At 39.0% G+C, this 213036-nt stretch overlaps 13 protein-coding genes across 23 annotated transcripts; 8 read left to right on the forward strand and 5 right to left on the reverse strand.

The window, feature by feature from the left end:
- Positions 1–20119: 20119 nt before the first annotated feature.
- Positions 20120–42162, reverse strand: sgms1 (sphingomyelin synthase 1). 2 transcript variants are annotated; one of them, XM_023327955.1, is made up of 6 exons: positions 42060–42162; positions 26714–27563; positions 25529–25646; positions 23912–24065; positions 22807–22973; positions 20120–22359 (listed from the first exon to the last, which is right to left on the reverse strand). In XM_023327955.1, exons 2-6 carry the CDS (start codon positions 27325–27327, stop codon positions 22183–22185), a joined length of 1230 nt encoding a protein of 409 aa, XP_023183723.1. In that variant the 5' UTR covers positions 27328–27563; positions 42060–42162; the 3' UTR covers positions 20120–22182. The 2 variants fall into 2 exon arrangements, with proteins under 2 accessions (XP_023183723.1, XP_005804950.1); XM_005804893.2 differs by having other exon boundaries at positions 26714–27560; positions 42060–42160.
- A 2889-nt stretch (positions 42163–45051) lies between these two features.
- On the forward strand, positions 45052–48911 carry LOC102232990 (multiple inositol polyphosphate phosphatase 1-like). Its single transcript, XM_005804916.3, has 5 exons — positions 45052–45673; positions 45760–45954; positions 46789–46886; positions 47510–47640; positions 47775–48911. Exons 1-5 carry the CDS (start codon positions 45109–45111, stop codon positions 48157–48159), a joined length of 1374 nt encoding a protein of 457 aa, XP_005804973.2. The 5' UTR covers positions 45052–45108; the 3' UTR covers positions 48160–48911.
- Positions 48912–49006: 95 nt separating this feature from the next.
- LOC102232727 (multiple inositol polyphosphate phosphatase 1-like) lies at positions 49007–55490 on the forward strand. Its single transcript, XM_005804915.3, has 5 exons — positions 49007–49690; positions 49774–49968; positions 51799–51896; positions 53551–53681; positions 54582–55490. The coding sequence occupies exons 1-5, from the start codon at positions 49108–49110 to the stop codon at positions 54961–54963; spliced, it is 1389 nt and encodes a 462-aa protein (XP_005804972.2). The 5' UTR covers positions 49007–49107; the 3' UTR covers positions 54964–55490.
- A 2893-nt stretch (positions 55491–58383) lies between these two features.
- LOC102232461 (bifunctional 3'-phosphoadenosine 5'-phosphosulfate synthase 2-like) lies at positions 58384–71816 on the forward strand. The gene is made up of 12 exons (XM_005804914.2): positions 58384–58623; positions 60473–60587; positions 60675–60910; positions 61524–61662; positions 61778–61896; positions 66621–66734; positions 66933–67044; positions 67590–67795; positions 68388–68523; positions 69806–70074; positions 70165–70394; positions 70918–71816. Exons 1-12 carry the CDS (start codon positions 58597–58599, stop codon positions 71057–71059), a joined length of 1845 nt encoding a protein of 614 aa, XP_005804971.1. The 5' UTR covers positions 58384–58596; the 3' UTR covers positions 71060–71816.
- Positions 71817–75649: 3833 nt separating this feature from the next.
- pten (phosphatase and tensin homolog) lies at positions 75650–88052 on the forward strand. Of its 2 annotated transcripts, XM_005804891.2 has the most exons (10): positions 75650–76407; positions 81201–81285; positions 81384–81428; positions 81529–81572; positions 81711–81949; positions 82858–82999; positions 84928–84996; positions 85648–85814; positions 87335–87604; positions 87697–88052. In XM_005804891.2, exons 1-10 carry the CDS (start codon positions 76329–76331, stop codon positions 87880–87882), a joined length of 1326 nt encoding a protein of 441 aa, XP_005804948.1. In that variant the 5' UTR covers positions 75650–76328; the 3' UTR covers positions 87883–88052. The 2 variants fall into 2 exon arrangements, with proteins under 2 accessions (XP_005804948.1, XP_023183443.1); XM_023327675.1 differs by lacking the exon at positions 84928–84996 and having other exon boundaries at positions 75651–76407.
- A 23143-nt stretch (positions 88053–111195) lies between these two features.
- Positions 111196–117518, forward strand: LOC102232209 (tumor necrosis factor receptor superfamily member 6-like). The gene is made up of 9 exons (XM_014470945.2): positions 111196–111332; positions 111806–111936; positions 113424–113558; positions 114273–114390; positions 115725–115789; positions 115919–116011; positions 116164–116204; positions 116460–116478; positions 116574–117518. Exons 1-9 carry the CDS (start codon positions 111271–111273, stop codon positions 116867–116869), a joined length of 960 nt encoding a protein of 319 aa, XP_014326431.1. The 5' UTR covers positions 111196–111270; the 3' UTR covers positions 116870–117518.
- A 955-nt stretch (positions 117519–118473) lies between these two features.
- Positions 118474–122778, forward strand: itprip (inositol 1,4,5-trisphosphate receptor interacting protein). Of its 2 annotated transcripts, XM_023327123.1 has the most exons (3): positions 118474–118612; positions 119978–120018; positions 120655–122778. In XM_023327123.1, the coding sequence occupies exon 3, from the start codon at positions 120723–120725 to the stop codon at positions 122301–122303; it is 1581 nt and encodes a 526-aa protein (XP_023182891.1). In that variant the 5' UTR covers positions 118474–118612; positions 119978–120018; positions 120655–120722; the 3' UTR covers positions 122304–122778. The 2 variants fall into 2 exon arrangements, with proteins under 2 accessions (XP_023182891.1, XP_014326433.1); XM_014470947.2 differs by lacking the exon at positions 119978–120018.
- A 682-nt stretch (positions 122779–123460) lies between these two features.
- On the reverse strand, positions 123461–126042 carry LOC102225805 (glutathione S-transferase omega-1-like). The gene is made up of 6 exons (XM_014470937.2): positions 125928–126042; positions 124947–125055; positions 124612–124834; positions 124412–124513; positions 124174–124280; positions 123461–123830 (listed from the first exon to the last, which is right to left on the reverse strand). Exons 1-6 carry the CDS (start codon positions 125953–125955, stop codon positions 123680–123682), a joined length of 720 nt encoding a protein of 239 aa, XP_014326423.2. The 5' UTR covers positions 125956–126042; the 3' UTR covers positions 123461–123679.
- Positions 126043–128824: 2782 nt separating this feature from the next.
- On the reverse strand, positions 128825–132543 carry LOC102225544 (glutathione S-transferase omega-1-like). The gene is made up of 6 exons (XM_023327832.1): positions 132212–132543; positions 131594–131702; positions 131264–131486; positions 131045–131146; positions 129461–129567; positions 128825–129178 (listed from the first exon to the last, which is right to left on the reverse strand). Exons 1-6 carry the CDS (start codon positions 132237–132239, stop codon positions 129028–129030), a joined length of 720 nt encoding a protein of 239 aa, XP_023183600.1. The 5' UTR covers positions 132240–132543; the 3' UTR covers positions 128825–129027.
- Positions 132544–135445: 2902 nt separating this feature from the next.
- cfap43 (cilia and flagella associated protein 43) lies at positions 135446–153170 on the forward strand. Of its 2 annotated transcripts, XM_023327830.1 has the most exons (38): positions 135446–135906; positions 136016–136269; positions 136340–136436; positions 137670–137837; positions 138042–138147; positions 138300–138435; positions 138515–138597; positions 138671–138802; positions 138890–139003; positions 139104–139181; positions 139297–139445; positions 139573–139676; positions 139754–139903; positions 140392–140546; positions 140664–140828; positions 141741–141871; positions 142654–142807; positions 143048–143143; positions 143570–143647; positions 144705–144812; positions 144897–145001; positions 145090–145206; positions 145694–145861; positions 146865–147071; positions 147233–147319; positions 147520–147600; positions 148134–148262; positions 148380–148499; positions 148700–148807; positions 149000–149086; positions 149166–149254; positions 149331–149538; positions 149662–149774; positions 150378–150543; positions 150678–150842; positions 151806–151886; positions 151982–152135; positions 152743–153170. In XM_023327830.1, exons 1-38 carry the CDS (start codon positions 135878–135880, stop codon positions 152916–152918), a joined length of 4848 nt encoding a protein of 1615 aa, XP_023183598.1. In that variant the 5' UTR covers positions 135446–135877; the 3' UTR covers positions 152919–153170. The 2 variants fall into 2 exon arrangements, with proteins under 2 accessions (XP_023183598.1, XP_023183599.1); XM_023327831.1 differs by lacking the exons at positions 135446–135906; positions 136016–136269 and having other exon boundaries at positions 136351–136436; positions 137307–137837; positions 152743–152918.
- A 27-nt stretch (positions 153171–153197) lies between these two features.
- On the reverse strand, positions 153198–154533 carry sfr1 (SWI5 dependent homologous recombination repair protein 1). Its single transcript, XM_014470935.2, has 3 exons — positions 154281–154533; positions 153504–153839; positions 153198–153404 (listed from the first exon to the last, which is right to left on the reverse strand). The coding sequence occupies exons 1-3, from the start codon at positions 154368–154370 to the stop codon at positions 153216–153218; spliced, it is 615 nt and encodes a 204-aa protein (XP_014326421.1). The 5' UTR covers positions 154371–154533; the 3' UTR covers positions 153198–153215.
- Positions 154534–160826: 6293 nt separating this feature from the next.
- On the forward strand, positions 160827–187737 carry LOC102230656 (collagen alpha-1(XVII) chain-like). Of its 3 annotated transcripts, none has more exons than XM_023326976.1 (54): positions 160827–161220; positions 162398–162450; positions 165498–165548; positions 165695–165802; positions 167290–167583; positions 167694–167750; positions 167834–167869; positions 168004–168054; positions 169599–169742; positions 170688–171152; positions 171303–171386; positions 171466–171528; positions 171626–171784; positions 172324–172416; positions 172513–172557; positions 172767–172910; positions 175008–175613; positions 175691–175741; positions 175843–175860; positions 175938–175964; positions 176070–176132; positions 176214–176318; positions 176415–176459; positions 177756–177782; positions 177881–177925; positions 178048–178083; positions 178167–178202; positions 178281–178334; positions 178499–178534; positions 178649–178720; positions 178809–178835; positions 179524–179559; positions 179640–179675; positions 179762–179842; positions 179962–179997; positions 180093–180176; positions 181184–181264; positions 181338–181388; positions 181507–181566; positions 181681–181749; positions 181834–181860; positions 182027–182065; positions 182177–182293; positions 182370–182489; positions 182589–182699; positions 183988–184122; positions 184197–184316; positions 184392–184562; positions 184808–184948; positions 185874–186101; positions 186295–186459; positions 186564–186644; positions 186733–186816; positions 186919–187737. In XM_023326976.1, the coding sequence occupies exons 2-54, from the start codon at positions 162408–162410 to the stop codon at positions 186972–186974; spliced, it is 5214 nt and encodes a 1737-aa protein (XP_023182744.1). In that variant the 5' UTR covers positions 160827–161220; positions 162398–162407; the 3' UTR covers positions 186975–187737. The 3 variants fall into 3 exon arrangements, with proteins under 3 accessions (XP_023182744.1, XP_023182745.1, XP_023182746.1); XM_023326977.1 differs by having other exon boundaries at positions 170691–171152; XM_023326978.1 differs by lacking the exon at positions 162398–162450.
- A 53-nt stretch (positions 187738–187790) lies between these two features.
- slk (STE20 like kinase) lies at positions 187791–210080 on the reverse strand. 5 transcript variants are annotated; one of them, XM_023326979.1, is made up of 20 exons: positions 209454–210080; positions 205144–205308; positions 203439–203487; positions 202837–202986; positions 201580–201652; positions 201111–201305; positions 200862–200943; positions 200600–200731; positions 198844–200055; positions 198634–198764; positions 197532–197655; positions 196955–197134; positions 195144–195236; positions 193458–193529; positions 191740–191869; positions 190934–191058; positions 190662–190856; positions 190378–190503; positions 189427–189540; positions 187791–189337 (listed from the first exon to the last, which is right to left on the reverse strand). In XM_023326979.1, exons 1-20 carry the CDS (start codon positions 209601–209603, stop codon positions 189191–189193), a joined length of 3645 nt encoding a protein of 1214 aa, XP_023182747.1. In that variant the 5' UTR covers positions 209604–210080; the 3' UTR covers positions 187791–189190. The 5 variants fall into 5 exon arrangements, with proteins under 5 accessions (XP_023182747.1, XP_023182749.1, XP_023182748.1 ...); XM_023326981.1 differs by lacking the exon at positions 195144–195236; XM_023326980.1 differs by lacking the exon at positions 193458–193529.
- Between the last annotated feature and the right edge of the window lie 2956 nt (positions 210081–213036).

A 213036-nucleotide genomic window follows, 5' to 3' on the forward strand; every position in this document is an offset into this window, starting at 1 on the left:
CTTGCTCACTAGACCCTCAGGACTGTTCTAGATTCATATTAAACAAAGAAGTCCATATGCCAGAGTATTCATCTTAGATATTGACTGCTTAGAAACCCTAAAAGGTCTATGCAGAATTTAAAAACCTTTTGAAAAAACTTCTAATTCCAACTCAAAGTTGCAAAATTGTTTAAAATAAAGCTATTAGGTATTAAACAATGGTTAACAAGGGAATACTTAATAGCTTTCAGAGAATGAAGTTCACCATAATGAGGACTCTTTAATTGATGAAGTTGCAGTGTCGTCTGTGTAAAGGACTTAACTGAATACAAGACTTTTTCAAATCAGATCATGATCCTACTTATTGGCAGCACTGGACTGTCACCTAGATTGGTTTTTGTGTTAGCACTTTTAGTATCACATAAAAACTTATAAAATATCCAAAAACAGAGCATACTGTTCAGCCTTAGCAGAGCTTTCAGAAAGAAAATACATTCATATTTAGGTTAACAGATTTGACACAATGCATCATACCACCTATTTTTTATTTAGATATAAACTTGAATAAATATGTCAGATTAAGACCTGCTTAATTTTAGCTGTAGTTTTTAGGAAAACTTTCAAAATTCTGTCACTGTTCTGTCCTGCTTCTTATAAAATCAGCATATTTCTTATGAAGTAAAATATGCTCATACTAGCTGGTTAGTTAGCCAGGCAATCTATCAGTAAGCGTCTCCATTAACCATGGAATTGCGCAAAGTGAAATTGCAAATTCGCTTAATGGAAGCACGCAAATTTCGAAAAAACTGACGCTTTTCCATAAAAAGATGTTGCACTGGAAGGAGGTGGTTTTTCAGTCGTGTCGAAATAGACTTACATCGCAGAACTGTAGCGGAAACACTTTCTCACGTAACACGAGTCACGTGATCAACAGCCAGATGTCACTACTGGAGAAAGCCACGAAGAAGACAACAGGAGGTTCTTCTTCGTGGTTTGTAACTTCTGTTGTTGTTGTTGTTGTTGTTGTTGTTGTTATTGTTTCCGGACAATGTGCAGCTATCTCCACGAGATCTTTTTGTGGTTTTTGAAGAAAAATGTGTCACTCGCAGTTTCCCAAGCATTTTTGAATTTTCAATCATATTAATAGTATTTGTGGGGCAATTTTCTTATTTAACTTGATCATACAGACACTAAATTCAGAGTTTCTTCAAACACATCTAAAGAAGACACTGGCACATTGATGTAAAGGTGACATGACAGTGAGAGTGAGAATAGGTGCAGAGCCTGCTGTGACAGGAACCACAAATGTGTTTGTGAGGTGAACAGAAGGTCAGAGTTCATTGGCTGGAATGCTGCGCCCCCGCTCTCTCCCAGGTGTGCTCTGCCACTGCTGTTAATCTTGCAGACCTCTGCGTCATTGATGGTGAGATATACATATCAGACTTCTAAAAGTCAGATTTAAAAATCAAAACATTCCAGACTGGGAGTTACGTATAATGCTTGTCAAAAACAAAAAAAAAATGGAAGAAAATAGTGATTTGTTACAATTTGGTTGCTTGTTATGAAAGGATTTGGAACATAAAACATTTTACTGTGGCAGCTACAACGTCATGAACAAAGTTTTCTGGTAAGATAACAGACTGAGTCTGTTCTGTTATAAGGCTACAGTTTACCGATTTTCTTTTCTGATGAGATTCTCGTAATGAGGTGGGGGGATTGCCTTTAAGTGGCATCTTCTGTTGACAATATGTAAACTGAGATAAAAATCAGAAAAACATTTTTAGCGTGTCTCACAATAATGAAAAACCTTTTTCAACAGTAACATAAAGTAGATGTTTCTTCATTGTAATCTGTGATAGACACTTTGACTGATAAATTTGACTGTAATAAATTTATTTCTTCTTATTAACATATTTCAATAATTATGCTATCAGAATTCAGCTGACTCAAAAACAGCAGGTAGTGCTTCCAAAACAAATGTAATTATTATATTTCCAATTGTCTAGTCTAATTCTTTATTTCTTTATTATAATAATAAAACAAACATTCTTCTTTTTTATTTGAGTTTCTGTTTCTGAGAGAAGATTCAGACACTCTGAGTGCTCGATCCTGAAAGCCCAGTCTGGCCTAAATACTTAACCTCACTGGCAAAAAATGTCAAGGGGTGAGTCTCATGCTCATTTTTTCCATGGAGATGTGCCAAACCCAACTAAGACCACACAAATATCTACCTGGACTATAAAAAGGGTGTTTCAGGTAGTTCAGAAGCTAAATACTTTGTGGCTAAGAAGGCTTTACTGTTGCCTGGTAACTCCGTAGACATTTTACTTAAAAAAAAAAGGATAAATAAGATACTCTAAAATTAAAGGTAAAATTTCTTAAAATCAATATTTAATGTCCTCTTATTTATCGTGACGTTTATTGGCTTTCCAGAATGGGAAACTACAATTAAACAAACAATCTACATTTATTGCAACACTTGGCAAAGATGTAATGAAAACATAAAAGTAAGCTATCTCTTATTGTATCATCCCATTAGAGGCATTCTTTGCATTTCTCTAAACATAAACTTTGAATGCAACGTCTGCTTGTCATTTCAATTTTGAAAGGTAGCTGAGCGTCATGAGTCTGATGTCTAAGGTTGCGAGGAGGTATGTATATCTGTACGACTCTTTCAAATCAACCAATAATGATTCACGAATGGCCAGGAAGACCTTGATGGTACACTCATCTAAGTATGTTTTTGATGAGAGAATAACATTGCAGTATGCTATACAGCTCAAAAAACACCCTTCCTTTGAGTACTTAAAGTCAAAAGAGCAATGGAGAGAATGGAAAAGAGGTGAAGATGTTTGTGGAAGCAGGTAGGAATGGGGGAAGAAAAGTGCCAGGTGTTTTGTGTGATCAAAGAGAATTAGCTGGAATGACAAGAAATGTGTACAAGGAAAAAGACAGAAGGCAGAACTGGAGGTTGCAAAACTCAAGACCTTGAGGTTCTATTAAGGAGTGATGAGTATGGATTAGATCAGGATGGGTACCTCAGAAGAAAAGCTCATGTTAGATGTTTTGGAGATAAAATCAGAGAGGCCAGACTAAGATGGATTGGACATGATCAGAGGAGAGACAATGGTTATATCGGTTTAAGCAAGCTGAGGTTGGAGCCACCAGGCAGGAGGCCTGCAGGAAGGAGATTTATAGATGTGGTGAAAGAGGACATGATATTACTTGGTGTGAGGGTAGAAGATGCAGAAGATAGAACTAAATGGAGACAGATGACTCGTTATGGTGACCCCAGAAGGGTAGGGCTGAAAGAGAAGAAGATCCAGAGATTAGGCTATAAGACCATGTGACTATAATGGTCAACCCACCTACAAAATTCTCTCTGGAGTCAACAACAAACACTGCACAATCCCCAAAAACACTGATAACGCTGTTGAAGCATGGTGGTGGCAGCACTGCGGTGTGAGAATATTTTTTTCTTTTATTATTGATAGACAGCTTGTCTATTAAAGGCTGCAAAATACTTGATACTGATGTGAAGCTTCCCTTTCCAGCATTTTCCATATTGCCAGAGATACATTGGAATTATTAAGATCAAAACACCTAACCCTAACCCTATGGTCAAAACATGTCACTAATGACACCAATCTGTTAGAATGACCTGGTGAACGCCCAGACCTAAATCCACTTCAGAACCAACAAGTGACTTGAAACTTGTTGCTCAAAAATGCTCTCCATCCAAAAAATATACCAAAAATGTTTTACCAGAGATGTGCAAAGCTGGTAGAGACGTACCCACAAAACCCTGCAGCTGAAAACACATAACACTTAAATAATAATCTACATTCCATTATGCAAAAATAATTTACCTGGGTTGCTAACGTGTCTTCGTCAATAAAGAGCCTCAATGGTTGATGGACGTAAGAGAGGACACACGCTAAGAGAAGAGGACAAAAAGTAGACAGGCAACTATTGTCATGAGTCCTTGTCCCTCACCCTGTCATTCCTCTGAAGCCACTCGAGACGACTCTGAACTCTGTCAGCTTCTTTCTGCTGTGGAAAAAAAAATACCGTCTGTCTTTTTGTGCTCACTTGTAGAGCAGGATTATATCCTCATTCTTCATGTTCTCAGGCACAACAACGGCATGTCTTCACACTGGACTATCTGCCTCTGCGTCATCAAGAACCGCTGGGAAAACAGTGGCGATGTTATGATTGCTGAAATAAATTAACAGCTTTCTTTTTAGACTTCTGCCTGTGTTTCATTTTAAACTATTGCAGAGGTTGCTTACAGGTTGTGTCCACAAGTGTAATTAAATGCCTATTGCTCTTGTAAATGTGTTTATGAAAGGACTAAATTCTTTTTGGTTTGTTTAGACATTTTTATTAATGGCCACTGACTCGTCTGCGGTGAATTTAAAGCATTACGTAAGGTGTGGAGAATCCTCCTGCCTCCCTCTGCAAACTGCTGTACTAAAGCAACAAAGTAATTTATGATAAAAGTGGGATGTAAAACTAGTTCTTTGTGAAATGTTATGGCCCTGTCAACATCAACTATTATTAGCACAAATAAACAAATATTCTCTCTCCATTTCAATCTGAGTGTTTGTGTAGGTCTTAACATGTTTGAAAAAGTTGTTCTGTGCAACACATTTTATGTGAGAAACAGTCAGATGGGTTGAGAAGTGAATACTTTTCCCTAGAATTAGAAAACCTATTGCAAAGTAAGCTAGTTTGTGGCCACTTGTTCTTGTGCGATAAGCTGGAAACACACCTGAGTGGTGAGTCACTTTATCAAAGAGCTGGGACCAACTAACACGCTATTATCAGGCTGTTTGGGAAGAATGTGTTTAATGGAGACTTGTTGGAGGCAGAGCACACGCCTCCTTGGGCCTAAGCCATATGGAGGCTATATGTCAGGGTTTCAGGCCAAAGAATTAAAGGCTTCTTCTGGGAGAAATCTGGGGCCGTGGGCACAAAACATCAACACAGGCTGCTTATTCTGCTGAGGGATTCAAGGCAATCAAGCAAATCGGAGCTGAACGAACTCAATACCAAGCAGACTCTCAGCACAACACATCGATTGTCAGTCGCATGCTGTTTGAGCCTAGAATGATTTATTTTTGAATGTATTTAGATTTATTCATTAACAGCTTAGCTACTTTAAGTCCAAAGAGAATGGAGGTTTGGAGTTTTAAAATAAAGCAACATGACAAAAGTTGTCTCTCAACCAAACTCCATTTAAAAAAATACTACATCCTTTTTTGTTAATGTGACATTGAGTCTCAGAAGGCAAAAAATATGGTGTTAAAACCAGGCAGGTGTGTCCTTTCGAAATACTGTGGACTTTGGAAGTGCATACATTTTTAAAAGTGGTTTTGTGATGTGGCAAATAAAACCATAGTAAACTCTTGGAATACCTTCTCCACCTGCAATGTGACACAAAGGCAACAGTCAAATAAATCAGGTCAGTAATATGACAATTTAGTCTTTCTGTTAAGATAAGATAAGATAAGATAAGATAAGATAAGATAAGATAAGATAAGATAAGATTTATTTGTCATTGTCATCAACAGATTACAACGATATTGAGATTTGCTCGACTCGGGTTAAGATGCAGGTTATGTGTATATACGTAATATACAAAGATAAAGAAATAAATAATACAAAATGAGAAATAAATAGACATCAGAAGATGGTTGCAGTTCTAATTTATGTAGTTAGTTTGTCCTTTTGTAAAGCACTTTTACTATTTTGAACTAAATCAGTAAGTCAATAAAAATATTCCAAAATGATAGCAAAACATTCTTGTCAGCAGTCAGACTAATATAAATCTGTCAGGCTAATTAATTCATCAGCACTTTTTTATGTAAAACCTCTCATGCAAATGTGATTTAATGCTGCATAAAAAAAAATCCCAATGTAATCTGTGGAGAAATAAAATCACATCCAAAGATAGCTGACTTCTGAGTAACAAAGGCATATAAATAATTTCCGTTTTTGCCTTTTAAAATTAATTAGATACCACCCCATCAACGATACCCACAAAGCAAATTAAAGAAAAATTGCAGAAATTATATAAATTGATTATGTATCTATGTAGACACAAAATTCCTGCTACGCATTAAAAAGAAAAGTTAAACAACACCTGAGAAACATGAATGCTCCCTTTCACCATGCGAACACAAACGGGTTAAGCTGTCCTGCACTGGCCTGTGTTCATTATGAATGAACTGGAGGTGAGCTGAGATTTAGGCTAATGGCCATGTCAGACAGAGGTCATTACAGGCCTTCAGCGAGATAAGAGGTTCTCTCTGCTCTCCATAAGTCGCTCTGGAAACGTTCCTGTCTTACTTCAAAGCTCTCTGGGATGCGTTGAGTGCATTCTCTGAGTATCTGGTAATCCAAACCTGGCTTAGACTTGAAAGCAAACGTCTCCTTTGCCAAGAGGGACATGGCACCATCACATTAGTAATCTGGTTCTTCCACGTCTACTTACAGCAAAGACAGTTTATGCAAAAAAAAAAAAGAAAAACTGTCACAAAAGCAAATGTGAATCAATGAATGGCTGAACAATGAATAACTAAATTAGATAAATAAATCAGTCCTGTATATATTTATCATTGTATTATGTTTATCACAATGGATAACTAAAAAACTTTAAGATGTGGAAAAATTATAGAAGAAAACTTCTTCCAGAAGGGCTATGATCCCAAAAATACAACCAGAGCTCCAATAGAATGAGCTATAGGCAAATAGAATGGCCCAGTCAAACTCTGAACTGAAAATGTGTCAAAACTTGAAAAGTGATGTTCACAGCCACTTTCCATGCAATCATCACAGATCAGATATGACTTTGCAAAGAAGAATGAACAAAAATAGACAAACATGATCCAACGTGGAAAGTGATTCTGCTAAACGTGAAAAGGTTCAATGAGTTTGAAGACTTTTGAGAAGCACCCTATGTGCAATTACAGACAGACTTTTAAATATCTTTGCCACATGCCTGTGTGTACGCAGGATTCTCAGCAAACTAAAAGCAAGCTTTGACACAACACAGAGGGAAAGATAACAAAAAGCGTCTGGAGCCAGCTTGGGACAACAGTAGCTCTTGCGAAAGCATCTAAATATAGACAGAGGCTGTGATATGAACTGCAATAAATAGAAATGATGGTGAACACTTGGAGAGAAAGGGTCATGAGGTGCTGTAGTTCAGCTTCCTGCAGTTCTGTTGCTCTTTAGCCTCAGCTGAGAACAACTCCTCTCAAGATACCATGACCCGAAGACCTGCTTCCAGAGTATAGCTTTTCACTTCAGATTTCTGTAGTTATTTATTTGATTTTCTGAGCAGCCGTTGGTTAAAAAGTACTTTTCATGAAAAAGAAAAAATCCCTCCTTCCAACATGATCCTGCACCTAAAAGGCCTCTGTACATTCCTGACTCAGCTGGACATTCAACAGGCCACCACTTGCAGCACATGTCAACACACTCCGCAGGTTACCAACCCCCAGCCCTCTTCGAGGCAAAACCAGTTAAAGTCACCCTGAACTGGAAGGTGCAGTAAAAACAAGACTCAGACTCTCGTATGAGACCTGTTATTAAATACTGTCAGGTCATAAATGAAAGAAATAGCAGTGGTAAAGAAAACTGTTTTATAAAGATGTGCTTAAAATGAAAAATCTCACATCAAACTAAATAGATCCTGATGTATTAAATACCTAATAGTATAGTAGATATTGAGAAAACTCGAAGATATGTTAAAGCAGCAAATGAGAGACAGATGTGTCTGCCTGATTTTAGCCCATGGCTGTGGTGAGTGACTGTGTGCGTGTGTGTGCGTGTGCTAGCAGTGGGAAAAGAGAAGCCTGGTGTCCTGTCTTCATCTGTCACTTTCTGAGGCTGCACAGTGTGGAAAATATGCCCACACCGAGGCTTTTGTCACATCTGCTATTTTTATAAACCCATCAGAAACTCTTTTGTTTTTCTCCGGGGCTTTGTCTCTCTCTTACTTAGATTAGCGTAAGTCTGTGCGTGGTGGCCATTGAGAGCTCGACTGCTTCTTTAAGTTCTTTCTGAAAAACACTGAACGACTGATGAAAAAACATCATTAATTTAGTTTGAATACAATCTCTTTTGATGTTTGATTTAAGAATCCATCCTTCAGATGGAAGGAACTGTCTCACTGTTGATTCTGTGCAAATATAATTTAAAGATTTGCATATCAAAGACAGCAGTGCTAGATCTTATGAGCTGCTCCTCTTGGGTTTGTTGTTGATTTGGGTTGCATTTGCAGTTGCCTGGTAGCCAGAGTCAGCTCCTTCTTCGGGAATCATTTACGATCAACGTCGCATGGCGCCAACGGGACTGACTGGCCAGGCCTCCATTGGGAGCTCCTCAATAAATTAATTATACCAACTCAACTGGCCATCTCTGTATAAAGCGTTTGCTTATGTAAGATATAATAACGGTAACAGAGAAGCATTATTTCGCTAATGAATATCTAAAACACAAGGTCTTATAAAACAAATGAAGATCGTTGAAAAAGAGTCAAAATATATTACACAAGGTCACGTGAAAAAACTGAAAATAAGAATAGTATTTGATTCTGTGCTTCTTTTTTTTTAGTTTTATCACTTTCAAATAAATAGGCAACATTTTTTGTGGTTGTTTCTATTTAATGTGGAATCTGAAAATCAACCTAAAAATAAAGAACACAAAACTTTACATCTGATTGAGTAAAAAACACATGATATCAAATCAAAACATGACTTAATATGGTTTTGTAAAACCTCAGGGGAGATTTTTTTTCTTACCTTTCTGAATCCTTTAGAATCTCTGAGGCAGTTTGAAGTGTCTGCACAGATTTTCTGTATTCCACTGAGGACTAGAGACCGGCTAGGCTGCTACTTTTTCTTCATTTACCTCTTTATTGCCTCTGTCATGCAGGGAGGCTCATCCATGACTCATCATCATCTGAGTGAAAAAGGTTTACATCCAAGATTTTCACAATTTGCAGGTCTGGGGCATTTGTGTCTGTGTTAACACAATGCTAAGATGGAAAGATATCAGCGTCAACTTTTGATGTCAACCAATCAAATATGGATGACAAGCATATTTTCTAATATAGTGAATATGGGGAAGCTGCCCAGTAGATTTAACTCTCCCGCGGTCTTAGAAGATGGGGTCACAAGTTTTTTATTGTGTGGTCATGCTGACCCCATATTACGAGTTTTTGTGTGTGTGTGTGTGTGTGTGTCTCCACTTTCCGCTGTCTGACCGTGACATTTGCCGCACTCCTCCTGAGCGTCGCACTGAGACCACAGGGGGAGGGCATTAGGAGAAAATAGCCTGCAAGTATAATACTTTACTATTTTGTCCCTAATGTCTTTTGAGATCCTTTTGGTCTTACTCATGTCAGTGGAGAGGCTGAAAATGAAGAAATGTATTATGTAGACAGAATGTGCTTTACAAACATTAGGCATTGAGATTATCACCACCTGTTGTGGATTGACTGACTGACTACATTGTGTGCAACACATATACACCCAAGAACCCCTGCAAAATACGCCCTACACCACCACTAGGGGGCATGGACATGCTCCACCATGACACATACTGTACTTTCAATCACCTTGTGCCAGCACAAACTCGAAAATCTTTTTATTTTTGATCTGGAAAACCTGGGACAAACTAGAGTGATACTATAAATACCCGTAGCATTACACAAAGATTCTTTATCCCATGAATTTAATAGCATGCAATCCAAATACAAAAATAAAATACTATGGAAAAAATGTAATAAAAATAAGGTATTTCTAAATTGAACCAATACTTAAATATTTATGAAAGTATGTGTACTGGCATTGCGATTCCACGAGCTCATGCCTCTCTAAATGAGATGCTGCTGTGCTGCAAGTAAAACACTACTTACAACTTTATGTCATAAAATACAATTTTTATCATCAACGCAGTAACTTTTCTGAGAAGAGGGACAAAATGGGTTTAAATTTTCCCTCCAAAATATTTTATTATTCCTCAAGCTTATAAATTCAAATATGACAAATAATGTTTTGGAAATGTAAAGAAGCTAAGGTGCAGGTTCCCAGTTGCAACATATTTTTGAAAATTACATTTTTAATGGACCTGACCCAGAACCTTGTCATCATTATCTAACAAAAATAAATATATAATTATTTTTTAATGACCCCATTAGTGATATTTTTACTCAGTTTACAGACAATTCCTTCTGAAGAAACAAAAGAATAAATTATAACAAAAAAACAAGATAAAGTCCATCTGACAGTGTTGACACAGAACTGAAAGTGCTGATAAACTAGTGAGTAAAAAGAAATAATTGATACATGTGAAGTAATGCCATTTATGTAAAATACATTAAAATGAATTAACTACACATTTAAGTGAGATTTGTCAACACTATCACTGAAAGAGTCACACTGTGAGTTTAAAACTGATGGAGTTGACAAAATGCCAAACTACCTCAATTTATATGATGTTATAGGAGGAGGACATATTGTAGCTCATCAGGTCCATGACATGATGATTTGAAAAATATATATTTTATTCAAATTGTGTGCTTTATCCATAGGACCTGTTTTGTCCCTCTTCTCAAGAATCACAGAGGGTTACAGAACAAGTCCCTCCACTATATGCGCTGCAATCTTTAGTCAGGTAAGAAAAATGTGGGCGCACGCAACGCAAAACTCCAGCCATGTTTGATGGATGAGAGCTTATCAGCATTTACAATGAAGGAGATGAAATACTGGAGGATGACTCAGCCTGAAAGACCTTTGGGAGAAATTTGGCGGAAAGTCCGGTGTGGCTGCTGGGAAACAGTCCAAGTCTTCATGTTCCAGGTGTGAGATCGTTATTCACTTGCACGTGCAATCAGACGGTAAGACCTCCAAAGTGACAACACCTTTACCCAGGGGTCTCAAAATCCAGTCCTCGAGGGCCGCTGTCCTACAGTTTTTAGATGTGCCACAGGTACAAAGCACTGGAGTGAAATAGCTTACTTACCTCCTGCTTGTGTAGATCAGTTCTCCCAGCCTTGCTAATGACCTAATTATTCTATTCAGGTGTGGTGCAGCAGAAGCACATCTTAAAGTTGCAGGACTGCGGCCCTTGAGGACTGGAGTTTGAGACTCCTGCTTAACCTTTCCAGAATCATTAAGGCAAGTAGCATTACTGAGTGTTCTAAGTAGGTCTAACACATGTTTCTCTCTGAGGCTTATTATTTGCCCACGAAAAACAGATGTGAGAAAATGCGGTATAATAGTCCGCTTGTGAAAAACGCATATACAAGTAATTGATTTTTAAATGTTGGACAACTTGAAGATCATTTGAAGTAATAAAATCTCCTCAGATGGGTTTTGCTATTAACTCTGTATCCTATAAAGCTGGGCGTTATCCAGTGATTTGCTGAGGGACCAAACATGCAGGGTGGGATCGCCGCTCGCTGTAACAGGCTGAGCTGCACTCGCTATATTTGGTCATTACTTTGTCTTGAGTAATTTTGCAGCTCACCAAACAAACATGACAGTCATACACACAGGGTTGCATAAGAGTCTCTGCTCTTTGCTGACATTTTCCCTGTTCACCTGCATTCACTCCAAATGCCATCCCATAGATAAAAAAGCCCCAACGTTGTCTTAGTTCAAAGACGAATTCCCTCCCTCTGCGGCTGTTAAAGTCTTTTGGAGCTGGAAAATCATCCACATGTAGGAGTGAGGCGGAATGTAAAGCATCACAAAACAAAAGCTGCTGCAGAGCATCACCACATCTGGGGGAAACAGAATCAAAGCGGGAGGTGCTGCCATTATGAGAGAAATTTATTTAGGCTCGGACTCAACACACCCGGAAACAAGAATATCTGTTTTAGAAAATAAAAACAATACATTTTGCACTGAGAAATCACTGAAGTCTTAAATTATAAAGTGGGTCAATGCACAAGTTACAGTCCTACGTAGAAATGTCAGCTCTATATATAGGGGATGAATACTGGACTGATGAAACAGGTTTGAACAGAACACCCCTGTACTCACTCTCTGATTTCTGCTCAAACATAACAGTGAGTGTTAAGGTGTTCATTAGCGAGTTTTAGGGGAACTGGTCGGATGCTTTTCGCACCTTTGAAAAAGAACGGAGCATTTTAACACCTTGAACTGGGTCGCCTCCAACACGTACGGCACCGTGGTAAACCATAACAGGTGAATGTTGCCAATGGAAAAACTCCATCAATCTGTACCCTATGTCTCCACGCAGTAAACAAAGCCAACAGATAGTAAACACGAAGCATATTCACAAATCATAAGTTGTGGAGAGTAAAAGGAGAGCATAAAGCAAATCAATATAAAAAAAAAAACTCATTTGATGTTAAAAAAAGCATTGCATCGCATTGCTTGTTATTTTTGGACTTATAACTGAACAGCACATGATGTTTCTTTTTTTACTCCTGCATACTTCAGCCAGTCAGTTGAATTTTATGATGTAGACAAAATAATCCCTTAGTGCAGCCAAAATGAACACAATCAACAAACAAAAACATTACAATTCAGTGGTGAAATAAAGAGAAGGAACTAAAAGTTGCAATCCAAACTAGAAGTAATCTATGTTCCAGTTAGGAAAAGCAACTCTAAACAAATGGGCTTTTAGCCTTGATTTGAAAGAACTCTGTTTTAGAAATGTTGCAATTTTCTGAAAGTTTGTTCCAGATCAGAGAAACATAGAAACAGAAAGTTGTATCTCCATGTTTGGATCTGATTCTGTGGATGTAGAACAAGACCTGGGTGGTCTGGAAGGTTGATACAATGACAAGTCTTTCATGTATTCTGGTGCTAAGCCATTCAGTGATTTATAAACTAACCAAAGTATTTTAAAGGACGTTAGAAATAGATGATATGCTATATTCTTGCTAGTTTTAGTGAAAATGCAGGCGGCAGCATTCTGGATCAGCTACAGCTGTTTGATTTTTGAGGCAGGCCTCTAAAGACACTGTTGCAGTAATCAGATCGACTAACAATAAATATGGGGATGAGATTCTCAAGATATTGTTGGCACATAAATCCTTTAATCCTGGACATGTTCGTCAGGTGATAGAAGGCCAACTTTGTAAATGTCTTTATGTGTCTTTGAAGGTTCAGGTTTGAGTCCATCATCGCTACATCCAGATTTCAGGCCTGATCAGTAGTTTCTTGAAGATGAGTGTCGACTCTTGATCATTCATTTAACAAAATAACAAGCTAGTTTCTCAAAGTAATGTGCTTTTATGAGCTTGAAATTGGTTCAGTAAAAAATGTTCATCATGTCAGTGTCTTAGGTTGGAAGCTGCTGGTATCCTGCATAATGTTTATATTTGTGAAATGTCTTCCAAGTGCAAAATATTGTTGGGGAAAGAGTTTTGTTTTAGCTCAGATCTTCCCCTCTCTCGCTGTCTCACTAGACACCATACAGATATAGACTCTGTTACTAGTAGTCTTTTAGTAGGTTTGTAGGTGTTGTTACAAATGCACCACATAAATTTACGACTCCTTCATCTGAATAATTGCAGCCTTATCCACGAGCTGGGGTTGATTTTGGCTCGGCAGCCGGAGATCAATGTGCTCGTTCAAGTGCGGCACATCAAAATCATGCTTCAAGGTGGAGTGACAACATGACTGCAATGTCTGCTTTGCCAGCACTGGTGTCGACAGATGGCACAGAAACTATTTCCATCAGTCATCAGACTGTCCCCTCAGTTTGTGTGAGCTGACATTTTGACATGTTACATCACAAAACATGTCATTCTTTATGGCAACTGCTGCTTGGGGGAGAAAAAAGAAGCAGTGCACGATTACTGACGGCGGGGTTAGGATAAGAATAAAGAGTTCCTCAACTTACCAGCAGAGACCAGTGTAATCAGGCTTGAACAAAGACCCCCCTCCCCACACACACTGAAAATCACCGCCTTGTGATATTGGCTGTAGTGGCTGCGAGTCACTGAGTCACCTCTCTGGTGTTAGCTAGAGTGAAAACTGCTGTGCAATTCCAAGCAGCCGGAGCCTTCAGGGTGGAAGTGCTGGCACAACTGACAGAGCGTGGCGAGATGAGCGAGCTCTGGAGCGAGGATAAACCCAACGGGTTGGCAGGGAAGGTGGGCGGCCGGCGATGCAGCCACCTCTTTAAGTCCCAATCATTTCGTGACCTCTGGAAATGCGGTGAAAGCCTCGTGGTGAAGCATTGCATCTTACTGTCACTGATAACGATGCGTGTGATGAAAATAACTGCTATCATTACAGCTGCGATTGGCTTCAGCCCCTGCGCTCGCATTCATTCAGAACTTTGAGTACTTCGATTATGTCTCATCTCTAGGGGGGAGGGAAGCTCGAAATGAAAGTGCAAGAGGGTAAAAGCCTCCATGCTGCCTGAGGCCTGGGAACTGAAATTTGGATGCGCAACACAAAGTCGGGTTAAGCAGCTCATGTTTAGAGGGCTTTCTACAACTTTTCCTTTCCAAGTGTGTTCAGGCTCATAACTCATGGTAGTTATATTTGTTTCCATGACAGAAATGGATAAATAAGTAACAGGAAAGAAAAATCCTATTGATGGTTCAACACTCAAAGTGGAGCATCAGTGCATAACAAAATGTCAAAAGTAGTATCAGATCATATTTGATTTCATTAATTTGATTTAATAAAATTCAGATCTGTGTGCTAATTTATTCAGCAACAAGGAGGACAGTAGAAATGCTGTCTGAGAGGAATAGCTTGGAAACCTACCAAACCAGTACCCCATACAGGGATGTAAAAGTAGTGCACAACAGAATGAAATTCTGACAACGTCCAGATAAATGTTGCCCTTTGTGCTCTGCTTCTGATATCCACAGGCAGACATTAGCACATTCCTTCCAACATATATGTGTGAACAGCCTTGATATGAGTTAGAAATGCTGCAGTTGTACGAGTCTTAATCTTCTACAATCTGACCCTTTGTTACTTATGAGATTTTAGCTACTCTAAGGTAATAATAGATAACTCTTCGGTTGCATTTGAACAAAAATATTCAACTGCAGCTAAGCATCATAGCTAAACATGTAAATAAAATTAAATGAAATGACATCACACTTATATTTAGTGCTTTTCAGGATACTCAGAGACGCATTACAAAGACATAAGTCATTCCCGTTCATGCACACATTTACACACTGAGGCATGTTTGAAGAAAGCAGCTGTTGGTTTCGTGCGACCTGCTGACATTAGCAGACATTTGGCACTGAAAGTTTAAAACATAAGTACTGCTGTTAAAGAAAGCATAACAGGTTTGGCTGTGAGCCTGCTGCTAAAGCTGTCTGCTGTAGCTTTAGCATAAACTGTGTTATTTTTTTCTTTCCTCAGGCTTGGGTTGTTCCTCTTGTGTCTTAAATCTGAGATTCCAATTATTTTATATTCCTGAGGAAAAACAAGTACCTACCAGAGAGACTGTTTTTTGTTTGTTTTGACAAGAAATGAAATGTCCCCTTCACCTTCATGTAGCTCTCACATGTTTCCTACGTATATGACTGTTGTGGCAAAGATATTCACTCCATGCTTTGTTCTCTGTCCTCTCACTCAATGGACATAAGAGGGCTTTCCCCCCCTCTTTTTTGTCTGTTCTGTCATTACAGTGAGAGATTTCCAGAGCGTGCTTTTACAGATGCTTTGTTATCACACATCTATCATCTAGTTTTGGTGAACATGACTCAAAATGCCCTTTTTTGTTGTACAAAACTCTGCGTTCAAATCTTTTGAGAGAGCTGTGAAGTGTCTGAACATGATTTATGTAGGCTTAACACTTTCCAGATTTGCATGTTTTCTGCCACCAAAATATGAAGACACTTGCACTTTAACCTTACGTAGCAGCCATGAGCATTTGTCTACTGGCTGTCACGGACAAAAGCTTTGCAGTGTTACACAATATTGTGCACAGGGTGGCAGTTTTATTAGCCAAATCCCTCTTTCTCATACCACCCACTTTCTGAGCTATCCATTAATAGACAAAACTCTATTTGCACTCCAACAACATTATCTCCCCCGACTAAGTATGGTAGTAGGGTGAAGGACCACAGCACCGCTGAGAATAGAAGAGAATTTTCCTCTGCAGCCCATGAATCAGACAGATGTTGCTTCTGGCGCTGTGTTGTACTGAAAGAGGAAGGGTTACTCTTAACTGAAAGATAGTGGAACATGATACTGTCATGTTAATGTGAAAAATAATTTTCACACACACCGAAGGGCCGTGAGTAGAGGTTTTCTTTCGTAACGTGACTGATGGAGCGCTGAGAGTAGCCAGATTGGAGAACAGGCTGCTGCATTCTGGATGCCAGAGCGTTGCATTCTTTTGTCACGTTATCACACTACTCAATTTTTTTTTTTAAGTGATTTACAACTTAAAATTTAAACAGTAAACTCCCCGAGACGTAAGCCAGCACTATAAACTACCACATGCAACTGATAGATGCAGTGAGAGTATGCCTTTGGCCTACTTAAAGAAGTCAGCCAAAAACATGAAGATGTATACGGCACAAACTTCCTCCTCCCTCGTTTCAGTTTGTACAGTAGTAGTGTGTGGGAGTTTGGCTGGACAGGCCAGCCCTGTCTCTCTGGGCTGCCAGCTAAATCTCCAGTGGGCCGCAGAGCCAGCTCAAAATAAATACGTATATGCCCCTTTTCAACCAAGAAATCATCAGGACTTCTTTCTCTTTTGGCAGGCATCTGCATAATCCTCCACTTAAAGCTTCAAGTGAAACTATCCTCATCGGCTGAGGTCAGGATCTAATTAGTTTTTTATTTAGGTCTTGCACGCCACCGAGAGGCCGCTGCGGTCCGGATTCACAAAGATCACTCAGCAACAGGTCAAACTGTGACAATTTGAAAGTTCAAAAACATTGGTTGAGTGAAACTGGAGTAGCTTTTGACTTTTTGAATAAATTACAAGGAAACAGATTTTCACCTTATTTCAACCTCAAATAAGTTATTTGAGGTTGAAATAAGGTGAAAATCTGTAAGGGTACTGTAAGGGTGGAGGAAGCTCCATCCTTCTAATCATCCATTTGTCACATTAAGAATCAAAGCAGCACATAGAAACATTGAAGCAAAAGAAAAACAACTTAACCCAAAAATGGGTAGATCTCTACCCATTTTTGATGCCCATTGGATAAATAATGGACAGAGATGAGTTTTCTTCAAAACAGCGACATGTTTGACTGTTCCTTGTTGCCCCACTAAGCATGCTGATCGAAAACTGCCAGTGTCCAGCAACATCTCCCAGTTTAAACCCAGTTAAGGTTTTCATTATGAAGTCCAGTGATGTCCAAATGTTGCTGCACACCCTGCTGACACAATTACTTTTTATCCAATAAAAAAAATGCAAAATAATTTTATTGCAACTTGTTTTCTGTTTTTTTTTTCCTGTGCAGCAATAAATAAAACATACAATATTTTAATGGAACAAAGTAGAAAAGAACAAACCATTGTACATTGGACAAAAGGTTTAAGACGTCCACTCTTTCAACAGAGTAAAAAGTCTTTAACTTTTCCTCTAATTTTTTGGGTGAAATGTTTCCTTTTCTTTTGATTTACTTTTTTTTTTTTGCCAACTCCAAGCAACTAAAATGAGAACTCTCTTCAGAAATCCTCAATGTATTTAGAAGAGTTTGTTGAATCAGTGTACCCACGTCTGTCTTTGACTAAAAAGAAAAAACAGGCCAAAGGAAAGGAAAACTTTGTTTGATGCCTAATATTTTCCATTTAAGGAAATATAAATTTGTTATTGAAAATCCCTTCCTAAAAAAATGACAAACATTGTCCATCTGTATCATCTTTTCTCCTTTTAAATTTCCCCCCGTCCAGAATCCAACTCTACTCGCCAGCAGCTCTATTTATATTTATTACCTGCTTCTTTTAAAAAAAAAAAAAGTTCTTTGACACATTTTTGTACTCCTTGCTGAATGGAAATATGGTAAGAATGGCATCTCTCTCTGTTTGCATACATGCAGGTATTTGCACGGTTTCACTCACTTTAAATAACATTTCTGCTGGTATCTACTCAGTTATGCATCCCATTGGAGATGAGTAGAATATTTTTAATAACTGCACAGTATATATGTCAAAGTTTTCACCTTTCCGAGCAGTATATAGTTTTTAATTCTGTTTTCATATTTTCTAATTATAAATTTAATACGCACATAGGTATAGTTCAGACGATAAAAGGAGTCTATTCAAAAGTGGAGTGCAGTGAAGGATAAAAATTTGATTAGATATGATGATCAAACAAGTTCTAACATCAAACAAATTAAGTAAATACAAAAACTAGTTCCCAAATGATGATTTTACTTACTAAGCGAAAACAAACAGTTTGTGATAACTGGCAATTAGCTTTTTCCTTTATTGTGACCAACTCTTTTTAGAAGAATTGCTTAAATTTCTCCACTTTGTTCTTTAGACTGTTTTCCAGTATGTACAGCCTGTTTAATGTTATACCACATTAAGCCGGTTTAATGTTGAATTTGATCATTGCTCTCCTAAACCTTCTTTTTTAACTATTCAGAGGAGCATTTGCTGGTGTGCTTTGCATCACTGGCCTGCTGCGTTACTCAAGCGAGCTTAAGGTTTAAGATCATAAACTGCTGATCGTTCTCCTTCGAGATCTTCTAGAAACGAGCGGAATTACACTGGTGTCATTATGGTTCGCCACATAAGATAGCAGAAGGGCTTTTCTGTTCTTTTTGCTCAGCAGTGGTTTTGGCCTCGGGACTCTCCCATGGATCAATCAGACAGCTACAGCTGATCCAGAAAGCTGCTGCTCACATTTTCACTAAAGCTAGGAAAATGGAGCACATCACTTCAGTTTAAAAGTCCTTACACTGACTCAGTGTAGCTCAGAGAATTGACTTTAAAACACGTTGTTAGTTTACGCATCGCTTAGGGACTTGGCAAACAAAATAAATAACCCTCTGGAAGGGCAGCAACAGCACCAGTCAGGAGTAGCATCCAAATATTCCTGTGCATTTTTGACAACAAACAGGAGTCACATTCTGACAGCAGCAAGCTATGTGATGCATTTAGCTGAACAAACATCTACTAACCTCAGAGAGTACTGTACAACGATCATAAAAAATGAAAAGAAAAAAAAATTCCACCTTTACTGAGACAAATTGCTGGATTTGAAATGTGTTCACTGAGGATGTTATGAGAATATATGCATAACCGATGCATGTTTGGAAGGTGAACAAGAGGTCTAGAGAGCAAACAGTGTCACAAGGCCGACTCTACCGAATTAGCTCATGCAACTGAAGTGACTCAATGTCCCCATCTACTGGCGTTTTGTAGATCTGTTATGATGTCATCTTCACAAAAAGCATTTATCATTTTGGCAATAATTGCATAGAGGGATGTGGTATGTAGTTCAACTTTTTGCTAAATCAAGTACAAAAAAAAAGACTTTCATCAAAATGAAACTTTTCCAATTGTACTTGAATAATTTACTGTGGTTGCAGATGTAAACCCAGAGGACCTCATTCATTCTCATCAGAATCTGACAACCTTCAACCTCAGGTAGAATTAAAATGGTTGGCTCTGTTTGCAACTGGAAATAAGTCTGAAAATAAGTCTGACATGTTAGAGATCACTGATCTTACAATATAGCTTTATTGTAAAATGCATGGAAAGCCATCCGTACTTTCTCAGGAACTGCATCGAGTTAATCTCTCAGTTCTTCTTTGAGTAGCTTTCCAGGAAATTTACAACTTACAAAATGGAAACCAGTAAATGTCTAGGACATAATTTGGCCTTTGGAAAATTTATTATAATTATACATTATACTCTGAATTATGTATACAAGAGTAGAAATGTGTTGGCTCACCTCATGTTTTGGTACGTCTACACTAGATGAAACTGTCAATCCTGAAAAACAAGAAAAGCAGAAATTGTTCAGCATTTGTACTTTATCCCCCAGAAACAATTATTTAATGTAAAGACAGTCAAGTTATACATTGACTATCTTTTGTGACAAAGCCACATTCGCTTTTGTTTTTCAAACTAATTTCAATTAAATCCATTTCAAAACAGCAACCAAAAAAGTCATGTAACAAACTGACAGTACGCTGATAATAAAACAAATACTTTATTGTAAAATGTTTTATTCAAAAACATTCCAAGTAGATTCCTTTACCTTAACATATTTTACAAATATGTGGCTTACACAAAAAAATAATAATTATATAAAGTGGGTGAGAAGAAAAAAAATGCAAACAACTAACTTTTCTTTGAGACAAAAACATGAAAGAACAAAAACATGACTGGCAAATTAAATATAGCTTTCATCTTAGTCAAGACATTCAACCTAAATCGGGGAGCTGTTTGGATTAAATGGCATCTGAAGTTAAAAGTATGGCTATGTGAGGGGGTTAGCAGTGAAGGCGCTGGTTCTCTTTAAGAGCTGAGAGAATCTTCTCAATAAATGTGAAATGATTTGGACTCTGAAACGATAATACTCCTGCTGGTTTCACTTTTAAAAACAAGGGGCATTTTCTTCAACAAGAACTGGTACAAATCGTTATTCGTACTCATTTGAATATTTGCCTCATCTAAAGATTAGTGCACATCTTTGTCATGAAAGCTACCGAATAAAATTTGAAATTAAAGTTAAGAAAAACTTAATACTTTAACAATTCAGTCTGTTAAGCAAAGAAAAATAAACAACAATACATGATTTGGATGGATATGGACACATTTTCACATTCAGGAAAAAAAACAACACATTAGACATTTATGATTAAATAAATGATCAGTTCTATGCAGCAGCAATTTAAGATTGTTCCCCACAAATTAACTCCAGAGGATTGTTGATGCACAAACTGAAGGAGAGCAGCTTGAAAAAAAAAAGAGATGCAAATAAACTAAGCTCAAAATTTACATGGATACATTTAGAAATTTTTCTCGAAGCTTCATTGTTTCGCGTTGCTTTAAAAGCGTTCGGCTTCTGCACATCAATGATCTGCTTTGAAACTGAGACTCTGACTGGGGAGCGAAGGAGGGGCTCAGCTGCAAGGACACACAAGACATGTCCGGATCCAGGACAACAACTCTTATCTCTGGCACCTGGGAGATCATCTGTCATCGGATGGCCTATTAGGAAGTGGTGATTTTCAGATATGCTTGTCTGAGAAAGAAAGTTAAAATTAGCATCTGTGATCCGGCTTTTGAACTAGGCTCCTGCTGGTTCAAGACTGACTGGTAAAAACAAACGCAGAAGACCCGTTCTAAACTTAAAATACAATTAACAGTCTTTTTTTCTTCTGTTAAACGGATGTGGTAAAGCATCAGAATACTGAAATCACTGCACTTATATTTGGGAAGATCAATCTTCTGACAAGGCTAAGCGTCATCTGGTTTTTATACATTCATAAGAACAGGACTTGCAGTTACGGGGGAGAGGGGTCAGGGGACCGCGACGGGGGTTAGGACAACAATACATGTTGTAGTTAAACTGTTTGACAATCAGGCTGAGGAAGGCACTGGGTTTATGTTATACCGCATGAAACTCTTACGCTCTATCCATCCACTATTCAACTTGAAAAAGATAAAAATCTAAAAAAGTTTTTTTTTTAGCTGGAGATCATTTTCCTATTGAAAAATAAAGTTTGACATATTTAGAAAAAATATCATCTGCACCTTTGATTCATTTCAGCAAGGAGAGTTTACCAAAAGCAAGCGGCTATAAAAAAAAGAAAGTAAAACTTATGGCATTTTGGTTCTCAAATAAGCATCCATTTGACGCTGACTGGACTAGAAGTCTAGAAACAGAAAACTGTTGATGTTTTTGTGCTGAGGGAAAAAAATTGAGCTTTACAAGTTTATTAAAATGATACATCCGCTAATACTAGCAGAAATGATTGTGACCCATTCCCACTGAAGTAAAACCAAATAAATTAGTGTGCTTACAAAAACTTGCAGAAATGAAAAAGGGACAACGGAAGGAAAAACAAAATGTCTACACGGTCACAGTGCTACCCATTTAGACCGAGAGACTCCTGTTAGCAAGGGTGAAAAGGACAGCTCTACATGGAACAGTGCCATCTTCCACAAATTAAAAAAAACAACAAAAAAACAACAAAAAAAAACATAGCACTTGTTTAAGTCACAGTCCTCGCATGCTTCAGCTCCACTGGGGTCACTGCGTGTCCAGTCGGCTGAACTTCACGCCACGGTTCCAGCGCATCGTCCGCAATGCGAGGGGCAGCTGGTAATTCCGAGGAACTGTGCCGTTCACGTTCTCTTCGAAATACTGGAAGAGTTTGTACCACCACACCCGTGACAACAGGTTGCTCGGTGACGTCTCCTTCAGCGACTGAAACACACAAACACGAGTCACATAATCTCTTATGTGGATTTGATTTTTGACAAATTAGCCTTTATGTCACAGTTTAACTCTTCCTCAGCTGTTTGACATAAACTATTACAGCGTAGGTCTGACAGAGAGCGCTCTGGTCTCTAACAAACTTCTCAACCTTCACTGAACAACATGAAATTTCACACACTTTCCATCTTCTGGAAGTTGAGTTGTGTTGCATTAAATTTTATTGCGAGTATTAGAGATTTACAGCTGCACACTCTCTCGTATTGGTCTGTCACATAACACTAAAAACATACATTTATGTCTGTGAATGACAAATCAGAAATATACTGCGGTTTTGTAAAAAAAAACATCAGCAGTAAAATTTCAAACTGTGGTAAAAAGGTTCGAAGGCTCATCACGGCCAACTCAAACTGATCAGGAGTTACCCTGTGAACCCACCTGCTGGTTGGCTATTGTGTGGTACCACCAGAAGAGGCGGGTAGTGATGAAGTATGCCACGACCACGTCCACAGTGTAGTGGTCGTGGGCCAGGAGGATGCAGAAAATCCCAATGGCACTCAGTGCCAGGCAGGTCCAGTGGTACAACCAAAAGCGCCTGGGGGAATCTGAAAGAGACACGGATCAAACGCACAAAGATGTGGAATTTTATTCAGCAATGGAATACTAATACTATTATTAATTGTTCTTACGGTATGTATACTACTGTACACATTTGTGTGTAAGTGGATATATTTTCCTTGTTTGTTCCTTTTGTTTTACCTACTAAAGAGTATAAAATGCTTCTTTTTTTTCTTTTATGGCTCAAATTATGCCAAAAGTTCAGCTTGTACAACACGACAACAATGGCAACATGACTTAAAAGTTGTTCTACTTTTTAACCACTAGATGTCAGCACTGCATCAACTAGATTTATGGACACACGTGCTACGTGCTAAACAAGTACTTGACCTCCTTTCAATAAAACCTGTAAAAGTGAAAAAAGGACGGCGTTCAACACCACATGAAACATGATAATCTAACTAAAATATCAAGAAGCTTCAAATGCTGAAGCTTTCTTTCACAAAGACGGATTGAAGTAAAGAAACTGAGCGGCCCAAACCCCCACAGCATTGCACACTGAAAAAAGCCTGATGAGGAACAACAAAGTGTGACAGCTGTGTGGTTACAGAAAAAGTGCAGTCCTAACACACTGAAACCAATTTGCAAGGAGAGTATGTTGGTGGCGCAACATTTCCTCTCCATCTTTGCTACATCTACACTTCCTCGTGAAATCTGTTGCTAAAGCAAAGTCAAATTGAAACCATGAGCATCACTTGTGTCAGTGAAAATACTTTATAAAAAAAAAAAAAAAAGGACAAACACCAGCCTATTAAACTTCATGTGCAAAAATATTTAAAACACAAAGAAGTCCGACAGCTAGATTGTGATAAAGTAGTTCTAAAACAAGCTGTATACAAGTACACAGAGGTCAAAGATGAATGAGAAGCTAAATGTCCTCCATCTCATCAGTCCTGACAAATACATAAGACACAAAGCAGCTTACACTCCTTGATGAAGAGGAACGTGAGCGTCAACATGACAGTGTGGCCGCTATATAGATAATCTCCACACATGGTGTGGGAGCCTGTGATGGAGAGGCCCCCGCCGGCAATCATTTTCATTATTCTCCTCATCTGTGCCTCCCAGTTCCCGAGAAGCTGAAACACACAAAGTCACACAATAGAATGTTACTCCCAGAGAAAAACAACAAACAGAAAAAAACTATGAAGACATACAGTAACAGTTGAAAAGAAGGATGTTTGATTTCACTTTCTGTGGGTTAAATGACAACATCTCAATTTCAAAAACACATTTTTCAGTAAGAGCTGCGGGGTTCTCCTACATGAGCCCTTGCAATAGATGTTATTTCTTACAACATAATCCAATCAAAACAAAACTCAGATGAAAAAAATCAAGTTAATGCTGCACTTAAAACGTTGCCGGACAAAAATGAGTAATTTTTTTTTTCTCTTGGAATTGACCTCCTAACATCTTCTATAAAGAGCAAAATTGCACAATCTTCTTAAAAGCAGAAAACTATGAGCTATAAAGGAAGCATTTGATTTCAGAGATAAAACATCTGCTTCAAATCTTCATCCTTAACCAGGAACTGAACCTTAGCAGCATTTCCACTTTAGTTTCATGTTCCTCGTCCCAAATAGACGATGCTTTAAACTCATATTTAACATGACCATGTAAAGTAAATGCGTCTTAAGAAAACTTTTTTTCTCATTTCATAGCAACATTCTACGGTTCCTTAGAAAAGTATTTTCGTGTTAGTATTTTTTATATTTCTCCATGTTACAATCACATACCACTGTTTTAAATGGGATTGTATCTAATAAACCAACACAAAATACTGCACAACTATGAAGCCGAACGAATTGATACATGGCTTCCTATGTTAATTTTAGAACAAAAAAAAATCGTCACCTGACCTGACCTGTATTCAGTTCCCTTTAATCTGATCGATAAAATTTAAAAAGACAGCCTGGGCGTTTAGATAAGAGCATGTGTGAAGACATAAATTCAATTGACAATAGGTAGGAAACCCTGAAATTGTTCTCCATCCAATCTGACAAGAGTTTGAGCCATTTTGCACAGAAGAATAGGAACGAGATTTAGTCTACAGATGTATCTACACCAAAAGACCTCTAGCTAGAGGCCACAACCCTAAAAATAAATGCACACCTCAATTTTAAGCTTTTTACTTGATAAAAAAAATAAATATAACCAAAGTTTCACAGTTATGCACTGCTTTTGTTTATCTTCTCCATGAAATTTCAGTAAAAAACCAGCAGTTTATAGATGTAACGAGACAAAAGGTGACAGGGTTCAAAGGTATGAACATTGCTCCAAGGTGTTATGTAAATAATACTCTTTAAAACAGGAAATATGTGCAGTCAAGCAAACAGGTACCCATACGGGTATGTAGGAGCAATTAAACCTGTTATAAAAATAAAACCTCGTGAAGCAACAGCTCAAAGGTCTATGCCACCGAAGCTGGGCATAGCTTAGAAATGTTTAAAGGAAAGCGTGAACAAATGTTTCTAAAATATTTTTTTCTTTCATTTGCTAAAGCCATTTACTTTTAATGTCAGACACAAAACAAATATTCTACCTTTGGTGAGCATTTAAAGTGCATCCCGGGAACCGGAAGAGTAGTGATATACATTGTAATACATCGGTAGAGATAGAGTGTTCCTACAATGAAGAAGAACCTCCTGCCTACAATTGATCTGTGAAGAAAAAGAAAAGAAAAATTATCACAATCAAGTCTAACATAGCTGAGAACAGACACATGCCAGTATTAAAGGTACTGAAGTTACAACTGCAAAACTGCAACAAAGGTTCATGTCCTTTAACTACATCTTTACAAAAAAGGACAAACTGGGCTGACTCAAAATATTTCCTACAGGGAAAAATGTGAAGAATCATAATATGGAAACCCACACACATTCCTCTCTTCAATGTAATAGTGTTTTCAAACTATGAATTCTATAAGCAGGTAAAAATCCCAACATTTCAAACTTTTCCATTTTAAAATTCACAGGTTTTCCAACATATTCTGAACATTTAGGAAACATTTACTAAGTTGGGCGCCATCATTTGTATGTTGCAGTTATGAAAAAACATATATAAGCCTGGCTTCCAATAAAGGATTATTTCACAGATTTTTATTTGACTTTTGCATTGATACAAAGACACATAAAATCTGATCTCCAATCCAAAAATCTACAGGATTTAAGATGTCTCACCAACTCTATGATCTGTTATGTATTTAGTGCCAAAGCATTGTTTGGAATCTAAAAAAAACCCCGACTCAGTTTAAGTCCAGTTTCAAGATTTGATTTAAATGGATCAACAGGTCAAAAAAATACTGACATTGCACATTTTTGTGTCAGTAATGGGTCAGTTACAAAAAAATAATAATAATCAGTAACTGGTGGTAAAACAAAGATAAAGGACATTATCTAAATATAAATTAGCCATTTTTTATCATTTCAGCATAAATAAGGTAATGAGGAATAAAGTCCGACAGTCAGTTTTCCCTTTTTTATATTTAAAGGCAAAAATATATATTTCTTTCCTCTTTTCAGAAGAAAAAAGACTGCAGTAACTCTAATATAACTGCACTAAAGTCAAAAACAACAGATAATGGCTTATAGATACAATATTTTGAATAACAGCAACAAGACCATGTTTTTATTTTGTGCAAGCACCATGAAACTGTGGGCTTTTGACAGACGCAGGCCTATTTCAGAGGAATAAAGGACCTGCTGAGATGCAACATGATGATCTGTACCTGTGCTTGAGAAGCATCCACTGTATCAGCCACAGGCCCACCAGCAGCATGCCGTTAATCTCGCAGATGAAGAAAGCCCACTCACGCCTGTCGAACAGGTCGAAGAACTTATCGGGCAGCGGCGGAGTATGCTCCTTCGGAGGAACTCGTTCATGGACCACTGAAATGACGACACTGGTGGTGACGAAGCACACCACAGCATAGATGAATGCTATGCCTGTCTTCCCCCACTCTGTAGGGAATGGGGTGCGAGTAGGTTCTATTGTTGGCATAGGAATGTGGATCATCTCCTGCTCAAAGTCTTTCCTCCCCAGCGTGCCATTCCTCTGAGGCTTACTAGTTCCGTTGGGTATTCCCGCTACGTGCCCGTTTGCGTGACCGTTTTTATGATCCTCGATGTGGGTCTCTATCCGGAGGATCTCCATCCGCTCCAACAGCCGCTCCCCGCCGTCAGGTGACACCCTCGAGAGGGGAGGCACCTTGAAATCTGCCTTGGTGAGCCTGAGTAGAGCAGGGCCATCTGTCTGACGGAGGGCATGGGTGTACTCTGGCATACCCTCTTTGCTCAGCCAATCAAAAACATCTTCTGTCGACCATGCCGCCACCTTCTTCATCTTGAACAGTGGTCAACGGTGAGGATTAGGAAAGTCCTCAGATTAGAGGGCAAAGTTTATAGGAGGACCGGCCGTCTATGAGGCAGTAGCAAGACATCTGAAGTTCTGACACATGGTGCGTCTTTATCCAGAGGGAGTCCAGGTTCCTCTGGACATCTGAAAGAGAAGGAAGGCACCCGGGACTCTCAGGAACAGAAGGCTCTCTTCACCTCAGCAGCTTCTTCAAAGCAGCTCTGCTAAAAGAAGGACAAACGTGTGCATGTTAGATTTTAGTGATTGAAAGTAATAGCTTTAACTCACTAGTAAATATCAACAAATAATCCAGCTATTTTTTCATTCCAGATACTGGAAAGAAGAAAGGCAAAATCAGTTTGACATATTCATTAAACACATTTAACAGTGCCAACGCCCCCTTGTGCGATTTTCCTGAGTTCATTAGAAGTCAGACACAGGTCATAGAGAAATATATTTTTGTGTAGAAATTGGGAAATTCCGATCTCCTAAAACTACTGTGCGTTAGCAATGTTCCCCGGCTGCATCTGCAGTGGTGCTCTTGAGCTTTTGTGAGCTGCATGCGTCAGCCATCTTCATCGGTCGGCTCCGTCTGATTTCCAAAATAAACACGGTAGACAAAGCGTCAGTGTCAAAGAAGCCTGATTGTAAAAGGTTCCCAGAGTTTTCAAAGGCCAAAAGATCTAAAGTATGGGTGTACTTCAATATGAAGGGTTAGGATTCTCTGTACTGTATGGTTTTGTGGTCTGCCACATTTTCCACTGAATTTCAATTAATGTCTTCACCAAATGTCAGATTGAAGAACACACTGCCTGTGTGCTTTAGGTGCAAATTTAGTTAACTCTGTCCAGATACATTTTCTGTTCAGTTCATTGTTTGTTCAAATTTTATTTCATGTAATGCAATAAATGTAAATGAAGTAAAACTTGCTTTTGGTATTACGAGGTCAATTGGATGTTTAGATCTGAGGGAAGCATGAAGTGCTCTAAAAATTTCTAAAGTTTTCTGGTAAATGGTTGCATTGACTGGATTTAAAAATAAATAAATAAAAGACTGTTTTTAAGACATTTCTTTTTGCCAAAATTTTGCTTCACTTTCTTCGATATGTTTTACTCTCCTATTTATTAATATATTTAATAATTTTGATAGATTGTAATTGCTTGGTGTTTGCTTTTGAGACCTTTGTAGATGTATTATATCTTAAGATATAAAGGGCATTATAAATAATATATTAGTAGTAGTAATAAGGTGTGAAACCATGAGTTTCCATTAGCAGCTTTTTACAATATACCAATTTTCCAATATACTGAATTTTGATTATTATCCGTTACCCATAGTCACAAAAGTTACAAGAAACAAGACTGGGTATATTTTACTAGGATTCTGTGTAAAATACACGATTCCCTTTCTGAGATGACTGAAAAGAAATATTACACTTTTATGCAACATTCACATTTTTTGAGATGTGCTTGTAAATGAATGTAGAAATAAATGAAAGAATTGGAGGAGGAAGTGAATTGTGAAGCATTTATATGAAGAAACATAAATCAAAATGTGAGGTCAGCCAAGATTTACGGCTATGCCAGGAGCTGCAATATCTTCTTGCGAAATCTGAGGAAACTGAATAAACAAAGGAATGTATTAGGAAACCAATACACCACATATAAAAGGCATAGGGAATGTATATCTTAAAAATAAGGCGCAATACACATTATATCTCGATAGTAACTATTTAAAAACTACTTTGTTTTCAAACTAGCTTTGGCTGGGAGCAGTGCAGACCAGTTGAATCATGTGCATTTGTCTTCAATCATAGCAACGGGCAACTTTTGAGATTTATCAGCAAAGTAAGTCACATTGTGTTCTCAATGCTGCCAAGTTGGCAAATTCTGCTGTACTTTTTTGTTACAATCTGGTACATATTGTTACATTTCTGGATGAATGATGGCTGCAGCTCCCTTTTTTAGTATTTAATCTATTAGCTAATTTTAATCACGCCCAAACAGATAATTTTACTTTGTTATTTTTATTAAAACTTTCAAAATTATTACAAAAAAACATTATAAAGTAAAGCAATGATAACAGTGGGTTGATTTGGTCGTCAGCACAAAGCGTACAGATTACAAGTCGCAGGTCCCGTGTTAAATCAAGCAAATTTTAAGTACTTGAAGGAGTAAAATACAGTAAACAGACAAAATGTCTACAATGAGAGTGCACTGAGAGACTTCAAAACCAAGCTTTGATTTTTTTTTTCTTTAGCAGCTCACCATGCCAGGCATGTGTACTTTTGTGGTTCAACACAAAACTCAGACCATGTACATTTCTGTTTAATGTGGTCAAACCTATCGACTTAAAAACGATTCCATCATAAGTAATTTTTACCAAAAAAAAAAATCCATTACATTCAATCTTAAGCTTTATTTCAGTAGGTGGCTGTATTTATCAAATAGGTCTTTAATTCAGTACTTTAAGTCCACTCTTGTACAAGATAGGTAGCTTCATGATTTCAAACAGGAAATGTCATTTATTTTTCCTGTTTACTTTTCAGTTCCTCCCAAATAGCTCTTATAAAACTTCAGGAAACAAAGTCTCCAGCAAGACATCACCAGAAAACATAAATTATGTTCACATCCATTACAGACTGCAGCATTAACTATTTACTTCAAATGATTTTAAACAAAATATAGTCTGCAAATTCTTCAGCCTGTAAACAAAATGATTTCTGATTCATAATCACCCAGTTCTCTAGTCAAAATATAAGAAAAGAAAGTAAAAAAGAAAAAAAAAAGAAATTATAGTGTGGTTTGGCCCACTCCAAACTCTAGGCAACAGCTGTGGACACAGAGATGAACTAGGACATCTGTTGCATATCAGCCATTTGTTTACAGACTGCGGTGTCAGTGGTAGACAGGGGGTGCTTTGCTCATGTGCGGGGGGGTGTGGTTGTGGGGGAGGTGATGATGAGCTGCAGATGAGCTTTGATCTGCAGCAATGGGAGCATGAGGCTGAAACCGACTAGTGGAAGGGTCCTATAAGCCAGCAAGGTTGGAGCTGAGCATTAGATCAGCAGCCCCACCCCTGTCAAAAGGGCAGCGATCCAACCGACATGCATCTGTACGGCCGGGTCTGGCCAGGCCCAAAGCAGCTAAACACACTGGCAAGCTGGATGGTTGGCAGAACAAACTGCACACAAGCACCTGATCTCACCTCGTTTCCCCTTCGAGGCCTGTTCAGTCACATCGGTTTAGTTTCTACAACTTCACCTGCATTCAGAGTAATGTCACATCGCACAGCTTATGTGTTACATAACCACCAAAAGAGGAAAAATAAAGCATATAGTATCACATAGTATCGTGTAGGGAAAAAAAATTGTCCAGGTGAGTCTCTGAACTCAGTGGAATGTGAGCAAGTGTGAACAGCATTCAATGAAGATACAGAACACGAGTGACGGTTATCTATTACTTCAGACTGTTACCACATCATAGATTAGTTGTCACCAAGTCAGCTGTGAGAACGACCTTTGGTCTGTGAATCAGCTTAACGCCTGTTGGGCAGAAATAATCTCCTTCAAATGAATAGGAAAACCAATTCTGACCAATTCTGAACCAATGAACAACCTTGAAAGGGTAAATAAAATACTTTGGCATAGTGCTCTACAAATTTACAATTGTTGTGCTTTGTAGCTAAATATACAATTTTATATATTATTATTATTATTGAAAAATTTATGAAAGGTGGAGAGATGGTGCCAAACATTTTAATATAATGTACTGTTGAATTCAGTTACACAAGACACGTCAGCTTTTATTTACGAGCAATGTACCACCATAGCCAATGAAAATTCCTTCACTACAATGAAAAAGAAACTAAAAGACAAACTATCTGGAACAGACAGAAGGAAATCCAACCAGGAAACGTGTTGCATTTTAAATAAGATGTTACTGAGTCACTGAAGAGCTCATCTTTTGCATGTTCCGATATGCTGTTTAACTAAAGCACACAAAGGAAGGTCTATAGAAAGAGCTCTATTGTAACATGTTTACACTGACTACTAAGTTCTTTTTGCATCAGTGGGCATCATTCACGTGGACCCGGATGCTTAAACTACTTAAGGAAATAGCTGGTTTTTCCCTCCACCCAGCCTCATCGCAACAAGGTACAACCCTCAGAGCAAAGCAAACACGAAGAATAAAAACTGGATGAACAAGGGCTTTAAAAACCTAAATCAGTTGTCAAACAATAAAGGTCCATAGCTTATGATCAGAACAATATAAATACCTTTTTTTTCCTTTACAAAAAAATTTATATTTTGATATAATTTTGAATGAGTCTGAGAACATATTTTCTCAATGAAATTTCAACATGTATACCGTAAATAAAAGTCAAAATAAAATAGAATTTGTTGGTAGTTCATATTCTCAGTTTGAATGCAGTTTTGATGAACTAAAAAACTACAACTAAACTTAATGAAGTTTTGTTGCTTTGTCCAAGACGATGTTTCATGTCCTCATGAAAATAAACTTTTTGAACCTTGATTTTCTTAAATCCTGAAAAAAAAAGCAAACGTCTAAAGAGATCAATCAGATATTGACATAATTGGGACAGAGCGTCCCATGAGCCTTATGTCTTATACTTTAAAGTTAATAGGTTATTTAGGATTTAAAATATGATTTATAAAACTTGCAGTAAGGATATCAACACTATTGGAGCAGTTAATCAATTGGCACTATAAATATAAACATATTAAGTACGTTTGATCATTGTAAATACATAGTTTGAAACATTGCAAGATGTTAATAACTAGAAAGTATTATGAATACTTTCTAGTTGGAAAAAAAACAGAAGAAGTGTGCTACTTTATCCAATAAATTCTCCACTGCTTAAGGTTTGGTGGGGCTGAGAGGAAGCCGCACTCGTGACATCATCAGGAAAGGATTCCACTAAAGAGCGACGATGCGTCAATCTGACAGTAACATAAACACCCCAGGTTTAGTAGATGGACTGGGACTGGCCAGCCTCGTTACAGTTCAATAAAAATGGCTGAAGTCAAGAGTTGCTCCGCCACAAGTGCCACTTCTTTTATTCCTAAAATACCTGACCTCAATTTGAGCTCAAAGTGGCACATCAGTCACAGTAGTGTGTTCCAAAATCTCCTTCCAGAAATTTATCAGATCAAGCATACTGAGAGGAATCCATGACTATGGTATATATACCATAATCATGTGACTTAAGGTGTAAAAGTTGATGTTCCCCACGTTTTACCTTTATTTTCACAACTTGAGCACATTTGTTAACATGTTTGAATGCAAGTCTGCAAAAGACACACAATTCATACAAAACACATGGAATGCAGGAAAAGGGTGAACACTCTTGTGACTCCATAAAAAGCAGAACAACAAAGACATATGTTGAGAATTTAGCACTGAGCCAAAAGAATACCATTATAAAAGTTTGCTTTTATGCACTATATTTTTTGTCAGTCAAACTAAGTCTTGCACAAAAAAAACTCAAACTACGTCAAGTATTTCAGAAGCAATAATTATTGCTTTTTTGATTTTAAAATAAAAGCAACTTATTTTAAACACTGTTTTTGTGTAATCACCAAAGAAACAGTTTTCTCAGAGATCTGCTTTTTGTATTTCTGACATTTGCTGCAAACCATTTCCCATTTGAGATATGACTAAAAACGGAGCTGAACTGAGATCAATGCCTGCTCTATTCTTTGAAACGGCCACCTGATTAGGCCAATTTGATGCACAGCATTTGAAAAGTTCTGGTGGCATCGTGGTCCTGAACCCAGAAAAAAAAGAAAAAAAAACAAACCTAGTAGACCATCCTTTGTTTATTCTTGTGTGGTTATCTGAATCTGACATTTAGACATAATCATAGACAATCAACCATCAATTTCTGTCAAATTAAAGACACATATGATATCCTTCCAACAGGAACCTGTTCTAAAAACAAATAGGCCAGCTGCTCTCTTTGTACCTCATGTTCTGAGCTCTGGGCCTTTTCTTTACTAGTATCCACTTTCAGTTTTTTATTTTGTACTGTGTCACACCAACAAAAGGTAAATCAGACGCTCTCACCTATATCCATTTACACTTGGCATACAAACACTGCATATGTGGAGAATATGAGGTCAATATTGACATAACTGGGACAGCCAGGCTTATGTGAAAGACAATATGGTTACAAATTAACTGTATTTTTCTGTGACTTACACAGTGGCTCAGTCACAGCTATTGAATGAAAATATGTCGCTGCAGAAAGGCTGAGGAAGTCACCAAGGAAATTCAGAAAAATGTAAAGTCACCATGTAAAGCCAGTTCTTAGAAGATAAAAAAAAAAAAAAAAAAACTATGACTGTTTGTATGACAGGTCACATTTTTCTTTAAATTTAGGAATTTTAAGCTAAATAAATCTATAAAGACTTGTTGCTCCTCAGTTACACGTCACCAGCAACTAGTGAAGCGTGTGTCCACATTTTCTGTTTTTCTCTTCAAATTTCCGGTTTGATAAAATCTAACATCTACTGATAAAATGTTTTCTGAGAAGACTTTGAAGCTACAGTTCACCATTTGCAACTAACTGACACCTTGACTCGCAATTCTTTAACAATTTAGCCGTGGGCCTGTTTAAAGCAGAAACTTGGTACTCATTCATCGTTAAGGCCTGTTTTGTATGGTCACAGTGTCCTCAGTATTTGCCAAGAACGGCTTCTTAAAAAAAATTACAATAAAAAAAAAGAACAGTTCTTGAGCACATGGAAGTCTTTAATTTAAGTGCATGCTGCTTGTGGTTTAACTTGAGCAACAGATCACACATTATCTTATTACATGTGTCTCTAAGCAACTGGTCAATCCGATGAGCAGTTCTGAGGAAAACCTACACACTTCTCAGTAATGTCCTCAAAGAGAAACACATTTCTATAAGGTAAAGGTTAAGATTAAAAGCCCTAGAGGACGCCTGAAAGCTCTTGCAATGGATAACCCAAGATTATCCATTAATTTATTGATTAGTAATAATAGATTGGTAATTTGCCCAACTTTTCAAGGTAGCAGGTTCTCACTAAAAAAAGCAAAAACCAAAAACAATTTTTACAATAACATTAGCATAAATATTTCTAAAAATCTAGTTCCTTTTATGCAAAATGTCTTGCCAGCTATTTTTGAGAATGGTTGCCACAGTTTAGTAAAGTTTGTTTCTTGGAAAACAAATAATCCCATAAGAATTTATTATCATGAGATAAACTAATTGTTTTGGTTTTCTTCTCAACTTTAAAAGCTGAGACAAAACCTGGGATAACTACTTTTGCTGTCCTACACCTTTTATACCCGTTGCTTGACGAAAGCTAAACTTTGTTCAGAAAGTTAAAGCTGGTTGTTTTTCCTCACCTCTGTGTTGAAGGTCATGTGGAAATATACGTCTTATCATCATCTTATTTGACCATTTCAATACTTCTGTTCTTATCTTTTGTCATAATGAAGTAAGAAAACCAGTATTATACAATGAGGAAACCAGAAAGTAAATCACATACAAGCTAAACTCCTATAGCAAAACAATATGCTACTTAATTAATAGAATAAAGGACTTGTTCATTTCAACACAACAACAAGCACCATAACAAGGATGCCAAACAACCAGACTGATGAGAAAAACGCCCCCGCAGCTTTCTCAGAAACTTTTAAGGATGTCAGACACTTAAAAGCCTTAGAGGTATAATAGACTACCACCCCCCTAACAACATTCAGCTGCATGCTGCTTATATACATCGGAAAATATAACTAGGATGGCACACAAGGGACCTATCAGCAGGAAATAATTAGGCAGCAGTGGATTATTTAGTGCCCACAAGAACAATGGAACACAGAGGTTCTTCTTGACAGCTTCACAGCTTGACTTTGTATGAAGCTCAGCTCCCAGTGAATCTTTCACAACTGATTAAAGGTTATGAGATCTACAACACTTGATACATTTTTTTTTTTTTTTGCTTTAATGAATCTAATTTAAATTAAAATTTTCAATATCTTAGTCTATTAAATGTTTATGTAAAGAAGTCCTCAGTTTTAACTCTTATATGCAAATAAAATCTTGGGGTTTTTTTTAAGTTCTGAGTTCCATAAATCACACTTAATATGCAAAGATTGAAAATAACTTTTTCACATTCTTAAATTGTACAAGAACTCTCCGTCCCAAAAGAGGAAATGACATCAAGTGCTGATTCATTTACATGTGTTGTAATACCTCAAAACTTTTACCAACTTACATGCATTTTTGAATTTTCCACTCACTGTTATCTTGACTATAATTAATTAACTCTCTCCATTTTTTCATGAAACATCCACCCAGATCAAAATTATTAAACACATGTACGACTATCTAAAACCTAAAACCACAGAGAAACTTTTTCTGCACATTATTTTGGACAGGTGTTCTTTTTTAAAAATGTGTTTTTATGAACGCAGCAGAAGTTGGGGCTGTGAATCATTCTCAGACTGTTAGTCAATTGTTTTACACAAACTGTTTGTACACAAATCCTCAAAGGAGTGCGGGGAGCAACTCAAACATTTAGCAGACTCAAGCAGGGAAGACGGCAAAGCGTGCTTTCCTGTGACAAGCCCTTAAAAAGTAGCCACAGTACAGATCTGACTCCGGCAACACAGAGGACGGAAGCAGGGTGTGGTCTCCTTCAACTGTCTGTTTGATTTCCTGTGCTCTCAAATATTGTGCTGTCCTTAAATAAAATGATACAAAGCAATAAGTTTCGATTGTGAAAGGTCCACTTTTGCAATCCACTCCAGTTGAATCCAGATCGGCACATGTGCTGTGTAAAAATAAGCAGCCCTGCATGATTCAAGTGAATGGGGGAAAGTAAAGCCTGTTTAAGCACCCTTCTGAGGTTAAATATCACCGATTCTTGATTTGTTAACTTTACTTTTGTTGCTCTGCAAAAGGTATCAACAAACACCAGAAGCTGTGAACAAATGCTTCGAAAGATAAAATTAGATAAATCTGGTTGGGATAAAAGAGCTTTTACATCCCTTCCATGTTCAATGAGTGTAGGTTCAATAAATGCAGATTCAAATCACGTGAGTTTTGAAAATGTATCTCACTGGTAAACAATTAGAGAAAAGGCACTTTTAGAGTGTTACTTGGCATTTTAACCACACCAGACTCATCCAAACTTTAAAACTTGTTGGACTGTGCAGGAACTCAGCAATCCAAAGGAAGAGTCTCAAACACAGATTAATTGCATGAAGCTTCATAACCACAGTTCATTATATTAAAAATTAAACTCAAACAGAAATTAGAGTGCACTCAGAGAGACCCTTCTTCAATGACAAATAAGCAGATTTTAATATTTCAAGTTCTCCTCACACACCTATTATCACCAGCAATTATTCTTTATTTAACACACTGATCAAACTACACAGATTGTACAACACTAGTCCTCCAAGTTAAAGTCAAAATCAACTAAAATTTAAATAGGTCTGACCTTAAAGCGGCACTGGTTAGAAGAAAAACTGTAGTTGTGTCTGTATTATAAGAATAATAATAACCTAAAAGTCACAAACTGAATAAAGGACAAGATTCATCTGCTTCAAAATGTTTATTGTTTTTTAACAAAATGTCCCTTAAGTACACAAACTTGTATCAGAGTTTACCATCCGAAAAAATGCAACGTTCCTGACCTAAAACAACCAATCAGAACCAGGAAGAGGGTCTTGGCGCTGTCAATCATCCTCATGCACTCACTGCTAAATGTGTTAATTGAAAAGAAACAACTTACCGTCGCAGAAAAAACACTTATCTGCCGTCATCAGTGACCATGCCAACTAGTCTGAGCATTGACAACAGGCTCTGCTAGCTGCAGTGTAGCAGAGAGCTACTATTCGAAACTTGAAATCTTGATGGGGAAAATACCGAGTTCGGGTTCAAACAGGTTAGACAACAGAGCTGGACAAACAATAAGCCGGTCATCAATTCAGAATGAGACTCCTTTCTTTAGTTCCTTATTAAGAGAGAACTAAAGAAGCTTTAGCAATCTTGCATCCAGATATCACTTTCTCTTTGTACTAAACACATCAAGTATGTGCAGCTTATCTACTTTTCATACTAAGCAGTCTATGTAAAGCCAACAGGCCGGCTCACCTACTCATTTATTTGAATTTAATCCCATATACTGACATGAACTCAATCAGCAAACTGATATAAAAGCCTCAAAGCCCTATTTGCCTTGCACTCCAAAAGTAGTTGTACGCAACAGAAATAAAACTGGGACAACATGTGACCAACAGTAAAGCCACATGTGTTTCTAATGATAGCGGAGGAAGCATCGGAGGAAACCTCCGGCTCAAATCATCTCGTCAGTGATCAATCATAAAAAGATCACAGCCATTAGTGCTGCAGAAGCAGCCTGAAATGCCGCTTCAGTTCAGAGGATCAATCATACTTGCTAATATAAAATTATTTTTTAATCCGGAAAAAAATAAGCATTTGGAGCCAGATGAGCCCATTAGCTTTAAAATGTCAATTTGTTTTGAACTCTAACCTAATTAGAGGAAAAGAATGGAGCACTTTGCCATCTGTAAACAACCTAAAGAAAAAAGAAAAAAAAAAAAAGCAACAGGATCTGGTCTGGATTAGAAATGCCGTTCTTTCAAAATGAAAGCTGGTATCCAAAGCAGAAAAGCAACAACTGTTCCCACTGCTGCTACTATAAAACAAACACCTATGGATTATTTAAGCTACATTATTTATAGAAAACATGTACATTATACACAAACTTAAGACCAGACATTGGCAAAAATTTAGCAGTTCTCATGTATTATGGAGATATTTCAAAGCCACATTTTGTTTTTACAAACTTGCATTAGAAAGAGTTAAACCTATAATACCATTTAATCTGTGCTCTCAACTTGCTTCTGTAACAGATTTACACACTCACAAACACACGCCCGCACGCCCACGCCCACACACACACACACACGAGGCATTTACGAGAGTCAATGTCTTGCCCAAGGACGTTTCAACACGTAGACTGGAGAAGCAGACAAAATATGTAAACCATGCAAGACATGGACCACAGAGCAAAAGGAATTTTAAAACAAAAACACTACACTGTTATAAAGGTGATTGAATGCCAATAGAGGTCAAAGACTACACTACGTGACTAAAGAAGATCTATTAAAAACAAAAACACAGCTGTTTTTATTTATTTATCCCCCCCATCCCCCCCTTTTCTGTCCAAGTCAGTGTTTGGTCAAAACAGCCGTTGTCAACTGACACAGTTTTCCAGAGCTGAATCACACAGCCTACAGACAACTCATTGTTTCCACTAAAACGGCTGCTGTGCCGCACAGCTCGTCCAGCGCGACCCTCTCTCTTCCTCGCTCGCTCCGAGCCTGACATGATTTGGGCCGGCAATACAGCTTTCCAGGCTGGATACAGTGACAACAATAACCCCGCCTTTCAACATTTTGCCCTTTTGACACCGTCCGCCTCACTCACACACACACACACACACAGTTTGTGAATGTGAAGATTTGCTTTCTCACCACTTTCCCCATTGCACAGACATCTCTCTGTTGGTTCAGATAACAGCCTCCTTCAACTGATCTGTGTTTGTCGGTCTGTGTGTATGTGAGGTTTTTCTTGGGTGGGGGTTGTTTCTTGGAATTAACCACTGATATCAGGTTGTTCTAATAAACATGCAACAACTATTTTGTTTAACACATCTGTAATCACTTTCGCCCTCTTTCGCCTCAGAAGAGAAATATGTGTGTACAGAGTTGTGGAGTGAAAGACTGCTTTATCAGATTTTCTGGTTTCAAAACAAAACTTGCATCTACTTAACCACTGCTAGTTAAGTAGATGCAACTACTTAACTATTCTGAAGGATAGTTCAGAATCTTAAAGGAGGGTTTTGTTAAAGGGTTACAGTAGTAGATCTCTCCTAAAGCAATGCAGCTAATAACTGGTTAGAGAGGAACAGAGACCAAACTAGACACCGACTACCTTGAAACAACAAGTTATATCAGAAAAATAACACAAAGTAGTTTACGCAAATGCTTGAATCTTTAAAGGTTTCATGTTTGCACACCCCCATTTCCTTTTGAATTTTAATACATGACAAAGAAAGCAATGTGACACCGTTTTTTTTTGTTCTTGTTTTATGGAGGAAGTAGTATTTAGTCCAGAATTGACAAAATCATCCTCGTTTACCCATTAAAATATATAACCTTCAAGCCATTTTTTGTTCAACTCAAAAAAAAAAGAAAAGAAAAAAGGCTTTGTCCATTTAATGGATGCGAAAAATTATTCTGATTATTTAATATTTGACCTGTCGATCACCAGTGAGAGCCAATCAATAAAAATACTTGGTGATGATTTTGGTTTCTGGTCACTTGATTGGTGCATCTGCTTCATAAACACACAATGCAAATCTAACAGCATCAAATTACAAGAAAGTAAAAAAAAAAAATGTATCAAGGAACCTACAGGAAAATACATATTAGTTTCCAACTTGAAAATATACAACAGAACTTATAATTGAGGCTTTTACAATTTTTCATAAAAGCTACCAATTCTGCAATTTTTTTGCGCTTAAATAGCTTTACATTAGAAAACATTCATGTTGTCTATTTAAGACAACACTGCCCTGTTGACCACAAACTTGTCTTGGGGCTTCTTACTGAAGTAAAATTAGAAAGCCAGAGAGTTGGGCTAGAGATGCATTTAAAAGAAAGGCTACTTTGCATATAGGTGTTACAGTTCCACAAACAAATTACCTTGGCAAATAGCTGTGCAGGCATGTCTGTTTTGTTTTTCTTTTACATGTGGGACAATTTGTTTTATATGTGCTCATATAAAACATGAGCACATATTTTTTTTAAGCAGATCAAAAACCAGTATCCATGTTAGAGGTGCAAAAAATAATGCTTAGTTATGCTGCATTCTATATATTGACCAGTAACACATGCATCGTTTCTGAACCAATCTCAATTAAATAACACTTCATAAAATGACCTCTTTCAGAATATACTCAAAAAGTCCGGCTTACAAAAAAATGCAAGCAAGGCTCGTCTTCGCTTACTTGTTCTCTATTGTGAGGAAAAAAAATCTTGCAGCATGGAACAAAAGTCTTTTTGAAGTCAATTAAATGCATTTATTTCATTATTTATTAAAGAACACTTGGAGAAACCTCATCAAGGCCATGTCCCTACAAAAAAACAATTAGCAATGTAAAACATATGCCAATATTTGTGATAACCATTCTTCTTTGGGTAGTAACACCAAAAAGTCTCATTTGAAAATCCAGCAACTTTTCTCCATTTTAATTAACAAGCATTGTGTGTGTGTACAATTGAAAATGTCATAGAAATTACATATAAAAATAATAAAACAAAAATCACTTATGAGACGCACCAACTGACTAGACTGAAAACAGACATGTTGTAAATCATTACACTTCATTCATTACCGTTCACCAAGATCTCCACTCTGTACATGTCATTTGATGTAGTTAGTTTAAAATAAAATAAAAAGATTAGAGGCAAAAATCATAAAAATGGAGATAATCTTATTTTATCTTCTGTTTAATTTGAATTTCTATCAAATGATTTGAATGCTCATATTTTTTCTATGCGTTATAAAAATAAGAAATACAAACAAACAAAAAAATCCTCTGGAGTACATCAGACCTTAAAGAAACTGGTATCTGCTAAGAAAGCCTGATCTATGCTCTTACCAACAAAAAAGGAAAAGAGAAAACTTAACAGCATTCATTATTTTGACGACAAATACATTCAACATGTAAATCTCTTTCAGTTAAATATTCATGCACAGAAGTGCCTTGTTAAAGACGCAAATGGCCATATTTACTCTCTGGATGATAATAATAAATATTAATAATGTTAGTACTTTTTAAAACTCTGATCTAACGTATTGTTTCTCTCTGTCTGAAACGACAATGCAAGCCTTGTTCACAGCAGTCAGTCACTTCCACGAATTCACACCTGTGAGATTCCGAAACAACTCTGGTAGAAGCGTGAGTGCGTGGAAAACGCGACTCACTCCAAGCTCACGCATCGGACGTGGTTGGACTGTGGGGTTTTACGTGGGGCTTATGGTCTCATCCTTCTAAAAATAGGCAGCAACGCTCGCGTCTTCATGACCACGGCTAGCATGTTAGCTGTAATACAATCCATCCAGATTCACAGCGAGATTTGGGGTCGGGGTTATCTGCGCTAGCAACCAAACTATTAACCATCGTGCCACAAAAATCGTATTTCATGGTGAAAACGTCAGTTTAGTCGAGGTTCAGCTCGGGCTGGGGCCTCTCTTAAATCCGGCTGCACAGGGATTAGTAACGATATGAAGGGATGGGTTGGTTTTTTTTCGGCAGCTGTTGAAATGTTTCCATTCCAAGGCCAATAAGGAGCAGTGCTTAGCTAATGCGGTTCCTTTCTTCTAACCCTATTGCTCTGATTTGGGTAAAGGATAAAAGGGTTAGCCTTTAACACAATACGGGCTATGGTTGTTCCATAAGTTTGTGCTATAAAATAGTCATCGCAATAATTAACAGCTAACCTCGATGCGACTTGTTTTTCTAAACCAGCCCCCCCCCTCACACAACGCCAAGAAACCTCACAGGAAATGTAATGTTTGTCTTTCCGGCAAGGACAGTGGCAGGTTTTTGATTAATTTCATCTTACCTTCGCGGTTTTGAGGGGCTTATCAAAACGTCCAGGCTCCCAACGTACAGTGATAAGGAGCCTCTTCTGCAAAGTCTGTTTTCATGGGTAGGCGGTTTGAAGAAGGCGTCATTCCTGCTGCGTTCAATGCCTGCCGAAATGTGGGATTTGCTACTTCCGTAACAGAATTGAGCAAAAAGTGTCATGTCACGCAAATCCAGCGACGTAATTTACTTCTAACATGAATGACAGGGTAGTATAAATTACACACCGCAATATATGTCTTTGCTTTTGTTCACTTGAACGGTAATGTGTATTTTTAATCCAATTGGTGTATTACACGTGGAGATAATGACGATGGCTCACTTCACCTGGAGCCACCTGCTGGCGCAGGTTTTAAATATTTACACACAAACTATTTCAGTTTTAAAAAGTCTGGGCTTTTCCAGTTTTAGGTTAGGTAGGTTGATCAGAATGTTAGCTAATAGACATATTAATAAGAACATTTTGTAACTTCTCTTTCGTTTTACATTTCTCAACTTCTCATAGGTATAGTTAAACATTTATGTATCTGATAGAATTATCCTTACAAGTAACTTAATGGCAGAGGCGGTGGTACCTGAAAATTGTACTCAAGAGTTGCACTTCTTCAACACAGATAAAAGTAAAAGTCAAAAGTTAAGAAATTTCTTAAGCAAGAGTAAAAATATTTCATAAAAAAGGATACATAAGTACTTAATACTGTAACTTATCATAACATCTGGTTTAATATCTTAAAATGATGTAATCAGATGGACAAAAATATAAAGTCATGTACAAGTTCAAGTATTTTAAAGACTTAAATTAAAAAAAACGAAATAACATAATTACCAAATACATTTTAAGTAGAAGAAACTCTTTTCCAGATTTCTTTTTCATGTAAAACTTATCAAACTAATACAATAGGGAGTGTTGGAACAGGGTAAAGTATCCTTTTTGGTTAAAATATGTTTGTTCTTCATTTAGTGAAGATACTCACAGTGATTCTGAGTTTCCAGAGACTTTACTCAAGTACGTTGACATACTAGAAAGAGTCCTAAACAGTTAACATAAACAAGCACACACTCAGGGCAATTTAGTGTCACCATATTTCCAATGAATGGACTTGGAGACAAAGTCAGAGTACTAGGACAAAACCCAGACATCCACATGAAAAACATGGAAACTCCAGACAGAAAGACTCCAGGCAAGATTATAAACCAGGACATTGTTGCTATGAGATGACAGCATGACCGTGCAGGATTTTGTTGGGACAGAAGAGAATAAGTAATGAGTAAGAACCTGTCTTAAATATAAATCTATGTTTCAGCAAGGTTTTGATAAAGAAATAAAAAATGAAAACCTGAAACTTTGATCTCCTTATAAACATATTGTACAAGAACAAATATGCGACTGACCTCTGGTCTTCCTTTTTTCATCCTTCAGAAATTCTAATGTTGATAAAAGTCTGGTTTGGTTGATGCAGGGAGCAAACAGATGTGGTGTGTATATACATAATTCCACTTAATAATTAAGTTTGTCAAAACATGACTGGACTGGTACACTATCATGACTAGGTGGACTGTTTATGTTAATGTTATCAGTTTTGACTTATAGTAAACATACACGACTCCTGTGAGGAACATATATTGAATTATTTTTTGTATTGTGTTGTCTAGGTAATATGTGACATCCCAAAACTGACACTTAACATAACAGAATGATTTAACAATTATAACAGTATAGTTAAGCAGAAAGACATGAATGAATGATTTCAGGTGTTACTATTTATTTATTTTTTAGATTGGTCGAGTGGAATGTTGTTTTTGTGTTTGTTTTTTTCATCAAAAAATAATTAGGGAGGGAATATAATGATATAAAAATTACAAAATGTTGTATTTATAAATAAATGACTTTATCAAATGAACACAAGTAATTAATTATCTAGTCTGAAGCAACATAATGTATAGAAATAATAACAACAAACTTAATGTTGTAGTTTCATTTTTCTACACTTTACATATTTGAATCAATATTTTAAATATGAGTAATATATAATATACAAAACCATTTGCTAAAGAGAATAACTATTAAAAAATTCATTCATTAATTCACAAAATGAAACTGGTTCTATAGATTAATTACACACAGACTGATGTTTTGAAGAATTCTCTATTGATGATTTTCCACTTACATCTAATGAAAATAAAACATTTAAGATTAGAAATTTTTCATACAGAAATGCGAGCTTAATATAAAGGATGTTTCAAACTTGTTTGAATGTTGTTATTTTTTAAAGGTACTTTTAATCTGACAAACGAACTTTATCTGTTTCGGCAAATACGAGTATTAACTCATTAATGTGTCACAAATTATGACGCAATGACTAGAGATAAAACAAGAGACAAAAAGATTTTTCTATAGTCTTTCTCCTGCATTCTACATTATCATTTATGCGATAGTGATGATGCGGAGCGCTTTATGAGACTTCCAAGTTCAATTTGAAATAAAAGTAATATCTGAGCATTGAAATGCACGGTAACCACAAATTATATTGCTGGAGTTTATGATTTAGAATAATCTGTGTACTGAATATGTGGAAGCAAAAGAACCTAAACTAAAAAAAATTGTGCTGAATGATATATGCCACAAATAAAAACACATCTTGAAAGAGACAAGATGTTTGCAGCTTGCCCATAACTGAGAATGGAATTGGCAGCTCATAATCGGTGAGGAGTAAAAAGTCATTCGCAGGCTTTCCAGAGATAAGCCATGCACAATGAAATTAAAAAGCTTCATGGATAGAGAACATCATAAAACATATTGTTAGTTTGTTGTTAGTATGAAACAACACACTAATGCATGTTGTTTCAGTTCCCATTTATACAAGTTTCTTTTTATTTTCACTGTCAATGTTCACATAGAGCGAAGCATATTTGCCCAGGTTACTGTTAGGAAACAAAAGTAAACAAACTGGACAGGACTTTGCCCAGTCCATCAAACAGATGCTTGTGTTATCCGAGAGCAGCCTTCAAGTCTAAACAGGTGCATAATGATGTTTTGTCTTTTTTACTGCTTTATGATATTTTGCTGTGTTCATCATCACATGACACTTAAGGATGAAGAAAGCATACCTCCTATTGCCATCTATTTCAACACCAAAGGGAGGTATGAAGAAGTGAACCCATATCTCAGGCAGGACATTCTCGCTGTAAACAGATCTTCTTTACAGCCTCCATCCTCGCAGTGTCGGGAAATCTATCTTACGGCCATCATAAGACACGGGACGAGATATCCAACGGCCAAAACTGTCAGGGACATGCAGCAGCTGCACAACATCGTCCTGAATAATTTCCCAGAGGAGCAGAGCTGGCTGCATGAAATCCTGACCCAGTGGACGATGTGGTACAATGAGGACATGGATGGCCGACTGGTCCAGAAAGGTGTGGAGGATCTGAAGCATCTGGCCGTCAGGCTGTCAAAGCTCTTCCCGGCAATCATCTCTGAGGAGAAACTTCGAGGTGGACTCTTCAAGTTCATAACCAGCTCCAAGCACCGATGTGTGAACAGCACGCTGTCCTTCAAAGCAGGGCTGACGGAGATGTGGGCCATCACAGGTATAAAGATGATAAACGGTGAGCAGTGTCGCTTCCTCACTCTGGCCAACGTTCTCAGTATAACCTGGAGCTTTTTGTCCACGCAGATGTGGAGTTTGGCCATGAAGTAAATGATGCTCTCATGAGGTTCTTTGACCATTGTACCAGGTTTGTGCAGGAAGTTGATCAAAACTCGTCAGCTGTGATAGAGGTGGACAAGTTCAAGCAGGGACTGGAGATGATGAGGGTCCAGAAGAAAATTGCAGAGCATCTGGGAATCTCATCCAGTTTAATCACATATGGTTGTATCCACCTTTTCACTTACTTTTTATCATAAATCCACTTTGGCTACCTTACTTGTTTTCCTTAAATTGCAGATTCCTATCACAAAGAAGCAAATGTCTACATGGTTCATTGTGCTCTGTGTGTTTTCATCTGTCGGCTTTTCATGAGCTTGTTCACATTAGCTAAAGCTAATAGCGCCTAAATTACTATCACTAACTATAAAATGAAGAAAGAAGTGTCAGCAAACGTTTATCTCAGTGGCAGATCTACGTGGAGCTCTGTTAAACACTCCTGCAAAATACTCAACACATCTTCACTATCGGCGTTCTCCGACAAAGGAGGAGTAATTTGGCAAAATGTGCTCAGTGAAATAAAGCAGCTTTCATTCCTTACCTCTTATTTTAAAAAACTGTGTAAAAATGAAACAATAGTGTACCCAAATTGAATATTTAAACTGTTTAAACAATTTAAAAAGGCTGCTGTTCCTGATGTGCACGAATGCACTGGTGTGTATTTTCCCATTGTGATAGAGATTTGTAATTGCTACAATGGTTTTAACTTTGTTGATTGTGCATGTTTGATATTTTTCTTTAAAAGAAAACCACTATATAATATACAGAACATCAGATGTGGCTGTTTTGTCCATTATATTTTATTGTATTGCCCCTAATAAGTATGTAAATAAATAGTCAGTGTTATACAAGTATAGATCTTAAGACCATTAGACATATTGCTCAGTAGTATAACAATACTAAGTGCATGTGTAAGAACTGTTTCCTGTTTTTGGCAATTGTTTTAGATCACTGTTTCTACAGCCCATGTGACTGACCACCTTGACGTTTCACTTACAGATTTGGCCGAGGCAGCATTTCTCTTGTGCACTTATGAACTTGCTGTCAAGGCTGTAAAGTCCCCCTGGTGTCTACTGGTTGATGAGGATGATGCAAAGGTTGGAGTCTTACTGTTTAGTTACATTAATTACAACAATCTAATTTTGCTACAGCTGTAGTCCTAGAAAGTCTTTCTTGAGTTGATGAAGGGAAATCTTAGGAGAAAAATAGATGGATATTTGATGTTTCAAACTCCTGACTTAAATGAACCTGTGATTAACATCCTTCTGAAGCATTTGGTGGCGATACTATACATACAAATAGAGCAATGGTGTGCTGGTTGAGATCAAAGCATATTAATGTGTTAAAGTGTCCTGGACAAAGTCTGTCATTCAATTGAGAATCTGTGATTTGAAAATTCCATTCAATCTGACTGACCACGAACTATTTTGCAAAGAAGAACAGGTTGAAGTTTCAGTCTATAGCTGAAACCCAAAAGACTTGCACAGTAATTGCAGTGAAAGGTGGTTCTGCAAAGTGTTCGCTTTGGTGCCCAAAAACAAACCGACGGCACACTTTTCAGACCCTTATTTGGAAAATACAATAACATTTCTACCCTTAATGTGTCAGAATGGAGAAAAAGTTCAGAGGTCATACCTTAAAAAACTGATTCATAATTTGAAGAGCTCTAGACTCTTCCTTCACATTATTGCTCCATGTGTCTTTTTTTCTGCTTCAACAGGTTATGGAGTATGCAAGTGACCTGAAGGAGTTCTGGAAAAGAGGCTACGGTCATGACATCAACAGCAAGTCAAGCTGCCTCCTCTTTCATGACCTGTTCAGTCGACTGGAGAAGGCAGTCAGCGAGAACACGTGATTAGATAATTCATCACTATGGCCTAGGAGTATAAGCTCTTTTTTTAGTGGCTGCTAGTATTCTCAGGCATTTTTTACCTTTCATGTAATCTAACACTTCCATTGCTGCATGTCTATTTCGTGTGGTTCAGGTTACATCAGCAGGTCAGTGAAGCGGTGACTGTCCAGGTCGGCCATGCAGACACCCTGCTGCCATTGCTCACCCTGCTCGGCTTTTTCAAGGACGCAGTCCCGCTGACATCGACCAACTACGCCTCGCAGACTCAACGCTCTTTCCGCACCAGCCGCATGTTGCCTTACGCTGCCAATTTCCTCCTCGTGTTGTACGACTGTGGAGAGGAAGGCATCAGGCTGCAACCTCTGCTGAACGAGAAGCCTTTGACCTTCCCTGGTCTGACTGATCAGCAGGCCTTCATGCCGCTCTATGAAGATGTCCGAAAGCACTACAGAGATCTTCTCAGTGGGTGTGACTTTGAGGCCGAATGCCAACTACTCACAAATCCTGCTGAAGTTTAGTACTGTTTTCATTTTCTTTAAAAAAAGATAACCATCTGTTGAAATTAACTAGTCTGAGCCAAACTGGGAAGAATGGAACAACCAATATTAAGGTCATTCTTTTTTGTTCCTCTCAATACAAAGACTGGCATATTTAATTAACTATGAGCCTTTGCTAAAAAGTACAATAGCCCATCTCATCTTTATAATTACAAATCTGAACATCTGATGAAGCACAGAAACTGTGTTTTTATGTAAAAATGTTAAGGATTTTTGGAATGATTTAAGACATTGTTTTTGAACGTTTGTAATCTCCTTGAGCTCACCAAAGAAACAATATTATTTGTTTGCTTTGTGAAGATTAGAATATTGATATAGCAGTGAATGCTTTTCAAATTCGTATTAAATAAAGTGTCACAGGGGGCGAGGGAGGGAGAGTACACAGAGGACTAGGAAAAAAAATGTAACACTAAAGAATAGCTACACTAAGGAAACATTATAACTAGAGCAACTAAGAATAACTAGGAACAGAAATACACATGACCACAAACACTAAGAAGGACTGAACTAAAGTAATACAGAAACAAGATTGATATAAATAAAAGACGACCAAAGTAACAGAAAAGATCAAAATCCAACTAAACAACGCCAGATCCTAACAGAGATCTTCTTTCAAGCTGACAATGCTAACCAGAAAGCATGTGGTTAGCATGCTTTCTTTTGGATATGGATTATCTTATATCTGTCTGCTTTAAATACATTGCTTAACTCTCTCGAAGGTGAAAGTTTTTTTTTTGTGCTTTGTCCTCATGCGGTTTTTAACCAGCCCCCCTCTAGCACAAGAAGGGGATCTCCCAGGGTCTCGTCAAGGCAAGAACCGCCTCTGCATGTCACGTCAATTTGATTGGCTGATGAACACCACATGAATAACGTCACGCATTTGGGGTCTGAGCAAACCAAAGCGAGATCATGACGAGCTTTCGATGCAAAATCCTCTTCATTACCGCCATAGCCGGCTTTTCCTGGTGTTTTCGTAACGACGCGAGTCCAGAGGAAAACCCAAACATACCGGTCATCGCCAAGTATTTCGGCACGAAAGGAAGGTACGAGGAAGTGAACCCTTACCTGATACGGGACATACTCGCTGTAAACAGGTCTGGTTTGCAGCCTCCGTCCCCGCAATGTCGCGAAATCCATCTGACGGCCATCATAAGACACGGGACGCGATACCCGACGGCCAAGAACGTGAAGAAGATGCAGAAACTTTACAAGCTGGTCCAGAGCAGCGCTCGCGGGGAAGAGAGCTGGCTGCGTGAAATCCTGACCCAGTGGACGATGTGGTACACTGAGGACATGGACGGCCGACTGGTCCAGAAAGGTGTGGAGGATCTGAAGCATCTGGCCGTCAGGCTGTCAAAGCTCTTCCCGACAATCATCTCTGAGGAGAAACTTCGAGGTGGACTCTTCAAGTTCATAACCAGCTCCAAGCACCGATGTGTGAACAGCACGCTGTCCTTCAAAGCGGGGCTGACGGAGATGTGGGCCATCACAGGTATCATCAATGATAATCATACTAACTGCAGAATGTTGTTTCTGTAGGATCAGTGAATCAGGTGGCTTATTTTTCCCTTGCAGATGTGGAGTTTCAGCATGCAGTGAACGATGCTCTAATGAGGTTCTTTGACACTTGCGCCAAGTTTGTGCAGGAAGTTGATAACAACCCGTCAGCTTTGACAGAGATGGACAAGTTTACACAGAGACCAGAGATGGTGAGGGTCCAGGAGAAGATCGCTGACCGTCTGGATGTCCCATATCATCTCATCACATATGGTGAGTTGTAAGGTTTTAGGCAAACATAAATGAATGTTTAAGTTATTCTAACAGCAGAAAGCTTGTGCTGTGCTGGTCTGTTGTCACTGCCTTTCATTTGAGTTTGGGTAATGTTAATTACGGACACGTTTTAAAAACAAAGCTAAAATGTACACATTTATGGGGGAATTTTTCTGCTATAATCCAAGAACACACATGTTCATTCTGAAAGCAAGATTTCATGTCTATTGTTCTCAAAACTTTTAATACTTTTGCTTACATTTTTATTTCCAAAGCAGGACTCCACGTCTTTCTTCTCAAAACTTGTAATGATTTGCACTCGAAACACTTAGTCTCTGCTCGGAGCAAATCTTCGCTTGCAAAACTCTCCCCTCGCTTGGTGAAATTTTCCTGCCATAATCCAAGAGCACACATTTTTAGTCTGAAAACAGGATTTCTTGTCTTTTGTTCTCAAAACTTTTTATGCTTTTGCTTACCTTTACATTTTGAAAGCAGTCATATATCATTCTGACATTAAATATAATGGAAAATGTAATTCCTGAAGCGCTACATCTGCTTCACAATAAAGGATTATCTGTGACACATATTTAGCATAATAAGTTATATTTATCAATTTAATATTTGTTTTGTTACTAAATTGAGTAATGTGCAACAGAAGTAATATGGACTGCACCTTAGCTTTTTAGATCGACACAATATTATAGGCAGGAATATAATATGACTTAATATTCATTCACAACTTAATGTCTTTTGTTATTTAGTGAAAAAAACTATAACTGTGAATGTCTAAATGACTTTAACATTTATAGATCCCTATATTTAATATATTATAAAGTGCCACGCTGTTGAATGTTTGTAGTGAAAATTGGACCTACTTGTCTTCTAAAGTGGCCATTGCTTGTAAATTGGCACTATGAAAATTGAACTGAATTAAATATAAAATAGCAGCAATCCTCCATTATATACCACTTTAATTTCACATTTTACATTGAGAAGGTCGTTAGATAGTGATGTACAGAGTTAATAACAGTAGGTGGTGCTGTTTCCTAATCTAAATTTAAAAACCCTTTATCATCTCTATTGCATTTTCTTCCGGAGTTCCTTTAAATTAAGATTTTTGTATAAAAATGTAACAAAATACAGGTGCGTGTATAGAGTACAAACCAGCAGCATCAACCCCTCTGAGCAACCAATCATCCAGGTATCCCTGACGATGAGCTGTCAGTCCAGTTACAGGGAAAAGTCCAAAGATAAAAGTTATGTATATATATTGAGAACCTCACAGAATTGTTTCCTCTGTATGTTCTGCCTTTTATATTGCATTAATGTATGTATAATATTGTATATTATAATATTATATATGGTATTACATATAAATTGTTTGTAATAGTATTTTTACGTGAGTATGTTGGAGTTTTACTCAAGAACAGGATCTTTGTTTCCAAACTAAAAAGAGTTCACTAGTTATTCTTTTTTTTTTTTTTTTTTGCTTGTTTTTTTACTGTTTTGCTGTTCTGGTCAAATCAAAAGCAATCGGTTAGGGTAACGTCTATGAATTTGTGTTTACAGCAAATTGATAACTAAACCCCAAAGACGATTGCAGTATTTAAAAACATAACAGAAGGAGGAAGAGAAGGAGGAAAAAGGGAGCTAAGTTAAAAAAAATAACACATTGTGTTGAGCCTGATGGTTGCAGAGTAAAATATGGAACATGAAATTTGACAGAAAATGATTCTGAATTGAACAATTGATATCTTTAACATTGAGCTACGACATGAAGCATTCAGTGAATCACATATACTATTATTATTATTATTTTCTATCTCTCAGATATGGTGGAGGCTGCCTTCTACCTGTGTGCTTATGAGTTTGCCATCAAGACAGCGAACTCCCCGTGGTGCCGCCTCTTTGACGAGGTCGATGGACAGGTATGGTCTCACCTGCATGCCTTCAAACTGCTGGAAATACAGTTGGAGAGATTTATATACCGTCAAATAAGATTCAGGTTGCGTGCTCTCTCTGACTTGCTGTACTCAGAGTACTCAGGTCAGTTCAGCGCCCGGTGCGAGGTGTGCCCAGGAGCGCAGCCTTCCAGTTTCCACCATCGTCTGATTTGGTTCACACTCGTCTCTGTATTTTTTTTTTGTCACAACAGAGAAGGATCACTGAAATTTGCCAACTTAAAAAAAATTTTCATTATTACTTTACGTTTTTGGAGTTTTTCAGTTTTTGACATCATGCCATAAAAACATTTATAAGACATAAAAACAAATAAACGCATAGTTATCCATTGACACCGCTGGGTTTAACCTGACAACAAATCATAGTTTGAAAATTACAGATTCATAGAAAAAAACTTTTCCAGAATCTAAATGTTTTATTTTTTATTTCATCCAGATTACTGTATTTTACATTGAAGGTAAACATTTATAGTCATGGATATGTTACAGGTATGGTCTCACCTGCATGCCAAATAGATGTTGGTTGTAAACGTTAAACAAATGGTAAAAATGTGTCCATAAGAATAAAACTTATGGACTGATGTGTACAATATGCCTGAGTAATTGAAGTATTATAATGCACACAATTTTTAGTAAAACTTTTTTTTTCTGTTAATCATTTATTTGAAATTCCAAATTATTTTTGTTGCATACCTCTATTAATTTTTTTTTTTTTTTTCGTAAAGATTTTTTTCAAAAGCAAGCATTTTGTACCACTTGAAAACTCATCTTCTTATAAGATCAGTGTAGTTCTCTTATACTTCGATCTTCAACTAGTGGATAGTAGACAAGTACAGGATACAGCACTTATTTGAGAAAAGTGCCAGCTTTCTTATGTTAGACGACTTGGAAATATGCTGTCAAATTAGGTATGTTTAGTGTGACAGGAGTAGTTATCCTTTCCATGTTTATTAATAATTGGACATATTCATTCATTCATTTCAAAAATTAACAGAAATTCTCTAGAAGTTGGACTTTAGTCTGTAACAGCGAGAGATTTCCCACCAACGCAAACCTCAAAATTCAATACAGTTACCTTACAAAAAAAACTTGTTTATTTGTACTTCTAACAATTTGCACAGCATTTAATCTTTCTCAGAAGCAACCCAATGGTAACTCGCCTAGTAAGCATGTTTCCATAGCGACTGAAGGTCCAAACAGCAGAGTAGTCATTTGTTATTATAGTGCAAGCAGGTTTTTGAAAACACATTCGAGTCGTTGTCGTATCATAATTTTGATCTATAGAGGTAAACGAAACACCACAAAACAGGTTGGTAAATGTACCAACTTGTTCACGTAAGATGAACAAATTGCGACAAGTGTCACTGCACTATTTGTATCTCAGGTTGAGAAACATGTCATTGAATAATTTCTTCAAAATTGAAGTGTATGTTTATCATGAGGAGGGTCTGTGGGAAAAGGATAGATTTGTTTAGGAACAGAGTAGAGAAATGATCCTTCAAACTTTTTTTATAAGAATTGTAAAAACTAGCAAGCTTTTACTATAGGCTCACCTTTGAGCCTGTTTCGCAGCTATTACATTAATTCTTTATAATCTCTTCCTTCTAATCTGGTCTAACAGGTAATGGAGTATGCGCTCGATCTGAAGCAGTTCTGGAAAAGAGGCTATGGATACGACATCAACAGCAAATCGAGCTGCATTCTGTTCCACGACGTGTTCAGTCGACTGGAGAAAGCAGTTAATGACCACAAGTGAGTGTAAAACAATGGTGGCTGCCATGCTTAACTGCTTTTAAATTTATGAGTAAAATAAAATGATTTAATTTCTAACTCCTCTGGCTTAGACTCCTTCAATCCATTTGCTTCCACTTTGAGATAAAATCTCCTTAAAGGCTTGAATTTGCCCAAAGAACAAACAATCCCTAGGGTCTTAAGAGAAAGTTAATTTGGTCTTCCTTCTCTTGCAGTGTGATTATTATCACAGTCCAGAGGTAATGGACTTTGGATTCTGTGCCTTTAAAGCAGCTTTATGTTTAAACATCAGCCTGGTTATGGACAAACTGCAACTTTTACTGAACTCTAGCTACAGTGCATCTCTGGTTCTGATCAGTCACCCCTTTTTACAGTAACATAAGCGTTAAAGTCCTCCAACAGGAAAATAAAATATAGCAAGATGACTTGCTACACCCAAGACTCATTGGGCGCAAAAGGGGAAAAATGCTGTCAGGACCTTAACTCTAAGCTGAGGGCTTGAGAAACCTCCCTCTAGTCCAGCTGGGATGCCTTAAAGACTTTGGGGCCAACATGAGGGCGTTTTCCCTTTTAATTAAATGCATTTCTGAGTCTGTGTTTTTTTTTAAACCCTTCCACTGTAACTCTGGGTGTAACCCAGATACAAGATTATGAAATTATTAGTTTGTATTCCGGATAATAGTCATGGTCACTGAGCAGTCAAGTAAGTCTTCCTGGTTCACAACTTGCACTCTGAACCAAGGTAAATTGGGTTTGATCAAACCAACACCAAACTTTCTCCTGAGTACCTCTTGGATCAGTTAAGGTACCAGCAGTGGCACTTCTAGCACAATTTGAAAACACATGGTTCTAAAGCGCAGCCTCGACATCTTCAATCACAGATGATTCTGTTTGTTCCAGTTCTGGTCAGCCGGTGGCGGAAGCCGTGACGGTGCAGGTCGGACACGCAGAGACCCTCCTGCCCCTCCTCACCCTCCTGGGCTTCTTCAAGGACAACGAAACTCTGATGTCCACCAACTACGCCTCACAGAGAGAGCGGTCCTTCCGCACCAGCCGTATGCTACCGTATGCTGCTAATTTGGTCCTGGTTCTGTTCGACTGCGGAGGACAGGACATCAGACTGCAGCCTCTGGTCAACGAGCAGCCGGTCGTCTTCCCAGGTCTGGCTGACAGGCAGGAGTCCATGCCGCTCTATGAGGACGTCAAAAGACAGTATGCGGAGCTGCTTAACGGGTGTGACTATGAGACTGTGTGTGAGCTTTTCAAGCCACCTGGACCTTAAGGAACAAAGGTTTTATTGGCTTAAATGTTTTTCTTTGAATAATGGAGTCAAATCAGTGTTGCAGATGACAGCATGTTATTTTTATTGCTTTTAAAATGACAGCCATTTATACCTCACCGTTGGCCGATAATTGCACTCTGAGCAAAGATGTGCTGTGCTTGTTGGATAATGACTTAATTGTTGTCTTTGTGCCACAAAGTGTTCCCTGCCTAGGAGATTACATTTAGATCCTTTTACTATACAGTATTACAGCTGATCATCTCACTGAAACTTTTCCAAAGTTGGCTTTGCTGTGACTTGGACGTTGTGTCGTTTAAACCGGTTGAATTTTTTAGGATTCGTGTGATTTATGATTAACTAAAGATGATTTATGTCATTAAAATATGTTTCTCGATGATTCAGGGTGTAATCCCTTTATTGCATTTAGAGTTGTGAAAAGAAATGTGTGCAGTTCTGTTTTCGCTTACACTTAAATGTTTCAGACCATCAAACAAATGTTAAAGTGCAATAAAGGTACATAAAGCAGCTGTCAAGTCGTGATTTCATACAGTAAAATGAAAAAAAAATTAGGTTTTCAAACTACCCACCTCATGTGGAAAAAAAAGAATTGCCTGAGTAGCGAGCAGCAACGACTACTATCAAGTGGTAACTTCTAATGAGTCTTTCACATTGCTATGTTAGCATTTTGGCTAGTTATTCTTTGCAACACTGTTTTATGTCCAGTCACAGTGACGAGATTTGAGGAGTCAACGGCCCATTTAAGGCCTTAAACAGGCTGTGTGTCACACACAGCATCCTGTATTTGTCCAGATTTAGACCAGGATGCTCCAAAAGGTTAATTGTTTTTCAGCCCTTCAAAGGTGGAGTTGCTGGTGTGACTGAATCATTGTCTCACTGTTTGACACAATTGTGCTTGAACTTAAAGTCGCCAGACATTCTTCTTAAAGATTTTCTTGTGAAGAACAGAATTTATTCATTTCAGCTAAAGGCGAAGCACCACCACGTGACTGTCTGTATAATAATTTTCTTTTTCTGAAATGCCTTGTGTGCATAGTGGAGCATATTTTAAAACAGGGCTCACTGGTCAGTTTGGATGAATCAAAAACTCATCCTTCCTAATGCAAAAATGCTTTTAAAATAAATATTTCAACATAAGTTTGACTCCAAACACACAGAAAATGAAAATAAGCATTATGGAGCGAGATTAAGCCTAATCCCCAAACTTTAATCCACTCAAAAATTTGTGGGTTGATATCAGAATAAGGTGATTCTGAGGTTAAATGTGGAATGAATTTTGAATATGCTGTGTTGGAATAATTGTTTAAAGTTGACAGTAGTCTGTGATGAACTGGCGACTTGTCCAGAATCATCTACCCTGCCTTTCCCCTAATGACGCAATTATGGGCACCACCCTGCAAAGATATGCAGGTATAGAAAAAGGATGGTTGGAATGAACCAAAAGCTGGTAGATTCCATGCAAAAACATTTGGGACAATTATTTTTTTTGAAGCAGTTGTTAGATATGATTATAAATATTTATATTAAGTTTGGAAAGAAAAATGCAGACATTGCTATTTTATTGTAGAAAGCATTTTCCATTGTCTTCCCTTCTTGCAACTTTATTACAAATTAGATTTTTTTTTTTTCATTGTGTTTTTCTTTGGGATACAAGTGTGGTCTTGATGCACTTCTGTGAATAAGAGCAACACACATTGCAAGATTTTGAGATTTACCTTTTGAAATACACTGTGATCATTTTGTACACAACTGTATATTATGCTTTCATTTGTATTTTAGTCTAAAAACCAGCATTTGCTTTGGAAATTTTCCTGGATTGATTCCACAGGCTTTTTTTTCGTTATTGTATGATCACTGTAATGCACTAAGTCACTCATGCTCAAAGTTTTTTGCTAACAAAACGCTGTATTTATTTACATGCACTGCATTTGTTAAGAGACAATCACTCTAAGATGTAGGGAACATTACATCACGGTGGAGGTCCTTTCATGTTTTATTGATGGGGACTCAAACAAAATAAATAGGAGGAAGGTGGGTGGGGTAGAATACAGTATCTGAGTAAATCCAAGACAAACAGGGGAAAAAAAGAAAAACAAGAAAGCAAACGCGATCAGACGTGGAGCAGGAACCATCAGGAGCCTTAAGGGGGAAGAATAGGAAGCAACCAGTGTGCATGGCAGAAACATCACAAGAGGATCATGTAATCTTGGGGGCATATGCTGTATATTGAGGAGGAGCAGCTCACAGGCATGCTGCTGTCAGAAGGTAACAGGGAGAGGATGAGTAAATAAACACAAAAAGGGTAATACAGAGAACAGAGAAACAACAAGAACGTGAGATACAAAAAAATCCCCTCAAAGCAAAACACAAGAATCCATTCTTAAGCTGAACTCCAACAAGTCACTTTTACCACATGCCTAAATGCAGAGGTTATGGACTATTAGTGGTAACAAACAATTAAACAAGTGTGCCTAATAAAGTGGGTAAGAGAGTGCAAGCTGCTGCAAGAGTCCTGAACAACACCAAGAAAATGTATCTTATTGCCCGAGTTGCTATATCACTGCTTCGGAAATTCTGCTTCTCTGCTATAGCTCTATACTGGTCTTAGGCTGAAATATATTTTTAATTTGCTTTGTAAATATAAACCATTTAGAGCCCTCGGGTCATCAGAGAACTAGTGTTCTCTACTCCAGAACTGAACCAGGTGAGGCAGAATTAAATTTCTATCCCCCTCAGCTCTTTAACAGACTCCCCAAAAACCTGGGATGTGCAGAATCTGTTGCTTCAAATTAGGACTGGAAACATATTGAGCAGCTTTCTGTTAAAAAAAAGAGACTACTGACCTGTTTGCTGAACACTGATGAGTGAGTAAAGTGTGAGATTGAAGATGGATTTGAAATCTAATTAAAAACTAAATATTGATTTGAATTTGCATTTGAACGTTTTGACATAGATCCATTTTTAAGCAAACCCTAGAGGGCTTTATTTTACTGCTGTAATTTCATACCTTTTAAAGATGAAAATGGTTGTCTGTTTTAGATTTGTTATTCTGTCAGACGTAAAAAAAAAAAAATTAATTAATTTTTTTTTTTTTTTTAAAGTGAAAGTTTTTAGAACATGTTGGTTAAAGTGTGATGGACCAGAACATTCCCTTCCTTTTACAGGGGTTAGTTTATTCTTTAATTCATAAATACCTCATCAGTTATTAACTTCACTTCGTGTGAACGACCTGTTAACTACAACTTAATAAGGCGCTCGTGAGCCTACTGTTTGACCAGCAAACAGCTCATAAATTTCACAATCCAGCTGGACAAGCAGCACCGTGTCAAATCACGGCACTTTTCTCCGCCTTTACATGAGCTCTTTCTTGCAAAGCTGCCAATTATGCAAATATATTAGACGTCGGAGCATGAGGGAGGTACCAAGGGCCGGGCCAGTCGACTGCTACGTGTCTTGAAAGCGGTTTTTAAAAAACCTCCTCCGGTTTAAAGGCGGCCGTAAAAAGTTTCGTGGTAAGAACTTTGCAAAGTCCCCCGACCATCCAGGCCCTGCGGCTGTCTTTCTGCGCGTGAAGCGGTTCGAGGCCGGTGTCCAGCTGTACGTCGGTGGTGCGAAATGTCCAGTGTGAAAAAGCTCCGTACTGTGAGTAGACATGCAGACAACGGCGAGAGAAAAATCTGTGTAAATGCGATTTATTTCCATGGAAACCAAGATAAATGTTGCGTCCCAGGGTTGGATATGTCTTGTGAAGACGCCCGGCACTCATAAAAAAAATATGCGTCAAGTAACTTCTGCGAAGAAGAAGTTACTTGATGGTCAGTCTTCGCAGACTGACCATCGGAAATGCCCTCATTTTCCCCGGTGCTCTGTCTGCAGTCTGTCTGATCATCGCAAAGATAGCCTGTTTGCAAATGTTCTTTGTGGGTTTTTTTTTTTTTTTTTTGCTTCACAGTAACACTTTACTGTTCATTTAAAGGTTTTTTTCTCCTGTAAAGCAGATTTCGCTCTCTATACGCCTTCACTGTATACCCAGGTGTGATGGCCACAGCATTGCCTTTGACTCTGAATAGGCCAGTTGTAGTAGAAACTTATCCATGTCAGTCTGGCCCACCGCTAACATTGGGTGTTTTGTGAAGAGAGAGAAAGAAGCCACTGTGGAACTGTGCACAGGAATGCTGCCGGCTTCGAGAACATGCCTTTATGTTGAGATTTTAGTCGGAAAGGCATGCAGATGCAATTAAAGCATGCTGATGCATCCATATGCATCCACAGATGGGATGGGATAACTTTTCTTCTAAAACTTATCTGACACAGCTATTTAATCTATTAGAGCTTGTATTTGTGCTGTGGCTTCTGTAACTGACTGAGTCACTGTTCGTGGGAAATTGTGACACATTTGGTTTCTGAATCATTAACGGACAGTAACTTGAACGGGGTCATTTTCACAGTTTGTTCAACAAAATCTAAATTTGTAAAATGAATAAGAAAGACCAAACTGATAGGATAATTGTGCAGACATGTTTGTATTTATCTTCATATCCTCGACTGGGCCTCATACCTTGAACTCTGACTATGGCTTTTAAAAAAAAAAAAAAAAAAAAAAAAAACTTGCTACGGAAGCCTAGAAAGACAATTGGGGGGGAGTTTAAATACCCATCTTTTTAGTTTCACCCAATAAAATATATTTTTTTCATTATGTATGATGTAAGTGAGACAGATAATGACTAGTCACTGCAGGGATTAAGAGTAATTAAAAGTATTTTTCATAACGCTGACATCAGCATTGTGAAAAATCTTCCCTTTTCCTTTAATAGAGAGAACACTCTGGGTTGTGTGACGTGTCAGAGGAATGGACTTTCAGAGTCAGTTCTGTGTTTGTATGTGAAAGGAGAGTCTGTTAGGAAATCTCCTCAGAAGAGCAGTGAGGTCCTGTTAGGGAAGAGCAGGGTGGAGTATGGTAGGTTATTTGAGCCCTGGGTGTAAGGGCTGTTGGCCCATGTATGTAGGAACGAAGGGAGACTTGGTGCTCAGGCCTGACTGTGTGGGCACAAGCCATGCCACATCATCTCTGGGCAGAAAGCAGCACACTGGTCACATTGTGTCATCAGTCTCAGTTTTCTTCCTCCATCCTGTCTGCTTTTAGCTGTTCCTCCTTATGCCACCCACTGAGAAGAAGGAACGACTTTATGTATTCAAACTTTAAGACGGCCAATTATTATCTGTCAGTTGAGCGTATAAAACCAATCTTACTACAATCATTCAGCTTTGTCATTGGGCATGGATGATCACTGGTAAACGCTATTAAGCTGGTACTTCCTTGTGGATAAATACTGCACTGGGATTGATTGGCCTTAGATTTGGGAAAAAATGCTGTCCGACTGAGTCCTTTTCATGTTTCTTGCAGCACTTATATGTCCTAATGTAATGTTGAAAAGTTTCTATCCACCGAACCGAATTGAACTTCCTCTTTGTGTCTGGTTTTCAATTTTAGGACCTCACAAGGTCAACCAATGTGGTCTACCAGGCTCACCACGTCAGTCGGAACAAGAGAGGGCAGGTTGTGGGCACTCGGGGGGGCTTCAGAGGCTGTACCATCTGGCTCACAGGTTCATTGATGTGTAGACTTCCCTTTTGCTCTATATTTTTCTCTTTTTCCTTAAATTAACATGTATTCTGTTAACAATCCCTATCAGGTTTGTCTGGCGCTGGCAAGACGACTCTTAGTTTTGCCTTGGAAGAGTACCTTGTATCCCACGCCATTCCATGCTACTCACTGGACGGTGACAACATTCGGCACGGCCTGAACAAGAACCTAGGCTTTTCTGATGAGGACCGGGAGGAAAACATACGACGTGTGGCTGAAGTGGCAAAACTTTTTGCTGACGCTGGACTTGTTTGCATTACCAGTTTCATCTCACCTTTCACCAAGGTCAGAGAACATTTTGCAACAATGTCACTTGCTGGAAACATTATCTCACCTGTAGATTTATTCTAAACTTAAAAGTTTGATGAAAGAGAAAGAGTGAACCCGGAACACATTCTGAGCTCAATACATAATACAGTCCATACTTTCCTGAGAGGTCACGTTTCTAAGTGAAGTCAAGTCAATTTATTAATAAAGCACATTTAAAAAGAGCTTACCAAAGTGCTGGTAAATTCCAGAACTCACCCTTCCAGTACTAAGGTGGAACACTAGGTTCTGGCAAAGTACCTCGCTTTATGTCCCAACGTATAAATCCCACTTCCTGAAAATACTCAGGAAGGTCCAGAAGTGGAAAACTGTAGGCTTTGGGGAGGTATTCCACGTAGAAAGTTTCATAAAATTTCGACAACATTTATTGGAAAATTCCAGAAATTATTTCTTTAAGTTTTGTGAAAATGACAATAGAGTAAAATGTACATTCTGGAAAGGAGGATACAGATCGACAACGTTAAAAACCATTTCAACAATTGCTCTGCACATCCATGTTCTGACTAATAGGTACTGAATAAACTTTTAAAACTGAGTGTAATTAGAGGCTACGTGCTCTGTGCATCAACAGGACCGTAACGAGGCGAGGAAGGTGCATGAGAGTGCTGGGCTAAAGTTTTTGGAAGTCTTTGTCCATGCTTCTCTTGAAGTGTGTGAGAGTCGGGATGTGAAAGGGCTTTACAAGAAGGCCCGTGCTGGAGAGATTAAAGGTCTGTTTAGCAATACTTTCTGTTGATGTTAGCCTTGCAATCTGTTGGTTACAGCTAATACCCACAACCCTGTTTACTTAAACTACCATTTCTGTGGTTTGACATATTTTCCAAGGTTTCACTGGGATTGATTCAGAGTACGAACGACCAGAGTCACCAGAGCTTGTTCTGAAAACTGGAGAGCTGACTGTGAACGAATGCATTCATCAGCTGCTGGAGCTGCTCCAGGATCAGGTAGGTGGGAGGAGCAAGAATCTTGAGCACTCACCTTTGGATAGCGTACGGTACTCCTGCAGGAACAGCTTACATTTTCATCCTTCAAAAAAGCTACTGTAAGCACACATTGTTCCCAGATAGGACGTGGCCAAGGAACCACCATAAGTACATTGAAGAACAATGTATATCCCAGTTTAAACATGTGCTTGAGGTTGACACAAAGCAAATTAAATATAACCAAGGAGGGGCTACTGCATGTAAGGCGCGTTTGAAAAATAAAGAATTAAAAAAATTAAGGCATGAAGACACTCATGATGATCCCGGAAGATCGACTTTTGTATGTTTTAAACCAACGACGAGAACTTTAGATCTGATATTAGGTCAGTAGCCTTTTTATAATGCCTGTTTGACAAAACATTGAAACAGGAAAACGAGTGGTTGGGTTTTTGAGTTACAAACAGTATATATGTGGAATGAATACAAGGTGTGGCAGAGAGCCAAAGACTCATTATTTAGCTCAACAAACAAACCAGATTTTATTACTTATTGGTTTTGCTGTGTTGACTTAGACATTCCTCAAATGCAAAGTACATTGTATGTTTATCTTGTGAAAGTCTTGCCTATGTAGTGTTTGCTTTCAAGCAACTTGCCTGGCCTATATTTGAGAATGAGCTAATTAGGCAGTAATTCATTAGGTTTTCTGAAGTTGGTTTTGTACTCATTTTCAGTTCACCGCTTAGCCATTTGCAGTCAAGTCGTTTACTTTGTTTTTAAGCCACATAAATTAAGAATCATTCAGATATAAAACAGGCAAAATGCTCAAACACTGAACCCCTGCTGTGATGACGCATCAAATGGATTTTAGATCTGATATTAGGTCAACAGCAGCTTGTCGCCATTTCAAAACACAATTTCTTGGTTCACTCTAAAAAATTACAAACATAAAATATTTTGACGTATATAAAATGGTATTTTTAGTTTAGCATCAGTACAAAACTCTGAAGCAGATGTCTACTTTAGCTCTGTTAGCGGCTAATGGTTAGCCAGTCACAGCATATTTATGCTGTCTAACAAAAAAACTTAGAAGTGCTGAGTTCTTTTTCTATGGTTATGTAACAGAGCATTGTTAGACAGGTCAAAGTCAAGTCTTCATTAGTTAATTCTCAACACAACAGGTCAACTCAAGAACTACTTCTTTTGGCATTTCAAAATAAGAGTCTCAAACATGAATATATTGTTCCAAGTCAGATATAAAAGTGTTACCTTTATATAAGTCATACACCAACTGGATAGAGCTTTAAAGTTGTTTTGAGCTCTTGTCTGTTTTATTGATTCATTAGCTTAAAATATTTTTATGTGAAGTCCATTGAAGCATTATGCATGTCTCAGGTTGGGACAATTTCCCCACCTATTTGCTGTAGATATTTTGGCCTTAAATGGTTTGCTTTTTTTCACTTCCTTCATTTTTAAGCTCACTGCATGTCATCAAGTTCGATGGCAGAACAAAAAGGAGTAGAAGAACAACCAAAGTTAAAAGAAAACAATGCTGCAAGACTTTAGGACAATAATTGCTATTCAAGACTAGTCTGAAAGATTACAGGAAACCCTTGCTCCTCTAAAACAAAACATAAACAAATGTTTGATTTTAATCTTTTGCACAACTTTGAATGTCTGTGTAGAACATTTTTGCACAGATGGTCTTGCAGGAATTGTTTCTAATTTAAATACTTCTGTAAGTCAAGAAAATAGATCTGGACATAACAATAAGATCCTGCAAGAGTGTTGGTGTTGTAGCACATTGGTTTATGTTTGTTACAATGAAACTCTGAGAAGCCGAATATGTAAAAGACAGTGTGGATGTTCCTTTAATTTGTCACGTGCTGATTTTTATTTCTTAGAAGTGGGCAAACCTGCATACATGAACGCACTACAAGTAGATGTGCTTGAATTATTACTGTCAACCCTCAGTCTCCTTCCCAGCCCCCAGCTTTGCTGGTTGACAGGTTACTGATAAAGGAAATATGTAAACACGAGAGACTCTTAGAGCCAAATCTCCGAGTTAGGAATTTAATTTTCTGCTGAGTCACTGTGATTTTTCCAATTGGCTGTGTTAAGTATACACAGAAAATTATACATAGCATATACATTTGCTATGTAGATTTATGGGGAAAATGTCTGCCTTAACTCTAAAACCTGACAGAAACCTCATATTTATACGTATAAAATATGAGGACCATGCATGGCCTCTGAACAGGGTCAAATTACCATAGCAAATGGTTAAATGAGTGAAACTAAACTCTTGCTCAGATCTGGCATTAATGTGGCTGATCCCAGGACAAGTTAACAGCTTTGAGCACAAACATTCACACAAACTATTAAAATCCAGCCTTCAAATTTATTCATGTCCCAAATGGGCAGTTGATGTTAAATAATAATAAATTTGGTTGGCAAATATGTATAATTATTTGTCAATCTTAAACTTTACAACCAAGGTTGCAAAGTGATGATTACACTGCAGAGAGCTTTCTGGTAATGCACTGATCCACACAATCCAAACTGATGATAGTGCCAGGTCTGAACGAACTCTGTGATGGACCGAGCAGTAAAAAGGACAGTCAGACACAGGTTGAAGTTAAAGAAAAAAATATATTTTTTTAACTTAACCCAAATTACAAACTTGGGTAAATAATAGAGAATGGGTTCATAAAAGAGGTCAAAGTAACCAAACTTTACTGAAACTGACAAAAAAAACCCTAAAACAAACCTACCTATTTAAATAAAACAAAGTTAAATACTGGCTAATTAACCCACACAAAAGACACAAAAACCTAACTGAAACTAACATAAGAAAAATCCCATTCTTCCCTCCTTGATGCTGAGTTGTGCTATGAACCAAGCTGCAGTCTCCATACGCTTGCTCCACCCGTTCTCCACCTCTTTGTTCCTCTGAAGGACTGGAGCATCCGGGACTGAGGTAACTCAAACAAACAAAGATTAAATCAAGTAAAATATATAACAGTGCAAGCTAAAACGTGCACACTTATTCTAGAGTACAGTGTTATATGATGTGTAGAATTCTAAACAAAAACCAATTGTTACTCTGTAAACACTTATTTGTTTCTTCCTGTTTAAAGAAACAAATAATTTTACTATGAAGTATTGTAGTAGTGTGATTGAACGTTACCACATTGGTGTGGCTGTAACTGCAGCCATAACAGACCCTTAGAGATTCATATGCTAATATGAATCTCTATTCATATTTGCTCGATTCATCAAGGAAATACGTATGTACTTTACATCAAATATTTGTCAATACCTCAAGCAAGAAGAGTCAGACATGGTATGTGCCAGTCCCCAGAAGAAAACATTACATTTTGGTTCTCCTGGTAGTGAGCAATTATCTCAATAATATCACTTCTAAACAGCCGTGTTACTATTCCCTTTCCCTAGTTATACTGAGAGATATTTAATTAGGTAACAACTGCACTGTAGCTACCTACCTACCCCTGTTCACCTGGGTGGCTGCCAGGGAGACTGACGGTCCTTCGCTTGGTCTTTGCTGTTGCTAGGATCCAGGAGAAATGGATCTCAGCTCTTATGGACTGAGATCTCCAGGGTTTTTCCTGGTATCTTCTCAGTGCTACAATAACCTTGGACGCTACTGTTGCTTTCGCCTGAAACGTTCTCTCTATTTCTTCCCTGACCCCCTTTCACAAAAGACATGAAGATGTCAGTATTCCTGCCTGTGTTTTGTGAAGGGGAATAATAGGTTAGAGAGACCCAACCAGGAATAAGGAGAGTGATGGCAAATAGACCCTATGACCTTTTTACAAATTAGCTGGAGTCCCAATAAGTGTTGAAGGATCTGTACCACTGCAAGTGAACACAAAAAATGGTTGGAAACCAGCTATACGAAGAAAAAAAACCCAATTAATAGCTCATTTACTCATGTTTTTTAACATTTTAAAGTGGAAGACTTATCTGCCATATTGAACTAACCAGATAAAACAACATATTCTCTATAAATTGCAAAGCCTGCTAAACATTTCTGGAGCAAGCCCTTTGAACTGAACTGTAGCCCTTTATGAAAGCTGAAAATCATGTCAGCGAAAAGTCAGGTTGTGTTTATGGAAGCTATTAGCTGGGTGTTTCCAGCAGTGAGCAAGAGGTAGCTCACTGCTACCTCTCTGTCAGAGGTAATCAGATGTTGGAACCAGTCATTAACTCAATGCTAGCGGAATGCTTGAGGAAGGAGTGATGTTTGCTAATGTTTTAAAACTGGACAGGATGTTAAGCAACTATGAAACCACAAGTCTACAATTGTAATTAATATTACATTATTAATGTAGCAGGCTTTGGAAGTGTGATAAGAATTCAGATAACATGTACAAGATGGTTTATTAGTAGGAAAGAGATAAGATTAAAAAAATGGCACTGGGCATTTCATTACACATTTTCTTTAGCTTGGTGTTCCTGTTGGTCTGATGAACTGAAATAATTTTAAAGCAAATATTTAATGGAGAGAAGGGAGATAGAGAGAAGGATCAAAGTCACGTCAGCTCTTCTTATTTGAGAACTCGTCTTTATGATAAGAGATAAGTATGCCGCAACGTACGCTGAATGTGCATTTCATGAGATCCTCTTGAAAGCAAAAAATCCCCAGATGTTCTTACAACTGTTTCAAGTGATGAAACAAACTTTTGCTGATTCACAATTCTTCTTTCTCCCCGCACTGTCTGCAGAACATCGTACCAAGCGAGATCATAGAGGAGGTGAATGAGCTCTTTGTCCCGGAAAACAGGTTGCATCTTGCCATCGCCGACGCAAGCACTCTGCCCACCATCAGCATCACCAAGGTGGTTACATACAATGCTTAGGCAGTTTTTGTTGTTGTTGACCAAGTTCACCTGTATCTTGTGTCACCTAAATTTTATCAGTAGCTGCTTTCCTCCTGGTGCTCTCAAGATATTTTGGAGAATGAGTGAACATTTTTTTTCTCAGCAAACTGTTTGGGGTTTGAGTCTTTGAGTAATGCTGATGTTCTCCATCCTCAGCTGGATCTACAGTGGGTGCAGGTCTTAGCTGAAGGCTGGGCAAGTCCTCTAAAGGGCTTCATGAGGGAAAGAGAGTTCCTCCAGGTCCTGCACTTTGGCAACCTGCTGGATGGTGAGAGATAACCACGCTGACCATCTTCCTAATGTTCACTGTCTCTAACGCAGCCCTCAGTCATGCATACGAATACATTGGTAGTCAGTTCTGAAACACTAAGTAGCCAAAACTATAAGTACAATATGAATCATTACATAAATAGAAATGTGAGGGTTTTTATGTCTCCTCATAATGTGTAGCACTATTAGAAACAGAATCTAATTCTTCCTCTTCCTCATAACTATCAACGGTTTCCTTAAAATACATCCACATTTCCATTAAGGTGTTCTCAACTTAACGCTGTAATGCCCAGAATAGTTCCACATTTATCCAAAATTGGGTACAAGTGACTATTTGTCTTGAGCATTTGTTTGCTGTGGGTTTATTTTATTTTGATAGGATTCTGTATTGTTTCTAACACTTGGGGGTGTGTTGTTTCTAACACACCTCCAAGGCCATTACACTTTATTTAGTTTAGGGGTTTCAGAGTAAAGAGGCCGAGAATAGGTTATTATGCAGCTGACCTCTTCTTTTTTTTTGATTATTTTTCTTCTTTGTTTCAGGCGGCGCCATCAACATGTCGGTTCCCATCGTGCTGCCGGTGAGCACTGAGACCAAGCAGGAGCTGGACGGCTGTCTAGCCGTGGCTCTGGAGTACCAGGGCTCCCGTGTGGCTATCCTCAGGAATCCTGAGTTCTACGCACATCGCAAGGAGGAACGCTGTGCCAGACAGTGGGGAACCACGTGTCCGCAGCACCCTTACATTAAGGTGATCAGAAAGCAGTAATCTTAAAATGGAAATAAACTATCCAAAACAACCTGGCCCTATTGGAAAGAGGATTGTCTCCTAAACCTAAACTGGTTCGGCAAATCTTGCCTTGCCATCGAGTGTTTGTCTCGGCCTTTTACAAAAAACATTTTTAAAAATGAAGAACCTGTTTAAGTTCATGCCACACATTCCAATTATATTTAACTCTGGAGTTTGATAGGATCACTCCAAAGCTTTTATCTGTTTTTGGGAGCAGGATGTATTATTAAAATATGACGATCTGAAACATTTTAGAGGAGGCATAGGCCTTTTCCCAGCCATGTAATACAATACCATGTAATACAAATTATTCAAATACAAATTACTCTATTATTACAGAGAAACAAACTCATGAACACATACTCCAGCAGTAATTTAAAATGACCTCTTCAGAGATCATACACATGTTTGGACATTGGGAAGGTTTTCACTGAGAAAACATCCAAACTATTCAAAGTTCCAGTGTCAAACTGGGAGACCTTCTCCTAGTGAGGGGTTAGTGGTTAGTCAATGTTCTGCTGTGCTTTACTTTGAATCTGTTTTCATTGTGCAGATGGTTATGGAAGGAGGTGACTGGCTAGTGGGTGGCGACCTGGAGGTGTTGGAGCGGATCAAATGGAACGATGGACTGGATCAGTACCGTCTGACACCCAAGGAGCTCAAGCAGAAGTTCAAAGACATGCAAGCAGGTTGGAAAGTCTGAATTATTGTTCTGGAGGATAAGTCAGCGAGCTGATGACATGTAATCAATACAGTACCGGCAAAGTCTAGGCTCACAACTGAGTGTAGATGACGGGAAGATGTACTTAGTGTAGATTTGAAAAATTTCAACACCTAAACAAAATACTTTGCTGCGTTTGACACAGAATAATATTGACACTGTCAAGGATTTTCTTATTTCTTTCTAGTGCAAGTGTGATATGACTGAGTCCTCTTTTTCTAATCCACTCCTCAGAATGGGAAAAACCCAAGAACATGCCTTTCACGTAAAGGGAGTCAGTCAGGAAATGGACACAAGGAAGTTATCAAAATTTCCCATACTTGATAAGTAGAATGCATGCAAGATGATAAGGGTGGCTAGAAAACTCTCCAGAGTTCCTTGTTAAAGAAAGGTATCATAAACGGGCATCTCGGGGTCATTAAGTGAACAGTTTATATTCAGGTTTTTGGACATGTCGGTACCAGACAGGCCAATAAAAGTAGGAGGTTTTGCATCCAACTTCTTTCATTACTAGAAATCCAAGTTTCTTCCCTCTCCTTTCAGACAAACAATGGGATGGATCAAAAAGGGAAATGGTAAATGTAAACCTGCATGAGCACCTCTGATGCGTGAGGTTCTGCATCATCATAGAGAAACGATGAGACGAACGTCTCATTTCTCTACAATAACTCTTTGAAGAATTTGAATTAATATGAGTTTCAACAACATTTAATTTCCCGTTGGAATCACTAAAGTATTTTTGGATTGAATTTGAATTCACTGTGGCATGTCCTGTACTGCTGGCTGAAAACTGTTCAATGTAATAATTTATCCAATGATACAATTGAAAGTATGTTTTTATTGGTCTTGGCTTATATTTCTGTATTTCTTTATATTTCTCGCTTTTTATAAACATCCAACAAAAGATTTGGTTTCTAACCTCTACACCGTGTTGAGCTGCATCCTTTTACAGCTTTATAAGAGTGAGCAATAAGCCACAGTGACAGCAACATTTCTGGAGTTTACTTTATTTAGCTGGATTTGTTTATAGTCATAAAAACCCTAACCGCCATGCAGTGCGAAGCTGAAGCTGAATTATGACCACAGTCTATATAACTCATTTAAAAAGCATGATAAGCATGATTGCTGTGACTTTTATTAATAAGCTCAATAATTTTCAAATATATTGACTCCCAGGTTGTGCAGCAATGCTTTAGTGATGCTTAAAATATATATATATATATTTGTTTGTTTGTTTGTTTTTTCCTTAGATGCAATTTTTGCGTTCCAGCTGCGCAACCCAGTGCACAACGGTCACGCTCTCCTCATGCAGGACACCAAGCGGCGTCTCCTCGATCGGGGATACAAAAACCCGGTCCTCCTGCTCCACCCTCTCGGGGGCTGGACCAAAGACGATGACGTGCCTCTGAGCTGGAGGATGAGGCAGCACGCCGCCGTCCTGGAGGAGGGCGTCCTGGACCCATCCAGCACCATCGTGGCCATCTTCCCCTCGCCCATGATGTACGCTGGACCCACAGAGGTGAAGAGAAAAGGTTCAGCCAGAGGTTATATTACCAGTCGCTGGTGAAGCCATGTCGGGGCTGAGTTTGTCAGTCTGGATATCTTCCAGGTGCAATGGCACTGCAGAGCCAGGATGATTGCTGGCGCTAACTTTTACATCGTTGGCCGCGACCCAGCCGGCATGCCTCACCCTGTGACGAAGCAGGATATTTATGAGCCCACGCACGGAGGAAAGGTTCTCACCATGGCCCCCGGCCTCACCTCTGTGGAGATCATCCCCTTCAGAGTCGCTGCTTACAACAGGACCAAGAAGGCCATGGACTTCTACAGCCCGGAATGGTGAGCAAAGACAGATTATTTAACTTTATTGAACAGTGCCTCTCAAAACAATTCACACCGCCTTGAACTTTTCCGCATTTTGTCACGAAGAGAGCTGAAATTGAATGCATTTTATTGGGATTTTGTTTTAAGAATATATTGAGAAATGTAACCTACATTTAGTTATTCAGCTTCCTAAGTCAATAATACTTTATAGAAAAGGTGACATCACGTGCAATCTTTTAAAGGTCATTTTCCTGCATACTGTTAATTCATGTCTGTCCTAATACTCCTAAGTCAAACATGTGGCTCATTTTCAGGTATTTTAAATCCTTTACATAAAATCTCAACAAACGTACAAAAGCTCATGGTTGTCAGACGACAGAAAATGGAACTCTTGAGCAGATATGAATTGCTTTGCAGGAAACCGCAAATCCTTGTCTTAAACCGAGCCAAACCATCCTTCTGTTTTTATTTCTAATCTAATAATTCTTACTTCTAATGACGTGTTTTTTTTCCCCTCTGTTGTTCTTTAATTTCTCAGCCATGCAGATTTCGAGTTCATCTCTGGAACCAAGATGAGGAACCTGGCTCGGAGCGGAGAGAACCCGCCCGATGGCTTCATGGCCCCCAAAGCCTGGAAGGTGTTGGTGGAGTACTACTCTTCTGTTCAGAAGAACAACTGATCACTTCTCAGTCCACGCTCAAATTACAAAGTTTATTCGTATCTGGGGCATAGAAAATTGTACACTCCTTCCTTCTGGGGGTATTATATCTGGGATGGATTTCTATAAACAGTTGGGTATTCTTGGTTTTATTTTGATGTTTTAAAGTTAAATGATATTTACATCCCTATAAAAGCGCAACAGTTTATTGTAAACCAGTTTATTTGTCACATTTATAAATCCATTATGTGTTTAAATGCATATTAACTTAAGCTATATATTTTAATAAATTAAAGGTAACATGAGATTATTTTTTATTCCTCTTTTTATAAGCTTAGAAGTATGTACCAAGAACAGGAAATTATGTTTTCATATTTACATATCTGAAGGAAAAAGGATTTTTTTTTTCTGGATTTTTCTTTAAAGTAGATTTTAGATTTGCAACATTAACTATTATACCAGAGTCTTATCAAGTTATTTGTTATGATCCGAATGTAGTTTTGTCACTGCATACAACGCCTAACTGTCTAACATGTATGGCTGTTTTTATAATGTGAAAAGTGCCTTTTTCCTGTCATGTCATTCAGAAACTGTAACTTTTCATTCTTGCTGGTGTTTAACTAGTTTATTTCAGGTTTGTGAGGCATTATGAAGTGGACTTATGTATTCATGACTGAACTCTGCGGGTGTTTGACATCAAATAATAAAACGAAAATGTTCACCGACAGATCTCTGATAATGGAACATTTTGTACTGTACAATAAAGGTAAAGCACGTACCTCAGTATTGAATTGTCTGTGTGCTGCGGGTTATGCAACATGCTTCGCAATGACGTTTATCTGCACAAAGTGCATGCTGTATGTACAAGACCTAAGTGAATCAAGTTCAAGACCTGCATGCGTTGCAATGCTGCCATCTGCTGATGAAGAATGGTGCATGAATAGAACTGTGGAAAGAGCACAATCAGTAACATTCAAAACTCACCCAGTACTCTCCTCGCATTAGCTTCGAGATGCAAATGCATAGATTTTTTTGCTCCATCTAATTTATAATTGTGGTGAGAAACACAGCATTGACTGTAAGCGACTTAACTAAATCCTTTATAGCAGATTAAGGAGAGCAGAAGACGCCTTAAAAATAAACACTTGCTGCTAGGCAAACTTGAAGGATTGATTATTTCACCAGTCAATTAACTTGCCAGGTAAGCTCATTTCTACGAGACGGGTTTTCCTCTAAAGAGAGAGCTGCTGTCCACTTTAGCAAACTCCTAAATGGCTTTACGTTGGATTTAATCTATTTTCCAGTCAACGCCTTTCACCTCTTAAATTTCATCTGCAATTCTTTGTGAACTGGATTCAGCACTTCAGAACACCTCTCTTATATAGTTATATATTTCACATTAGGTCCCAATTTTAGATTATGTTTCATACTGACCACAAATCACAACGAACTTTGCAAGGCAAACAGATACAATTAAACTCTTCAAATACTTAAGTTTACATCCAGTATTTGCTACAGTTGCCCTTTAAACAGTATCACCAGCGGCAAAAGCCTCGAGTTGCTTCTCACAAGCATTTTTGGTGGATTTTGGGTCCATTCGTACAGGAGCAACGGGCGCCACAAATATTTCCTGCTTAAACGATTCTCAAACCAGTGCATAGGAAAAGGTGCAATGCTGCCATCTGCTGGTGAAGGTTGCAAACTCGACCAGTACACTCAGCCCCAACTTTAAGAGACAAACGCATGGGTGTCTTGCAGAGTCTGCATTCATTTTTTTTTTTGTTGTTGTTGTGAAAGCACTGCCTGGACAAATTAAGGAGAGTCACAAAAAATAAATAAACACTTGCTCCAAGGCAAACAGATTGAATCATTTTTACCAGTCATTTAACCTGTTAGGTACCCTCATTCGAGTGTTCCTCTGTGAGGAAAACTGGTGTCCACTCTAAAAGACAGTCCTACTCCTACATAGCTTTACATTATATCACATTATTTATGTTTCAATCAGCACCCTTTACCGATTAACCTGCTAAGCTGCATCTTCAATACTTTGTAAAATCTTCAGATGGAATCTTAACATATCAGAGCCGTTTTCTTGCTAAATTCATTCATCTTTTCTTTATAAGGTGACTTCTGATCTCGAAGTCGTTATTTGGTAGAAGTGCCTGAGTCAAATTTTGAGTTGCTTTCCACAAGCAATGGCCTCCTGGTCCATTTCTCCTGATAGTATTTCACACAGTTTTTCAGTTCGACCAACAAATTTTCTGAGACTATGTCGTTAAACCTTTAGAATAGAAATTCCTTTTATTGGCCCACACTGTTGGAATTACGGTGCAACAGCAACAAAGTGACAGGTAATCAAAGCAAGTAGATTCACACAAATATAGAATTTAAACTACATTAAAACAGAATAGGAAATAAAATAATGTGCAATGAGGACAACATTTCTGCATGATGTGCAGTTATTAAAAAATAGCGTACTCTGGCCCAAAGGAATGTTCAGCTGGTTGATTTAAAAAAAATAAATAAATAAAAACTTGAAAATGTGCATGTGTATTTAAGCATTGACAAACAACAGACTAAAACTTTGTGACTAATTTAACTGAAAGTTAACGTCACTATACATGCAAGCTCTAACTTCCTTGGCTGATTTCTTGACATATTGTTTCCATACTTAATTATGTTTGTTCCTCATGATTCCATTTATTTTATGAAGTGCACCATTCCTTTCAGCAACAAAACACCCAGACAAAAATGATGCTTCCACCCTTGCACCCTTGGTGGTGTTCTCATCTCGCAGGTTTCCCCCTTTTTTTCCTCTTTAAACATAACAATGGTCATGATGACAAAACACATCAATCGTAGTTTATTGAGCCCACAAGATGTGTCTTCAAGATTTAAGATCATTGTCCTTTTGCGCATTAGCATACTTTAATGTGCATTTGCAACCATCCCAAATTATCTTCCAGACTTGTTGACTGATGTTTCACAAGGAAGTAGTGTGATTGATGTGTTACTTGGTGCTATGTGTAGAGGTGTGGCACCATTTAACTCAAACAATGTGAATTAAAACCTACAACATCGTCTTCTGGCTTTTTACCAAATTACTCAAGGTACTTTGTGTACTTTTTGAGTTTGAAGAAAGCAATAGCAAATTCTCTTTAAAGATCATCTCATATTATCCTGGCACATAGCAAATAGAAATAACTTTGGCAATTGTAACTGACGCAACACAGGAAAATGACAGTCATACTGTGTGTCTTTCTTTGTAGTGAATGTAAATATCTGATATCAACTATATATTCAAAGTTGCCAAGTGGTAAAAAAAAGGTAACTTTCCAAAGAAGCCAATCTGATTGCATTGAGTCATTGGCTTTCCAGCAATCCCGCTTCCTTAGCAACCACGTAGCAACACTGAACAATTGACAGTATTGAGTAAGATGACAAAAATACATAAACTGAATAAGACTATATTCAGTTTCAAAACACATGTTACTTATTTTCAGACATATTTAAATTAACTGCACAATTATGCATTAGTTAAGTTTTTATGTGCCATTTTTATAAAAACAAATATTTTTCAGAGGGGTAATCTGATCTGATTAGTGCTATCAACACAAGTACCACCAGTAGGGGCGGTAAACTTAACTGTAAGTTATTTTTAACTGTATATCTTCTGTACAAAGTGTCCTGTTTTTGTTGCAGTGAAGAGATACATCAATAAATTAAATCAATGCTGAACATAGATGGGTAGGCTTCTTGGAATTAGTTCTGATCGAGGAAATTTATTCACTAATCTGAACGACTCCTGCTGATATGAAAGACAGCAGGGAAATTTGAAAATGAGAAAAAAAATCCCATTTTACTATTGTTAGAAAAATTGTTAACCTACTTCTTACTTCCAAGGTGATATATTGTCTTATACATATGTGTGTGTGTGTGTGTGTGTGTGTGTACTCATTACGTTATAGTCACCTCTAGTGGTAACAGTTGGATCAGCACCGGTTCCAGGTGTCTGATGAGATCATTACCAAGACGATGGGGCAGATACTTGAATGGGAGAGGTATAAGGGTTTTTAAATGTTTTTTTATGAAACAAGATTTCAGATCAGTCCGTGCTAACATTTTTTTTAAATATGTGTGTAGTAGTAATACTATATTGCTGTAAACGTTTAATTTGACCAGTCAACTGCATTTTAGATATTTCATAAAGCACGTGTGAAATTTCATTTCCTGGCATAATTAACTTGAAAAACGTAAACAGTTTTACAGTGTGCAAACACAATGGATGTCTTTTTGACTGACCAGTTACAATGACATATTTCTATAGTGTAAAATGACAGTTAAAACCGCAAGAAGTGACATTATGTTGGAAACTTCCCTAATTACACTCACACGTGACCATTTTGACAGAAGGGAGCGATTAGGACACGCTTTTATCCTTCCGCCAGACGCACAACGAAATAACTCTTTGACAATATTTTTGTTCTGCAGCTGTAAGCAGTTAGTCAACAGAGACTGGTAATATTATTTAAATCAACACTCGGTGATCTTAGGCGGACTGAGTTGTAATTATTCGTTGGGACTATATCGCGGCGGCGGCAGAGTACATGTTGTAAAATCCTAGCCTGCTCTAGCTTCTTTTTTTCCTTCGGTTGGAGGCCATGATGGGAGCCTGAGAGTTCAGCTGGAGCGAGAAAAGAAGATGATTCCCCGGGACGAAACTGTCAAATCAGTACGGGCGGATTTCTGATCGTTGTATAGTCCATATACATCTGAGGTGGAGCCTGTCACTTTTTAATTTTTTTTTCTCAAATGTGTTCTTGGCAATCAGTCGATGACAATGTTGAATCGTTAGGAGGTTTTTGGATCGAAAAAGGAGGTAGCATTAGCCGCGCTAGCTGGCTACGTCTCAGTGACTGGATACTGGTTTTGAGAGCCGGTGAGTTCTCTAACCTCGTCGCCTGGAACGCGTCGGGAATCTTACGAGTTTCACCCGAGGATAGCTGCATGTATTTTATCCGGGAGCGTTTGTACGACGAATCGCAGGATTGGGAAAGTCGGGCCTGCGCCGAGGAGCGGAGCAAGGCCCGTCTTTATGGTCCAGAGGAAGCCTTTCTAATCCCACCGACAGCCACTGCTCCGTGCGAGGACCTGCAAAATTCGGCAGCCAGCGACCAGGAGGACCGACTGCGACGTTAGAGACCAGACGCAGAATACTAAATAAACCTGTTTTAACCCCCCCTCACCCCCTCCTGCACCCCCCATATAGACTCTCTTATCACCTGCTACAATGGCTGCGATTATAAAAGAAATGGTCAGTCGGAACAAAAGGAGATACCAGGAGGACGGTTTTGACTTGGACTTAACGTGTATCCTTCCATGTTCTCCACGGTGTTCCTTTGCATGGCTGTGTAGCGGGGCTTTGTTGTATTTATTTGCAGAAACGGGGCCAGAAACGTCAGCAGAGGAACGTGAGGTTGGTGAGCTTCCTTGCTACCCTCGTTAGCTGTCGGCTAGTTGCTTTGCTGTCAGCCAGCATGTTTGAAAGACGCTGGATCTGTCAAAGCAGCAACGCAGAAATGTCACAAGAATATTTAACTCGGAAATCGCCCCCCCCCCCCCCTCTTTTTTTTTATTTTTTAACCAAGACTGTTGTGCATGTGTTGTAATCCGTACAGGGCTTATTATTATTATTATCATATTATTTTATTATTATTATTATTATTTGAAACACCAGTTTGCACAGCAGTGAGCTGATTTTTAAGGTTGTCAGATTGTTATTACTATTATTATTGGTGTTTAATCGTTTTATTAACTTATCGTTGGACGCTCAAGGCAGTTGGTATGAGTTGCAGAATGCATACATCTTTTGAATTACTTGTTCTTCTGGTTTATTATGGCGGGGTTGCTCTAAATGAGTAGTTAGTCTGTCTGAAAGAGTTCAAAAATCACGATCCATTCCTTAAAAAAAAAACAAACCCACAAAATATCACATGCATATTTTCACATGGTCATTTAAGGAGTCATGACTTAAATGACAATTTATTGTAGTTGGCCTGATTCCCTGTTGCTGTTATTATGGCCCTCCTGCTTATTTGGTTGGTGATTAAACTAGATTAACAGCTGATCAGGTACAGTGTTGCCAATTAGATTCATAATTTAATGTCTGACATTGCAGAGAGCAGGCTATTATTAAACTGTAGGATTGGGCTACTTGTGAGCTGATGATGGCATGTCTAGCAGCTAAACACATCTGTTTTTTGTTTTTAAACAGATTTAAGTTTATTATAATTGCAAAGACCCGTCTAAGGGACAAGGGTGTAAGAAAATGGATGGATGAAGATGTAGGTCAGTTTTATTGTTTTGATCCTCTTGAGAGAGGGAGAGAGGTTTGTTTGTTTGTTGTTTTTTTTTTTTTTTTTTTTTTTTTATCTGATGCTGAAATGCATCCAGAAAAGTGTGTTTGGGCATATTCAGGTTAAAAAAACGAAAGCCTCATGCAGCCAACAGGGCTGCAAGAGATGAAAAATTAACAAGCCCCAGTTTTTAAGGACATACTGTGCTGTTGAAGTCACCATTGTGTCATTAGTTCAAACACCGGACCGATGCAAGCTTTTATTTGAGATGCACTGATCAGGGTTTCAGACAAAACTCATTCCACGGTTGATGAGTTTTGTGAGGTCTCACCTGCCAGTTGCATTGTATTTATTTATTTATTTCCCTCCCATAAGGACCATTAAACTGTGCAGTAGGTTCTTTGGGCGAGTTAATAGGTTTAAATCTAACGGTAAGTTAAGGAATTATAAGATGATCCCCCATGTATCCTTCAAAGCCTTCATCTGATTTAACTTTGACTCAAAAAAAGTGCATCAAAAGACATGCTCTTGTGATGCCAAGTTCTCAGTTTTGATGCGTTTAATAGACGGAAAAGAAATAAAAATCTCATCTCTTTCTCAGTATTTGACCTGCCTTTCATGGGGGGGAAATTGGGCAAATCTTGAGTATATTTCCAGTTTTATGTGTGAGGGGAAATTAGATTTCTTTGTACCTTGATTCGGCTGCGTGGCGCCGTATTTGGAAAGTGGCCGTGCCGTCGGCCATGTGATGTCTGTGTTGCCATACGTTGCTGCATCGGGTCAGATGTTTTATCACCTGGTTTCATAATGTGGTAAATCTAATGTTGTGTCTTTCAGGGTTGGCGGGACGCTGCGGTGTGGCTCTCTGCGCCCTGATGCAGGTGTTAGAATGAGGGGGCGGGACCCCCGCTGCTCAGAAAGAGACATCTATCTTTTGCTTGAGGTCTACCCCCCCTTTTGTTTAGATGTGGGCACTTTCAAGTTGCTTCGTTTTATCATTTCTGGCATGGCGTCTAAAAACAATACGGGCTCTCTCTGTAGTTATGTAATGCAGTATCACAGTTCTGGGAATTGCCCTTAAAATAGAGTTGCCGGTGATCTTGTATCAGCGTTGCTGTCTGAGTGCTCTCTCCCTCTTTCTCCCTCTATCTCTCTCTCTCTCCGGTCCTCTCAACCCACCACCTCTCCTTTTTTTTTCTTTTTTTCTTTTGCTACTCCCACTCCAACTCTTCCTCCTTGTGCTTTGCCCCCTTTCCTGTCCTCCCCACCTCCTCCCTCTTAGTGCTCCGTGCTTCCAACTCTCCCTTCACCCACCCTTCCTCGACTTCTTTGCTGGAAGTTGTGGATTTGGTGTATGCATGGAGCTCAGGCAAGGCTGGCTTTAAAGAAAAGGCGTGCCTAAAGCAGCAGATTTTTTTATTTTTTTATTGGAGCTTACATTGGGGTCCTGTGTATGCATTTCTTCCCAGCTGCAGAAACCAAGCCCCCCACCCCATCCCTTGGACTGAGGCTCTCCTGGGAACTCTGGATTTTTTTTTTCTTCCTTTCTCGCATTGAAGGCTTTAGTAGCCCATTAACTGGGTTAAAAAAAAAAGAAGCAGAATTCAGATTTTAATTAGGTCTTTGTGGCATTAATGTACAATATTATGGCATATCAACAGATAGATGTCTTTGTTGCGCTTTATGGAAATGGATTTGAAGTATGCCAACATGACAAGCAGAGGTGGTTCTAACAGGAATGATGCCCTGGTTAGCAAGCCCCCCTTGCACCCCTATCCCCTCCTCACCACTCAGCTTATTAAAATGCGAGTAATTATCAGACTATTATTTTTTTTAATTTTGTTTTTAGCAGAAAATTGGAAACTTAGTCTCCCAGTACTCAGCAAGAAGCAAGGGAAATTTACTCCAGTGCAAATGCGTATAAGTAGTAGCAATCTTGCTCAGGGCAAAATAGATGAAGTATATTCCATTTTCTAATTCGTGGACACCCTACCCTATCTGCCGCCCTGGGCAACCGCCCATATCTAAAACTGCCTCTGATCATAAGCAGGCATGGGCTGGTTATCGGTTGTAAATTATCAAGGTTTTGAAAGAGGGCCGTTTCAAAACTGCTCAAATTTTGTCACATCATTCCAGAGCTGAGTGAGATGAAAGAAGAAGTAGTGACCAGAGTTTAGTCTGGCTGCGCACTGCCGATCAGCTGACTGAAATGTGGCTGCTCTACTTTATTTCCTCGCTCACAGCAAGGGTAAATTTGTCTGGATGTATTTCTGAAAACCAAAAGCAGACAGTCACGGGGTGGAAACTACCCACCGCCATTAAGGTAACGCTGTTTTGAAACCTCTGTCAAGCTGCAGGCAACATGTGTGTTAAGCCGCTGACTGCGGGGCGGCTACCCTGGCAGATAGCCTGACACATATTAGCTTGTATTAGCTGCAGGTGTTGTTACTCTGCAGGAAGCAGAATGACAAAAAGCTCTGATGGTATCCACAATGAGCAGTTTTATTTGGAGTGGCTGGTCTTTGCTCAAGTTTATGTATCAGAATTAAAGTAATATACGGTCATATTTTTTGCAGCCGTAGGGGAAAGAGTCGGTTTTTCCAGCCTTTTTAAACGACGATTACTTTTCTATTTTGGTATTTTTAACAAGTACTGTGAAGATGTGGCATTTTTACACAACTTTATAAGAATCTTATACGACTCCATGTTTACTTCCAACAGATTTTTCCTCGTTCCTCATCCACGGTTAGCTCAGTATAGCTGCTACTGGAAATATTAAAATTACTATGGTTTGTTCCAGATGGAGGAATTTGAATCTTTTGTTCGTCTTACAGTTGACTGTGAGTTCCCGTTCTGGACTCCGGCTCGCTGCAGGTCTGCTGATTGAACAATGAACTATGTGTACGTGCTGAGCGTACCATGGAAAGGGTTGTCCTTGTGTTTTTGCATGTGCAGGTACTTGTCTATGTGCAGCTTATTGTGTAAAAACCACTAGGTGTGTGTATAATTTATCTGACCGGCTTGTAAACCAAAGATCAAAATTTGAATTTTTCTTTTTCTTTTTGTTTTGACACCTTCGCTCGGAGAGAGTAAGAAATGGCGCTCTTTTAAGTTAGTGGTTATAGTGTGAAATCATGCGTCTTATGGAGACGAGCAGATTTCGGTTGCAGGCAGGCGTAATAGTCGAGGTTTGAAAACAGAAATACGAAACTGAGTCTTTTTTTTTTTTTTTGCCACTGCAACATGATGACGTTTTGCTCCATGATGACATCCACAAGTCGCTGTGCTGCGACCTTCCATTTGTTACACAAATTATGTTTCTTCTTCTTCTCTCCATCTACCTGCGTGACATCACAGGGCTCTCGCAGATATTCAAACGAGTCCGGCCCCGGCTCTGAACTGATAAGCCGCGCGTTTGAACTCGTCCCGATATAACTTTTGCGCTCTAAAAATAAATGTCGGGTCAAGGAGCGGAGACTCTGGCTGCACCCAGATGTATGGGCCTGGCTGGGGCAGGAGCGCTGCTGCCCCCGTCCTCTCCGCCTCTCGCTGTCAAGGCCATCTGCCGCGAGGTGCAAATATACCCCCGTGCGCACCGACCAAGGCCCTTTTCCTCTGCGTTCCCATCCTGCCGTAACGGCAGCGACGACCTCAAGTCGACATTGGCTGGAACTTTTAATAAGGTCCTCCACTCCGCTCGTCTTCCTGTTCAGAAATCGTCTAAGAATCTCGTGGTGGTTTGTTCTGTTCTGTGTGTGTTTTTGTTTTTTAGTGGTTGTTTTTTTTCCTTAACCCCTGCTGAACAGATATCTACCCAAACATTATTGCTATGGGCTTTCCAGCAGAGCGACTCGAAGGCGTGTACAGAAACAATATAGATGACGTAGTACGGTGAGTGATGCTTTGCACCGTCTTTCGTGAGATTTGTTTGGTAAATTAATAGCATTTTAAGATAATTGAGTTTTATTTTCTGTTTACCCTCTCGACAGGTTTTTGGATTCAAAGCATAAAAACCATTACAAAATCTACAACCTGTAAGTGTTCCCCATACTGTTTGTCTCTCATGGAGTTTATGTTTACTTAGAAACTTCCTCCGCGTGCCGGCTAACTGCAGTTTGCTTCTTCCCATTTCAGCTGCGCAGAAAGACACTACGACGCTGCAAAATTTAATTGTAGAGGTAGGCTGCTTTACCTCCTCGCCGTCGGACTGAAAAGCTTTAAAAAAAAAAAAGAAGTAAAAAAAAAATGCTCATCGCTCTCCGCTTCTGTTTTCCACACTCTCCTTCCTGACGCTGCGTGGGCCCATCGCGCATCAGTGGCCCAGTATCCTTTCGAAGATCACAACCCCCCTCAGCTGGAGCTAATTAAGCCATTTTGCGAAGACTTGGACCAATGGCTCAGCGAGGACGACAATCACGTGGCGGCCATCCACTGTAAGGCCGGCAAGGGCCGCACTGGGGTCATGATCTGCGCCTATCTGCTCCACCGCGGCAAGTTCACCGAGGCCCAGGATGCTCTCGACTTCTACGGGGAAGTGAGGACACGGGACAGGAAGGTGAGGGCTGAGGAGAAGAGGGAGAGTGTGTGTGTGCGTGTGTGTGGACGACTGGAGATGAATTGCTCAGCCTGGCAAATGTGGGATTTGATTTGCTTTTAATGTACTTTGTACCTTGTTCAATTATCTAAATCTGACTCCCTTCATGATTTCATTCCCTTTTTCCCAATGTTTTCCCATCCTGTCTTTTTATTTTGTCCTTCTTCATATCTTATCTTTCCTTCCTTACTTGTATACTTCTTTCCCTATTCTTCCTTTCTTTCTCCTTTGTCTTTCTGTTGACTGCAGTCCTTTCTCGTTTATTTTCTTCCTTGTTCCTCTTTGTCCTTCCATCCTAGCTTCTCTCCTTTTGTTGTGCCTTTATGCCCTTTCCTCTGTTCATCCTGTCTTCCTTGTCTCCTTCTTTCCTTCCTCCATTGTGTCCATTTTTCCGTCCTTGTGTTCAACCTCCCTTCCTTCTTTCCTTGTCTCCTTTTTTTCTGCCCTCCCATGTCTTTCCTTGTTCCTTCCCGTTATCCATCCTTCTTTCCTAGCTTTGTCCCTTCTACACTTCCCTTGCTCTACTTTGTCTTCCCTCTGGTTCTTCTTTCTACTTTAAAATGAATATGAAGGACTGAGAACTCTGGGAAGTTGAGTTTGGAGAAGCAACATATTTTTACAAGAGAAAGTTTGCAGGAACTCTGTCATAATCTGGGTCGTGTGTAGCTGCGAATTCGACACTCGCTGCCTGTCTAAAATTAAAAATTTGTGTAGATTTTAGTATAAATCCTAATGAGAAACAAATCAAATTTTAAGTCGTCTTAGAATGTCACCATTAAATGTTGCATGTTTTCCAAAGCATACATACGCTTGAACATGTCATCGGCGTCTAACTCCACATTTTCCCCGACGTGACGGGTGTCTTGCAGGGGGTGACGATCCCGAGCCAGCGCCGATACGTGTACTACTACAACTACCTGTTAAAGAACCAGCTGGAGTACAAGCCGGTGGCACTGCTGTTCCACAAGATGGTCTTCGAGACTCTCCCCATGTTCAGCGGGGGCACCTGCAGTGAGTCAAGTTCATGTTTGAATTCAGCTCCAAACTAGGGTGTAGGCATGCATGCTGCTGTTCCAGAATGGAGAGAGAGTGACTCAGACTCAGGGCTCACCCACACTGCGGCGTAGCGCCTTGGAGGACAGCAGCTCCTCCTCGGTCGTCCGGTGTGCCGGTGCTTTAGAAATGACCTGCGGCTCAAATCGGTCGCCTTGTTTTTGGACTTCTGGCAGAAAAGTGCAACTGAATGTTTATTCGCCTCTTTGTTCTGCCGTTCAAAGCAACGTCAACACTTTGCGTGGAATCTGTAGATTCACAGCTTTTCCTCAGCGAAACAATGTGGAAGTGTCGAGGAGTTTTCTCGGGCTGTACGGAGACTATAGTAACGCTGCGCTGCTCCTCCCACACCTGTTGCTGCTTACTGCCGTTCAACTTACTCAAAGACTGCCACATTTTTACATTGTTTTCTTTCTTGCTTGAAAGACAAAAGCTTTCTGGAAAAGCATTTAGCAAAAAAAGGAAAAAAAAGACTCAACAAAATGCATTGGCATGGAAACTAAAGCTTGCTTTAAAACTGCAGTAAAAATATTAACTACACATTTTCTAAATTATGTAAAAAAGCAAAAGTTAGAAGAATGTAAATATAATATTGATATGATGGTAATAAATATTGTCAATATTTTTTATTTAAAAAATCTGTCCTAATAATTTTGCTGCAGTATAAATAATTGTTGCTTTTTTTTCTTTTAATTCATTTGCACTAATTAATTAAAGTGTTTTTATTTTATTTTATTTATTTTAATATAAAAATGTTCTCGTAGCAGCCAATGCCTACCTGTGTTCTTGTCTTTTGGCTTTCTGTGCTCGGTCGTAGGAGGAATTAGATCATCCGCTGTTTAATCACAGCACTAGGGGAAGTAAACGCCGCCGCTCACAAATAAACGAAGCTTTCACCTGAGCGAGATCAGCCAGGCTTTACTCCAGTAAAGTCGACCAGGAAGTAGCTCAAAATTGGAAGAGGAATAAAAAACGTTTTTGTCTGCAATTTAGTTTTGCATACAATAGCCGACCACACGGCTCTTAATAACTTAGTTATCAGTTTGTGGCAGTTGTATGTATTGACACATCATTGCGTGTTTGCTCTTAGCCCAGAGCGATATGCCCGTTGTAAAATGACGTGTCTACGCCAACGTTTACACTCGTAGTCGCCCGATTCAGCCACCAAGTCAAACGCCTCCTGACGCTTCCTATTTATTTAGTTGTGTGTGTGTTTTTTTTTTTTTGTGCTGTTTAGTGACACTCCATGCTCTTGAGGATGTTTATAGAAACAATGAAATAATTCAGCCCATGTGCTCAAAAGTGTGTGTGAGTCACTCGATGCTGAGCTGCTCTTGTATCTAAATTTGTCAGTTTTCAAGCTGCTGGTCAGAATAAAGCTGCTCTTCCTCCTTCATGTGTGTGGCTTTCTTGCCTTAACGCTGGAACCTGCTCTTCGGCCCTGACTTCATTAATCCTTCTCTTTCCTGCTTTATTCTCCTTTTACTTTAAAACGGAAGCCCTATTCTGAGAAATCTCCTAAAACGTGCAGGAGTTTATTTTCCTCCGCCTAGCGAACAAAGTTTTGATAATGTTGTTTTAGATAGCTCACCGAAGACGCATTTAATGATTTATTTATTTTTTATAGTTGTTTTTATTGCAATTATACAAAGTTCCCCCTTTTGTTGCTTCCCCTTTTGTGTATCTCACCCCAATTGACGTCTTTTCAGAACTGTAAGACACACACATTCCTGTGAAGCTGCACACTTGTATGTTTAGGAAAAGTTACCCTGATGCAAACATGTGAATATTTGTGTGGAGCTCTTGTATTTATGCCTGCTGTGCTGTGAAGCCCCTGACCAGCCAGCCAGGCCCTGCTTGTGATAATTTCCTTCTTTCTCTCTAAGGGGACAGTACCGTTAAAAACAGGAGCGAGCCGACCCCTCAGGGCTTCAAGAAAGGGAATTGGCATTGGGGTAAATGAGCCTTTCATCCATTATTATTATTTCACTCATTTGCTTTTATACGGCCCCAGAGACGCACCAGGCCGGAGCAGTCTCAGGTAGACATGTTGCCTACCAGGGATGGAATAGAGCTTCAAGAGACACGTGAAAAATAAAGAAAACTAAAATTAAAAAAAAATCATCTCCAGCACCACCCCACCCACCCTGACTGGAACCGGAGAGGGTCAGAATTGGTCAAAGTGCAAAGTGTTGCGCTCGTCTAAAACTAAACCGTCAGAATAGGGTTCCATGTCTCTTATTCTGGTTCTTTTTATATATATACATATATATATATATATATAACATTTGTGGTCTGTTCTACCTTTTCTCCTCTAGTTTTTTATTTATTTATTTTTTTTAACATTAAACTGTCACTTTTGGGACTCACGTGGTGGGGGGGAGGTGGTGGTGTGCTGTGTCTTTTGTCCAGCTTGTGTAATAACATGGTAATGTCCTGTCCTGCTGTCCCGATTCACTCCCTGCTTCCCTTCCCCTCCCTCATCTCTCACATCATAACCTCTTGTTGCTTTGTCTCAATTTATCTACATTTTCTTTCTTTCTAATTTTTCCATCATATATCTCGCCCCCCTCAACCCTCTGGCAACATCACCGCTCTTTCCGCAGATCCGCAGTTTGTCGTATACCAACTCAAAGTGAAGATTCACACGTCGAACCCGGCTCACACCAGAAGGGAGGACAAGCACATGATATTCGAATTCCCCCAGCCGCTGCCCGTCTGTGGCGACATCAAAGTGGAGTTCTTCCACAAACAAAATAAGATGATGAAGAAGGTTAGTTTGCTGGGTTTTTCTTGTTTGTTTTTTTTATGTATTGTGCTTACACAAAGCTTGGTAAATGATCAGAAGTAGGTCTTCACCAACTCTCTCCTCTTGGCTTTCTGTAAAACTTTTGGATTTGTTGACAATAAGAAACATAAAGAGAGAATTCATTAAAAGCCAACATTTGTGGCCAATTTCCAGCTATTAAGCTTTAACCGATTGCTCTTTTAGTAATACACCGTTCAAAATATTGATTTGTAGCCTTCCTATTGTGAGCCTCAACAGTTGTTACGGTAACATATTAAATGGTGTGTGAGTGCAGGAAAACAGCTCTCCCTTTTAAAGGGATTTGACATTTTATTCTGTCTTTAGGATCCTTAATTATCATTTAATGTGGTCGGTAAGAGAGCAACAAGAATATTAAAACGCCATATGTCAAAGTGAACTGTCTTTTAAAGCGCTGTCTAGTTGAAGTTTCATTTTTAAGTGAGACGGGAAGATATTTTTGAGTTTTCAGGATGTATGACAGGCAGCTAGTAACTAATAATCAGATTAGCTGACTATTACCTACACTTTAGTGTCGATTAACCTTCCACTACAGTTTTGCAACCTTACAGCAACTGCCTGAAATTTAGCTGCTAACGATGCTAAACTTGCCCTTCGCTTCAGAGCTTCCTCTTAGCCTTCGCTGAAGGTCTATTTCATTATTTTGTAGGGATGGAGCAATATGAATATTTGTCCCAATACTGATATCCAATTTTAAAATTACTCTATTGCCTGATAACTTGTTTATATTATTCATTTTTGATAGATAAAACACCCCATAATTCTTTGAAGCATCACTGTCACATGACTGAACAAATATAACACCTGAAGCACAAACTGCATGGATGTAAACTCGCTAATATCGGCCCGTATCAGTGTAATACTGATACGGTGTTAAAAAAATAATTAATATTGGCCGAGAAAGATGTTGATACTGACATATTGTGCATCTCTAGTATTTAGGGAACCTGGACTGCAGTTGTGTACCTCCTAGTTTTGGCATTTAAATAAAAATTGGAGATGACTTTATATAGACAGGTCAGACTCGGTCTGAATCAGTCTGTGCTCGTTTTTATTGTGCAGTTTGATTTGTGAAACTTTCACCAGAGGTATACATATCATTAACTCCTGATTTTCAAATCTGCCACATTCTGTGGTAAAGATGAGAAGGAGTAAGACTTCTGTAACAGGTTCAGACCGCCTGGTATCTGCTGACGTTTTTTCCTGGTTAGTTGTCAAATTAGTTTTCCCCAGTTTGTATGAGTTGTTACAATCAAAACTGCTAATCTTGGCTCCGAATAACAACTTGAATACTAGAGAACCGGTGGTGGTTACATAGACTGTGTTCACTGGTCAGTTTTTAGCTTTCCGACCAACCAGAGAAGCCAAAAACCTTCTAATTCCAGTCTATGACCACTTTCTCCCTAAATCTGTCCAAGATCCTTTCGGCTCACCTATTTCTTCTTGCCGGCTTTCTCTTCCGTCAGGACAAAATGTTCCACTTCTGGGTGAACACATTCTTCATTCCTGGACCAGACGAGAGCGGGGAAAAGATGGAGAACGGGGCGGTGAACAACGTGGAGAGCCAGCAAGGAGCGCCGGGCCAGGGCCAGGTCCAGGCCCAGCCGCAGGTCGCTGAGACCAGGGACGGCTGCAGGGAAGGCGACAGGGACAACCTCATCCTGACGCTCACAAAGAACGATTTAGACAAGGCTAACAAAGACAAGGCCAACCGCTACTTCTCGCCAAACTTCAAGGTAAGCGGGAACGGGAGCCGTTTTGTGTTTGTCGCATGCCAAGTCCGCCGGAGAAGTGAACCCGTTTAACCAGAGCTGTTCTCGATTTCTAGGTGAAGTTGTATTTTACGAAAACCGTGGAGGAGCCTTCAAACTCCGAGGCTAGCACTTCGACGTCCGTCACCCCAGACGTTAGCGACAATGAGCCAGACCATTATCGATACTCTGACACCACTGACTCTGATCCGGAAAATGAACCTTTTGATGAAGAGCAACACACGCAAATCACAAAAGTGTGAACTCTTTTAAAGCAGGAAAAGAAGAAATTATACACCTGAATTAAAAAAAAAAGGAGAAAACTTGAATATAAACTCAAAAGAAGAACCTTTGTCCCTTTCCCTTCCCCAGACGGCAATAGAATATAATGTCGAATGCCAATTTTAGGGAAAAAAAAAAAAAGATAAATATCCTGACCAATATATTGTTTCTGTTTGTATTATTTTCTTTTTTCTTTTTTTTTTTTTTCTTTTTGGCACGGCAATGTACCATGTGCGAGGTATTGACACTGTTGCCCCGTGGGAAAAGGTGCTGTAGCTATAAAGATGTGTTTATATATATATACATATATATGTATATACATATATATACATGCATATATAAACAAACTTTTTTTGTGTCAAAGACAATGGAAAGAGTACCACAATCAGGAGACGGGAGTTGAAGTGTGGGAGAAGTTGGAATGAAATACTAGAACTAGAACTATGCTGCTCCTTCTCCTGTCTAAACCAAGGCCAGTGCTGCAGTCACTTTGTTTCACTCCCTCTCTCTTCTCCTCCCTCCCTCCCTTCCTGCCTTTTTTCCCCTCCCTCCTCTCATCTTTTGCTCTTCCCTCCTATCCTCCTTCCTTATATTCCTTTACTGTGAATGCTTCTTGTGCTCTTTGCAGGCTGTCTCATGTGACTTTTGGCCTTTGTGCAGTGCAAACTGCATGCAGGCAGTGGGTTGGGGGTGGGGCGGGGTGGGGAGGGTTGTGGGGTGGGGAGGGTGGGGGTTTGCAAAGAGGCTGTGATGATGTCTAAAGCATTGCCATTCCTGTTCCCACTGTGTATACGTTAAATTATGCAGAACAAGGCATCCCATGTAATTGTTAATGTTTTTTTTATCCTAAGATAATAAAAATATAATACACAAAACAGCAGGGAGACCGGAAAGTGTTTGCAATAATGTTAACACTACATTATTATTTTTATTTTTTTTGCATGTATTGAAATTGGAGTCCATCCCAAATAAATGTATGCAATGTTGTCATTTCTTACAGAATCCAGCCTTAAGATGCATCTCCCCAGTGTTTGAGTCATGCGTAGAAAATACCTCAGCAGGTTTTTGTCTTTCTTTTTTTCCCCCCCACTCTCCTCCTTTCAGCTCCCCTGCTAATATAAATGGATGGGGTCGACTTGCCGATCGCCGGTCCGAGTGACCGTTGCGAGCGACAGCCACCCAAGACCGCGTAGCCTAAGCTGTTAAATGTGGGTAAGTTGGAACATGTGCAACAAGTCGGGGGAGGAAAATGAGCACCGGCAAGGGGAAATATGCTGTAAAGCAGGTTGTCGTTGCAGCTGTTCGAGGCGCGCTAACAGTAACTTCCTGCTTTAAAAGGTCAGGGCCGCAAATAGTCGGGACTCAAGGTGGGGAACTGACGGAAGGATTGTTATTCAAAGTTCAGCCGAAGGGCCTGTTTTGCCTGTATTATTAAGCTGTGCTGGGGCTGGTGTTTGAATTCAAAATTCAATCAGATTTTCTGACTTTTTTTTTTTTGAAAGAAGCTTGACCTCATGCTAAACCAAGAGGCTTGCGGAAAGGAGAAAAGGAAGGAAAGTATATCCAACCCGAGAGGAGGGCAGAGGCCTCATTGTAGGCTAGCCTACCCCAATGAAAGAGTAACAGGATTAGCAGCCATGTTCGTGATTGGAGCGCGAGACCCAGGAGAAAGCATGGCCCAAAGCCTTCTGATAAAATAAAGTATGAATTAAACCTATATATTAAAAAAGAAAAAAACCCGTTCCACCCCTTGAGGCTGCTGGCACATAATCCCCACCCCACCCTCCGCCTCTATTAAGGCTCTCAGTCCTCGGCCCGGTCGAGTTGATACAGACATCAAAGCTAACCAACACAGTGTCAAATGAGACAGGCAGCAAGTCGCAGGGGCCCGGCTGTAATTGGCTGAACTGAGAAGGAGGGTGAGACTGGTAGATTAATAATGAATGTGCTGCGCTGGGCTCAGGGAGAGAGGCCTCTGCTCTCCACAGGCAGATGTGCCAGAGTTTCAGAGGCGATGTGTTATTCCTCATCGCATACAGAAACTCCACAGCAGCGCAAGTTTTAGACGCTTTCATGCCTAGACGTCTGGCTGCGTTAAAACGGGTTACGTCTTATGAGATGAGACAAAAGTGCACTTTATTTTTAGTTACAGTGACGAACATCTCAGGAAAGTAAAACATAAGCTATTCTAAAATGCATAATGAGACCCATTCCATAGAAAAATGTTTCTCATTCAGTTGTGAGTTATTGATCAATTCTATTGGGCTCCCTACACAGGGTGCCATCAAATTAAGGGGCGGCACAAGTGCAAATCAAAGATAAATTATTGTACGCTTTCACAACTTTTCTATTGCTTGTTTTTAAGCACTGATTCTGATTCAACATCTCTGACTTGGTGCTAAATCAAAAGGCTGTTTCACTTTTCAAGGACAGCATTTGATCACTGGTCATATTGCGAAACAGACCGAATTATTCCACTCAAGAGTCATTGAATATTTATTTTGTGAAAACTCTCCACAGGGTCACTTTCGATTGGGGGAAGTGGTAAGACTGGTAAAACTAGGACAAAATTATTGTACATTAATTACTGAATTTCTGAAACCTTCTTATAGATATGAAGAGAGGATTATTCATCTGAGCGGCATTTATAGAAAGATAACTTGAGAATAGTGCAAATGAATAAATGTTTGTATTAATTCAAATTTGATTGCATGCAAAGTATATATTAAAAGGGACTTTTAATCAGCTTGAAAGTTAATGGTTTATCAGAACTTCCATGGCAACACAGTCACTTCTCTACAGCAGTTTCCTCAAATGTGTTATACATTTTTTTTTTTTTTACATTTATCAGATGAGATGGGAATTTGCTGATAAGCCTAATCGGATTCCAAGGTGAAGTTGTGCCGATGCATCCAGAGCTTCAACCCCCGGTATAAAAATAATGGAACTAAAACATTTGAAGGGTATTGTTGAAGTTGTTTTTAATTCCCTGTGTGAAACATACCTAAAAATGTGTTTCTCTTTCTATTAGGTTGAGAAGACAGAAAACTTCAGTACTTTGACCTCATCTGGCTTTTAACTGTCTTGCCTTTTTTCATGTCTGCTTGCAAATTTTACTGTAAATTATTAATTGTGTTGAAATCTGGACCGTTTTCAGGCCATGCTGTGGAGCTCATCTACATTTTCTGAAGAAATGCTTTCTCACTCAATTTATGTCCCAAACAAATGACTTCATCACCAAGGTTTTATCAGGCTAATGGAAAAAACTTCCTAAAGACCATGACTCAAAGTGGACAAACTTTTTTTTTTTGTCGTTTTTTGTTTTGTCAGGTTGCGACAGGTAAACCATCAAGTGAATAGTGAATTTTTTTTATCTAATCTCAAGCTCATTAAAAAGCAATTTTAAAGTGTCACAAATTCTTAATAAGATTTGGGTTTGGACTTTCTCTGGGCAATTCTAACACATTAAAATGACACACAGCTGTCTTTAACGCCATTCAGTTTCACATCAATGCTGACCAGTTTCTATATCGTTGCTGGGGGAAAAAACAAAAAAGCATACCCACAGCATGATGCTGCCACCACCTTGTTTCAAGGGTATGCTCAGGGTGCTGAGCATAAACTATTTGCATGTTGGCCCAAAATAAATACATTTTCTAACATATGTAGCTCTTGCTCTCTCTACATGAAGCCTTTCTTTCCTATGAGGAGAGAATATATTACGGGAGTATTTATTTCTCCTTGAAGGCATAATTGAGGCATGAAAACGCCATTCATGGTCAGCGAATCAGACTTTGCAAAAGAGAAGCACTCGCACTTAAACAGAGATTTAATTACAGTATTATGGCCAAATGAGGTGATGTTGGTGGCGGGTCAGTTTGGCCTACAAACAGAAGATAAGCCATGGCTGGTAACCCCATTTCCCCTCCCATCTGTTGGTAGCAGTAGTAGAACATGGCTGCACTCACCAGGACCTGGCAACCCACCCCCACTCGCCCCCTCCACCCCCTCCCGAGCCCTGTTTCTCTGGCTCACCGCACAGCTGTGTTGCGTTTGGATTAGGCCAAGAATAAAACAGGAAGTAGAAATTAAACAAAAGCTTACACACACACGCGCGCGCGCACACACACACACATATACAGACACGCGCACAAGTTACCAAAGCCTCGGCAGCAGCACGAGTGACAGCCTGTGGAAAAAGAAAAAAAGAAGAAATGCACACCCCCACACGTGTGGACCAGGACTCTCACAGATACACACAGTATATATACACACCGGGGCAGCAATAAAGTCAGGCTCTGCCTCCAACACACTAACACGAGCCCAGGCGGGACCACAGGCATATCATTTCTCTGTGCCCACACATATGATCTTTTTACATGCTAACTGCCCTCCTCCTCCTCTTCATGGTGGTCTGCTGCAGCCACCGCCGAGGGAAAACTCACTCCTACTTACCAGTGTAATCATCCTAATGTGAGTGTATTTTAATCAAGAGACGACAGGCAAACATCGCAATGGACATAAAAAGTGAGCACACCCCCAAGTTGGGTTATGTGAAATTTTAACCATTATAAACATTCCAAAAAATTACAAGAGGTAACATGTACGTTAAAGGAAAAGTGTTTTTAAAAAAAACAAACAGGTGAAATGATTTACAGGAGTTACATAAGTGAGCTCAACTTTAAAGTAATGCTTTGTTGAAGCACAGTTAGATTTTTTTTTGAAGCATTTTGTCTTCAAAACTAAATGCTTTAGTTTTGAAGATTATGAAGTTTGAACTTATGAAGTTCAAACCAGCTATAAGTTATAGTAAATCTGATAGCTGGAGTCCTGCTGGAAGTATTTTTACCTGATATGTGCATGCTTTAGCTATATCTATCTAATATGCTTCACCTAAGTGATAAAGTTCCTGGATTAAATTGGTTTATCAGTAATACTCTAATTAATGGAATGGACCTGTAGATAGTAGTGACATTACCAAACGGACATTTCTATAAAATTGGAAAAGGACAGAAACCGGTCAGGGAGGCTTTTTAGAAGTAACGCAAAATGAACTGGTTGACTTCTACAATTTCCTGTCTTCTCCACTTCTTGGATAATTGAGTCAGGTGGCAAAACATGAGTCCTTTCCTTCCAAGAAAGCATCCAGGTCTGACTAATATTTCCCAAAACCTCACAGGAGAACATTTAATGGTCTAATGGAGCAAAACTGGGCCTGGAGCCACAATTTTAAAACATATGCTAGGCACTAAAACAATGTGAATCACCAGAAGGACACCAGACCCACAATGAAACACGGTGGTGGCAGCAACATGCTTTGGGATTACTGTTCTGCAGACAGAAATTAGGTTATTGATCGATGAAGTGATAGCCTATCCAGAATGCCAGTCAGTCTCAAACCAAGAGCCTCAAGCGCTCTGGAATCCGAGAGTACATCCAAGTCAAAAGAATGATTTCACCTTAAGAAAACAAAAGTTTTGGAATTTGTTGGCGGGTTTTTTAAGTGAATTTTATAAGATACATGTTGAATTAAAGGCGGGAAATCATTTCAAAAAGATTTATGACTGTCTTAGAAATATGTCGTGTGTCAACTTAAACCTAGAAAACTGGATGAGATGGGGTTTTCAGGAATAGTTTTGATTATCATGTAATTCGCCCTTAAAAGAAGAAATCCAGTCCTATACGTTGAGGCAGTTTGAAATATTCAGAAATAAGAGTTGCTTTTAATGAATCTGGGCAAGAAGCTCCTTTGTTGTGAAGTGTAACCGCGAAGACACCCAGAGATGTCGTTACAGAACAAATTTAGACATAGATGCGTGTGACTGTCTGCTTGCTCAAAACCTGTGTGAATTCACAGAGACAGGCTGCCATCCATGGTGCATGGGAACCGCGGCGCAATGAGGAAGTGGAACTGGGCAGGAGAAGGAGGAGATGTTTGAAAACACAAAGCTGTGTGTCGAGTCAGCTTAGCTGGCGACGCCACAAAGCTGATGGAAATCCATCAAAGTGCTTCTCGTCATGAGTTGGACCCACACTTAATGATTGTACGGTAAATGTTTTCATGATATTTTTTCCTGTCAAGACCTGAGTCACCTAATGAGTCACACCATCTCTCTCTTTCTCTCTTGTTTTTATGTGGGACGGAGAGTTTTTGTTGACATGGCGATGCCAACTTTGTTTTGTCAGTCTCTGTAAGCGCACATGGAAACACTTACTGTAGTGTTGACCCCTCCTCTTCCTCAACATACACACATGTCCAAACACTTCTGTGTGATCAATGAAGAGCACATATGTGTCCATTGTATAGAATGAAAGCATGCAGTGCCAGAGGCAGGGGGGGGGGGGAGAAAGAAAAAAACATGGCGGAAGCATATCAAGCTTCAGTTTGAGGTTTTTACATAAATGCAGCCGCTGCAGCGAAGGCTCTCCCACTTCTTCAGGAGCGCTGACATGTGCTCCTGTGACAACCACCGCAGGGCCTTTATGTATCTCAATGTGAAATTTCTGCACACCTGAAAATCCATGTTCATATGCCAAAGTCTGCACATTTATCAGACTTTACTTTGACAGGCTCTGTTCTCCACCTGGCTTTTTACCCTGAAATTTTAGAGCCCAACGTAATCCTTCCCTCGAGCTTCCTCCTCCTCCTCCTCTTCAACGCCTATCCCTCCGTTCTTTCCTCTCTCTCCATCTAGTGTCATGGTGAGGGTAATATGAGGCATATGGCTGCTGATGACAGTCCCTAATCCTCGTGCTGATAACTGATAGTTACCCGCGTGCTCCTCATCCCCTTTATGCCAAGAACAAGGGAGGAAGACGCGAGCGCGTCGGCTGATGCTCCCCGCTGAGCCTTCAAGTCTCTGCCGCACTCAGCTGAGAATCATTATCTGAAATGACTGATGTGAGAAGGGGCTGATGGACAAGGCAGATATTAGTGTTTGTGCTGGAGTCAAACTTGCTTCAGACTCACGGAGCTCCAGAAAGCAGAAGTTGCTTCAGGGTCTAAGAGGGTGAGAGATGTGCCAAAGCCACAAAAAAAAAAAAACACACACAAAAAAAAAGAAGAAGAAAGAAAGAAAGAAAAAACCCACAAACGTGGTATATTTTAGGAGTGTTCAAGGGATTGCATCAGATTTCTTACTCACTCAAGCTCCTGTTGCTTTATTGGGGTTGAGTTTTATTTGGTAATAAATAAACACCCAACAATACAATACGCCCACAAACAGGAGTGACAGCCAGCATTAAACCTTTGGTTTTCCAGTCATTTAAACCGAGTTAATCAGCATATATTACACCAATCAAATAAACGCAGAGGATACAGACATACAGTATATATATTTTTAAAGATTTTGGTTTGGGTCACTGATATTAGTTCAGATGTCTTGACACGAGCATTTCGAATAAAAGCTTAAGAAGATCCGTCTTAAGTAGTAACATATTCTGTTCTAATTAAAATAAGATATAATATTTTAGCATAAATCAAACAAAAAATGTTTACTTAAAAATGTTTACCAGCAACAAAAACATCTAAACTGTAGCGTATCATTGTGCTGAGCTGAATTTTAACTTGACCATTTAAAAAAAAACAAAAACATGTCCACTCATCTGAGTCTTTATTAGGGAAGTCTTGCTAGTACTGAGCTGGACCGCTTTCAGAATGGTCTTTATTTTTTATGTCATAAATTCAACACTGTGTCCCAAAACATCCCTTGACTGTTTTGGGGACTACGTACTGTACTGTGGCATTTAAATAATGCTCATTTGATGCAAACAGAGCCCAGAAATAAACCCTACATCATTTCACCACCAACACCAACCTGAAACGTTGATATCGACCGGATTGATTCGCCATTTAATCCACACCCAAGTCTTTCCCTAGGATGGGAAAGAGTTGCATCTTTTTAATTTTACTGAGCCTTTGTATAGTGTTGGCTCAGTTTTCTACTCTTACATAAGAGGCACTCAGCGCAGTTGTCTGCTGCTGTAGCTCATCTACTCTAAGGTTTGACATGTGAGTACAGAGAAGGCATTTTGCACATTTTATTGCAAATGTAGAACCAGAGCACATGAATCCCATAGATCAGTACTTTCTGAATTATTCAGAGAAGACTATCAGACACCAAAACCCATATATTCACAGCTAGCTTTAAAGTCATTTTTATAGTCGGTTTGTACTTCAGTAAGTCATCTTCTGCACATCTGGCTCATTTACTATGTGGGTTAATAGCAAACTGAACAGCTGTACCTAATAAAATGACTAGTGAGAGTATTTAAAATAAAAGAATATTGTTGTTATAGCACAAAAAGTACGTTAAGTAGAGTACAATATGCTGAGAGGCCACACAAGGCTTACAAAAGACACAAGTTATTAGTCTCGATTTCTTCCAAAACTTACATTTAATCTAAACACAAACTCACAGCGACCAGATTCAGTTGAAAAATTACATAGCAGGGGCCTTTCATTAAGATAAAGTCATAAAACTTTGAGAATTAAAAAGAGCCCTCCATCTCACAAGAGTAATAAATACAAAAATCGCTCAGTGATTCTGGGATTTGCCAGCACAGTATCTGTCAAAAGTTTGCTAACATTAGCTGCCATTAGGCACAGAAGCCATTAAGACTGTAGAAACAAAACCCCTGAGTGTACTGGAGTGAGCAATTTACTTTACGTTTTATTGCTTATGAGTTTCACTTCTCATTTGAAACAGAAGGAATGTGTCAAGTCTTTTTCTTTTTTCAGTGTTGCTTTAGAAAGAGTGAGACAGGATATTGGCCTCACACCAGAGAGTTCAGTTTATCCAGATATAAGGCAGAAGGAGGAAGTACAAAACTTCTCTTTTTTATTGGTCAGCCTGTTTGGTTTGCTTAAAATGTATACACTAAATTTAAAATATATATAAATAGAAATGTAATTGTTAGGTTGAAGATTTTGTGGAAAGGATGTCACATTTTGATGTAAAATATCAATACTTTTTACTGCTGAAACCTTTGTTCAGGTATTTAAATAATTGTCGTGAACAAAAAATAAGCGATTCATTTGGTGTTGATTCATTTTATTGAGTTTGAGTTTTGACTTTTTCATTCAGCATATCAGTCATTATAGCGAAATGGAAATTCAAGAGGATATAAGAAACAAAATCAGTTATTTCTGTCAGTAGGAAAAGGGGGAATCCAGCCAAATACTAGAGTGAATCAATGACTCACCGTGGAAGTTGCCATCATGTAACTTTTTGGAAGATATTCGTACTCTGTGAAATAAAACTAACAATATCACAAAAAAATAAATATTCATACCAAAAGTCAAATATGGTGGAGACAGCAGGATTGTCTGGGGCTACTTTGCTTTTTGTCCCCTTACATTGACCCACACTTGAGTTATGCAGCAAGAAATTACTCATTGCACACCAATGAGGCAACCCTTGAAAAGCCCAAAGCAAAAAATATGAACGTTTCAAAATGTTGTAGTCAAAGTCTAGACTTAAATTAATTAATTAACTATGACATGACCATGAGCTGACTGTTATTGTAGGTCTGCTTAAAGCCTCTGATGTGGCTTTACAGCAGTCCTGCAAAGAAGATGGGGCCAAAATTATTCATAAGTAAAGCAACATATTCATTATCAGAAATCACACAAGCTTGTTGACAGTTGTTGCTGTTAAGGATGGTACAACCAATTACTAGGTTTAGCGGGCAATTCATTTTTCACATGGGGCAAAAATGGTTTATCTTTCTTATTAAATTAAGTTGTCATTTGAAAATGATATTTTTGTTTTATGCTAGATATCTTTGTCTGATTTTAAGACTTACTGTATGTCTAAGTGTCTCAAAAAATGTGGACAGAGGAAATCTGTAAGGAAACAGATACTTTTTCAACTTAATGTAGCTAACTAGGTGTTTATGCTAAGTGACGCTAACAAGAAACTTCTCTCATAATGTTGGATAGAAAATCTATAAAATATATCAGAGTTTCTGAGCTATTGCAGTTTATTTGTTTTTCTGTTGCTAATTAATGTAACCTTGCCTTTTTGCTAAGTAGAGTGAATATAAAGTGCTAGTGAGTTTCTGCTAGCTGTTTATGCTAATTTACAGGGCTATCAAGAAATTCATTCAGATCTGTACTGGCCAACAGTACACAAAAAATAAAACAATTTAAAAAACTTAAGCTCATTAGTACTACTTATACAAAGTAAAGAAAAACATAAATAACTGGAAATCAATCAAATCAGTAAATTTTGTGGCAAGCTTTGCTGCCATGTTTGTGCTAAGCTAGGCTGATAAGAACCAATTCCAATTCATCTGGTGAATAAGGAGTAACCAAAACATAAAAACAACAGGCTCCTAAATTCCACTTTAACTTCCTTCAACTTTGCCCGTCAGTGTTGTTTCTATTATTATCTTATGATAGGCAAAAACAAAAACATTCACACAACTCTGTTGGAGCGGAAATCAGTAAAAACAGATTTGTAGTTTGTGACAGCTAGTCAGTTTTACTACCTTGTTTATTCAAAACCAACCAACAAGAAACTTTTCCCTTAATTGGTTGCTTTGGATGAGAAAGTGGTAGTCATAGATGGCACCAGCTGTGGTTCCTTTTCCTGGTAATATCTGAGGTTTTCATCTCAGACTATTAATAGTTGTTTTTTTCCCCCCAAACGTCTCCAGCAACAAACATCATATGAAAACCAAAAGACTTTTTGTTTTCCTCAAATCTGCTTCAGAGAATGTTTTTTTTTTTTGAACTGAACATTTATTTGAACTGTCTGACATACCTGTAAACTTTTCATCTACAAACATTTATCAGTAAAGCCTTTTTTGCCTCTTCTTTTTTTTTTTTTCTTCCTTATGTTTTTTCAAAATACTGGACTGTGGCTTTGGAGAAGCAGTGGAAATTCCTGGCGTGCGTATGTGCATACTTGTACAAACAAGCGACATACTTTCTGGAGGCCTAGTGGATGTCAGTCACGGCAGTGGGTAAGTGTGGTCCATCCTCTCATTTAGAGCCTGCCAGTCAGCAAGCTACTCAACCAGCCCTGAAACCAGCCAGCCAGAGCTTTTTAAAGGGCCTCTGATTTGACAGAATCCCAAGGGGGGAGGAGAAAGAGGGGGGATTAGGATTAGCAGCTGTTTCCCCTCAAACAGTTGGAGAAGATACGCTACAGCTACACCACGCTGATGGCAAATTAATTGATGAATAGAACATGCGTGTGTCGTCTCAGATAATGGGCTAAAGCTCCCCGTTTCTTAAATTGCGATGAAGGTGTCCTTTTCATGAACCCGGCCTTGTGGATTTACTGTCACATATGCGCACTGAGTGGCAGGGAGGGGAGGCGAAAGCATATTGTGGCCGTGAGAAAGGTTCAAAACATCACTTTAATCTGAGAGCACAAAGCCAGGCACAGATTATGGCTCTGCCTCTCAAGTGATTCTGCTGGAGATCCGGTTTAGATGACCCCCGCTAACACCCTCGGAGACGGCGGATTTCACCCCAAACAAACGCTGATAGCAGCCATCAGCTGAGAACACACACACACACACACACACGCACCCCCACACACACACACACAGCGAGCACGCACGCTTGATTCACATCCATGGCATGAACGCTGGCTTTGCTCCCTGCGTCTAAAAACGCATGCATGCTGTGGCAAATGCTCGCAGGCACAGACAATAACAGATAGACACACAGGCTTATGTCAGTTTCACTTGCATCCACTTCAGGTTATTAAAGGAGATGTACAAGGTCTGCTGCGTAGCTAACAGGTTTTGTGGTGAAAAAAATTACCCCTCTTTGACACCTTGAGTGAAAACGGCACTGCCGTGATTCAAAACAGCCGTCCAAAATAAGGGGAACGTGAAGCTTAGAGGAGCGGAGGTAGATAGCTCACCTCTTTTGTATTGTTTATCTGCAATCAAAGCACCACACACACACAATTACAGTTCAATGAAAAATATATATCCCTTTTTACTTCACTACAATCCAACAAATTTAGATATCAAACAAATATAACCTGAGTAAATGGAGTATTTGTTCTTTAAATAAGTTTTGTTTATTAAAAGGGAAACTATCCTCTATTTTGCAAATTGTTCAACGAAGAGAGAATGACCAGGCAAAATGGCATCTATGCCAGATTTCCAGGGTGAGGACCCCTCCTGGTTTTTTTGTTGTTTTTTTTAAAAACACACCCAAAAGTCTTAGATTTTCCTAAAAACATCTTAATCTCCAAGACTTTTGAGGAAAAAGGAAAATGCTGATGACAGGTTTTTTGTGATCAAAAACCTGTTTTAGCCAAAGACGAGTGGGCCAAAACTCTCTCACAGTAATGGACAATATATATTTCTGCTCTAGCAATGATTGCAAACACTTGGTCGCAAGTTATTGTTGCCATGGATGAACAGCCAATTATTAGACTTAGGGAGCAATTCCATTTTTTCTTAGATGGCTTTTAGTCACTTAATGATCAAAAATCTTTTGAAAACCTTTTTCTTGCGTTTACTTTGGTTTTCTTTGTCTTTTTTTTTTCGTGGTTTGAAAAATTTAAACGTGACAGAAAAGCAAAAAGGTAGAAATCTGTAAGGAGGCAAGTGCATTTTCCCCACCCTATACCTCCCAGGGAGTTAATTGCTAGTCTTCTCTATCACTTAAGAAAACAGTCAGAGGCCATAATGTAGGTTTGCAGGGCTGAGCTCTGCTGCAGTCTGGTGTTCCCTGCACATATGAAGTACTCCATCTCCCAAGACTCAATGGTTCTGTATAATTTACAATATTTTTCTTTCAGAAAAAAAAATGTCACACATTCATTTTTAATGTGACAAATGAATTATGTAAATTGGATCCACGTTAAACAAAGACTAAACCTTTGGCAAAAGAGAGGCATGGTGTGTAGTGTGGTTGGAGAGAGCAAAATTCAGAACTGGGAAAAGGTAAAATAAGTGGAGCGAATTTTTAAAGGGGCTTCGCCACGATGCTCTTGAGAGCTGAGGGGATGAGTCAGAAAGGAGATGTCGGTGTCAAGCAAAAATTATGACGGCAGAAGAAGCAGAGCTGCATTCTGTTTGAACTACACCATTGTACTTGAACCGAGAGACTTCAATTATTACAGTGCTGGGAAGAAAAAGTACTTTCTATCTTACAGATTTCTTCTGGTTCTGGTATGGAGGGATGGGAGGGGTTGTTTTTTGTTTTTTTGCCACACTTAAATATTTGAGATTATCAAATTAATTTTAATGTGAGACAAAGACAACACAAATAAGTTTAGAAAAGCTTATTTTATCTTCCTCCTTTGCTGCCGTCAACCCTTTGCTGAAACTGCTAATGAGTCACTGATATCCCAGTGGAGGAATTTTGGCTCTAACTCTTGCTGAATTGTTTTCATTCAACCACACTGGATTTTTTTTTTCTTCTTTTAGTACAAATATTGTATTAGTTCAATTCGTCCAAACTTTGACTAGGCCAGTCGCTTCACTTTTGCTCAGAGATGGACTTGCTGTCTTGTTGGATCTCGAGTTCATGATCCTGATGATTAAACATTCTCCTTTAGGAGTCTCTGGAATCAAAAGCAGAATTCATGATTCTGTTAATTACATTTTAGTGAGAAGTTTCACACAGGAGGTAGCTATATTTTCACATTTTCACATTTCATTAATACATTCATCATTTGAACCCTGCTCTTTGTAATCCCTGCTTATCTTTGACTGATGTACTAAATTTGTCTGATGATCTAAAAGATTTAAATGTGACAAAGAGTGAAAAACACCTTTTGTTGGTGCCAGTTAGATGTTTGGGGGCTCGGAATAATTGGTTTCTCCCTCTCTGCACGAAGGCCCTTTGTGTTTTCATGCAAAGCCCATCTGGGTAATTTCTACATCTTTTATTGTACAGTTGCAAGCCTTAACCACTTGAACCGCATGGAAAATGTCCCCACACCCTCAAATAACGGTTACGTTGGTGAACGGGTGGTGTGTGAAAGACAACGAGAAAAAGAGAGAGAGAGAGCGCACGCCCTGGTGTTTCCTGTCGACATATAAAAGGCCGATGGCTTGGGCGTGCATGTGCACATGAGTACCAATACATGATAATGATATGTGTGCGTGCAATGGCCCTTAGCGTGATGTGAAAATCATGCACCTAACACCATAGCAGCTACTTGTGATGTTATGTGAACTTTGATGCTAATAATAATAATAATAATAATAATAAAACAGAAGTCAAACATTCAAAATAGGTCCAGATTTATCCAAATTTAAAGGACCAAATGAAATAAGTGATGACTCATGTAAAGCTAATGACACAAACAAACCCTTCACATGCCGTGTAAACCCCAGATCACCTTTCTGAAAGACTTCAGCCATGACAAGACAGGTGCACCGGGAGGAAAATGACAACTTGCTGAGGTTTTATGTCTGTTCGTTTCCTCTGTGATTTCGAGTGAGAAAGGGCGGAGGAGGGAAGGAGAGAGAGAAAGTATGTGCATATGAATGTAAAACAGAGACAAGAAAGAGGACCTATCTGTACTTGAACGCTCACCACTACCACAAATAAGTGAGTGTGATTCATCACTTCCTTCCTATTAGCATGAATAGTGCAAAAGAAGAGGGTGTAAACCAAACGCTGCAGTTCAGAACACCGTGCTCTCTACCCCACTGCATGCATGCAAGCCTACCATATGTACATCACAACCTGTACTGTGATGTGTGTGGGCATGTAGTGCACTTTCAGATCGTGGTGAAACAAATGCGACTCTGCTGGCTGGTATTTGTCTTCATGTGAACTTGCAGAATTAGGCTACATAAAAAAGAAAAAAAAAAACTCTTAAAAAGCCCCGCTCTCGACCTCTGGTGCCATCTGCCAGTGACGGGGCATAAATGCAAATCAGATCCAGAAACCATGCCTGCTCCTTCCATTGGAGCAGCCTACAGAAATAAACTGGGTCAAACAGACCAGCTACCAGCTGTGTGTGTGTGTGTGTGTGTGTGTATAATAAGGCACATGCGCCTCTCTTTGTGTGGAGAGACAGCTATATATGTGTGTTGAGAGGAGGGGGTTGAGTTAACACCAAGGGTTCCTAATGTTCTTATTTGAGATACTGAACTCTTTCCAGCAGTGTAGTGTGAAGACGAACCGGCAGCCCGGCCACTCAGCGCTCCTTTCAGGATGTCAGGCCACAGAGGCACTCCTGGGCTACGTGACTGGCCGAAGGAGCTGGGTGACAAATAAAGGCTCTTATCTGAGGCTGAAATTAGACCACAGCCAGGGCGCAACTGATAGGGAGCGTATTAAACTCTCTCTCTCAAAAAAAAAAATAAAAATCTGAACCTCCCGGGAGGGTGATGCAACGCGGAGGCAACACTGGCGTAATGCAGACAGATGCGTCCCCCTCTCTCATATCACTGCGATGCGTCTGAATTATGAATGAGGCCCCATGCATCTTGTCAATGCAAGAAAGAAAAGGGGGGCTTCGTCTTCACTCGTTGCTCTCCATATACTGTTTGTTTTCTTTAAAGCTTTTCACTTTAAATTCGGCCTCTGCAGGCGGCGAGGAAAGTCCAAAAGCTTCACACACACACACACACACACAAAAAAAAAATTGAGCGGCCGTCGTGCGTTGCTTTTGTCCGACTGGAGTCAAACACTTACAGATTATCTGTAAGTGCACAAGGCAATAAAAAGCTGATTGGCATTATGTATAAGGGTTGATTTCTTTGCACATAAAGCAGTTGAGTTTAAAGGTTGCAGAAACAAAGGGGCATGACACCACACACACCGAATCCTATCTTTAGTTTTTAGTCTGCTGATGTCAGAATAGGAATTTGGATTAAAAAGTGGGCCTGTCAAGTCTCTTCTTTTCTATGTGATAAACATGGAGCAATATGAGCTGAATAATAAATGACTGCGCGCCTTTCAGTATCATTTCAAACAGACCTATTCTATTTATAGACAACTCAAACATTTCCTTCTCCAGCAAACTTTCTCTGTTTTCTTTCTTTCTTCCTCCATCTGATTTCAGGCACAGATTGTTAATCCAGTCACAAGGGAGGGCCAATGACTCTCATTTCCTGCAGTTTGGTTCTCTTTAACAAAATGACTCCCCACTCCCTGAATTCTCTGAAGTTCCTCTGAGATATCTGCAGCTGCCTGGATGTGTCTCTGTGTCTTTCTCTGGTTTGCGTGCACAGACCATTGTGCTAACACACCGGCTCAGTGTGCAGGGTGAGGGCATGTGAGCGTGGGGCATGAAGTTAGACAGAAAAGTGAACAGAGATGAAAAGGTTAATATTTTCCAGGCTTGTGGGAGGGAGGTGATAGCTTTGTTCAAGCCGTGTGGGTAGTTTCTGCGTGTGTGTGTGTGTGTGCGTGTTTTAGCATTTAGCACCTTGTAGGGACCATTTTTCTAGCAAATACTTTGTTGGCTCCTTATGGGACCCAACAAAGCCTGAGCCACATAAGAAGAAGTGCTGCTTCTGGGTTATGGGTTAATGGTTTAGTTTTAGGACTAAGGTTAGGTTTAGTGTAAGGGTTAGACTACAGAAATGAATGAATATTAGGTGGAAGTCAATGCAAAATCCTTGTGAGGATAGAAAGACTTACTATGTGTGTGTGTGTGTGTGTGTGTGTGTGTGTGTGTGTGCGTGTGTGTGTGTGTGTGTGTGTGTGTGTGCGTGCGTGTGTGTGTGTGTGTGTGTGTGTGTGTGTGTGTGTGTGTGTGTGTGTGTGTGTGTGTGTGTGTGTGTGTGTGTGTGTGTGTGTGTGTGTGTGTGCATGTGTGTGTCTTTACACATACACTATTTCCTGTGTGGGTGAATAAAAAAATGTTTATGTTAAGCATCACTGTGGTCTCAGAAAGTGGATTATTTAATGTAAGTAAGAGTGAAATGAAATGTGTGGCCAGTATGTTGGTATGATTGTGGACATTTCTATAATCTTTTCTTTGCTAGTATGCTATGCTATACTACACCATAATATGCTATGCTATGCTATGCTGCACCATACCATACTACACAATACGATACTATTCTATACTATACCATGCTATACTACACAGCACTGTGCAATACTGTACCATACTACACTATGCTATAGCATACTATATTATAATATACTATACTATAGTATACCATGCTATACTATACTATATTACACTACGCTATACTATACTGTACTGTGACCACTATACTATGCTACACTATGCTATGATACTTCACTATTCTATGCTACACTGCACTATACAATATTACACTTTAACCATAATATATCAAAGTAAGCTATACTGCATTGTACTACACTGCACTATACTGTGCTATACTTTAGTATGTTATACTTCACTATACTATACTGAACTGCACTATACTATAATTCACTATTCTATGAAACACTATGCTACACCACACTATACGGTGTATAATATACCATGCTATACTATACTACACTATATTATGTTATACTGTGTTGTGCTATGCCATTCTGTACTATACTATGCAATTGTTTTCTGCACTATCCTATTCTTTTCTATGCTATGCTATGATTTGCTGTGCCATAAATGAATTCTTGACTGAATTTGATCCCATGTAGAACAAAATCTATAATATTTAAAATCGCTAAAAATGTAATTGGATAATTCTACACTTCACAGATGTTCTTTGAAACACAGGTTAAATGTAATGCACCTTATTCCATTTGTGAATGCATAAAAAAGAACATTTTTGATGTTTTTTTCAAACATTATGGCCACTATTAAGCAGGAAAACCACAGTTTCTACACAGTTAAAGTTTGGGTTGATTTACTCTGCTCTCATAACATATTCTTTATTGTAATAAAAAGTAGGGAATACGAAGGACTCGCACAGCGCACCATTCATGCAAGAACTGCCACTGCAGACAGTAAAAGTGTCATGAATCAACCCTCTGATTTACAGGAAATCAAGGTCAGCCTAGAATAATCCAGTCCAGGTTTGACTATTCTAAGTAGTTAAAATGCTTTATTGTTCTCTGCAAGTCTGCGAAGTAATCTTGTAGTATAACATCATATCAGAAGTTTAGAATCAGATACTGATTCAGGGTCACTAGCCAGAACTGTGTGCAGTCATATTTGTTTTACATTGCGTGTACCATGAAAGTATGCTGCCCTTTAATTGAACTTACAAATAAGTAGTGTAAAACCCATGTAGGGTACAGCTGACGGACGTCTTTATTTGCGTGTGTTCTGAATTCTCGTGTCACTCCCTGACAGAATGGTGCCCTGAGCAATGAGCCCACATCGAGATCTGCCTCTAGTGGATGAGGTGTAACGGCAGAAAGTAAAATCTGCAGCTCTTTTCTGATAGTAGAATTGTAAATAAGTTCCTTTTCTTTAGAAAATATCCATCATTTCTACGAATGATGGCTCATAAAGAAATAGACGCATTTTTATTCTTTTCTCTCTTCTTTTCTTTTACATTCCCTGAATTCCACTAATTATCAGCCCGTTGCCTAACCGTGTTCAAAGGAATCTCTTTCATTTAGTAAACCACTAAATTCTCACTTGTGAATCATACAGTGGATTAGTCTGTGCTTTGTCTAAACATAATGGGCAACTTTGCAGAGAAACTTTATCTTCATGTACTTTGTTGCCCACAATGTGCAGTAAAAAGACCATTTCCTTTCAATTTATTTGGCTCAGTGCTACAGAAATAAAAAACGGTATCAAATTTGGCTAAACAAATAAATACATTTTAGCACCAACAATGTTTTTCAAGGGAATTGTTTGCTGAAAACATGGCAGATGGTCAAAATATCTCCAGTTATCATGCTATGTTAGAGTGCAGAAAGCAAGTTTCTCTAAACCAAGTTTTCTTACTGTCATGGCTGTAACCTTTCTAATTCAATTCCTTTTTCATTTTTAACCTTACAAGAAATCTGAGATAACTGATAATAATGGGTTTTTTTTTATTTCAAAGCACTGATAACTTTGTTGATTACATTCCACATTTTTTCCACATTTTAAAGTTTACAGAAATGGCAGCTGGCCATGGAAACAAGAGAGCGGTTGTTTCTAGGGGAATCTGCGAACGTCCTTTCATATTCTGTTTAATACAAAGGATAAAATGAGTTGGATCAGCGTTGCTTGAGGGCACAGAGGACAGGTAGAATATAGGACATGCAGGGTTTGCATCGGTTCGGCCTTGCCTGCGGGCTCAGCTCAGTCTCCTCATGCTGCTGTTCTGTTCTGTTCTATTCTGATTGGGCCCAAACTGGATGCTTCCAACAACAGTCCTGATAAATCCAGCTCTGAGGGGTTTTTAGCTGGCATTATTCTTCTTTTTCCTCTGGAAACAAGACACCCCAATCTACACTCTTCACCATTGTCTTCCCACCAGACAGCCTAGCGAGTGAATGCTTGTGGCCAAATCCCCCCCTGCCGCTCTTTCAATGTGCAGACGCAGGCTCCGCTGCCCACATATGCTCTGGGCTCTAATTAGGCAGACCGCTGGACGTGTTGCTGGGGGAAATATCCCTGCAAAGACTTATCATCAAGTGGCAGCTTTTACAGATTTACGTCTTTTCATCTTGTTTATGTGCAAGTGTGTAAGCCCGTGACGAGGGATGGTAAGACAGGGAGATACAGCAGTCGTGTTCGAGGATGCTGAGCAAAGCACTCTCCATAAATCTAATGTACAGTATGCCACACAGAGATACGTGAGACTCTATGCAACATGTTGCACAACGCCACTACTGGTACGCTTACAGAGTGAGCAGCATGCCTCGGATCTAGTGAACTTGCAGAGCTTTCCCATGAGACCTGCGTCATCGACAGCAAGGTTATTTCCTGTAGTTGAAGAGCAGCATGACTCTCTTCCTGTTCTCTATGAGAAGAAGTGTCAGGTCTATTCTTCCAGTCCTACTTTCTTGCACATTGGGTACAGCTTACAAGGCACAGAAGACATTTCAAAATGACATAAATGTATACATTTCTCTCCATACCAGTTCCTCCAACAAAGGTAGCTTTCTATAATAGCACCCAGTGATTGCAATAACTGCCTTTATGGTCGGCAGCTTTAGTTTTGTGCTTGAAAAGCTTAAGTCAAATTCAAAGAAGCTCAACCTCAAGTGAATAGGAGTGCAGGAAGAACTCTTTCACAACGTACATGAAATTCCAAATTGACAAATGCATGAGGGGAGATGTTGCAGTGAGTGCAACTTGTGACAGTTTGTTGATGTGAAACAATGTGTACAAAAAAAACGTATGCTTGTTTTTGTGTGTACAAAAAAAAACTTATTACGCTTGTTTTCTTTAGCTAATGTGGTTGTGAGCTACTTATCATAAAAAGACAGACTGAGGTTGATTAAATCTCTCAAGGAAACAGCATTAATAAACTTCAGCATGCAGACAGCTGCAGGAGTTCCTTTGCTTTTTTCTCTTTTTTTGTCAAAGAGAGGATCTTTTCGTCAACCCCAAAGGTTGCTTTGCAACGCGAGTCTCTTCCAGAAGCTTCTTCCTGATAACAAAATAATTGTATTCATTTTTTCCTCAGTTTTTTCCCCTCCTCCCCGTCTCAGAGGAACTACTACTCTGTCTTTCGTCTCTGTTTGACCTCAAGCCTATAGGTGGAGCACATTGTCTGTGGTTAAAGCCGTGGTTTTGCCTCTTCATGGCCTTGTCACAGTACAGTAGACTAGTGAACTCATTATCTCAGTGTGAGTTGCATATTCTATACTTACTCATGCTGTAATAGCAATCCTAGAACACTTTTTTTTTTTGCACAAGTAAAATGAAAGGTATTCGTGCAGAGTGCCACAGTTGAGTTCGCTTCCTCAGCCGTATGACTTGCATTCTCTTTAGGCTGCTACCAGGAATCTCTGATGTCGTCACAATATTTAAATGTTTAAAAAATTCACAGCTATTTTTCCTGTCGTTCCTCAGTCAGTGAGCTGATTCGATTCCCCCTCTGTCTGCCTCTGCCGTTGTGTCCTTGGGCAAAACACTTCACCCGCCTTGCCTGCTGGTGGCACCAGTGCCTGGTACCCTCGCTTTTTGTCAGAGTATAGCTCCAGGGCATCTGTGGCTAAAGATGATGCATCCTATTATCAGCAGCAGGCTTTAATGAATTTTCCTGCTTACAGCCAGTCAGAGATGGAAGAGTTTACATTACTGGTTGTTTTTGCCTTTTGCTACTTTGCACCTGACTTGTTCAGGTATGAAATGCAGCCACCTGCCATGGATGCCTCCCATCAACCATACGTCAATATGCACTTGCTTTTACAACTACCAATTGAAGATTTATATATATATATATATACAAACTTTTTTGTAGAGAAATGCAGTGATGTGAGTAACCAATTCATGTGAGACAAATTGTAAAACTATTTGTCTTACACATATGTGGCCTGAGTAACTATCAGTTAAGGTGAAAGAATATTCATGTGACCTTATTGAGCTGCTATTCTTCTATAAATTATACTTTTTATGATCTTATATGTTTGCTATTTGGCTGTATATGTTTTACTGATATGTTAATATGCCACAGTTCTCATTGTAAATAGCACACACTCTGCAAGCAAACATAGAGCAGAACTTGCAAAAACTGCTGTGACACCAGTGAGACTTGTAGTCTTTTGTACTGCAATTTGCCTCATACAGAGGTCCTGAACTCTCTGCTGTTGAGAAACGATTGCTTCCTGGAGGTGTTTTTCCAAATCGCTAATGTATGTAATGCGCCGTAAGAAGCTCACCGGAAGTTGCCTGCACTGTGAACAACCATCCTTCACTGTGAAGAGAGAAGTGCCCATCCGAACGAGGCGGCTGTTAATATCGGTTCAATACTTGGAAGCGTGGCCAGCACAAACTGAACGGCTTCGTTCACTTCCTCTCCTGCCATTGCTAAAGCTACAGGCAAACTACAATTCAAAACATGCGCAGATAAAATCGACATATCATTCACGACTTTTCCTTCTTTTTGCTGATTGGCCCGGTCAGAAATCTACCAGAGACAATCCGAGTCAAGAGGAGAAAGCCCAGACTGTGCTGGAAATGAGAATGTTTTTTGAGTGTAATTGCACAGGAAAGCTCTTTTGAAACTGGATCTTGAAACTTTAATTTATTTTATTTTTTTACTTTTTTCAACCTTTGTTGCTTTTCCATTGGAAAAAGAAAAAGAAAACTTAATCATAATTGTTTTATAACACTTGAGAGGGTTCCTTTGTTCTCTCCAAGATAGCTTTATGGTCAGTGAAGGCAGTGGAACTGATATACATGCAAAAACATGCAAATCCTATGAGTTCCCCTTTAATTTAATAATATTTCCCAACTGGAAACTTTTCTTCAACTAATCAGCTTAGTAAATAAATTCTCCACCTAATGAGGTTCACTATGTCATTTCAATAATATCATAAATCACTACAACACGCCGATTCAATATTCATTTACACAACATTAATTCTAAAAAAATAAACGAACCATGGTTACTCTGAACTGTCGTGTCTTCACAGCAATGCAACCTCTTTTGGCTCTTTGCCAATCCGTTAGTATTTCAACATGTTCAAAGCTGCAAAGCTTCACAAGAGAAATAATCTCTGGTTTTAATCCATGTGAGTTTTTAAATTCCACCGCCTTTCCTGCAGCCACAACACCAAAGCGCAACAGCACCACCTAGTGGTGGAAATGGAGCGCAGCGTTTGAAGACGTCGGAACTGCACTTGATTACTTTGTTACACAACAAAGCTATTACTTATCATCTGATTACACAATATATTACATAAAAGATCTATTTTAAACACATTTCTGTGTTTTAAGGTAAAAGGTCAGCGCATCATTAGACAATGAATGTATTGGATGTAAAATAAAGTTGTTTTCACAAACTAATTTGTCAGTTCAAACCTGTGTATAATTTTCCCCCCTCTTGCCTGTCCTGGAAAACATTAATTTCTGAGTATCACTTCCTGTCTTTGAATAAACTCACCCTAGAGATTACGTTACAACCTTATCTGATACATTTTCTTTTAAATAAAAAAAACCTTATAGGCCTTGAACAGACTTTTTAATTTGAGGATGCTGGCATTCAGCTTGAGTTCTTGGGGAAACCCTGGTTCTGAGTGTGTTTGTTTGGGAAATTCCCAAAAACACCTCGACTCACTGTTAATGATCACTATGAACAACTCTCAGAACCGCAAAACGAGGGATTTTTTTAAACCAGAAAACCTGATATTTACAAAAGGAAAATCAATAAAGCTCGCCCGAACATGTCTATGTTGTTATAAGAGACAAAGACAAAAATAGCGTTTTAAAAAAACTAAGCTTAATTTTAAAAAAAAATCATGGGCTGCCAATAGAAAATGAAAGTTAGGAAACATGACGAAACCCGGAAGATCACGCTCAGTTACGTGTTAGCGTAGAAAAACAATGGTGTCCTCACGCAAGTTCTCCGAGGGTCTTCTTTTATTTTGTGTTTTCTTCTTTCCAAAGTAAGTAAAGCGACATTTTTGACACACAGGCTGTGGTTCTCAGGACTCATTAAATGTCTTTAATTACATGCGGCGTGTGTCCGGTGACATTGCGAGCTTGTTTTGACCACAACTTGATTTAAAGCCTGTATGGGGTTGAGTAAGTCGTAAACGCGATTAAAATTGGGGAAAGAACTGGCTTCTGTCATAGAGGAATTGAACCGAGAAAATGACATTTTAAAGAAACGAGCTGTTTTTGTTTATCTGTTTAAGAAAAGGTGTGGTTCGTCGATCCACAGTGAAGAAGACGAAAACAAAAAAGGGGGGGCAGCCAAGTTCGCCTCGAGTTTTAAATTAGGTTTTTCTAGTAACCTGTTGGTAAATAGGAGCGCATTCAATCAAGCTACGTTACAATAATACACAGTTTGTTTGAACTATTTGTTTTAAGGAATGAACCGAAAGGAAATGAATGATTGGTTTTACTTTTTTTTCAGTGTTGTTTCTCCGGTATCTACCGAACTAAATGTCCGACACTCATCTCAAGTAAAGCTTCGTGTGAAAAGGCAGGAATGTCAAGATGGCACTTACGAGCACGGAGGCATAAACTGCTGTAAATGTGCAGCTGGTAAGTTTTATTTAAATATATATATATATATGTATATTGTCTGAAAATATTCAGTCTAAGAAAATACGTATTTTTTTAATCTGGAAATTATGGCTTTCTGCCCAGGGTGGGAAAGCGTTGGGGGAACATCTGCCAAAAACAAACAAATATTTACCCTGCTCAAAAGTTGTATGTTGTTCATGCTGAGGATGGTTGTTTGCCAGTGACGTGCGGTGAGGTTCATAGCTGGTGAGGCACTGACGTCATCAGAATCAGATTTGCAAATAGATGCATAGATTGACAGCAGTTTACAGGTTATGTTTCACTTCTGCATCCTTACACATACAAACTGTAGCTCACAAAACACACATTTCCTTAAAAAACAAAACAAAATAAATGTTATTACTGTCTTACCTTTACTTATAAATGAAGTCCATGCGTCGCTCCTTCTGCACAAAAACATCCGTCACTTTGCGATAGAAGTCCTCCTTATCTTCCTTCAGTTTTAAAAGTCTCTCTTCCACTTGAGAAAACTTTTTTAGTGTTGTAATGTAGTCATCCATGTCGAAAGTCGGGATAAGCGAGAGGAAAAAAATCACTATCTCTATTATAATCTATCGCTGCACTTGACTTGCTTCCCGAATCGTTTAGCCTAGCTCGCTGTCACTTACTCGGCAGTTGAGGAGTGAACAAGACGAACGTCTGGGATCTTGAGCGCCCCCTGCCATGAGGCAAGAGAACTGCCTGCCTCACCTCGAACCTGTTCTCTGCCGTTTATAATCGCTCATTACACGAAACACGTTACACAAACACAGTTGGTGACAAAAAGCACTGTACATTATATACATAAGCTAAATTATTGGAAATAAGTTCACATATTAAATTTGTTTAAACCATTTTATTGACGCCGTACAGCAACATGCTCTCTCCGCTTAGCAGCCAGCGCAGAGCCAGGGGTTGCGCAATCCAAGGTGAGGCAGAGCTCGCTGCTGCCTCACCGGCATCGCTTCCAAGCATTTGAATGGGAAAATAAGAAAATTCAGCGATTTTGAACAAATAAAAATCGAAATTGGTGAAGCTACATGAAAAATAAATATTTTTTAGTACAAACCACTGGATGAATATAACAATTGAAATTACTTTATGATTATATATTTTCTTTCTTTCCATGATGGCTGGTGAGGCACTGCCTCACCTGCCTCCCCTGACCGCACGTCACTGTTGTTTGCAGCCCGTCGGTCCGTCCGTCCATGGAATGTATACAACTGTACAAAACCTGCCACTATGGACATAAAAATGAAAAAAAATTATGCGAAGAAAAAGGAAAATTACAAAGGGTTTTGTAAATGTTTTACACATCAAAACCTGAAAAGTGTGACGTGTATTTGTATTCACATCCCTCTTCGCTCCCCTTCCCTCTTTACTCTTCAACCAAATTCAGTGCAACCGGTTACCCTTTATCACGGTTTGTTTCTTTACTCTCTGATTCATGTTTGGTTAAATTGCAGGTCAACGACTGGAAGAGCACTGCACTGAAACTGCAAGCTATGGAAAATGTGTATTTTGTGAAGATGGGACTTATAACAGTGAACCCAGTTCTAAGGACTCCTGTGAAATCTGCACATCCTGCGGTCCAGAAAACGGTAAAATCCTAGCAGGAGGGCTTTACTTGTTGATTTTCTCAGACTATCTGACTAACTGAACACTGCAGACTAACTGATGAAGTCTGCACTGTCATCATCTTTTTTCTGCACCAGATAGTCTTTGCAGGATTGTATAGGGTGTACCATGGTGGCACACACCAAGATGTCAGATTCAAATAAGTTGTTTTTTTGGGGGGGGGTTACTGTGGTTTGTTTTGCTTTAAGGAAAAGTAATCATTTTTTGCAAGCATGCCAGTAAATCACACACGTATCAGCTCTATCCACCCGCATTAATACGGCTGGCTGAGACTGAACAAGTAATTTTTTTTTTAAATATCAAGAGCATAATTTTCTATTTTAAGGACTTGATCTCACTCTAGTTTTAATTAGATATGTATCCTATAAAAAGTCTCAGATCTATTTATGTTTCCTAATGTATTTTTGAAATGAAACCAGGATAGCTTTGTAATATCAACAAGCATTAATTGGCTCGAGTACCTTGATTTTCATATTTTTGCACATGGTACTTGCAGAATTATTTGTTATACAGTTAATGTTCAGTGATATATGAAAGAAGAATGAGCTGCTTTTCAGTAAAGATTGGAGTAAACCAAAAAAAATGCAGTGAACCAGAGCATTGAGTCTATTTTGAGCACGGGGGGGTTATGTGTAAAAAGTTCTCATATCAGTTACAGCTTTGTTTTGTTTTTTCAGCTAATTTAGAAGAAGACAGACCCTGCACCACTATCCAAGACAGAACATGTAGATGTAAGAAAGGTCACTACTGCAATACTGCAGAAGGAACCTGTAAAATCTGCCATCCCTGTACAAGGTAAACTTGCTTCTGTCGGATCTTTATGCTCAAACATTTATAGAACATTGTTTTATTACGTTTCTTGTTAGATCACACGGCACTTGTAGGGATGTGTTGGGCAATCTTAAGACTTTTCTGATTAAATACAGTTCAGAAAATGAACTCTTGACTCATTGGATTTAGTTTTTGTAATTTAGTATGTTTATTAAACGTTCTAAATTACGAGTAAAATTACAGGAATCCAATAAATGACCATTCAACTTGAAATTGTGATGGTAAATAATTCTAAACATATTCTTAAATGCATGTAAACATTTAGTTGGACATTTGTATGGAATATATTTTATATTATGCAACACAATAATATGTAAAAAATTTTTACGTAGTCATTTCAGATAAAGCTACAAATATGTTATTAAATAAATGGCTAAGTGAAACTTAACATATCTAATACCTTAAAATATTTTACTATCCTGCACAGTTACCAACTTGTTGCATTTCAATTTAAATCTACAACAAGAACCAGCAGCACCTTTCAGTGAATCGGTATTAATCACTGCAAAAAACTTGTAGAATAATTAAAAATGCACATGTCAAAAGCAGGAAAAATATACTCATCATCAACACACAAAGAATTGCATATAGGCCGTGTGTGATAGCCCCATATAGAAATTCACGGCTTCAGATGTTAGTGACTCAAAATCAGTAAATTATAACAAAATGTAATTGCTTTTAACTAAGAAAAGGAACAGCAAACTTGCAAAGTATTCCTACAGCTGCTAGAATAATATTCCATATTGTTTATTAATAATATAAACGTAATAAAAATGTTTTAATTATTTTGGTTTTGACTTATAGACTTAGAAAACTAAGTAAGAACATTTCCTTTAACGTACAAAAAGCGCAGCACCCTTCTGACGACCAGTGACCCGGAGAGCACAGAAACATGTGGTTGACCACTTTCTGCTTTATAAAGCCAGAGGAAATGTCACTTCCTTCAGCATTTTATTATCATCATCAAAAGGACTTCAAGGAAGGGTTTTGGATTTTTTTTTTTTTTTACTATTATTATTTATTGAAACATTAGTATCCCTTGCTCCTCAGTAGCCAGCCCATGCCTAGTGTACACATAAATTAAGTCCAGGCTCTGCAGTTCAAATATTCTGATGGCTTTGAAGATATTTGGAAAAGGCAAGCAATTTACATGGTTTTATTATTTGAAGAACGTTGTAAGAGCGTAATTTTGAAAGCTTTGTATTTGGATTCTTGTTAAACAGAACTTCTTCCATTTGTCCTTAAACTTATTTTGAGAGGGGAAAAAAAAACTGACCTGGTCTACTCTTTACTTTAAGATGTTCTTCCATTAAAGAGCACTGCACAGCCACCACTGATACGGTTTGCAACGAGGAAAGTACAGGTGAGCTATTGCTGAATTTATTTTACAATAACACATTCAAATTGGTTTATAAAATGTACTTTGGCTTCATTTATGAACAGGAATGTTGTGGAAGAGCTTATGATAAAAGCGTTGTGTTTTCCTTTTAAGGTCTATCAGGTGGTGCAGTCGCTGGCATTGTGATTGCAGTTTTGTTTTTTGTCGCTGCTCTTGGAGTAGTAGTGTTCAGGAAGAACATTCTGGGTAAGCATACACAACACTCAATACATGTATACCAGATATTCATTTGGTTTTCAGTAAACACCATTGTTTAGCTTATATAATAATAATAATTCCATCCATTAGTTAGTTACAATAACAAACTGTTTTTCTTTCTTTCTTAACCATTTCTAAAGGGTTTTTTAAACGAGACACATCAAATTCCCCTGGCCCTGTGGTAAGTTCATTAACTTAGCCACTTTTATATTTTAAGATACTAGGCTTCTGTGTTGTGTTTTCTAGATTCACCTAGAAGACAAAGTTTTTAAAAATCTGTCTCTTCTTTAATCTTAAACAAGCTGACCCTTTATGTAGGAGGGACAGGTTTGTTGTCTTCACTGCTACTGTGATTATGTGATAGCTTTGTGGAATAGCCAAATGATTCTGTAGATGAAAGCTGAATAAAAACTAATAATCTCTCTGTGCTTCACAGAATGACCCACTTCTTCCAGGTAAGACAGAATATGTCTCTGCATGATCAATAAAGCTGCCGTGTGTGTTTTCCTTGGTTGCCCCGAGTCACATCTTCCCTGTCTTTTCGTCCCAGTGGAGATGGAGCCGCACATAGTGGACGTTGCAGAAATAATCGGCTGGAAAGATATGAGACAAATTGCACTCGGCTGTCAGATGGCAAATTCCATTGAGAATGTAAAACTCAGCCACCCCAATGACAGTGAAATGTGGACCCAAGAACTACTGAATAAATGGGTGGAGCTGAAGGGCAGGCCTGCCTCAGTAGAGCTGATCGCGACCCTGCGGAAAATGGGGAAAAACAACAAGGCGGACAAAATCAAAGAGAAACTGTATCCGATTGACTCTCCTGCACAACTTAGTTCTGCCTAAATATTTTTAAACTTTTATGCTGTTAATGAAATAATAGCATGGATTATTTTTGCACAATCAAACATGTTTACGATCTTTCAAGATTAGAATGTGCTTTTTTTTTAAAAAAAGAAAATCTTTATATGAACTTTTTAAATTTAGCAAATGGACAATCGCAATCTAAATGCTGATCTAGCTGGTGGGAAAATTGTGCTTTATTGTATTTTTGCTGTTTTGTTTTTTTTTTAAGTTCCTTCTGCTGACTTTCCGTTAAATTCGTAATTTTCCAGCAGGTTTACTCTGTATGCACTGAATGAATAATAACAAGTTCCAATACGTAAGAGGTCAAAAAATACTTAGCAGTTATAGCATGTATTATTTAACTTGTTTTTAAAAGATTCAACATATGATGATCTAACATTGTTGAGTGAGTTTTATTTAGTCTTTCTGTACTCTGATGCATCTCACTCAATACAAATGTGATCTTCCTTTGTAATGTTATTACTCTTTAATTTCTGGACATTATTGTTGGTTTTTTTTTTGTTTAGATTTTCTCTTAAAGATGTTGAAAATCTCAAATCCACTTAAATAATGGGGGGGAAAAACTAATTCACGTGGACATCGAGCATCAATGGTAATATTTTGATTAATAAAAGGGAGAAAAAAACAAGAGATAAAAAGATGAGTTGTGTTTTGTGGCAGAATATTACATACAGCCCTGGGAAGGCTGGTACTATAAAAGTCGAATGTGATGCTACTAAATTACAAATTTCTCTTTGGAAAGCATGGAGTGGCATACAATCAATGCATGACACTTGGCAAAGTACGAAGGCACTTGTTTCAGACTGGAAGCCTTGTTATCTCGGCCTAAATGTGTGATTTTTGCATAGATTTGCATATGACTATTGCTATACATGACTTACTTTTTTCCCCACAGTAAATATTATATGATTGATACACTATGCCACAAAAAAATCACTAGCTCCCAGCTAGCACTTTGAAATGCCTTGTTGCTGAAATGTGTTATACAAATAAAATTTGATTTGATTTTGCGCCCAGTTTCCAGTACAGCAACGGCATAGTCATCCAAGCGTTTCTCCAGATGACAGCCGGAGTCTGAGATGAAAGTCTGAGATGTACAGAGTGAAAAGGAATGGTGGGACCATTCCTCCTGACCACATGGGTAGAGATGTGCTCCTTACAAGTATCTTGCCTCCTGACCTTTTATTTAATTTTATCCAGTGCTGAAGCTCCACCTTGTGGTTCATAGAGACATTTCATTTTCAGTAAAACAACCACTAATCCTTGTATATACTGTATGTGTTGGTTTACATTTCTGCAGATCACATGGTTAACCAAAGGTTACATGATTTGAAAATTTGCAACCACTAAGTTCACATATTTTAGCAAGTAAAAAGAGGACAATATTTTTGGATATTGGGGCAACGTGGTGCTGCAACAAAATACATGAGTACGAAAAATGTAGCCACTGAGGCTGATTTTAAAGTACTGTTGCAGTTGTGCGCCGTTGGGCCTGCTGAATAATTTGTGGATTGAAAGTAGTCTTGTCATTGCTCAGAAACCCCTAGTTTGGGGGCGCAGCTGTGAGATCTGGGCGGTCTTTTTTTAACATGGGTGGAGCGCACAGCCAGGAAATGTTGAGAAGAGGCTGAGTGAGAGGAACTGTCCCCAAGTTCGCATGGAGGCTGCTGCTTTTACCGGATGGACTTTATCAACATGGACTTCCTTTAGAAGGGCGCGCAGGTAGGTTTGACGACTCCGTTTTTGATAAACATGTTGGCTTCTTTAGAACCACTAGTTTGGCTGAAAGTCAGTGTGGGGATGCTGAAACATGCTGTCCAAATTATGCACGACCTTTTCCCGGGAGTCTTTGAGTTGCCCTCTGTTGTTGTAGTATAACTCCGTTTACAGTTCCTGGAGGCACAAAGGGTCATTTGTTCGCCGTTCAGGCTCTCGGTGACTCATTTGGTCTGGAAAAAAAATGTTTGTCTGCCCTCCACATTTAGCTTTCTATTTAGTTGCTAAGGCAACAAAGGCGGAGCCGCCAACTGCCACAATTACGTCAATGTCGTTTCATCGTTTCGTTACGTCTTTCTGGAAAAACTCATTTCTTGTGATATTTCACAAACGTACTCTAAAGCGTAATTATAGCTTCTTGATTACATTATCTAATAATTCAAGACAATTTATTAACTTTAATAAAGCTATATCTATATAAATAAATAAATATGCAGTATAATTCCTGCCGTTTTTGTTTTTATTATTCACATCATGCAGAGCCTGCCTCACTTTGCAAACATTTAACCTTGGTCAAGTGAGGATAAATACTAACCTATATATGTATATTTAGCCACTTGTTTTTAACAGTATTTTCTGTGGCATGCATTTGTACTCAGTCCCCTTTACTCTGCTACCCCTAAGTCACATAATTAGTGAATAGAACCCACCTTTCTTTAATATCAGTATAAATACAGCTCACCTGTCAAGTTCTGAGGCTTCCTAAAACAAATTGGAAAAGAGACACACCAAACACATAAGAGGCTTATCATAGAGTCTGGGTATAAAATCCCAAACTTTTAATATTTCACAGAGCATGCTTCAGTAAAGAAAGCATATGGCACACAATTGCAAATATGAATGATATGGTTATTTACCTAAATTCATTAGTTGGGCAAAGAGAGCATCATTTAGCAAACAGACCACACCATCCTCATGGTGAAACATGGTGGTGGCAGCCTCATACATTTGCGGTACTTTTCTTCAGCAGGGACAAGAAAGTCTGTTTAGAGTTAATGGGAGGCACATGTCCAATTTTTTAAATTCTAGTTCTACTCTCCTGTCCCAGGAAGAAACAACCAAGGATGCATGAGAAGGTTTCTAAAAATCTAACTCCCCCATCCGCCCAAAGAATCAGCTTTTTTTCTTTTTTTAAAATTCTGCTTCTTTACTTGTTGGTCAAAGCAGCCCGCATTGTTCCGTTGCGATAAGTCATTTACAATTTATGCCTTATGAAAGATAAGCAGCTAAACGTATTTTTTGTGGTATGTTTTTGTAACAGTGGCTTAACAAAGTTGATCTAATATGCGCTTCATTTGGGTCTCTTGTCAGATTCACTGCGTGTTTTGATGCAAGTGTTGGAAATATTTCTGGTGAGTAAGTCGTAGAAAACCCTCATGGGTTTCTATGGCTTCACATACGCCATTACTGCAGCTATTTTAATGCCTCAGGCTGACAAGAAACAACTCATGGTGTTCAAGTGAACTCATAATACTTTCACTTCCCTTTTCTTGTGCACCAAAGGAAGTGTCAAGATAAAATGCTATCACTTTATGACGTTATGGGGATGTGAGTTTGGACAATTCCTTCTAGAAGATACCTGCAGGGACTTTGTCGGCAAGTTAATTTTTTTGCGTAACAAGGGCATTTTGAACATTATGCTCTTGTGTAACATGATATCTTAGGGGTGGCTTATATTAAGCTTTTGGGCTTATGTAATATCCTCTTTTCTATACAGTAGAAATGGAAAAGATAAACTATCAATGTGGATGTTTACAAGAAGGGAGTAAATGCAGATTCGAGGGGGTGACATTTTCTACCTCTCTCTAGCCGAGCGTGATAGTGGATGAGTGCGTCACTCAGCATACAGCATCTGTTTTTAGTCATACAGTCTGTGCTTCCTGCAGTGGGTGGAGAGCTTCCTAGAAATACAGTAACTCTTATAGATTTGTACTGTCTTATATTCATGTGAACTTTTACTAAAAGAAATATTTATGTTTCTGTTTCAGGATGTGAAATACAGCTGGCTCGATGTCTGCTTGGTGCCTGATCGGATGTGTTAAACTGCTAATTCAAGATGCAGGGAACCATAGCACGTGTCTGCATGGTGGTGGCGGCTGCCATACTGAATCACCCGTTACTCTTCCCCCATGAAAACACCACGCTGCCGGAGCAAGATGAGGATCTGGTGGCTCGGATGCGGGAGCACGAAGAGATGCTGGAGATGGAGCATGCCAGGCTGGAGAAAGAACTTGCGCAGCTGGACTCTGAGCTGGAGGAGACCCCATCGGATCAAGGTTTCAGTTGGTACTTTTGGAGCACCGTGTCTTTCGTCGTATTCCTTGCCATCGAGATGTGCAGAGCAGATATTGCAGAAGATGCAATTCATCCAGTTGAGGATGAAGATGTAATATTTGAGACCGTATCCGCCCCACCCAGGATGATGGATAAGAATGCCCTGAGGAACTTCTGCGATAAATGCACCTATACCTCGTCCCATGAAATCTGGAAGGTGAGGGAGTTTGTGGAGGGTTTTGCCGACGACCTGCTAGAGTCGCTCCGGAGCATGTGTGACAGGGAGGTGGACATGGAGGTTGGTGATTTCATTGGCGTAGGAAGCATGTTTGAGTCTTGGAAGGTGTGCCAGCCTCTGATGTGTGACCTTTTAGTGCCTTTCTCACCTCCTGATCCTCACTCTTTCCAGTACCATCTGTGGTGCAGCTCCTCTAGTGACATTCCACCAGACATGCAGTGTTGTGGCACCATAAAGGTGACCATGTTTGGGGAGGATGAAGAAGCCTGCCTATGTGGTTCTGCCAACCTTGGGGAGGACATGCTTTGTCTGCTGCATAACAAGAACAAGGTGGTCAAAGTGAACCGCAGCCCCGATGAACTCCTGTGCTCCTATGGCACACATTTCTTAGCCAAAGATCAAGTCATGCGGTGGTTTCAGATCGCCGTCACCAAAGCGTGGGCCGGAATCTCCCACAAATACGACTTTGAGGTCACTTTTCGGAGCCTGGATGCTGCCGGTGCTCTGAAGATCCGATTCCGTTCTGGAAAAGTCATCGTACTGAACCTCATCCCCGTGGTCCAGCTGGAAGACACGAACGCTTATTTTGTCTCGCACTTTCCGTCAGACCACAACGGTTTCCCAGATCCATACTGGCCTCTCTCCTTAGCTGTCTGCGAGAGAAATTTGCTGAAGTATTTAGCTAAGCGACTACCACAAAATTCTTGCCACTTGCACTGCCTTCAGGTTGCTACTTTCCTGCACAGAAAGCAGTTGAGTCTGACAGGAGAGTCTGCACTCACTAGCTACCACTTCAAGACCGCCATGGTGCACTTGCTACTTAACACCAAGACCTCTGCATGGGGAGCAGCCAGTTTGGAGCGTAGGCTTCAGGATGTGTTCAGCTTCTTGCAGAGGAGTTTGCAGGAGAAGAGACTGTACCACGCTCTAATTGGGAACAGGAAAGTGCCTCGGGACATTCGGGTTCCTGAGAGGTTCCGCAAAGCAGAACCCATCAATCTGTTCAGGTCATTGGTGCTGAGGAGGGAGCTTTATGCAGCGACCGTTAGGCACTTCCAAGAGATGTTGAGAAATGCACCTGTTCTTATAGAAGAGTATACACCTTACTTATCCAATGGATATTAACATCACCGCCTAGAAGAGAGCTTGTAAGCAGAGACACACTGATATGGCTCACCATCCAGGGCGGCTGAGCCTGAGAGCAAGCACATAATATTTGCCTATAAAATAGTTGGTGACTGATTCTCCGCTTTTTACCTACACTTAAGTCAAAAAATTATTCATACCTCTGGCAGATTTCAGATCAAATCTCTTCATTTCATGACAATGTTTAATCTGTGTAGGACCAGAGTAATAATAAGGAGACCTTCCAACCTCAAAGACCATCTCTAAAGATAAATCCTCGCAAATACCAGTGGAATCATGCAAAAAGCTGGTCAGCTTTTAGGATTTGATTGTTGTAATTCCAATTAAGCTATTTTTATTAAGAAGATGTAAATTTTTTATAAAACAAAACGTTATCAAAATTGATATTCCCGGGCGTGCCGTGGTGGCGTAGCAGTTAGCGCGACCCGTATTTGGAGGCCTTGAGTCCTCGACGCGGCCGTCGCAGGTTCGACTCCCGGACCTGACGACATTTGCCGCATGTCTTCCCCCTCTCCTTCCCCGTTTCCTGTCAGTCTACTATCATATAAGGGACACTAGAGCCCACAAAAGACCCCCTGGAGGGGTAAAAAAATAATAAAAATTTATATTCCCTTCATGTTTAACTATTGTTTGAGAGATATCAGTCTCATTTCTTGTAAGAAATCAATTTATCGGTGGAATGAAATAATTATAAATTCAAATTTGTCATGTGGTATGACTAATTTTAGGCTTAACTGCAACACTTAACAGTGTCGTATAGTTGTGATAGGTTACATGTTGGAAAATGTATGCAGTATTTTGGAGAAAGATCTTTTCAACAAAAGAAGGGGTGCAGGCCACTCTTAGCTTCTTTATTAGTGTATGTATTAACATAAAAATTGTAGTTACATAAAATTTTCCTAAGTGGTTTTGTGATTGCATCTCTTTTTAGTCCTGAAGATGACCATTACATTTTCAGAGTGAGCTGTTTAACAAGCTAACAAGAACCTTTTGTTACACCTAACCCTACCCAATCCAAAGGCAGCTAATGCTTTTCCTTTTTAAAGCGTAGTGATTTTTTTTTTAAGGTATTATTTGTGTCTGATATCGACAACTTATTTTTAGTAAACATAGAAAAACTAATTTTAACCAGAGACTGAAACTGCATAATTTTTATTTTTAAAAAAGTGCAACATTTTAACATGGCTGATCAGAAGCTCATTCAGTTAAAGGGATACAAATTCATTTATCTTGTGACAATTATCTCCAGGAAATACAGCCAACATATCAAGTACAGAGAACATTCAGTGGACAGTTTGATAACAAAGCTGATTTGTGGTACTGAATATAAATGGACGGATGAACAGCTGTTTATGTTACAGGCCGAGGTCATAGTCGGGTTTCCCCTCAGCAACGCTCTTGTAGAAGGCTTTGTGGGTGTCCATGTTGAACATGGTGGCTTTAACAGCTGGATCCTCCAGCATGTGCTCAGTCCACTTCTTCAGCTCAGGAGTGTGGTCCAGGCAGCTGACGAGACGAAGGAAATAAAATGATGCAGAGAAGAACATTTCACAAGCACAGTTTTAGGTTTTATTTGCTAAAAACTGATGACCATAGTAATCAGTTTTCACAATGTCACACAGTGTTTTTATTTATTTTTTTCAAATACTGTACTTGAACATTACTGCACTGACCAATAAGTAAATGACTTCAAAACAAAATCCTCTGTGTTCGTTATATTTTTTTATGCTTTTTACCATGAATGATAACTTCTAGCGCCTGGTTTTTTGCACATATTTGTACCTATTCAATGAATAGTTTCCATAAATAAAATTACATATTTATTACATGGTTTATAAGTGTTACTCACTGCTTCAGCTCCAAGACCTCAATCCTCTCAAAAAATGGCCACATCATGTAGTCGATCATTGTGATGGTGTCACCTTCAAAGAACTTTGTCTTTTTCTTCTCCAAGTGCTGAAAATCAATCACCATCATCAGTGTTGTCAAGTATAGTACACTAATTTGCCGACCAAAGTAATTAATTTAATCTTGAAGGTATAAAAAAAAAAAAGGGAGAAAATTATCCCATTACGTATTTGACCCACCTCATTCAATTTAGCAAATTTCTCTTTCAGCTCAACTTCCTGTGTAGAGACATCCACTCCAGTCCTCCTTGCTAAAGGGATCTTGTAGAAGTAAGGTATTACCTAAATAAAAAAAAGTAGTGGCATTTCTTTGGTTACTAAAAAAATACAGCCATAATCAAAAGCTAAAGGTTTTAATGCAAATTTTGCATGGACTTTACCTTGGAAAAATGCTCCAGTAGCATTCTTTGTTGGGCTTTTCCAAAAGGAGAGGATGGAAGAAGCTTTTTCTCAGGATACGCTTCATCCAGATACTCACAGGTGATGGAGGACTCGTATATAACTTCACCAGCAGATGTCTCCAGTGCAGGCACAAGACCGAGAGGGTTCTTTTCAAGAAACCACTCAGGTTTCTCTTTCAAATTGATGTTGATGGTGTCATATCTTGCACACAAAACAAAATCGGGTTATTCAGGCAGTGAGAAAATAAGTTAATTAATGAATAAAAAAAAAGCTGATTAAAAAAAAATAATTGTTTTTTAAAATGTATTTTTACTTGATCCCTTTGGCATTCAGCGCTAATCTGGTCCTTTGAGCAAAAGGGCAGAATCTCATGCTGTAGAGACGCAGTTGACCTTTGGGAACAGGGCCAGGTACAGGGCTTCCTAAGGTCAAATGCAAAAAGGTTACTTTATTTATGATAAAATGCAACAAGAGAAACAACAAATGTGTATCCTCTTCTGATTACGTAATATTTAAAAATACATGTTTTTCTTTAAATTCTCAATCATTTTCTAATCTTTCACATTTCAACTGAAAAATCTAATTCATAATAAATGTAAAAATAAATAAATAAAGACAAAGGATGAAAATCAGGTCAAGTTGAGGTAAACTAGAATAAATATCTTAATGGGATGTGAGTAGACCTGAATCAACAATCTGGCTTCTTGTAGAGCATATTACACCTAAGACATAAATGAGAAGTACTATTATAGTGACAAACTACACAAACACACTTATAATCGTCAGAGAACTTTTGAAATGATTCTCTATAACTTGTGTTTTGAAAACGTATTCACCCACTTTCAGATTTCTGCTTTGTCACACTATCGCGTCGGTATCTCAGAAAGTGCTAAAACAAACGTTTACTCTAGCTACAGCCAGAATTTATTCATTTGTCCGCTTAAAAATGCCATTTACCGACACATTCATTTCATATTAAAACCTTCGATATAAAGAAATTATGGCGCGCTAAAGAGAAAAAAGAAAACCCTGCAGCTCAAACGGGTGAAGAAATGCTTATGTAATGGATTGTTTACAAGCTGGAGGGGAAAGGTCATATGATAGAGACCACAATGACTGTGCAGATTTATTCCCATCATAATTTCTGCCTGAGAATGTCAGTGAGGTTAGCGCTTCAGAGTTGGTTAAGATAATTAAACGAATTCTTGGAGAAAACAAAGGGAGGACGCTCGGCGGTACAAAGTTTAACAAGCAAGAAATGGTCCCTAGGTTGACTTATCTGGACGTGTCTTACCTTTGGCGAAACATTTTTCAGTAGCCATGGCGTTCCTGAGGAATGGGTCAGCAGCAGTTTGACCAGAGATGACAACACACTGCAAGGCGCAGAACTACTTTACTTTCTTAACTACTACCGGTGTAGGTGCGTCAGAAACTTCTGAGCCAATAGCGCATTAGTAGGCGGATACAAATGAAAGGTGACTTGGCACTAAATATCATGATTTAACCCACCTTTTTTAAGGAGGTGTAGTTTAATATTTACAAGTGAAGTAATTATAATTATATATATGCTACACGCACACACACACATGTATATATATATATATATATCGACTATCATTTGAAGTTTTTTTTAAATGATGCACCAAAAAGAGTGTTAGCTAGCTACTTTTTTTTTTACCCAAGTAAAATAAGAAAAAAAGTGTTACTGAATCTTGTTCCTCCGAATAAAAAAAAAGGACAACATTTTTTTTTCTTTGAAGCTGTTCCGTTTCAGATGCTTTCCAGCGTAAAAGTCTTTTAACATGAAATCCTGAGAGTACTTATAAATACCTAGGGATTCTTATTAATGATAAATTGAGCTTCGGTTCCCCAGGTGAAGTCATTGGACAGAAAAACACACTCGTGTAGGCACTTTTATTGGAAACTATCGAACTTTTAATGTTAGTCCTGCTTAATGAAAGTGTTTTATTCTTGTTTTTTTATTTTTTTTATCCATTCTTAGCTATTGCCAGGTGTCACCTTCAGTCAGGAATAAGAACTGTTTGCAGGGCATTGCTACAGCTGTCAAAATGATGAAGTCCACCATGTTGTCCATTTGTGTGTTGCTTCAGAATATTCCAGTAAGCATGTTCTAACTCTGTTTACATAAGAATGAAGATTTTTCCTAAATGTGTGATTTTATATTTTCCACAAAGATTGCATTTCATGGGATCAGGACAGTCTTTTGTTGAATTTTCTTTTACTTTTTCACTTCTTACAGGGCACATGTTTGCATTCTGCAAAAAAATGTCCGCCCCCATCTTGAAACTCCACGCTCTGTTTCACCACACAGGTTTGTCAGGTCAGTATGTCTTCAATTTCTTTGTATTCTGTCAGGTATTCAGACGGCAGTCAGAATACATGGCTACTGTAAAGCTTAGAGGTATCCCTCAAAGAGTGGTATCATTACATAGCAGAAGTAAAGCTTAACATATTTGGTTGTTAAATTGTTGAATATTGGTGGAAAAGACGACCTCAAAGTTTTTTTTGTGGTAGTATGAAGACTAAAGCCAGTCTGCATTGAACTGAAGCCAAATTCCTTCTGTAGGACAATTATTCTGTTGTTAAATGTTTGAGAACCGTTGCCCTGAAGCAACTTGTATCCCTTTGGTGCTCAATACTCAGAATCAGCTCCAGCTTTGTGCTCACAAGTTCATCATCTAGGAGACAGAACCAATGTTCAGCTTTCACACAGAATATATTTTCTACTTATTGTGTGCAAATTGATGGGTGGTTTATAAATATGACCTACATTAATTGAATAGTAAAAGCTGTACTAAAATAGTATGCACAGAGTGTTTGTCAAATAAGCATATTTGAATCATGTTTTGCATGCAGACATTGGATTTGTAAAGCTGCAGCTCTTTAGAGCTACATTCATTCTGTTGTTGCGCAATACCCTTCCCCCCTTCTCTCTCTACTTCCTCTTCTGAGATTGGAGATGTCCTACCAGCTCTCCGTCTAACGGATGAAATGAGTTTCCTAAATCTGCTGGGATATACCCTGTCCTGATCTGAAGTAAACTCTGTTTAAGCTGGTGTTAAGAATCTCATATCCATCACTGTCTTAGAGACATTGTGTCCTGATGTCTGTTCTAATGACCCAGGGTTGCTCAACGGTCCTCCTACGTCTGTTGCCTGCACAACCTTTTCTTTGAAATGTTTAAGTTGTTCAACAATCTGTTTCCAAGTAAGACATTGATCATCTCTGCTCTCCTGTTAATTCCCCCTTTTCCCCTATCCTTTTGCCTATAATCTACCTCCAATATATCAGTAATCTTTAATTGGAGTTACACCTTCTACACCATTTCAAGTTCAATATCAAAATCACATTCATACCCTTTTTTAGTTTCTTTGATTTAGCATGCATTTATAATATTATGATAACCATAACTTATTAGTTACTCTTATTATAATCTTAATGTGAGTTATTACAGGTGTTTGCTGAAAAGAAACCAAGAATAATCCACGATTCTAATTATTTGATACCAAAGTTACAGTTACTTGTTTTACTTGTAAGTGTAAGTATTACTGTAAGTAAACCAATATTAATATAAGTATTTTACTTTGGGTCTTATCCAATTACTCAAAACGTTTAGATTTCATTCTTTAAAACTTTCATGCTTTGAAATAAGGAGTAGTCTCAACTATTTTTTTTTATAAATCTGCAGGCTGTAAACTTACTTTTTTCCAGTAAACCTGTTCTTCCTGTTTCATGACTCTCTGACTATGATTTCTAAAGATTAGATAGAAAAAAGAAGTAGAATTAAAGCAAAGTTTGCACGAGACAAAAACAGCACACACTACCAGATTGATTTTATTGAAGTTTGAGTCTACTGTTGGGTCTAGATATCACTTGTGAGATTAACTTTAAAGGTAACTTTATTTATTGTTACTGTTAAACTAAAATATCCAGCATGGGGAAGTGGGATGATCTCAGGTTTTCCTGACATGTGGCCATTCATCTGTTTCATAACTTTAAACACATAACTTCTAGGAAATAGTGAAGAAGCATTATAGTTGCATATTTACTTATTCAAACCTAGCACCTTCATGTTTGAACCTCTAAATCTTATGGCAGCCAATAAGAGTGAAATGTTGATTGAAAGATTAAAAAAAAACAACAACAAAAAAAACCACAAAAGGATATCTTTGATGGAATATATTTTATTTTTATTTTTGACATAGATAGCACATGTCTAATATTAAAAAGAAATTTTGAACCAACACCCACTTTCATGAAATTACCTTTAAATGACTAGAAACAAAATGCAATAGAAGGAGATAAAAAGAAAACAGCCATATGACAGAAATAGAAAACATGCAGACTTGTTGCTATGAAGTATTATTTGTTTTCTACAGGCCATAGTCAAAGTCAGGTTTTCCATCCAGGAAGTTGTTGTAGAAGGTTTTGTGATCCTCTGTGCTGTGCATGATGGCTTTGACAGCTGGATCCTCCAGCATGCGCTCAGTCCACTTCTTCAGCTCAGGAGTGTGGTCCAGGCAGCTGAAAGATCCAGAGAAAACACTTTACAGCACATCAATTTCCAACTCTATGCCATCATTTGGACTTAATACATCGCCTGAGATAGATATTTCCGAATAAAACCCAGGCCTTATGGGTGCCACTGACTACTGAGGTATTGGGATCTCCTCTAATAATAATAAGCAAAAAAATTGACCTTTTGCTGTACTTCTTGTTGGTCTAGTTTATTCCCATTAAATAATCTGAAAACTTTTTAAACCTAGAATAAAAAAAAAAACTAAAAAAAAAGTAAATATTACTCACTGTTGTACTTCAAACATCCCAAGCCTCTCAAAGAACGGCCACATCATGTAGTCGATGAAGGTAATGGTGTCACCACCAAAGAATTTTGTCTTCCTTTTCACCAAGTGCTGAAAAAAAAAATCACATTAAGCACTGCTATCTGGAAAAAAAAAGCAAAGCAATCATGATAAGAATTTCAAATACAAAAAATCGTTAATGATAGTGTTTGTGAGAACATATCGGACATTAATGACTTATTTTAACGTTATTCGACTAAAAACTTAAAATAGTCTGACATGTTGACTGACCCGCTTCTCATGTAACCTTGGAAATATATTGCCATTAAAACATATTGAAAATCTCAGAAACTGCAGGTTGTGCATTGACAGTTGGCACTGACATTTTTTCTTAATGCAAAAACACATTATCACTGATTGGTTTTCTGCAAAACGCCTGCTTTCAAGCATTTTTCAAGCACTGGAAGCATTGAGGATGATATCTGGCAAATTCAAACAATCATTTCTTAATATTTTGGAATATGTTCCGATATTTTCTTATATTTCTAATACAGTCCAGTGTTTTGGGATAATTCATATTTATGATCATCCCCATTAATTTTCAATGACTAATTCTGTCGGTTCTTTTTTCTTTTTTTCTTCCTGAGCAGAGTGACTGCAGAAAATGTTTTCCATTTTATCAAATGATTCCAACAGAAGACACAAGTGTAACCTCAAGCCACATTTATTAGCAATGAATACCTACATCAGATTAGGAAGGCACTGAAAAGCTTTACTCAAAAGATACACTGAAATTAGAAGCACAGTAGCCCTTCAATTTCCACTATCATTACTGTCAGGGGTATTACTGTCCTCTCCAGAAGTTGCCATTGCAGCAGCAGCAGCAGTAATTTACTATATCAATAAAATTCTTATCTACCACATGCAGGGTAAAACATGCAAGGGTCAGAGGTCAATTCATTACCCACAATTCAATAGATACAAATGTGCAGGATGTGTGTACATGCCTGCTGGTTTGGCAGGCGTAGTTTAACATTTTCACAAACACACAGTTAGGAGCTTTTAATTATTTCTTTCTTCTTACATGATGGTATTAATAAGTAACTGCTGTTATTTCCAAAAAACAATATCAGGTCTGCAAGTTTGATTTAAAAAGAGGAGTTTTTTTTAAAAATAAAAACACTTTGCTAACCGTGAAGCAGGGGGAGCATCATTCTGTCGGCCCGTTTTGCTGCCAGTTATACTGGCATAAATTAAAGTAGATGAAATAATTAAGAAGAAGAGCGACCTTCAAAACTATATCAAATCAACAACTAGGTGGTGTTGACAATTATACTAAATACAAAGAAAAATATCTTTTTTGAAAACCTGTGGATTGTCTCTGAAACATTCACTCAGTCGTGCCAAGAATAATTTACACGCTAACCTTAACTGAATTAAATTCACACTAATTCAGCTAATTTCTGTTTTAAAAGCCCATAAAAGTTGTACATTACAAAAAAAAAAGAAAAAAGAAAACTCAGATAAATCATTAATATGAACAGAATTAACTAATGGACATTTTCCCCCAAAAGATATTACAACTTACTTCATTTAAATTGGTGAACTTCTCCTTCAGTTCAGCTTCTAATCCTGACACATCATCACCCTTTCTTCTTGCTGATGAGATCTTGAAGAGGTGTGGTGTTATCTACAGGAGACAAGATTGATTTCTCTCATTTTGTTTCTCCATACAAACAGAAAAACATTCAGTATCCACATGCGATTAGCACCAAAGATTTACATGATGATGTTCTTCGTAACAAACCTTGGAAAAGTGCTCCAGCATCATTTTTTGTTGGGCCTTCCCAAAAGGAGTTGCTGGAAGCAGCTTCTTCTCGGGATACATTTCATCCAGGAACTCGGAGGTGATGACAGACTCATTCACCACTTCGCCAGCAGGTGTTTCTATTAAAGGAACAAGACCTTCAGGGTTCTTCTCAAGGAACCAGTCAGGTTTCTGTTTCAAATGGATGTTGATGGTTTCAAACCTACAGAGAAAAAAAACACACCAAAAAACACCTTTAAGTAAGGAAAAATCATATTTCAGGGCTGGATATGAAGTTTCTTATATTGAGAAAAACAATATTTTATTTACTTGATCCCTTTGGCGTGCAACACCAGTCTGGTTCTTTGGGCAAAAGGGCAGAATCTCATGCTGTAGAGACGCACCTGATCTTTCGGCACCGGACCAGGTGCAGGACTTCCTGTTTTAAATTTAAACGCAACATTGAATCTATGTTGATTTTTCTTTTTTACATTGTATTTTGTCTCTGTAATCCTCAAAATGTTCTACTTTAAAACACAAGCGCCTTCTGCTCCACATCTTTCTGAAAAGTTCTGTAAAACCTTTTTTAAAGAACTTTTTATGTGATAAACAAAGAGAATACCTTAGGTCTGATGATAATCGTCAGCAGATCTCAGTGGCACTCAATAGCAAAACAAACTGAACTTATAATAATAATTTTCAAGGCATTTGACTGACAAAAATAAACTTCAGCACACGGATAAGTGAAAATCGCTCTCTCTGGTTTTGAGGCGGTTATTACAGTATTGATTTATTCATTCAATTCACCTTTTTAAATGTGATATAGGTCCTAAAATGATCTACCCTTTTAAAGGATTTTTTTTCTTGTTCCTATTAACAAGCCTACACGGCGTGGGGGAAAAAAACAACTAATTTATTAGTCTCCATTAGAAACGAGGTGAATCTTACCCGCGGCGAAGGACTTTTCGGATGACATAGTTGCGGTAAAACTTGTTAAAATGGTTGCAAAGAACCAAACACACGGAACTGAGCACAGAAGCTGCAATCCTTTATTTAAAAAGCTTCTTCCGGGGAGGAGACGCCAGTCCAAGGAAGTTTTCTAGAAAGCTTAAACAAGACTCGACAGCCCCCTTTTCTTTTGTTTTCTTTTCGTGAGTCAGCGGACTTATCCACACAGGAAAATCAGGAAAATTCTATATTATTAAAAAATATATATATTGCGGCAATTCATTAAAAAAAAAGATGCATTAATTACACACGGTGTTGTCAAACGTTAGTTGTTTATTGTCTAAATTATATAAAATGATAATTGAAGGCAAACGAAGTCGCTTTTTCTTCTCAGAATGCATTGTAAAGTAATTAAAAGGTCACGATGACTTTGCACTTTGACCAAAACACACGCCCGTTTACAGAACAGCCAGGAGAACCGCTGAGTAACTGCGTGACTCAGCATTTTTACTACGAAGATATTTTTCAGCATTATCTTCGTTTTCGACGAAAATGCAAACCCAAAGCAGATCCAAAATAGGTATGACAATATCTCTATGATATTTTAGCATTCATATTAAATTATATGACGCAAAACAAAGCATATTTGTTTCTGTGTTGCAGGTAATGGCAACCTGTAAAAGTAGAAAGGAAATATTGTTTATTGTTCCTCAGTGGGGAAATTCAGGTGTATCACCAGCAAAGTAGCAGGCAAAGGGAGGCAGCAATAGTGACAAAAAATAAGAACAAAAACGACTTTATGGTTTCTAAGCAACTATAAACGGCTGGATGGTGCTGTCTAAAGATGCTGTGCCTCTTATTAGACATCATATTTTTGCCATTTCTGTTCCATAAGAGTACTACCGCCATAGCAATAAATCTCTTCAGCTATTTCAATTTCTCAGACTATCCCTAGGCCATTTGGATTTTTGTTTCACCTGACCACATGTGGAAGATCAGAAGTCTTTCTCTTTGCCCAGATGACATTTTGCAATATCATCTGGGCATTGCAAAAAGTGGGAATTACTCAGACAACTGACTTCCTTTTAGGTCTGCAACCTTGGGATTCAGTAGTATACAGTTTCTGCTGGACTGTCTGTCTTGAGATGTGGACATAGACATGGCTATCTATAAGGTGGCCTTGGTGGTAATCCTTTTCTTCCGTGTTTGCCATTTTCCCTTTGAATTTTTCCACACTGTTAAACTTCTTGTGTTTTTAATATAATACCTGAGAAATGCCCTGCTGCCAGAAAGCATGAAGAAAGACTTGGAAATGGAGCAGGCCACAAGCTGGAGGAAGAGCACCCATGGACTCCAAGCAGAAGGAAACAACATTGGTGTTGTCTACTTGGTGTAATATTTCTGTTGTATTCTTTGCTGCATAATTTGCTGAATGGAACTCTGACCACTATACAGTGACCATGTCACATCTGGGACTGGATGTTTTCCACCCAGCACTGGCCAGGAACACCCAGAAGAACCTCACTGATAAATGCACATGTACTTCAGCCCACTGAAGGGTGAGCGAATGTTTCTACGAAAAACCTGCTGTTCCAGAGTCACTCTGGAACCTGTGTGACACCTTTCACCCTCTTACTCTCTTACCCCATTTGCTGCCTTGTTGTCTTTATAACTGTAAACACACCTCACTTATTGAATAGAAGTGTGCACCACTCCCTGTAGGAAGATTTATAAGCCCGACACTCCCAGGAGTGTGTATTTATTCAGAAGTCAAGAGTTAGAAATACAAATGATTGCAACAGTTATTTCAAATTTTGCTGAGATGGCAGGGTTTCTAGGCTTTTCTTGTAATTGTTTGCTTTGGTGCTTAAAGTTAACCAAAATGACTCAGCATCCACTGCTAATACCAGATACATTGTATGTAAAGGTTGTTGTATAACACCAAGACCTACGTCATACTTTAAAATCTGGTTCTACCAAATTTTAGAATTGACATTCTAAATTATTCTTATTCTAATCAAAACTTTAAAAACTTTGATGTTTTTAAAGAATAATCATCCCTATTATTATTCAGTCTTTTATTAAGCAGAAATGCTTTGGTAAATGAACTAAAACAGGAAATGTTGAGTCTGATTAGAAACAAACAAAGGTTAAGTGCCTTTTACAATGTATTTACATGTTTAGTTCCAAATGCAAATTTTAATGACATGAAACCTCACAAACAGTTAATAGAACTTTTCAAAACCCCATACAGCCACTGCTGTAGGGAAAATGTCTAATTACCAGTGAATATTGATTGTTAAACACACTGTTTGAGAGTGTGAGTCCTTCTTTGACTATTGTCTTGCTTTGGTCTTTACATGTAATGTAAAAAAAAACAACAAAAAAACCAACAAAACAACTACATCAAATTCAGAGTAGAAAAATCATAGATTTATTGTTTTAAATCACAAAGTTATTTTTTGACAAAGTTTATCAAAAACAATTTCATTCAGAAAACTTCATGGTATGAATATAATCCCCCCCCCCCCCCTCAACTATCAGTTGTTTTCTACAGGCCATAGTCATAGTCGGGTTTCTCGGCAGCAAATGATGCATGATTTCATGTTCACTTTCTCAGCTTGAGCCATTTTGCACAAATGCACAAAAGTTTCAATCTCTAGATGTGCACAGTGTGCAGAGATCTGAATCAAAGCATTAGTGAAGAGTTCCCTAGACGTATTAAGTATTGAGTACCCATTATTATTGTTTAATAGAAACTGTGGTATTTCCATATATGGTGTTTTTGAGCTTTCATGTAGTGGGGGAAAAAAACAACATACAAAGTTTGTACACACAGCTACACAGCTGGGATCTGTAAATATGAATCATTAACAATAACCCATCATAATTGATTGTAATGCACTCAATAATACTCACTCTTTGTCACTATCAACCAGACTTTGGAGTTTTACGAGATAAAGTCTATGCAACTAATGACTTAATATCTGCCATGCTCTGAAATTATGCTTTTTTTCTGACAACTGTGTGTTATCCAACATACTTTAAGACACATGTCAAACTCAAGGCCTGCCATAATGTTTTTATAGGGCTCTCTATTCTGTGGAGGGACAAAAATAGAACATTCAAGGTAAGTTTGTAATGTGTTTATTCAAGATAAAAAAAATATTTCTCAATCAAACATTAGCAGTTTTTATCTGTATAGTGCCAAATTACATCACTGTGACATGATGTTCAATATTATTTAATAAGTATTTATCAAATGTAGACAGCAATTTATTAATATTTTTACAGTTTGGAGAAATAAGAGTAAGAATAAGACAACATTCTTCTACTTCAGCTAACTTGAGAAAAACATATTTTAAGAAGAAAAATTTTAAATTTTAGAGTTTTACCTTTGATCACAGTCTTTTCACTGGACATCTTTGCACTTGGAACTTGCCACAGCAGACTTTATGAACAGGAACTTAACTGTGGACATTTAATTATGTGCTTTTATTTTGTACGCTACTTTCCGGTGCACGTGGTGTCTAACAGCCAATAGCGTGACAGATAGGACTTTCCAGTCGTTAGTGGTTGCTATGGATACTAAACCACTTTCCTAGGAAATTCATTTTCCTGAAAACTCGGACCTGTAATAGCGCTCCGTCATATTCTTGAATTAAAATGAGCGAAGGTGAAATCTTAGAAATAAGGTAAATTTCTTCTGTTTTATTACTACTTCATTCCTTAAAAAAAAACTGCCAGTTTTCCGCTGTGCCCAGCATTGCTTGTATTACTTTCCTGCTTTCTCCCCCTTGCCAGCTGGATTCAAGGATTTCCAAGAGACAATGTCGAGTTTGTGGATAATGATACAGTGTGTTACGCGTGTGGGAGTCATATATGCTTCCTAAACCTGAAGACAAAAAAACGGAGTGTGTTTCAGAGTCCTGGCAATGGCGTCGGTGCGCTGACAGCTAACGGCAGAAGTGGAACGTTTGCTTTCTCTGAGAAAGAATTGGATCCGTCTATATTTGTGTACAACTTTCCTCAATTAGAACTGAAGAATGAGCTGAAAGGTAGTTAGCTGTAGCGATGTGTCATTGTGAAACGTAATCATAGTAGTGAATTATAAATGTTTTTTTGCAGGAAATACGCAACTGGACTATACATCTTTGACATTAAGTGATGGAGAGCCTTTTTTGGCCTCCTGCTCGTCGATTCCTGACTTCTCCATCACACTGTGGTAAGACACCAAACACGCCTTTCAACTTTTTCACATTGTCACTTTTTGTGACAAGGTGGTATCAAAACGTGCGGCTCGATGCCGAGAAGGGAGCTATTACTTTTATTGGGAATCGGACTTAAGATGGCGACGTAAAAAGCGAAAAACGAGCAAAATTTCCAACTGCCGAAACGCAGAGCCTAACTGACACCAACTGCCGCTCCTTTAGAGTGAGAAATGAAGATAATTTTTGACCCCCAAACAATTTTGAAATCGCCCTCACGCCCACAAATATCGCCCGATTGGTATCAAACTCGGTCATGACATTGATACGCATGCCTGCTCCGGTAAAATGTTTTCGAAATTTCTCTAGGGCTTACGGTTTTCTGTCAAGGTGCTTCAGAGCGAAATCATGCGCCAGGATAACTGACGCTCTCCCAGATTCACTTCCATGTATTTCTGAAAAATTTCTGAGCTCTGCATGCACCATTTTTGTCTCATCACTGCAATTACTGTGAGTGAGATACAAATATGAATCGCGGTACTATGGGAGACGACAAATAGCCCTCTCATACAAACGGTTTTCCAATAGTCTCTCGGTTCCTGAATGGCAAGGAGTTGTTCAGGCTGCTTTTTCCATATAAAACAATAAGGTGTCTCACAAAGATAGAATTTTTTCTCCACCTTTCTGTCTCACACACACATGACAGTTAGCAGAGGATTCATAACCACAGCATTTATGGACTAACCAACTAGTAGTTTTCCTATCAACATCCCCCACCTAAGCTTTGGATCTCAGCAGCTCCTACAAAATGAACATGTCTCTTGTCTTCTCTGATTGAACCTTTCCTCTCTGCTTGGAATGTCCATGCTCTCCTGATGGATGCACAGGTTCTCTTTGGATACTCTGGCGTTCTCCCATCTTTCAAAAGCATGGCTGCTGTGTTTGTTGGTCACTAAAATTGCCCTAGGTGTGAGTGTGTGCATGTGTGGTTGTTCTGTGTCTCTGTGCTGCACTGATAGATTGGCTGCTGTAGGTAAGCATCAGCTCCCATGCTTGGGTGAATGGATAAGAAAGGAATAGATGAGTGGGGGATAGATTGATGGATGGTGAAAACAATTAAGTATTTTCCTGTCGCTTTGTGTTGGTCTATCAATTTGTGGTTGCAACATAAAATGAAGTATGAGGGAATGAGCACCTTATACACATTAATGTTTATCCCAATTAGGCATTTATAGTAATTCTGTGTACAGGAACTGGGAAAAGGCTGAGTTGATCTGTACACGGCCTCAAGGTGGACGGGATGTCATTTATTTGGAGTTCAACCCCATGAATTGCCTCCAGCTTTGTGCTTTGGGCACCACAACCCTCACTGTCTGGAACATAGAGAGATGTGGGTCTTTCCATCTGTTGAAACCAAGGTAAAAAAACACACACACACACGCACACAGAAATAATCTGTGAAATTCACCTATAAGTGGATAGTTCATGAATATAACCAACATCATTTAGAGGTAAAATAACACATGTATTTATAGTTGAAGTGGTAATCTTACAGAAAAGTTGTCAAGAAGAAATATTAAGTTGTGATTTACATGTGTAGATTTATTTTTGTCCTATTGCAGTGCAGTACAGCTTCCAGAAATCCCAGATGCCTCTTCAGAGAAACCAACTCCCACTTCCACAAAGGACCCAAACTGTATTTCTCAAATTTTGGCTGCCCTTACAGAGGTCTCAAAAAAGAAACCTTTAACTATGAAGTATTTCCCCACTGTTTACAGAAATGAAACATTTAATCACACCAGTTGAACCATTTGTTAGAATAAACTTTATCCAAACAAAAAGACAAAATGTTGATTGCAACTCAACTTGTGTTCAAACAGCCTACGGTAGCCACAGTAACACCATCTACTGTATGCTGGACAGTCACATCACAACTTTGTGTGGGATGTGCTGAAGGCTATCTCCTTCTTGTTGACCCTCAGAGCCTCTCTATTTCAGTCCTTGTCGACCCTACAGGTAAACTAAATTGTACACAGATCATAACAAACACCCCATTCATCTGAGTGGAATAATTTCCTGTTTCTTTTGTTTTTAGCTGCGGATGCCATTCCTGAACTCAAAAACTTCTATTTTCAATCTGTAGTCCTTTATAGCAATGGTCTTGTTGCAGTAGGAAAGGTATGCAGCATGAGCACTACCAGCATTTGACATTCTCAAATAAAAGCGCTTTAAATATTTCAATGTTTTTCAGGAGAGTGTGATGCACTGTCTGGAGGCCAAAGGGACTCAGATCAGCATCACGCAAACTTGGCAGTTAGAGAGATCTGTTACGACTGCAGTGGTCTCCCCCAACAACAGCACACTGCTTCTGTCTGCCAATACAGTAAGCACCTAAATGTGGTTTAGCCTATATGTGATATTGCATCGAGCTTTACATGCTAGCAAAATGTGAATCTGGTCAATCTTTCAGGGGAAACTCTACGTGCTGAATGCAGAAAAGTCAGACCAGATTGAGAAGATCTTGGATGTTCTCAGTGGCAACTTTTTGAACGCTGCTTTGCACTCTGACAAGAACATTTGTGTGGTAAAGTGTTTGAGTTGCTCGTAAATCGGACTATATTGTGTTGTTATAGCCTATATAATTTAGCTGTGAGCTGTTGTGTTTACGTTTCCACTGACTGCAGTCATTAAGGGATAGTGGCGTTCTGCAGCTGTGGTCCTCCAATGGCACCTGCCTCGCCTCCCTGCCTCTAGAAACAGACGTAAGATCGACATCGAGTAAAACCAACGATTCCACAAGCATATTAAAACATCTTCAGATTTGTCAGAGCATAATTAAACGATAACAGTGTATCAAAATAATTTACCTCTGTTTAGGTGACTAACATCACCTGCTGTCCCCTTGCACATTACGCCGCTGTTGGAACAGCTTCAGGAAAAATCCTTTTCATTGACTTAAACTTTCAGAAGCAGCTTCGCCTAGTGCATGAGGTTTATCTCTACCACACTGCTGTGGATCATCTAGCGCAAGTATCCTCCATCATTGAAAGAGCTTCCATTTTCAGATGTCTCATGACACATAAATGCATTAAACGCAAGAGAGAAGCTTTTAATTTTGGGTCTTGAAAATAAAACCAAGATGTCATTTTACAGTTTTGATCAAGAAGGGCGCTACCTTCTCTGCAGTGGATTGGATTCCCATCTTTATGTACTCGATGGAAGGCCATCGGCAAAGTTTTCAGTTTTGGGATACATCGGTAAGAATATGTTACAAAGACTCATGCGAGAATTCTTGAGCTTTATTACAAACTATCCTGTATGTGTTCTTCTCCAGAGGTTCCTGGCAGAATTTTGTCACTTTCCACACAATGCGTCAACCGTGGTGAGGATGTGAAAGCTCTTGCACTCTGTGGTTCACAAGAGGATAAAAAGGATGAGGGGAGCTGGCTGCTCATGTTTTTTCTACCTTTTAAGGGCATTGGAGGTAAAAAGCACATTGATTACATACAAGCTGTAGTAAAATTAAAAAAAAAAAAACAACCTTGTCTCTTTCACATAAAGTCTTGGAGCCACAAATCTAGGTTCACTATGTGAGAAAATTAAATAAAGCACACAACACATTTATCATGTCGACAATCATCTCATGAGAAATGTGTGGGGTGATTGAGCAGATCTTAAAGAAATTTCTCTCTGCCCTTTGATGTCTTTGTGTAAAAGCCTTGAGTGCAGTTCTTGGTTTAAAAAAAATACTTAACAGATTGATGTCCGTGATTTGGCTATTTCAAAAACACCCTTGTTTGAAGAACTGACAGGTAAACTGCTGAATGACACAGCAGTTTAAGCTTAGAAGTAGTTATTAGCAATAGCTTGCAATAAATATGGTTCAGAAGAAAAGAATGTGGCTTATCTTTTCTATGGTGCTGTCCTTATTGCTAAAGCTGATAACGCTGATGTGCTTCTGCTCACCTTTAGGTTCTTTTTCTGTAGACCGCACTGGTTGTCTGAACATTCCCAAAGTATTCAAATTCAAAGTGCAAGTTCCACTGACTTCCTGCATTCTTGGGGTCGGTGAGGCCTTTGGTTATTGCCACAGAAAAAAATCTCTTCAGCGATTTCAGTTTCCCGAGGTTTGATCCCAAATGATATTTTCCTGGTGTCTCTATCCTCATACATTCTAAACTTAGGCACAGTTCCTTGCACTAATTGGAATTAAACTATTTTCTGACCCCTTTTTGTTGACTTAGGACACATTTGGTCTCTCCAGCAAAAAGAGGGCCCATCTAAACCCAAAGAATGAAGTAGCTTTTCAGCTGCCCGGCCGTGCCACGCTCCTTTTGTCTCCTGACTGCATGTTGCTCGCCTCTGTCGGACGACAAGGCATACTACAGCTCAGACCAACCTCCTCTATGGTAAGTGGTCATTGTGTTTGTATTTTATGCCATCATCTGCAGTTGATAATTTATTCATACCTCTTGACTTGTTCACATTTTCTATGTCATAATCGGGTTTCAGTCTTTCCCACTGTGATTTTATTTGTTAGGCCATCACAAAGTGATACAAAGTTGTGAAGCAGTAGGTAAATGATGCATAGGTTTCAGACTTTTTTTTTTTACAAATTAAACTTAAAAATAGCATGTGTATTTAGCTCCTCTAACTCTAATACATCCTGAATTATAATCAGTGGAAGCGATTGGCTTTAGAAGTTTTAAATTTGTTAAGAGTCCAACTGTGTGTCATTTAATCTTAGGATAAATGCAGCTGTTCTGTGAAGATCTCAGAGGTTTGTTAGAGAACAAATTGCTTCACAGATGTGGTAAGGGATAGAGATGCGGAGAAGGTGGTTTAGTAAAGAAATCCAGAGCTGTTATGTTCAATCCATAATCCAAAAATGAACAAAGTATGGCATATATATAAACCTGTCAAGACGTAGCTGCCCTCCTGAACTTATAGACCAGGTAAGAAGGAGCATTATTAATAAGAGAAGGAGCAATAGGGCCATGCTATTGGAGGAGCTGATGGGATCCACAGCTTAAGACGACTCTACAAATATAGTCTTTGTGAAAAGAGCAAAGAAAAAGACTTGTGTTTAAAGAAATCCTTATTAAGTACTTAATAGGAGTCATGTTTGATGTATACATCAATTTTATAACAACTGAAAGTAGTTACCAGGACAGTACATAATTATTTCCTTTGGTTTGCGTGTCTGTTAAATAAACTTTTACTATCAATATATTTGCAATAATCTGTAAATTCATTGAGATTTTTTTACTCAAATATTATTGCAAAGTGCCACAGATATAACACTGCTGATGCGCCTGCAGGAACTCTACTGTGAGCTGCGGTGTCATTCAAGACGCCTCGGTGGAATTCGGAGTGTGTCCTTCTCCACAGACAGTCACATGGTTGTCACTACTGGCCAAGACGATGGCTCCGTCCTCTGCACTAACATCAGGTAAAGCACCACCCAGTAGACATGCTCATTTTGTGCACAACTGTGAACAGTAGGGGGCGTCCTTGCTTGCATAGGAAGTCACACTTGCAGTTTGATGTAGCTTTTAATAAACGGTGCCTTTTCCATCTATGGTGCAGGATAGCAGTAAGAACAACATGACTTAAGCTCCAGTGGGTGGTATTATGAGGTTATAAAGAAACCATGAGCCGAAGGTGTGGAAAAACAAAGACTTACTGTAGTAAAAGTCACATTCTGGCTCTGAAAAATCTTCCCACTCAGATTCCACATCTGCCTGCTCTGTCCACTCCCACGCACACGTTAGTTTCAGATTTCAAAACACCGTGACCATAAGCACTATTCTTGATATTTTAGTAATATTTTATGAGCCTCTTATTGGTTCACCATTCGTCTGATTTTCTGTAACATTTGATAAAAAGCGTGAAAAGCATGAAGGCGGAGCAGAGAAAATCTAACTTCAAACATGATTAAAACATAACTAAGTTACAATGATGCATGTTTTATTAATTTAATATTAAATTACTGAATAATTTATTGAAATGTTATTCATAAAAAATTGTCTCTCATTATTTTTTAAAGATAATTTATCATTGCTAATTATTAAGTAATGTATTTTATTAACTGTTATACTGTAAAATGAAATAAGTATCATGTTAACTCAAGTCTGAGGTAATTGCAGTGTATACTTTAGTGTAGTAATATTGCATTATTGAAACTACGCTAACATACTTATTTACTTATTTATTTCTTATACCTTCCTACAGCGCTGAAGCTGAATATATGTCTCCTCTCCAAAGACGCCTGATTAGGGCTCAGTCCTTAAAGACTTCATTCATTTCTGAAAACCCCATCCTGATTAAGTTTCCTGTGTGGGACCAGGAGACTCCAGTTACCGACGAGCAAACAGAGGAAACTAAGGTGAAACTCACTGTGTTATAATGCTTTTTCTCTTTAAAGTATTATTTGGAATCAAATTATCCTTAAATTCCAGCACTACTGGTGTCTAGCACAATACTCTAGCTTTATCAGTCAGTTTTTTCTCATTTCTAATAATAATATGTAATGTTAGCTAATTAATTTTAGGAGTTATATACAGTATCTAATGTCCCTAATCATTTACAAATATTTATAACCAAATTTACTTCTTATGCTTTACAGTTCGGCCGTGCAGCATCAATTGATGTGATAGAGGAAGATGAGCATAACTTCCCCCCTGCTTCAACCTCCACGTGGTTGGAAAAAAGACACGAAGAAGTGAGTGACAAGCTCTTATATTTGTGGTTATGACAGGGTTGTAGACAGGGTGAAAATATGCATAGTTATTTATCTTGTTTCATAATATTCCAGGCGGTGGTTTACGAGAGGGTCCTGCTCCACCTTGTGTGTGAAAGTACTTTCAGAAAGAGCAGTTATTGTTGGCACTGAGTTGCTTTTTGCAGATGTTTGATTTATTGTTGCTTACAGAGTGGGAGAAACAAGTGATCGCAGTGGTATTAACCAGATGTTTACACCTGTTGGCACCTTTCCACATGACAAAGGCTTGGCATAAAGATGAGCTGATAATAAACATGTGGGAGGTCTCTACTACACCTGATGTAGGGAAGGTGGAAAAGACTCTTCTCACTTTGTGTGTTTTCAAGACAATTTTACCTTCATGTTTACCTTCATTTTTTAAAACAGATTGTGAAGGAAGATGAAATAAAGTATGCAGACGTTAAGAAGAGACTAAGAGAAGAAATGGAAGATTTACGGAAGAGTGTAAGTAGGCTTTTATAATTTGCTTGGAATTACAGTTTGTCCTCAGAGTTTAATGAACAGTCATCAGGAAAAAATGTCACTGCAGACAAACATAAGAAACTGTCACTATTAATAAAATCACAACTTTAGTTTAAAGAAATCTCCCTATCATTATGCCATGCAGCTTTTAGTTTTAGTTTTTTTCCGTTAATGTTTTGTTCATTTGTAATTATTACATTATTATAAAGAAAAGTCAATCAGGCTTTTGCTGCCTGGTGCCATTTTTCATTTTTCTTCATAGTGTGAATTGCTGTTTCCTATTTAGGATGATTATTTTTTTCTTCATTCTAAGGACCATAGCACTTAAGAGAAAAATGTGTTGCAGGTTGTTGATAGAGGTTGTAGTTTTACATCCAACAGCATATTATTATACCCAACCGAGAATTACAAGATATCTAGGTAACACTTTATTTGACGGGTTGTGAATAAGACTGTCATGACACCTTCATAAATATAACATAACGCCTGTCATTAATATGCGTAAGTTTTCATGAATATTTGTTACTGTTGTCATAAATGTCATTCGGTAAATTGTGACACTTTTAATGCAAAGTTGACATTATTCAAAATGTCTTCTTTATTGACATTAACTATTAACATTAACTAAGAAATCATGATCTGACATAGATTTGTTATAAAAGTATTACTGATTAAACTTTAGCTTTAATAACATAAAGCTACATAATTTTTAAAGTTTAATCAGTAATACTTTTATAACAAGTTTATGTCAAATCATGATTTCTTTTTTAATGTCAAATAAGCATATGTCCCCAACATTTATCTGATTTTTTTTATATTCAATAATCTAAATAACTGATGTTGGCTTACGTGATAACAGTAAAAAAAACAAAAAGTCATTCAAAGAAAAGGGTAAAAATGAAAGATTTTTCTGATTTCTGAACCCATGATATGCTGTTACCCTACAAACATCTTTTTAAAAATTTATAAACAAATCTGAATTTGGATTATCTTCTTCTCTAAAAAGACATGTGCAAAATGTGCTTTTGTTTGTGGTCAGGTTCAGAAACTGATGCTTGAGAATAAAACCCTCCCAATAAAAATGTTCAACTTAGATGTGGAGGGGCAGAAGAGAATGGACGCCCGGGTGGAGGCGGAAGTCCAGAGGGTATTGAGAGCTCAAGTAAACACTATCGCCATCGACCTTAAATTATTCCTTAAAATGATCTTTTAACTCTGCTCCAATGCACAGGTGAAGGCCGAAATTGAGCAGGACATTCTAGAAAAGCAGTACCAAAGAGACGTCCTGAAGAGAGAATGCTGGGATTCTTTTCTGATCAAACCCCGGAGCATCAACGTAAAGTGGCTCAGTGGCAAGCTTTTAATAAAGACTACTTTTTTAAAAAATCAATTAACTTTGAATTATGTGTGGCTGTCATCCACAGGCCTTCCACTCTAAGTCAGCTGTGCAGAACTATCCCCTTAAAGCGCGAACAGAGAAGGAGTTGGAGGACATCCGCAGGGTTCAAAATATGAGGATGATTGAAAAAGCTGCAGCCAAAGTGAATACAACTGGTGGTTTAGATTCTGATTGACAAAGCAAAGTAATGCACATGTGATGAGTTAAAAGTAATTAGAGCCATGTTTACTGTTGTGGGTGTGCAGCAGGAATGCAACAATGTGATGTTTTCTGAAAGCAGTAGCAGGGAAATGTCAAATTTTTCATCTTTATTTCCTTGTGGAAATCTATTTCAGGACAAAACCATCTAAGTCTAAACAAGTTTACTTCTGAAAACACTACTGGTTGTTTGAAATCACAATCTTTCCTCTGAACTTTCCCCACTGGAGCCCTCTTTAAATACTTGAACACACGCCAGCCCAGCGCTGTTGAAATGTTTTTAGATTTATAGCCGTGTGGCTGAAAGCAGGCAGCTGCAATGATTTTCTCAACTGCAATATTCTTTGGATATAGTTTATAATCTTCTGGCCACAGATTCAGTGCTCATGTTTTGCTCCATCATTTGTTATGCCTGCAATTTCAACCTGCAGCTGATTGGCCTGAAGAAGAACAACAGTGAGCCAGAGGAAGGCCATGTGGCAGAGAGTGCAGACAACGAAGGACTCCCAGCTCTGTTAGCCCATGCCAACGTTTACCTCTACGACCAGTTCAGCATGCAAACTGTCGAACAGCGGATCAACCAGATCATACTGTTACAGGTGGGAACCTGTCGAATCTCTGTAAAACGGTGATTACTACTCATTTAGATTCTGATGCTTTCCAAAACCAGTGCCCAAAACATACTCTCAAAAAAACAGGACAACAGAGATATTTATTCAAACTGTATGAAAAGACACATAATTGTTTTTCCTCTCCGGCACTTATTCAGACTATGTTTTTTTTTTTTTTTAAAGTCAGTTAGGTAACCAAAATTATTTACTTTTGCTAAGAGCAGAGTACAAGAGTGCTTTCTTTTTAAGTTTTTATATATTTCTTTTGTATTTTATAGAACTGCCTTTTAAACTGCGTGACCAAACAGTTTTGGTATACTACCACAAGATTCTCACAATATATTTGAGTCATTACATTATACAGACCTGAGTATGGTTTATATGTCTTATTATTTAGACACACCTTTAAGCTCTCCAACAATTGGTTTTGTTGTCTTCAATCCACTTTAATTACAACTAATTTGGTCGTATGCATCATTTATTTGGAAAACCAATTTGAACCCAGAATTTACCTTCCCGCCTAGTCTCTTATCCTTCTTTATTATGTGCATAGTATTATTTCATCATCTTACTAGGTTTGTTTTGTGAAGTGCACTAGTCCATCCTTTAACACAAATACGTGATACTGCCACCCCCTGTGGTGTTGTTTCTGTTTTTTTCAGACATAACCAGATTGCATTTGAAAAAAATACAATCTACTTTTAATTGTGGCTTCTTCCACTCTGAGTGGCATATGCTGGTTAAGGATTCGTTTACCACCATCACCCAGAATCTTTTTTTCTTTTCCTTTTTGTTCTGTGGTCAATATACTTTTCTTCCTTTGAAAAAGCAGAACCTATTTCCTTCCTGGACTGACTAAGTAGACATTCACTTGTTGTACGTTCACAGAGTCTGGTTCCAACAAGAAGTCAAGGGTGCAGATTCGGTTTTGTTATTGTTTTTGTCCCAGTCTTAATTAATAATGAATTCTTTCTCTCACTTCTGAATGCAGGATTTGATTTATGATATCAAGATGGCTTTCAACTCCGACTTCGAAGCCCTGTTCAAGCGGAAACTGAAAGAAATCAAATTTGTGGTAGACGTGAACAAAAACATCAGGGACATCATGCTGGAGCTGGACATCCAGCAGACGCTGTGGGAGCCCAGCCTGACCGACATGGAGTGGCCAGAGAGGCTGTTCATCGTGGAGGACTCTGAGGTGACTGTCCTCATGAAATGTCCTAGCAGTGGACATGGTTCATGTAAAGTTCAACCAAGCACGAGTAAATGTGGAAGTGCTCTGTGGTTTGTTTGTGTGTTTTGTGGGCCGAGATGTGAGCTTGTGTGTAATTATGAGACGTTGCCTTTGTCCAACTTCAGATTGAAGTAGAGAAATACCTCACCCCAGAGCAGAAGGCAGAGGAGGAGAGACTTAGGTTGGAGAAGGAGGCCTGCCTGGCTGCACACGTATGCTGTCATGATAAACATTTCAAGTTTTTGCTAATTCTTTGCCATTGTCAATGAATTGCACACTTCTATCGGCGTTGTTCAGATAAGTGGTTTCAGTTTACAATTGTGTGTGCGATTAAAAAATCTATAAAGTAAGTAAAATGATAGCAATTAAAAGGTTAGTTGAGCCCTGTTGCAGCCCTGTTGTCCTGTTGCAGAAAGACGACAGCAGACAGAGAGCTCTGAATGACATGATGGGCGGAGTCCTTGAAGTGAAAAAAGTGGACATTTTAAAAGTGGTAAATATGTAAATATGCTCTTCACGTAATGAAATTGAAATTGAATGATTGATCAATCTAACGCATATCTTGCAAGATAACATGCTATTTTTCCATAGTGTAACGTCTTCCCTAGCTTGATCAGCTTATTTAGAAAACATTGTAGAATTGTCTAATAGAAATATACTTACAACTGCAAAGGGTTTGACCGTCAAACTGTCATTCAACCTTTTTTTTTTTCTTCAATTTTTTCATTTAAAAGAAAACATCTCATCCCAAGTACAAGCAATTGCATCTAAATTGAAACTGAATTATATGTTAAAAATCAAGAGACAAACCTACATTAATATCTTAGTCTAAACATATATCAGATTTCTCTGCAGCAGCACTGAACGTCACTCTAAATAATATTCTTCTAAGTATTCTCTTTTGGCTAGAACAGTTAATTATTTTTTTTTTTTTAAGTTTTTACATGCGTTTCTTTAAGGCACTGCCAGTAGAATCAGACCAAACAGCATGAGGAGCCCACAGTTTGTTTTGGTTTTACTCCACAGGAAATATCTCCTCCTGAGTTTTCTTTGACCAAACCTCCCATTCAGTGGAGTGAAGAGGAGAAGAAAGTCTACAAAGAATATGAAAAGAACATTAAAGATCTCATTGAGGAGAAGGAGAAATATAAACGGGTAATTAAAAAAAAGGGGGTGAAAAAAAGTTCCGTTTGTGTGGGTTGTTTTGGGTATTTTATTACCAAAATATTAGTTGAGATCAGTGTTAAGCATGTGTGAACCTTGGCTTTGCAGGGATTGGAATTTGAGATGAAAAAGCTGCAGGAAAGCATCAAAGAGTCAACGGAAAAGTTTGACGAGTCACTCACAAAGCTGTTTGAGAAGAAATTAAAATTCACAGCTGCTATATATCAGGTAATGTACATTAAATCGCAAAAGTGTGGCATTCATACGTATTCAGCCCTCTAAATAAAGTCCAATGAAATCAATTGCTTTAAAAGATTCGCCTAAGGTAAATCTTATATTATTCCTGTAGTGATGCACATACACATGATAAAAAGTGTTCTCTCTTGTTCTGATTTGTTGTTTCGTATTGGTTTGGGTCTGTTTCACAGGAAGAGCTGAAGATCAGCTATCTTGCCGAATCAGTGCACATGGTTGAGGCGATGAACCGTCAAGAGAGTGAGCTCAAGCTCAAACTTGAACAACTGCTGGCACAAAAGGTTAAAAATGTTGGACTCTCTCTTGCTGCAGGAATTTATTAATCATCGAAACTAGATTCAATTTGTAGAAATTGGCGTGTGTTCCAGTACAGCGCCTTACCATCTCAAAACACAATTTGACAAAGTGATGTGAAGCAACAGGTACATGTGTCAGGGTGACTGGCCAGAATGGCAAACTTTTTTTTCTGACAGGTAAACATAGAGAAAGACTTGAGTGGATACAAGGACACGGTGGAACAGTTTCAGTTCGATTATGAGAACATCCTAGCTGAAGACAAAGTAAGCGCACTGATAAAACACAAAAAAGAAAACATGGTTTGTGTAAGAGATAAATGCAATTTTGTTTCATCACCCACAGAATCTCGACAAAGAATTCAGGAAAGAGTTTGCTGATCTACCAAAGTTTCTGACTGATCAACTTTACAAACAGTTCAAGCGTAGACCCAGGTTTGTGACCATTTCCGTGCAGCAGTTGTTTAACGCCGGTTGTTTTTAAAGCTCGGATTGCCGCGACTGTTTCCAGGGTTCAAAGGTTGAGGGCCATGTCTATAGATGGCTCTAACTTGTTCAAGCCGATTCGTCTGAGCACCCCCGCTCCTGATGGACTTAGTCAAATACTCGCCGCCATGGAGGAGTTGGATGCTCCAGACAACATGCCTAAAGGACTGACCTTGCCCTTCTGGGAGAGATTTTGTGTTGTGCGCAATACAAAAATAGAGTATGAACAAAAGGTACTGCAAAGAAAAAGACATACCTACCATCCATGTGCATTCATTTTATATTCCAGAGACGCAATATATTTACTTATTTTATTCCCTGACAGTTTGTGTATTTCTTTGCTTATTGTTTTACAGATAAAAGTAAAAGGTTTGGAGCTTGCTGAGATGCAAGCCTTCCTGGAGAGACGGATAAATGAAGATAATGCTGCCCAAGAAGAAATTAAGCAGCATTTTGAAGAACTCCGAAGGTAGGACCCAGGACCTCTGACTCGACAATCTGTTTTACTCAGACCAGTTAAGTTGGGAAAATTAAAACTGAGTTTGGGAAATAAGTATTTACTTTGGAACTAAATACTTTGGAAAAGTAAGTATCTACATCCAAGTAAGAAAATACTTGGAAAATTATTTTCTAAATACTTTTCTAAATATTTAAATCCAAATACTTAATTTGGATCTAAATATTTAGTGTTCAAACTAAACTAAATATTTAGCTCAAACGTAAATATTTTGTTGGCAACTAAACATTTAGTTTATAACTAAATATTTAGCTTCTTACACAAATTTTTAATTTGAAAGCTAAATGTTTAATTTGTCAACTAGATATTTAGCCTGTGAATTAAATACATTTAGTTTGTAACTGTAACATTTGTAAATGTGTAAATAACATGGCAAAAATATGACTTTGAAAAAAGAAACACCCACTTCTTTTCAGCCTAAATAAACCAAAACATTGCCGTTCTTTTTTTTTGGTTTTTGTTTTACTGGAACCCCACAAGAAATGCTTGAAGACAATAAGTGAGAAAAATATTGTCGATAATGCTATGGTGGTTTCTAATGTCATGTTTCTGCAGCCTGAGGAACAGGAGGAACAAGTATCTCATGGACCCTGTGATCCAGGTTGTCCTGCCACAGGGACAGGTGGAGACGTCCACCATAGATCTGAAAGCTGAAACAGCTGAGACTGACTTCATCCTTCTCCACAAAAAGGTGGTAGATGACGTCAAAGAAAAAATCAGGGTCTGTCTTTACCTTCAAATGTCTTTATCAGACATTTTTATATCAAAACGGGGATAAGAAAAATTTTACTATTGTTAAAATAATAATAAAACAATAAAAGCTGTTTATCAAATTCTTATTGCCCGTGTTATCAGAAAGTTGCAGAGCAGAAGATAACCTACATGGAGGCACACGGCGCGGTCCGTAAAGAAATAATCCAGCTGGAGTGGGAGCACCGGGTGTTGGACAAGAAGATAGAAGACTTGCATGAAAAGAAGAAAGAGATCAAGATGCTTCGACTCTCAAAGGAAGACATGGAAGTAATCTAGTTTATAACCATAACTCCGCTTTTGAAGTTCTGGGAAACTGTGATTTGCTCTTTGACGACGACTGGAATTTTTTTTCTGCCGCGTTAATTATATGTCAGAGGTTTTCAGAGGATTCAGTATCAGGTTTAAATAATAACACAAAGAAAAAAAAAAGGGAAAAAAAAATCTACATATGGGGCAAAACATTAATCCAGTGTGCATGTCTGGCCAAATTTCTCCGTGTGTTATCCAGGCAGGTATTTTGGTTTTGGCACGGCAAGATGTTTTGCAAGCAGAAAATTGTTACCATCTCCCAGCACAGATGGATTATCTTTTATAGAAAACCCACACCCTCTTCCTAATGCCTCCCCACCCTTTTTGCCTTTTCAGCATTTGAACGTCTTATTGAAGATGTCGTGTGTGGATAGAGTTTTTTTTACATCTCCTCCTTTTCCAGTTTAATTTTTATTTAGTTCAGTCCTAAAATTTTAAGCAATAAATTCTTCACCCCCCCCCCAAGAGTTTAAGCCATAAAAATGCAGTTTAATTAAATTCATGCCAAACCACTGACAGGATAATTGTTTACTCTAGAATAGATGTTTAGCCTTGTTGTACTAAAACAATAGATTTCACTAGTATTTATAAACCTACATTAGATTTTGGAAAAGAAAACATATCAACTAAATTATCTGTTATAGTTTAACAAAGCAGTGCATTGGAATTTCCTTACTTTAATGCCAGTTTCCTTTGGCAGAAGGTTTATGTTGCTCTGCCGCTGGTAGCTTCCTGACATTGTTAAAGCCCATAAAACCACGCAGGAAGAAAGCTGTGAATATGAATAATCCATTCTTGTCATTAAAAATATTTCCTGATTAAAGATTTTGGGACTTTAGCTTGGAAATCTTCAATCTAAATTTAGAGAAAACACCGTTTGTAATTCATTTGTACAAATTAACCGTCTCCTTTTTTTTTCAGGTTCTTAGCATGAAGGATCCGAAAGCTCACGAGTTGGAGAAAATTTCTAAGTTGGAGAAAAGTATTGCTTTCATGAAACAGGTAACAACCTGAACACGTCTTAGCACAACGTTTAAAGTCTGAACCACAAAAGCCAGCAACATCTTATGTGTAATGCACAATGCTCTCAATTTCAGACCCATAAAAGGGCCATTCACCGGCGAATGAAAAAGGTAAAACAGATTAACAAAAAGATATCGATGATAGCAGACAAAAGTGCTTCCATACAGAAGGAGCTTCCTGAGATGCAGGCTTCTGTGGCAGAGCTGAGACACATCTATGAAGCCTCAGGTAAATGAAAACAGATCTACAGACACATCTCTATAATCAAGAATATCATTGAAATGTATGTATGACCACGTGCAAAATAGCTCTTAGTGCAGCATGGAGGCGCTGCTGAATCCCCCTGAATTGCTGAAATGGACTTTGCTTCACAAACTTATTCAACTTTCCATTCAACTTCAACTAATCAGTCAAGTTAACGCAACACTGTCAAAAGCCAATGTTTTTAGCCATGATATTTAGGCTCGCCTTACTTGCGGTGAGTGTTAATACCTGCTGGACATCTGTCAGGTCAGCAGTCTTACTCATGACAGTGTAGTTGCTAACATGGCCATATTATAACAAATCTGTATGTAAAGTACAGTTTTATTGATCGTATGTGACACTGGAATTTGGGTTTTCATTATGTGTAAAACATAATCACCTATTAATCAATCAAGTAAACAAAATAAATTCTTGAAATGTATCTATAAAAATGTGTAAATTTTAGTTTTTGAACAGGTCAATACATATTTTGATGATGTTCTGACTTACTGAGTTGACCATTAACCAATTACTCTGCAAAAGGGACTTTCCTCCCGTTTCAGCCTTTAACGAGGCTCTTTTGGCGTTTCAGCTACCGAGGCAAATGAGGCAGCGGAAAGAGAAGAGCGCTACCAGGAGATTGTTCAAAGGCGCAACCTGAGGGACCTCGCTAGGGCTAAGTCGGACGAACTGGACCAACTCCGGAAAGAAGTTGAGCGTCTGGAAAGGAGGAATTTTCCCTCACTAGACCAGCTGAAATACAACTAGTGCCCAATAAGTTTATTTATTTATACATTGATTTGCTAACAACTAATGAACAATAAGTTGATTTATTTATACATTGATTTGCTAACAACTAATGAACAATAAGTTGATTTATTTATACATTGATTTGCTAACAACTAATGAACAATAAGTTTATTTATTTATTTATACATTGATTTGCTAACAGAGTATTTAGTGTTATTTTTGCTGTGAACAAGAACAAGCACTAAGAATAAATAAGATGAATTGTGTTAACTCTTTTCTGTGGTCCTTGATGGACTTAAGATACTTCTTCTGGCATTATGTAATGAAGTCTCCCTCTGGACGGTCAAAGCACAGAATGCTATCATCCAGACCAAAGAGGTCAATGAGCTCGGACAGGTCGGCCTTCCTTCCGTCTATAGGGAACTCTGACTGGAGCTCATACAGAGCAGCCTGAGCACAACTGCGCCACTTGTCAATCAACGTTTGGAGCTGCGTCAAATCATTCTGAGGAGGAAGACACACACACACACACACACACATATATTGCCTTTTTCAGTCTAAGTGATAAACCTGGTTAAAGATATTTGATGACTCTACTGATACCTTGCTTCTGTACATTTTCACCATCTTGAGTCGACGCAGTGTCTCTGTTTTCTCCTTTACTTCCTTCCTCAGCTGTAGAGCTAAATCTCCTGAGGACATGTGTGATGGTTGGGGAGCAAGTGAGGGCAACCTCTCACTGCCCAGCTTCACTTCAGTCCTGTTTGCATCCATAGTGTGGACAGTAATAGTCTCCTGGGAGCCTGCTGGAGCAGGTGGGGCATCTTCCTCCTCCTCACTGTCAACACAAAGGCGCTTGGCCACAGAAAGGGGGGAGATGAAGGAACGCCGTGTTCTCTTCAGCCTTTCCCTTAGGGAGGCACTCAGCCCAGAATGAAGCTGGGGATTGACAGTGGGAATCACACCAAACGATACAGGTAAATGATAATATGGGAGCATGGATAACAGCATGTGTTTTGTACAAAATGTCAAAGAATTTCCTCAGACATGGAGACTAAATGGATGAATAGATGGACAAACAGATGAGTGAAGGTTATAGATAGATAGATAGATAGATAGATAGATAGATAGATAGATAGATAGATAGATAGATAGATAGATAGATAGATAGATAGATAGATAGATTAGATAGATAGATAGATAGATCTGGAACAGACATGGAAAACAAATACTTTCCAAACTATTATTATTTTCCATATTTATCCAGAAAAACACACCTACAATTAATTAATTCTTTCTTTCAAACTTTAAGAGACTGAAAACTTGTTTGTTTGAGTCAAGGGTGAAGTGATGCATTTAATAAAAGTCAACAACACTCACCTCTTCTTTAAACTCAGAGGGGCTTGACTCGACTGAACAAGGTGATGGAGACCCACATGATAGTTTGGCTACTTTCGGTGTGATCTCCATTAGTTAAAATCACTTTGACTCATGTGAACTCTTTCGCCAATGCAGTACAAGTCAGCTGCGTTTGCAACATTAAGTTTGCAAATTGAAGCTTTTATATATAAAGTCTTTTTGTTCAAAAATAGCACTTTCGTTTGAACACCCACCGAAGACGACTCTCTTTCCGTATTTTTGCGGCATACTGCCTTCAACGTAAGTGATTGGACAGAATTTGATTACGGTCAGCCGAACAGCATCCTGGGAGTTGTAGTTTATTCTATCTATCTTGGAAGTGCCTAAAAAATTACACGTGTTCGCGGGTTTTCTGAGACATTTGTTGTGTTTACATGTAAACCTAACCATTTCTCACTTGTACTGCGTTAAGTCGCTGCTGCCTTTGTGTTATTGGTTACCTCCCAGAAGCCAAACTAACCTATATGACGTTTTAGGGCTTTTTGGCCTCTAATCTCTGTTTTGTTTCAACTTCAGATCACATTTTAAACCAAAACCACTCAAAAATGATTATTAGAGCTTGTCTTGTTCTGCTTTACTAACTTTTTCAGTCAGGCGCAGTGCCATAATATTTAGGCCCCTAAGTTTTTTTAAAATTATGATTTATTTATGATTTTAACACAACAATAAGCACCATATATAGACATTCAAGTCATACTTGAAACTAACTCGAAGAATAAACACAAACCAATAAATGACAAAACATGGCAAAACAAAAACCAAAGTAAAGCAAAGCACACAGAAGAACAGCAATTATTTTCATAAGTAGGTGGTTAAAATGTAGATAGCTAAACATATAAGCAAACAAACAGGTTACAGAAGATAAATAAAATGTAAATTAAACAAAAAGAAAATAAAACGGGTACCACTATCATGTATTGTAATATCACAATTTTTCCATGCCTCCTTTCCACCCATTCATCAATTTTCTAACTCCCTTGTCCCTGGTGGGGTCGGGAGGGGTGCTGGTGCCTATGCCCAGCTAACGTTTGGGGCGAGAGGCGGGGTTCACCCTGGACAGGTCGCCAGCCTGTCGCAGGGCAACACAGAGACAAACTTGCACACACTCAGACCTAGGGAGAATTTAGGGTTGGAGAATTTAGAGAGACCAATTTGTTTTTGGACTGTGGGAGGAAGCCGGAGTACCCGGAGAGAACCCACACATGCACAACTCCATGCATTCCCGGGCCGGGAATCGAACCCAGGACCTTCTCGCTGCAAGGCAACAGCTCTACCAACTGCACTGTGCAGCCTCATGCCTCCTTTGCTGCTCTTTTTTAATTTAAAAAGTGTAGACCCCTTAGGAATCATGACCCCCTTTTAAGATACCTGGAAAGTTGTCTGTTACTTCAAAGACTAACAAAAGACATAAACACTATATTTTTTAATTATAGTGTTTATAAAATAATGATAGTATTATTCATAATAATACTATTATAAACACTATAATTAAAAAAATAATATTATAATTATAGTATTTTAATTATAACATACTACGGAGATATCCTTTGAATTTTTATTTTGACTATATTTCTTTGTATAAACTAAACTTATGTTTAGATACAAAATAAAATGGTGCTATCAATGTAATTAGTCTAAAAGTTCAAAAGTTAATAAAACTGACATTTTCTTCTAATGTCAATAAAGATCTAAATTAAGATATGTGGGATTTGAGTAATAAAAACGTGTATTAGTATGAGTAAAGGCTTATAAACACACACACAAAAAAATACAAGTGGTTCCTCCATTACATCTTCATTAAGGGCAGTAAAATTACAGAATGCCCCAGTGGCTTTTGTTTAAATATGAGGTCAGTGTTAAACAGAGCTGTTCTTGAGGGATAAACAGGGGAACTCTGACGGTTACGCTGAGCTCTGAGTAAAAGTGATTTATCTGGGCTTTTGGACGCGTCTGGTTCATGTTCATCTTGTTGCTGGGTCTGAGTCACTTTGTTCTCATTTGCTGATTCACGTCCTTTAACAGACCTATTTATAAACTCCCAAATGTAATTCAGAAGTCTTTCCACACTTGCACATGAAACTCTGTCTGTTGCCACGAGGAGCATAATAATGTTAAATAAGAGGCTGCCCGGACTTGATTCTCAGTACTTGGAAAAGTGATATTACACACCCTGAAAAAATGGGATTTTTTTTCTTACATTTTATATGGATGAATCTTGCAGGGCTGAGGGTTGGAAATAATTACTATGCGTTAGTCAAGGCTCTAGAGTGTGCTCTCTTTCTTTTGTCATTCACAGTAGAGATAAAAAAAAACTTTGGTTGCTCTCCAGTGAGATACATGAATCAACTGGTATGAGTTTATAGATTCTAGAGGCTATGTGAGACACCCAGTGAGCCAAATCTTTCAACAAACACACAAATGGCTACTTATTAAGAACATATGTTTGCACAAGCTATTAACTCTTGTTAATGTTTATGTAGCTTAGTGTTAGGAAACTACCTTTACGTTAAACATAATGTTGGAGAATAAAAGATCCAGTTTTTGTGGCTCTTTTTTTTTTTTTTTTTTTTTTAAATCCCACTCAGTTTTTGTTTTGCTGAAAATCTGTTTTGTGTTTTGGGTTACTTTGATTTCCAGTCAATGTGCTACATTGTCTTCTTAAGATCTCCCTGTAATTTGACGTGACTCATCGGTTAACACTTTCTCATACAGATACAGCAAAGTTACCTGACAGCACCCGGTGTTTTCACCTTGAGAAACACACAGATGCAGAGAACCGGAAACATTTTAGGCTATATGAAGTTTGCTGTAATGGATATTTTTTTCTCACAGCAGACATGTTGACATGCCACTGATTAAAAAAAACGACAGGCGTCATTAATGAAATAAATGAAGTTCCTGTCAGCAGGGAGCTCCTCCACAAATAGCTGTTTACTTCATGTTTCCTTGTCTTGTCTTGATAGATGAGAGAGGTCTGCTGTTGAAATGTGCTTTAAATTTGGTCCAACGGTTGTTTTGAAACAGTTGTCTTACATTAATCTTCATAACTGTTGTGGTATCTGAATACATACAGACCCTCCTTTGTGATCAAAATAAATAAAGGTTAATCTGGTTTAATGAGTATAGAATGTGCTCAAACTTGTACTTCTTTTACATATTTTTAAATCTACTAAGAAAGCATGGGTGCTCTTTTTTTTATTGCTTAATCTCTTTAGATCATTGTATAATAAGAAGCCATCAAAAGTAAATTATTATTGTTGTTTGACATTTAGTAAATCTATTGGTTGTTTTCACTTCAAACCAAAGTACAATATGTTAACTCTCATGAAAGGGCTTGAAAAACAAACTGGAGGTTTCAAACTGTTTGCATCAATTAAGAGCCTTTTATTAGGCAGAAAACAATTAATATTCTACGTACAGCAACAGTCCATCCGCAGTCAAAAGTCTTTTTCCATATATGGTTTCAAGAGACATGCTCATTTGTTCTCAAAAAGTAACTTTAAAAAACACTAATCTCCTTAAAAACTGTGCCGTAATGCTGAATATAATTTACTGACTTTTCAGTCTTTTAGTATCCATAGGTTGCATCACTCTAGGATATAATGATCAGCCCTTTAAATGTGTTAAGTTATATTAGATACAAACATCAAAGACAGTCCTCTGAACTGAGCAACAGCATATTTAAGTTTTTCTTGTCAGATAAAGCGACGGTTTTGTATCAAGACAGATAAGCTCCTCTCTCCAGAATGTGCCTGCATGTTCTCTGAGCCAAGTGTCCAGTGCCGCACTGGAATGTTTTTTTTTTTTTTTTATTATCACAGTTGAGTGGTTTAAAAGTTCAGCTCAGAGCAGACCCAATCATTATCTCTTTAGATATCCAAAACCCTCCAAGATTAATGTGACCATAAAATGATCTCCTTTTTTTTGTTTGTTTTGTTTCTTTGTCAACTACATAAGACAGGCTTTAAATAATTTGAGCAACAGTTTCTTTCTAACCTTGTAAATGAATGATAGTATAAACATTCCTATCAAAATCAGTATGGATACCAAGTCCATGTAATACAGAGGCTTTTTTTTTTAAACTACTTGTGTAGCAGTGAATAACGTCACATTATTGTGTATTTTCCATGCTTAGGTCTTTTGTTGAACCTCTGGAAAATGCTGCTGTCCCGCTCTGCAAAAGTACCAAAGCAGTATCCTGCAGGTCTTTCACACAAAAAGGAGTGTATCTGAAAAGAGGCATCACTGTTTAGTCAGCCCTGCTTTTTTCCTTTTTTCCCACCATCCTGGAATTTGTTGCTTTCTGCTAAAGACATTGAATTGTCCAAGCTCACACATGGATGTGAGCGGGGCAGCTCCTCTCCGTGGGGCCATTTGTTTTCACTCATTGGAGCAGATTAGAGTCTTACTGGCTGTGAGTCATGCCTGGTGGGTGGATTTCTTCGCTTGGGTGTGGTGGTTGAAGGGAACCTGTGGAAGTCTGCGGCTGCCACTGGAGGAATAAAGCATCTAATTTGGTGCCAAACGGCATGAATGTAAATTAGCAGATTGGGAATGCACATTCTGATTACAGAGTTAAAAACAGGCCTTGTGTCCTCTCATTTGGGAATGTGCATCGTGAGTATCATAATTGTCACATGAAAAGTATCAAACCTCTCTAACACAAGTGAAAACAGGAAGACAATCCCTGCAAAAGCTGCAAAAATGAAGAACTTTCACTTGAAGTGACAATAGCTTGTAAGAGAATTAACGCCCTCTGAATTTTACTACGTTACAACCACAGACTTCCATGTGGTTTATTGGAACTTTATGTGACAGAGCGACACAAAGTAGAAAATAATTGTGAAGTGAAAGGAAACTGAATTTTCAGCAAAAAAAGAAGAAGAAATCTGAAAAGTGTGGCAGGCATTTGTACTCTGCCTTTTTTACTCAGACACCATAAAGAAAAAACAAGTGCAAACACTTTTCTCCAGAAGTCAATTGATGAACCAATTTAATTTGAAAAACCCTCTGAAAAGTGCCGATTGTTTAAAAAGATTATTGCCCGAGTATTGTTTTTTAACCTCAGCCGTTATGGAAAGAGAAATTAATTGTGGGGGGGGGGACACACATCTGAAATGCCAAGTCTCAGCTACTGAGTCAAGTTTCTCAGAAAAAAATCTTGTATCTAAAAAAGGGGGAATATGAGGAATTATTCAGTTCCCTTTTTAACTAAAAAAAAAAAAGTGGTGAAAGCGGAAGGACACAATATTCTTAAAAAAAACCCAAAAAAAACCCCACGCACACACAAAAAATTACTATGGAGAACAACATTTTTTGCATTTCTTTGACATTTGTCTAGAGATTTATTAGTAAATTTACCACAAAAAGTAAAACAATACGGTTTTTCTTGTATTGTATTTGTACTTGTATTTGGAGAACTTGTTTATTTCCTTTTAAAAAATTTTCAGGAGAATGCATTTGTGGGTTGAGCTGCGAGGGTTGCACCCATGAAAACCTTGCCAAGTCCCCTCTGCCAGAACCAAACAACTTTTTCTGCTCTTGACTGTGGAAAGCATTGGTGTTGTAATGAGTAGAAGTGCTGAACTAAGAGATCCTCTCAAAACATACAACTGGTCTGTGAAGGCGTCAGAGGTTTTACTAGAAAACATTAGTGAACAAACAGCATCAAAAAGAACAAGACAGTTGACGTGCCAGAGATAACATAAAGCAAAGCAGTTTGAAGCATGGTGACGGTAGCATCATGCTGTTGGAGCCAGGGATGCTGATCAGAAGTGATGTGCTGATAGACGCCGATACAAAAATGTTGCAGGCTGCAAAAGATGGAGGTTCGTCTTCCAACAGGAGAACCACGACAGATGTTCAGCCAGGGATGTAAGGGAATGGATTAGATTAAAACATTTTGTTGTGTTGAAATGGCCCAGTCAAAGTTACGAACTAAGTGAAATAAAATAAAAGAAAGAAAAAAAAGATGCTCACTGACATTCTTCATTCAATCCAACTGAGCTTGAGCTATTTTAAGAAGACGTTTCTAGATCCGCACACAAATGTTTCGTGAAAAGTAGTTCCAAAAAGTTGTCACATTAAGGACTTTTAAATCCACGTCATTAATGCAAAGTCCAGTGAAAACACAATGAAGGTCGATACGTACCAAGCCACTCACATCTGAGTGCTGATTTTTACCCTCCAACTGACTGCGCATGTTGGAAAAACACTCAGCTATACCTACTGTCTGAAGCCATATGGAGCAAAAGTTGAGTTTCTTATTTCAATACGGGGGCCAGATGTGTTGCAGCTGCAGCGGGATGGATCTACTGCCCACTGCAGATCAGCACAACCTGGGACAGCCCCCTCCTTTTCTGGTCAGAAAAACACAGAAAAAGAGAGAGAGAGAGAGAAAAAAATCACAACTTCCAAATCTAACTTTTTTCCCCTCTCTCTCTTTTTTTTACCACCTCCACCCAAATGTTTGCCTGTTTCTAAACTGGTGACCACAGCAGTGAAGCAGTAGCGAGAAGAGGAGGAGTTTATCTCCTTTCTTTCCCCACCTAGTCGACAATCTGTATCTGTAGGAGCTGAGAATATAACAACTTAATTGCTTCTCTGTCCCCCCCCTCAGGCTCTATTTTCTTCTTTTTTTATATATTCAGCTTCCTGTGCCGTCTGCCACACCTGCCTGCCAAGCTGCAGCTCCGATGGGCGCGGCTGGGACCGGAGCCCAAATCTGTGTTTTGACTCGCCTGGGAAAGTTGAGCGAAAAGGCACAAAAGAAGCGAAGGGAGTTTGGGGGAACATCCCCGCACGCTCTGCGCGTCAGCTCCACACTGACGCATTGTTCTTCCACAGGATAAGTCGCTGCGTCCTGAGAGGAACCCGACTGCTACAAGGAGAGTGCTTGAAGGTATGGAGAATAACACTGAAGCTGGAAGTTTTTCTCCCTTTTTAAAAAAAAACAAAAACTTTTTTTCCTTCATTGTTTAAAGCCTATTTATGTTGGATGTGTGGGTATATATATATATATATATTTTTTTTCTTCTTCCACCTGGCCTTGCTTGCATCTCTAATGACTGCGCTCTGGGAGTTTTGGTGACGGGCTGTCGTTAGTTTTACAGACTGGAATAACTTTATCTTCCCTTTGGCTTCCTCCTGAGAAGTACTTCTCGGCTTGTTTGTTAAATCCACCAGGGGGGGTTTTTGGGGATCGTTTTTCAGTTACAGAACACCCCCTTTTGCTGTGCTATTCACATCCTTCTAAATATATTCCAGAGGACCTGTCCAAGCTGTGGCTTTAGACATCAACCCTTAATAATTGCTGCCCAGATCAGTTACATGCTATAAAAAGGGGGGCATGAGTTTATAGAAACCTTAATAGGATGCTAATAGCATTTAATTTATGATGTGTGTGTGTTAGTTTTTATCTTTGCTTCCAGAACAGGTGAGAAAATGTATGTTTCTAGATGTTTATAACAGTGACTACGACCTTGGTATGATTTCAGCACCACATGCCCCAAACAGGAACATACCAGCAGCAGTGAAACGTTCTTATCTGCCAGGGTGTGGCCAGAGGATGGTCTTTTGAGAACTGTGCTCTGATCCGCCTCAGCTCCTTTTGTTTCTTTGTCGTTTTAGTTTCCAAAGACACAAAAGTACTCCGTATATGATCCATCGTGGGTCTAATGTGGTTTTCAGCCTTCAGATGAGAGGTGTGCATGGCAGGAAAAGTTTTCTTCACGGAGGGGAGTGTCTCTGGGCCTGCCTCAGTTAATACCGCTGGAGGCCAGTGTCCAAATAAAAGGAGCCGCAGAGGCATTCACTGCGGTCTTTAAAATATGGTCATGCGACTGATGTGGGGGGACATTTTCCAGTTTTGGGCTGGATGAAATTTCAATTGATTGCTGTAAACAAGCAGCTTTGAGCTCTTACACCCCCTTTCATTCGAGCACAACACGCCTTCTTCATCAGGCAGTTGCTGAAATCTTATTTTCCACATTTAAAGACTAACAGAATATGCATGACGGTGACCAATGGTGGGTTTTTTTTTCTCTCTTCTTCTGCTTCTTCTGTCACCATCTCACTAGATAAGATGGGATGGACGAGTTAACAAGGCAGATGGAGATCTCGGGAGAAAAGGGTGAGAATGCTTGATTTAATCACAAAGTGTTTAAGATGACAGACAAAAAAAAAACAAAACAAGAGCATAACAATTTATTTTTTAAGGTGAAGTGAAAATTTGTTTGACAAACTTTAGTGGAAACTTTATAAAATAAGCATTCGAAACTTGTATGAAACTTTTTCACCTTGGAGACGGTTGTGCTTCCCTCTTTTTGAAGCCGTGCTAACGCCACGCATGCCTTTACTGGTTTCCACATCTCATCATTGGGGTCATCATTTTCTGGATCTTTTTTTTTTTCTTCCTACAACCTGCAGCTAAATGTTAAAGCCTGAAGCATTTCAGGTCCAGCAAACAAGAGTAAGTGTCAGACGGTAGCTGTGTCGGAGTGTGTAATCAGTTTCTCCGTCTGCTTATTTTACTGTATGTGTCTCCTTTGAGAGAAAACTGCTGAACCAAGAGTCAAAATGGTAGTCAGTGTTCTTCTGGCTTCGGACTGACATTTTAAAGCCTGATGTAAGAAAAGAAAATGCGGACAATTGTAGATTTTTGAATGTGTTTGTCGGATGATTTGAAACAAATCAATGTTTTCTTGAAACATTGACCTTTTTCTGATCAACTTCCCCTTTTTTGTATTGTATTTGATCCGTTAGGCTTTCACAGTAGATGTCTGCATAGTGCAAACACATGGCACAGCTGAGCAGGATTTTGAATCTATATAAAGAATGTGCAAAATATATTTAGCGGCACATTTCCTAGAAAAATCAGGTTTTGAGGAAAATTGAAATGAAGGTCTCATGAGAAATTGCATCAAAAATGATGCATTTCTAGAGTTACATGGTTAAAGAGTGCATATTCTTCTAAGATAAAATAAGTCCCAATTTCATTTTTGAAATTAAAATCAGACAAACCTTTTACAATGTTGACTTACCTGGAAGGGTAAACTTGATTAAGAACTGAGTTGACTATTTAGAAGAAACATCCTGTAAGAATAGGAAATATTAGGAATATCTAGAATAAATTTCAACAAGTGGATAGCATCTGAGTATATCAGAAATACAACATAAAAATAAAACGCAGCCAGAGAAGGGGATTCCAACCAACTTAAGTCATAAAAACAAACACCTGAGATGCGCATGTGCTTTAAAACCTCAAGAATCGACTCAGACTTGTTGTCTGGGACTAAAGTTTATTAACAATCTTTACTGAATTGATCATTTAGAAGCCAACAAGTCTTAACGTCCACACAAAACTCTAACTCGAACGAACTGCGCTTTAACAAAAGAGAAGGACCGACAAAAATGTGGTCTGGCTGATTGTCATAGAAATCTGTTTTTGGACTGTTATTGTGCAGAAACTGCAGTGAGATTTTGTTTCCACAGTCAAACGTTAAGAGCAGCAGAGTAATGATTAGGTTCAGCCTCGACTCTGAAACAGACGGAGATCCCTAAAAGGAAGGAGAGCAGCAGGAGGACAGACGTGGAGGAGGACAAAGAGGCGGCGTGAAACCCAAGTGGAATGAACATTATCTTTAAGGGAAGCCAGTAAAGTGCGGAGACGAATTTGGTTCATAATGATTTTTTTTTCGCCTACAATTTGCAATCTATACTAGACAAATAATAATTTCACAAAAGCTTTAATTTCCTGCCTTGAGGTTGTGCTAAAACCAGATCCTAATTGCAGCTCGCTGCAAGCATGCGCACGGATTAGGAAGGCGTTGTTTGTGCATAGTGCTTCTTAGATCTGCAGGATGAGTTCTGTTTAATGTAGTAGCCTCTGCATAACAGGTCCCAGCTGTCACAGCAAGTTACTGTGGAAAGGAACAACAAAACAATGTCGCATACACTTTGACCTTAACAGACTTAACGAACTTTCAGATCTTCACAGAATAACAGCCAGCTAAAACGACAGATTCTGACATGCAGAGACAGTCCACAGACGGATTAATAGAAAAAAAAGAGCTCTCTTTGACTCTTCTTATATTTAGCATCTCAGTTGTTCCAATGAAAATATAGGTTTAATTAATCACAGCCAAAGACCTCAGGATCCGTCACATTTGGAACAGAAAATAGTCTTATATTCACCAGCAAAGGCGGCGCAAAATTTTATTGGGCCCACAGCACAACTAAAGTCTATTTTTTCAATCTTCCAAACTTTATTGCTTGCATCTAACATTCCTAGTTACAAGATTTACAAGTTAGAGAAATAAACTGACTCTATAACAAAATGTTTTTCTTGACCATCCAATAATGATTTTCTCTACATACTAGATAACTGTAGAGGCGAAGTTACAGTTTCGTCTGGCAGTCAGGTCCGACTTAAAGCAGAGTTCTGTATAAGCTTCAACACGACTAATTTAAATTTCTTTCTCTAAAATTCCAAATAGGGATTTGTGGTTTTTCTTTTACATACCAGATATCTTTAAATCTTACATACATTTTCCCATTTGCCCTCAAAACGGATCGAAAAGGCTCAGTCTTGATAAATTCCTTAGAAATGAGACGTTTTATGGTTTGTTGTTGCTCACAGGCCGGCCCCCTGCTGGCCTGTCAGACCAAAGCACTTTATGTAACGTTGTGCCCTGGGCTCAAACTGTCCACCAGAAAACATTCACTTGTCAAATAGTTTTATAGTTTGGTGCAATTTATTTATGACTGAGCAGTCATGAATTTGAACTGTAGTTGTATAATTGTCATTCATTAGGGTCAAAGTTTGCGTCGGAAGATATTCCAACTTCAAGAATAAGAGACATGAGTGAATTGACGAGGCCAAAAACTGTCTAATAAACAAGGAAACTCAAAGTATCTGCGTTGTACAAGAATAAACTCAAACCAGTCAGCACAGTCATTGCTCTCTTTCATCTGTTAAACATTGTTAGTTGAATTTATTGTTTCACGGCGCCTCGTTTGATAGCGCTATTGAGAAAATATGCTGCTGCTGCTGCCTGAACGGAATCCCGGCACCAGTTTAGAAAACAGTCACAGCACTAACACAGTAGTTGTTAAAATGAGATGAAGAGCACAGAAGTAGACCAAACACACAGTGATAACTGTTTGTCTTTTCATCAGTTCTGACAGAGACCGTAACCTCCACCACTCGACTGACTTCTCTCCCACCAAGTGAGTCTGCTTTCGCCTTTTTTTTTCTTACGTTGTTGTCAGTATACGGCAAAAGTGTAATAAAATCACGAGGCAGCTATTTCTAAAGGAAGCAGCCGATGAGTAACAGCTTCTTGTTGTTTTGCTGTTTGTCTCCTTGTTGCCAGAGGGAACCAGCGGATCAAATCACAGGAATATGTCCAGCAGTGCCGGAGGGCTGGGTTTTGAGAAGAATGTCTTAACGCAGAACAGCAGTGGGACCTACTTCTCTTCATGTGAGAGCAACTTTCCACTCGTCGGCTAAGTTGTGGGAAGCTGCGGGTTTGTCTCCAAGCAAAGTTTGGGGATGTTGTATTTCTAAGCCCCGGTAGGGCAGAAGATTTCTGGGCTTGGGCAAGAGAGAAACTTTAAAGAGCTTCCAGGCAAAGTGGAGGAGGCAATCTAAAGTCGATGCAGTGGCCGCTCAAACAAACGGAAAGCAGAGTTATACTGCAGTTGAGCTAATTCAGGTGTTAATGAGCCACATATGAACTATTACCAAAAGGGAAGAATTTTTCAAGTTTAGGATAATGCAGGTTATCATGCAGACAAAATTAAATCAATTAAATTGCTAAGTCCTGTACACAGTTATCTTTAATTTAATTTAGAGTTTTACTAAGAGTGATGTATAAAATATGGATGTCTGATGGCTTAAAAAATTATTTCAAAGTTTTACTAATACTAGAAAAGTTTGGTGTACAAAAATGCTATTTTTTTGTCTGGAATGTAGCAGAACAAAATAACAAAGTTAAAAACAAGCCTTCTTCTTTAGAGCGTAGGCGTGTCGCATTAAATTATATTTAGGTTGATTTGAGATTGAGACGAGTAAATGGGAGGAGGGATTTAATGTGTCAAGCCTTTGATTCGTCAGCTCCCACGACAGCACAAATAGCTGGGTGTCTAGTGCGACTGAAATTGGGCGCAGCGCTTTTGCTGAATGTTGCGACAGGGATCAAGATTGTGGAATTCAAAAGTTGTTACCTTGATATCTTTGTCTTATTGTTTTTTATGGATTCACAAATCAACTGGGCATCTAGGGATGAAATTTTAATGCTCTATCCGGACCCCTACCTGGTCAAATAACTATTAGTCAATTTATTCAGATAAAAGTTCAAGTTTTCAATTTCAAGCATCCGGGATGCGGAGGTGAGTGAATTTGTATTAGCGCAGACAGCTTAGTGTGGCATGAGATCAAGTCCTAGTTTGTTGCGAGTGATATTTGAAAGACAGTTGTTCCAGTTCTGTTGCAGTCGCATGTGCGTAATTATTATTTGGCACAAATTATTCAATATGTCCAAAATATGTGTGGTAGTCTAACCTATCTGGTGAGCAAATTGTACATGCTGAAGAGTTAAATGATCAGCAAGGCAATCCTCAAGCCTTTTCTCCTGTGACATTGTGTCTTCATACTGAAACACAAAAAAGATGCACTGATAACTGATGTTGAACACAAGAAAAATCAAGGAAGAAAAAACATAAATCTTGCCCAGGCATCCAGAAAACGTCCTTTGAATGTAGCACTTTGAGATCATTATGACATCCATATTTTGGTGAAATGTTTTTCATGACTAGCGTTTGGAGGAAAGCAATTTTCAGATTTTCTGTGCACTACTTAGAGTATCTTAAATGTGAGCGCCAATAATCTGCACCCTACTGGAGCTTGGTCACCTAGGTTGTTCAAATTCAAGTTCATTTAAAAAGTATGTATTTATTGTCTCTCCAGCCTCTATAGGCGTGACGAGTAACTACAGCTCCTCCTCAGGAATCTACCTGGGAGGAGATTCCTCTGGAGGAGGCGAAGGTGGCGGAAGCTACATCGATGGAGAGGGCTACGGGAGTGGAGGAGGAGGAAGAGGAGGAAGCAGTGGAAGCACTTATCTCGTGAGCTCCGTGTCAAAGGTTCGGTCCAGCTCGTCGGGTGGTGCCAGGAGAGCTCAGACTGGGGGGTCATCAGTGGGGCTGTCGCCAGGTTTCAGAGAGAGGAAGGCCATAGCCAGCCGCTCGGGAGGCTACGACGGTAGGATCCTGAGTTGCCACCAGAGGAGGCCACAAATGGAAACCAAAACTTGAAGGAAACAGGCATGACTCACGGGGATCGCTAACTCTTCACATGTGTTTTACTTCTAGGGAGTTCCAGTGGTAATTCCTCCCCAGAATTTCCACGCAAAGACTATGGGAACTACTGTAAGACTGAAACAAGTATAGTATCAAATAGTTTGTGATTTCACAGATGTGTTTTTGATGTTTCCTTCCACTTTCCTTCTTAGGCTCCGGTGCCACAAGAGGGAGGAGTGAAAGCAGAGGTATTCAGGTTTATTGCCCATTATTATTTACGCTCCATCTCGCTAAATTGTCTTGGCCTGCTTTTTTTCTTTTTATTAAATCAAGATTCCTTAGACTAATGTGTGCTTTGATTTCTTTCTCTTTTTTTCCCCAGAGAGCGAGATCAGAGCCAGATTGCAAAGTGCCTCCCCATCTGCCGGAAGATGTAAGACCACTGGAGACACTGATCCTTTGGCAGTTGTTACGCAACTCCTCATAAAGCACCAAAAAAAAGTTTTCTGAGAGTCCTTTCAAAGAAGTGCATTGGCGTTAAATGATTTCTCATGCGGGATTTTTGTTTTTGAGTTATGTCGCTGTCAGATGTTTTGGCTCGAAAACTGCATATCACAAAGTCAAATTCCAGCTCTCACATGCCTTGACATTTTTTCTCTATTAGTTGCACATGTATAGTTAGTTATATGAACAGAAACAGTAAGGTTGGGGTTGAAACAGGGACAGCTTTGACTTGCTCTGCAGTAAGACAATGTGGGGAAAAAGTAAAAGGATCAGATCATGGTGGCAGGAATGGTACAAATGAGTCACTCCTGTTCTGGAAGCAAAATACCGAGGAGGAAAAGTGCTGCTTGTTGCGCCCCCTGCTGATTAAAGTCAGTAACTACTGTAATTCAATCAGTCATATAACAGTTTTTCAGTGCCACCTTTGGACCCTTAAAATGGGTCTCTGACTTCTCCATTGTGGTAGAAGAAGTGCTATTTCTTAAATTACACAGCATAGCAAAAACGACTGTAAAAATTAAATGTAGAATGTAAAAAAAAATGCTTTCTCTCAAGAACTTCAACGTTTTACATTTTTTTCCGCTGTGGGGTTCCTCAACATATCAACTAAAAACAGTTTTACTGAATACACAAAAACACTGAAATGCTTTAGATCACAACCCTTACTATAGCTTATTATAAATGCAGCATTTTGCCTCCTTAAAATATATACCTATAAAAAAAATAAAACATTTTGGAAAACAACTCAGCTAACTTCCGTTTGATAACCCAAGGAGACGTAGACTCAAAAGAAGGGATATAGCTGACTAGATTATTGAAAACTTATAATATTATTATACTTAATAATGATTACTACCACTTATTTGTTAATTTTGTTGTGTAGTTACATTTTTGCGTAAATTTTAACCTGTTTTTTCACAGAGAAACAGCTAACTGCTTAACAAAACCTAGCTTGGTTGAACTGGCTTCTTCCTATCTCCATAATGTTATCCATGATGAACTGATTTCTTTAGGCCAGCTGGGTAATGAACAAAATCCACAAAAAACTGATCTTTAGAGAGAGAAAAGAAAATCACATGAAATCTAAATTTCTGCCAAAGCTAACTGGCTTAGCATCACTGCTAAAACGTTTGAGTCATTTTGAGTTTTTGTTGTTGCGTTACAAGAAACGTGTGTCTCAAAAATGCCACTATTATTTAATTGCATTAAGATTTCTGTGGAGAAATAAACAATACAAATAATTTTCAGTCAATAAAATTCGACAAAAACAGAAAGAGCCAAACTAACAAAGCAAATTTTGCTTTTCAAGCCTTTGAACTTGAAACCTTTCTGCAGGCAGGTTAGTGCCTCAAGGGTTTATTTATTCATAGATTTTCTTTTGACTTATTTTGGATCATTAAAGTTAAGTTGCCACTGACACAGATTTGCTCTTTGAGTTTTTTGAACAGTGTTTGTATGGCCCTGGTGTGTTAGGGGCAGAGCTGGAAGACGTGAAGAAGCTGCTGAAGGGACGCTCCAGCAGCGTCAGTCCAACCCGCTCCTCCGCCTCAGTCACCCTGCCAGTACCTAAAAAAGCCAGCGTGGAGACCAAGACCGTCTCAGTGGGCACTCAGTCAGGTATATTCTGTTACTGGAGCTACAAATATGCATGTGCAGCACATTCTTAGACACTTTGTCTCTGACCCAGATGATTTAATCAGGATTGCTATTTGTCCCACTGCCACTGCCAAGCATCTTGTTCCTTTATAGTCCAAAAGTGCTTGTCATTATGGGATCTAAAAACATGACTTTAAAAATTGATGGAAGGAGTAAAAACCTAGCAGCGTGACAGACATAATATATCTTAATAGAAAAATATTTTTGTCCATTTTGAAGCCATTGAAAAGTAACATTCGAATGAATTATAAACATTTTCAAGTATGCTTTATAAAAATGTTTTTTCAAATTTATGGCAAAAATAAATAAATAAATAAATAAATAATATTACAGTAAACTCAAAAAGGTGTTTTGTACAGGCAAGATCACTGTTTGATGGACAGTATCTCTGTGCATCACACAAAAGAGAGGAAAAAATTATAATTAATGTTTAACATGAAATGCGTAGCTAGAAAATTACTGAACACATGACTGCAACCACGTTTATTTAAAATTGGGCTATATGTAATTCATGGTTGCAAACTGAGTTACTTTTAAATAAGAGGGATTTACAGTGTTTGTTGAGGTGTGACTTGCAGATTCAGCAATCAATCAGTTTTTAATACATCAAAACAATAGATCACAATTAGATTATCTATTTTTCTCTGTCAGAGCTTATTAAAAAAAATAACGATCTCGATTACTCTCATTCTGATTCATAATCCTAATTCAGCCTAGTAAATCTTTGCAACATTGTAAGGTTAGAAAACAGTATTTGAGCTTGTTAGTGTCATGAAATGATCATTTAGTAGTGTTTAGTCTTATGCAAAATATACTTTGCTCTAATATAAATATGATAAAGGTAGACTTAACAAATAGTGTTCAGCTCCTTTCTCAAATTTTTATTTCTTTGATGATTTTCCCCAGCAGCTTCAACTCTATTTGAACCTGTTGTTCAGACCAATGGGTTCCACACTATCGACGTGTCGGGCCTCTATGACAGCAGACTGACATCCAGGCAGCGCGACTCTGGTGTCCAAGCAGGCCAACACACTGTCACAGTAAAGTCATGCCACTGTGACGCCGGAGTCAAATCCAGCCAGTATGACGTTAGCCTGGGCTCAGGTCAGTACGATACCGGTCTGAAATCTGGACGATATGACATGAGTCTGAAATCAGGCCAGTATGACACCACTGGGAGATCAGGCCAATACGACACCCTGGATTCGGCCTTTCCCACTTTCTCCTGGTCCACCTCCACGCTGCCCTCCTCCACGACCGTCGTCGCTGGCAACCCCACCAGCTACACCTACCAGCTTGGTCAGGTCAGCGCCAACAACATGTCAGGAGGCTCCCCGCCGCTCAGTCCCGTCCCACAGCAATCTCTATCAGGTCAGAGTCATCAATTGGAGGCACACCTACAGGAATATGCAGATGGATTTTGTGCACTAAATGTTTTAATTGACTAGAAGCTTAACAAAAGACTAACTGCTAAAGTCTTTGATTAAGTTTGTCATTCTGTGCCTGCATCTCTGTTTCCAGTTTATGGTTTTCAGAATAATCTGGCTCCCGCCTCTGTCGGTGTGCTCACCACCAGCGGCGGCAACGTAACCGCTAACCTGGGAGGTAATGGCTGCTTGTCTGTGGAGTATCAACAATAAACCAAAACAGATGGTTTATTTAGAGAGTATGTTTGATTTGACAGGGTATGGCGTCCAGAAGAACGTTGCAAACGGCAGTGCTGTCATAAGCTCAGGGATCTCTACAGGTAAGCATAGAAACGTTTGCCTTTTTTGCTGCACAAATTATTGTGCAGCTTAATTATCTAACTGAAATGGTATCTGAATGGGTTTCATCTTCTTTAGCCACTAGGTCCCAAATCGATGATGTCTATAAGAGAGACTACAGATATATGGCCTCTGACAAGGAGAACGTTCCTGCCAGGAGGGAGGGAGAAATGCTCATTCTGGCAAAAGACAGTGGGAAGCAGTTTACCACCACCAGCAGCACTCATATGGGAGGAGGTGAGCGGTGGACTCATGCCCCCTTATGGAGAAAAAGAGGCATGTCTCATGTCTTAGGAGGAGACAAGGCACTTAATTTAAACCCAGGATCCCACATGCTTAAGCTTCAGTATAAATATCAGTTTATTTATCAGTTTATTTTCTTGAATCACGATGGACAAAAAGTAAAACACAAACACAGAGCCTACTTAACAGGCTGTGTTGTAACCCTATATTTTCGTACAGCTCTTATGTTGAAAGGGGGGCCAATTTCCGACTGTCCCAATACGTAAGTAGACAATTGAAAAGAGGCCATTTTTTTCCTATTGTGTAGCCATATGAGTCAGTGGTACCCTGGAAGATGAGCCATTTTGCCCAAATAAAAAAACGCTACTGTTGGTGATGTAACACATGTTACAACTGCAAAACCACACACGCTCTGTATAGCAGTATTTTTTTTTACCATGTTCCACCACAAGGGGGAACCCATGTTTATTGATATAATTGGATTCTGCAAAAAGCAGATTTTGAATGATTGTTTGCCATTTTGCTCGCCACAGGTTCACTTTCAGGAGACTCAATAAAGAAGGAGAAGCTTATTTCCAGCTACGTTGACACGGGCACTCTGAAAGCAGAGACAGGCAATTCATACTGTAAGCATAACTTATACTTATCTTTTCAGAAATATTAGTTTTCAGTGTAAATAGTGGAAATTGATCTGTTTTTTTTTTGTTTTTTTTTTTCATCAGACGGAACATCCGGAGTCCTGATGAAAGATAAGGCAACCTATGCAGGTATATCATCAATGTTTTTAGGTGTTAATCCTTAAATAAAGCCCATTTGGAGCGTTACTTGCAGTATTATCACAAACTGATCTGAAGCCATCTTTAGCATCTTTCTTCTGTTTTTGATGTTTTATCAATTAGAAAAACGTCATATTGATAGATTAAAACGGCTGATGAAAGCCGGGATTTAACTCCTCGGGTTAATCTGCTGTTTTCAGAGATTCACAGAGACGGCGGCGTCTTTGGGGGAGGAGGACTGTGCTGCTGCTCCGACTCCTGCTGCTCCTGGTGGAAGTGGCTGCTGGGCTTGCTGCTCCTCTGCCTGCTCCTGCTCGGGCTCCTGTTTGGCCTCATTGCACTGGGTAAGAGGCTTGTAAAAGCATTAACTTGATTAAAGTAATACTAAGAAAATAAATGTGTCCCTAAAGAAACCACCTCAGCCCTGAGAGTTTAGAGCTTTGGCACCACAAGGTGTCAGATTGATAGGTTTTAGACCAGTAGAATGTGCTGCTTTAGCTTTTACAAGCTGGAGGATGTTATTTCACAGCACTGTGAGACAGTACATGTGGTCCCTTTTCTTGGAAATTTGATCTCTGAATGCCTCCTTCACTCTCATACAGCCTGGCATTCATTGGTGCAGCTTTGGAAATTGTTGCATGATGACATCACATCACACGACTCATCTAAGATCTCTGTTTGTTAATGAATATATTCCAAATCTAAGAAATTTAAACTCTTCATGAATAAAAATTAAGTCAAACTGTCGGAGTCTCACTGCCAGAGAGACGCTTCTGATGGAAGCGTCACTTTAAAATTCTTTCCATTCACTGTAACTCCGACAGCAAAGTTTCCATCTTGATATTTCTCCCCTGAGTACCAATGTGATTATCACCCAGAAAGATTCCTGCCTGAATTGAAGCTACACCACCTCATGCCAGAAAACACTTTTTCAATGAAATAGCGAGGATCACATCTGTATTTGATTGTCTGATTGTAAACTCCAGCACTGATTTGTAATAAAGAGCCAATTCTATTGTCGGTAAATATACTTGATTATGGTGACTAAAAATATCACCGAGGTATCTGTTAGCATCTTGTTTACTGGCATATTATGTGATAGACACAAAGAAGTGCTTGTGACGTGAGAAATTGAATATAAATGAAAACATCTGAAAAGTGTGGCATGCATTTATATTCCCCTCATTCACCCTTCCTGAGTTAATACCAACTAGCATCACCTTTCACTGTTTACAGCCCCCAATGTTTCTGTGTGTCTGTGTCTGCTTTGCACATGTAGAGACTGAAATATTTGCAGATTTGAGCATTTTTAAGTCTTAGTGTGTGTTTTGGATTGATGTCTGGACTTTGACTGGGCCATTCTAACACATACATAATGCTTTGACCTGAACCATTTAATTGTAGTTCTGGCTGCATCTTTAGGGTGGTTATCCCGTTGTAAGGTGAACCTCTGGCTGAAGTCTCAAGTACCTTGCAGACTCTCGCAGCTTTTCTTCCAGAGTTGCCCTGTATTTAGCTGCTTCCACCTCCCATCATCTCTGACCAGCAGTAGCACTCTTTTACCACACGCTGTTTTGGCATATTGACCAAAATCTCAACTTTTCTTCCACATTCTCACCGTGCCCCTACATGGCTTATCGCAAACTGCAAATGGTACTTGGTATAACGGTATTACTTTCTTTTTGTGTCTCTCCTTGTCACGTTTTCACCTGAGCTGTGGGTCTACAGCTTCTCCAGAGTTACTTGTTGGCTAAATACCTTGATACATGCTCTTCTTGTCTGACCTGTTAGTTTAACAAGGCAACATTGTCTTGGTGTTTTTGCAAGTTGCACCATGGTCTTTCTACTTTCAGGTGATGGATAGAACAGGTTTTTTTTTTAGATGTTTAAAGCTGTGGATACTGTTTACTTTCTCCACAAATCTTCCCAAAATCTGGCTGTGGGTTTCTAGAACAGATTGATTTACAATGAGATAAGTTACACACAGATGGACCCTATTTACTAAATAGGGAACTTCGGTCGGATGAAATTGATTTTACTTTGGGGAAGACTAAAGACGGCTGAATAAAATGTGTACCACATTTTGAACTTTTCTTTCACTTTACAATTATAAATCACTTTGTGTTGGTCTATCATATAAAATTGCAATAAAACACATAAAAGTTTGCAGCTATAATATTACATCACATCATAGCCTTGCCTCTGTCTATGGCTTTGTGCACTAACGGACAATATTTTCTGGTTAATTTGCCTTTTTCTCACAAGTAGATTATGTGCTTATGTAATGTAATTTTGACAGCACAAGTTACTTCTCGCATCCTTTTTGATGTCCTGGATGCTGATTAAGGATGTAAATGTATCGGTGTGAATTGGTGCTTTAAGTTTACTGAAAAATACAAACAATTTGTCAAAGTAAACACAGAAAATGTTCATTCTTTCAGCCGAGGACGTGAGGAAGCTCAAGAAGCAAGTATCGACTCTGGAGAACGAGGTCTCAGTCGCCAATGCTCGCACTAGTCGGCTCTCCGCCGGTTCTTCCAATGACGTCAACACCTATGTGAGCGGCGGAGGGGGAGGGGGAGGCACAGGCACCGACAACACACTCATCCTCGGGTTCGGAGGTGCAGGTGGAGGTGGCTCGGACTCCAAAACGCAAATCAGAATTGCTGGTGCTGGTGCAGGCGGATCTGCCAGTCGGAATGATGTTGATGTCGGCGTTGTGGGTGTCGGTGGTGCTGGAGGGGCTGTGGGAGCTGGAACTAGCTCCAGTAGCAGCTCTGGTACCAGTTTCAGTGGGAGCGCCGGCAGTGCTGGTACCAGCTTGAGCGGCGGTGCTGGGAGTGCTGGTACTGACGGTGTCAGTGCAGGCGGTGCCAGTTTTGGCGGCGGCACCGGCAGCTCCGGTACCAGTTTCGTCATTGGCACTGGCGGTGGGACCAGCGGTGATGTCGGGACTGGAGTGCGTGGAAGATACATAGATAGCGCCTACCTTCAGATGGCCATCCATCAAATGTTGAAGTCAGAAATGCAGTCACAGGCATTCAGAGGTAAAGCGCAAACACACATGCATCTCCCACATGCATGTTCTGAATTCAGTTGATTGATATCCTCTTTTCTGACTCAGGCTTCCTGGCATCCTCAGTGCAGGGAGAGAGGGGATTACCTGGGCCTAAAGGTACCAGTAAAACACAGTTTTTTTTCATGAAAACCAAATAAATGAAACTTCTTTTATGTCATGAGAATTCATCTGCTTATTTATGTATTTGCCTTTTTCAGGGGACTCTGGACTGAAAGGTAAGAAAGAAAGAGGTCTGTTTTCCATTTTTTCCTTTACAGTTTCATGAAAGTAAAATATTTTTCTGTATCAACAGGGGAACCTGGTTTCCCTGGAAATCCAGGTGTGTAGCCATTTTCTTTGGTCAACCAGCTGATTTTCACGTTTTCCTTTGAAAGGTTAAACGCTTTCATGATATAATCCTCCTGACTTTGACCTTTGCTTTCAGGCGCACCAGGTCCAATGGGACATGCTGGTCCTGAAGGTCCCAAAGGACAGAAAGGAAGCCAAGGTAAAGAGATTGCACTATGCTCTATTGTGGCACTTATTGGTTGGTGTGGACTGATGTCTTTAATGCAAAATGTCTGGTCAGGTGAGCAAGGAGTGGAAGGGCCACCAGGTGTCAGGGGCCGCGAAGGACTACCTGGGCCTAGAGGCGACCTAGGACCTGCAGGCTTTGGACTCAAAGGGGATAAAGGTATGGCTCCGTGTAGGGGTTGTAGGCCATTACTGTAGTATTTCTGGTTCAGAAGCAAGGGGGTTTCTTCATTATGTCGTGTTTGGGTTTCTCTAGGTGAAGCTGGATCTGTTGGATCTGCTGGGGCCCCTGGACAAAAAGGTAAGATGAGTGGAAAAAAACTTAAAATTTTGTAGAAAATAAATAAGATGCAGTAAGACCGTATGTTTCTATCAAGAGCCCTCTCTGGTGTATGAACTAAAAATGCCACCAGATGGCAGTGTGGAGTCATCTTTAATTCAAGCCTTGTTCAGAGGCGGTACTAACAGCCTTTCCCACCAGTTTTAGAAGAAAGTGGAGCTCACTAATCAGATCACAGTTTTATTTATGTGCAAATAAAACATGCAGCCGAGTCACAGCGTGGCCTGTCAGAGAAACAACCAGCAGGACATCAACAGCTCTGCTCATGTTTCCGTAACATCAGTCAAATGAAGTACATCATTATTAACCACCTGGCTGAGATTTTCCCAGGATGCACTTTGAGTTTGTTTCAGCTGCAATGCCTTGACGAGCTTAACGGTGTAACTTAACAGACATGACACGAGAGAAGTAAAGGGAAGTAAATAATGTGAGACTTTCCAAAGCTCAGCGCTGGCGCACAGACATGAAAGACTAGAGTCTGGATTTCACATATCGAGGGATAAACTGTACTCTCATACGTGCATCATAAGACATTAGAATGTTGTTGAAAAGTAAATGTTTCATACTCATGAAACTGACTTTTTCATTGCAGCAAAATACAGTTTCTCTCTCACATGAAACCAACAAAAATGACTGTTGATACAGAAATATTCAATCACAAATATTTAGTGACCTACATAAACACTAAGAAGATTCTTGAACTCTTAGTTGTCCAGCAGGTATTTACATATTAGTGAAGAATAAATAAACTTTAATATGTTTTTGTTATAAGCAATAAAAATTTAACAGCACATGTTCAACAGCCAGTGGAGAATCTTTAGTGTTTGAATACTCAAGAGATAATATTTTGGGATACATGACAATGCTGTGTTCCCCCTTACCTATATATGGGAAGTTGAGTGGAAGGAAAAAGTGAGCCAGCACATGGGGCATGATCACAGAGATTAAATGCCTAAGCTTGCTGAACATCTCACCTGCAGTAGTTCATTAACAGTAAGCCATATTCATCAAAATAAACATAAATAAATGCTTAAAATACACCACTGCAATGAATCTGAAATACATGGACCTTTTGATACGCTTCATTTTTATTGAGATGATGATGTAACATCCTATTCGAGGCGAGAGTGTTACTCCTCCTCTCCACCTGCTCCACTGCAGCAGGTGTTCCTTTTTGTAAAATAGATGGCACTGAACGCTACAATGTAGATGCAAAGTCAGGTAGTCATGGTGATTTATGTTTTGTTTTGTCCATAGGTGCACAAGGAATCCAAGGGCCGCCTGGTCAGTTTCTTTCTTTCATACATACACACTTTCCCAGTTTTAGTAGCTGACTATGTGATTTGATATTCTCCATTCTTGGTTTCCTGTACGTCAACCAGGTCCTCAGGGTTTCCGTGGTGAGGCAGGACTACCTGGACCAAAAGGTTGGTTTTACACACGATTTCACCACTCACAAATAACAAAAGCATATCAAATGTTAACTGTTTCTGTGTTGTGTATGGCGCTCATGGTGATTTCTTTCTCTCTCTCTCTCTTTCTCTTGCAGGTGATAGAGGGCTTGCTGGATTCCAAGGACTCAAAGGTTTGCAGCTCTCCTCTTCTTTTCAGACATAATGCGGAGTCAGCGAATGATCTGAATCGGTTTGATTTCGTTCTGGATTTTAGGTGAAACAGGTGAAAAGGGAATCAGAGGTCTGCAAGGTGAGCACAGCTCTGAGAATTGTTATGAACTTGGTTCGGTCTGCATGGCTTTACTGATCCAGACGTCTTGCTTATCAGGGGAACCTGGTTTACCAGGACCAGCAGGAGAGAAAGGCTCCAAAGGATCTATGGGTGAGTCGCAGGACTGACTAATCGAATCTGACATTAGCTTGCTGTTCCAGACTATTAACTGGATCCTCACTGGTTGCTCGGAAGCAATAAACACGATCATTATGCGACATCTTGTCTTGTGGGTTTATTTTCGAAATGATGAACTTTTTGCTTTTTGTCATCAGGACTTTCTGGACAAGACGGTGAAAAGGGATCAAGAGGTAAGGTATTATCGCAGCAGCACAGTTCCACACTGAATTTTATCTCCCAAGAAGGTCTGAAGCGCGTCAACCTGTGGTCATCATGAATTCAGTTGTGTATTTTATGGACTTCAGGTGACCAGGGACCGCATGGCCCGCCTGGACTCAGGGGTTCTGCTGGGCCTCCTGGAGATGCTGGACTTCCAGGTAAAATCCCTTCTTTTAAAATATTCGTTGTTTGACCACATGCATATTTTCTATTGCTGTAACACACGATGCCCCCTTCCCCCTGTAGGAACACCAGGGCTTCAAGGACCACCAGGTAGGCGTCTTTTTAAGGAAGCAGCACAAAAATCAAGGAACCTAATTCAGTTCTTCTTGTTTAAAAATATGGTTAGGGATTTTTGAACTGAGGTTCTGTTAAAACAACATAAGCACTTGAAATCTCCCAGCTTCAGATTGGTTGCCCCTGGAGACTACAGCTGATGTCTCATCCAAGATCAATGGAAACTTCTACAACACTATCCTTATTCTATAAACCTTTAAAACTGTCACCATGTTCACATTCGGTGCACATTTTAATTATGAGTCAGAAAACCAGTTGGATTTGCAGTTTGGTCTTGACCAAGCAACTACAAGCAACACAAGACAATAACAATGTATTTCTCTCCCTGCAATCAAATACAAAAGGAACATGTTCAGAAATGGCACAGAGCTGTCTGGCACTGGTTTAATAAAGAAAACAAACCGTCAGAAATACAAATAAATAGGTTATATCTGAAACTGTAACCAAGTTATATAGCAGCTGCCATATTGGATTCTCCAGCCGGGGCTGCTGGGAACTCAGAAAAACCAATTTTTGAATACACAGAGAATGAAACAACTGCAAATTAGATTGAAAGATATCAAGTGTTTCTGACCTTAACAGAACCTCTTTCTTTTGTTTTTTTTAAAGTCTGCTTTCATTCCTGTCATGTTTTCCACGTCGACTCTGTTCTTTGTGTTGTTAGGAATTCCAGGAAATCCCGGCCAACCAGGAGCCAAAGGTACAGCTGCCGTCCACCTGCAGAGCTTTCCTTTCAGTGAATGTTTTTCAGCTGTTTGACGTGCGTTTGTGTGTTTAAAGGTGAACCCGGTCAAGCTGGACGAATCATCAATGCAGGTGAAGGAAATTAGAATGACAAAACACTTTTCAATACACCCGGTGAGACAGCAGCTAACGGTGTAGCGATCTCTGTCGTTTTCCAGCCGGCTCTACTTCTGTTGGCATCCCAGGACCACCTGGACCTGCTGGGCCCCCGGGTCCCGCTGGTTCTCCAGGACTATCAGGTCTCTCTCTCTCACAGAAATGATTCCTGAAAAGTTTTTGCCATCCGTTATGATAGATCGTTGAATCTGGTGACTGCTGCAAGTAGTAACCAGCTGATGTTTTCAATCGATCTCTTCAGGTCCCATTGGCCCTGCTGGTCTGCCTGGCCCACCTGGTAGGTCGCTGTAGACATATATTTTCATTTTACTTTAAACATTTTGCTCTTAGATGGCAAGGCTGATAGGTGTTGTGTTCCACTTGTCCCTGCAGGTCCTAAAGGTGACAGAGGATATAAGGGAGAGCAGGGAGAGACTGGAATAACCAGGGGAACCATAAGTTCATCTACAGCAGAGAGTGAGTCCTTTTTAATCTTCCTGCAGATGAATTTCCAATTTAATTTAACGCAGAGTCCGCTGAACGTAAATCTCTCTTTCTTTTTTAAACTAAAAACATTTAAGTTGTAAACTTTCTGACATTGTGGTTGTGAACGATGAATATTTAGAAGTCTTCTTTGTGTATCTCGTCATTTGTTTGCATGTTGCCACTCATTAGCAGTGTTTATATAGCAGTAAATCTCAATCTGCAACAAACCGACATATTTTGACGGCAGCTTAATTTATAAGTCACACTTTTGAACACCGATGTCCGAGTGAATCATCAAAACACATTTTTTTTGACAAGTTGCGGCGCACAACTGAGAAATTATTTGGAAAACATCTTCATAGCTCGTGGAAAACTCACTGTGAAGTGAAGCATGGCGTTGGCTGCATCGTGATGTGGGAACGCTTTTGTTCAGGAGAGCAGAGTTGAGGCCGGAAGCTCACCTTTCATAACGGCGCAAACCTTTTAACCTGGTGAGGTACAACAGAATGGCTCCAGTTGATTAACATTCAACTAAAATGTCCCAGTCAAAGTCAAGACCTACATCTAATTGATGGTCTTTGGTAAGACAATTATGTTCACAGATGCTTTAAATTCAATCTAACTGAGCTTGAGCCATTTAGCAAAGAAGAGTGATGCTTGCTGTAGATGCTCAGCCCTGATAGACTCTGAATCAGCTGCTGTAGTTTCAGTAAGTTCTCCTTCGCCTTACACACTTACTGTTGGTTTAGCAGATAAATCCCGTTAGCATACACCGAGTTTTATGGATGAAATGTGATGAAATGTGAAAAAGTTAATTCGTTCAGAGTACTTGATGCAAAAGTCTCATCGTGGGATTTTGATGAAATCTTTACCTGCATCCTTGTCACCGCCCTTTCTATAATTGCTAGAGAATTCAGGGAGTTTTCTTTATCAAACTTGTGGTGCAAAAGTAATTGTTATATTTTTTTGAAACATTTTATTCTTGGTTTGTTCTTCAGGGACGTTCGGCGCTGGAGGAAGCTCTTCTTTCCGTGGCATACCTGGGCCACCGGGTCCACCTGGGCCTCCCGGACGTCCAGGTGAGATAGAGATCAGGCGGCGTCCCGAATCCCGCTGACTCGGATGGTTTCTGACGTTTTGTGCTTTCATCAGGCGACTCGAGACAAGGACCTCCAGGACCACCAGGGCCTCCAGGGCAGCCAGGCAAGTATTTGTATTCGCTTCTGCAACAGTTGCTACGGCAACGCATGCAGACGAGATGATGATGATGATGATGCAATGTCTGGGTAGAATTTAAATGCCGTTACGTATCGCTCTTTAGGTTATGGGATACCAGGACCTAAAGGAGAAAAGGGAGATGTGGGTTTTGCGTCCAGCTCAGGTAAAATCCAAAGTCTCAGCTTGTCTTTAGTTTTTGTTTATTATCTAGTTTCTGTAGTTTGCAGGAAGTTTCCAGCCTGTTGTGACACACACTTTTCTGCTGCTGTGCTAATAGGAACATATTATACTGGACCACCAGGACCTCCTGGGCAGCCTGGGCAGCCTGGACCTAAAGGAGCAACAGGTGATCATGGTTATAAATCCACCTGTGTGTACTGACGTGGGTTTGCTCCCACTCACAATCACGTTGCCTCTGTGTTTGTTTCAGGCTCTCCTGGACCCCGCGGATACACAGGTGCTTTCTGTAGTTCACATTTATGAAGATCACACAGATTTTAATGTTTGGAGCTAAAAAAAACCCCAACAAAACGTTGAGATGAATGAATTGCCTCGTTGCTTTGTTGCTTGTGTTTTACTTGAGGACTCGTTATCGTCACACGTGTGTGTTTTTGCTTTGACAGGAGACACTGGAGCTCCAGGAATTCCAGGCGCATCAAGAGGTGGAGATTTTCAAAACGTTCCCAAACACTCTTCAGTCTTGTTCACTGATTGTTTATATCCTGTGAGAAACAAACAAAGAAAAAAAAACACAGACTATCTTATGCTTCCAGGTTCAGTCTCAGTCACCTCTGGCCCTGCTGGGCCCCCAGGACCCCCAGGGCCTCCCGGCCTGCCTGGTTCCTTTGCTTCCTCCACTGAGATGCGGCAGTACATTTCAGACTATCTGAGTAAGTCTTTATCCAAGAACAAGGGAGTTGGAAGACGGGAACACACTACTGATATGCCTTTATTTGGTCCCTACAGGTAGATACAGACTGAGCAGTCTACCTGGCCCTCCGGGTCCACCTGGGCCTCCGGGACTCCCAGGGACCTTCTCAGGGTCTATAGACGACATCTCTACTCGCATCATTGCATACCTGCGACGTAAGACCTGATATCGGTCGTATAAAGGGCACCCACCTTTGACCTTTAGGAAAGGTCACGGTTGGCTGTTTGTAACCATGCTTAACTGTGGAACTTCAGGTTCAGACTCAGGCTTCAGTATCGGCGTTCAGGGACCTCCAGGACCGCCCGGGCCTCCTGGGCCCGCATCTGGCTCCCTGACTGTCAACGCTCTCATCACCATGCTTCAGAGTGAGTACATAAACAGCTTCCTGAAAGATGTATAGACATCCCTAGTGAAAATGTAAGTTAGAAAGCCTCAAAAGGTGAATATATATGTGTTACATCGACCTAATCTCAGAAGATTTTGTACTTTTCAGGGGAGGTGTTATGTAAAATGAATTTTTCAGCTTTATGTTATGTTGTAATGTTTTTCCCTCATCAAAAACGCACTTGGAGTGTTGCTTTGATTTTTCATGCATGTTTGAGAAATTCTTTAATCTCCCTTGGCAACCATTCGGGTGTGCCAAAGCGCTTGCCCTCACAAAGCGCCGCCTATTTCCACGATGCTTCTCTAGACTAGCGGCAGCAGCAGTTAGCAAACACCCGGTGGAGCTGCACATCTGCCGAGGTCATCGTAAGAACTACTTCTCAGTCCTAAAGAAAGTTGTCAGAGTAGAAACGATGAAACAGAAAAACAAATCGTTCCTGTTGTGAAGTACAGTGGAGGAACCGTAACGCTGTGGGCCTGTTTCTCTTCACAGGCTTCCAGAAACAAGGCCTGTGTCTGGAAGCCTTGTTAAAATACAGAGATGGTTTAGGTACAAATCTTGTGCCCTTTCACCAGAAAACTGTATATTTAGGTGTGTGTTCAGCAGAAGAATCACCTGAAACACAACAACAAATCAACAGGGAAAACGGTTCAGCAAATCCAAACTCGACTTCCTTCCCAAGTCTGAATACTATAAAATAGGTTTTAGCGAAGATCCTTCGATTCCAGGATCTTCGAGTCTTGGAATCGAAGATCCAGGACTCTAGACGATCTAGATCAGGGGTCTTGAACTTCAACAGTTGGTGTCCTGTGGCTATTAAATGTCTTCCTGGTCTAAACAAGTATGTTTAGACCACATGGTGCAATTTCCTCCTTAGCATGCAATCAGGATTTACAGACTCCTGTTATGACAGAATTATTTGATTCAGCTGTGTTGAAACAAAGACACATCTAAAATTAGCAAGAGACGGCCGGCCTTTGATGATCCAGGAAAATGGAGAACGGATCAAGGAAGATCCCTCTTCATATGCCATTACAGGATCAAACCGTGTTCTCTATTAGTTGAAAGAGTGTCTACAGAGTATTGACACACGTGGTCGAAATCTTTCTATAGAAAATAATAATTTTCCTCATGTGGGGTGACAGAAAAACTGAAATTCATTGAAAGCCATTGTGTCTTTACTTTATCCTCATATTGGACCGTGCAGACACTGAAGTTTCATAGGGTGTATCAGTCTGATCTGTGTGTCTGCGGTTTGAAATGTCTAGGAGATGACGTGAGAAGATATTTGTCTGGACCACCGGGGCCTCAAGGACCTCCCGGACCCCCAGGGGCCTCAGGAGGACTCTCCGGCACTTACAGAGTAGAGGAGATAGCCACATATGTCTTCAATATCATGAACGGTAAGAACAGCTCACAGCAGAAATCCGTAACCTTGGGAGGTGAGGTCAATCACTGAGGTTACTATGACGTTCAGAGAGGGGGATTGCGAGAGGCCCGCCAGGTCCACGAGGTCTGCCGGGCCCCCCCGGAGCTCCAGGCGCAGGAGGCTCTGGCTTCACCACCGCCACCATCGACTACTCGGCTCTGATCCGAAGTGAGAGCGCTCTGTCAGTTTTACGCGTCTTTACAGACGCAGAGTGGAAACTAATCACCATCTTCATCCACGCAGATTCAGATTTCCGCTCCTGGATCACTTCCGCTGTGCAGCAAGGTCCTCCTGGTGCCCCAGGGCTGCCTGGGCCTCCTGGTCCTCAGGGGCCCCCAGGGGTCTCCACGGCGACGGTGTACGGATCGGGAGGTCGTGGCTACAGCTTGGAGGAAATTCAGCGCTACCTGCAGGGTGAGGCTGAAAGAAACTAAAGCCCATTTGAGTTTGGGTCAACATTTTGTATTTAAAACAGACAGTTTTAGAAATGCAGAGTCGGCGTTATAAAATTTTTCCGGTCTAGTCCATGCTCACATCGTCGAAGCAACAAGAAATAAAGATGACGACCAAATCAATTTCATGTTTCACAACTTCATCTACTGTAATAAGCATAAATCTGAGTCCTGTGTGTAACGTGATCTTACTGTGCTCTGTCTCAGGTTCTGGATTCAGAGGTCTCCCTGGACCCCCAGGCCCTCCAGGTCCCCAGGGCCCACCGGGCGCTGTCACCGGATCAGTGTCCTACAGTGGAAATCTCCCTCGGGAGAGCATCCGCGCTGAAATTCAACAGTATCTGTCTAGTAAGAATCTAACAGCTCACACACACATACGCAAATGCTTTAATAGTAAAAGTAAGTGCACCCCTTAGTTCAGAAATACATGTGGTAAAATGAAATGAGACATTAGCTGCTCCCCATCAGATATGGAAAATTAGGTGAAAGTTTTATTCCGCTGTTTACGTTGAAGTGGAGAAAATATGACAAAGCATTTTAGCACAAACCCCTCAGCAGTTGTCGAGCACGGTGGTGGCGGGTCGATGATTTGGGCTCATCTTGCAGCCATATGAGCTGGCAATAAAAATAAAAACGTTTGCTGATTGGGGTAAGCAAACGATGGATATTAGAGGGTTTTGTATTTCCATCTTATTTTAGCGATTAGCACAAGAAAGCAGTCGGTGTATTTCCTAGAAATGATAGATTCTTACTACAACGGTGAGATTTCCAAAAGGCTGCCAACATTTTACAGCATTTTTCATTCAACCATTTTATCCTCAAAAGGATAAAACGACCCCTTTTGCTGCATCCTTTCAGCCTTTCTGTTGAGTGCTGAAAGTCCTGCTCTCTCTCGCTCTTCTGCAGCCTTAAAGAGCCCCAACATGTATTAGAAAACATGGCTCCCTTCTGCAATGTCTTGCATCTCTGTTGCTCCTCTGACTTATTGTATTTTCTTAAACTCACTGGCCTGAGAACAGTTCCACTTTGAGCCTCTTATAATAACTTCCCCACTGAACAGTGTTAGAAAAATCTGTACTTAGACATGGTGCATAAAATGGTTGAATAAAACGGATCAAGCTGAAAATGGTTTGATTCCAGTGACCTGCTGATTCCTCTAACAAAAGGACTGATGCTAATTAATTGACACGGGTCAGAAAGTCGTGTTCAGAATATGCACACACAGCAAACCTGCCGCACCACGTTCAACCTCAGATTCTTTTTGTTTTTCCAGGCGACAGCGTTCGACGTACCATTGTCGGGCCTCCAGGTCCTCAAGGTCCAAAGGGTCAGAAGGGAGAACGCGGAGAGCCTGGCTACTCCCAGAGCTACATACAGAGCCACAGCTACCAACAGAGCGACGGTAGCTATGGCTCCCAGCGCAGAGACGTCGATGTCAGCAGGCTCTCCGAGACGCTCGACTACTCCAACGTCGCCATGAAAGTTACAGACTACATTAAGAGTGAGTGCTGCTGCAAGATTTTCTCAATACTTCTCTAAATGAGCAATAATTTTGCCCATTATGATCATACTTTTAAAAACATAATAAAATTCCCAAACTTGACATTAGGAAAATGGAGGTATATCGTCAGACTGAGAAGAAAAACAGTTTCTGCATCTTCTGAGAGGATGTAAAATGTCTGGTTTTCCTGCAGATCAAGGCCTGCTGCAGCAGTACATCTCCGACGGTTCATGGAGGACAAACGTCCGAGCAATTCAAGGACCCCCAGGTCCTCCGGGCCCTCCAGGACCGCCCGGCTACAGCCGTGTGATTGGCTCCTATGGCAACGTCACGGCTGACCTGATGGACTTCTTCAGGAGTGAGGATGCGGAGTTTTAGCTTTCCACCGTCTTAATCAAAAACAGGAAGATAATAATGTGGCAACAGGCAAATATTTTTAAACGACGCGTTTTGTTTTCTCAGGATACGGCACCGTTCCCGGCGCGCCAGGAAGCCCAGGTCCAAAGGGAGACAGAGGGCACCCCGGACCCAAAGGAGACAAAGGTAAGATTTGTACAAACCTGATGAAACTCTGCAGCTTTTATAGAGATTTTTCACAAAACTAAAGCAAAGAGATTTGGTTTGATCACAGGTGATCCAGGACCTCCAGGTTTACCTGGAATCCCAGCGCCCCTCACCGTCCAGATTCCACACAAAGTGCAAAAGAGAGAAGCAGGTAACTTGAGCGGCAACATCCGATCTCATCTAAAAGATATAATATCTGACCCCCACCATAAATCATTAAATGTCTTAACCGTTCTTCTTGTTTTTGATGCAGGCGATAAAGGGGCGGTTCGTCAAAAGCGTCGTCGACGTCAAGCCGGCTTCGGCTGAAGGCCGTCCTGCTGGCCGACGCAATATTCCACATCAGCTTTAATTGTTTTTTGGTTTTTTTTCTTTTTAAGATTTTAGTTGTTAAACTGTACAAATATGCTCTTTACTGTTTCTTTCCAAGACAGGTTGGTTTGGGAAAATAATTAAAAAAAAGCATTCATCTCTTTAAAAATGCTTCTTGTAGAGGTGCTGGCCTGTGGTTCTTAGAAGGCTCAGACTTCACTGTTCAACTTGTGGGTGTGTAATGTATACTTTGCTAAGTTAGAAGCTTACGTTCCCTTAGCCTGGGGGCAGCTTTTGCCAAGCAATAAGCGGCGGTTGCTTTTTATTTCAAATGCAAGCATCTGCTCTTTTTACTTTTTATACTTGCTGACATTTGAGGATTATATGTATCAAGGACTATAGAAGCGTTGAAAAGCATTTATTTCGCATCGGCCCCATAAAAATATTGTAAACCATTCAGCCTCTAACAAAAACACGAGCTAGACTCGGCCTCAAAGTGAGGGTCATTTTACGAAGGTTTGAGATTTACTTGAAAGGTTTTTTTGGTATAAAGAAGAGAAATATGTTTGTATTATTACAGAGATGGACTCGGAAAGACACGAATGATTTAATTGTATATTTTTGTGTAAGAGCACTGAATTTGATATTTTCTATATGCCTTAAGTGTTGGAGAAAGTAAATTATAAACATGGATGAACCTTTTGGATTAAAGTACCAGACCAAAAAAATATATATATATAATAATAAATCTATTTTTGGATTTGGGAGTCTTTGTATTTTTATGACTATTTTACAAACAGTTTCAGTCTAAAATAAACAGTCAGGGTTTTATTTACAAGAAAAGAAAATGGGCATTTTATAAAGATGCATTAAATACATTAGATCTGACATCAAAAAATGCATATTATAGGAATATTCATGATGGGAGAGTGACGCTTGAAAACGATGCAACTGAAAAGAAAACTGTAAAGAAGAAAAAAAAGAAATCTAAGAAAAATCCAGCATTCATAAAAAAACTGATGTTCAAGTCATCTTATAGAAAATATACCACAGAGCAGCAACAAATGAATATGATGATGTAACATACAGCTGAAAGCTTCAGATGCTGACATCCATACAGTAACGGGTACTCTGATAAGCAACGGCAGCATCAAGGTAGAGAAGCGTTAGAGAACTAAAACGATGCAAGAAAATAAAAATAAAACCGAGCGCAATAATTAAACAGGAAAAACTCTGAAACATTACAGTCATCTGGAGTTTTGATAGGCTTCTGTGAGGCAAAGGATCAAGTCTCTGAACCTTCATGAATATTCTTTAACTCAAGTGGCGAACCAGTGCAGTTACATTCCTTTACAATTCAAACTTTACAACAAACCATCTGTTTGTGCGAACGCTGCTCCCAATAAGTGACCTTATTTCTATTCTTTGAACAGGATGACGGTGTTTACAGCACTTTGGGGCGAGGGAGAGTAACAGTATGTCATAAATAAATACATCAATTTGTCTCTGGAGGAGACAGAAATGCTGTTGGTAAGCACACTTCTTGATTATTCTGTAGTCACACGAACACGGTACGTTCTAGTTTTTTGGATACAGCTTTATGGCAAATTTTTTTTTTATGCCCTACGATAACATTAGATCCAGTATGCACAGTAAATACACTCCTCTTTTCTACTCCCAGATCTACTTTACGTGCAGCCACAGATTTTTTTTTTCCCCCCAAATGGATTTGATCACCAGCTAATGTGAAATGCAACAGGGACAATCGCGTTAAGTGCAAAACATTCAAGGGTTTCATTTATTTACTGCGAGTGGTAAACATGTCAGAAATGGGGTGTGGAGGAGGTGTGTGCATGTGTGTGTGTGAGGCACTGGAGATTATTTATGCTGTTGCAGGCTGTGCTTATAATATTCTGACAAGCATGGCTGATCTTAGCTAACAACCGCAAACCTTGGAAGTCTTCTCATGCTCAAAAAAGTGCATATTAGTTAGATATTTCCCAGCACGCTGAGAAAATGCTTTTAGGTGAGGGAACGTTGTGTAGGCACATCAAGCTCACTGACTGCAGAATCAAAGCACAAATTACATTTCGATGTTTATCAGAGACAAAAAGAACAACAACTACAACAAAAAAAAGCTCCCATCAGGGATACGGGGTGGGCGGGAGATAAAAGTTTGACTGGAGTTCAATTTGAGGAACATAAACACGAGGCTATAAACCTGAGTTCTGCAGGTTTGGGATGGGGTAGAATTTGGACACCCGGCTTTGGGTGGTGGGGTTAAGGCATTCGGATTCCCCGCTCATCTTGAAGAAAACTTCCTGCTCCTGGAGCTTCCGCGTGAATTCCTCCTCTAGTGCCTGCAGGGAAGCAGCGAAAAAAAGCCTTACAATGCAAATTCTGCTGAAAGAAACCTGCTGTGAGCAACTTTATGACCTGAAGAGCATACCTTCTTCCTAGGTCTCAGCTTCTCTCTCCAGTCTTTTATCTCCTGGCTGTGCTCTTCATCCAGCTCCTTCAGCTTTTGGGTCTCGTGTTCAATAAGCAGGTGGCATTTCTCGTTCTGTAAACAAGGCAAGAGAACGATGTTATCAGCATGAATCAGTGCTGATCTCTTTATGCACTCACATCCTAACAACACTCTGCTCTGCTTTTAAACTGTTGCATGTGCTATTCTCTCTGTCATTAGCGTAGAAAGTCAGTTTTTCTATTCGTCTGCAGTAATAGCAATACACTGATTTATACTGTAAAAATCAAAGAAAAAAACATCTCAAAATAAAAAAAACTTTAGTCTAGTAAAACCTTTTCATTTTTTTTTTAAAGCATGCTTCATGTAATGCTACGTTTTTATGCCTGCTTATTTTCCCTGTTCAAATGCAGCCTTGTCAGAAAGAAACCACACATCTCCAAAAGATACTTTACAGGAATTGAAGAAAACACCTTGATTCTGGATTCAAATTCAAACTGTTAGGAAAAAGCTCTTAAACATATATTTTTTAAAGCAATGTATCAACAAAACTTGAAATAAAAATGTAGAATAAAAAAGTATGGTGAGAAACCACACATGTTTCTAATGGGTCTGAAAATGCAAATTTAAGGATTTTAAAACACTATTAAACAGCAAAAGCCAGAAAGTGCTAGTTAGCACAAGTTGTCCAGCAGGGGGCACTGCAGCAGAGAAGGGGGCCTAATGGCCTTTCACCAGGTTTTCATGAACACATCCTCAACTCGACAGTACATTTTCCGTACATGTTCTATAATTTAGGGGGGAAACAAACATTTCCAAATGCCGTTAATTTCCAATAAGTGTTGCTACAACCAACAACCAATTGACTTTTAGTGTTCGGTTTTTATTTGCTTCAGAGTGAAGTGTCGGTGAGTGTAAGAGTGTCAGTGTGACCTGCAGCTGCTGCAGCTCGCGGATGTTGGAGTCGCACTGCAGCTGCAGATCCCTCATCTGGTTCTCGTGTTTCTGGTGCTGATTGAGCCTCTCGCTCTTCTGCCTCTTCTCCTCCTGCGCGGCAAACTAGACGGAGAGCAGAAGAATCAAAGAGCTTTATTGAAAACAAATATTTGTTAAAAGCAAGAACAAGTAAGGAGGTGAGCTAATGTGGATACAAAAAAAAGAGAGGGGAAAACCAAGGTACTACTCCTTGGGTGAAAGACGGGAGTGTGACTCTGCACCTGCTTTATGCGTTCCCTCTCTTGGTCTGGCGTCATGGCCGCGGCGACGGTGATGCGGAGGCTCTTCTTGAACATGGCCATGCGAGTCTTTGCGTCGCTGCGTTGGATTTTGGGCAGGCGGACCCTCTCTTGATTCTGTTTGTTCTTCAGCTCCTCTATCAACCGCTGGTTGTAGCGCTGCATCTGCTCCATTTCCTACCACGGGCAAACGCAAACTTTTACATCTCAAGTATGTCCAATGAAAACCTGCATCTGCTTCTCTAATCCGTTACTTTTTCATGCCGCTTCAGCAGCTGATGTCTCTGCATGAAGTACTGGTCTTTCAGCTGCTGCTTGAGCAGCTGGTGCTTCTCCTGCAGGTGGCGCTCTTCCAGCTCCCACATTGCTGCCTCTCGTGCTGCGGAAAACACCAGAATATGAAGGCAGGGCTGCGGATGTGTTCTGGTTAGCAGACATGCTGGGCAGTGATGTATACAGGAGGAAAACTAACGCAAATTGGACCGTGTGCAGCATGTCTGGTTGATTGTCACCATCTTTGTTTATGTTGACTTTAGGCATGCCATGCTGCACTGATGCAGTAAATGCAAAAGTGTCCAAACTGTGTGTTGTGAAATCAAATTTACGTTCATCGCCAGACATCCGAGTAGATTGATGTTTGTGGGTCTCTGGATAAAAAAAAAAAAAGGCTTTTTTTTTTTTAAATTAAAGTTCTTTTTTAATACTATATAGTTTTCATAGAAATTGAATTTTAGGTTTCACGGCTCTGGGATCATAAAAATTAACTGTAAAGTTCGTCACTGCGTGGAACAAAGCCACACATCGCATGAGTTTCATCTTTTCAGTACTGAAACTTTTCAAGGATTGTCTTTTTGCTGAGATACTGTCCGTCGAGTCCCAACAGTCACAACTTAATTGTTTTTCTTGTTGCAAGCTGCAAACTGCAATTAAATGCAGCATAAATGGAAAATGTGTCAGAGAAGAGAAACAAAGCATAATCTCTGGAAGCAGACGACAGTGAAGGCGTTCTGAAAGTCCTAGGAGAAAAATATCGTTTCATGGCTCTCCTCAGCTTCCTTACCTCTCAGCAGCTGCTGTTTGTGGTTGAGGCAGTCTCTCTCAATGGTGGCTATTTCTAGTTTGTGCTGCTGGATGATTTTCTTCAGAGCGCCGTCCAGCTCCTGCTGCTGCTTCTGCAGGAACTCCTGCTCCTGAGGAGAAGAGCAGGGCGCAGTGAGGAGCGGCCAGGCGAGGCGGCCACAAAGAGGGACAGCAAAGAGCCAGGAGCAACGAAATGCAATGAAATGTCACACTACACATACAGGTCCAAGCTTCATCAAATCTAATTACAGAACATCCACTTCAAACTCAGTAAAACATCATCAGCGGGGCCGAAGAGAGGAGACGGACATCATGGATGGAAAAAAAATAAAAATAAAAAGAGGCTCAGAGGAAAACGCCTGCACTGATCCCAGCACACACCTTCAGTGAGGCTGATTTCATCAGGTGACGCCTCAAACAGCAGGAGAAAACAACGGATTTGAACCGTTGGGAAATGTGATATTTCTGATTTGTATGCGGTTGCAAATTTGCAGTTTTCTAGTTTCATTACCTACTTATGAGTCCATGTGATAAACTTTATCGTACAGATGAGCACTTAACCAAGACTGACATAATCATTCTAACAAGACACTGTGTAGTTATAAGCTTTTGAGTATGGAAGGAAATCAGCTAGGAACCAGAAATGATGGATTTCACTTTGGAACTAAAAATGTTATATTTTCTCCGCCCTGTAAACACACACTACGTTAAAGCTAACAGGTAGCAACAATCTTTTTTTTATGGAAGCTGATCATGAGGAAGGAAGATTAAACTAACATCAGTGCTAGATTGGTGTTTAAAAATAAAGTCAAAGGAAGCACAACAGCAAATCAGAGGCGAAATATCAAATTAGAGACTAGAAATTGTGACATTCTCACGTGCAAAAGAATAAAATCTAAAGTAATTTGGAAACTCATTGGGTTTCAGTTATAGATATTTCTTGTCAAATAATTTGGAGGAATTGACTGTATTTCCACGTATCTTTATTACCATAAACATTTGATTGTTCAAACTGTTAATTTTTAAATTGAGCCAGACAAAATCATTCTTGAGGAGAAATTATCGTTGACAAAAATCTGAGTTTGCAGATGAAGATTTGATTATAAATAAGATTATAAAAACAAAATTGGTTATCAGAAAAAAATCTGATTAGTGCTTCTGTACTTTTGAATTTTTACTCTGCTGCACCACAACGCAATTTGCTCTTAAAGACAACCTTTTGGCACGTACTAACCTTATTACGCTGCTTTAAATTACTGAACAAATGACTCTCAGGCACCATTTAGGCAGCTTCAGCATAACTGCTCCTCAGATACAAATATACACTCAGCCAGAAGATATCAAAATCTGCATTACCAGCATATTAAGACAAACGCCATCCAGTTTTATGCAGACGATATTAATGCCACGTACTTTACACAAACCAGATGTAGAACATTTGTGAACTGGTGAAGGAAAAATACTGAGCAGGAGAGGAAGAAAGACCACTGCACAAATACAGTGATGACAACACTCAAAAAAAAAAAAACAAACATCAAAGTACTAAAGCCCAACGCCGCCCATGCTTACATGTGTAGTTCTCAAAGTACAAGTGAAGCAGCACAAGCGGTCCTGTCACTGAACTTCACACACATCTAAGTATGGGCCAGAGACCGAGAGAAAGCAGGGTGGGTGGGTGGAGGAGGTGGGGGCACTTACATCCTGCATCTGAGCGTTGAAGAGTGCGCATGAGGATAACTGAAAAGACTGTATCATAACCTGGGCCACTGCCTGCGGAGGAGAACACACTCGCCTTGATCACACGGACAGACAGCACACAGCAGGCTGAGGAGTTTTCTCTCTCACACACACACCCCCTCCCCCGCACACATACACACTCGCACCAGTTCTTCCAGAGTTATGTAAGACTTCCACTTTGGGGATGTCAGTCAGCTTAATGTGTGGGGAACTGCTCCGGTAAATGTTAGGAGGAAGCCAATGAATGAGTTATTAAAGCATTTCTCATAATGGCATGCTTTAGAGCGGATAATAAATTCAGCATCTTATGTGAATCTGGCATGCAAAAGAGCAGCTTTTTAACGCTGCCGGCTAATCGAGCATCATAACTGGAAGTTTGCTTTGAAAGGCAACGTTTGGAAACGGTATTCAGTTCAGATGTTTCCCTCTAGAAACTCTTCAATTATCTATCAAGTAAGACCTAAATGATCTCCTCATCTAACTGTAGTGATGTATGAAATAGCAGAAGCGGGGAAAACGTCCAATAATACTGTAGGAAGTTCTTGACTATTTTTAATAGAACATTTTGTGAAAAAACACAGCAATACTAAAATGGCAACCCGATTTCAAACGGCAAAGCAAGTTGCAATGACACAAAAACCAAAATAAACGTCAAATGCAGGTAAAGCTGCGAATAGTAGGCAGTCATGTTCATACTTTATAGTGCATTTTAATGGACTAAATATAAAGATCAATGATTTTCCTTTTGATTTACATAGATAATAGCAGAAAATCAGGATCAACATTGCATTACTAAACAGCCGGTGGAGTCATGGAAACATGTTTCCACATAAAGCTTAATGAAGGCATCAGCACCCTAATTCAGTACTCAGGAGAGTAAGCTCAAAAACTATTCAGATATAAAATGATAGCACAATTTTTTATGTTACAATAACCACTGATTTCAATAAAATCTGCTTATTGTTCACCTCCAAATGAGTTACACTAGATAAAGGAAACTTTAATGGTTAAAGAGTTAGAACTCTAGAAATGGGGAATGTACAGAGTGAGTCTCATTTGTTGGCAACTTTGCTAAAGATGTGAAAAACAACTAAAATAGCTCTTTTTATTTAAGCTCAGAATTTTTATTTAGGAGGCAAAATGTTTTTAATACATTCAACCACAACTGAAGATTATTGGGACTCTTGCTGTCAAACTTTGTAAAACCCTTTGCTGATTACAGGTCAGCCCTTAAAGTCCACTTTTTGTTTAATGATCCATATATGTTATGGATCATTAATCGCTGTGTGTGGTGGAGAAATAAAAGTGGAACCTCGTCCAGCCTGGCGATCCCTGACAGTGTCATGCCAAAATTTACTTCCCCAATAAACAAACTTTTATGAACTCGGAAAATTTTACTTAACTTAAAAAAAAAAAAAAATGCTTCAGTTACATTTAAATGCTTCAGAGTGAGTTTATACCACCGCAAGTTTGTTGTTGTTCTCTTTAAGGCTTTTCACACATCTTCACTAGGCGGTGTCAATAAATGTGGCCAGCACTTAGTGAAGAATCGAATTAAAACTTAAAAACTAGACAAACAGGAAATACAGATATATTGCTTGTGCACATTAAGTCAGAAGAAGAAAAACAGAGACAGCAATGATTTACCTCTGCAGTCTGGAGGAGTGCCAGGTCCTCTTTTAAGCGTTTCATGAGCTCTTTTCTCATGTGTTTGGGTGACTGTCCGACCTCCTGAACGGCCTACAGCAGAAACTAGTTGATGCCGTATTGTTCTTAAAATCTGACAAAGCTGTCCAACAACCAAGGGAAGACATGCACGGCCCCCTCTTTGACAGAAGAGTTACAGCATCCAGCCACCGACAGATTTATCGCCATCATGCAGATTTCTCCCATCCACCTTATCTTTTTTGACGTTTATTAAATAATTTCTGAAAATTTAAGACTGAACTGCAGTGTGTACACGTCAAGAGTTTAACTGATGCATGCCAGAAGGTGTTAGTCCCAGAAAAGCCTCGTTCTGTTTGCGTTTGATTAACTCCACCACAGCCACAGGTTTGAATGTCCTGACCGACGAGATTAAAGGAAAAGAGTAACTGACATGGAGTCGAGATTATTTAGCTCCAAAACAAGTTATTTTTTTTAAAAACTAAATACAAGCTGTGCTAACGCCATGCAAAAATGCATGAACAGTGCATCTTTAAAGTGCACACTCACCTTTTAAAATGCTGAAACATCCATCTTTATGCAGTATAAATCTTGTTAATTTCAACTAGAAAAACTAATGTCTTTAGGGGAAATTTACACACCCTTAAAATAATACGTTGTAAAATAATAACGCTGCAAATTATTGCTTGTTTTAGCAGTTTGGATACTTGACATAAATATTCTGCTCATTTAAATCTGCGCCCAACTCTAGTGGTTAAATGTCTGTGCTTTGGTTTTAGAGTTTGTGTTGTATATAACTATATATAAAAGGCTCTTTAAATAAAGTTTAATTGATTGAATCCAAACAAAAAAGCATTTCCCAATTGAGCAGTTTAAAATATTGAAAAACTTATGAATTATTGTCACAATGTCATTTTAACAGGAGTGTGTGCACTTTTTTATCAACTGTATTCAACTCATTTCTATCACCAAACATGTATAAACACAATTTCTGTTGAAATATGACTAAGAATTTGTTGAAACATGTTAGTAGGCTATCATAGATTTTATTGGAGTCCATATCAGTTACTCTGATGCAAGGCAAGGATTACTTAACCCAAAGACACCCAGCTCCTTTATAGATATAACGACATTGATCATCCCATAACCAGTACAAACTCACACATTCATAGAACAGACATGGTTAGTTCAATATACAGTTAGATTACATGTCTAAACAACGAAAACATTTTAAAAACAAAATTACAAACATATTAAGGATGCAGTTGAGATATTTTATGTTAAAATTAAAAGAAAAAAAAGGGGAAGCAGCAGAACAGAAGCCAAACAACTTAACTGCACTAAGACAAAGAAAAAGCAGCAAATGTTCAGAACATCTAAAGCACTCTGCAAAGCAATCAGAGCCTGCTGAAGAGGCAAGGACAGAAAATATATCACATGTCAGCAAGACTGAACTCCATTAAAAGGTTTTTAAAAGACAAATACGCCTGAGGATTCAGTTCTCAGGAGGAAACCAGAGAGTAGAGAAGTAGCAGAAACCTTAGAGAGATTAAGACCAATATGGAAAAAATGGATTAAGGAGCATTTAGGGGAAAAGCTAGAGCTGGTCTGTAGCGATCGTCTGCACACCACACCAACAGAACAGCTGGCCACAGCACTCCCACAGGATCAGCGCAACAAAACAAATGGAGCCGCAGTTAAGTTGTTCAACAAGAAACACTACAAAGCTCCGCGTGACATGCAGATGCTAGAAATGAGCCAAACCCGACGCAAACCGCAGTGCAGGTTCGTACCTCCTTCTTCCTGTTCTTCAGCATGTTCTGGAACTTGGACAGCTCTTTGTCCTGGTCCGCTTTGATGCGCTTGGCTTCATCTCGAAGCCGGCTGGTGTGATCCTGTTCCAGTCGCTCGATCGTCTGCTTCTGCTTCTTCTCAAGGTTCTCCACCTCTTGGTCATACTGACGTTTCTTTGCCTGTCAAGTAAAACAGAAAGAGATGACCGTAGAAATTTATATTAAGACATTTTTAAAAATCCAGTACAAAATCACCCTAATTCAGTACTCAGGAGAGTAAGCTCAAGAACTATTCAGATATAAAATGACAGCACAATTTTTTATGTTACAATAACCACTGATTTCAATAAAATCTGCTTATTGTTCACCTCCAAATGAGTTACACTAGATAAAGTGACATTTTGCAACTAATGAATAGACACCAACATCTTCAGAGTTTCCTCATTCTAGATGCCACGGAATACCAGGCATATCAACGCTGATTTCTGAGGTGTTTGCCAAAAAGAGAAGGACAAAAAAAAAAAACAGAAAGAAAAAGAAACATTACACCACTTGCGGTAAAAACAAAGTGACTCACAGTAGTTTCCTGTTCAAAGCGCCGGTAGATTTGTTCTCTCTGCTGCTGCAGCTTGTTGCTCAGCTCCTGCTGGGCCCTTTGCTCCTCTTTCTGAAGGAGGCGAAGCTCTCTCAGCTCCTGCCGCCTGAAGAAGCCGCACAAAATGACTTATCAGATCAATTCAACAGCGAACATAAAACAAACTGATTGATTTGCAAATTGTATATTTAGACATAAAAGATTTTTTTCTCTGCTTTCAGTTTTTGAGTAGTTTTCAGTTTATGATTTGATCATAGGAATGGGCGAAAAATCAATTTGATAACATTTTCTGTTTTTGAAAATAAACTTTTGGAAAACGTGGATTTTTTTTTAACCAAAACACTCCTTGGGTTTCCATAATTCAGAGTGATGTGATGCTATCCAAGAACTACCATCGTGTTTGACCAGCGTGTTTTTATTTGTTTTGACTTTGAATTCAGGTCAACTCACAAAAGAATGATTGAAATAAAAGTCAGTTTTTTAAATATGTTTTCTGCCATTTGTAGTTTTTTTTCCAAGGAACAAACTGAGGACAAAAAATTTATTCAAGTTAGAAATCAAATTGTACTGTGCTTACTGTGGTTAGCTCCACCCACCTTCCCATCTCAAACTTCTCAATACAGATCATATCACACACAGGTGAACAATTTACTAATGAGGTGACTTCTGAGCATCATTGGTTGCAATGCATTTTATTAAGGGGTATCAGGGTAAAGTGGTTCAATACATATAAGTGCTAAATTATTACAATTTATATCTTTAAAAATGCTGGGACTTGTTTTTCTAGGACTTTGTTTTGCTTTATCTTATAAAACCAGACTGATTTTGTTATGTGACAATATGTTAAACTTTTACAAGAAAATATACTAAACAGTCAGATGTTGTACAGTCAAAGTGTTTTATCTTGAAAATGATTGGACCATAATGCAGCATGAATCATGGCAGATAAGCCATCTGGCAATTGTAAAACGTTGTGGGAGTTGCAAAATGAATGAGAGCTATTTAAGGCAGGCGGGGACGTTAAACGGGTCACGTCCTAATTTTAGACTGAACAGTGTATCGAGCGGATCGGACACGGCCGTACCTCAGGAACCTCATCTCCTCACTTTTGGCATCATTATCCGTCACTATCTTTGACGTTGTCACGCTGACCTCCACACCATCTACCATGAACTTCCGGGTCTTCTTCAGAGTCTTCTTCTGACGTTTTGACTCCTACCAAAATAATTCAGGTAGATTTACAACAAGGCAAATAATTACTTGGCAACAGGAGCTGAGGAGTGTTTAGCTTTACCTGCATAGATATAGAGCCTCCTTCTTTGCTCTTGGACAGGAAGCTGGAGATGGACAGATTAAGGTCGAGGCTGTTGCTATCGGCAGCAGAGCTGCTCCCTGAGTCAGAGTCCTTCTCCACGTCTGACTTGGCCACAGCAGGGCTTCCGTGCTCTATCCTGCTTTCTGAGTCGGTTTCACTCTCCTGAACAGAGACGCCGTCTTGTGAGGTGACCTCATCTGCCTGAGTACCCTTTTCTCCATCTTCCTTAACCGAGACATCCTGAGAGATAACTCCATGTTCAGAAACTTCTGACGTGACTTTGACGTCATCGCTAATTTGATTAGATTCACTTGGTGCTCGTTCCTCGAGTTCTTCTTCCACTTTGCTCTCATTTTTTTGTTTTGGCAGCTCGGACTCTTTGGGGACTTCGTCTTTTGTCTCCTCTGACTGATTTTCTGTGCTTCTGTTTTCTAAAACAGCCTCAGTGGAAGACTCCTCTACACTAGACTTGCTGTCTATGTCTCCATTTATTTTTGTGTCTATTAAATTTGACTGTGAATTATTAGTATCAACATTTTCAACAGTCTCATCGGTGATGTTTTTGATTCGGTCTTCTGTCACTGTCATGTGTTCGGCGATCTCCTTCTTTAAATCTTTGCTTTCTTCCTCACCCACTGCTACTTCATCTGCTGTTGTACCTTCAGTGATTTCTTGTGATTCAACTGAATTTGCAGCACCGCCTTCACCTGCCTGCTGTTTATCTTCATCTAGCTTCATTTTGTCTTGGGTAGTATCCTCCTCTATGTCCATTTTCTCTGATGTCTCCTTCGGTTCCTCAGCTTCTTCAACTTCTGAGGGAGGTTTTTGGGAATCCACAGCTTCATCTGGCTTTGACACTGCCGCCTCACCAGAGATCTCTTCAGTTTGATCAACATCTAGTTGAACCTTTGCAGAATCCTGTGAAGTCAGGTCTCTGCTCGTCTCTGTTGGTGCAGGGGTCAGATCCTCGTTGCTGGCAGAAACTTCATTGAGCTTCTCGTCCTCCATTTTGTCCACTTCACTTGTTCCGAGTCCTTCGTCCGAGAGCTTATCGCTGCTCCGGTCTTCCACAGGCTCAGCTTCAATTTTTTCTGTAACAGATTCCAGGTTGGATGGAGTAGGTGGGACTTTTTCTTCCTCTGAACTGGCCATGCTGACATCTGATGGTGCTCTTTTGTGCCCAGGAACTGCCTGATGGGTAGAAAAAAAAAAAAACGGCTTTAATATGGTTGTGATTTATCTTTAAACTAAGAAATAAATGAAATAATTTTACATTTGCTAATAATAAAGAAAATAATTTTAAATAATAATTGTTCAGATTACATTTCATTTAAAGTGAAAAGATCATATTTTTTCTGCATAAAACCAAAAAAGTCAAAATAATTCAGAGACCAAAGCTCGTGTTGTGATGCAGCAAATTAAAGATAAATGTCAAATTAATATAACAATAGCTTCTTTTTATTTTTTTTCAAAAAATGAATCTCTATATTTTATACTACAAAATAAAACATTATCAAAATTTGAAATTTTTCAAAACTGAATTTTTGCATTTTTTAATCAAATTTCCTGCTTTCCAACCTGTGTAGGTATCCTTCCTGCTCAACCCCAAACTAAAAGAGATTTTCCCATTTTTGCTTAATTTTTCTTCTACTGTATCTCATGTTTTCGATTCACCTTCTTTTGCAAATTGTGAACATTTTTAGTGAACATTCTGCCAACAAACAACATAACCCACTGCAGGAGTATCAGGTTCCTCCTCCTCTTCCTCTTCTTTGCCATCTTCAATCTCTTCTGTGACCTCAGCTTTGGCTTCGGCTATGAGCTCTCTAAGAGGTCTGCTGTCAGTCACGCTGGTCACAAAAGGATGCTAGATGCCCAAAAGGAGAGAAAAAAAAAAGAAAGCCAACACAAAAATGAACCCTTTTCTGCATGATGCCAACTTGACATCATCAACTTCACATCAGAGGTGTGAAAGGAACGCTGAACAGGAAGCCAACCTGCAGTAGCTGTGTTGAATTCCATCTATTGTCCACATTTTTGTCCAGCGCTCTTCGCAGGAAGTCATTGAATTCTGGCGACCTGTTAAATATTTAAAGTATTAGATTCCTTGCTATTAAAACACCAAAGTTGCAGCTTTCCAAAATACATTTCGCACATAAAAGGAAATACATAGGATATCCTGTTTACTCCAATTTGTAAACATCCCAGTGCCACCTCATCTTTTAATCAAGACTAAACAATCTCACCAGCGAGAGGGGTGCATCAGAGTGGGCGGTTCAGATTTGGCTATTTTCAGCAGCACCCTCATGGGATTCATCTCGTGGTTGGGCGGCTCGATCTGTGCCAGCTCTATGAGGGTCACCCCCAGGGACCAGATATCGGCCTTGTAGTCATACGGACGATCTTTGGAAGTTTCACACATCACAACCTCCGGAGCCATCCTGAAAAAAATTCAGCCAATCACCAATTTTAGGCTTTATTCAATTGGTAAGGGCATAGAAAGTGATTTAAACATTGCATGTGTGTATTTAGTAGGGAGGTGGAAAGACAGGAAGGCTAAACGATAAAGTAAAGGATGTCCAACATATAAGTGACTCTAAATTGATGAAAAAAGCCTTTTTATGTAACTTCACATGCAATGGCACAGTGGGAGAAGAGAGAATAATCAGAAGTAATGAAAGGAGTGCCTCCCTATATTTAGGAAGCATGACTCACCAATACGGAGTGCCGATGAAAGAATCTCTTCTCTGTAATGTGTTGGTATTTTTAGCCGACACACCGAAATCAGCTGAAAATAGAAATTAACAAGTGTTTTCTCAATTCAATTCAATTGAAATTTGACTCAATAAACCTAAAGCAAGCAGTGAAACTGCCATAAATCTGAACCTCCTTAATGCAATCATGCTTTGCAAAAACCTCCCAATGTCATAAACTATCAGCTAGTCTTTTCCTCACACGCCTTGGAAGAAGAAAGCTGTATCATTAAGTCTTGGTGACCAGCTTGATATTTATTGTTTGCCAGGCTAACATTATGACCCTCTGCCTACAGAACATGAATCATCAGGGAAAGAGGAACTATGTGCGCTACAGCAGCTACATGAATACCTTACTGGTGGAAAATTATGTAACTGATTTGATGCATCACCAGCTGCAGAAGATCTGTGATTTATAAACATGAGAAGTGAATTGCTTGGTTTTCTTTGTTACCCATTAAATGCACAGGGAATGAATCCAGAGTTTGCCTTCAGCCCACTTGAACGTTTGCACTTTTTTTTTGCATGTGATAAACATTCACTTAAATGTCTTTTATTGGGATTTTATGTTATATTGACAAAATAAATAATTTTGAAGCGGAAGGAAAATTATTCATGGTATTCAACAGTTAAAAAATTTTCTAAAAAGTAGACTGTGTGTTTGAATTCAACTAGCTTTGCACAAAAACTTAAGATTCTGCTCAGTCTTTGGAAATTTTCTTAAGGCTCAGTCTGAGTGGATGAAGAGAATAAACAATCATTTTCAAGTTGTGACAGATTTTCAATTAGATTTAAGTCTGGAGTTGGACTGGGACATTTTAACACATAAACTGATCTAACCCGTTTGTGTGTCAATTAGCATGTAGGCTGAACATCCTTTCAGCATAATGCTGCCATCACCATGTTTCATCATGTGAAGGATGTGTTCAGGCTTATTGTACAGTGCTAGTTTTCACTCATCTCATTCTGCATATAACACAAATCTTTATCTGTAAAACTTTTAAGAACAATAGTTTTTGTCCTTCTACTTTACAACTGCCCACTTCTCCCTGTCAGCTTATTACATAAAATCCCCAAAAAAATGCATTGAGGTTTGTAGCTGCAACATGACAAAATGCAAAAAGGATCAAAGGATGTGAATACTTTTAGCAAGCCTGTGCATTAGTCCAGCATCTGCACGTCAACTGCATTTACCAGAACAAGCTGCAAAGCTTTTTACCGAGTTTTACTTCTCCGTCCAGGGAGAGGAGGATGTTTCCAGCTTTCAGGTCTCTGTGGATGACCTTGGCCTCATGAAGGTACGTCAAGGCATCCAGAGTCTGCTTACACACCACCCGGATCTGGGGCTCAGTCAGGGGTCTCTCGAGTTCTGATGATCAACAGCATGCACACTCAGTAAACCGACACTAGGCCATCTGCACAGATTCACATCAAATGTAATTCCTCGATGGTATCCCATGGCAGACGAGGGACAAAGTCCAACCTTATGTCATCCTCCATGCATGATTGGATGTACATCCATTATACTCTGCATGGATGTACATCCAGAGTTTGCCTTCACGCCACTTGAATGTGGCATGAAGGCCTCTTCGTTTTTTTGTCATTAAAAACAAAGAGGCAAAGTGTTTCAAAACAAGACAGAATTTAGGAGCCACAGAGCAGGAACGGCTATGAAACCTGAGCTACAATAATAACAGTGAGGGGAGAGAAAAAATTCCCACTGTGCAATAAAGAGTTGGCAGTTCCCACTTCAGAATGGTTGAAAAAAAAAAATCTCATTTAACACTTTGTCCTACTTTGTTCAGCAGATGAGGGTCTTACCCAGCATGATGGCATCGACCGCACCGCCAGCACAGAACTCAATCAGAATCTGAAAAAAAAGGAAGACCATCAGAAACAAGGTAACATAATACAAGGAGGCATTCAACTCCCAGGACCTTTATTGATTAGACAGTGATGACATTCCAGGGTCCTAATCAATCAGGTGCTCTCAGATCACCATGAGCTCCTAATCTAGACATATTTTCTGTTTCTTTTTTTTTATCTTGGTTAAATGTGCAACTTCAATTATTGCTGCTTCAACACATTCTGCAACACATTATTGCAACAGTTTTCTGTTGCAATAATCTAACACACTGTTGCATAAATAAACCAAAGAGGCTTCAGGATTTTGGTCTGTAGATTTGAAGTTGGAACTTTTCAGCCTCGTGGATCAACAGACCACCAAGGAAAGACACCAGGGCGGCCATCATAGCTGCCTGACTAGAAATCTCAAAGTGAAAAGACAGCTGCAGCACAGAAACATGAATTATATTTGCAGCTTGTTGTCATGGCACAGGATGCAATAGTCATTAAAATTTGTATTTCTGGGGGCGTGCTGTGGTGGCGTAGGGGCTAGCGCAACCCACGTTTGGAGGCTTTGAGTCCTTGACGCGGCTGTCGCGGGTTCGATTCCCGGATCCGGCGACATTTGCCGCATGTCTCCCCCCTCTCCTTTCCTCTTTCCTGTCAGCCTACTTTCATATAAGGGACACTAGAGCCCACAAAAAGACCGCCCGGAGGGGAGAAAAAAAAAAAATTTCTGGACAAACAGCTTATTTGACGTGCCAAGTTATTTGAATTGTTCTTGTTTGATCTGCTGAATAATAATAAAACTGCAGGTCTTCATTTTACTTTTTGAGGGTACAAAAAGAAGAGACAGCTTTACACCATCAATCAGGGCTAATTTGATGAACTTGGCTCCCACTTCGTTCAACTCCATTAAGCTTTGCTTCAATACTTAGCAGCTTTTTGCACAAGATGGTTAGTAAAAAAAAAAACAACAAATAAATAAAAACTGAACTTGAACTTTACACTCCATTTGTGAATTCAAACAACGAGAAGAAAATGGTTAGACCAGTTTTGCACTAGTGCTAGTAACACCCATCATGCCATGGAGATTACACTTTCACTTCGTTAGTATATGCACAACTTAAAATCAGCCAACTTAAATCTCACAGCCAAACAGGGGAATAAATCATACATTAACTGAATGGCCCAGACAAAGCAGAGGCAGTTAGGAATTAATCATGCTGCTTAAGAGACAGGCTCCAGAGACATGACCTGCATGCATCTCTGAATTATTCACAGGCACTTTCTCCAGCCACCAAAACCATTCCATTATTTTCCTATAGCTGTTGCTGGTCCACAAGGGGCAGTCACATGACACCACCTGACAGGACGTAATTGCTCTGGGACCTCTTAGTGCTCACAGAATGAGATCTACATCACACATATTCAAACTGCACAGCTCACAAAGAAATAGCTGGATGATAATGTTGATCTTAAAGGAACGTCAGAAACTGCTGGTGTTCCTTAAATGTAAATATATTTGCATTTTCCAGTTGAGGAAGCATAAAAATCTATCTTAGCTAAAGAGTATAATCCTTAAAGCTCTTTACATTGCATTTAAAGAAAAAAAATGCTCCATTTAGGAGCTTCACCAAAAGGAAAACGGCGTCACCACTCAGGGAACTATGAAACTTACCCAAAGTTTGCCTTCAAAGTAGAAAGCATCTAGCAGTTTGACAATGTGGTGGTGGTTGCAGGAGGCCAGAATGTCAATCTCCACCATGTAATCCTCCAATTCATCTTCTGTCTTTGTGTCAATCACCTTAGCAGCGGCAAGGGTCCCGTTCTGCTTGTTTTGAGCCTGGAAGCAAAATGAACAAAACAGTTAAAACCTGAACGATACAAAAAGTTTAAACGGGAAGGGGGTTGTATTAAAGATATTAAAATATTATAGACAAGCTTAACAATTCTAGTAATTCAATCCAAAAAGATTAACCCATTTTATATGGATTCATTACACGGAGAGTGATATAGTCTAACTAGTTCATATTCATGATTATGTGTTAACTACCAAAACAGACTACTGAAACGTATATGCAGCCAATTCTTTGTTCTGGTTTCTCTTCCATTAATTTGTGCTTTATGGTGTTGCTTGGAGGAAATCAGTTTGTAGCATTACTGAAGCCCAGGTAAAAAGCCCACTTTACATAATCCTCTCAAGGAGGCAATTATTTCTGTTAATGTGCATTTTGTTCTGTCACACTTTTTCCTTCCAATTAGTTTTCCATTAATAATTTTGGATACAATGAGGAATAACATAAAATTTACCTTACGAACAGTCTATTTTTTACAGTGCAAGATCTTTAATCTACATTAGGAATTATACAAAATAAAAACAACTCTTTTTGGAGTTAACCACAATATACCTCTATCTTTTGCCCCAAACAAAGACAACTGTGGCTTTCTACAGTTTATTTATTCCACTTCTGTTCTTCATTTCCTACAGTCAGGCCAAATATCAGTCTATCATTTAAAGGCCTAGACCTGCATTTCAAAGTAGAAGATGCTGGTAGCAAAAATGACTGGGCACCCATGATCACCAGGAACCCATTTTAAAAAATATTTTAAGGCTCGTATTGAATTTAATGTTTATGGATTCAGACACAATGTCAGTGGAAAAAAACCAAAGGGAGTGTGAACATTTACCGCTGTGTCAGGCTCTATATTTACACTTTCTGACACGACATGCTCCCCGGCTCTTTCCTCTCATTCCAGCTGACTCCTTTTTGACAGACCTTTCCTAATACATACGCAGAATGTGAGAAATACAAAGAACTGGGTTGCCTTTGGTCAGTGTGAACGCAGCATTTTAGCCCAACTGTCTTGAGAAACCTCAGTTAAAGTTTGCCAAATGAAGGCTCGTTTTTTTTTAGTTCTGAACATAAAAACTGATTCAAATATGTAAAATGAATCACTGTGTAAGCAAAGATTTCCTGGTAGTTTGTATTAAGCTTTAAAAATGACACACTTCTTCAGTTTGTAACATATACTTCATGCATGCCTGAGTGAGGGACACTTTTGTTTTCCCTTGTGACTCATTTAAACAGCTGATTCACACTTTGCAAGCAGCCAGTCCAGCCACGCCTAAAAAAGGCAACCATCAAAGGTCTGTGAAAAAACTCTGATGAGAATAGTAATGGCTCTGATGAAGGTAGTTCCTATAGGCAAAACCAGGTCAGCTTCAGTTTGGTTTGTTCTGCATTGCGTGGCTTAAGCAGCTAAACATTGGAGCCCTTAGATTTTCCTTACAGCTAGACCGACCAGCTAACATGAGTAGGAAACAAATAAAGGCAAATGAAGATTTAAATAGAACATTAACTGGATTATGTGTAGACAACAGTTTCAGGAAGGAAGGAACCACATAGGCGGCACACTGAGAAGTTGTTTCACAGTCAAAAGGCTAAATGATCTCAGAGTTCAAACACAGAACTCCTCCTCAGGGCCCGGCATGGAAGTCATTTCAAAGAGGCTATGTTATCTGCCAAAGATGCAAGAAAGAAAATACTCTCAGTCCAAAACAACCTGGTTAAGTATCCTAGTCAAGGTGACATCTGAGGTCCGGTAGAATTTGTAAGTACTAAAAGCAGAAAATCAACCTTCAATTTAAAGTGACAGCTTGGCCTTGGCTGGAACGAGACACTCCTGATAGGATGAGTGATAAACTAAAATATACTGTCGACTTTTGCTGCTAGAAAAACATAACAGAATGTTTACTACTCAAAATTATCTCACCAAGCTTCTTCTGGCCAACAACAATTTCAAATATTTTTTTGAAGAGTGATCTGATGATTCAGATTCGAACCAATTTAGATCATTTCATATATAAAAAAAGAATTAACAAGCTATAAGCAGGGGTTTTTTAATATAGTTTTATAGTTACAAGAACATCCCTGTTCATTGCCTCAAAGTTTATGTGTTTAATCTGTGTTAGTCTTTACTAAAAACATAATCAGAATAAGAAAATCAAGTGCATATTTTTGACTGATATGTTTATTGTCCAAAAATAGAGTACGGCTTAATTTATTTATTTATATATATATATATATTTCACCCATCAATCACTGATCAGAGCTGATATTCATTTATTTTTGATGCACAGACTGGAGTAGTTATAGATTTTAAGTGCTACCTGGGCAGAAAGGAGTATTTTCAGACCTATTTGTTAGGCTCTTTAAGGAGTAACATGTTTAGGATGCTAACAGTTCAGGACAACTGGTCAGGCTATTTGTTAAAGTAGCAGAGCTGTATGAAATCAAAAAGATACTATACTGCAAATCTTTTGCAGAAAATTGGGATACTGAGTTTGATTAACTGACCCTAATACTTTTCTTTTTTAACCTTTGCACAAGGTCTTTACTGCTTTCCATGAGCTTTAGCATCTCACCCTAAATGTGCAATTTTATATATAATACTTGAAATATACTAAGTATTCTGTCCTTTACGATGATGTTGCAAACACAAATTCTGCATGGATTATTACAATTTGCTGTGTTGTGCAGCTTTTGTAGCCAATTTTCAGTGAGACATTGAAGCTGTGGTTTTTTTTTTTCAATCATTACCGTAAAATTTTTTGTCACTAAATGGCTCTATTCATAACTGAAAATATTTCCAAACAGATTCAGCTGACTTTGTCATAAAAATGAGCAGCAACAGGTGGGGGAAGTGACAATTCTTCATCATTATACTCCTCCATAGGTGGAGAAAATACCAGTAACTGACACTTTCTCTGGAGTGTCGAGGGCTAAATCTTCAAAATCCGAGCTGCACAATATATTGTATCCCGTTCAACATCGGAATATCAATGCGTTTATTATCATAATTTCAAAAGACTTCTTTGTGGCTTAGCATAGTAAGTGCCACTTCTTAAAGCTATCCTTGCCAACAACCATATGAAACATGCATCAGTGTGTAAGGTGGTATGTGTCAGACGGCACATGTTGTAGCAGCAAAATCATATCAAAAAGTTCCAATGGATGTATTACAGTAGTGAAACAATACATGGACTGTAACCCATCGGTGTTACTCTTCCTATTATTTGCGTCGGACTTTGAAAAATAACTTATGGAAACAAAAATGAAGAGAGACTGAGAAAAAGGACACAGTGGCAAAAGTGCTAATGCCTGGGTAAAAACAAAACAAAAAACCCAGAGGTGGAAAAGACAGTCAGCAATGATCAACAATACTGATAAATTGATGAATTAACTTTAATTGAGCAATGTACACCCACAGTGTGTACATTGCTGAGGGTGTATGAAATGGTATGAAAACTTCAGTGTTTCTGTCCCTGCCTAGCAACAGCCAATACACAGTTAAAGATCTAATTTTCAGAGATTGTCCATTTGTTTTGGTGAAATAAATACAGGGTGAGCATTACAAAAAGTAATGATTAATATCTGCAACAGAGCATAGCACAAACCAACTGCATAATGAAAGGTCAATTTAAAAGGGTGTGTCATTACTTTACAAAGCAACTGTTCTGGTTGTTTGAGATTTCTCAACTGTTATTAGTGGATGTCTAGTAAGCATTTAAGGATGGCTTTCAGGGGCCAGTGTTTATTCAATGGTTATGAACCACACCTTCCATAATCTGCACTAAGCACATGTCAAAGTCATGTTTATAAAGGTAATTGTGATTTTTGACATTGATTTAGACCAATAAAAAGAGAAACCTTTAACGGTTCCTCACGTTTCTGGAACGGGGAGACAGGTAACAGTTTAGATCTGCAGGTAACTTTTGCAGAATTGATTTTGTGTTATTTTTGTTAAAGCTACTGGCCTTAGCTAATAATGAAACTATGGCCCGATCAAAAGCTAAACCGATGTTGCTGTTGTATGACAGATCTACCCACTTGCCTCCATTCAACAACCAGAAGCCGCACATATAAGCGACTCTTTATAAATGGGGCCAAAACTAGAAAGCGGATGTAACGTAACGCCTTAACTTACCTTGTACACTTTCCCAAAAGCGCCGTCTCCCAGCTCACCGATTATTTCCCAAATTTCCTCCGGATTCACGTCTCTGTGTACATGTTCGTACTGCTTCTTCTTCTTATCCGGCCCCAGCTTGAATATCTTCCGAAAATTGAAGAAAGACATCTTGTTTTTCAGACGTTGAGCTAAAGTGCTGCGGATGCGGTCTCTCCCCTCAATCCGCCAGCAAAACGTCCCTCCCGTCGCTGAACTCAAACGGCTACCGGAGCAAGAGCAGGCGGGCGTGAAACAAACAGCGACAGGCCGGTGCTACGGCCATTCAGCTGCGATAATGTCAATTATAACTCCCCTCGACGGCGGTTATTCACAATCACATCCTAGGCAGAAGCCGTCACAGGACGCTAAGCTGGGGAGGTGAGGGAGACGGACGGAGCACTTCGTCGTTCTCGAACGGAAAGCGTTTCCGTTTCATACAGACTGAAATCGAAACCCCCCGAGCCCCCAAAAATACCGACCGTTCCTTCACTCTCCAGGTGACATGTTTACCGTTTAAAGCCAAAGAGATAGAATGGACACAACGCGGACCTCATGCTTCGGTTGGCTGGCCACACTGAAGTTAGCGGACTAGCATCAAGCTGGCGTACCCACGTTCCAACACTTCCGCTGTAATTTCAAAGTAAATCTAAAATAACAAGAAAATAGAAAATAATATTTTAGATCTAATGCAGTAAAGACCATTTATGACACAAGTGTATTTTTTTAATATTTAATAAACATTTATTTGCAAAGTTGTGTTTTTGTATTTTGATACAAAGAGATTGCAGGCCTTAAATTTGAAAGATAATTTCCGCCGCAGACCGCTCTGTCACTATTTCACTAAACATATTTGCTTGGCGGCGTCCGTTTCCTGAATCTTCTGTGCAGGAAGGTGCTCTGCCCAACCACGCATGCTAGTTGTGTTAATGTCGTCATGAACAGAGGGAAATTGTGTTTTTTTCGCACCACCACATTGTCAAACAATAAGATTTACCTTGTCAAGGGTGTGAAACGCAATGAAACACTTTAACGCAGAGGTATTTCAGAGCTGTAAGGGGAAGGTAAATGTACCCAATTTCTCCGCACAGTGCTCTTAAGTCTAAATGAATTTTCAACATGAGGTTAAATTATCAGACGCTCGTGTAAGCCTCCACTAGAGGGCAGCAAAATCCTTCACCAATTGAAGGTTAGTTTCTCTTCATCCTGGTTCCCTTCATTCATCCATCCATCAGCCATCCAACCTGGTTCCCTTCATTCATCCATCCATCAGCCATCCAACCTGGTTTCCTTCATTCATCCATCCATCCTGGTTCCCTTCCGTTCCTGGGAATTAAGTGACCATTTTGACTTCTTTACAGGGATGTTCTAACAATTTATTAAAATAGAAATGAATAAAGCCAGAAAATCCTTTTGAGTTTGTCTTTGAATGTGAAGATTCGACATGAAAATTGCTTTAAGATGACAGAAAAAGAGACAATATTAAACATCTTGGACAATGTCATCTCCAATGTTTAAAATTGTCCAGGATGTTTAACGTTGTCCCCAATTTTTTATTTGATCTCCAGTGCTTAACATTGTTCTTGATGTTTAAGGCTATATAAGGTTAAATAGTCATTATTGCTATGTTTACTGTATCTGGAATGTTTTACTTTATCTCCAATGTTTAACGCAAAAAGGAAACTTTTCCGGAAATGAAATTTGACATCTGATAAACATTGGCAATAATGTTAAACGTCAAGGATAACGTTAAGCATTATTCTTGATTAAAAAGAAAATCGGGGACAACGTTAAATATCCTGCATATTAAATGCTAGACATCAGAGATAAAGTTCAACATCCCGGATGGGCTCTTTAACACAGTATATATCAGTATAACATGAATATTATAACATGGTTTTAATTACAAATTTTTTATAAATAGGGCATTGTAAGTAAGCCATTAAACTGAGATGAATAGGATTAAATAAGTGTTTTTCCTACTCCTTTTCAAACAGAAAAAGAGTGGTAAGCCAATGATTTTGTTTTATATGTATGCATGATTTTTTTTCTGTAGCACAGGTAGCACAGGTGGTCAGAACACCGTTTCTATGCGACAGCAGCAGCTGATCGCCGTCACAGAAATGTAAACAATGGAGGGAGGAGAGCGATGCGCATTTTGTTGCTGGAAAAAACTGAAGTATTTTGAGTTTCTGTCGCCAAGTCCGATTATTATAAGCAGTTTTATGCTTGTTTTTTCTAAGATCACTTGCAAATTTAATTTGGGCTTGTTTTTTAATTTTTTTTGGGCTTGCTTTTGAACATGAAGTTGCTCATTTAGGTTTTGAAATAAGCGGACACATAATAAGTCCCAGAATTTGTCCTACAGCCAGTTAGTTTCAGTCAGATTCTCCCCGTCCATCATTTCCCGGATGATCCGTCCCGCTGTGTTTTCATGTCAAGTTATATTTGCTGTGAACTACGTCGAGCTTCGCGTTGTGCTCCACAAAAAGACTAATATGGACAGCGCATTAAACGTGAAAGCAGCCATGAATGAACGTGTCCGTAGACTTGCGCAACTAAACACCATTATAATCATTAATATAAAGATAAGTGTCACAAATCTGTTCTGAGTTCCATCATGTTCCATCTGAGTTGCAGAGCCGCAGGAGGAGCACTGTGAGCTGTGAGGCCGGGGAAGGAAGGAAGACACTCTAAAATACTACTTAGAGTTTTCCAGACAATACTGGGACACACAAAAACATGCAAAGATGACTAAAGTTATTTCTTTTGTACTGTTGTAATTATTAAACAATCTCCCCTTCAGTTCAATTTTATAAGTAGAGACACATAGGCGATGTTACCATCAATTACTTGCAATTAAGTATTAGCAAACCTCCATTTTTCACAGGTGGTGGAAAATGGACTTTACCAAGCTACGCCCACAACCGAGACTTGCTTGTGAGACAGCAAGTCTCACAAGCAAAGCCTCTTGGCGTTGTTTCTACGTAAACATGACTGGATTAGTGCATCATTTCTACCGGATTTTCACAATATATCAGCTACTACAATGGACAGAGGAACTAACAAGTTCATGTCATCACCTGGGAGGAGGTTACTGGTTTCTCAGTCACAAGCTGGTTGCAAACCTGAGGCCAGCAGGTGTCAGTCAGTTATGGTAGATCTGAAATTTGTTTTGATGACGTCAATATGAGAAGCTACAGACTGATAGGAGGAATCAAAGAGCTCTGTAAAGGTAAAGGCAAGTCTTCTGAAGTTGGAATATAATTCATTTAATTTCACATAATTATCGCGGTAGAAGCCATTTGTTGTGTATGAAATATATTTGTTCTATTTGATGTTTGTTGTGAATGAGGTAAACTCACAAACGAACGAGGTGACCACGTAGAATGGACATCAGCCAATGAAAAGCGGCCCCTCTGGTAAGGTCCATTGTCAACAGCTGCTGAAGGTAACTAAAAAGTTACTTTTAATGTAACTTTGTTACTTTTCGAATCAAGTAATCAGTAATCTAAGTTACTTTTTCAAGGAGTAATTTGGTTAAAATTACTTTTTCAAAGTAACT

The sequence above is a fragment of the Xiphophorus maculatus genome, chromosome 22 (genome assembly GCF_002775205.1).
Source record: "Xiphophorus maculatus strain JP 163 A chromosome 22, X_maculatus-5.0-male, whole genome shotgun sequence".
Lineage (NCBI taxonomy): Eukaryota > Metazoa > Chordata > Actinopteri > Cyprinodontiformes > Poeciliidae > Xiphophorus > Xiphophorus maculatus.

Bases quoted from the DNA above. Each gene is read 5' to 3' on its own strand.
- sgms1 (XM_023327955.1), bottom strand. From the start codon at position 27,327: ATGAAGAAGGTGGCGGCATGGTCGACAGAAGATGTTTTTGATTGGCTG. The intron at 25,647-26,713 runs GTACAGATCATC...TTTTCTTCACAG, and splicing joins TGGATGCTTCTCAAGCACAG to ATCAATTGTAGGCAGGAGGT. The intron at 22,974-23,911 runs GTAAGCTGCTTT...TGTCTCTTTCAG, and splicing joins GTTCCTCTTCATCAAGGAGT to ATTCCCCCAGGCGCTTTTGG.
- LOC102232990 (XM_005804916.3), top strand. From the start codon at position 45,109: ATGATGTTTTGTCTTTTTTACTGCTTTATGATATTTTGCTGTGTTCAT. The intron at 45,674-45,759 runs GTATAAAGATGA...TTGTCCACGCAG, and splicing joins GGAGATGTGGGCCATCACAG to ATGTGGAGTTTGGCCATGAA. The intron at 47,641-47,774 runs GTGATTAGATAA...CGTGTGGTTCAG, and splicing joins AAGGCAGTCAGCGAGAACAC to GTTACATCAGCAGGTCAGTG.
- LOC102232727 (XM_005804915.3), top strand. From the start codon at position 49,108: ATGACGAGCTTTCGATGCAAAATCCTCTTCATTACCGCCATAGCCGGC. The intron at 49,969-51,798 runs GTGAGTTGTAAG...TCTATCTCTCAG, and splicing joins ATATCATCTCATCACATATG to ATATGGTGGAGGCTGCCTTC. The intron at 51,897-53,550 runs GTATGGTCTCAC...CTGGTCTAACAG, and splicing joins TTGACGAGGTCGATGGACAG to GTAATGGAGTATGCGCTCGA.
- LOC102232461 (XM_005804914.2), top strand. From the start codon at position 58,597: ATGTCCAGTGTGAAAAAGCTCCGTACT. The intron at 61,897-66,620 runs GTAGGTGGGAGG...CACTGTCTGCAG, and splicing joins TGGAGCTGCTCCAGGATCAG to AACATCGTACCAAGCGAGAT. The intron at 66,735-66,932 runs GTGGTTACATAC...CTCCATCCTCAG, and splicing joins CCACCATCAGCATCACCAAG to CTGGATCTACAGTGGGTGCA.
- pten (XM_005804891.2), top strand. From the start codon at position 76,329: ATGGCTGCGATTATAAAAGAAATGGTCAGTCGGAACAAAAGGAGATAC. The intron at 83,000-84,927 runs GTGAGTCAAGTT...TTTCTCTCTAAG, and splicing joins GTTCAGCGGGGGCACCTGCA to GGGACAGTACCGTTAAAAAC. The intron at 84,997-85,647 runs GTAAATGAGCCT...CTCTTTCCGCAG, and splicing joins GAAAGGGAATTGGCATTGGG to ATCCGCAGTTTGTCGTATAC.
- LOC102232209 (XM_014470945.2), top strand. From the start codon at position 111,271: ATGGTGTCCTCACGCAAGTTCTCCGAGGGTCTTCTTTTATTTTGTGTT. The intron at 113,559-114,272 runs GTAAAATCCTAG...TTGTTTTTTCAG, and splicing joins ATCCTGCGGTCCAGAAAACG to CTAATTTAGAAGAAGACAGA. The intron at 115,790-115,918 runs GTGAGCTATTGC...TTTCCTTTTAAG, and splicing joins TTGCAACGAGGAAAGTACAG to GTCTATCAGGTGGTGCAGTC.
- itprip (XM_023327123.1), top strand. From the start codon at position 120,723: ATGCAGGGAACCATAGCACGTGTCTGCATGGTGGTGGCGGCTGCCATA.
- LOC102225805 (XM_014470937.2), bottom strand. From the start codon at position 125,955: ATGGCTACTGAAAAATGTTTCGCCAAAG. The intron at 125,056-125,927 runs GTAAGACACGTC...ATTTGACCTTAG, and splicing joins TGAAAAATGTTTCGCCAAAG to GAAGCCCTGTACCTGGCCCT. The intron at 124,281-124,411 runs GTGGGTCAAATA...ATTGATTTTCAG, and splicing joins AATTTGCTAAATTGAATGAG to CACTTGGAGAAGAAAAAGAC.
- LOC102225544 (XM_023327832.1), bottom strand. From the start codon at position 132,239: ATGTCATCCGAAAAGTCCTTCGCCGCGG. The intron at 131,147-131,263 runs GTTTGTTACGAA...TGTCTCCTGTAG, and splicing joins TGCTGGAGCACTTTTCCAAG to ATAACACCACACCTCTTCAA. The intron at 129,179-129,460 runs GTGAGTAATATT...TGGATCTTTCAG, and splicing joins GGGATGTTTGAAGTACAACA to CTGCCTGGACCACACTCCTG.
- cfap43 (XM_023327830.1), top strand. From the start codon at position 135,878: ATGAGCGAAGGTGAAATCTTAGAAATAAG. The intron at 143,648-144,704 runs GTAAGTAGGCTT...GTTTGTGGTCAG, and splicing joins TGGAAGATTTACGGAAGAGT to GTTCAGAAACTGATGCTTGA. The intron at 148,808-148,999 runs GTTAAAAATGTT...TTTTTCTGACAG, and splicing joins AACAACTGCTGGCACAAAAG to GTAAACATAGAGAAAGACTT.
- sfr1 (XM_014470935.2), bottom strand. From the start codon at position 154,370: ATGGAGATCACACCGAAAGTAGCCAAACTATCATGTGGGTCTCCATCA. The intron at 153,840-154,280 runs GTGAGTGTTGTT...GTCAATCCCCAG, and splicing joins CCTCTGAGTTTAAAGAAGAG to CTTCATTCTGGGCTGAGTGC. The intron at 153,405-153,503 runs GTATCAGTAGAG...CTTCCTCCTCAG, and splicing joins TGAAAATGTACAGAAGCAAG to AATGATTTGACGCAGCTCCA.
- LOC102230656 (XM_023326976.1), top strand. From the start codon at position 162,408: ATGGACGAGTTAACAAGGCAGATGGAGATCTCGGGAGAAAAGG. The intron at 184,123-184,196 runs GTAAGAACAGCT...TATGACGTTCAG, and splicing joins TGTCTTCAATATCATGAACG to AGAGGGGGATTGCGAGAGGC. The intron at 184,949-185,873 runs GTAAGAATCTAA...TTGTTTTTCCAG, and splicing joins AATTCAACAGTATCTGTCTA to GCGACAGCGTTCGACGTACC.
- slk (XM_023326979.1), bottom strand. From the start codon at position 209,603: ATGTCTTTCTTCAATTTTCGGAAGATATTCAAGCTGGGGCCGGATAAG. The intron at 200,056-200,599 runs GTGGGTTATGTT...TCTACCCATCAG, and splicing joins AGGAACCTGATACTCCTGCA to GCAGTTCCTGGGCACAAAAG. The intron at 193,530-195,143 runs GTAAATCATTGC...TCTCCTCCGCAG, and splicing joins CACTCCTCCAGACTGCAGAG to GCAGTGGCCCAGGTTATGAT.